This window comes from Hemitrygon akajei, chromosome 7 (genome assembly GCF_048418815.1).
Source record: "Hemitrygon akajei chromosome 7, sHemAka1.3, whole genome shotgun sequence".
Classification (NCBI taxonomy): domain Eukaryota; kingdom Metazoa; phylum Chordata; class Chondrichthyes; order Myliobatiformes; family Dasyatidae; genus Hemitrygon; species Hemitrygon akajei.
The window spans coordinates 13,600,378-13,888,735 of NC_133130.1; the positions used below are offsets into that span (position 1 = coordinate 13,600,378).

General features: G+C 45.1%; 3 protein-coding genes across 6 annotated transcripts in view; all 3 read left to right on the plus strand.

Annotated features, from left to right (window-relative positions):
* The first annotated feature begins 88,354 nt into the window (after window positions 1–88,354).
* LOC140730116 (uncharacterized) lies at window positions 88,355–214,051 on the plus strand. The gene is made up of 8 exons (XM_073050252.1): window positions 88,355–88,625; window positions 88,794–88,902; window positions 99,061–99,138; window positions 104,019–104,250; window positions 153,382–153,521; window positions 172,579–172,680; window positions 207,335–207,575; window positions 213,217–214,051. The coding sequence occupies exons 1-8, from the start codon at window positions 88,355–88,357 to the stop codon at window positions 213,421–213,423; spliced, it is 1,380 nt and encodes a 459-aa protein (XP_072906353.1). The 3' UTR covers window positions 213,424–214,051.
* Window positions 214,052–233,692: 19,641 nt separating this feature from the next.
* On the plus strand, window positions 233,693–254,972 carry LOC140730240 (peptide chain release factor 1-like, mitochondrial). Of its 2 annotated transcripts, XM_073050417.1 has the most exons (8): window positions 233,693–233,814; window positions 236,759–237,232; window positions 247,045–247,124; window positions 248,838–249,021; window positions 250,014–250,177; window positions 251,028–251,145; window positions 253,955–254,091; window positions 254,704–254,972. In XM_073050417.1, the coding sequence occupies exons 2-8, from the start codon at window positions 236,830–236,832 to the stop codon at window positions 254,929–254,931; spliced, it is 1,314 nt and encodes a 437-aa protein (XP_072906518.1). In that variant the 5' UTR covers window positions 233,693–233,814; window positions 236,759–236,829; the 3' UTR covers window positions 254,932–254,972. The 2 variants fall into 2 exon arrangements, with proteins under 2 accessions (XP_072906518.1, XP_072906519.1); XM_073050418.1 differs by lacking the exon at window positions 236,759–237,232 and having other exon boundaries at window positions 233,708–233,814.
* A 22,927-nt stretch (window positions 254,973–277,899) lies between these two features.
* The window catches only part of fbxo5 (F-box protein 5), a 22,736-nt gene continuing 12,277 nt past the window's right edge, over window positions 277,900–288,358 (plus strand). For 2 of the 3 annotated variants that reach the window (XM_073050132.1, XM_073050135.1), the window contains exons 1-2: window positions 277,900–278,094; window positions 288,157–288,358. The exon at window positions 288,157–288,358 is cut by the window's right edge and continues 483 nt beyond it. In XM_073050132.1, coding sequence (XP_072906233.1) covers window positions 288,201–288,358 — 158 coding nt within the window. In that variant the 5' untranslated portion in view covers window positions 277,900–278,094; window positions 288,157–288,200. Of the gene's footprint in view, window positions 278,171–288,156 lie in introns of all 3 variants that reach the window. The other variant, XM_073050134.1, reaches the window with a different exon arrangement.

Here is a 288,358-nt window from a genome sequence, read left to right on the forward strand (position 1 = left end):
CTATTTTATTAGCAATGGAGTGTTGGTGAGAAAGTGGACTCCTCCAGAAATGTCCATTCGGGATGATTGGAGCCGTGCTTGTCAGATTGTTTTTCTGGCCTGACATATTGGGTTTGGCTCATGGTCGTTGCCTTGCTGGTCATTTGGGCACGAGGAAAACCCTTAACAGTGTGCGTAGGCTTTTCGTCTGGCTGGTGTGAGGCCGGATGTAGGTCACGCCAGGAGCGTCAGGTTCTTAGTAAGCCCATTCAAACATCCCTCTTGCTCCTTAACGACAAGCTACTCTAAAAACCATCTCAGACCTCAGAATCTGAAGCCTTGCCCACTGCACCAGCTGCTCAGCCACACATTTATCTGCCAAATCATCCTGTTTCTGCCCTCATTGGTGTGTAGCATGGGCATCAATCTAGAAATTACTAGCCAGGAGGTCCTGCTTCTCAGCTTTCTACCTAGCTCTCTAAATTCTCTTTTCAGGACCTCTTTGCTTTTCCTTCCTATGTCATTGATATCAATATGTACTAAGTCATCTGGCTGCTCTCCCTCCCTTTCCAAAATCTTGTGGATGCGATTCGAGATGTCCCTGGCCCTGGCACCTGAAAGGCAACATACCATTTGGGAGTCTTGTTCATGTCCACAGAATCTCCTGTCTGTTTCCCTCACTATTGAGTCCCCTATCGCTACCCCTCCCTTCTTCCTCCTCTTTCCCTTATGTGCCACATACCCATGCTAGTGCCTGTAACCTGGTCTCCATGGCATTTCCCTGGGAGGTCATCCCCCACAACAGTATCCAAAGCAGTATACTTATTTTTGAGGGGAATGGTCACAGGGGTGCTCTGTGCTAACTGCCCATTCACATTTCCATTTCTTCTCAGAGTCACTCTCCTCCACTCGCCTCCCGCAACTTCGGGGTGACTACTTCTCTGTAACTTTGATCAATTTCTCAAGGGCAGGTCATGCCTTACGAGCCTGATTGAACTTTTTGAGGATGTGACTAAACACATTGATGAAGGAAGAGCAGTAGATGTAGTGTATATGGATTTCAGCAAGGCATTTGACAAGGTACCCCATGCAAGGCTTATTGAGAAAGTAAGGAGGCATGGGATCCAAGGGGACATTGGTTTGTGGATCCAGAACTGGCTTACCCACAGAAAGCAAGGAGTGGTTGTAGACAGGTCATATTCTGCATGGAGGTCGGTGACCAGTGGTGTTTCTCAGGGATCGGTTATGGGACCCTTACTCTTTGTGATTTTTATAAATGACCTGGATGAGGAAGTGAAGGGATGGGTTAGTAAGTTTGCTGATGACACAAAGGTTGGTGGTGTTGTGGATAGAACCATAGAACGGTAGAACACTACAGCACAGTACAGGCCCTTCAGCCCTCTATGTTGTGCTGACCCATATAATCCTTTTAAAAAAAAGTATTAAAGTCACACTACCCCATAACCCTCTATTTTTCTTTCATCCATGTGCCTGTCCAAGAGGCTCTTAGATACCCCTAATGTTTTAGCCTCCACCACCATCCCTGGCAAGTCATTCCAGGCACTCACAACCCTCTGTGTAAAAAACTTACCCCTGATGTCTCCCCTAAACTTCCCTCCATTAATTTTGTACATATGCCCTCTGGTGTTTGCTATCTGTGCCCTGGGAAACAGGTACTGACTGTCCACCCTATCTATGCCTCTCATAATCTTGTAGACCTCTATCAAGTCCCCTCTCATTCTTCGACACTCCAAAGAGAAAAGTCCCAGCTCTGCTAACCTTGCTTCATATGACTTGTTCTCCAAACCAGGCAACATCCTGGTAAATTTCCTCTGCACCCTCACCATAGCTTCCACATCCTTCCTATAATGAGGCGACCAGAATTGAACACAATACTCTAAGTGTGGTCTCACCAGAGATTTGTAGAGTTGCAATATGACCTCTCTACTCTTGAACTCAATCCCCCTGTTAATGAAGCCAAGACCAAGGAGATGGTGGTGGACTTTAGGAGATCTAGGCCTCATATGGAGCCAGTGATCATTAATGGAGAATGTGTGGAGCAGGTTAAGACCTACAAGTATCTGGGAGTACAGTTGGACGAGAAGCTAGACTGGACTGCCAACACAGATGCCTTGTGCAGGAAGGCACAGAGTCGACTGTACTTCCTTAGAAGGTTGGCGTCATTCAATGTCTGCAGTGAGATGCTGAAGATGTTCTATAGGTCAGTTGTTGAGAGCGCCCTCTTCTTTGTGGTGGCGTGTTGGGGAGGAAGCATTAAGAAGAAGGACGCCTCACGTCTTAATAAGCTGATAAGGAAGGCGGGCTCTGTCGTGGGCAAAGTACTGGAGAGTTTAACATCGGTAGCTGAGCGAAGGGCGCTGAGTAGGCTACGGTCAATTATGGAAAACCCTGAACATCCTCTACATAGCACCATCCAGAGACAGAGAAGCAGTTTCAGCGACAGGTTACTGTCGATGCAATGCTCCTCAGACAGGATGAAGAGGTCAATACTCCCCAATGCCATTAGGCTTTACAATTCAACTGCCAGGACTTAAGAACTTTTTTTAAAGCTATTATTAATGCTTTTTGAGTTAGTGATTTAGATGCATATCATATTATTACTGAGTTAAGTATTGTATGTAATGAGTTTTTGCTACAACAAGTGTATGGGACATTGGAAAAAATGTTGAATTTCCCCATGGGGATGAATAAAGTATCTATCTATCTATCTATCTATCTATCTATCTATCTATCCCAAAGGCCTTCTTAATTACCCTATCAACCTGTGCAGTGACCTTGAGGGATGTATGGATTTGAACCCTAAGGTCCCTTTGCTCATTCACACTCTTAAGTAACTGACCATTAATCCTGTACTCAGTCTTCTGGTTTGTCCTTCCAAAATGCATCACCTCACACTTATCCGGATTGAACTCCATCTGCCATTTTTCTGCCCAACTCTGCAGCCTGTCTATATCTTCTTGTAAACTTCAACAACCTGCAGCTCCATCCACAACTCCTCCAATCTTCGTGCCATCCGCAAACTTACTCACCCATCCTTCCACCTCTACATCCAGGTCATTTATAAAAATCACAAATAGCAGGGGTCCCAGGACAGATCCCTGCAGATAGTGTGGTAAGCTGTCAGAGGTTACAACGGGACATTGATAGGATGCAAAACTGGGCTGAGAAGTGGCAGATGGAGTTCAACCCAGATAAGTGTGAAGTGGTTCATTTCAGTAGGTCAAATATGATGGCAGAATATAGTATGACTATATAATAATGGTAAGACTCTTGGCAGTGTGGAGAATCAGAGGGATCTTGGGGTCTGAGTCCATAGGATGCTCAAAGCAGCTGCGCAGGTTGACTCAGTGGTTAAGAAGGTGTATGGTATATTGGCCTTCATCAATTGTGGAATTGAACTTAGGAGCTGAGAGGTAATGTTGCAGCTATATAGGACCCTGGTCAGACCCCACTTGGAGTACTGTGCTCAGTTCTGGTCACCTCACTACAGGAAGGATGTGGAAACCATAGAAAGGGTGCAGAGAAGATTTACACGAATGTTGCCTGAATTGGGGAGCATGCCTTATGAGAATAGGTTGAGTGAACTCGGCCTTTTCTTCTTGGAGCGAAGGAGGATGAGAGGTGACCTGATAGAGGTGTAAAAGATAACAAGAGGCATTGATTGTGTGGATAGTCAGAGGCTTTTTCCCAGGGCTGAAATGGTTGCCACAAGAGGACACAGGCTTAAGGTGAGGGGGAGTGGGTACAGAGGAGATGTCAGGAGTAAGTTTTTTACACAGAGAGTGGTGAGTGCGTGGAATGGGCTGCTGGCAATGGTGGTGGAAGCGGATATGATAGGGTCTTTTAAAAGACTGCTCGATAGGTACATGGAGCTTAGAAAAATTGAGGGCTATGGGTAACCCTAGTAATTTCTATGGTAGGGACATGTTCGGCACAACTTTGTGAGCCGAAGGGCCTGTATTGTGCTGTAGGTTTTCTATGTTTCTATATTTCTAATTATCTCCTCACTCTCCTGTACAGGCTGCACGTCGTTCAGATCCCCAACACAGTCTTCGAGGAGCTGTAACTGGATGTACTTCACTCAGATGTAGCTCCCTGGGAGGAAGAACCACCAGCAGTCATTTACTACTCTAGGTGCAGCAAGAGAAAACAAAAGGGAACCTTTACAGAAATTTACCCAGAGACAACACATCTTCCGAGCACTCACCCTTAGCCTAATCCCAACAATGGCTGCCCAGCTTGTCCCTTCTGTCCCTTTATTTAATTCACTGTGCTGTGCTCCTGCCACAGATTGGGCCTCCGGATATTTGACTGAGAAAGCAGCTGCTTAAGTTGGTCATTGTACCTCTTGCATCCTGATCTCTCTTGCCCTGAGAGAGCTCTCCACAGAGTAGTGCTTTCGGTAACCTGGAGTTGTCCACGCGAGATACGTGGCCGGTCTGACCAGCAAGGTGGCTGCAATGCTTGAAAGCTGAGCCTTCTCCGGACACACAATCCTGCCAACTGATACCCCTGATGGAGCGGAGGCAGTGCTGGATGGAGTGGCACGCGCAACCGGATTTGCGTGTGGCCCAAGACCCAGTGTTGTGACAACGGCAGCCTTGTACACGTGGATTTTTGTGGACAGAAACTGCTGGTGGTTTTTCCACAAATGCCACACGGGGAGCTTATAACATAGAAATTTACAGCACATTACAAGCCTTTCGGCCACTATGTTGTGCTGACCATCTAACCTACTCTAGAAACTGCCTCGAATTTCCCTACTGCACAGCCCTCTATCTTTCTAAGCTCCATGTACCTATCTGAGAGGCTCTTAAAAGCCCATATTGTATCTGTCTCTACCCTTTCACTGGCAGTGCACTACATGCACCCACCACTCTCTGTGTGAAAAACTGACCTCTGACATCCCCCTTGTACCTTCTTCCAGCACCTTAAAACTGTGCTGCCTTGTGTTAACCATTTCAGCCCTGGGAAAAAGCCTCTGGCTATCCACACATTCAATGCCTGTCATCATCTTATACATCTCTATCATGTCACCTCTCATCCACCGTCACTCCAAGGAGAAAAGGCCAAGTTCACTCAATCTATTCTCATAAGGCATGCTCCCCAATCCAGGCAACATTATTGTAAATCTCCTCTTCACACTCTCTATAGCATCCACATTCTTCCTGTAGTGAGGTGACCAAAACTGAACACAGTACTCCAGTTAGGGTCTGACCAAGGTCTTATATAACTGTAACATTACCTCTCAGCTCTTGAACTCAATCCCATGGTTGACGACTGTCAATACACCATATGCCTTCTTAACAACACTGTCAACCTGTGCAGCAGCTTTTGAGTGTTCTATGGACACAGACCCCAAGATCTCTCAGATCCTCCACACTGCCAAGAGTTTTACCATTAATACTATATTCTCTCTGAACTCCATCTGCCACTCCTCAGCCCAGTTCTGCATTCCCTATCGATGTTGCGCTGTAACCGCTGACAACTCTCCAGCTTATCCACAACACCCACAATCTCTGTGTCAACATGGAGGATCACTGTTTTCTTCAGACTGACTGTTAACCTGCAAGCCCTTGCAGTGTTGGCAAACTGAGTGACTGCAGCCTGTAGTTGTCCTGTGTGTGCGTGTGAAGAGCACAGTTATCCTCATATAGTAGCTCGAGAATGGGCTCTTGCAGGGTTTTTGTTAGGCAAGAAGGCAGCCACTCCCAAACAATACAACGTTAATGTATTGATGATGTGTTACGTGATGCTGAAGAGACAAACTGAAAAATAACAGCTTCTCTATCCATGTTTATATGTCAACAGGTTTTACCAATAAATGTCACGTTGTATCATTTGTAAGATTGGTGAAATTCAAGAAACTGTTTTCTGTCGGAAAGAGCTTCCCGAAATAAGCCGACGCCAAGATATATTTCGTCTTGTCTTTGTATCCAGAAACAAAAGGTCTGACTTGGAGGAACTGCGTTAGCATCTGTACTGATGCTGCCTCATTCATGGTCCATCAGAGGTTTCATTTCTCTTGTGAAAAAAGAAAATCCTGACGTTGTCACAACACACTGCCTTCTTCACAGAGAGATGCTGATGTCAAAGACTCTTGGAGATGAAATGAAAAAAGTTCTGGTTGATGCTACAAAAATTGTTACTTTATTAAACAAAGTCCAGTTCACAGTGGATGTTAAAAAAATGTGTGAAAATCTGAACAAAGAGCACACCAATCTCCTACTAGGGGCAAAAAGGTTGAGCAAGGCTGTCTTACACAATCATGTACCAGTTAATATAACACTTTACACAGTCACGTAGCAGTCAGTGTAACACTTCACACAGTGATGTAGCAGTCATTGTGTAACACTTTACACTAATGTAGCAGTCAGCATAACACTTTACACGGTAATGTACGAGTCAGTGTAACACTTTACACAGTAACGTAGCAGTCAGTGTAACACTACACAGTACTGTAGCAGTCAGCATAACACTTTACACAGTCACGTAGCAGTCAGTGTAACACTTTACACAGTCACGTACCAGTCAGTGTAACACTTTACACAGTGATGTAGCAGTCAGTGTAACACTTTACACAGTCACGTAGCAGTCAGTGTAACACTTTACACTAATGTAGCAGTCAGTATAACACTTTACACAGTCACATAGCAGTCAGTGTAACACTTTACACAGTCATGTACACTTTCTGTGTCGATGATTATGATCAGCCTTTAATTTCCACCAGTCTGTAAGGAGTTAGTGTGTTTTCTCCATGACCAAAGGTGTTACCTCCAGGTGCTCTGGTTTCCTCCCATATTCCAAAGCCGTACAAGTTGGGGTTAGTAAATTGTGGGCATGGTATGCTGGTGTCATTAACATGGTAACATATGTGAGTTGCCTTGAGCACAGTGCTCAATTTGTGTTGGTCATTGACGCAAACACTGTATGTTTTGATGTTTTGATGTACATGTGGGAAATAAAGATAACAGTCTGAACCTTTATTAAATCTTCTAACCTTACTTTGTGGCTCCTGAACTCAATCCCTTGACTAATTAAGTCCAACTCACCATAGGCCTCCTTAGCACCCTATCAACCTGCGCAGCAACTTAGAGGAATCTCTGCACGTGCAGCCCAAGATTCCTCCTACTCTCCACCCTGCTTCGAATTCCGAGCTTAACCCAGTACTCTGACTGCGTGTTCGACCTTGCAAAGTGAATCACTGCACACTTCTCCGGGTTAGAAACATAGAAAACCTACAGCACAATACAGGCCCTTTGGCCCACAAAGCTGTGCTGAACATGTCCCTACCTTAGAACTACCTAGGCTTTACCCATAGCCCTCTATTTTTCTAAGCTCCATGTAGCCATCCAGGAATCTCTTAAATGACCCTATCGTTTTCACCTCCACCGTTGCCGCTGGCAGCCCATTCCACACACTCACCACTCTCTGCGTAAAGAACTTACCCCTGACATCTCCTCTGTACCTACTTCCAAGCACCTTAAAACTATGCCCTCTCATGCTAGCCATTTCAGCCCTGGGAAAAGGCCTCTGACTATCCACACAATCAATGCCTCTCATCATCTTATACACCTCTATCAGGTCACCTCTCATGTTCCATCGCTCCGAGGAGAAAAGGCTGAGTTCACTCAACCTATTCTCATAAGGCATGCTCCCCAATCCAGGCAACATCCTTGTAAATCTCCTCTGCACCCTTTCTATGGTTTTCACGTCCTTCCTGTAGTGAGGTGACCAGAATTGAGCACAGTATTCCAAGTGGGGTCTGACCAGGGTCCTATATAGCTGTAACAATAGATAATAGACAATGGACAATAGGTGCAGAAGTAGACCATTCGGCCCTTCGAGCCTGCACTGCCATTCTGAGATCATGGCTGATCATCTACTATCAATACCCGGTTCCTGCCTTGTCCCCATATCCCTTGATTCCCCTATCCATAAGATACCTATCTAGCTCCTTCTTGAAAGCATCCAGAGAATTGGCCTCCACTGCCTTCTGAGGCAGTGCATTCCAGACCCCCACAACTCTCTAGGAGAAGTTTTTCCTTAACTCTGTCCTAAATGACCTACCCCTTATTCTCAACCCATGCCCTCTGGTACTGGACTCTCCCAGCATCTGGAACATATTTCCTGCCTCTATCTTGTCCAATCCCTTAATAATCTTATATGTTGCAATCCGATCCCCTCTCAATCTTCTTAAGTCCAGCGTGTACAAGCCCAGTCTCTCTAACCTCTCTGCATAAGACAGTCCAGACATCCCAGGAATTAACCTCGTGAATCTACGTTGCACTTCCTCTATAGCCAGGGTGTCCTTCCTTAACCCTGGAGACCAAAACTGTACACAATACTCCAGGTGTGGTCTCACCAGGGCCGTGTACAAATGCAAAAGAATTTCCTTGCTCTTGTACTCAATTCCCTTTGTAATAAAGGCCAACATTCCATTAGCCTTCTTCACTGCCTGCTGCACTTGCTCATTCACCTTCAGTGACTGATGAACAAGGACTCCTAGATCTCTTTGTATTTCTCCCTTACCTAACTCTACACCATTCAGATAATAATCTGCCTTCCTGTTCTTACTCCCAAAGTGGATAACCTCACACTTATTCACAATAAACGTCATCTGCCAAGTATGTGCCCACTCAACCAACCTATCCAAGTCACCCTGAATTCTCCTGACATCTTCATCACATGTCACACTGCCACCCAGCTTAGTATCATCAGCAAACATGCTGATGTTATTCTCAATGCCTTCATCTAAATCGTTTATGTAATTTGAAAATGATTCCTCTCGGCTCCTAAGTTCAATCCCACGGTTGATGAAGGCTAATACTGTACACCATACGCCTTCTTAACCAAGGTGTCAAACTGTGCAGCAGCTTTGAGTGTCCTATGGACTAGGACCCGAAGATTATATTTGACCTGCCAAAATGAACCACCTCACACTTATCTGGGGTGGCGCATGGCCAAGTGGTGAAGGCGTCGGACTAGCGATCTGAAGGTCATGAGTTCGAGCCCCAGCTGAGGCAGCGTGTTGTGTCCTTGAGCAAGGCACTTAACCACACATTGCTCCAGTCCACCCAGCTGAAAATGGGTACTGGCAAAATGCTGGGGGTTAACCTCGTGATAGACTCGTGTCCTATCCTGGGGGGTGGGGGGGCGCGGTGAGTGAGTCTCGTACTCTCAGTCGCTTCACGCCACGGAAACTGGCATAAGCACTGGCCTGATGGGCCTATAAGTCTCAGGACAGACTTTAACTTTTAACTCACACTTTTCTGGGTTGAACTCCATCTGCCTCCTCTCAGCCCAGCTTTGCACCCTGTCAATGTCCCATTGTAACTTCTGACAGCCCTCCACACTATCCACAACACCCCCAACCTTTCCGTCAAAAGCAAATTTACTAACTCATCCCTTCACTTCCTCATCCGGGTCATTTATAAAAATCACAAAGAGTAGCGGTCCAAGAACAGATCAACAAATGGCTGATTTCCATCTGCCACTTCTCAGCCCAGCTCTGCATCCTGTCAGTAACCTAACAAGGGCTTTCTACACTGTCTACAACTTCACCAATCTATGTGTCATCTGCAGACTTACTAACCTGCCCTTCCACTTCCTCATCCAAGCCATTTATAAACGTCCCAAAGAGCAGAGATCCCCACAGAACAGAGTCAGAATTTGAATTCCCTATTTGCTGCATGAGGAGGTGTAAGAAGACCATTAGTGAGTTTTCACTAGAGTCCTGGATCCTTAAGGTTTTCATACCCAGAGGTGGAGGAATGGTGGGGCGGGTGGGGGTGGTGACAGTGGGAATAAACACCCACTGCCTGTTAAATGCTCCCAATGACGTGCATCTCAAATAGCCTCTGACAACCAAGCCCAGCTCCAGGCCTTCCTGGTTGGCTTAGCTACAAGGCCGGATGGAACTGTTCCTACTGACAGGAGGAGGGGCAAAGGCGGGTTCCTGGCACCCTAAAACAAGGTGCTCCAGCAGATGGGGCTCATCAGCTATGGTTGCCAGCTCATCAAGAAGAAGGAAGACTTTGATTTGAAACCTTCACTGCCCTGTGGCTCTACTCACTCATTGGGAATTCCTCAGGAGTAAATCCTGAGGAATAACCTAGAGCTGGAGTCCCTAAGACAGTCTTATGTGAGGACTGGCTATTCCTATGGCATTGTTGATGCCAAACTGTATGATTCTCTGCCATTCCTTTGGATTCATCAGCTGCGTGGAGGGGAGCCTGCTGCACATCGTACTGAAATGGCTTCCTTATCATATAGACAGCTGGGATGCAACATCCATGGTCGACCCTGGCCAACGGAGGGCCTCATGTTCTGGTTCAGAATCTGCTGCTAGTCCCCTACAAAAATGCAGATCTTGTTTCCACCCACGCTGTCTTTCCAGATGAAGTCACCACAACAAAAGATTGAAGTGAAATCACTGCAGAACTCTGAGTCCTGCCTTGTCACAGTGATCTGTGTAAGCAGGAACACCTAGTACGGTAAGCTCAGGTTGCTGCAGAGGGGGAATTAAATTTGTGTGTCACTGTTTGTCAGTCAATAACACTGCCAACAGACTTTGCTCTGGGAGTCACGGCAGTCCTTGCTAATAATCTGACACAAAATGAGAACTGGAATAGGTTTACTATTGTTACATGTACCGAGATAAAGTGAAAACCTTGTCTTGCGTGCTGTTCATACAGATCAATAAATAAGAGCGACTGAGTAGGGAAAAACTTTCCCAGTGCCAGCAACCCGGATTCAGTTCCTGCCGTTGTCGGTAAGGAGTTAGTGCGTTCTCCCTGTGACTGTATGGTTTCCTCCAGGTGCTCCAGTTTTCTCCCACAGCCCAAAGACGTACTGGCTGGTAGGTTGACTGCTCGTTGTAAAGGCTAGGATTAAATCGAGGGATTGCTGGGAGGAATGGCTCGGAGGGCCAGAAGGTGCTATTTAGCGCTGTGTTGCTAAATAAAATAAAATAAAAAGTTGAAGGTATAAATTCTTCACTGAGATTCATCCTTCCTTCTTCCTCAGGATTTCTTTGTCAATGAGGGACTTTACATGAGCTTGACAGAACAGGCAGTGGCTTGATGTGTTGACTCTGATACTGGGCCATGAATCAAGTCACAGACCCATAGAGTCAGGCCCTTCAGCCCATCATGCCCAAGCTGACCTTCAAGTACCCATCTTCACTCATGCATTTAGTCCGTAGCCATCTCCACCTTAGTGATCCCAATGCTCATCAGGTCTTGGCCTGCAACATCAACTCCTTAATCCTTTCCATATATGCTGCCTGACCTGAGTTCCTCCAACATTTTCTGTGTGTTCTGAATCTTTTGTGTTTATACACCATAACCCTTCCTGCTCTCATGGTCTGTGGCCTAGCTAATGAAGGCAAGCATCCCCAATATCTTAAGCTGCCATATCTTCTCATGCCCTGTCCTCAGGCATCCTTGCATGTGTACACTGAAGTCACTCTGTTCCTCAGTACTTTACTGAGACCCTAACTTTCATTGTGAAAGCCCCATCTCAATGTCTTTGGTTGTCTGTCATATCTAACGATGACAGAACTGTACGAAGAAACCTGTGCAGGAGAGTTTTCGAAGTGGAAAAGCCGTTGCACTGGGCCACTTCCACTCTCCTGATCTTGGAAGTGCAGGTCCAGTGGTACGAGGAGTCGTCACAGCTGGCGTCTTCCTTGGCTGCAGTGGATGACAATTTGAAGTCCTTCCATTTCTCTACCAACCTTACTAACTGTACCCAAGAACACAGCTTAGCTCATCACCTTCCCTCCATGGAGTCTGCTTACACTTCTCACTGCCTCAATAAAGCAATCAAACACCCCACCAACCCCTGACAGCAATTCATCCCCCCACACTTCCATCGGACAGAGGATAGAAAAACGTTGTACTATCAGACTCAAGGACAACTTCTACCCTGCTGTTATCAGAGTCTTGAATGAACCTGGTACAACAAAATGGACTCTTGCCCTCACAATCTACCTCGTTATGATCTTGCACTTTGTTGTCTACCTGCTCTGTGCTCTCTCTGTAGCTGTTACACTTTACGCTGCATTGTTATACCTTGTTCTACCTCAATGCATTGTGTAATGATTTGATCTGTATAAACAGTATACGAGACAAACTTTTCACTGTTCCTTGGTACATTGATAAAATTAAGCCAATTTCAATACCAATCGTCACTGGGCAGGTTCACTGTCTGTGACTGTTATGCCACTGAAGTTGTTAAGCTTTGGATTTGCCTTAGAAATCTGCCCCAAGTCTTACAATCGTTGTAACCAGGTTAATGCGTCTGCTTTCACCAGGAACTGATAATTAACAGTGATTATTTGGTTGTCCGCCATATCTAACGATGACAGCACTGTACAAAGAAACACCCACTGCCTATTAAATGCTCCCAATGCTGTGCACCTCAAATAGCTTCTGACAACCAAGTCCAGCTCCAGGCCTTCACGTGTGGCTTAGTTACAAGGCCCGATGGAACAGTTCCTCCGACAGGAGAAGGGGCAAAGGCCGGTTGTCGGCACCTTGAAGCCAGACGCTCCAGCAGATGGGGCTCGTCAGCTGTGGTTGGCAGCTCACCTAGAAGAAGGAAAACTCTGATCTGAAACCTTCACTGCCCTGTGGCTCTAATCACTCATGGGAAATGCCTCAGGATATACCTACTTTGGAGATGGTGCAGAGGAGGTTCACCAGCTTGATTCCAGAGATGAGGGGGTTAGACTATGAGGAGAGATTGAGTTGCCTGGGACTGTACTCACTGGAATTCAGAAGAATGAGAGGAGATCTTATAAAACATATAAAATTATGAAAAGGATAGATAAGATAGAGGCAGGAAAATTGCTTCCACTGGTAGGTGAGACTAGATATAAGGGACGTAGCCTTAAGATTCGGGGGAGTAGATTTAGGATGGAGGTGAGGAGGAACTGTTTTTCCCAGAGTGGTGAATCTGTGGAAATCTCTGTCCAAAGAAGCAGTGGAGGCTGCCTCAGTAAATATTAAGACAAAGTTGGATAGATTTTTGCATAGTAGGGGAATGAAGGGTTATGGGGAAAAGGCAGGTAGGTGGAGATGAGTTCATGGTCAGACCAGCCATGATCTTATTGAATGGCGGAGCAGGCTCAACGGGCCAGATGGCTGACTCCTGCTTCGATTTCATGTGTTATGTTCTTATATTGCATTGAGGCAGTTCCACTCTCTTGACCTCAGTAGTCGAGCAATCATCGCAACTGGGGTCTTCCTTGGTTGCAGTAGGTGACCATGATTCCTTCTGTGCTTTGTCTCGCCCTTTGCTCTCCATGAAGTGTTGCTCCATGACGGCTTCCTGTCCTTTGGTTCTCACTGTCGAACTCATCTACCCAGTCCAGCAGAGCGAACTTCACATGCCTCCCTCTCTCACTGGGGTATGGGGTCGACGGCCACCCTCACCTGGTTCAGCCCACTTGGCAGAGAGGTGTACCGGGACGTGACTGGTGTTGCATGCATCTGATTCATAATGAATTAGCTTATTGTCACATGTACTGAGGTACCATGGAAACAGTCAAGTGGAGAGACAAGGCTAAAGCTGCCATTTCAAGTCCTTTAGTGGTTTACCAGTAAAATACGTTCAGTAAACAGCTTAGAGGGGTGATAGGAGCCACCAGTTCAAGTGTTAAGTGCTTTTGATTGAAGGCAACTCATTACTCTTCTTATCAAAGAAAGTATGTACTGGTATTGCAGAGGGTTCAGAGGAGGTTCAAGAGAATGATTCAGGGAATGAAAGGGTTAACATTTGAGCAGCATTTGAGGTCTCTGTGTTTGTACTCACTGGACTTGAGAAGAATGAGGGAGGGGGAATCTTATTGAAACCTACCGAATATTGAAAGGCCTAGAGAGAGTGGGTGTGGTGAGTTTGTTTCCTATAACAGGGGAGACTAGAACTATAGGACATCAAAAACAGAACATACAACAGTACAGTACAGGAACAGGCCATTCGAACCAATTAAATTAGAAACCAGATGGCTAACTAAACTAATCTCTTAATGTCCTTATCTTCCATTTCCCTCGTTTTCTTGTGGCAATCTAAACCTCTCTTAAAATCCCGAATGTATCTGCCTCTCCTGCCAGCCCAGGCAGCACATTCCAGACAGCCAGATGTAAAAAAACTCACATCTCCTATGAAATTACCTCCCATCTCACCTTAAATACATGCTCCCTGCTATGAGACATTTCAACCCTGGGAAACAGATACTGTCTGACTACTCTATCTATGCCTCTTATGATCTTACAGACCTCTGTCAGATCTCCCCTCAAACTCCACCACTTCAGAGAAAACAACCCAAGTTTATCCAGCCTCTCATTACAGCACATGCCCGCTGATTCAGGCAACATCCTGATAAACCTCTTCTGTACCCTCCCCAAAGCCTCAACATCCTTCCTATAATGGAACGACCAGAACCCTACGCAATACTCCAAAAGAGACCTAACCAGAGTTCTATAAATCTGCAACATAACATCCTGACTGTTGAACCCAGTCCCTCAACTAATAAAGGCAAGCATGCCACACGCCTTTTATACTACCCTATTAACCTGTGTGGACACTTTCAGGGAGCAATGAGCTTGGACCAGAGGACATGGTCTCAGAATAGAAGGACATCCCTTTAGAACAGGTGAGGAGGAATATTTTTAGCCAGAGGGTGGTGAATCTGCGGAATTCATTGCCACAGATGACTGTGAAGGCCAAGTCATTGGGTATATTTAAAGTGATGGTTGATACGTTCCTGATAAGTCAGGGTGTCAAAGGTTACGGCAAAAAGGCAAGAGAATGGAACTGGGGGAGATAGTAAATCAGCCATGATGGAATGGCGGAGCAAACTCAATGGGCCAGATCGCCTCATTCTGATCCTCTGTGATTTGGTCTTATGTTCCATGCCTTGATTGCTTTTGTGAATTTCATGGGATTAACTGATTACAAGTGTTGGACCGATTTCCACGGATAGAGTTCTGAAAGTTCGACATTTTCCACATACCCTCTGTAAATCTCAACAATGTAAAGGGTTCCTGGGAAATTCAATGGGTCATACAGCCTCTTTGGAGCACCTCTGCTCTACTTGCCAAAAGCAGATTTTCCTGGTGGCCAACCATTTCAGTTCCTACCCCCATTCCTCTTCCGACACATCAGTCCATGGCCTCCTCTTTTGCCACGATGAGGCCATCCTCAGGCTGGAGGAACAGCACCTCATATCCCGTGTAGGAAACTTGCAACCTGATGGCATGAATATTCACTACATAACTTGTAATTAATCGAAGCTCGCACTTTATTATCTCTGTACAACAACAACATAACTATGTTGACTCCGAGCCAACAGCTTAGAACATGAATTCTACTGTTTCCTTGACACAGGAAAGAAGTCATCTCTCTGACACAGTGGTACCAAGAAAACAACCTCTCCCTCAATGTTGCAAAAACAAAGGAGATGGTTGTGGATTACAGAAGGAATGGAGACAGGCTAACTCCTATTGACATCAATGGATCTGGGGTTGAGAAGGTAAACAGCTTCAAGTTCCTTGGCATCCACATCACTGAGGATCTCACGTGGTCTGTACACACCAGCTGTGTAGTGAAAAAGGCACAACAGCACCTCTTTCACCTCTGATGGTTGAGGAAGTTTGGTATGGGTCCCCAATTCCTAAGAACTTTCTACAGGGGCACAATTGAGAGCATCCTGACTGGCTACATCACTGCCTAGTGTGGGAACTGTACTTCCCTTAATCGCAGGACTCTGCAGAGAGTGATGCGGACAGCCCAGCACATCTGTAGTTATGAACCTCCCATGATTCAGGACATTTACAAGGACAGGTGTGTAAAAACAGCCTGAAGGGTCATTGGGGACCCGAGTCACCCCAAACCCATCTATTCCAGCTGCTACCATCTGGGAAGCAGTACCGCAGCATAAAATTCAGGACCAAATAGGCTCTGGGACAGCTTCTTCCATCAGGCCATCAGACTGATGAACTCACACTGATTTGAGTGTACATTGACTGTTCTATTTATTATAAATTACAATGATTGCACATTGCACATTTGACGGAGACGTAATGTAAAGATTTTTACTCTTCATGTATATGAAGGGCGTAAGAAATAAAGTCAATTCAATTCACTTTAATCCAATACTCACTCAGACCACTTTGCCAATTTATAACACTAAAACAGGATCTCCATTGGCCAGATGACCGATCCTTCCTTCACCAGCCCCTGGCATGGGGTTTCTTCCTTGTGATGGTGGGTCTTTTGAGAGAGCTATCACCGTTGGCATGCTCGAAGTGTCCACTTTTATACTCATTCCTTACCAATTTAAATATTGCATTCCAGTGCCATTGGCTGATTGAACTTTAACACCTACTTATGGGCTCTGCTCCAGGCTGGTATCTATTTATTGCCCTCTTCCCAGCAAGTGACAGAATTAATTTATTGCTCTTCAGTGACCAGCTTGAAACATTCCAGGCAGGCATCAACCCCAACATTCACAAACCTGCACGTTATGTTATATTAAAGAACATCTCACAAATGACTTCTTATTTGGAAATGATCTCCAGTCCAGTCCAGCAGATTATCTGAAACATCATTGTGACTTCTTTAAAACATAGAAAGTGAAGCAACTCCAGCTTGCAAAATGGAGGATGTAAAACACTTCCACAAAATGGTAGCCTCCATCTCCAAACATATAACAGGAACAAAGACAATTGATCTGTCTGCTTCCACTGTCCTTGACCCATTTGAGTTTAAAGTTTTCTTCCATATTTTAAATCTACCTCGGCCAACAATATCATAAGACCCAGGAACAGAATTAGGTCATTTGGCCCATCAAGTCTTCTCCGACATTTCATCATGGCTGAACCATTCCCATGTCAGTCCCATTCTCCTGGTTTCTCCCCATGACCTTTCATGCCCTGACTAATCAAGAACCCGTTCCTCTCCTGTCCCCTTCTTATTCTGGCTTCTTTGCAATTCTGATGATGAGTGTCTGCTCAAAATGTCGACTGTTTATTCCTCCCCGTACATTTGCTGAGTTCTCCCAGCATTTTGTGTGTATTACTTTGGATTTCCAGCATCTGCAGAATCTCTTGTGGAATTGAAATTGGGACCAATTCCAATACCATTCAGACTCCATCATCTCTAGCCCTTTGTCAGCTCTACCTATCACCTCCCGGCTTCTGAAACCATTCCTATCCTCATCTTCCTATCCACCCCTCACCTGGATCCACCTATCATCTCCCAGCTTTTGAACTCATTCCTACCCTCGTTTTACAAACAAGAGAAAATCTGCAGATGCTGGGAATCCGAGCAACACACATGCAAAGAAGCACAGTCGACATTTCGGGCCGAAACCCTTTGGCAGGGTAGAGCAGCAGGGATCACAGTGGTGAGAGTGAGAGAGAGTTTCACTGAACTCCCATCGAAGGGAAGATTTAAACTTCTTCAGTGTAGGCATCCCTGGAAGAGACTTCGCAGAGTAGTAGTCAAATCACAAACAAGAGAAAATCTGCTGATGCTGGAAATTGAAGCAACACACGCAAAATGCTGGAGGAATTCAGCAGGCCAGGCAGCATCTATGGAAAAAACTAGAGTTGGCGTTTTGGGCCGAAACGTCGACTGTACTTTTTTCCATAGATGCTGCCTGGCCTGCTGAGTTCCTCCAGCACTTTATGTGTGCTACTCTCATCTCCCTATCACACCACCACACCTCACTTGGATCCACTTATCACCTTCCAGCTTCTGATATAATTCCTGCCCTCATCTCCCTATCACTCCGCTGCCCCTCACCTGGATCCAACTCTCACTCCACCCTTCCCTCCACCGTTGTATACTGGCTCCCTCTCCTCCTTCTTTCCAGTTCCAATGATCGGGAGAACCGGAGCCTGTTTCTGTACATCTACAAATGCACTGGACGCCAAAGATGTCCTGTTCTGGGACTGGAGGACTGTGTGTGTGCGGGAGTAATTCTGGGTGGGTGGGGGTGGGGGGAGGAACTGTGGCTTTGTTGTTGTTTTGCTTCTTGTGGTGTTCTGTGTTTGTCTGAGCTGAACTGCCCCAGGGAAGGCTGGGGCAAACCTTCTCTAATTTCTGCTGATTGTGATAACGACTCTACTGACGTCGTCATTTTTTCTTTCACCCAGGTGTGTAATCGATAAAATAACCATTACTCATTCATTAAGTTTATCTAAATCCACTTCTCTGTGCTAAGCTGTGCTTGATGTGTTGGGTACTGTGATCAGTATTTTTATTTGCATTGAACTAAAAGCTCCAGGAGCACACGGCATCAGAGGCAGGGGTATAATTTGCTTTCATGCTTTCATTCATGTAGCACAGTCATTGCAGAGAGTAGAGTTTAATCCATCCACGGTTATGGCTTGGCGAGGAGCCGTTGCCATGGTGAAGTACTAATGACTGCACTGATGGAAGATGTGTTCTCCGTCTTCCTTTCCAACCCAGCCCGTGCAGTCAGAAGCATTCTGGGCAAGTACAATGACTGTGGTGACCCAAAATGAGCTTACAGGAAGTTCAAAGCCTGGGCTTTAATTATCGGACCAGGTACACATGGAGTCATAGATTTGCACAGCATGGAAACAGGGTCTTCGGGCCAGCCCGTGCATGTCATCCAAGATGCCCTTCTAGCACATCACTGGAAGCAGTCTCCGCTCCACCCTGTCCAATCATAATGATGTCATGACCAAGAAAGCTTACCAGTGCCTCTACTTTCTCAGGAGGCTAAAGAAATTCAGCGTGCCCTGGTTGCACCTTACCAACTTTTACCAATGCTCCATAGAAAGCACTCTGCCTGGAAGCACAACTGCTTGGCATGGCGTCTGCTCTGCCCGTTTCTGCAAGAAACAGCAGAGAGCTGTGACCACTCTGTCTCTTCCTCTCGATGGTGGGGTGCAGGGGAGTTTGCTGCCAATTCTCGAGTCGGATAATCATGGGAAAAAAAGCAACACAGAGAAAAAAGCAACATCATAACAGCGACTGTTGTTAGTCTCCCCTTTGGCTGTGAAATGGGTGACATCTCTCTCTCCCTTATTGGTGAGAGAGGGAGCCTGTGGCATGTCGAACCATCGGGCAGGCAATAGTTTTTGTGGACTGCGGATCATGGTCTCTCTTTGGGTGCTCTGCCGTTGCTTGCTGGGTGGTGGGTGCTGACACTTTCTGCTGAAGTGAGTCGGGGCAGAGGGGGGAGCTTGATGCTTTGCTGCTGCTGCTTGTGTCGGAGGGCTGGAGGGGGCCTTTGGGCTTCTAACACTTTTCTGTCATTCATTCGTTTGCGGTTCTCTGTTGTTCATGGACATCTGTGAAGAGTAAGAATTTCAGGTTGTATGCTGTATACCTTCTCTGATAATAAGTGGAGCCATTTGAACCAATTGAACCCTCACCAGTATTTTTTTATTAATACACCATAGAAAACATTTCAACCAGATACATCATAAGAACATAAGAAATAGGAGCAGGAGTCGGCCATCTGGCCCATCGAGCCTGCCCCGCCATTTAATAAGATCATGGCTGATATGTCCGTAAAATCGGCTCCATCTACTTGTCTTTTCCCCATGATTCCCTTACTATCACAGCTTGGGATGCCACCGCTCTGCATTTGGCCACAAGAAACTTCAGAGAAACACACGCAAAATGCTGGAGGCCCATAGCATGTCAAAATCATGGGCACAGCTCAATGCAGAAATTAGATTCCCCTTTATGGACCCCTCTACATTTCTCACTGCCTCAGTAAAGTTGCTGGCATAATCAAAGACCTGCCACTTCTTTGCTCATTTTCCTAATCTGTCTAAGATCTTCTGCAACCTCCCTGCTTCCTCGACACTACCTGCCCCTCCACCTAGCTTTGTATTGCCTGCAAATGTGGCCACAAAGCCATCAATTCCATCATCCAAATCATTGACATGCAATGTAAAAAGCAGTAGACCCAACACAGACCCCTGTGGAACACCACAAATCACTGGCATCCAAATAGAAAAGATCCCTTTTACTCCCAACCTTTGCCTCCTGTCAATCAGCCAATGCACTATCCATACTAGAATCTTTCCTGTAATATCAAAGGCTCTTATCTTGCTAAGCAGCGCCTTGTCAAAGGCCTTCTGAAAATGCAAGTACACAACATCCACCATTTCTCCTTTGGCTATCCAGCTTGATATTTCTTGAAAAAATTCCAATAGATTTGTCAGGCAAGATTTTCCCTCAAGGAAACCATGCTGATTTTGGGCTATTTTATCATGTGTCTGCAAGTATCCCTAAACCACATCATTAACAATTGACTCCAACATCTTCCCAAACACTGACATCAGTCTAACAGGTCTACTAATAATAATAGGCAATAATAATAATAGGTTAGTCTCAAGAGACCATGAATTTGCGCCTTGGAAAGTCTCCAAGGCGCAGGCCCGGGCAGGGTTGAATGGGAGACCAGCAGATGTCCATGCTGCAAATCTCCCCTCTCCACGTCACTGATGTTGTCCAAGGGAAGGGCAAGGACCAATACAGCTTGGCACCGGGTGTTGTCGCAGAGCAATGTGTGGTTAAGTGCCTTGCTCAAGGGCACACCACGTGCCTTAGCTGAGGCTCGAACTAGCGACCTTCAGATCATTAGACCAATACCTTAACCACTTGGCCAACACAATCTCCTCAGCTATCCCTTCTGACCTCTGTACACCATCTGGTCCAGGTGACTTATCTACCTTAAGAACCTTCTCCCTAGTAACAGCAGCAACACTCACTTTTGTAATTCCCTTTACTCCACCGTAATACATTTGACCTTAGCTTCTCCCTCTCGCATTGCAGGGTGAGTTCTATCATATTATGATCACTGTCTCCTAAGGGATCCTTTACCTTAAGCTCCCTAATCAAATCTAGTTCATTGCACAACACCCAATCCAGAATAGCTGATTCCCTGGTGGGCTCAACCACGAACTGCTCTAAGAGGTCATCATAGGCATTCTGTAAATTCTCTCTCTTCAGATCCAATGTCAGCGCCAACCTGATTTTCCCAATCTATCTGCATATTGAAGTCCCCCAACTATTGTAACATTATTTTTTGACATGCATTTTTTATCTTCCATTGTAATTTGTAGATCACTTCCTGGCTACTGTTCAGAGGCCTGTATATAACTCCCATTAGGGTCTTTTTTATCTTTGCAGTTCCTTAACTCTACCCACAATAGCTCTACATCTTCCAACCTCTTTGTAAGCATTTGATTTCATTTTTTTACCAGCAGAGTCATGACAGCCTCTCTGCCTTCCTGCCTGTCCTTCTGATACAATGTGTACCCTTGGATATTAAATCTTAATTATAATCTTCTTTTAGCTACCATCAAATTGAATAAAGCTGAAATTAATGTCCTTTGCTGTTTACATTTAATAATGACTCTCATAAATAAACAACGGAAATTAAGAAGATCTTTTTGATGTTGCAAAACTTGCATCATTTTATTGAATCACAATAATTTATAAAGAGTGATTGATAATTCTGATCATAGTCAGAATCAGAATTAGGTATAATACCTCTGGCATATGTCGTGAAGCTTGTTGTTTTGTGGCAGCAGTGCATAGCAAAATATAATAATGAAATTGTTATATTACAATCAGAAGTATATATATAAAGAAAAGTAAATTAAGTAAGTAGTGCAAAAAGAGAGATAAAATAGTGAATCGTGTACATGTGTTCATTGTCCATTCAGAAATCTGATGGCAGAGGAGAGGAATTTGTTTCTAAAATATTAAATATGTGTCTTTAGGCTTCTGTACCCCCTCCCTGATGGCAGCAATGAGAAAAGGGCATATCCTGGGTGATGGGGATCCTTAACAATAGTTGCCACCTTTTTGAGATATCATCTTTTGAGGATGTCTGGACTGCAGGGTAGGATAGTGTCCACGATGGACCTGACTGAGTTTACAACTTTCTGTAGCTTTTCCCAAGCCCGTACAGTGGCCCCTCCATAGCGAATGGATACAACCACTTAGAATCCACCAGCCAAATATTCTGATGTCTTAATGAGATTTACCCCGGGTTATTCAAGGAGGTAAAAGATGAGATTGCTGGGCCCTTGACCAGTATCTTCATGTCCTCTCTAGCCACAGGCAAGTAAATTTGACGATGATACCAAGATTGATGGAGTTGTGGATAACATAGAAGACTGGCAAAGAACACAGCACGATATAGATCAAATGCAGATATGGGCAGAGAAATGGCAGATGGAGTTTAACCCAGATAAATGTGAGGTGTTGCACCTTGGTAGGGCAAATGCAAGGAGACAATACATTGTTAAAGGCAAAACCCCTTAACAGTGTTGCTGAACAGAGTGACCTTGGGGTTCAAGTTCACAACTCCATGAAAGTGGCTACAGAGGTTGCTAGGGTGTTGAAGAAAGCATATAGAATGCTTGCTTTTATTAGTTGAGGTATTGAGTTCAAAAGTCAAGAGACTAAGTTGCAATTTCATAGAACTCTGGTTATGCCACATCTGGAGTATTGCATACAGTTCTGATTGCCCCACTATAGGAGGTATGTTGATGCTTTGGAGAGGGTACAGAAGAGGTTTACCAGGATGCTGCTTGGTTTAGAGGGAACGTGCCACCATGAGAGGCTGGAGAAACTTGGGTTGTTTTTTATGGAGCACCGGAGGCTGAGAGAAGATTTGATGGAGGTTTATAAGATTATGGAGAGGCATAGATAGAGTGGACAGGGGATATTTGTTTGTCAGGGCTGTAATGGCTATTCCTGTGCTGTACTCTTCTCTGTTCTGTTATCTGAAGATCAATTGGTTTCACACACAGCAGTCTCCAAAGATCAATTGAATAAAACTGAAATCAATGTTCTTTGCTGTTTATATTTAATAATGAATCTCACAACTAAACAACAATAATTAAGGAGATCTTTTTGAAATTGTAATAGTTGTATTTTAAATTGAATCACAATATATTTCTGAAGAATGATTGATCGTTTTTATGTATGATGTTAGCAGTGGAAAGGGTGAAGTGTTTCAAATTCCATATTAATGCAATCGTGTAGATGGCATGACAGCGACTATATCTCATTAGGAGTTTGAGGAGATTTAGTATGTCACCAAAGTATGTACCATAGAGAAAGTTCTAATTGGTTGCATCACCATTTTAAAACAGAGTATAATTTTGCTTAAAGAAGGGCTGATAGATGGTGCTGAACACTCACTTGCTTTCCACACTTGCCTCAATGTCTCAGTCTTCCTTGATGCTTTAATTGATGAGATTTGGAAGAAATGAAGTTGATCATGGGCTCGCACTCCATCTCTAAGCTCCTAGGCCTTGAGGGAGCTTGCCTCCTGGAATCTGCTCGGAGACAGCGAAGTGCCAGATCGCTCAATCAACCTTCAAACTGTAGATCGCAGCATCTAACAGTAGCAGAAACACATTGAAAATGAAAAGAAGATGGAAAGAAGTAAAAGAAATGGTTTTGTGAACTATCTGTAAGATGTTGCCTGAGGTAGCATTGTTCGCTGGTGCCATCTTGACTGGAAAAGATTTCCATGGTTCTCTTCATTTCATGGCTGTCTGGAGAAGATGAATCTCAGAGATGAATACTGCATACATACTTTGATAATAAATGTACAATGAATCTTGTACCTAGAAGTTAATGAAAAAGTTTCAGCCATCAACTGACATAATTTAATTTATTTATGTACTGTATTTATATTCTTTATAATTATACTCCTTCTTAGCTCCCTGTATACCCATGACTGTATCGCCACCCATAGCTCCAATCTGCTAATTAAATTTGCTGACAACACTACATTGATTGGCTTTACCTCAAACAATAACGAGGTGGCCTACAGGGAAGAAGTCACAGCTGTGCCTCTTTCACCTCAGACAATTGAGGAAGTTTGGTATAATCATATAACCATATAACAATTACAGCACGGAAACAGGCCATCTCAGCCCTTCTAGTCCGTACCGAACACTTACTCTCACCTAGTCTCACTGATCTGCACTCAGCCCATAGCCCTCCATTCCTTTCCTGTCCATATACCCATTCAATTTTACTTTAAATGACAATTTAAAGTGGGCCCCCAAATCCCAAGAGCTTTCTACAGGGACACAATTGAGAGCAGCCTGACTGGCTACATCACTGCCTGGTATGGGAACTGTACTTCCCTCAATTGCAGGATTCTGCATAGAGTGGTGCAGTCAGCCCAGTGCATCTGTAGTTGTGAACTTCCCATGATTCAGGACATTTACAAGGACAGGTGTGTAAAATGGGCCCGTAGGATCATTGGGGACCCAAGCCATCCCAACCACAATCTATTCCAGCTGCTATCACCCAGGAAGTGGAACTGCAACATAAAAGCCAGGACCGACAGGCTCCGGGACAGCTTCTTCCACCAGGCCATCAGACTGATGAACTCATGCTGATCTGAGTGTACTCTATATTGCATTGGCTGCTCTATTTATTATAAATTACTCTGATTGCACATGGCACATTTAGATGGAGACGTAACATAAAGATTTTTACTCTTCACATATGTGAAAGATGTAAGGAATAAAGTCAACTCAATTCAATACAATCTTTCAACTTTTCAGAAACAATAACAAATACCTTCCTCACAGTACCCAATAAAATGTCTCATTCTCTCTATTCACTTTGAAACTTTCTACCGAACACCACAGACCCTGTGTCCCTACCTTGCTCCTTTCCTCTCCATAGCATACCACTTGACAAACTCATCTAATGCTGTTCAGCCAATTCAAACCCAGACAAATTTGATCATTCTCTGTCAGGTGCCATGACTGTAGCCCACAACTCACCTGATTTACTCTAAGAATGCCAGTAAATCAGACTACCCTTGTCCTGTCAACAACTCTTCACTGTGTGATCGCCAGCATTGAGGACATCTTCAAAGGATGATTCCTCAGAAAGGTGGCATCCATTATTAAGGACCAACATCACTCAGGACGTGTCCTGTTCTCATCAGGGAGGCACAGGAGCCTGAAGACATGCACTTAATGTTTCAGGAACGGCATCTTCCCAGCAACATCAGAGTTCTGACTGGACAATGAACCCATGAACACTACCTCACTATACCCATGCCACGTGACAGTGAGACCAGAACTAGGAAGATTAGACAGTTTAATGCGTGGCTAAGTAGGGGGAGGGTTTAAACTGGAATTGCAGTGGAATGGGAATCAGAGTGTCGGAGCAGTTGTGGAGGCAGATGTTGTTAAGACCTCAGACAAAGTTAGCAATCAAAAGGTTGAGCATGGAGTGACTAGTACCCTAAGCTGTGAAAATTTCAATGCAAGAAGTATTGTAGGAAAGGCAAATAATAGTGCTGAAGACGAGGTAGCTGGTTTACAGATAGAGGAAACGTTTAGTGAGGAGAGGCTGCTGACAGGGGAAAATTGCAGTCAACAGGATGAGTTGCAACATAAAAGGTGGACAAAATTGAAAAAGATGAATACAGGATTGAAGGTTTTATATTTGAATGTGCACAGTATACAGAATAAGGTAGATGAATTTGTAGCACAGTTACAGGTATGATGTTGAAGACGTCACTGAATCAGGGCTAACAGAAGGTTACAGCTGTGAGCTTAGTGTCCAAGCATACACATTGTGTTGAAAAGACAGGCAGGAAGGCAGAGGGGGCGATGTTGCTCTGTTGGTAAAAAATGAAATCTAATCATTAGAAAGAGGTGACATAGAGTTGGAAGATGTTGAATCATTCTGGAGAGAGCTAAAGGACTGCAAGGGTAAAAAGACCCTGATGAAAGTTTTATACAGATCCCCAAACAGTAGTAAAGATGTGGTCTGCAAATTACAACGGGAGATAGAAAATGCATGGCAAAAGGGCAATGTCACAGTGGTCATGGGGGACTTCAATATGCAGGTAGATTGGGAAGATCAGGTTGGTGCTGGATTCCAGGAGGGGGGCTTTCTAGAGTGCCTATGAGATGGCTTTTTAGAGCAGCCCTTGGTTGAGCGGATGAGGGGATCATCTATTCTGGATTGGGTGTTGTGCAATGAATCGGATTTGATTAGAGAGCTTAAGGTAAAAGAACCCTAAAGGGAAAGTGATCATAATATGTTTGAATTCACCCTGAAACTTGAGAAGGAGAAGCTAAAGTCAGATGTGTCAGTATTACAGTGGAGTAAAGGGAACTACAGAGGCATGAGAGAGGAGCTGGACAGAATTGATTGGAAAAGAACGCTGGCAGGAATGACAGTAGAGCAGCAACGACTGGAATTCCTGGGAACAATCTGGAAGGCATGGGATATATACATTCCAAAGAGGAAGAAGTATTCTAAAGGAAAGTTGACACAACCGTGGCTAGCAAGAGATGCCAAAGCCTCATAAAAGCAAAGGAAAGGGCATATAACAGAGCAAAAATTAGTGGGAAGTTAGAGGATTGGGAAGCTTTTAAATACCAACAGAAGGCAATTAAAGAAGTCAATAAGAAAGTAAAGGTGGAATACAAAAGTAGGCTAGCCAGTGGTGTTAAAGAGGATACCAATAGTTTCTCCGGATACATTAAGAGTAAAAGAGAAGCAAGAGTGGATATCAGACCCCTGGAAAGCGATGCTGCAGAGGTAGCAATGGGGGACAAGGAAATGGCAGATGAACTGAATAAGTATTTTGCATTAGTCTTCACTGTGGCAGAGTCTAGCAGCACGGTGGAAGTTGAGAGTGTCAGGGGTCAGAAATGTGTGAAGTTACCATAACTAGAGGGAAGGTTCTTGGGAAACTGAAAGGTCTGAAGGTAGATAAGTCACCTGGTTGAGATGATGTACATGCCAGGCTTCTGAAAGAGGTGGCTGAAGAGATCATGGAGACGTTTGTAATGACCTTTCAGGAATCAGTAGATTCTGGAATGGTTCTGGGGAACTGGAAAATTGCAAATGTCACTCCACTCTTCATGAAGGGAAGGAGGCAGAAGAAAGGAAACTATAGGCTGGTTAGTCTGACTTCAGTGGTTGGGAAGATGTTGGAGTCAGTTTTTAAGGGTGAGGTCTCAGGGTACTTGCAGGCAGATTAGGTTGGAGTCTACGTGGCTTCCTCAGCGGAAAATCTTACCTGACAAATCTGTTGGAATTCTTTGAGGAAATAACGAGCAGGATAGACAAAGGTGAATCAGTTGATGTTGTGCACTTGGATTTTCAGAAGGCCTTTGACAAGGTGTTACAGATGAGGCTGCTTAACAAGCTACAAGCCCACTGTATTACAGGAAAGATAATAACATGGACAAAGCTGTGGCTGACTGGCAGGAGGCAATGTATTGGAATAAAGTGAGCCATTTCTGGCTGACTGCTAGTGACCAGTTGTTTTCCACAGGGATCTGGGTTGGGACCAATTATTTAATGCTATATGTCAATGATTTGGATAATGGAATTGATGGCTTTGTTGTAAAGTTCATAATGACCAATTGACCTACCGACCAGTATGCCTTTGGACTGCGGGAGGGAAAATAGAGCATCTGGAGGAATCCTACATGGTCATGGGTGAACGTACAAACTCCTTAAAGAGAGGTTGCCGGAATTGAACTCTGAACTCTGGCGTCCTGGGCTGTAATAGTATCGCATTGACCCCTACTTCACCTTGGTGCCTCTCAGTGCCTTACTGTGCAATGCATTGAGGTACTGCATCACCTCAGTGCATTAACTAATTAATTAGTTTAATGAGATACAGCGCAGAAAAGGCTATTCTGGCCCTTCGAACCGTGTTGCCCAGCAATCTGAATTACAGTACAATTTGCAATGACCAATTAGCCTGCTAACTGGTACACCTTTGGACTGTGGCAGGAAACCAGCCACCTGGGGGGAACCCACATGGTCACGGGGAGAAATCCTTCCAGGCTGTGGCAGGACTTGAACCCGGATCGCCTGTACTGTAAAGCGTTGTGCTAACCACGACGCCTCCGTGGTGCTCCATCCATATGGATTATCATCTATATGATGAATTAATCTGTATGGATGATCAAGTTTCTCACTGCATCTCAGCACACGTGACAATAATAAACCAATTATCAATTCCCAAGTGTGACACCACCTCACAAGGGTCGACAAGTACAGTAGGTGTTCACCTCTCTCTAATACAGTAATGCAACTTCTGCCTGACCGGGAGATTGAAAACACGCTCTCCAGAGCACCAAGGTCTCCCAGATCCCAGGTACTCCTCTGTCTGTCTCCCCTGGAGAAAATCAGGAAGGTTTCCTTGGTGTCCTTAAGTTCATCCACAGAGCATAGGAGAATGAGGGGAGGTTTGATCGAGGTATACAAAATTATGAGGGGCATCACCACCATCATTATCATATGCCGTATCATGACATAGGTGATCGTGGTCTAATGTGATGGAGGTGGAGTAAAGACGGATCCAGAAGGGGACTTCTCCCAGCTCATCAGCAAAACAATTTAAATTCTTCTTCTTCTAATGTCTCTATTTTCCTTTCCAAGGTGGCTGGTATCCTGTCAGGGACTGTGATGCACAGCTGCACTCAGACTGCAGTTCTGCACAGCAACGTGTGTGTTCCTGTCCTAGGAGCCCGGCCGATTGGCCGCATTTTCGACATCTCCAGGAGCAGCTTGGAAGGCGGGTGCTCCCAGGTTGCTACCCCCGTGAACCCAGTTTCTCGCTAGCATTGCAAACTGAAGCTCCGCATGGAATTGGAACATCGAGGCAGCTGGTATGGCTGTTGGAGGCCTCTGCACTCGGGGGACTGGAATAGTAGAGGCTTTTGTGATAATCTTCCAAAATTCCCCGGACTCTGGGCAGGTCCTGGAGGATTGGAAGATGGCGAATCTCACACCACTGTCCAAAACAGGATGTAGGCAAAAGGTAATTAACAACAGGCCGGTTAGTTTAACATCTGTAGTCGGCAAAATGCTTAAAGCTATCATTAAAGAAGAAATAACGAGTCATCAGGAAAGAAATGGATCCACCAGGCAGACACAGCATGGGTTCAGCAAAGGCAGGTCCTGTTTGACAAACTTACTGGAGTTCTTTGAGGATGGGAATGGGAACACCATCAATGGGATAGAATTCAAGCTCCCCTCTCACCCCTTCTCTTCTCCTCACCTGCCCATCACCTTCCTCTGGTGCCCCCTTCCTTCCCTTTCTTCTATGGTCTCCTATCAGGTTCCTTCTACTTCAGCCCTTTGAGTCTTCCACCTATCACCTCCCAGCATCTCCACCTCCCGCACCCACCCAGCTCTCCCATACCTGGTCTCACCTATCTTCCACCAGTTTGTACACTTCCTCTACCCCACCTTCTGTTTTGACTCCCCCCCTCCCTTCAATCCTGATGACGGGACTCAGCCTGAAATGTCAACTGTTCATTCATTTCCATGGATGCAGCGTTACCTGCTGAGTTCCTTTGGCATTTTGTGTGTGTTGCTAGAGATGGAGAGGTTTGTAATTCTACTTTATGCAGATTTCCAAATATCTGACCCGCTCTTGCAAATGTTCTAGTGAACACCTCTGTGGGGTAGCTATTTGTTCGTTCATTATGTGCCATGTTCTATGGCATGGATGATCATGCTTTTTCCATGACCATGATTGTTCTTGACTAATTTTTCTACAGAAGTGGTTTGCCATTGCCTTCTTCTGGGCCGTGTCGTTACAAGACAGGTGATCCCAGCTATTATCAATACTCTTCAGAGATTATCTGCCTGGCATCTAGTGGTCACGTAACCAGGACTTGTGATATGCTCCAGCTGCTCATATGACCATCCACCACCTGCTCCCCTGGCTTCATGTGACCCTGATCGGAGGGCTAAGCAGGTGCTACACCTTGCCCAAGGGTGACCTGCAGGCTAGTGGAGGGAAGGAGCACCTTGCACCTTTTTTGGTTGAGATATATCTCCACCCCGCCACACAGTTAGTAACTACTGGGAACATAAATCTATGCAACCTGTCCTCATGAATGAACTCCTTCCACCATGGAACCACCGAGGGCCTCGACATCACCACCCATGCAGCCCTGCCGAACTGTTGTGACCTGCACCTGGACCATAGCCTCCACAGCCTGCTCATCCAAGTAGATAGCCAAGCTTTTCTTAAAGGCAGAAATTAAACCCACATTCACCACTTGCACTGGGAGCTTGTTCTACACTCTCACCATCCTCGGAGTGAAGAAGTTCCTCCTCAGGGTTCCTTAACTATTTCACCTTTCACCCTTAGCCTACGAGCTCTAGCTCTGGTCGAACCCAAGCTCAGTGGAAAGAGCCTGCTTGCATTAACCCTGTCTTTACTCCTCATAATTTTGTATACCTCCGTCAAATCTCCCCTCACTCTCCTACGATCCAGGGAATAAAGTCCTAACCTAGTCTCCCTTTACATAACTCAGGTCCTCAAGTCCTAGCAACATCCTCGTACATTTCCAGAATCAGGTTTATTTTCACTGACATGCGGCATGAGACTCATTGCTTTGTGACAGCAGTACAATGCAAGATATAAGACTGACTGTCAATTAAAAAAATAATTAACGCAAAACAGGATTAGCAAGATGAGTTCATGGACCGTTCGGAAATCTGGTGGGGGAGGGGAAGGAGCGGTTGCTGAATCATTGAGTGTGGGACTTCAGGCTTCCGTACCTCCTCCCTGATGGTAACAATAAGAGAACATGTCCTGGATGGTGAGGCTCCTTTATGATGAATGGCATCTTCCTGAGGCAGTACCTCTGGGCGGTGCCCTCGATGGTGGGGAGGCCAGTGCCCGGTCTCAGGACTCTCCAATCCTGTGCAGTGGATCGTCCTTACCAGGCTGTAATGTAACTGGTCAGAATGCTCTCCAGCATGGAAGCCTAACCATTCCGAAGCTTCATCTCCTCCCCTTCTGATAAGAGCCAACCTTCCTTTTCAGTGTTTTATTCCTCCTCCCACCCACTGCCATCCGTTACTCTCAAAGACTTCTCGTGAGCCTCTAAAACTCCTCCCACCACTTTCCCAACTGAAATCCTTCTCCTGGTGATAGATAAGAATCTGCTGGAATGGGTTGCAGATTGTCATAACCGAGAACAGTACAGTACTGACATACCACTAGCTCTCTCTCCCTTTCACAGTGAATGGGGAGACATAACAAAACAACTTGCTGATTTCTGATGGTAAAATCTGCCACATCACGTTTTTTTTTGGTAACAAGCTCTCCTCCACCAATGAGAGCAGTGAAGCCTCAGGACCCAAAGGCATGCTTGTCTGACAGGCCGCATCCTTGGGATATTGAAAAGCAGCCGGTCGTGAGCCCCCAGGAGCAGGTTCCACCACCGCAAAGAACTGAAGCCCGAGTGTAACTCCAGGTCAGGATCTCTAACAGAATCCCATCCACCCTGAAAAGGGAAAAGAGGGACATTAAAGGTCGAAATCAAGCTGTTTCCGCCGATGAGCTTGAAGCAGTCACTGTTAAACACCATCATAGCTCCGTCCCCAGCATAAGACCCCTTGACACTGAGGAACTTCAAATTGCTCATTCTTTCAACTTCTGACCCCTCAAAGAGGACTGGTGTGTGTTCTAATCTTTCTCTCACACATAAGCCTCCATTTTTCTTCCTTGCATTTTGGGGCAGCATGGTAGCATGGCTGTTAGTGTAACCCTATTGCAGTGTCAGTGACCCAGGTTCAACTCTGCCTCTGTCTGTAAGGACATTACACTTTATACTTATTTAGAGATACAGTGGGGAACAGGCCACCCATTGATTTTAACCCGAGCCTAATCACAGGATAATAAAGTAGGTTTTCAAAGCTTGCAGAGAGATTTAGGCCAGTTAGAAGAGTGGGCTGAAAGATGGCAGATGGAGTTTAATGCTGATAAGTGTGAGGTGCTACATTTTGGTAGGACTAATCAAATTAGGACATTCATGGTAAATTGAGGAATGCGGTAGAACAGAGTGATCTAAGAATAATGGTGCATAGTTCCCTGAAGGTGGAATCTCATGTGGATAGGGTGGTGAAGAAAGCTTTTGGTATGCTGGCCTTTATAAATCAGAGTATTGAGTATAAGAGTTGGGATGTAATGTTAAAATTGTACAAGGCATTAGTGAGGCCAAATTTGGAGTATTGTGTACATTTTTGGTCACCGAATTATAGGAAAGGTGTCTACAAAATAGAGAGAGTACAGAGGAGATTTACTAGAATGTTACCTGGGTTTTAGCACCTAAGTTACAGAGAAAGGTTGAACAAGTTAGGTCTTTATTCTTTGGAGAGTAGAAGGTTGAGGGGGGACTTGATAGAAGTATTTAAAATTATGAGGGGGATAGATAGAGTTGACATGGATAGGCTTTTCCATTGAGAGTAGGGGAGATTCAAACAAGTGGACATGAGTTGAGAGTTAAGGGGCAGAAGTTCAGGGGTAACACGAGGGGGAACTTCTTTACTCAGAGAGTGTTAGCTGTGTGGGATGAGCTTCTAGTAGAAGTGGTAGAGGCAGTTTCGATATTGTCATTTAAAAAAAATTGGACAGGAAAGGAATGGAGGGTTATGGGCTGAGTGCAGGTCGGTGGGACTAGGTGAGAGTAAGCGTTCGGCATGGACTAGAAGGGCCGAGATGGCCTGTTTCCGTGCTGTAATTGTTATATGGTTATAGGACAATTTACAATGAGAACTGGTACTTCCCATGGGTTTCTTCCCAAACTCATTGGTCACACGTGCATACTTGGGCAGTGCCGGCCTGCTGGGCCAGGAGAGCCTGTTAACATGCTAAATGAGTAAAATTTAAAAAAAATTAAGTGCCTATCATGTCAGCAACAGCCACTGAGATGGATTGGATTCAGGTTTCAGCGTTCTAACTTCCCGAGCCTGTTTTTGACAATACTGTGACCTGTTAATCCAACCATCTGGTTCCAACCTGTTGCTATCTTTATTCAGAAGGTAAACATGCAACTGATAAAGTTCATGTGGATTCAAAGGGCACCAGTCCAAAAGGAGCAATGTTTGCATTGAGTGGAATAGGTGAGAGAGGCACAGAAAGGGGAGAGGGAGTGAGTATGGGAGAGGGAGAAGGAAGGGGGGGGGGTGAAGGAGACTCTATGTTGCAGGTCTGCACTGGTAGTGTTTCCCAATGTTTTCTCTGCTACACCGACAATTGCATTGGTGACTCTTTGGAGAGGGTGCTGAAGAGCTTCACCAGGGTGCTGGTTGGATTGGAGGGTCTGAGGAGAATTTGGACCATCTTGAGCTATTTTCTCCGGAGTGTCAGAGGATGAGGAGTGACCTGATAGAAGTTGATATGAATCCGATCTAGGTAGTAACACCATCAGTCCATGAAATATCGGAGCAGAATCAGGCCATTTGGCCCATCGAGTCTGCTGTGCTGTTTCATCATGGCTGATCCAATTTTCCTCTCAGCCCCAATCTCCTGCCTTCTCCCCATATCCTTCTATGTCCTGACCAATCAAGAATCTATCAACCTCTGCCTTAAATAAACAAAAAGCCTTGGCCTCCACAGATGCCTGTGGCAAGGAATTCCACAGATTCACCACTCTCTGGCTAGAGAAATTATTCCTTATCTCCATTATAAAAGGACACCCCTCTATTCTGAGGCTGTGTCTTCTGGTCTTAGACTCTCCCACATATCCTCTTCACATCCACCCTATCAGGGCCTTTCAGCATAGGTTTCAATGAAGTCCAGTGAATTCTAGCGAATACCGGCCTAGAGCCGTCAAACGCTCTTCCCACGACAAGCCATTCAATCCTGGAACCATGTTCGTGAACCTCCTTTGAACCCTCTCCAGTTTGAGCACATCCTTTCTAAGATAAGGGGCCCAAAACCGCTCTCAATAGTGAAACTCAATGCTTTACAATGCCAGCAATGGGATGATTGTGGTTCAATTCCCACCGAGGTTGTAAGAAGTTTGTACATTCTCCCTGTGACTGCGTGAGATTTTTCTCACAATTCAAAAGTTAGGTCAGTAAGTTGTGGGCACGCTATGTTGACACTGGAAGTGTGGTGACATTTGCAGGCTGCCCCCAGGACAACCTTGAATTGATGCAAATGACACATTTCACTCTATCTTTCAATGTTTTGATGTACATGTGACAAGTAAAGGTTAAAGATATAGCTAAAGGCTAATCTGTATCAGAACCGGGCACTACCGCCTGCCTTCACCTCTTGGCCAAGTCCTCAGCTAAACCCACACGCACATCTGTCACTGGAAGCTGTATTCCTGAATATGGAACAGCAGTGATGTGACTGTCCCTTTCCACTTGTTTATTGTGAACTTTAATGATCAGTTTGAACCAGCAAAGGGGGATTTGAACAAGGGTCTCCACCAACAGCTTTCTGCATGGTCCATGAACCCCTGAACTCTACCTCTCTATTTTGCTTTCTTTCTTGTATAGTTATATTGTCATTTATAGTTGTATTGTCATTTATAGTAACTTTTATGTATTATTCTGTACTCTTGCTGCAAAACAACAAGCTTCAAAATCTGAATCTGAATCAGGTTTAGTATATATATATATATATATCATTAAAATAAATAGAGCAAGAAAGGAGCAAAAAAAAAGAAAAAGCTAATGAGGTAGTGTACACGGGTTCATTGTTCATTCAGAAATCTGATGGCGAAAGGTGAAAATGTCGAGTGTGTGTCTTCAGGCTCCTGTACCTCCTCCCTGATGGTAGCAATGAGAAGAGGACATGTCCTGGGTGATCAGATTAGATTAGATTCAACTTTATTGTCATTGTGCTGAGTACAGATACAAAGCCAATGAAATACAGTTAGCATCTAACCAGAAATGCAAAGAATAGTGTTATTTCCAAAATAACTGCGAATAAAATTTAAGTGCTACAGCACACAAATATAAAAGTACTGAGACAGTACAATATGGGTGCAATACTGCTTAGCGCTGTGAAGTGAGGTTCAGCAGGGTCACAGCCTCAGGGAAGAAGCTCTTCCTGTGCCTGCTGGTGCGGGAGCGGAGGCTCCTGTAGTGCCTACCAGATCGGAGGAGAGTAAAAAGTCCATGGTTAAGGTGAGATGCATCCTTGGCAATGCTGTTCACCCTGCCCAGCCAGCGTTTATGGTAGATGTTCTCAACGGTGGGCAATTGGGTGCCGATAATCCGCTGGGCAGTTTTCACCACCTACTGGAGTGCTTTGCAGTCCGATACGGGACAATTGCTATACCACACTGAGATGTAGTTGGTTAGTATGCTCTCAATAGTACAGCAGTAAAAGTCCGTCAGTATCCTGGGACAGAGGTGAGCTTTCTTGATGCTCCGCAGGAAATAAAGGCGCTGTTGCACCTTTTTGATCAGGATGGGGGTTCCTTAATGATGGATGCCACCTTTTTGAGGCGTCGTCTTCTGAAGATGTCCTCGATACTGGAGAGGCCAATGCCCATGATGGAGCTGACTGAGTTTACAGCTTACTGTGGCATTTTCTGATCCTGTGCGGTGGTCCCCCTCACACCAGAGGTGATGCAGCCAGTTAGAATGCTCTCTACCGTACATCTGTAGAAACGTGCGAGTGGGTTTGGTGTCATACCAAATCTCCTCAGACTCCTAATGAAATACTTCACAGCATTTGTCATGTTGATATACCTGATCCTGATTCCAATTCTGATTCAATTCCAATTCCGATTCCGATCTGCCGCAGTTTATTTCCACATCCAAAAAGGCATGTTGTAGAGGTGTGTAAACTCTGCCAGCTCCACCATGGGCACTAGCCTCCTTTCCTTCAAGGACATCTTCAAGAGGTAATGCCTCAAAATGGCAGCATCTGTCATTAAGGACCCCCACCTTCTGAAACACGCCCTCTTCTCATTAGTCCCACCAGGAGGGATGTACAGGAGCCTGAAGACACACACTCAACAACTCAGGGACAGTTTCTCCCCCTCTGCCATCAGATTTCTGTATGATCCATGAGCCCATGAACACTATTGCACTTTCTTGCTATATTTATACACTAGTTATTTATTTTTATATACTTCTTGTTGTAGCTTGTAGTATTTTAATGTCTTGCTCTGCAATGCTGCTGCAGAACCACAAATTTCATGACATATTTGTGAGTCAACAAACCCGATTCTGATCCTGGCAGTTGAAGTGACTGTCAATACTGACACTCAAATAACTGGGCCCTGAATAGACGCACTCTGACGACGCAAACATATTTTTATTTCACTTGTGCACAAGGAGACCAGCATGGCCCCCTGTCACCCACACTGTCATCCTAAGTCTGAACAGAAAACTCTATTTTTATACAGAATTGGCTTATTAGTTATGGCTATTGATCACTATAAATTGTATATGTCAAGTTAAGTCAAGTTTATTGTCATTTAACTATATACATGTATAGAACGAGACAATGTTTCTCCAAACCAGTGTGTAACGCACATAACACATAAAATACTCAATAACTTACAAAGATAAGGATAAGCTCTACAGATGAGTCACACATAAATAACAAATTAATATTAAAATTTATATAAATATTAAATATAAATATTAAATATTCTAAGATACAGAACAGGTACGGCACATGGAGCTTAGAAAAATAGAGGGCTATGGGTAACTTAGTAATTTCTAAGGTAGGGACATGTCTGGTACAACGTTGTGGGCCGAAGGGCCTGTATTGTGCTGTAGGTTTTCTATCTTTCTAGGTTTCTAGATTAGCCAGTGACACCAAATATGATGTAGTGGGGAGTTCAGAAGCCTAATGGCCTGGGGGAAGAAACTGTTTCTCATCTGACCATTCTTGTTTTTACGCAACAGAGTCTCTTGCCTGATGGTAGAAAGTCAAAGAGGATGCTGGATGGATGGGTGGAATCCTTGATAGCACTAAGTGCCCTGTGATTGCAGCTCTCCTGATAAATGTCCTGGATGGATGGTGGGGACTTCCGTTCCAATGCTCGACTGCTCCCATACCAGATGGAGATGCAACTTGTCTGGATGCTCCCAACGGTGCTCCTGTAAAATGCAGGTAAGATGGGGCTGGGCACCTTGTTTGCCTCAAACTTCTTAGGAAGTGGAGGCACTGCTGTGCCTTCCTATTCAGAGAGGTGATATCAAAGAAGGTGAGGTCATCCATGATGTGAACTCACAGGAACTTGATGTACTTAATACTCTCCACGGAGGGGCCATGCATTCGCAGAGGGAATGGTTTGTCTGCACCTTCCTGAAGTCCACAATGCTTTCCTTTGTTTTCTCCATGTTCAGGCTTAGGTTGTTCTTCTGACCAGCCATTCCACTCACTCTATACTCCATCTCGACGTTGTTCTTCAAAAGGCCAACCACAAACTTGATGCCACGGTTTGAGCTGGATTCTGTGACACAGTCATGGGTCAGCAGTGTGAACAGTCGTGGGCTGAGCACACAGCCCTGGGGAGCGCCAGTGATCAACGTAATGGGATGAGAGACGTTGGTGCCCACACAGACTGACTGTGCCTCACTGTTAAGAAGTCCAGTATCCAATGGCAGAGGGAGGTGTTGAGACCCAGCGAGGACAGTTTTTCCACCAGTTTCTGGGGTATGAAGGTGTTGAACACCGAATTGAAGTCTATAAACAGCAGTCTGAATTCCTTACTTGCAAGTCAATCGTCATTCACAATGGAATTGTTAAAGTCAATCGAAACTCAACTGGACAGCCGATGATAGCTTGAAGATAGTAAAGACAGTAGAACCCTGGTTATTGGGTTTGTTTCACATCCTTCTGTTATCTCGTACCTTGTCTGTCTCCAGCAGCTCTCCCCCCATTGTTTAAAGGGATGCTGTGCCTCAGGAAGACCTTTCTGGACAAGATTCACTGCAGAGGCCTAACTTGTCAGGCTTGAGTACCCACTGCCAGAGCCAACCCAGCCTATCTCAACTGTAGAAAGCAGAGGTGGTCTCACTTCAACAATCTCACTTGTCTACAACTGCCCCAAGCTATCCTTGCCCTTCGGCAACTTCCACAACTCATTCAGCGATGTGGGTTCTGCAGCTTAAATGCCCCAGTGCTGCTCCACCGGGGGGAGGTGGGTGGAGCGGACCCTGGCCACACCTTTCCCTGGGGCAGACATCAGTATCGTTACGGGTTTGTAACAAGTCAAGTTGGTGGTCATGTACACAAGAACCCCTGCGCATGGGCGCGATGAAATACTTGCAGTAGCATCACTGTCACAACCACAGACCCTGTCACGGAGTCTGTGTGCCCGTGCAGCTGGGCTGGCGACCACGCTCATGAATATGTACATACCAGCCAAACAGTGTTTCATTATGGTGGCATTGAACTCCCTTCCTCTCATTCCAGTCTTGTTGAGCCTTGACCAAAAACACAGCAACATCAGCGCTCCCTGGTTCCAGGAATGAAGACTGTCCTTTAGATGGCTGCTGTGAAGGAGCGATATTTATTTATTGTTAAGTTACTACTTTCGAGCCACGGTGTCAGCCTTAGTTTGAAAGTTCTAGTTAACGGCCCTGTTGGCCTGGCGTTTGTTGTTTTTCTTTTACACCTCCACAGTTCCCGGTAAAGGTCAGTGAACTATTGATTGGCTTTCGTGTCTATCCCTCTGTACTTGGGCCATCACTGCACATTCCCGTCAATCACAGGCACATAGAATATTATAGCACAGTACAGGCCCTTCAGCCCATAATGCTGTGCTGACCTTTTAACCCACTCTAAGACCAATCTAACCCTTCCCTCCTACAGAGCCCTCCATTTTCCTTTCATTCATCTGCCTATCCAAGGGTCTCCTTAATGCGTCCATTTCTACCACCACCCTTGGCAGGGCGATCCACGTATCCACTATTGTCTGCGTAAAAATCCTGCCTTTGACAGCCTCTCTTATTCTTTACTCCAATCACCTTAAAATTACCTCCGCCTTGTAATAGCTACTTTCACCCTGGGAAATTGTGTCTGGCTGGCCATTTGATCTATGTCTCTTTTCATCTTGCAGACCTCTATCAAGTCACCCCTCAAACTCCTTTGTTCCAAAGATAAAAGCCCCAGCTCACTCAACATTTCTTCAAAAGACACTCTCTCTAATCCAGGCAGCATCCTGGCCTCTACAGCATCTCGAAAGCTTCCACATCTTTCCTATAATGAAGTGACATAATCTTCCAAGTGTGGTCTAACTGGGGTTTTACAGAGCTGCACCATTACCTCATGGCTCTTGGACTTGTGGGAAACAAACGAAAGCCAGCACACCGTAGGCCTTTTCAACAACCTGTCAACTTAGGTAGGAAGGTACTAAGCTGAAAAGAGTGCAGAAAAGAACGATGCTGGGACTCGAGGGACTGAGCTATGGAGAGAGCTCTGGAACTTTATTTCCTCAAATGTATGAGAATGAGGGCTAATTTGTAGAGGGGCACTGGTGAGGGTGAATACACTCAGTCTTTTCTCCCAGGGTTCTGGAAGCCAATAACTAGATGGTACGGGCTTAGACTGAGAGGGAAAGATTTACTAGGGATGCGAGGTGCAACTTTTTCAATGGGAGGGTGGTCTGTATTAAAAATGAGCTACCAGAGGAAGTGGCTGAGGCAGGTAGGTTAATAACATATATAAAAAAACAGTTGAACAGGATAGGGAAGGTTAGAGGGATTTGGAATATGGAGGGAGAGAGGGAAAGACACAAAAGGAATGGATTAATCTTGGAGGAAGTTACAAGGTTGTACCTGTTCCAGGCATTCTCAGTTTAACTCAAGATGATGAAGATGAAGATCTTTCCCACCAGACTGGCATTTGCTACGGTCGCTCTGCACAGGATTCAGATGAAGATCTCTTCCACCAGACTGGCATTTACTACAATCACTCTGCACAGGATTCAGATGAAGATCTCTCCCACCAGACTGGCATTTACTACAGTCGCTCTGCACAGGATTCAGATGAAGATCTCTCCCACTGGGCTGGCATTTATTGGAGTCATCTTGCACTGTAATCAGCAGCAAAGGCAAATTAAATTTCATCAAATGAAGGTGACTTGTTTGAAATGTGCAATAAATCTGTTCATTCACAATACAACTCCCATATTTCAATCTCAGAGCCGGACAGCTGGAGGAGAAATGAGATTATGAAGGGTCAGCAGTTTGAGGCTGATCAGGGACAATGACAGGTCAGTCACGAAACACCAGCAGGGAGACAGAGTCCACTGTATCCAACTCGGTATCAGGGGATGGCGTGGTCAGTCTGGGGAGATGAAGATGGAGTTGGAGAGATGGAGAGAGAGAGATGGTGTGAGGGAGAGGAGGAATGATGAGGATAGAGAGGGAGAGTGAGGGGGAGAGAGATGGGGAGAGATGGAGGAAGAGAGGGGTAGCAGAGAGAGAGAGAGGGAGTGAGTGAGAGGAGAGAGAGGGAGAGAAGGGGGAGGGGAAGAGAGAAGAGAAGTGATAATAACTGTTGAGGGGTTATAACTATTCCTGAACCTGGTAGTTTGGGACTCAAGGCTCCTGCACCTTCTTCTTGATGGCATCGGAGAAAGGAGGGAATGGATGATGATGGATGCTGCTTTCCCGGGAGAGTGCTTCATGTAGGTGTGCTCAATGGTGGGGGGGAGCTTTCGAGGACCTGGGGAAACCCATGGGGTCATGGGGAGAATGTGCAAAGGGGCGGCATTGTAGCATATTGGCTAACGACACACTTTACAGCATCGGCCATCAGATCGTGGTTCAGTTTTTACCACTGTCTGAAAAGGAGTTTCAAAACCCTGTGACCGCACGGGTTTCCTCCCACACTCCGAAGGTGAGCGAGTTAGCGTCAGTAAGTTGGTGCCAGAAGCATGGTGACACCTGGAGCTGCCACCAGTACCTCAGACTGTTGACGCAAATGACACATTTAATTGAACGTCCTGATGTATCGCTGTACATGTGGTGTAATGCAAATAATGAATTTGAACTGTCACACAGTTGGCCAACATCTGTATGCAAGTGGTCAATTGCACATAAAAATGGCATTTGCTCGTTCATATTTCAGGAGAGTGTGGGTAAAAAGATCCCTGCTGTTATCGTTGTGCACAAACAAGTAAAGTGCGATTGAGGAACGAGTGCGAGTTTTCAGAGCCCAGTTCATTGGTGACGTTGGATTCAAGAATCTTTCTGAAGCCAGGAGAGAGGCACAAAACTTGTTGCTTTACAATCACTTTATGAAGTGTTGATAGAGCAAAGGAAAATTGAACAGGCAGTGTCAAAATTCTACTATACCAAGGAACTGAAGGAGGAGAAAATTAAGAAGATGGTGCTGTTCTGTGTTTAGATATTTTATGCCCACAGACAAGAAAAATTCCATTCAAATTTATAGATAAGAGTTAACCAATTAGAAAATCTTTATTCAACTAACGTGGTACAAATGAGCCTCCAAAGCTCTCCAGAATTATACTTTGTATAACCCCTGGACCCTAGGGCCTAGAGGCATATTAAACATATATTAAAACATAGTAAGCAGTTACTTGTGTATAAGCAATTATATAAAACACAAGCAGGCAATTAATTGTTAAACCACAAAAAAAATCAAACAGTCTAATCTAAGAATTCAACAGTTGGATTCAACAGCAATGACAGAAATTTCTGCCTTGTTCCATGCCATGAGGATGTGGCCCCTTGGTTTTCCTCTTTCTCCTTGTGTATGTATAGGATGCCCTGTGATTCTATTGAAGCTTACTTGCCAAGGACTGTGTGCAGTTTTGGGTTCCTTATTTAAGAAAGAATGTGCTGACATTGGAGAGGATTCAGAGAAGATAAACTAGAATGATTCCGGGAATGAGAGGGTTAACATATGAGGAACGTTTGACTGCTCTTGGACTGTACTCCTTGGAGTTAAGAAGAATGGGGTGGGGGGGGGGGGGGAACCAGGATTGGGAGAAGGAACTCAATTTGACTTTTATATGGGAGAATTGGACGCGGATTCTGAAGCTGGTTAATTCTTCTTCGATCTGTGCTAGTCATCACTGATTCAATTTAAAATTGTATGTTATTACCATTTGACAAAGGAGAGACTTTCTAAAATATTTCCCAATGTTGACAAGTATTGTGATAGATGTAAAACTGAGATAGCTACACTGACATATATGTTCTGGTCATGTTCTATATTAAAACAGTTTTGGAATTCAGTCTTCTCGACAATTTCTAAAGCACTCAGAATCAATTTACAACCTAATACATTGACTGTGCTTTTTGGAATAATTCCTCAAAATATCCATGGTATTTCTGTGTCTGATCAACATGTTATTGTGCTTGTTACATTGGTAGCTAGGAGAGCCATCTTGTTGAAATGGAAGGATATATCAGCTCCTACTTTGTCCCTACTTGTTCTCTCAAGTGATGCTGTGTCAGCTTGGAGAAAATTAGAAGTTGAACCTTTGAACCTTTATTTGATTTTGAGAAGAAATGGGGCTCATTTGCTCGTTATTATCATTTCAGTTAACTGATAGATTTCCTCCATGATCTAAATGTAAATTTCTTTTGATATATCTTCTTTTTTGTTGGCGGTTTGATGTTTATTTTTAGAAGCTTTCTGTATGATGCTTGGCTCCGGGGTTGTACCCCCAATGGGTTGCTTTTTTCCCCTCACTTTTCTTGCTTAGTAGGATTTTTTTATTCACAAAATTTTCAATCCATAAGATAATTTCTTCTTTTTTGAGGCATTGTAAGTGTTGTTACTTTGATGTACTTGTGCTATTTTTGAATAATAATAATAATAATAATAATAATAATAATAATAATAATAATAATAATAATAATAATAAAAAGATTTGAAAAGAAAAGAAAGAACGTTTGACCGCTCTTGGACTGTACTCCTTGGAGTTTAGAAGACTGAGGGGGGACCTCATAGAAAATTTTCGAATGTTGAAAGGCATGGACAGGGTGGATGTGGCAAAGTTGTTTCCCATGGTGGGGGAGTCTAGTATGAGAGGACATGACTGGAGGATTGCAGGGCACCCATTCAGAACAGAGATGCGAAAAAATTTTTTAGCCAGAGGGTGGTGAATCTATGGAATTTGTTGCCATAGGCGACAGTAGAGGCCAAGTCATTGGGTGTCTTTAAGGCAGAGATTGATAGGTATCTGAGTAGTCAGGGCATCAAAGGTTATGGTGAGAAGGCGGGGGAATGGGATTAAAGGGGAGATTGGATCAGCTCATGATGAAATGGCGGAGCAGACTTGATGGGCCAAATGGCCGACTTCTGCTCCTTTGTCTTATGGTCTTATGGACTTTTCATGGCTGTCCCATGATTCTCTTCACTCCCTTTATTAGTAGCTTTATTATAACTTTCAAGAGCTCTGTTTGACTTCAGCTTCCTAAACTCACATAGAGAAGGACAGACACAGTGAGCGGTAGGGCATTGAGGAGCGTGATAGAACGAGGGATCTAGGAGCACAAATTCAGAATTCCTTGACAGTGGCAGCACAGGCAGATAGGGTTGTAAAGAGAGCTTTTGGCACATTGACTTCTTAAGTAAGAATATTGAGTGCATGAGTTGAGATGTTATGCTGAAGTTGTATAAGATGTTGGTGAGGCCAAATTTGGAGTACTGCGTACAGTTCTGGTCATCTACCCAAGGCTCTCCATAGGCTGGGGCCGACCTTGGATGTTGTGTCCTAGCTGTGTACACAGTCGATATGTAAGACAGAGCAGTACGATATGGACAGTAAGCTGTTGGCCCTGCAGCACGCTCCCCCCCTCCATGCTGCTGATGAATTCAAAGGAACGGCTGAGACCGATACAGTTTGACACCAGCAGCGTCGCAGGAGTTGCCAGTCAGCGTTGAACTCAATGTAGGACTGCCTTAGGGACCCCAGGTCCAGATTATTCCCTCGGGGTTTACTCTCAAAGCCTTCCCCATGAGTGGGTTGAGATCAGAGTTTTCTTTCTCCTAAATGAGCTGCCAACCACAGTTGATAAGCCCCACCTGCCAGGAGCGACGGGTTTTATGGTGCCTGTAACTTGACCTAACCCCTTCTCCTGTCAGTGGAAACAGTTCTGGCAGGTTGAGTAGATAAGCCCCGTGTGAAGGCCAGGAACTGTATTCAGTTGTCAGAAGTTATTTGAGATGCACGCCATTGGGGGCGTTTAATAAGTAGTGGGAGCTTATCCCCATTTGTTTGATAAAGGTATACAGAATTATGAGTGGGATAAATCTATCTGAAGGTGGGTGAGACTACAGCTAGAGGTCATGGGTTATAGTTGAAAGGTGAAATGTTTAATGGGAACCTGAGGGTGAACTTCTTCACTCAGAGGGTGGTGAGAGTGTGGAATGAGCTGCCAGTGGAAGTGGTGGAGTGGGTTCGATTTCAACATATAAGAGAGGTTTGGTTAGGTACTTGGATGGGAGGGGTATGGAAGGCTATGATCCAGGTCCAGGTTCACGGGACTAGGCAAATTAATAGTTCAGGACTCCGCCTCCTGCTTTCAGACATGTAAGACTCAGTTACTTTACTGTCCGCCTTTAATGAATTAAGATATGGCATGTGCAGATAGATGAATTATTGACTAGTTAATAAATTTTACTCCATTGATTGTCTGAAAGTGAATGTTGAAGTTCTGCTTCCCAGAGGTGTTGAACCCTATCATTAGGCAACATGCGAGTATTCATTAACTATTTATAAATGATAGCTATTAATCGTTTTTGAAAAGGTTTAAGCTGAAAAATAGCATAAGCCAAATTTAAAGAGCAGGCCAAGGGGTAATTTGGTAAAAAAACCACGTAAAAAATTCCTAACCTGTAAATATCTGAAAAAATGTGTATTAGAGATATCGTATTTATCCATTAACTGTGAAAAGGGCATTAAACAGTCCTGTAAAAACAAATCTAAAAAAGTTTTTATTCCCTTAATTTTCCATGTTAAAAAAGCCTTATCCAAAGTTGATGGCTTAAAAAAGAAATTAGAATAATTATTACTAGAAAGTAGAAAATCATTTAATTCAAAAAATCTACGAAATTGAAACCAAATTTTTTAAGTATGTTTAACAATAGGGTTAAGAGCTTGTCTACCTATTCTGGAGAGTGAAAACGGAAGAGGAGCTCCTAATAAAGAAGCTAACGAAAACCCCATTACTGAATTTTCCTCCAACTGTAACCATGAAGGGCGATCTTGATCTATATCATAAATATCATATCATCAATGATATCATATCTATATCATAAATCCAAAAAGTAATATAATGAATATTAATTGCCCAATAATAAAATCTAAAGTTTGGTAAGACCAGTCCTCCATCTTTTTTTGGTTTTTGCAATAAAAGTTTATTCACTCTGGAGCTTTTATTATTCCAAACATAAGACAAAATCAGAGAATCTATTTTATCAAAACATGTTTTTGGAACAAAAGAGGGAACTGCTTGAAATATATATAAAAATTTCAGTAGAATAACCATTTTTATAGCATTTATTCGACCTATCAATGACATTGATATAGGTGACCATTTAGAAAACGTCTGTTGAGTATGTTCAACCAAAGGGGAGAAATTATACCTATATAGGTCTTTAAAATTTTTAGTAATTTTGATACCAAGGTAAGTGAAATGGTTTTTGGCAATATGAAAAGGTATTTGATCATAATAATCAGAATAATTATTAATAGGAAATAATTCACTTTCCTGTAAATTAAGTTTAAATCCAGAAAAGATACCAAATTCCATAAAGATAGATAACATAAAAGGAATAGATTTCCTAGGATTTAAAATGTAAACTAATAAATTATCCGCATATAACAAAACTTTATGTAATTGATCCCCTCTCCTAATACCCTGCACAGAATTAGAATCCCTAAGAGCAATAGCAAGTGGTTCTAAAGCCAAATTAAATAATAAAGGACTGAGGGGACAACCCTGATGGGTACCCCTATGTAATCTAAAATAAGGAGACTTTTGGTTGTTAGTTATAACCGCAGCTACCGGGGGTATGATAAATCAATTTAATCCAGGAAATAAATCCCGGGCCAAAATTAAACGTCTTCAGAACATTGTTACATTGTTGGCAAGAAGGGCTATTTTATTAAAATGGAAAGATATCTCTTCCCCTACATTAATTGAATTGTTTTCTCAAGTAATGATATGTCTCAGCTTGGAAAAAATTAGAAGTAGAACTTTTGAACCTTGATTTGATTTTGACAGAAGATGGGGTTCTTTTGCCAATTATTACCATTTAATTTGAATTATTCTATATGGTTTCCTTCCAATTTTATTATCTTTTTAAAAAAAATGTGAATTGGCGGTTGATGACTTTTTAAAAATATATCTAGATGATGGTTAAACGTATTGCTTCTGGGGGTTGATTCCTAATGGGTTTTTTTCACAGTTAATGGGGTTTTGTTTTCTTAGTTAGATGGGGTTCTTTTTTTCCTTCTTTTTTTCTATGTAATTTTTTTTCCATTTTTATATATTATGACTAGTTTTTTTCTTCAGCTTTATTAATTGTATACATCAATTTGTTGAAGTTTTGTATTATTCTATAGTTGTAGAAGATTATGTATCAATAAAAAGATTCTAAAAATGAAATTAATAGTTCAGCACAGACTAGATAGGCCAAAGGGCCTTTTTCTGCGCTCTAGTGTTTTATGTGTCTACAACTATTATTTCTTAGATATGGAGCCCAAAACCACTCACAATAACAGAAGCATCTACAGAAGGAACATTACCACCCTCTTTGTCACAGTGACAAAAAAAAAACAAGATTCGCCTTTGTTATAAGAGTGTAATGCTACCTATTACAGCTCCTGTCACTTCAATCTTTTCGCTGTTTCAGAGTGACTGCCTCAATGTTACAATGATATTTCACACAACTTATTTCCTTTCATTACATAATCCTTTAATTAAATTATAAGCAGAGAATCCTTTGAAGCCAGCCATTATTCCCCATTTCAGAAAGAAGAGTGACTGGTATTTATCGGTTTAATTTACTCAAGAGTCTGATATGACAGCGTTGTCATGGAAACAAGTGTGGTGAAGCTCTCAGGCACACACCTTACCTTTCTAGGCCTGAGTGCGAGCAAAGAGTGGCTCTGGATTTCTGGACATGACACATACGGTTGCTGTGATCAGGTTGTCATAGCCAGGGGGTGGTAATGGGGACAAGCTCCCACTAGCCATTAAATGTTCCCAATGGTGCGCGCCTCAAACGGCCTCTGACAACCAAGTCCAGCTCCTGGCCTCCATGTGTGGCTTAGCTACTAAGCCTGGTGGAACTGTTTCTACTGACAGGAGAAGGGGCAAAGGTGGGTTACTGGTGCCTTAAAACCTGTTGCTTTGGGCAGATGGGACTCTTCAGCCATGGTTGGCGGCTCATCTAGGGGAAGAAAAACTCTGATCTCAAACCTCCACTGCCTTTCAGCTATACCTGCTCATGGGGAAGGCTTCAGAAGTAAACCCAGAGGGAAAAATCCAGAACTGGAGTCCCTAAGGCAGTCCTACATTGAGTTCAATGCTGACTGGCAGCTCCTGTGACGCTGCTGGTACCAAACTGAATCAGTCTCCGACATTCCTTTGTGTTCATCAAATGCGTGGAGAGGGGGAGCGTGCTACATAGGCAACAGCTTGCCCTCCATATTGTACTGCCCGGGCTTGTGTACCTAGACACAATATCAATGGTCAACTCTGACCGATGGATGCCTCAGACTCTGATCAATGTAAATGAACAACTTCACATTCACATTTGAAGAGGCCTTTCGACCTGTCAGGTAGATGCCACTCCTGAAGCAATCCCATCATTCCTGGACCACCAACCCATTTCACTGCCACACAATGTGATGAATTCCACATTAAAGGACTGCCTTTTGGCAGGTACTGTCCAGAGTCGGGTGCCTGGAGAAATAGCTCAGGATCCTGCAGCTCTTACACAATGATAGGAGTGTAACAGCGGCTCTGAAACAAGCACCTTTTAAGGTTGAGACCAGGGTGGAATGGGGAGCATCATTGTCCCAACTCTGTTTGCTGTTTTCATTGCAACCATGCTTCATCTCACGGGCCAAGACCTCCCTCAAGGAGTCCAGATTCTCTATAGGATGGACAGGGGTGCTCTAGAATCCCGGGAAACGTACCGTCAAAAATGCCTCCAAAAGATTCTTGGAGTTAGCTGGAAGAACAGGCAGACTAGCTCCAGCATCCTGGAGGGAGCTAACGTTAGCTCCATAGCCACAATCGTGACTCAACGGCAATTGCAATGGGTTGGCCACATCATCCATATGCCTGACTCCTGCCTCCCTAAACAACTCCTGTTCAGCCAACTCAAGGATGCAAAGAGTGCTCCTGGAGGATTCAAGGACAATATCAAACCCTACCTGAACAAGTGCCACGCCAGCCTGAATGGACGGGAGAAATTAGCACAGGATAGGGAAAGCTGGAGGAGGACTGTCTATGAGTGGATTCCACAGCTCGAAGAATACCTCCACTGTGCCACTGAGACTAAGAGGCTTCAACGTCAGGAGAGACTGGGAAAAGCCCTACCACACACATCCACCACCAGCTCAATGACCTACACCTGCTGACACTGCAATAGGACTTGTGGGTCATGGATCGACCTCTTTAGTCATCTCGGGACCCTTAGTGACCAGATCAACCACCAGGAGAATCATACTCGACTACGAGTGATCGCTGATGACGATGATTGTGGGTAGTTTTGGGCTCCTTATCTAGATAGATAGATAGATAGATAGATACTTTATTCATCCCCATGGGGAAATTCAACTTTTTTTCCAATGTCCCATACACTTGTTGTAGCAAAACTAATTACATACAATACTTAACTCAGTAAAAAATATGAAATGCATCTAAATCACTATCTCAAAAAGCATTAATAATAGCTTTTAAAAAGTTCTTAAGTCCTGGCGGTAGAATTGTAAAGCCTAATGGCATTGGGGAGTATTGACCTCTTCATCCTGTCTGAGGAGCATTGCATCGATAGTAACCTGTCGCTGAAACTGCTTCTCTGTCTCTGGATGGTGCTATGTAGAGGATGTTCAGAGTTATCCATAATTGACCGTAGCCTACTCAGCGCCCTTCACTCAGCTACCGATGTTAAACTCTCCAGTACTTTGCCCACGACAGATGTGCCGACATTGGAGAGGGTGCAGAGGAGGTTCACAATAATGATTCTGTGCGTGAAAGGGTAATTATATGAGGAGTGTTTGATGGCTCTGGTCCTGTATCCACTGGAATTTTAGAGGAATGAGGGGGGATCTCATTGAAATCTATCAAATGTTAAAAGGCATAGATAGAGTGGATGTAGAGAGGATGTTTCCTATAATGTGGGAGTCTAGGACCAAAGGGCACAGCATCAGAATAGAGGGATGTCCTTTTAGAACAGAGATGAGGAAGAATTTCTTTGGCCAGAGAGTGGTGAATCTGCAGAATTTGTAGCCTCAGGTGGCCATGGAGGCCAGATCATTGAGTGTATTTAATGCAGATGTTGATAGTTTCTTGGTTAGGTGGGGCATCAAAGTTTACGGGGAGAAGGCAGGAGCTGGTGCTGAGAGGGAAATTATTCGGCCGTGATGGAACCAGGCAGAAGACTTGATGGGCCAAATTGCCTAATTATGCTCCTGCGTCTTATGGTCGCCAGTTTTTCTGGCTGCCATCCTAGTTGGGAGTGAGAGAGGATGCAACCCACAGGTGCCTGAGTGAGATTTCAAAAGGAGCTCTCGCCGGCTTTCAGCATCTTCCAGCGGCTGAATCAAATTGTGATTCATTCACAAGAATAAACAACAATAAGGCAGGGACAAGTGGAGTGGCCACAGTTGGAGTGGAGAGGCTTTGGTTGATCAGGCTTGGGTGAGGCATGTATCTGGTCATTTTCTTCATTCTTCCTCTGTTAGTGCACAGTTAGAGCAGTGAGAATGGCTCTGGGGCAGTGTTTTGTGCTCTCTGCGGGGTGTGGGAATCCTGGGAGATAAACACATCTGCACCAGCTGCACCCAGCTGCAGCTCCTGTCAAAGAACTGGGGCAGAAGTTTGGAGGTAACACGAGGGGGAACTTCTTTACTCAGAGAGTGGTAGCTGTGTGGAACGAGCTTCCCATAGAAGTGGTAGAGGCAGGTTCAATTTTGTTATTTAAAAAAAATTGGATAGGTATATGGACAGGAAAGGAATGGAGGGCTATGAGCTGAGTGCAGGTCGGTGTGTCTAGGTGAGGGTAAGTGTTCGGCACAGACTAGAAGGGCTGAGATGGCCTGTTTCTGTGCTGTAATTGTTATATGGTTATATGGAGCTGCAGCTCAATGATCTTCAGCTCTTACAGGGTACTAATGAGTTAATAGATAGGAGCTCCAGGGTGGCAGTCACCCCGAAGTTGCAGGAGGCAGGTACCTAGGTGACTTTCAGGAGAAAGAAAAGGAATGGGCAGCCAGTACAGAATACCCCTGTGGCTGTACTCTCAATAATAAATGTACCACTGAGGATACTGTTAGGGAGGCAACCAGGGGTGAGGTTACAGCAACTGGTCTACGGCACCAAGTCTGGTGCTGTGGCTCAGGTGGGAAGGAGGGAAAAGAGGACTGCAGGATTCCATAATTAGAGGAGTAGACACGAGATTCTGCGGGTGTAATAGAGACACCCAGGTGCTGGGGTTAGGGACATCTCAGATCGGCCCCACAGCATTCTAAAGGGGGATGGCGAACAGCCAGAAGTCTTTGTACATATTGCACCAATGACATAGGTAGTAAGAGGAAAGAGGTCCTGAAGAAAGAATTTTGGGAGGTAGATAGAAAGCTGAAAGGAAAGACCTTCAGGGTAGTAATCTCTGGGTCGCTGCCTGTGCCACGTGCCAGTCAGGGTAAGAAAAGGATCATTTGACAGATGAATGCGAGGCTGAGGAATTGGTCCAGGGGCAGGGTTTCAGATTTCTGGATCACTGGGATCTCTTCTGGGGAAGGTATGACCTGTACAAAAGGTATGGGTTGCACCTGAACCCGAGGGGGACCAATACTCTTGCAGGCAGGTTTGCTAGAACTAATTTGGCAGGGGAATGGGAAACAGAGTGATACTGTTGGTATACCAGCAGAGGCCGTGTGTAGTGAGACTGTCAGGAAGGACAGGCACGTGATAGGGCAAAATTGCAGTCAGTTGGATGAGTTGCAGTGTAACATGGGAATAAAATCAAAAAGGGTGATGAATACAGGACTGAAGGTGATATTTTTGAATGCACACAGTATACGGATACAAAGGGTTTGGGCTCCTTATCTGAGAAGGGATGTGCTGACGTTGGAGAGGGTTCAATGGAAGTTCACAAAAATGATTCTGGGATTGAAAGGCTTAGCATATGAGGATCGGTTGATGGCTCTGGGCCTGTACTCAATGGAATTTAGAAAAATGAGGGAGGATGTCATTGAAACCTATTGAATGTTGAAAGGCATAGATAGAGTGGATATGCAGAGCATGTTTCCTATGGCGGGGGAGTCTAGGACCAAAGGAAACAACCTCAGAATAGAGGGACATCCACTTTGAACAGGTCAGGAGGAACCTCTTTAGGCAGAGGGTGCTGATTCTGTGGAATTCATTGCCACAAGGGGCTGAGGAGGCCAGCTCATTGGGCGTATTTAAGGCGAGGGCATCAACGTATGCGATGTACTGGCAGCAGCCAGCAAGTGTTGGTTTTTGATTAGTCAGCGTGCGAAAGGTTACAGGGAGAAGGCGGAAGACTGGGGTTGAGAGGGAAATGGATCAGCCGTGATCGAATGGCGGAGCGGACTTGATGGGCTGATTGGCCTAATTCTACTCCAATAGTGCGTGGAATGCCCTGCCAGGGGTGGTGGTAGAGGCAGATACATTAGGGACATTTAAGAGACTCTTAGATAGGTACATGGACAAGAGAAAAATGGAGGGCTTTGTAGGAGGCGAAGGGTTAGATTTATCTTGGAGTAGGTTAAAAAGTGTGCGCATTGTGGGACGAAGAGTCTGCTGTGCTGTAATGTTCTATGTTCCATGTACAACTCAGCAGGTCAGGCAGCTTCTCTGGAGGGGAATAAACAGTCGACGTTTCGGGCCGAGACCCTTCATCAGGTCCCAAGGGATGGTTAGTGAGTGTCAGAATCAGAATGAGATGCATTATCACCGACATACGACATGGAAATGCTGCTCCTCAGAACAGTGCGAAGAAACAGAAGTCAATAAATTAGAGAAATAAGTAATTGCGAACTAGAAGGAACAACAAAGGGTTCATGGACTCTCCAGAAACGTTTCATTAGCATCAACGTTTGCATTGTACAGGCAAATGTTGCACACTATTGGCACCAGCATAACATGCCCACCAGTCATTGACCCTAACCCAAACATTTTCGGACTGTGGGAGGAAACCAGAGCACTTGGAGGAAACCCACGCAGTCACAGGGAGAACGTGCAAACTCCTTACAGGCAGCAGTGGGATTTGAACTCACGTCACTGCTACTGTAAAGCATTGTGCTGACCACTACACTACTGTTCCACCCCATGCCATTATATTCCTACATGTCACTCCTACGAGAGGTGATCCTTTCAGAGATTCAGTCCCTAAATTAGAACCATGAAATGATTAGAATTTACAAGGCAATAAACCAGAGGGTGTAAAATTTGTTCCGGTGAGATTTCCTCTGTTAATCTAAGACTCCCTGTGGCAGTCCAGGAGTTGATCGCGGGTCCATTATAACACGTCCAGGCAATCCCTGGACACAAACAGCTTGCTTCTTTAAGGCTTATAATAATCAGAACATTTTAAAATTGATTCTCAGTATGTGAGCTTTACATTTATTGCACATCCCAAACAGCTCTTGAGAGTTTGATCAATTATAGAGAGCAGTCACAGCGTGGATTTTCTCGCTTCTCCCCTTTCCCATAGAAGATACAAAAGCCTGAATGTATGTACCACCAGGCTCATGGACAGTTTCTACCACTCTGTTATAAGACTCCATTGAGCCTGCTCCACCATTCAATAAGATCATGGCTGATCTGGCCATGGACTCATCTCCACCTACCTGCCTTTTCCCCATAACCCTTCATTCCTCTACTATGCAATAATCTATCCAACCTTGTCTTAAATACATTTCCTGAGGTAGCCTCCACTGCTTCATTGGGCCGAGAATTCCACAGATTCACCACTGTCCAGGAAAAGCAGCTCTTCCTCATCTCCATCCTAAATCTACTCCCCCAAATCTTGAGGCTATGTCCCCAAGTTCTAGTCTCACCTACCAGTGGAAACAACTTTCCTGCCTCGATCATAGCTATTCTTTTCATAATTTTATATGTTTCTATAAGATCTCTCATTCTTCTGAATTCCAGCAAGTACAGTCCCAGGCGACTCAATCTTTCCTCATAGTCTAATCCCCTCATCTCTGATATTAACCTGGTGAACCCTCTCTGCACCACCACCCAAGCCAATATATCCTTCCTCAGGTAAGGAGACCAGAACTGCAGGTGCCTCACCAGTACCCTATACAACTGCAGCATAAGCTCCCTGCTCTTAAATTCATTACCTCCAGCAATGAAGGCCATCATTATATTTGCCTTCTTGATAGCCTACTGCACCTCCAAACTAACCTTTTGTGATTCATGCACAAGCACTCCCAAGTCCCTCTGCACAGCAGCATGCTGCAATCTTTTACCATTTAAATAATCTGCTCTTTCATTTTTCCTTCCAAAGTGGATGCACTTGCATTTACCGACATTGTACTCCATCTGCCAGACCCTTGCCCACTCACTTAACCTATCTATATCTCTCTGCAGACTCTCCATATCTTCTGCACAATTTGCTTTTCCAGTCAATTTAGTATCATCAGCAAACCTTAGAGACGCTGCACTCGGTCCGCTCTTCTAGATCGTTAATGTATATCGTGAACAGTTGCGAGCCCAGCACCGACCCCTGTGACACACCGCTCACCACTGATTGCCAACCAGAGAAACACCCATGTATCCCAACCCTCTGCTTTCTATTAGTTAACCAATCATCTATCCATGCTAATACATCACCCCCAACTCCATGCATCCTTATCTTTTGGATAAGTCTTTTATTTGGCACCTTATCGAAAGCCTTCTGGAAATCCAAGTAAGTAATGTCCATCTGTTCTCCTTGATACACTGCACTTGTTGTATCCTCAAAGAACTCGAGTAGGTTTTCAAACAGGACTTGCTTTTGCTGAGTCCATGCTGTGTCTGTCTGACGGATCCATTTCTTTCCGGATGCCTCGCTATTTCTTCTTTAATGATAGCTTCAAGCACTTTTCAACTACAGATGGTAACACAAACTATTGTTTGTATTAACAAGCTCACAACTGAAGGATGTGCTGGGAGCAACCCACAAGTGACAGCAGAGATTCTGGTGACAACATAGTATGTCCACAATGTTCAAACAACTACAACAAAACAACAGCAAAGCAAATCCTTTTCCTCTCTCTGACCAACTCACCCATTCACACACAGAGCCAGACTTCCCAGAAGTGATGGAGGATGAGAGGTGACCTGATAGAGGTGTACAAAATGATGAGCGGCATTGATCACGTGGATAGTCAGAGGCTTTTTCCCAGGGCTGAAATGGTTGCCACAAGAGGACACAGGTTTAAACTACTGGGGAGTAAGTACAGAGGAGATGTCAGAGGTAAGTTTTTCACTCAGAGAGTGGTAACTGCATGGAATGGGCTGCCGGCAATGGTGGTGGAGGCGGATACGATAAGGTCTTTTAAGAAATTTTTAGATCGGTACATGGAATTTAGTAAAATAGAGGGCTATAGGTAAGCCTAGTAATTTCCAAGGTAGGGACATGTTTGGCACAGCTTTATGGGCCAAAGGGCCTGTATTGCGCTGTTGGTTTTCTATGTTTCTATGATATCTAAAAACTTTTACAAACTTCTATAGATGTGTATTGGAGAGTATATTGCCTGGCTGCATCACAGCCCGGTATGAAAACACCAATGTCTTTGAACAAAAATTCCTACAGAAAGTAATGGACATGGGCCAGTCCATCACGGGTAAAACCCTTTCCACCACTGAGCACATCTACACAGAGCTTTGCTGCAGGAAAGTAGACACCATCATCACCGACCCTCACCACCAGGTCATGCTCTTTTCTCGCTGCTGCCATCAGCAAGGAGGTTCAAGAGCCTCAAGACTCACACCACAGGTTCAGAAACAGTTATTAGCCTTCACCCATCAGGCTTGTGAACCAAAGGAGATAGCTTCACTCAACTTCACTTGCCCCATCACGGAAGTGTTCCCACAACCTATGGACTCACTTTCAAGGAATCTCATGTTCTTGATGTTTATTGCTTATTTATTATTATTATTATTTTATTTTTTCTCTTGCACAATTTGCACTCTTGACTTCCAGTTAAGATGGCACTACCGAATGGGTGCAATAGCTCTTTGGTTGAACACTCAGTATGGTGTGATCTTCCATTGATTCCATTATGGTTATTATTCTATTTTGGAGTTATTGAGTATGCCTGCAAGAAATAAATGTTGGGGTTGTATATGCTAACATACAGTACAGTAAATGTACTTTGATAATAAACTTACTTTGAACTTACTCGTAGTGGTAATGTGACAAAATGATCTGTATGGATGGCATGCAAAACAAAGTTTCTCTCTAACACAAGGGGTTCTGCAGATGGGTGACAGGTGGAACTTAGTCCAGAACGTGTGAGGTAATTGTAGACATTCTGCAGTTGCTGGAAATCTGGAGTAACACACACAAAATACTGGAGGAATTCAGCAGGACAGACACCATCTGTAGAGAGGAATAAACAGTTGATGTTTTGGGCTGAGATACAGGGATTCACTGTCCATGTGACAATAATAAACTAATTTTCCAATTTACAATGTGGTCAGCTGTCTCCTGCTGCCTGGTGAAATCCCGGGCCCCGACATATTGGTGCAGGAATGGCAGCAGCTGTGTTTCTTTAGGAGTTTGAGGATGTCTGGAATCAGCACAGATGGAGATGTGTCTCTACCAAGGAGATGTAAGTTGCTCGGTAAACCTGAGGGTCACGCTTGGGCAATTTGTAGCACCTGCTTAGCCCCTGATCAGCAATGTTCCCTCTAATTTGTGATGATCAGTGTGCACAAAAATCTCGTCCTGGGCAATTTTTTTTGCCCAGTGACGACAACATGTGTACACTGAATCATTTCTTCAATAAAAGCTGAATCAAATTCATTTCTAAAATCTGCAGACAAATCGTTGCTTTCTCCATGTTGTCAACACCGTCCGCATCAGGAACTGGAAAAGGAAATGTGATTGTGTACGAGCGTGGAATATACTTAAAATGCCAGTGAGGCGGAGGGTGACAACCTTTTGTACATGGTTTAAAATCCTTTGTGTGCTAGTAGCTAAAGATTTGTGCAAGCGCATCTCAGAGGGAACGTTGCCGATTAGGGTCACGTAAAGCCATGGGAGCAGATGGTGCGTATTGCAAGTCCTGGCTACATGACCACTGATACCAGGCAGACAATCTCTGAAGAGTATTGATCATGGCTGGGGTCACCCACCTTGTAAAGACACTGTCCAGAAGAAGGCAATGGCAAACCACTTCTGTAGAAGACTTGCCAAGAACAATCATAGTCGTGAAGACCATGGTCACTCATGTCATACAGCGGGCACATGATGATGATGGAGTGTCCCAAATAAACAAAATGAATCCAGGCAATTTCCTCAATCAGTTTTTGTTCTTTAAGAGTTGTCTCAAATAAGTAGCTGCCCTGGTTAAATGATCCGAAATCCACTGAATTTCAAAAATAAATTGAAAGGAGAGCCACATAGTGAGGCGGTGTTCACGATCCGTTCAGAAATCTGATGGAAGAGGGGAAGAAGTTAAAGTCTGTCCTGAGCCTTATAGGCTCATCAGGCTGGTAATTATGTCGGTTTCCATGGCGTGAGGCGACTGAGAGTATGAGACTCCCCCCCGGATAGAACAGCAGTCTGTCACAAGGTTAAACCCCAGCGTTTTGCCGGTGGACTGGAGCGATGTGTGGTTAAATGCCTTGCTCAAGGACACAACACACTGCCTCGGCTGGGGCTCGAACTCACGACCTTCAGATCGCTAGTCCAACACCTTAACCACTTGGCCACGCACTACAGAGGGCAAGAAACTGTTCCTAAAACTTTGTGTATTGGTCCTTAAGCCCCTGTCCCTCCACCTTGATGGTAGTAATGAGAAGAGGACATGTCCGGGGGTGGGGGGGGGGGGGGTGTCATGGATGCCAGCTTCTTGAGTCACTGCCTCTTGAAGATGTCCCCGATTGTGGGGAAGTCAGCTGCTGAGTACCTAACCCTAACCCTAACCCTAGTCATTGGGTGCATTTAAGGCGGAGTTTGATAGGTTCTTGATTAGGCAGGGTGTGAAAGGTTATGGTGAGAAGGCAGGGGAATGGGGTTGAAAGGGAAATGGATCAGCCATGATGAAATAGCAGAGCAGACTCGATGGGCTGAGTGGCCTAATTCTGCTCCTATGTCTTATAGTCTTATGGGCCAAGTCTACAACCCTCAGCAGCCTCTTGCGACCTGATGCATTGGGGACTCCATAGCAGGCTGTATTTCTATCAGTCACAGTGTTCTCCATGGTACATCTGCAGAAATTTGCCAGAGTCATTGACGGCATGCCAAATCTCATCAGATTCCTAATGAAGCAGAGCTGCTGTGATGCCTTCTTAATGATTGCATCCATCTGTTGGGAACAAGACAGGTTCTCTACGATATAGACATGCAGGAACTTGAAGCTGCTCGTTGCCGGCCCCTTGATGAGGACTGGAGTGTCCTCTCCCGAGTTCCCCTTCCTGAAGTCCACGTTGGAAAGTGGGAAATTCCATCACACTCCTGTAGACAGCAGATAAGGTAAAGATGTGAAAGATTAGCTTTATTTGTCACATTTACATCAAACGTACAGTGAACTGTATCAATGGCATCAATGAGTGCCAATACAGCATGCCTCCAACCACGAATCCTTGATCTGACTTGCAGACATCGACCCTCCAGCCTCCAGTCCCTGAGTTGTAGTCTTAGCAATTCCGTCTGTCTGTTAAGTTGCATCATAACGAACCAATTCTTGAACTCAATGCCTTGATAACAAAGGCAAGCAGGCTGCAAGTCTCCTTCACCAAATTGTCAATCTGTGCAGACACTTCCAGGGAGTTGTAGACTTGGACCCCAAGTTCCCTCTGCTCATCAACACTGCTGTTGACTTTCTTTGTCACAGGGACACCAAAACATACAATGAAATGCGTTCTTTTGCATCAAAGGCCAACATAGTCCAAGGGGGCAGTCTGCAAGTGTTGCTATGCCAACATATCATGCCAGCGACTCATTAACCCTAACCTGTACATCTTTGAAACGTGGGAGGAAACCTATGTGGTCATGGAGAGAACGTACAAACTCCTTACAGACAGTCTCGGGAATTTTACCCCATCATTATAAAGCACTGTGCTAACCACTACACTACTGTTCTACCATTAACTGTGTACTGTTATCTTACATTACACCTCTCAAAGTATGACACCTCAAACTTGCCTGGATTAAACTCTGCCAGCCATTTCTCTGTCCATGTCTGTAATTGGTTTACATTCTGCTGTGTGCGTTGTCAGTCTTTTACATTATCGATCTTGGCCAAAGTTTTCTTCAGAGCCCGGCAATGGGATCCCTCACAGTCAAGTTGCAGAGCAGAAGGTGTCTGCATCTCATATCTCGACTGATATTTGGCCCTGTCACCAGTACAGAGCTCCCTCAGAGTGGCACTCGGAGCATTGGGTCAAGGACTGGTGTTCACAGGACACCAACCCCCAGACCAAACAAGGCTGACATCTAGTGGGTACTCAGGGAGGGAATTAATTGACCCCAGCAAAATTTCAGTCACTGGTGTTTAGAGGAATGTGGGGGGTGGGGGTGTGGAATCTCACTGAAACCTATTAGTGAAAAGCATGGATACAATGGTTATGGAGAGGATGTTTGCTATAGTGGGACAATCTAGGACCAGAGGGCATATCCTCAGAGTGCAAGGATGTTTCCATAGAACAGAGATGAGGAGGAATTTCTTTAGGCAGAAGGTGGTAAATCTGTGGAGTCATCACTATAGACAGCTCTGGAAGCCAAACCACTGGGTATATTTAAAGTGGAGGATGATAGGGCATCAAAGGTTATGAGGAGCAGGCAGGAGAATGGGATTGAGAGGGATAATAGATCAGCCATGATTGAATGATGGAGCAGACTCGATGGGCTGAATGGCCTAATTCTGCTCCTATGTTTTATGGTCTTTTGGTGCATTTTACTTCTATGGAAACGCATGACTCAAGTTCTTCCCCATTACTGTCAGACTCCTGAACCGGTCACATCCCTCTCTCCCACATCCCTTTCTCAATAGGGGTGCCACATTCTCCTGCCCTTAATTCTACCTCTTACATTATTGTCAACATAACGTTTCTTTTTGCACTACTTCAGCTCGCTTTATTTGAACATGTACAGTGAAAATTGAAAACGTACAGTGAAATGTGTCATTTGTGTCAATAACCAACACAGTCCGCGGATGTGCTGCGGGCAGCCCACAATTGTTATTGCCCAGAACTCACTAACCCAGCCTATACGTCTTTGGGTCTTTGGATTGTGGGAGGAAACTGGAGCACCCAGAGGAAGCCCACGTGGTCAAGGGGAGAACGTAAAACCCCTTACAGACAGTGGCAGGAATTGAACCCAGTTCGCTGGCGTTGTAAATCATTACTTTAATCGCTATGCTATCGTGCTAACCAATTGTACCGCTGGGCGTCATTTTGTTGCTTTCCACTCGTCACTGTGTTTAGTGTTATATTGCAGTGTCCATCAGTAAGGACTCCCATAATCCAGGACATGATCTCTTCCCATTGCTGAAGATGAGGAGGAAAAGCTTTGTCCCCTCTGTCATCAGATTTCTGAACAGTCCACAAACACAAGAACACTTTTTCTCTCTTTTGGCACTACTTGTTTAATTTAATTTTTTATTTATATATTCTTATTGTAACTTACATTTTATATTATGCATTGCAGTGTACTGCTGCTGCGAAACAACAAATTTCATGATATATACCAGTGATATTAAACCTGATTCTGATTTATATTACCATCATATCACCACTTATTGTTACAACTTTATAGGCCTCCTCTGTGAGATTCATCTGACCAAGGCATCCATCACTCAGGACTCTCTCCATCTGTTCTATACTACTGAAAACCCACACTCAATGCTTTAGAAACAGTTTCTTTTCACCTTCCTCCACCCCGAATGGTCCATGGACCCTCAGACATTATTTCATTATTCCTCTTTTGCACTGTTTATATTTTTTGTAACCTATAATAATTTTTAGCTGAGGCCTCCATCGGTCCGGGTCGACTATAGACGTTGCGTCCCAGCTTTCTAGTTGCACAAGCCTCAAGTGTGAATACCAACGTGACATTCCCGAAGTGGAGAGCAAGCTGTTGCCCATGTAGCAACTCTCCATGCCTCTGATGAACCCTAAGGAATGGCAGAAACAGGAGCTGCCAGTCAGCATCGAGCTCAATGTAGGACTGCCTTAGGGACCCCAGCTTCGGATTCTTTCCTCGGAGTTTACTCCCAAAGCCTTCCCCAAGAGTCGGTATATCTGCAAGGCAGCTGACGTTTGAGATCAGACGTTTTCCTTCACATAGATGAGCTGTCAACCTCAGGTGATGAACCCCATCTGCCCGAAGCGACTGGTTTTAAGCGCCACTAATCCATCTTTGCCCATTCTCTTGTCAGTAGAAAAGGTCCCGCTGTAGTCACCAGATAAGGGACATATCAGATATTAAACTGATGAGGGCAGATATTAAATTTTAGTTACTATTAAGTAGCGTAGCATGGAGGTTAGCATAATGCTTTAGAGTGCCAGCCGTAAGACTGGGGTTCAGTACGTAAGGAACCGGTACGTTCTGTCATGGTCCTGACTGAACAACGGCAGGTCTCCAAGTTTCAGAGCTCCAGTCTGAATCTGAGCCCACTCCAGACCTTCCTCTGCACCTGGGTTCCCCTCCATCCCTAGCTCTCTTGTTACTGTTCTTCCTATGACCGTTCGGCTTTCATCCATGTGCTCTGCTTTCCTCCCAAATTCCAAAAGTGATGTATGGGATAGGGTTAGTAAGCTGAGCACCGGAGGCACGGCAAATCTTGCGGGCTGCCCCTCCCGGCACATCCTCGGGCTGGGTTGGCCATTGACGCAGCAAAGCTTTTCACTGTATGTTTCGTTGTACATGTGGCAGCGAAAGCTGATCTTCGTCACCATATTGCTGCCACAAAACAACAAATTCCACGAGCTATGTCAGTGATAATAAACCTGATTCTGCTGCACAGGACAATGAACTAATCTGTGAAGAGTAAGAGTTTCAGGTTGTATATTTCTCTGATCTGAAATTGAACCATTTGAATCTGGACCGGATGGTCTGCCGTGATCATCCGGGTTTTACGGTGACAGTTTATGTAGCGGGATTTCACACAAGACTCAGCAATTCATCAAGGTCCGTCAGAAACGATGATCTCTGCATGCAACCACAAACAGTGCTTTTGCGGGAAAGCAGCATTCATCATCGAGGAGCCCCACTATCTCAGCCATTCCTTTTCTCACTGCTGCTATCAGGAAGGTGTACAGCAGCTTCAGGACCCACACTTCCAGGTTCAGGATCAGTTATTACCCCTTAACAATCAGGGTCCTACAACAGCATGGATAACTTCAATCACTCCAACACCGAACTGATTCCACAACCTACAGACTCTGTGACTTGTGTTCTCAATACTTATTACTTATTTAGAGTTATAATTAGAAAGTACAGCACAGAAACTTGCCCTTCGACTCATCTAGTCCATGCTGAACCATTTAAACTGCCTACTCCCCTCAACCTGCACTGGGGCTATAGTCCTCCATACCCCTGTCATCCATGTACCTATCCAAACTTCTCTTAAACATTGATATTGAGCTCACAATGACCACTCATTCCACATTGTCATGACCCTCTGAGTGAAGAAGTTTCCCTCATGGTCCCCTTAAACCTTTCAACTTTCACCCTTAACCCATGACCCTTGGTTATAGTCCCACCAAGCCTCAGTGGAAAGAGCCTGCTTGCATTTACTCTATCTATACCCCTCATAATCTTGTATACCTCTATCAAGTCTCCGCTCAGTCTTCCACATTCTAAGGAAGTTATTTTATATTATTGTTATTTTTCTCTTTTTTGGATTTGCACTCTTTGTTATCTTTTGCGCATTGTTTGTTAGTGTGCAGAGTTTCATCGATTCTGTTGTTTCTTTGTATTTGCTGTGAATGTCCACAAGAAAATGAATCTCTGGGTTATACATCATAATGTACTTCGATAATAAATTTACTTTGAACTTTTGTACAACCATCGATTTTTTTAGAATTCCCTTGAGGTGAACTTGTAAGCTGAGTCAGTGGAAAGGAAGATAGCATTCATTTCACGAGGACTAGGTATAAAAGCAAGGATGTAGTGCTGAGGGTCAGACCCCACTTGAAGTAGTGTGAACGGTTTTGGGCCTCGTATCAGAGTACTGGTCCCAGAAAGGGTCCAGAGGAGGTTTACAATAATGATGCCATAATCAGTACGGATCAGAAATAACATCTCCACCTTGCTGACACTCAACACAGGCACAATTCAAGAATGCGTGCTTTACCCACTGTTCTACTCTCTCTACTCTCATGACTGTATGGCTAGGTACAGCTCAAATATAGAAGATAGAATGCAGAGCAATACTGGAGCTTAGAAAAATAACCCATAAGACCATGAGATATAGGAGCAGAAGCAGGCCATTCAGCCAACGAGTCTGCTCCACCATTCCATCATGGGCTGATCCAATTCTTCCAGTCATCCCCACTCCCCTGCCATTGCCCCATACCCTTTGATGCCCTGGCTAATCAAGAACCTATCTATCTCTGTCTTAAATACACCCAATGATTTGGCCTCCACAGCCACTCGTAGCAACAAATTCCACAGCTTCACCACCCTCTGTCTAAAGTAATTTCTCCGCATCTCTGTTCTAAATGGACATCCTTCAATCCTGAAGTCGTGCCCTCTTGTCCTAGACTCCCCTACCATGAGAAATAACTTTGTCATATCTAATCTGTTCAGGCCTTTTAACATTCGGAATGTTTCTATGAGATCCCCCCCCATTCTCCTGAACTCCAGAGACTACAGCCCGAGCGGCCAGATGTTCCTCATATGGTAGCCCTTTCATTCACTGAATTATCCTTGTGAATCTTCTCTGAACCCTCTCCAATGTCAGTATATCCTTTCTAAAATAAGGAGCCCAAAACTGCACACAATACTCCAAGTGTGGTTTCATGAGTGCCTTAACACCATCCAGCCCAAGATCTTAAGGCACAAACTAACGGAGATGGGAGTAGACTCTCACATGGTGGATTGGATAGTGGACTACTTGACAGATAGACCTCAGTATGTGCGGTTGGGAGACTGTAGGTCTGACACGGTGGTCAGCAGCACAGGGGCGCCGCAGGGAACCGTACTCTCTCCGGTCCTGTTCACCCTGTACACATCAGACTTCCAATATAACTCAGAGTCCTGCCATGTGCAGAAGTTCGCTGATGACACGGCCATAGTGGGGTGTGTCAGGAATGGACAGGAGGAGGAGTATAGGAAACTGATACAGGACTTTGTGATATGGTGCAACTCAAACTACCTGCGTCTCAATATCACCAAGACCAAGGAGATGGTGGTGGACTTTAGGAGATCTAGGCCTCATATGGAGCCAGTGATCATTAATGGAGAATGTGTGGAGCAGGTTAAGACCTACAAGTATCTGGGAGTACAGTTAGACGAGAAGCTAGACTGGACTGCCAACACAGATGCCTTGTGCAGGAAGGCACAGAGTCAAATGTACTTCCTAAGAAGGTTGGCGTCATTCAATGTCTGTAGTGAGATGCTGAAGATGTTCTATAGGTCAGTTGTGGAGAGCGCCCTCTTCTTTGTGGTGGCGTGTTGGGGAGGAAGCATTAAGAAGAGGGACGCCTCACGTCTTAATAAGCTGGTAAGGAAGGCGGGCTCTGTCGTGGGCAAAGTACTGGAGAGTTTAACATCGGTAGCTGAGCGAAGGGCGCTGAGTAGGCTACGGTCAATTATGGAAAACTCTGAGCATCCTCTGCATAGCACCATCCAGAGACAGAGAAGCAGTTTCAGTGACAGGTTACTATCGATGCAATGCTCCTCAGACAGGATGAAGAGGTCAATACTCCCCAATGCCATTAGGCTTTACAATTCTACCGCCAGAACTTAAGAACTTTTTAAAAGCTATTATTAATGCTTTTTGAGATAGTGATTTAGATGCATATCTTTTTTTTTTTACTGAGTTAAGTATTGTATGTAATTAGTTTTGCTACAACAAGTGTATGGGACATTGGAAAAAAAAGTTGAATTTCCCCATGGGGATGAATAAAGTATCTATCTATCTATCTATCTATCTATAGAGCCTCAACATCACATCCCTGCTCTTATATTGTATACCTCTAGAAATGAATGCCAACATTGCATTCACCTTCTTCACAACTGAATCATCCTGGAGGTTAACCTTTATGATATCTTGCACAAGGACTCCCAAGTCCCTTTGCACCTCTGCATTTTGAATTCTCCCCCCATCTAGATAATAGTCTGCCCGTTTATTTCTTCCATCAAGGTGCATGACCATACATTTTCCAACATTGTATTTCATTTGCCACTTCTTTGTCCATTCTCGTAAACTATCTAAGTCTCTCTGCAGGTTCTCTGTTTCCTCAACACTACCCGCTCCTCCACCTATCTTTGTATCATCAGCAAATTTAGACACAAATCCATTAATAGTCCAAATTGTTGACATACATTGTAAAAAGCAGCAGTCTCAACACCGACCCCTGTGGAACTCCACTGGTAACCGGCAGCCGGCCAGAATAGGATCCCTTTATTCCCACTCTCTGTTTTCTGTCAACCAGCCAATGCTCCACTCATGCTAGCAACTCCCCTGTAATTCCATGGGCTCTTATCTTGCTAAGCAGTCTCATGTGCAGCACCTTGTCAAAGGCCTTCTGGAAATCCAAGTCCACCATGTCTACTGCATCTCCTTTGTCTACCCTGCTTCTCATTTGCTCAAAAATTGCAGTAGGTTTGTCAGGCAGGATTTTCCTTTCAGGAAACCATGCTGGCTTTGGCTTATTTTGTCATGTGCCTCCAGGTACTCCGTAATCTCATCCCTAACAATCGATTCGAACAACTTCCTAACCACTGATGCCAGGCTAACAGGTCTATAGTTTCCTTTCTGCTGCCTCCCACCCTTCTTAAATAGCAGAGTAACATTTGCAATTTTCCAGTCATCTGGTACAATGCCAGAATCTATCAATTCTTGAAAGATCATCGTTAATCCCTCTGCAATCTCTCCAGCTGCTTCCTTCAGAACCCAAGGGTGCATTCCATCAGCTCCAGGATATTTATCCATCCTCAGACCATTACACTTCCTAAGCACCTTCTCAGTTGCAATTTTCACTGCACAGACTTCACTTCCCTGACACTCTTGAATGTCCAGTGTACTGCAGACATCTTCCTCTGGGAAGGCTGATGCAAAATACGCATTCAGTTCCTCTGCCATCTCTGCACCTTTCATTACAATATCTCCAGCATCTATGAGACCCTAGGTAATTTCTAAAATAAGTACATGTTCGGCACAGCATTGTGGGTCGAAGGGTCTGTATTGTGCTGTAGGTTTTCTATGGTTCTAGAAACCTTCTACGGTAAGAAGGCTAATGGAATGTTGGCCTTTATTACAAAGGGAATTGAGTACAAGAGCAAGGAAATCCTCTTGCATTTGTACAGAGCCCTGGTGACACCACACCTGGAGTATTGTGTACAGTTTTGGTCTCCAGGGTTAAGGAAGGACATCCTGGCTGTAGAGGAAGTGCAGCGTAGATTCACGAGGTTAATTCCTGGGATGTCTGGACTGTCTTATGCAGAGAGGTTAGTGAGACTGGGCTTGTACACGCTGGAATTAAGGAGATTGGGAGGGGATCTGATTGCAACATATAAGATTATTAAGGGATTGGACAAGATAGAGGCAGGAAATATGTTCCAGATGCTGGGAGAGTCCAGTACCAGAGGGCATGGTTTGAGAATAAGGGGTAGGTCATTTAGGACAGAGTTAAGGAAAAACTTTTTCTCCCAGAGAGTTGTGGGGGTCTGGAATGCACTGCCTCGGAAGGTAGTGGAGGCCAATTCTCTGGATGCTTTCAAGAAGGAGCTAGATAGGTATCTTATGGATAGGAGAATCAAGGGATAAGGGGACAAGGCAGGAACCGGGTATTGATAGTAGATGATCAGCCATGATCTCAAAATGGCGGTGCAGGATTGAAGGGCCGAATGGTCTACTTCTGCACCTATTGTCTATTGTCTATGTTTCTACTATAGAGGCCATTCAGCCCACAATGTTGTGCTGAACTTTTAACCTACTCTAAGACTAACCTAACCCTTCCCTTCCACATTGCCCTCCATTTTTCATTTATCCATGTGTCTATCTAAGTGTCTCTTAAATGCCTCTAATGTATCTGCCTCTACTGCCACTCCTGTATCTGTGTAAAAAACTTACCTCTGACATCTCCCCCCTATGCTTTCCTTCAATCACCTTAAAATTATGCCTCTCACTTTAGCCATTTCAGCCCTGGGAATAAAAGTCTCCGGCTGTCTGCTCAATCTCTGCCTCTTATCATCTTGCACACCTCTATCAAGTCACCTCTGATCCTCCTCCACTCCAAAGAGAAAAGCCCCAGCTCACTCAAATTATTCTCATCAAACATGCTGTAGTCCAGACAGTGTCCTGGTAAATCTCTTCTACACCGTCTCTAAAGCTTCCACATTCTTCCTATAATGAGGTGACCAGAACAAAACACAATATTCCAAATGTGGTCTAAACAGGGTTTTATAGAGCTGCAACATTACCTCGTGACTCTTGAGCTCAATTCCCCAGTTAATAAAGGCCAGTACACCATATGTCTTCTTTATAACCCTATCAGCTTTCACGGCAACTTTGAGAGATCCATGGATGTGGAATCCCAGATCCCTCTGTTTTTCCACACTGCTAAGAATCCGACCATTAGCCCTGTATTCTGCCTTCAACTTTGACCCTCCAAAGTGAATCACTTCACACTTTTCCGGGTTGAACTCCATCTGCCACTTCCCAGCCCAGCTCTGCATCCTGTCAATGTTCCATTTCAGCCTATGACAACTTTCTACAGAATCCACAGCACTAGCAGTCTTCATGTCATTTGCAAACTAACTAAAGCAACCCTTCCACTTCATCACCCAAGTCATGTACAAAATCATCCTCTATAAATCTGCTGACTCACTGCTGTTGTTGGCCGGATTTCAGGTGGTGATGAGGTGTAGGTAGGATGATGTCACAACAGCAACCATGCACACGACCTCAGCAAGACCAAGGAACTGATTGTGGACTTCAGGTAGAAGAAGTCGGAGAACATGCACCAGTCCTCATCAATGGATCAGAAGTAGAAAGTAGAAGTAGAAAGTTCCAGGTGTCATTACTGCGGAAGATCTATCCTGGGCCCAACATACTGATGCAATCACGAAGAAGGCATGCCAGTGGCTGTACTTCATTCGGAGTCTGAGGAGATATGGTGTGGCACCAAAGGTTCTAGTGAATTTCTGCAGTGTGGTGGAGTTGCATCACTTTCTTGCATTTTCCCCATGACCTTTGATGACCTTACTAATCAAACGCCTACCGGCTTTAAATTTATCCACAGCCGTTCGTGTCAATGAATTCCACAGATTCACCACCCTCTGGCTAAAGAAATTTCTCCTCATCTCTGTTCTAAAGGGAAAACCTTTTATTCTGAGGCTGTATCCCCGGTCCTAGAGTCTCCCACAGTTGGAAATATCTTCTCCACTTCCACTATGTCTAGGTCTTTCAATATTCGATAGGTTGCAATGAGATTCCCCCTCATTCTTCTAAACTCCAGTGAGTTCAGCCCCAGGGCCACCAAATGCTCCTCATATGTTAACTCTTTCATTGCAATACAGAGGGAGTGAGTGGATTAGCTCAGTTTCCGTGACTAGCTCAGTGTCTCCTTGTCCCTTCCCAATGTACGCCTAGTGAGCATTTTCAGAAAATTGGCGAGGTAATTCAAAGCACGGAGCACAGATCAGATAAGTGGCTCGAGAACATTATCGACGATTACACTGTTAATCCGAGGGAAGTTACCAGGGAAACAACGTTTCGATGCTCACAGGATTCTGAAACATGGGGGTGTTAACCCTTGCATCGCCAAGGAGATTCTCATCTCTCCGCATCTCTGCATGGACATGTCATAGAGACCCCTCATGCATAGACTCCCGAACCACCGACACGAACAAGTCCAAGTGAACTGGCGCAGGAGGACACCACCACCTGCAGGTTCCCCTCCCAATAGCCCACTGTTCTGACAGGGAAATACAGCACTGGTTCCCTTGTCTCTAACAATTTAAAGATTAGCTTTACTTGTCACAAGCACATAGAAACGTACATTGAAATGCATCATTTGTGTCAACAACCAACACAGCCCGAGGATGTACTGGGACCCGTGAGTTTTGCCAGGCTTCCAGCACTAATAGAGCAAGCCCGCAACTCAGTTACCCTAGCCTGTGGGTCTTCGGACTGTGGGAGGATACCGGTGCGTTCATGAGGAGAATTGTTACACTCCTTACTGACGGCGGTGGGAATCGAACCCCATTTGCTAGCGCTGTGAAGCATGTGTCGGTGGCCTGGAAAAGCAGTTTCCATGCTAAATGACTCCATGACCCCATGGGGTTTGGAATAAGTTCTGTACGCTCGGTACTGTGGGGTATCACGTGAGTGATGATGCTGATGACTAGGCCAAGGAATGGTGCGAGGCTTTGTGTTTTGTAGGCTAAGCCAGGGCAGACTGCAGGAAAACAGACAGACCAGTTGTTGCCACTCACCTGGCGGATATGCGGTCTAGCCAATGTAAGGAGCATTGCAGTACCTCCCAGTAACTGTTTAACTGACAATGACATGTGCCGGTGCGGTTTGAATCTAGTGCAGTCTCCTTTCTTCTCCAGATGCCATGGACCGGGTAGATCACAAGACCAGAAGATAAAAGAACAGAATTTGGCCACGTGGCCCATTGAGTCTGCTCCGCCATTTCATCATGGCTGATCCAACTTTCCTCTCAGCCCCAATCTCCTAAATTCTCCCTGTATCCCTTCATGTCCTGACTAATCCAGAATCTATCAACCTCTGCCTTAAATATACCCAATAACTTGGCCTCCACAGCGGCCTGTGGTAAAGAATTCCACATATTCATCACTCTCTAGCTAAAGAAATTCCTCCTCATCTCCATTCTGAGGCTGAGTTCTCTGGTCTTAGACTCTCCCACCGGAGGAAACATCCTCTCCACATCCACCCTATCAGGGCCTTTCACCGTTCGATAGGTTTCAATGAGGTCACCCCTCATTCTTCTGAAACCCAGTGAATACAGTCCCAGAGCCATCAAACACTCTTCAAATGACAAATCGTTCAATCAAGGAATCATTTTCATAAGGATGTGCTGAAACTGGAGAGGGTTCAAAGGAGCCTTTGAACCCTGCTTTGAACCCTCTCCAGTTTCAGCACATCCCTTCTAAGATAAGGGCTTCAAAACTGCTCCTGATACTCCAAGTGAGGTCTCACCAGTGCTTTATAAAGTCTCAACATTTCACCTTTGCTTTTATATTCTAGTCCTCTTGAAATGAATGCTGACATCATATTTACCTTCCTCATCACAAACTCAATTTACAAATTAACCCTTAGAGAATCCTGCACAAGGACACCCAAGTCCCTTTGCACCTCAGTTTTTTTTGTATTTTCTCCCCATTTAGAAAACAGTCAATACTTTCATTTCTTCTACCGAAGTGCATGAACACACACTTCCTGACATTGTATTTCATCTGCTGTTTCTTTGCTCATTCTTCTAATCTGTCTAAGTCCTTCTGTAGCCTCTCTACTTTGTCAGAACTACCTGCCCTCCTATCTGCAACTTTGCAGCAAAGCCATAATCCCATCATCTAAATAACTAACATATAACGCAAAATGAATAGGTTTCAACACAGACCCCTGTGGAGCACCACTAGTCCCCAACAACCATTCAGAAAAGGTTCCCTTTATTCCCACTCTTTGCCTCCTGCCAATCAGCCACTGTTTTATCCAAGTTAGAATCTTTCCTGTAATACCAAGGGCTCATAACTTGTTAAGTAGCCTCATGTGTGGCATCATGAAAAAGGCCTTCTGAAAATCCAAAACACAACATCAACCAATTCTCCTTTGTCTATCTTGCTTGTTATTTTTTCAAAGAATTCCAACTGATTTGTCAGGTAAGATTTTCCCTTGAGGAAACCATGCTGACTATGGCCTGTTTTATCATGTGCCTCCAAGTATACCGAAACCACATCCTTAGCAATCAACTCCAACATCTTCCCAACCACTGAGGTCAGACTGACTGGCTTATAGTTTCCTTTCTTCTGCCTCTTTCCCTTTTTGAAGAGTGGAGTGACATTTACAATTTTCCAGTCTTTCAGAACTATTCCAGAATCTAGAGATTCTTGAAAGATTTACTACTGTCTCCACAATCTCTTCAGCCACCTCTTTCAGATCCCTGGGTTGTACACCATCTGGTCCAGGTGGCTTATCCACCTTCAGACCATTCAGTTTCCCAAGAGCCTTCTCTCTAGTAATGGTAACTTCAAACACTTCATGAGCTCTGACATCTGGAACTTTCACCATACAGCTACTGTCTTCCACAGTGAAGACTGATGCAAAATACTTATTCCGTTCATCCCCATTTCCTTGTCCCCCATTACTATCTCTCCTGCATTGTTTTCCAATAGTCTGATATCCACTCTCACTGCTCTTTTACACTTTATGTATCTGAAGAATCTTTTGGTATCCTCTTTAATATTATTGGCTAGCTTACTTTTGTATTCCACCTTTACCTTCTTAATGACTTTTTAGTTGCCTTCAGTTGGTTTTTAAAAGTTTCTCAGTCCTCCAACTTTCCACTAATTTTTGCTCTACTATATGCCCTTCCTTTGGCTTTTAAGTTGACTTTGACTTCTCTTGTTAACTAAGGTTGTGTCCTCTTTCCTTTAGAATACTTTTCTCTTTGGGAAGAATTCCTCTTCTGAATTGCTCCCAGAAATTCCAGCCTTTGCTCCTCTGCCGTCATCCCTGCCAGTGTCCTTTCCCAATCAATTCTGGCCAAATCCTCTCTCATGCCTCTGTAATTTCCTTCATTCCATTGCAATACTGATACATCTGATTTGAACTACTCCTTCTCAATTTTCAAGGTGAATTCGATCATATCACGATCACTTTCCCCCAAGGGTTCTTTTACCTTAAGCTCTCGAATCAATTCAGGATCATTGCACAACACCCAATCCAGAATAGCTGATCCTCCAGTGGGCTCAACCATGAGCTGCTCTAAAAAGCCATCTTGTAGACATTCTAGAAATCCCCCTCTTGAGACCAGTACCAACCCGATTTTCCCAATCACCCTGCATATTGAAATCCCCCGACTATTGTAACGTTGCTCTTTTGACATGCATTTTCTGTCTCCCATTGTAATTCGAAAACCACATATTACCACTGTTTCAGGATCTGTATATACCTCCCATCAGGGTCTTTTTACCATTGCAGTTGGTTAGCTCTGTCCACAAACACCTTCTGCCCTTATGTCACCACTTGCTAATGATTTGGTTTCTTTTTTTTAACCAGCAGAGCAATGCCATCTGCTTTCCTGCCTGTCCTTTTGATACAACATGTATCCTTAGACATTAAGCTCCTAGCTGTAATTTTCTCTCAGCCATGACTCAGTGATGCCTACAACATCATGCCTCCCAATTTGTAACTGTGCTGCAAGTTCGCCAACTTTATTTGATATACTGCATGCATTCAAATCTCACACCTTCAGTCCTGCATTTTGATTTTGTCCACGTTTTACATTCCAACTCATCCTGTTGACTGTAATTTCACCCTATCATCAGCCTTTCCTTGCTTAAAGTCTCACTACACATTGCCCCTGTTTGTAAACCAACTACCTCATCCTCAACACTATCAGCCCGGTTGCCATCCCCCTGTCAAATTAATTTAACCGCACCTGAACAACTCTAGCCAACCTACCTGTAAGGATATTGGACCCCGTCGGGTTCAGGTGTAGCCCGTCCCATTTGTACGGGTCACATCTTCCCCAGAAGAGATCCTAAATGATCCATAAATGTGAACCCCTGCCCCTGCACCAGTTCCTTGGCCAAGCATTCGCCTGCTGAATCATTCATTTGGACGTTGCTGGGATTGGAGACAGCAAGTTATAAGGAGAGGCTTGAGACTGAGTAAAATACATGATCAAATGGCGTCTGGATGGCCTTAAGGATTCGCTGGTTCTGTCATTCAATGGCTCAGTGATTTTACACTCCTACCTTTGGCATGTTTCTAGAAAGTGAAAAGAAATGCAGGCACCTCCTCCTGTCAGGTCATTTTAACTCTAAACACCTGAGACCATCAGACGTACGAGCAGAGCTAGGCCATTCAGCCCATTGAGTCTGCTCTGCCATTCCAACCCCATTCTCTTGCCGTCTCCCCGTAACCTTTGATACCCTGACTAATCAAGCACCTATCAATCTCCACTTTAAACATACCCAATGACTTGGCCTCCACAGTCGGCTGTGGCAATGAATTCCACAGATTCACTACTCTCTGGCTAAAGGAATTCTTCCTCCTCATCCCTGTTTAAAAGGGACATCCTTCTGTTCAGAGGCTGTGTACTCTGGTCCTAGACTCCACATCCACTCTCATCTAGGCCTTTCTGTATTTGATAGGTTTCAATGAGATGCCTGCCCCCCCCCCTTCTTCTAAACTTCACTGAGCACAGGCCCAGATCCATCACGCGTTCCTCATATATTAACTCTTTCATTCTTGGGATCATCCACATGAACCTTCCCTGGACTCTCTCCATTTCCAGCACATCCTTTCCCAGATATAGGGCCCAAAACTGCTCACAAAACTCCAATAAAACCTCAGCTTTACATCCTTGCTTTGAGATTGTAGTCCTCTTGAAATGAATGTTATCATTGCATTTTCCTTCCTCAGCACTGACTCAGACCTGCAAAAATCCTGAACAGGATTGCCGAGTTCCTCTGCACCTCTGATTTCTGAATTTGCTCTCTGTTTAGAAAATACTCCTTTATCACTTCTACCAAAGTGCACGACCATACACTTGCTGACATTGTATTCCATCAGCTACTTCTTTGCCTACTCTCTTCATCTGTCGAAGTCCGACTGCAGACTACCTGCTTCTCAACGCTACCTGCCCCTCCAGCAACCATCGTATCGTTCACAATCTTGGCCGCAAAGCCACTAACTCCATCCTCCATATCACTGACATATAATGTAAAGAGAGGTGGTCCAAATTCTAACCGCTACAGAACACCACTAGTAACAGCTGCCAACCAGGTAAGGCCCCATTATTCTGACTCTTCACTGGTGACGTCACAGAGTGGGGAGAGCACTCCACTGGGGGAAAAGGAGGGAACTCCTCTCTGAACCTTTACAGAATCATATGTTGGGATTCCCAATTCCCCTTGCTCCTTTGATTTTGGAATTTGCTCTGGAATTTATTCCTTCTATCTGAATGCATGACCATGGAGGTGAGAGGGGAATGGTTTAAAAGGGGAGCTGAGGGGTAGGTTTATTGATTGACTGAGATACAGTGCAGAATAGGCCATTCTGCTCCTTTGAGCCATGTCACTCAGCAACCCCAATTTATCCCTAGTCTAATCACAGGAGAATTCCCATTGACCAGTTTACAAACTGGCACATCTTTGGGAAGAAAAATGGAGCACCCGGAGAAGAGCCATGGATTCTATGGTGAGGACGTACAAACTCCTTACAGACAGTGTCAGAATTGAACTCTTATCTCCGATGACCGGAGCTGTGATAGTGTCGTGCTAACCGTTACGCTAGTAATTGTTTACCCGCGGCAGAGACCATCAGGGATGCACACGGAGATCACTCAGCTGACTGGTTGGCTGAGACCCAGACTAGACTAGCAGCCAATGTGACAGCCAACCGATCAGAATGAGTCAGACCAACATAAACACTGGCAGTCAGCAGAAATAACACCCAATTGTGTCCTCATGATGTCACATTGACTGATGATGAACAAACTGCCAGGCTCAGTGAAAACCCCTACAAACAAGAGACTTTCCCATTTCAGCAGCACTTGGACGAGCAAGTGAATTATCAAGGTATAGCAGAATGGATTAGTAGAGCTGAGTGCTTAATCACTGACACAGAGAACGTGGGCAGTGGTTCCATTACTCGATTTCATGACTGTGAACATTACAAAAAGAATAAGCATTGATGTTTACAGCACAAAGGACAAGCCTGGGTTCCTATTTGTCTGGTCTGCTGGACAAGCTGGAGAAATGGGCCGAAAAGTGGCAGGTGAAATTTAAAACACAAGATATCAAGCAGTAGTAAATCAAGGTAACTCGACTTGCTGTGCTGCCTAGAAGCTGCATCGTAAGAACATAAGAAATAGGAGCAGGAGTCGGCCATCCGGCCCATCGAGCCTGTACTGCCATTCAATAAGATCATGGCTGATCTGGCCATGGACTCATCTCCACTTACCTGATTTTTCCTCATAACCTTAATTCCCCTACTATGCAAAAATCTATCCAGTCTTGTCTTAAATGTATTTACTGAGGTAGCCTCCACTGCTTCATTGGGCAGAGAATTCCACAGACTCACCACTCTCTGGGGAAAGCAATTCCTCCTCATCTCCATCCTAAAACTACTCCCCCGAATCTTGAGGCTATGTCCCTTGGCTCTAGTCTCACCTACCAGTGGAGACAACTTTCATAATTTTATAACTAGGTGAGAGTAAGCGTTCGGCAAAGACTAGAAGGGCCAAAATGGCCTGTTTCCGTGCTGTAATTGTTATATGGTTATATGTTTCTATAAGATCTCCTCTTATTTTTCTGATTCCAACGAGTATAGTCCCAGGTGACTCAATCTCTCCTCATAGTCTAACCCCATCATATCTGGAATCAACCTGGTGAACCTCCTCTGCACCACCTCCAAAGTCAGTATATCCTTCTTCAAGGAGACCAGAACTGCATACAGTACTCCAGATGTGGCCTCACCAGTACCATGTACAGTTGCAGCATAACCTCCCTGCTCTTATATTCAATCCCTCTAGTCTCACCGCTCATACAAGTAGCTTCTTCAGTTCTGATTTGTGGTGGGTAGTTTTCAAGCTTGTAATCTCTGTGAGTTGTTTAAAGGTACAGCAATCACATGAGGGTCGTTAAGAGTCATAGAGGTAATGAGAGTGTCATTAGTCTTAACTTTGCATGAATGGATGTGTGAACTGTTGTGGAGATGCAGGGGTAAAGATGTTAGGCCTACGGCTACATCGACCCTAGACCGGATAAATCCGTAACCAAAGCTTCTTCTCTTCATTTTGACCCTCTGTCCACACTGAAACGGCATTCTCCTCTCCCAAAAATGAAACTTTTCTAAAACGTTCTCCAGAGTGTTTAAATCTGAAAATGCTGATTAGCCAGTGTTGTGTGTACGTGCTAACCGAAGCTTTTTAAAAACACTGTGATGACGTGCCGGAACAGATGGCATTGGCAACGCGGCATTTCATAGTTTTCTTGAACGCAACCTCCAACACCACAACAACAATGGTGGATGGCTTCAGGAGACTGTCCCTGAGCAGAATGTTATTGCAGCTTTGCGGTATGACAGAGAATTTCAACCCCCACACAACCTAACAATTTCAGAACAGACAGCAACGAGACTGAACTCAGAAGAGTTAGCAATGTACTCACCAAATACTTTGACCCATAACTTACTGAATAAATAACTATACTCACTTTGCCCTGTTTTCTGTCCTTGCTCGTATGAAGGTGGTTTACCTATTTATGCAAGTACTTCTCTGACAATAGATGTGTTACAGCCTAATGTAACATTGTATGGAAATACAAGGTAACACTGATGCAGACATGGTTTATACATTTAACAAGGGGCTTTATTAATGTATTGCTTGTGCAAACATTCAATAGATGCAATTGTCACTGCTTCCAAAATGTCATTTTTAAGTAGTAGCTTATGTTTGGCATAGATATGAAAATGTTAAGGCCAAAAAAGGAAAATCATAAGTTTCACTTTTACTCAGGTAAAAATAAAACCTCTTTTGCCTAGTAACCCGTTTTATTGCACATGCTAAATACAGCAAAATAATACAGAAAGACATGGCAAAAGAAAAGGCAAACAAATGAGGTAACAGCAAATTTCACCTCTTTCCAGTAACAAGCCTTATTGCATTTAGTTCAGCTGTCGTCCCTTTCATCGGTGAAGAGACTATGGCTGTAGGAAATGTTTCCAATACTGTCCGTGAACTCCCTGTCGGTTGCCTCCATATGCTCCAGTATTTGTTTTTTTAGTTTTAAGTCCTCCTGTGTGAGAGTCAACAGCTATCTGTCGTTTGGCAACTTCCTTTGAAGTTTTTCTAGTCTGTAACTGGACAAATACTCACCAAGTCTTTCACAGTGAGATTCAACAGCAAACATGTCGCTTGTTTTCTGTAGATGTGTCCTGCGCATGTCCAGTAGGAGGAGATTTGCCCAAATACCCGTTTAAATGTGGATGGAGGTATTTTCAAAAATGCTTGGTGTGGACGCCTATCATTTTTACATGAAACCAGTGTTTTCAGATTTATCCGGTCTAGTGTGGACGTAATCTACATTGGAAGTAGCTGACAGGTGGTGTCGTATCCCAAACCCTCTGTTCAGGGATGGGTTTTCCAGTTTGACAACGATGTCTTCTTTATCCCCTCTTTCAAACCACCTGCCCAAAATGTGCACATTGCTACCATCAAAGGAGCATCCCTTGTCCTTTAGATGTGGATATACAGCTGAGTCTCGACCTGAGCTGTTTGTGATGGAAGTTTTTTGTCTCACCGATACAGTATACAGACTTGGGCAATTCTCATTGCTTCATTAAGACAGCAAGAAAAACCAGCAGGGACATCAGACAGAGGTAAGGAGCAGAACAGACACAGTCATCCCATATTTAGCTGTAGTTTCAAAGCAACTCAGAAGGATTTTCAATATACACCAAATCCCTGTCTTTTTCAAAAAAACAAACACACTCAGACAGAAGCTGGTCCAGCCCAAGGATCCTACACCCAAACGTCGATAGAGCAATATTGTGTATGCTGTCCAATGCAATGAGATCTGTGTATCAGCGAGACAAAACACCCACTTCAGAAACAAATACCCCAACATATGATCCTCTCATTACCTCTATGACTCTTAACGGCCCCCACGTGATTGCCAGACCTTTAAGCAACCCACAGACTTTATCAGCTGGAAAACTGCTGGTTGAGGTGGTGTTAACTTTTCCTCAACCTGGTGGTGTTCAGAAGCTGAACACAGCTGACACAGCCTCAGAATAGACGGGCATCCGTTTAAAACAGAGATGAGGAGGAATTTCTTTAGTCAGAGGGCGGTGAATCTGTGGAATTCTTTGCCACAGGCAGCTGTGGAGACCAAGTCTATATGTATATTTAAGGCAGAAGTTGATAGCTTCTTGATTGGTCAGGGCATGAAAGGATATGGGGTGAAGGCAGGAGACTGAGGCTGAGAGGAAAATTGGATCAGTCATGATGAAATGGTGGAGCAGACTAGATGGGCCAAATGGTTGAATCTCCCCCCCCATTAAAGACTTTACCACTCTTTTGGTGAGTAACAGACTTGGGACTTGAGACCGAGAGAATTTCTGTTGGAACCCAGAGTAAGGGAATGTTAGGACTGAGATCAGTACCACACAATGAACTGTAATGTACAAAAAGCTGAAGAACTCAGCTACTTGGGTAGCATCAGTGGATCTCTGGCAAGGACTCCCTACCCTGCACCCATGACCCTCTTCAGCCTTTCTCCTGTTCTTGAACACCCCTCTCTGCTCTTCAGCCTGCTCTGGATTGTTCCATCTCTCAGAAGGGAGCAGAACTTTAAGGTGATTGGAGGGAAGTGTGGGGGGCGGGCAGATGTCAGAGGTAGGTCCCTTACACAGAGAGTGGTGGGTGCGTGGAACACACTGCCAGGGGTGGTAGCAGAGGTTGACACAGTAGGGGCATTTAAGAAACTCTTAGATAGGCGTACAGATGACAGAAGAATGGAGGGCTGTGTAGGAGGGAAAATTAGATTAATAAAAACAGAAGAACATAAGAAATAGGAGCAGGAGTAGGCCATCCAGCCCATCGAGCCTGCCCCGCCATTCAATAAGATCATGGCTGATCTGTCCGTAAACTCAGCTCCATCTACCTGACTTTTCCCCATAACCCTTAATTCCCCTACTATGTAAAAACCTATCTAACTGTATCTTAAATATATTTAGTGAAGAAGCCTCAACTGCTTCCTTGGGCAGAGAATTCCACAGATTCACCACTCTCTGGGAAAAACAGTTTCTCCTCATTTCCGTCCTAAATCTTCTCCCCTGAATCTTGAGGCAATGTCCCCTAGTTCTAGTCTCACCTACCAATGGAAACAACTTCCCTACTTCTATCTTATCTATTCCGTTCAAAATTTTGTATGTTTCTACAAGATCCCCTCTCATTCTTCTGAATTCCAGAGAGTATAATCCCAGGCGACTCAATCTCTCCTCATAGGTTAACCCCTTCATCCCTGGAATCAAGCTGGTGAACCTATTCTTAGAGTAGGTTAAAAGGTCGGCACGACATCATGGGCCGAAGGGCCTGTACTGTGCTGTATTGTTCTATGTTCTAACTGCTGATGAGACTTCAATCATCTCAACTTCAGCAGTCCTCTCTCCAATTCGAACTTAATGCCTCTATTTAAAAACTCCATAGTTGCTGTCTGACCTGCTGAGTTCCTCCAGTATTTTGCGTTTTGCTCTGAATTTCCAGCATCCACAGAATCTCCTTGTGTTTGTGATTATGAAAGGACGGCCACAGTAATGTGAAGGGAGCTGGAAAGTGATCTGAGAAATTTTCGGAGAAGTGCTAGGGGAGTGAGCGAGGAGACGTGATGAATTAAAGAGACCTTACAAAGAGCCTCCACCAGCAGGATGGACCGAATGGCCCCCTCATTTGTGTTGTGTATTCTTTGCCAGCTTTATTAACAGCGCACTGGCAGACTCCCGGCCTAGGCCAAACATTAAAGGATGTTGCTCTCCTGACGATGGTTGCCATGGAAACAGATTCAGTAGGCACGCTGTCTTGTCCGGCTTGTATAAAATTTGTTATTCCCATCAACACTTTTCCTGCATGTGCATTTCAGAATCCATCCCACAGGGGCTTGGCAGGCAATCAGACTCAGGGATATCTATATCAATATCTATTGCATATCTATACATTTTGTACATACAGTATATAATAAATAAAAGGGATAATGGGGTGGAGATATGTCTCTACCAAAGGAGGTGTAAGGAGCTCTTTGCCTCTCACAAGTACTGGTTATCTGACCAATGATGCAGGCAGACAATCTCTGAAGAGTATTGATGATGGCTGAGGTCACCATCTTGTAAAGACACTGCCCAAAAGAAGGCAATGGCAAACCATTTCTGTAGAAATTTTTGCCAAGAACAATCATGGTCATGGATAAGACCACGATTACCCACGTCATATGACACAGCACATCATGATAATGATAAAAAAATAAATAACTAGTGAAAAAAGGGAGCAAAAATAGTGAAGCTGTATTTATGGATAAATTGTCCATTCAGATATCTGATGGCAGTGGGGAAGATGTTGTTCCTAAAATGTTGAGTGTGTGTCTTTAGGCTCCTGCACCTCCTCCCTGATGGCAGTAACGAGAAGAGGGCATGTATGAAACTTGAAACTGTTCACCCTTTCCACTGCAGACTGCTTGATGAGGACTGGCGTGTGTTCTTACATTCTGATAGTCTAAACTGATATTTAACTAAGGTCCTCACCCACTATGGGGTGGTAATGTTAAAATGACCAGGAGGTGATCAAATGAAGCCAAGGTCAGGTTTATTGTCTTTATAAGGTGCAATGACAAAATTATTTGCAGCTACTTGCAGGGCACGGTGCTATTACAGCTCAGGGCCACAGAATTCAGAGTTCAATTCTGGCATCCTCTGTAAGAAAGTTCGTATGTTCCTTGATGTGAGCATGTGGGTTTCCTCCTAATTCTCCCATTTCCTCCCACAGTCCAAAGACGTACCAGTAGGTAGATTAATTAGTTATTTTATATTGTCTTGTGATTAGGGTTAATAGTTGAATAATGTTTTCTCTTGCATGTCGTACCCTGATCAACACACCACAGCAAATTCCTAATGTATGCACAGTAAATGTTTATAGTGAATAATATTAGTCCTTGTTCCTTGATAACTTTATGAAATTACCTGGTAGGTAAACTCAATCAATAACTCAGAACTTTCAAAGGTAAATTAAAATGGCGATTCCATCCAGACAAAAAAAATAACAAATTTATCAAGTTTTTCAATTTGTTTTGCGTTTTTAAACCAGGATGCTGGAGGATAACCAGGACATGTTGTTCCCTATGATACAATGAAGCGTGGTTTGGAACATAATAATAATAAACTGATCTGGAAAACTTACAAAGAAAAATCAGAACTGAAATTTCAGAAATCATTATGTACACTCAAACAAGCTTTGATTAGCACTACCTGGGACAGAAGGATGAAGAAGAATAACAGACATTAAAAGCCTACGCAACTGTTAGATAAAACTTCTAAGGATATAATTTCATCAGAAGACCATAAAACCAGAGGATTTAGGAGCAGAGTTAGGGCATTTGGCCCATCAAGTCTGCTCCGCCATTTCATTGTGGCTGTTCCAGTCTTCCTCAGCCCCAGTCTCCCACCTTCCCATCATATCCTTTCATGCCCTGACCAATCAAGAATCTTTCAACCTCTGCCTTAAATATACATACAGACTTGGCCTCCACAGATGCCTGTGGCAATGAATTCCACAGATTCACCACGCTTGGCTGAAGAAATTCCACCTCATCTCCATTCTAAAAGGATGCCCGTCTATTCTAAAGGCTGATTTATAGTTCCGCGTAGGCTTTACACTGTAGTGAGCATGCCAGAATCTTTCCTGTAATACCATGGGCTTGTAGTTTGCTAAGCAGCCTCATGTGTGGCACCTTGTCAAAGGCCTTCTGAAAATCCAAAAACACAACTTCAACCAATTCTCCTTTGTCTATCCTGCTTGTTATTTCTTCAAAGAATTCCAACAGATTGGTCAGGCAAGATTTTCCCTTGAGGAAACAATGCTGACTACAGCCTATTTTATCATGTGCTTCCAAGTACCCTGAGACCTCATCCTTAACAATTACCTCCAACATTTTCCCAACCATTGAGGTCAGACTAACTGGCCTATAGTTTCCTTTCTTCTGCCTCTCTCCCTTGTTGAAGAGTGGAGTGATATTTCCAATTTTCCAGTCTTCCGGAACCATTCCAAAATCTAGTGATTCTTGAAAAATCATTACTCATGCCTTCACAATCTCCTCAGCCACCTCTTTTAGAGCCCTGGAGTGTGCACCATCTGGACCAGGTGACTTATCTACCCAGACCTTTCAGTTTCCCAAGAACCTTCTCACTAGTAATGGTAATTCTACACACTTCATGACCTCTGACCATGAACTTCATGAACTTCCACCTTACTGCTACTGTCTTCCACAGTGAAGAATGATGCAAAGTACTTACTCAGTCCGTCTGTCATTTCCTTGGCTCCCATTAATAACTCTCCAGCATCGTTTTCTAGCAGTCCGATATCCACTCCCACCTCTCTTTTACACTTTACGTATCTGAAGAAATGTTTGGTATCCTCTTTAATATTATTGGCTAGCTTACTTACGTATTCCATCTTTACCTTCTTAATGACTTTTTAGTTGCCTTCTGCTTTTTAAAAGCTTGGCAATCCTCATAACTTCCCACTGATGTTTGCTCTATTGTCTGCCCTCTCTTTGGCTTCTATGGTGGCTTTGAATTCTCTTGTTAGCCACGGTTGTGTCATCCTGCCTTTCGAGTACATCTTCCCCTTTGGGATGTATATATCCTGCGCCTTCTGAATTGTTCCCAGGAATTCCAGCCATTGCTGCTCTGCCATCATCCCTGCCAGTGTTCTTTTCCAATCAATTCTGACCAAACAACACTCGATTAAGCACTCCATGCAAGCATATGCAATTCTGATAAGTAAACCACTAAACTTAAATGAAAGCGCAGGACAGAAGAGTGAAGACATTATCACTATTGAAGAGAAAGTTAACCAATGGAAGAGCATGACCCTCCATGGAAGACAGCTGAGCAATCAGAGCAGGCTAGGTGTTGACAAAGAAGTGTCGAACACCTGGTTCAGAGCTGGAAACCTCTTCTCAGAAACAGAAGGGTTCCTTGTGGCTATACAGGACCAGGAGTGTCACAGACACGGATTTGGCAGCGCAGCAGATACCGCAACTGTGCTCGTGAATATGCACATATCAGCTAATTATTATTTAATTGTGATAGTATTTAACTCCATTCATTCTGCTGTAGTTGTTGTTGACCCTTGGACACAGCAATGTTTCGCTGCCTGTTTGCATTCCGCCTTGCCTGAAAAATTGGACTGTCAAGTCAACTGACTCTGAAGACCAGTGATATTTGTTTTATAGTTAGTTGTTCTTTCAGCTGCAGTGTAGGCTTCATTTTCCATTTGAGAGTTTTAGTTAATGACCTGTTTGGCTTAACGTTTATTGTTTTCTTTTCCCTTTAACACTGTTTGTATTAAAGTCTGTGAACTATCGATCTGCTTCAGTGTCTCTCACTCCACACTTGGGCCATATCCGAACCTGGTGACACAGGAGGTTAACACACACAAAATAAATCAAAAGACCAACAAGTTCAGAATGATAAATGCAGAAAATGCCCAGAGAAACCAAAAACAACCCAGTATATTACAGGATCCTGCAGTAGTTTAACTCATTTTAATTCTTACACAAGCACGATCAAGTGGCAAACACCATTCACCAAAATCTTGCTTTAACAACCTGCAAAGGAGCAATTTTGGCTGATAACAACCTGCAAAGGAGCAATTTTGGCTGATAACAACCTGCAAAGGAGCAATTTTGGCTGATAACAATCTGCAAAGGTACATAAATACTATTGATAACCCATGGATTAAATTGACTTTTAAAATATGGAGAACTACTGTAAAAGATTATAATCTAGAGGGAGATGTTGCAATTCTTAAGTGGTGTGCATATGACTCGGATTTTACACTGAATAAAGTGGATGCTAGATTTAAGGACTGGACAGCTGAAGGAATAACAGTTCTCTTCAACATAATGAAAGAAGGAACACTGTTCAGTTTTGAAATGCTTAAAGAGAAACACTTAATAGAAAAACAAGATTTTTATCGGTACTTACAGATGCGACAATATGTTAATAGGACGCTTAAAAATGTAACCAAGGCAAGTACATGCTTGACAGTGCTATTTAGAAAAGCATATCATTCAGATAACGGTAGTAGAATCATTTCAAGCATGTATAAGGGTTTGTCAAATCTTAAAACACATTTGACTTCATACATTAAAACAAAATGGGAGAAGGAAGGAGGGATAATTATATCTGAGGAAGAATGGACAACAATATGGAGATATCAATGGAAGTGTACCAATTCACAGAAATGGAGGGAGTTTGGATGGAAAAACTTGATAAGATATTTTATTACACCCTCTCAGAAATCCCATTATGATAGTAACCTCCCTGTTTGCTGGAGAAATTGTGGAAATCAAAATGCAACTCATTATCATATTTTTTGGGACTGCCCTGTTATCAAAAACTATTGGAGGGGGATACACAATGCCCTACAAGACATCTTTAAATGTGAAATACCCTTAGAGAGTAAGACCATATATTTTGGGTATATACCTCAAGAATGGTTGAAAAGAGATACATATTTAATGAATATACTGTTGGTGGCTGGTAAAAAGACTCTTACTAGGAAATGTTTATCACAGGAGAGCCCAACTTTAAACGCATGGATGGAAATTACAATGGACATTTACAAAATGGAGAAGATAACAGCATCTGTTAATCATAAGGTGGAACAATTTGATTCATACTGGGAAAATTGGTTTAACTACATAATGCCTCATAGGCCTGATTTTATTCTCACAAATCAATGAATCTGTTATAAAAAAAAAGATCACTCCCTACTTGTACATGGTTTTCTCCTTTTGCTTGTTCTTTCTTTCTTCTCTTTTCTATAAGTGTATACCTCAGATAAATATTATGCGGAGATTTGTAACATATATGATTATATGATATATATGTACAATGTCTGAAATACATCTTATGGAAATGTTTGTTTGATGATGAACTTCAATAAAAAAAATTACAAAAAAAATACAAACTCATAGAAGACATCATACTTTGCTATAAATACAAGACTAAGTTTAGTCAGAATCCCACAAATTATATTACAACTGATCCATTATTATAGATAGAACATCCATAATAACTGTCCTGATATAATACAACAATAATAATAATAAAGTACAATAACAATAATAGTAATGCCTTATTTATAGAGCACTTGTTATACAGGCAATGTAGTTCAAAGTGTTTACCATAAGATAGGATAAGGTAAAGAGCAGGTATTGGCCCATCAAAATGGCTCCACCATTTCATCATGCCTGATCCATTTTTCCTTTCAGCCCCAGTCTCCTGCCTTCTCCCCATATCGCTTCATGCCCTAAGTAATCAAGAATCTATCAACCTCTGCCTTTAATATACATAAAGACTTGGCTCCGTAGCTGTCTGTGGCAAAGGATTCCACAGATTCACCACTCTCTGGCTAAAGAAATTCCTCCTCATCTCTCTTTTAAAAGGACGCCCCTCTATCCTGAGGCTGTGTCCATGGGAAACATCCTGTTTACATCCACTCTGTCAAGGCCTTTCACCGTTCAATAGGTTTCAATGAGGTCTCCTCTCAGTCTTCTGAATTTTAGAGAATACAGTCCCAGATCCATCAAAAGCTCTTCATATGACAAGCCATATAATGTTGGAATCATTTTTGTGAACCTCCTTTGAACCTTCTCCAGTTTCAGCACATCCTCTCTAAGATAAAGGCCCAAAACTGCTCACAATACTCCAAGTGAGGCCCCACCAGTGTTTTATAAAATCTCATTACATCTTTGCTTTTATACTCTAGTCCTCCTGAAATTAATGCTAATATTTGCATTTGCCTTCCTCACCACAGGCTCAGCCTGCAAGTGAACCTTTAGGGAATCCTGCACCAGGATTCCCAAGTCCCTTTGCGCCTCAGATTTTTGTATTTTCTCTCCATTTAGAAAATAGTCAACAGTTTCATTTCTACTGCCTAAGTGCATGACATACACTTCCTGACACTGTATTCCATCTGCCACTTCCTTGCCCCATTCCCTTAATCTGTCTCAGTCTATCTGGATCCTCTGCACTTCCTCAAATGCGATAAAGTGTCTGACCCTCAGGTTCTGTCGGTTGTGTAAGTCTAGGGAAGTCCATCTCTGGCCCCGCCAAACGTGTGAGATTGAGGAGCAAAGCCTCCTCTTTGTGTGGATGCTGCGTGATGTGTTATCCTGTTATAGATCAGTGCCGTGAAATAACAGACAGTACACCGTATGCAATTAAACGATTTAGCTTTATAATTCTTCATTTGACCAAAGTGTTAGTAAAGTAAAACAAAAAGAAAAGGGCCCATTTTAATGACACAGTCTAAGTTAGAGCTTACGGTTTCCTTTCCACTGGTCCTCCATCGATTTCCCCGGGTTTCATCATCTCCCAGCCTCACTCAAAGTCCACTCCTTCCTGATGTCTACGACCTCTCCATTCTGGCATCTTCTCTCTCCATCTTCTACCAAACAAAAGACCCAGATCACCTCAGCGTCAGGCACACAGCCAGAAAAAACACTCCCCTCACTAGACAGCTCACATTCCAAAGCCCCCGTTATCTCTCACACCCAAACACTGCTGCTGCAGAAAGACCATTACCTTAGCAGTGAAACCCTTCCCAGGGTGGTACAAGTGCAACTGTGAAAATAAAACAACAAATAAAAATAAAATTGTGTGTCGTGGTAGTGTAGCGGTTAGCACGACACTTTATAGGTCAGGGCTGCAGAGTTCGGAGATCATTTCCCACATCCTCTGTGAAGACTACGCTCACCCTCCCCGTGGATTTCCTTGGTTGATTGGTTGCATCATGCTCTGCTATGGGAAGGGCCGTTTTCTCAGACAGTGCTTACTTCCAATTCTCAATTATCTGAAACAGAAATGCCATAGAAGTTATTAACTTCAAACTTCCTGTATGATCACTCAAAGAGTTGAACTGCATGTGCATGTAACGAGAGCTGTATCACTCATCTCCTTCTATCTTAGGCCACAAATTTATCAATCACCCCATGCTGTGGACCACTTCTGGAGTTCCAAGATGCCGACTTCTACAAAGGAGGGATCCGTATGCTCCACGACCGCTGGACTAAGTGTGTAAATGCAGGAGGGGACTGTGTTGAAAAATAAATGTGCTAGGTTTTCTAAAATTGACTCCTTCTACCTTAGGCCACAAACCTATGAATCACCCCTCGTACACCAGCCAATGCACATTTAAAGGCAAAACTTGCAGAAAATGCAACGAAGTAGGACACATGCAAAGAGCATGTCAGGCAGACAAAGATAGATGGACCGCACAGGGAAGAGAAAAAGATAAAAAGTTAATTTGTAGCTTCTAAAAGAGCTCTTATCTGCATGCTGTGGATGAGCAAGCTGATCAGGATGAATGTCACAGGTCTGTGTAGCCTTGAGATTTAAAGTGTGATAACTAACAGTAGACAAGCAAAATGGTTTTTACCAGAAATGAACAGCACATTAATTAAAATGGAATTGGACAGTGGCTCAGCTGTTTCAATCATTCCACAAAAATTAGTTTTAGTGGCATTTCAAATATACTGAACTGAAGCCTGCAGAGATACAGTTAAGAACTTATACTGGAGAAAATATATTTCCTGTGGGAATGATATTCTTAACAGTGAAATACAACCAACAAGCCACAATGGGCTTTAAAAAAAAGTTTTTAAAAAGCAGGGACAGCATTAGAGTCACAGAGTCATAGAGAAGTACAGAAACAGGCCCTTTGGCCCATCTAGTCCATGCCAAAACCATCTTAACTGCCTACTCCTATCGACCTGCATCAAGTCCACAGCCCTCCATACCCCTACCACCCATGTACCTATCCAAACTTCACTAAAATGGTGAAATAGAGCTCGCGTGCACCACTTGTGCTGGCAGCTCGTTCCACTCTCCAACAATCCACTGAATGAAGAAGTTACCCCCTCACGATCCCCTTAAACCTTTCACTTTTCATTATTAATCCATGACCTTTGGTCATAGTCCCACCTAACCTGAGTGGAAAAAGCTGCTTGCATTTACCCTATTTATAACCCTCATAACGTTGAATACTTCAGTCAAATCTCCTCTCAATTTTCTACGTTCTAAGGATATAGTTAACCTACTCAAACCTATAACTCAGGTCCTCCAGACCTGGCAACCTCCTTGTAAATTTTCTCTGTACTCTTCTGACCTTATTTTCAACTTTCCTGTAGGCAGGTGACCAAAACTGCCCACAACACTCCAAATTAGGCCTCACCAATGTCTCATACAACTTCAACATAACATCCCATCTCCTGTAATCAATACATTCATTTATGAGGGCCAATGTGCCCTATCTACCTGTGATGCCACTTCCATTGAATTATGGACCTGTATTCCCAGATCCCTTTGTGCTCCCACACTCCTCAGTGCCCTATCGTTCACTGTGTAAGACCCACCCTGGTTGGTCCTCCCAAAGTGCCAAACCTCTGACTTGTCTGCATTAAAAGCCATCTGCCATTTTTCAGTCCATTTTTCCAGCTGGTTCCAATTCCTCTGCAAGCCGTGATAGCCTTCCTCACTGTCCACAACACCCCCAATCTTGGTGTCAGCCCCAAACTTGCTGATCCAGTTAACCACATTATGATCCAGATCATTGATACAGATGACAATCAACAATGGATCCAGCACCGATCCCTGCGGCTCTCAACTAGTAACATTGTGGGGTCATGATCGGCTGAGACAACCACAACTTGACTGGAGATCCATTAACTATTTGAATGTCACACCCCCTGCAGCAGAGTCCACTGAAAATGAATTAAGAAAGGTACTGGATGATGCCGCAGCAGTGTTCAAGGATGGCACTGGAGAACTCAAACACATCAAGGGTAAGATAGTGTTAAATGAAAATTCCACAACCCAAGTTTTACAAAGCCTGTCAAATTCCTTATGCCATCCATGATAAGGTGTCCAATGAGCATGGTCGAACAGAAACTGAAGGTAGTCAAGGTTGAATGGCGCCCATGGGCAATGCCAGTGGTCCCTGTGGCCAAGAAGAACGGGGCTGCCAGGTTCACTATCAACTGGAAGTAGATCAATACCTGCTGCCCAGAATAGAGGATATCTTTGCAAACCTTTCTGGAGGGAGACACTTCAACAAAGTGGACAGAGCTGAAACATACCCACAGGTGGAGATGGAAGAAGAGCCCAAAGTGTTTCTCACCATGAACACCCACAGATGGATGGTCCCAGCAAGAATCTGTCGGCTGTGGATTGGGACAGACTGGTTCCTTGGTAAGTGGGAGTCCTTCAAAAGGCTTGTATATGCCTGTCAGTTAAAAAAAAGGTGAAGGTAGCAGGTTTAGGAAACCTTGCTTTTCCAGAGATACTGAGGCCGTGGTTATAAGGCAACAATTATACCAGTGCCTTAGAAGAGTAATGTGAGCTGCTATCGCCCGGTAGCTCTCACAACTACAGCGATGAAATACTTTGAGAGGCTGGTCATGAGTAGACTGGACTCCTGCCTCAGCAAGGACTCAGAGCCACTGCCATTTGCCTTTCTCCACAATAGGTCTATAGCAGATGCAATCTCAATGACTCTCCACGGGGTCTTAGACCACCTGGACAACACAAACACCTATGTCAGGATGCTGTTCATTGACTATAGCTCAGCATTTGATACCATCATTCCCACAATCCTGATTGAGAAGTTGCAGAATCTGGGCCTCTGTACCTTCCTCTGCAGTTGGATACTCAACTTCCTAACCAGAAGACCACAATCTATGCAGACTGGTGATAACATCTCCTCCTCGCTGACAATCAACACTGGTGCACCTCAGGGGTATGTGCTTAGCCCACTGCTCTATTCTCTCTATACCCATGACTATATGGCTCAAAACCATATATAAATTTGCTGATGATACAGCCATTGGTGATAGATTCTCAGATGGAGTTGAGGGGGCATACAGAAGCGAGATAAATCAGCTAGTTGAGTGGTGTGGCAGCAATAAACTGGCACTCAGTGTCAGTGACACCAAAGTGCTGACTGTGGATAAGGAGGGGTAAGACAAGGGACACAAACCAATAGAGGGATCAGAAGTGGAGCGAGTGGGTGTCAAGATCTCTAAGGATCTAACCTGGTCCCAACATACCGATGCTGCTGTAAAGAAGGCAAGACAGTGGCTATATTTCATTAGGAACTTGAAACAATTTGGTTTGTCAACTAAAACACTTGAAAACTTCTATAGATGTACCGTGGAGAGTATTCTGACAGGTTACATCATTTTCTGGTATGTGGGGTGGGCGGGGGAGGAGCTACTGCACAGGACTGAAAGAAGCTACAGAAAGTTATAAAATTAGTCAGCTCCATCTTGGGTACTAGTCTCCGTAGTACCCAAGACATCTTCGAGGAGTAGTGCCTCAGAAAGGCAACATCCATTATTAAGAACCTCCATCACCCAGGATATGCCCTCTTCTCATTGTTACAGTCTGGAAGGAGGTACAGAAGCCTGAAGTCACACACCCAGCGATTCAGGAACAGCTTCTTCCCCTCTGCCATCTGATTCCTAAATGGACATTGGACCCATGAACACTACCTCACTTTTAAAATATATATTATTTCTGTTTTTGCATTGTTTTTAATCTATTCAATGTACATATATACTTTTTGTAATTGATTTACTTATTCATTCTTTTTCTCTTTCTATATTATCATGTATTGCATAGAACTGCTGCTGCTAAGTTAACAAATTGCATGATACATGCTGATAATGCTGGAGATAATAAACCTGATTCTGATTCTGAAAAAAAGGAGGTGCATAGCCAGCATAGGCAGGTAGGAACAAGTGAGGTACTTATGGAATATAGGAAATATAAGGGGACACTTAAGAAAGAAATTAGGAGGGCTTAAAGAAGGCATGAGGTTGACCTAGCAGACAAGGTAAAGGAGAATCCTCAGGGATTCTACAGAGATGTTAAGAGCTAAAGGATTGCGAGGGACAAAACTGGTCCTCTGGAAGAGAGAATGCTAATTCTTGTGCAGAGCAAAAAGAGATCGGGGAGACTTTTTGCATCTGTATTAACTCAGGAGATGGACGCAGAGTTTATAGAAGTGAAACCAAGTGGCATCAACTTCATGGACCCTGAACAGATTACAGAGGAGGAGGTGTTTGCTACCCTGAGGCAAATTAAGGTGGATAAATCCCCAGGGTCTGACAAGGTGTTCCCTTGAATCCTATGGGAGACAAGTGCAGAAATTTCTGTGGCTCAGCAGAGATATTTAAATTATACTTTGTGACGGGTGAGGTAGAGGAAGATAAGAGGAGAGCTGATATTGTTCCATTGTTTAGAAAAGGCTCTAAAAATAAACCAGGAAATTATAAGCCGGTGATGCTGATACCAGTAGTGGGAAAGTTATTTGGAAAGTATTTTAAGGGACCAGATATATGAGTATTTGGATAGATATGGACTCATAGTCAGCATGGCTTCATGCATGGTAGGTCAGTCTAAACTATCTCAGACAGTTTTTGAGGAAGTTACCAGGAAAGTTGCTGAAGACAGGACAGTGTATGTTGTCTACATGGACTTTACCAGAGAATTTGACAAGAACCCGTATAGGAAGTTGGTCAAACATGAGGAAATCTGCAGATGCTGGAAATTCCAGCATAGATGCTGCCTGGCCTGCTGTTTTCCATCAGCATTTTGTGTAGGAAGTTGGTCAAGAAGGTTCAGTCACTCAGCATTCAGGATGAGGTAGTAAATTGGATTAGACATTGGCTTTGTGGGAGAAGCCAGAGAGTGGTGCCTCTCTGACTGGAGGGAGTACCGGAGAGATTGGTGCCGGATCTGTTGTTGTTTGTCATCTATATCAATGATCTGGTTGATAATCTGGTTCACTGGATCAGCAAATTTTCAGGTGATACCAAGATTGGGGGCATAGTGGGCAGTGACGAAGATTATCAAAGCTTGCGGTGGGATCTGAACCAGCTGGAGAAATTGTCTGAAAGATGGCAGATGGAATTTAATGCAGACAAATGCAAAGTGCTGTGCTTCAATAGGATCAACCAGGGTAGGTCTTACAATGTGAACGGTAGAGCACTGAGGAGTGCAGTAGAACAAGGGGATCTGGTCCATAGTTCATTGAAAGTGGCATCACAGGTGAATAGGGTCATAACGAAAGCTTTTGGTACATTGACCTTCATAAATTAATGCATTGAGTACAGGAGATGGGATGTTATGCTGGAGTTGTATAAGATGTTGGAGGGGCAAAATTTGGAGTACTGTGTGCAGTTTTTGTCACCCTCTTATGGTACAGATGTAAATAAGGTAGAAAGAGTACGGATGAAATTTACAAGGATGTTGCTGGCACTGGAGGACCTGAGTTATAAGGAAAGATTGAATAGGTTACGAGTTTATTCCTTGGAACTTAGAAGACTGAGGGTAGATTCGGACACACTGAACTAATTGAATCAGGAGCTCGCCGGTTTCCTCCTTGGATATCACAATGAGCACACTCGACAACCAGCTATGCTGTTCCTGGGTCGTCCCTTACTTCAATCTCCTCAAACCCACTCTCAGAAGGAGTAGGCAGGACAAGCAGGTGAGACAAACTGAGGACTCCTCAAACATAGAGGTTCCATGCTCCAGTCCAGGATAAGCAGCCTTGATGGGTGACTGCAGAGGTGATCAAAAGAGAGTACCTGGGAGGATTAAGGGCAGAGTTGGACCACTCTCCTACCCTGTGTAGATTGCACCTGATGTTATCTTACACGGCACATCACTCGATTGAAGAGAGCCGATTCAATTGTTAGAGAAGAAAGGTGTTCAGAGCTGTCTGAAAATCTTTTTGCAGCTTCAGAGTCAACTCCTGCAATCACCACAGGGGAGGCCGCAGAACCTGGGATTGGTTTACAGCCACAAGTCCCGCCTGTCAAGCAGGGTGACCCCCCCGCACCTCCCCCCCCCCCGTCAGGAAAGACATTATCCCCACAAGAGTAAGAAATCCTACACAGCCATTAAATCATTAGTCTTGAATGGGACAATTCCAAATTTACTGTTCTGAGGATGTGATAATAAATCACAAACATGAGAGATTCTGCTGGAAATCCAGAGCAACACACACAAAATGCTGGAGGAACTCAGCAGGTCAGGCAGCATCGATGGAAAAGAGTAAGCAGCCAACATTTTGGGATGAGACCTTCATCAGGACCAAGAAAGACAGGGGAAATACCACAATAAAAAGGTGGGGGGAGGGGATGGAAGATGCTAGGGGAAGCCAGGTGGGTGGGAAAGGTAAAGGGCTGGAGATGAAGGAATCTGATACTGTAGGAAAGGAGAGCAGACCATAGGAGAAAGGGAAAGAGGAAGGGACCCAGGGGAAGTGATAAGAAAATGAAAAGAGGTAAAACGTCAAGCTGAGATATAGACAAAGGGGGAGGAGGGGGATTGTCTTTTACCAGAAGGAGAAATCGATATTCATGCCATCAGGTTGGAGGTTACCCAGAGGGAATATACTGTTAGGTGTTTCTCCTCCACCCTGAGAGTGGCCTCATCTTGGATCGACACATTGGAAGAGGAATGGGAATGGAAATTAAAACATTTGGCCACTGGGAAGTTCAACTTGTGGCAGATGGTGAGGAGGTGCTTGACAAAGTGGTCCCCCAATCTACAATGGGCCTCACCAACGCAGAGGAGGCCACAGTGGGAGCAGCGGACATAATAGACGACCCCAGCAGATTCACAGGTGAAGTGCTGCCTCACCTGGAAGGACTGTTTGTGGCCCTGAGTGGCGGTGATGAAGGAGGGGATTGGGCAGGTGTGGCACTTGGGATGCTTGTAGGGATAAGTGCCGGGAGGGAGTTCAGTGGGGAGGGATGAATGGACAAGGGAATCACGGAGGGGTCGATCCCTGTGGAAAGTCGGGGGGGGGGGTGGTGCGGTATGGGAGATAAAGATATTTTTACTGGTTGGACAATTTACAATGACTAATTAACCCACTAACTGGTATCTCTTTGGGTTGAGGGAGGAAACCAGAGCACCTGGAGGAAACCCACGCATTCATGGGGAGGACGTACAAACTCCTCACAGACGGTGCCAGAATTAAACTCCAATCTTTGACACCCTGAGCTGTAACAGCATCATGCTAACCACTTGCTCTACCATGGCATGTCTTACGCAGAAAAAAAGTTGCTGGAGGAACTCAGCAGGTCAGGCAGCATCTGTGGAAGGGAATAAACGGTTGACATTTCAGGCTGAGACCCTTCTTCAGGACTGGAAAGGAAGGGGGACGAGGCCAGAATAGGAAAGGTGGAGGAGGGGAATGAAGACTAGCTGGAAGGTGACAGGTGAAACCAGGTTGATGGGAAAGGTTAAGGGCTGGAGAAGAAGGAAGCTGATAGGAAAGGAAAGTGGACAGTAGGAGAAAGGGAAGAAGGAGGGGCTGCAGCAGGTGAGAAGAGGTAAGAGCCAGAGTGGGGAATAGAGGAAGAGGGGAGGGGGAAGAATTTTTTTTACCAGAAGGAGAAACTGATATTTATGCCATCAGGGTGGAGGCTACCCAGACAGAATGTATTGTAAGGTGTTGCTCATCCACCCTGAGGGTGGCCTCATCTTGGCTCAAGAGGAGGCCATGCATAGACATGTCTGAACAGGAAAGGGAATAGTAATTAAAATTTTTGGCCACTGGGAAAACCGTTTTGGCAGATGAAGTGTCAACCAAGGTAGTAGGTGGTGATTTGGCGTCCCCATGTGTCCAAATGGAGTACTGCAGGCAACAAACATCGGAATTAGAGAAAGGAGAAAATCTGCAGATGCTGGGAATCCAGACAGCACAAACAAAATGCTGGAGGAACTCAGCAGGTCAGGCAGCATCTATGGAAATGAATAAACAGTTAACATTTTGGACTGAGATCCTTCAACAGGACAGCACAGTAGCGTAGCAGTCAGCATAACGCTGTTCAATTCCCATCACTGGCCATAAGGAGGTTCTGTGTTCTCCCTGTGACTGGGCGGGTTTCCTCCGGGTGCTCTGGTTTCCTCCCACATTCCAAAGATGTACAGGTTAGTGGGTTAATTGGTCATATGGGTGTAACTGGGCGTTGTAGGCCTGTTGGGCTGGAACAGGCCGTTACCATGCTGTATCTCAAAATAAAAACAAACGGGACTGCAAAGAAAGGGGGAAGGTGAAAAGTGTTAGAGAGAGAGAGAGCCCACGGCAAGGCACTCACCATGAACTGGGTTAACACAAGGTGAGGGCAGTGAGACTGGGGATCTCCAGACACCAGCGTCCATGTGGGCAGAGGAAACTGTGAGCGGTTTCAGACTCCTGGGACTGTACATCACACACAATCCCTCATAGTCCCAGGACACATTCCATACAAACAGAAATGCTCACCAACATCTCTGCTTTCTGGGGAGACTGGAGAGAGCTGGACTTGGCACATCTATGCTCATGCCCAGTAGAGAGCATCCTAATAAGCTGCATCACTGCGCGGTGTGGAAACTGCACTGTGGTGGGCAGGAAGGCTCTACAATGGGGAGTCAAAACTGCCCAACACATATCGTAATAGAACAACACAATAAACATACAGTAAATACATAAAATAGTCGTGTGTGTGTGAGTGAGTTTGTGTGTGAGTGAGTGTGCGTGAGTGTGTGAGTTTGTGTCAGTGTGTGTGTGTGTGTGTGTGTTTGTGTGTGTGAGTGTGTGTGTGTGTGAGTGTGTGTGCGTGTTAGTGTGTGTGTGTGTGTGTGTGAGTGTGTGTGCGTGTTAGTGTGTGTGTGTGCGTGTGTGTGTGTGTGTGCGTGTTAGTGTGTGTGTGAGTGTGTGTGCGTGTTAGTGTGTGTGTGAGTGTGTGTTGTATCCATAGAGTGACACTAGGCACATTAGTATCTGCACATGCAGTGGCTGACAGGAAATGATGAAGTAGAGGTGGTTGGGGGTGTGGAGGTGTTGATCAGCCTCACTGCTTGGGGAAAGTAACTGTTTTTGAGTTTGGTGGTCCTGGTTTGAATGTTATGCAGCCTCCTCCCTGATGGGAGTGGGGCAAACAGTCCATGAGTTGGGTGGGTTGGATCCTTCACAAGGTTACTGGCCCTTTTCCAGCATATTTCTGCCGATATGGCCTTGGTGGTGGCTAGAATCTTACTGTGCTGCATTCCTTCCGGAGTAACAATGATTTTGTCTCCTTGACTTACGTGTCTTGGAAGTGACATTGAACAACCTTGCAGCAAATCTTGAATCAAACAGCAGGTGAACATTGATCCTCGATGAGGAGGTCATGCTGCCTGCGCTGAAACAAGTCACTAACTCCAGGCTGGATGGTGCACCGGGAGGAAAAGGAACCTGCTGAATTTCTGATTAAATCAATACCCTCTGGGTATCCAGCAATGCCAAGGGACTGTCAAATGTGAAACTTTCATAACGTCACAGAGTAATAGAGCACTACAGCGCAGAAACAGGTCCTGTGGCCCATGTAAGCTGTGCCAAAGTATTATTCTGCCCAGTCCCTTTGACTCACACCCTTCATACCCCTCCCATCCACGTACCTATCCAAACAGCTCTTGTGTTGAAACCAAACCCACATCTACCACCTCCACTGGCGGCTCGTCCCGCACTCTCACCACCCTCTGAGTGAAGAGGCTATCCCTCATGTTCCCCGTAAACATTTCACCTTTCACCTTTTTTTTCCCTCTAGGTGCATGAAATCAAATTATTTTCACTCACTTAGCAGACAATCAGTTACATTTTTCTTGAGATCTGGGTATTGTAGGCGTGGCCAGAATTTGTGAACCACCTGCGATTGCCCTCTAGAGGGTGCAGGTAAGACGCAGGAGCAGAAGTAGGCCATTCGGACCACCAAATCTGCTCTGCCATTTGATCATGGCTGATTTAATTTCCCTCTTAACCCCATTCTCCTGCCTTCTCCCTGTAACATTTGAGGTCTTCATTGATCAAGAACCTATCAACCTCCACTTTGAATATGCCCAATGACCTGACCTCCACTGCCAAGTATTGTGAGCAGTTTCCGACTCCTTATCTGAGAAAGGACATGCTGCAAGTGGAGAAGGTTCACCACAATCATCCTGTGAATGAAAGGGTTAACATATGAGGAATGTTTGATGGCTCTGGGTCTGTGCTCGCTGGAGTTTAGAAGAATGAAGTAAGGATCTCATGGAAACCTGTCGAATGTTGAAAGGCCAAGGTAGAGTGGATGTGGAGAGGATGTTTCCTATGGTGGGAGAGTCAAGGACCAGAGGGCACAGCCTCTGAATAGAGGGATGTCCATTTAGAGCGGAGATGAGGAGGAATTTCTTTAGCCAGAGGGTGGTGAATCTGTGGAATTCATTGCCACAGATGGTTGTGGAGGCCACGTCATTCGGTATATTTTAAACAAACATAGATTGATTTTTTGATTAGTAAGGGCATGAAAGGTTATGGTGAGAGGGCAGGAGAATGGAGTTGAGCGGGATAATAGATCAGCCATGTTTGAATGGTGGAGCAGACTCAATGGGCTGAATGGCCTAATTCTTCTCCTATGGGAGGTTAGACAGTACACAGTATTCTTTTAATGATTAAGTTAATTTGTCATATGAACATCCATATACATGGTGAAATATGTCATTTGCAGTGAGGACTATGCTGGGGGCAGTCCCCAAGTATCTGGCACCGAAATAGGATGCCCGAAACCTAATCACCCTAACCCGTCCAGTATGTCCTTGAATGTGGAGGAAACCAGCTCTCCTCGAAGAAACATGTGCGATCACGGGGAGAACGTACAAGCTCCTCACAGACAGCAACGAGAATCAAACTTACATCTTTACCATCATCATTATGTGCCGTGTCATATGATGTGAGCGATGATAGCCTTGACCATGATTGCTCTTGGAAAATTTTTCTACGGAAGTGGTTTGCCATTGCCGCCTTCCGGGCCGTGTCTTTACAAGATGGGTGACCCCAGCCATTATCAATACTCTTCAGAGTTTGTCTGTAGTCTCATAAGCAGAACTTCTGATATACAGCAGCTGCTCATATGACCATCCACTGCCTGCTCCCATGGTTTCATGTGACCCTGTCTGGTGGGAGGGGGCTAAGCAGGTGCTGCATCTTGCCCAAGGGTGACCTGCAGGCTAGTGGAGGGAAGGAACACCTCACACCTCCTTTGGTAGAGACGTATCTCCACCCCACCACCCTGGTGAGAACAGATGGGGCACATTCACAGAATCACTCAGCACAAAAACAGGCCACTCAGCCCAACAGTTTGATGCTGACCAAGATGCCACATCCAAGACAGTTCCTCTTAACCTGCACTGGGCCCATGTCCCTCGGAATCTTGCCTATCCAAGTATCTTTTACACATTGTTAATGTAGATTCAAGATTCATATTTATCACATTCATGGAATAATACGGTGAAAGGTGTCATTTTTGTGAACAGCCACCCAAACCTAAGGATGTGCTGGTGACAGCCCACAAGTGCCGATACACATTCCAGTATTGACATCACATGTCCACAATGCTGGGCTGAACAACACAGAACACAACAAGCAAAAAAACGCAGTCCCAGTTACTCCTTCCCCCACCTCACCCACACACATACACTGCCCTCTAATCCCAGGCCAGGCTATCTTCAGCCTCGAGCCTCCAGCAGACTCACAGTTACACACAGATATTGAGCCTTGGACTTGGGTTCTGCACATCGGCCTCAACTTCAGGACTTCCAATTGACCTTGGGGCTTCGATCTGGAATTCCAGTTGTTAATGAGTGCACACTGCAGGCCCGCGATCTACAGAAAGCACTGCCTCAAGAAGGCAACGTTCATAATCAAAGATCCTCACCATCTGGGCCACAACACTTCCTCACAACTTATTGTCAGGAAGTATAGAAGCCTGAAGTCACACTTCACCAACAACAGCTACTTCCCTTCAACCACTTGGTTCCTGAACCATCCTACGTGACCAGCTGTCAGCATCTCTGAAGATCTATCCTGGGCCCAACATCAATGCAATTACAAATAAGGCATGACAGCGGCTATATTTCATTACAAAATGCGGAGACTTGGTACGTCACCAAAGACTCTTCCTAATTTCTACAGACGTACTGTGGAGAGCATTCCAACTGGTTGCTTCACACTCTGGTATGGAAGCGCCATTGCACGAATTTAGAAAAAGCTGTAGAGTGTTGTAAACTCAGACAGCTCCATCATGGGCACTGTCGTCCCCAGCATCGGGGACACCTTCGAGGGCATCTATCATTAAGGACCCCCATCGCCCAGGGTGTCCCTCTTCTCATTAACGAGGAGGTTCAGGAGCGTGAAGATACACACTCAACATTTCCGGAACCGCTGCTTGTCCTCCATCATCAGATTTCTGAAATGACAATGAACCCGTGAACACGACCTTAATACTTGTTTCTTTTTTTGCTCTTTTTTTGCACTATTTATTTAATATTTCATATATATTTCTTTTTGTAGCTTATAGATTTATTACCTACTGCAATGTACCGCTGCTGCAAAGCAACGCATTTTATAGCACACACTGGTGATAATAAACCTGATCTTGACCTCACTACGACCACCCTGCACTACAAAGTACTTTGTTTTACTCGTGCCTTTTCTTGTAAAGATTATGTATTGTTTATGCTTAATTTCTGATTTTTTTCTCGTGAACGCTGCTTATCTGATGCTCTGAGCCTGTGATGTTGCTGCTGCAAGTTTTTCTTTGCAACCGTGCAGGCACGTAATCGACAATGACCCCGACTTTGAATTGAACATCAAAATTGCAGAATTGAGTGAGGGACCACCAAGGCATTGGTAGGGAAAGAGGAAGGAGTACACGAGGGTTGGTGGGCACGTGACAGATTGTGCATGATGCCACAGATGGGGAAAAGGGAAAGGATTAGTTGCTGTTAATGTGGGTCCTTTAGTAATGATCCAGAGAAAGTGGCTGCTTTCTTAGGTCTTGTGATGCTGTGTTCAAGGTTTGACATGTTGCGGATTCAGAGATGCTCTCCTGCACACCACTGCTGTAACACGTGGTTATTTGAGTCACTGTCACCTTCCTGTCAACTCGAATAATTCTGGCCATTCTCCTCTGACCTCTCTCATTATCAAGGCATTTTTGCCTAGAGAAGTGTCCTTCACTGGATATTTTTTGTTTTTCACACTATTCTCTGTAAACTCTAGAGACGGTTGTGCATCAAAATCCCAGGAGATCAGCAGTTTCTGAGATACTCAAACCACCCCATCTGGCACCAACAATCATTCCATGGTCAGAATGGGGAAGAAATGTGATCTAAGTGACCACATTTCTACCCCATTCTGATCTTTGATCTGAACCTCTCGACTGCGTTTGAATGTTTTTGTGCATTGAGTTGTTGGCACGTGATTGGCTGATTAGATACTTGCATTAATGAGCAGGTGCTCAAATGCTGTTCATAGACTTCAGTTCAGCATTCAACACAATCCTCCCTCAGAAACCGATTGGAAAGCTGAGCCTACTGGGCCTGAACACTTCCCTCTGCAACTGGATACAAGACTTCCTGACTGGGAGACCTCAGTCAGTCCGGATCAGGAGCAGCATCTCCAGGGCTGTGTGCTCAGTCCACTGCTGTTCACTCTGCTGACCCATGACTGTGCTGCAACACACAGCTCGAACCACATCATCAAGTTCTCCGATGACACGACCGTGGTGGGTCTCATTTGCAAGAACAACAAGTCAGCTTACAGAGAGGAGGTGCAGCAGCTAATGGACTGGTGCAGAGCCAACAACCTGTCTCTGAATGTGAGCAAAACAAAAAAGATGGTTGTTGACTTCAGGAGGGCACGGAGCGACCACTCCCCGCTGAACATCAATGGCTCCTTGGTAGAGATTGTTAAGAGCACCAAATTTCTTGGTGTTCACCTGGCGGAGAATCTCACCTGGTCCCTCAACACCAGCTCCATAGCAAAGAAAGCCCAGCAGCATCTCTACTTTCCACGAAGGCTGAGGAAAGTCCATCTCCCACCCCCCCATCCTCATCACATTCTACAGGGGTTGTACTGAGAGCATTCTGAGCAGCTGCGTCACTGCCTGGTTCAGAAATTGCACCATCTCGGATCACAAGACCCTGCAGCGGATAGTGAGGTCAGCTGAGAAGATCATCAGGGTCTCTCTTCCCGCCATTACAGACATTTACACCACACGCTGCATCCACAAAGCAAACAGCATTATGAAGGACCCCACGCACCCCTCATGCAAACTCTTCTCCCTCCTGCCGACTGGGAAAAGGCACCGAAGCATTCGGGCTGTCACGACCAGACTGTGTAACAGTTTCTTCCCCCAAGCTATCAGACTCCTCAATACCCAGAGCCTGGACTGACGCAAACTTACTGCTCTCTACTGTGCCTATTGTCTTGTTTATTATTTATTGTAATGCCTGCACTGTTTTGTGCACTTTATGCAATCCTGGGTAGGTCTGTAGTCTAGTGTTGTTTTTTTCTGTGTTGTTTTTACATCATTCAGTGTAGTTTTTGTATTGTTTTATGTAGCACCGTGGTCCTGAAAAATGTTGTCTCGTTTTTACTGTGTACTGTATCAGCAATTATGGTCAAAATGACAACAAAAAGTGACTTGACTTGACTTGTACAGGTGTACCTAATAAAGTGGCCATTGAATGTATATCATGTTTTCATGAGATCAACCACTAGGTGACAGTGTGGGCTACAAAGACGATGTTGGGAGACTTGAATGGGTTGAATGAAGAAGGAATGGTCTTTGACTTAAAATGTTGACCCTGTTTTTCTTTCTCTCTCTCTCTCTCTATGGATGCTGACTGCCCTGCTGAGTGTTTCAGGCAGTTTTTACTTCCGAGGACCATGGACAGCTAAGGTGAACAATGCATCACTGACCCCACCCACCTTCAAGGACAACTATACAGCGAGGTGTTGGAAAAGGGCCAGTAACATGATAAAGGATCCCACCCACCCTGCATGCAAACTGTTTGTCCCACTTCCCTCAGGGAGGAGGCTACGTAGCATCCACCCCAGGACCAGCAAACTCAAAACAGTTCCTTTCCCCAAGCAGTGAGGCTGATCAACACCCACTAACCCACTCCTCCACACCCCCAACCACCACAAGTTTATCATTTCCTGTCGGTCACCTTATGTACAGACACTCCTGTGCCTATCATCACTCTATGGACATACATACATATGGACATATATACATCTATGTATATAATCTATCTTATGTATTTATGTTAAACAAGTTTCTTGCATATGCTGGAAATCCAGGCAACACACACAAAATATTGGAGAAACTCAGCAGGTCAGACAGCATCTACGGAAAAGAGTAAACAGTCGACATTTCGGGCCGAGACCTTTTGTGCTAATGTGTTTTTTAATGGTGTTCTTTATCTTATTGTGTTTTTTTTGTGCTGCATTGGATCTGGAGGAACAATTACTTTCTTCTTTACTCTTGTGTACTGGGAATGACACAGAACAATCTTGAGTCTTAAAAGAACAGAGTACATTTTAAACAATGAGCGACAGAAAGATATTGGTGTTCAAAGCGACCATGGTGAGACTCCTGCTAATCACACCCACACTCTGAAATAGGCGGTGTCGTAGCCAGCGAGGAAAGTTCTCAAAAATTTACAGGGGTATCTAGATCAGAGGGGTAAGTGGGCCGGGGATAGGCAATGAGGGTAGGACTGTCACAGTAAAAAGCAGGGCTCAGAGAATGCTTTGATCTGCAATCAGACTGAAAGAATAGAAGGATGTTGCTAGAGCTTTAACTCTAACTTTAGAGCTTTAACTTATACTGAGTTAAGTATTGTATGTAATTAGTTTTGCTACAATAAGTGTATGGGACATTGGAAAAAATGTTGAATTTCCCCATGGGGATGAATAAAGTATCTATCTATCTTTAGGACCTGGTTTACAGGGAAGCATTGAACAAGTTAGAACTCAATTCCCTGGAATGCCGGGGAGATTTGATAGAGTTGTACCAAATTATGAGGGGTAAATGCAAGCAGGTTTTTTTCCACTTAACTTGGGTGAGACTAGAACTAGAGGTCATGGGTTAAAGGTGAAAGGTGAAATATTTAAGGAGAACATGAGGGGAACTTCTTCACTCGGAGGATGGTGAGAGTGTAGAAGGAGTTGCAACCACAAGTGATGGATACAGATTTGATTGCAACATTTAAGAGAGATTTGGATAGGGACATGGATGGGAGGGCTATGGTCCAGCTGCTCAGCAGAAGAAACTGTTTGGCATGGACTAGATGGGCTGAAGGGTCTTTTTCAGTGCTCAATGACTCCAACAGAGGGGCCACAGGTCTCAAGTAAGTGATTTTCTGAAAGCAGCGTTGCGGGTAGCCAGGGTGGTGAAGAAAGCTTTTGGCACACCAGCCTTTATCAGTGAGGGAATTGAGTATTTAAGTCAGGGTGTTACGTTGCAGTTGTAGTGGACATTGGCATGGCTGTGGTTTGAGCGTTGTGTCCAGTTTTGGTTACCATTGTAAAAAAGACAGGGCTTACCAGCACTCGAGGACCTGAGTTATAGAGAAAGGTTGGGTGAGCTAGGACTTTATTCTTGAGACTGTATGAGAACGACAGGTGACCATATAGAAATGGTTAAAATTTATGAGAGGCATGATAAGGTGAATGCACTCAGAGTTGGAGAATCAAAAACTTGAGGAACCGGTTTAAGGATGGGGAGGGGGGAGCCTGAGGGACAACTTTTTCACCCAGAGGGTGGCCCATTTCTGGCAGATCCATTAACGGAGCACCGTGGCAGTGTTGTGGGGTCCATTAACGGAGCACTGCAGTAGTGTTGTGGTTAGTGTGACACTACTGTAGTTAGTTCACAGTTCAATTCCGGCACCGTCTGCACAGTGTTTGTATGTCCTCCCTGTGGAATGTTTCCTCCCACAGTCTAGAGGTGTACTGGTTAGTAGGTTAATTGATCATTGTAAATTGCCCTGTGATTAGGCTAGGGCTAAATAGGAGGGCTTCAGGGCAGTACAGCTTGCTGTGCCAGAAGGACCTGTTCCGTGCTGTATCTCTAAATAAATAAACAAATAACAATTAAGAGGCACTTGAAAAGGTCCATGGGTAGGAAAGGTTTAGAGGGATTGGGGCCTAATGCAGACAGATGGGACTGGCTTACATGGGCATCTTGGTTGGTATATGGAATCATTGGGCCAATGGACTGTGTGACTCCATGACCTTCTAAATGCCTCCCTTTTCAGTCATCAACCCATCCTCCCCTCTTCCCTCCGTCTCCTCACCCTGCCCCTTTTACCTTCCTTCCTCTGTTGGCAATCAATAATTCCATTCCCCTTTGCCATGTTTCGCCTCTATGTCTTTCCTTTCCTCCACCCACTTCTGAACTCTAATCCTTGTCCTGTACCCATCCTACCTCTCCCACTCCTCTCCACCATTCTTCTCCCTTCCCCTCACCACTCCTCTTTCTATTCACTCCAGCCCTTTCAAACACATTCCTCTTTCCTCTATTACACCTCAGTTACCTTTCTCCTTCCATTTCCCCCTCATTCACTCCATCCCTCCTTTACACATTCTCCTACATCTCTCCATCACTTATTTTCCACTTCCTCCCTTCCCCTTGCCTCCACTTCTCCCTCCATTTCCATTCCGCTTTCTTATTTACCCCTCCTCTCCTCCCTCCCTTCGCTCCTTCCACTCCTCAGCCCTCACTCGCACTCTCCCGTCCGTCCCGTCAACCTGCCCCGTCTTTCCCCTCCCTTGCCCCGCGCGCCCCCCACCCCGCCCGTCGGCCACACGCCCGGGCAGCGCGCGCCCCCCGCCTCGGCGCCGCGCCGCGCCGGAGCGGCCGCCCGAAGCGGTGCCGATGTGGGCGAGGGAGCGGGCGCCGGAGCCGCGGCGGCCGAGCAGCAGCGGCGGCGGGCGGAGGGAGCTCAGGTGGGTGCGGGTCCTCCCCTCCCTCCTCACCCTCTGCCCCTCCCTCCCCACCTCCTGCCCCTCTCCTCCCCCTCCCCCCTCTACCCGCAGCTGACAGCTTGCGGGATCCCAGCTCGCTGCTTTTTGCTGGGTGGGGGGGGGGGTGTCTCTCATTCTCCGCAGTTTCGGGGCGTCGGTGATGGTGGGGGAAACGGTATCCGGGCTGCCCCCACACCTCCTCACTGCACCGGGACCAGATCGGTGCCTGACGCCCACCTTCAAGGAACAAGGACGGGGGGTGGGGGGTACCTGTCTGGAGGAAAGAGGGGTGCGAAGTTACCACCAAGGCAGGGGCTGGGTAGGAGATGTCACCCCCGCTGCTAGCCCTGGCAATTTAGAATCCGAGTATGATCACATAGTCCAACGGGGGAGAGGCGTGCCGGGGCTCCCTGGTGCCTGTCGGTGTGTTTATGACTGCCTTACTCCGCCGGGGGTGAGAGAAAGGTTCCTTTTGTCATTTGAGGCAGTGGCACCCCCACCTCCCGGGAGGCGGCAGAGTTATTTGTGAAGCCCAGTGATGGAAAAGTGGGGTGGGGTGGGAACGCTTAATTAACAATTAAAAAAAACAATAAGCCCTCCCTGGTTGATTGGGTGTGTGTGAGAGATGGAGTGCAACCAGTGGATGTTATTGCTTGAAGCAGGACGGATCTCAGATTAGGGAATAATATTTGTAATACCTTGCCTCTTAAGGGGAACTGGAACAATTATCTGCGTTTTTGTTGCTTTGAACACAGTGGCGGTGTCTCATGGGGTCTTTTCAAGAGGAAGAAATCAGCTAGCAGGATCAGGTGTATTATCACTGAAATACATTTAGTGGCCACTTAGTTAGATAGCTCCATACCTAATAAAGTGACCACTGAATGTACGTCCGTGGTCTCCTGCTGCCGTAGCCCATCCGCTTCTACGTTCGCCGTGTTCTGCAGTCCTAGATGCTCTTCTGCACACCACCGTTGTAACGCGAGCTTATTTGAGTTACCGTCACCTTCCTGTCAGCCTGAACCAGTCTGACCGTTCTCCTCTGACCTCTCTCATTAACAAGGTTTTTGCGCACCATTATCTGTAAAGTCCAGACTCCCAACCAGGGGTCCGTTGACCCACCCAGTGTTGGGAAGCCCTGCTCTGGAGACTGTTGTGTGTGAAAACCCCAGGAGATCAGTGATACTCAAACCACCCTGTCTGGCACCAACAATCATTCCACAGTCAAAGTCACTTCGATCACATTTCTTCCCCCATTCTGATGTTTTTCCGAACAACGACTGAACCTCTTGACCGTGTCTGCGTGCTTTTATGCATTGAGCTGCTGCCACATGATTGGCTGATTTGATATTTGCATTAACACGCAGGTGGACAGGTGTACCTAATAAAGTGGCCGCTGAGGATACCAGCACGAAACTTGTTGTTTTGCAGCAGCGGTTTAAGGCGAGGCATAAAAACAGTGTACAGACAAATAGTGAGGTAATGCTCAGGTGTTTGTGGATCATTCAGAAATTGGATGGCAGAGGGGAAGATGCTGTTCCTGAATCATTGAGGCTCCTGTACCTCCTTCCTGATGGCAGTAACGAGATAAGGGCATGCCCATCAGACGTCGGAGCAGAATTCGGCCATCTTGCACATTGTATCTGCTCCGCCATTTCATGGACGGTGATGGGTGCCGCCTTCTTGAGGCTCCAGCTGCTGAAGGAGTCCTCGGTGGTGGGGAATGTTGTGCCTGTGATGGAGCTGGCTGAAACTGCAATCCTCTGCAGCCTCTTAGGGTAATACAGTATGGAAACAGGCCATTCAGCCCAAATCACTCATGCTGGCCATGGTGCCACCGTCAGTCCTGTTTGCCTGACTATGGCCCAGATCCCACTAAATCTATCCTATTTATGCATGTATGAATTTATTTTAATTGTATTTAATTTTCATTCAGAGATACAGCAGAGAACAGGCTCTTCCCGCCCAGCAGCCCACCAATTTATCCCTAGCCTAATTACTAGACAATTTACAACGACCGGAATTCTGAAACGGCCTGAGCTGCGGTAGTGTTGTGCTAACCTCTGCGCTACCTTGGCGGCCCACCATAATGTTTACGTGCTGAAGCCCCGAATATCCTTGCTCCTGTATCTTATGTTCAGTGGCATATAGAATTATAGAGCAAGACAGCAGGGGGGTGTAAACCCTTTGGCCCATCCAGTCTGTTCTAGCCACAGTGCTCACCCAGCTAGTCCCAATTCCATCAGTTTAGCCCGTATCCCTTTCAGCTTCTCACCTCCACGTACTTATCCAATAGCTTCTTAAATGGCACCTTTGTACCTGCCTCGATCAATCCCAACATCTACTGTCGTAGGAAAGCAGCATCCTTCATCAGAAATCCTCGCCACCCAGGCCACGCTCTCTTCTTGCTGCTGCCATCACGTAGCAGGTACAAGAGCCTCAGGACTTATGCCACCAGGTTCAAGAACAGTTACCCCCCCCCCCCCAACCATCAGGCTGTTCAACAAAAGAACATCTGTATTTTGCATAGTAGGGGAATTAAAGGTTAGGGGGAAAAGGCAGGTAGGTGGAGATGAGTCCATGGCCAGATCAGCCATGATCTTACTGAATGGTGGAGCAGGTTCGACGGGCCAGATAGCCTATTCCTGCTCCTATTTCTTATGTTCTTAAGTAAAAAGGCCAACTACACTCACTTGCCCATCTATTGAGATGTTGCACAGTCAATGATCTCACTTTATGGACTGTTTATCTCATTATCTCATGTTAGTTATTGCTATTTATTTCTATTTGCATTTGCAGTCTGTTGTCTTCTGCACTGTAGTTGGTCCTTCATTGATCCTGTTATAGTTACTATTCTATAGATTTCCGGAGTATTCCCACAGGAAAATGAATCTCATGGTTTTATATGGTGACATGTATGTACTTTGATAATAAAATTTATTTTGAACTTTGAACCTCTTCTGGTACCCCGTTCCATGTGCTCACCACCCTCCACGTGTGGGAAAATTGCTGCTCAGGCCCCTTTTAAACCTTTCCGCTCTCAGCATAGAACTACGCCACACCCATACCTGGGTAAAAGACTGTTACGGTCCACCTTATCTATGCCTTGCTTAATTTTAAACCTTTCCATAAGGTCACCCCTCTTTCTCCTTCGTTCCAAGGAATGACAACCTAGCCTGGCCAAACTCTCCTTACATCTCAGTCCTGGCAACATCCGTGGGAACTTTGGATAGACCGAATGGCATTTTTTACTTCCTTGGGATGAAGAGGGTCCAGAGAAGATTCACCAGAATGATACTGGGAACGAAAGGGTTAACAAGTGGGCCTGTACTTGCTGGAGGTTAGAAGAATGAAGAGGACTGTCATTGAAACCTATTGAATATTGGAAGTCCTAGATTAGGGTTCCTAGCCTGTGGTCCACAGATCCCTCAGTTAATGGTAGGGGTCCATGTCATAAAAAAGGGGTTGGGAACCCGTGGCTGAAGTAACATGGAAGTGGAGAGGATATTTTCTATGGTGGGGGAGCCTAGGACCAGCGGGCACAGCCTCAGAATACAACAATATCCCTTTGGAATGGAGATGAGGAGGAATTTCTTTAGCCAGAGGTGGTGAAGCTATAAAATTAATTGCCGGAGTTGGCTGTGGAAGCCAAGTCATTGGGTATACTTAAAGTAGAGGTCGATAGGTTTTTGATTAGTCAGGACGTGAAAGTTAGCAGAGGGAATGGGGTGGAGGGGGAAGGTAACATGATAACAGTGGGGTAGAAGTTGCCCTCCTGGGCAATAAATACCTGTTGCCATAAGCCGCATAAGAGGAGGCAGTTCCCTCCCACACTCACAGTGGGGTGTACAGTGCGAAACCCAGGAACCAAATCATTCCAATGGGTCTAACAAGCACTCCACTCTATGTAACATTTCATTAGCCATCTAATGAAGTGTGAACAGATTCATTTTCAATGCCTTTGTTTAAAATAAGGAGAAATGATTTTCACAGGAAGTTGCTAACTAATGGCGCATTTATCATTAATTGTGGTAAAATTTATTCAGCAATACTGTGTGGAATAGGCCCTCCCAGCTCTTCATGCTACATCACTCCATGAACCTCGACAACCCCTGTTTAACCCTGATCTGATCATGGGACAATTTACAATGACCAGTTAGCGTATGTCCTAGGACTGTGGGAGGAAACCTGAGCACCCGGAGGAAACCCATGCATTCCACAGGGAGGATGCAAAGAGACGCCTTACAGAGGACACCAGAATTGAATGCTGAACTGAAACCCCAAGCTGTAATAGTGCTGCAATAACTACAATCGTGGCAAGCCTTTTTAATATAAAAGGACGTTTTTAATATAAAAATGATGAATTTTGGAAGTGCAGTGTTTCTGACAGTGGGGCAGTGACAAAGAGGAGTTGTGGTAACAATCTGAAGAACATGAGTTCAAATCCCATCAAAGAAATTGCGCAGTGACCTCAGTTACTACAAATGTGTTCAGTTCTGGTCACCTCATGGTAGGAAGGATGTGGAAACTTTAGAGAGGGTGCAGAGGAGATTTACGAGGATGCTGCCTGGGTGAGACAGAGTGTCTTATGAAGACAGGTCGAGCGAGCTTGGGCTTTTCTCTTTGGAGTGGACTTGATAGGATGGGGTGACTTGATGGAGGTGTTGTTACGGAAACAGCATAGAAAGATCCTTCTACCTCTGAGTGCAACAGTATTCCTGACTCTCCACCTGGGATTTGCATTGCTGACAGTAGTGAAAACTGAGAGGAAGCTACTGATGCGATGAAGGAAGCACTGTACACTGCCAGAGATGGAGGATCTTTGTTGCTGCCCTAAATGTAATGGGCAGTAAGTAAGTAAGATCAAGGGGTATCAAGGGATCATTGTAAACTGTTCCATTATTAGATTAAGATTAAATTGGGACGCCGGGGTTGCTGGGTGCCGCGGCTCAAAGGGCTGGAAGGGCCTATTTCCCACTGTATCTCTAAATAAATAAATGAAACCTAGCTTTAGTGAAGCCTCATTGGGATATCATTTTCAGTTTTGACCAGCCCGGAAACAAGCCCTTTGGCCCAATTGTTGTGTGCAGACGAAGACTCCTTTCTAAACTAGACCCATTTGCTGGCATTTTACCCCTATCCCTCTAAACCTTTCCGATCCGTTTACCTGTCCAAGCAACACAAACAAAATGCTGGAGGAACTCAGCAGTTCAGGCAGCATCTGTGGAAATGAATAAACAGTTGATGTTTTGGCCATTTGGACAAGAGGACCCTTCTTCAGGACCGGAAGGTAAGGGGGAAGGTGCAAGAGTAAAGAGGTGGTTGGAGAGGAAGGAGGATTAGCCAGAAGGGGGTAGGTGAAGCCAGGTGGGTGGGAAGGGTAAAGGGCTGAAGAAGAGGAATCTGATAGGAGAGGACAATGGTCCATGGGAGAAAGGGAAGGAGGAGGGCTACCAGGGAGAGGTGATAGGCAGCTGAGGAGTTGAGGTAAGAGGACAGAGTGGACAATAGAAGAAGAGGGAAAGGGAAGGGAAGGGAAAAAAATTACCGAAAGGCGAAATCAATATTCACGCTCTCAAGTTGGGGCCTACCTAGTCGGAATTTGAGGTGTTGCTCCTCCACCCCAAGAGCGGTCTCAGTGTGGAGAAATGTTTGGCCATCAGAAAGTTCTGCTTTTGATAATAATAATAATAATTTTTATATAGCACCTTTCATACATTAAGATGCAGGCTCAAAGTGCTTTGCAGAGATTGTAAAGACAAATCAATATAGTCATAAAAATATGAGACGAAATTAAACATCGTAAGTAAAGACAAACATTATATAGAATAAAATGTAATCAGATATACCAAATTATTCAAAATATAATCAATATCAACAAGCATGAAGTAATCCTACAAGTTGGCCAAATTTAAAAAAACAGGTTTTTAAAAGTGTTTTGAAACGCTCCACAGTAGCCTGGCAAATCTCAGTCGGTAGAATATTCCATATCAGAAACATAGAAACATAGAAAACCTACAGCACAATACAGACCCTTCGGCCCACAAAGCTGTGCCAAACATGTACTTATCTTAGACCTACCTAGGCTTACCCATAGCCCTCTATTTTTCTAAGCTCCATGTAGCCATCCAGGAGTCTCTTAAAGGACCCTATTGTTTCCGCCTCCACCACCATTGCCAGCAGCCCATTCCACGCACTCACCACACTCTGCATAAAAAACTTATCTCTGACATCCCCCCGTACTTACTTCCAAGTACCTTAAAACTATGCCCTCTCATGCTAGCCCTTTTAGCCCTGGGAAAAAGCCTCTGACTATACACACGATCAGTGCCTCTCATTATCTTGTACAGCTCTATCAGGTCACCTCTCATCCTCCGTCGCTCCAAGGAGAAAAGGCTGAGTTCACTTAACCTATTCTCATAAGGCATGCTCCCCAATCCAGGCAACATCCTTGTAAATCTCCTCTGCACCCTTTCTATGGTTTCAATGTCCTTCCTGAAGTGAGGCGACCAGAATTGAGCACAGTACTCCAAGTGGGGTCTGACCAGGGTCCTCTATAGCTAACATTACCTCTTGGCTTTTAAACTCAATCCCACAGTTAATGAAGGCCAATGCACCGTATGCCTTCTTAACCATAGAGTCAACCTGCGCAGCAGCTTTGAGTGTCCTATGGACTTGGACTCCAAGATTCCTCTGATCCTCCACATTACCAAGAGTCTTAACATTAATACTATCATCTGCCATCATATTTGACCTACCAAAATGAACCACTTCACACTTATCTGTGTTGAACTCCATCTGCCACTTCTCAGCCCAGTTTTGCATCCTATCAGTGTCCCGCTGTAACCTCTGACAGCCCTCCACACTATCCACAACACCCCTAACCTTTGTGTCATCAGCAAATTTACTAACCCATCCCTCCACTTCCTCATCCAGGTCATTTATAAAAATCACAAAGAGTAGGGGTTCCAGAACAGATCCCTAAGGCACACCACTTGTCACCAGCCTCCGTGCAGAATATGACCCGTCTACAACCACTCTTTGCCTTCTGTGGACAAGCCAGTTCTGGATCCACAAAGCAAGGTCCCCTTGGATCCCATGCCTCCTTACTTTCTCAATAAGCCTTGCATGGGGTACCTTATCAAATGCCTTGCTGAAATCCATATACACTACATCTATGGCTCTACCTTCATCAATGTGCTTAGTCACATCCTCAAAAAATTCAATCAGGCTTGTAAGGCACGACCTGCCTTTGACAATGCCATGCTGACTATTTCTAATCATATTATGCCTCTCCAAATGTTCATAAATCCTGCCTGTCAGGTTCTTCTCCATCAACTTACCACTGACTCAAGTAAGACTCACTGGTCTATAATTTCCTGGGCTTTCCCTATTCCCTTTATTGAATAAGGGAACAACATCCGCAACCCTCCAGTCCTCTGGAACCTCTCCCATCCTCATTGATGATGCAAAGATCATTGCCAGAGGCTCAGCAATCTCCTCCCTCGCTTCCCACAGTAGCCAAGGGTACATCCTGTTCGGTCCCAGTGACTTATCCAACTTGATACCATCTCCTCCGGTTCCATACACACTTTTCCACTGGTGCATAAGAGCAAAAGGTGACATTGCCAGTTCTTGTAAGCTTGGCTCTAGGAACACTACGCAAACCAATATTCATGGGTCCAGGATCTGGCAGAGTTTGGCAGAAGGAATGAAGGTGCTTGACAAAGTGTTCCCCGACTGATATCGGATCTTACCAATGTAGAGGAAGCCACAATCGGAGCTCAGGATACAATAGATGACTACGACAGATTCATAGGTGAAGTGTTGCCTCACCTCAGCTCTATCTTAAGTTAGACCCATTTGCTGGTATTTTGCTCACATCCCTCTAAACCTTCCTATCCAGAGTGCTTTAATGTTCTAATGTACCTGCCTCAGCAACTCGCTCCATTTTCTGACCACTCCCTGGTTTTATACACTTACAGAGCACAGAAAAGTTTTACAAGTATGTTGACAGTACTTGGAAGTTTGGGTTGCAAGGAGAGGTTGGAGTGGCTAAGACTTTATTCCTTGGGTAATGGGAGAACAAGCGGTGATTGTATCGAGGTGTACGAAATCATGAGGGGCGTAGAGAAGACGAATGCGCACAGGACTTTCAGGGTCACGGAATCAAGAACTGGAGGATGTAGATTAAATGTGAGAAGGAAGAGATTAATAAGAAACTGAGAGGCAAATTTGTCACCAAGATGGTAGTCGGTAAATGTCACCAAAGGAGGTGTAAGGTGCTCCTTCCTTTCGCTAGTCTGCAGGTCACCCATGGGCAGGTGTAACACCTGCTTAGCCCCCACCCCCACCCCCGATCAGGGTCACGTGAAGCCATGGGAGCAGGTGGTAGATGGTCGTAAGAGCAGCCTGTGCATATCACGTCCTGGTTATGTGACCACTGATGCCAGGCAGACAATCTATGAAGAGGATTGGTAATGACTGGGGTTACCTGTCTTGTAAAGACTGCCCAGAAGAAGGCAATGGCAAACTACTTCTGTAGAAAAATTTGCCAAGGACAATCATGGTCATGGAAAGACCATGATCGTCCACATCATGCAACACGGCACGTTAAAGTTTAACATCGGTAGCTGAGCGAAGGGCGCTGAGTAGGCTACGGTCAATTATGGATAACTCTGAACATCCTCTACATAGCACCATCCAGAGACAGAGAAGCAGTTTCAGCGACAGATTACTATCGATGCAATGCTCCTCAGACAGGATGAAGAGGTCAATACTCCCCAATGCCATTAGGCTTTACAATTCAGACTTAAGAACTTTTTAAAAGCTATTATTAATGCTTTTTGAGATAGTGATTTAGATGCATATCATATTTTTTACTGAGTTAAGTATTGTATGTAATTAGTTTTGCTACAACAAGTGTATGGGACATTGGAAAAAAAGTTGAATTTCCCCATGGGGATGAATAAAGTATCTATCTATCTATCTATCTATCTAAAGCCACTATCGTATCTGCCTCCACCACCTCCCCTGGCAGTGCACTCTCTGTGTGGAAACATGTCTTGTCCATCCCCTTTAAACCCTCCCCTGACTCTTCATCAGGAAAGGAAGGGGGGAAGAAGCTAGAATAAGAAGGTGGGGAGAGGGTGGAGGAGTACAAGCAGGTGGGTGATAGGTGAGAACAGGTGGGTAGGTGGGGGAATGAAGTAAGAAGATGGGAGGTGATAGATTGAAGAGGGGCTGCATGGTAGCATAGTGATAAGCGACCCAGATTCAATTCTGCTGCTGTCTGTAAGGAGTTTGTATGTATGGGCTTCTGCCAGGTGCTCCAATTTCCTCCCACATTCCAAGGACGTATGGGTTAGTAGGAATTGGTCACATGAGTGTAATTGGGCAGCATGGGCTCATTGGGCCAGAAGAGCCTGTTAACATGCTGTATCTCTAAGGCTGAAGGAATCTGCTCAGAGGGGACCATGGGAAAAAGAGAAGGAGAAGGGACAGGTGAGGAAAAGAGAAGGAGAGAGGGGAGCCAGAATGGGAATGGAAAAAGAGAGGAGGAGGAAGAGGGGAGAAATTACCAGAAGTTGGAGAAATGGATTTTCATGCCATCGGATTGGAGGCTATCCAGTTGGGATATAAAGTGTTGCTCCCCCTGAGAGGGGCCTCATTGTGGAGTGGAGACCATGGGCCGACATGTTGGAATGGGAATTGGAAGTGAAGTGTAATTGAAATGTGTTTATACCGCTGTATCATGTTGGAGAATTCCAAAAATTCACAACCATTTCTGGGAAGGAACTCTTCCTCTTCCCAGTCTGAAATATGGAACTCCCTGTTCTGAAATAGATGCCAATAGGTACTGTACCTCCTGGCAAGGTTTTATAGGAAGAGAAAAAGATGAATTTAGTATGAAAAGATGCACTCTTAATTTCACCATCTACCTCGTTATGGCCTCATAGCTTACTGTCTGCCTGCACTGCACTGCCCTTGATCTTTAATACTTTATTCTGCAGTCTGTTACTATTTTACTTTGTTCTAACTCAATGCACTGATATGATGAAGCGATCCATGTGAATGATGTTTTTCTCCGAGTCTTGGTACGTGTGTCAATAGTAACCAATTTACCAGTTTAAAGTTACGAGTAGTTTGGATAAGGTAACAATCTTTTCCTCTAGGGCAAGTGAGTACAAAACTAGGGGGCAGAGATTTAGGGAGCGGGGGGGGGGGGGGGAGATATAAATGGAATGTGAGGTGCAGCTTTTCCGCAGAGTATGTGGAATGAACTACCAGGAGAAGTGGTTGAGGCAGGTACAAGAGTATCATTAGATATCAAAATCTGAACCAAAGTTTAAAGCAGGTTTTATTATCAAAGTGCATATATGTATCCATATACAACCCTGAGATTTATTAACAGAATCAATGCAAGACCGCCCAACTAAGGTATTCAGCTGGGATGCAGAAGTCAAGACTCTGCAAGTGCAAAAGAATAATAATAATAATGGTAATAAATAAGTATTGAGAACATGAGATCAAAAGTCATTGAAATTAAGTCCATTGGATGTGTGAAAATTTCAATGATGGAACAACTGAAGTTGAATGATTCAAGAGCCTGATGGTTGAGGGGTAGTGATTGCTGCTGAGTCCTGAGGGTCCTGTACCTCCTTCCTGATGGCAACAGTGAGAGGAACCTGAATCCAAACCAGGTTTAATATCATTGGCATGTCGTGAAATATGTTGGTTTGCGCACCAGTACTTTGCAATAATGAACTATAAATTACAATATGAAATATAAATATATATATATATAGACACACACAGTCATTAAAGTAAATTAGTAGTACAAAAAGAGAGCAAAAAAAGAAAATAATAGTAATGTAGGAAAGATTGAATTATACAGAGGGAGAGAGAGTTTAGAAGAAGCAAGCGGAGGCAGTTCGCAAAGTTTAGTGCCTGTGCAGATGTTGGATAGGCAAGGGCCAATAAAGAAGTTAGATTTAAGCAGAGTGGCCAGTTTTGGAGTGTGCCGGTGTTAGAGTGGGGTGGTGGGGGGGGGGGGGGGTTTGAGGCTTTGGTTTAAGCCATTGGTAGATTTTTCATCATTATTTATTCTTTCTTTATTTGTCATTGTACATTTAGAGCAGTGGGGATGTCAGGCAGGATAGAGGAATGTTCCTCTTGTGGGAGGTGGGAAGGCAGGGACACCTCCAATATCCCTGACGTCTTCACCTGCAAGGTGCATCTAGCTGCAGCTTCTAACAGACCACGTAAAGGAGTTGGAGCTGGAACTGGATGAACTCTGGATCATTCTGGAGGATGGGGGAGGGGTGGGGGAGGCGATAGATAGAACATACAGGGAGGTAGTTACACCCAAGGTGAAGGAAACAGGTAATTGGGTGACCGTCAGTAGGGGGAAAGAGGACAGGCAGCCAGTGCAGAGTACCCTGTGGCCATCCCCCTCAACCACAGGTATATTATTTTGGTTACGGTCAGCCGGGGGGAGGGGGGGGGGTGAGGGGGGGTCGGAATGGCATATCAGGGTAAAGTCACAGCAGTCAGGTCTCTGGCACTGGGTCTGGCCCTGTGGCTCAGAAGAGAAGAGGGGGAGAAGAGGCGAGCTGTCGTTATTCAAGGAATCAGTAGTTAGGGGGAAAGAAAGGAGATTCTGTGGACGAGAGTGAAGTTCCCAGATGATATGTTGCCTCCCAGATGCCAGGGTCAGGGATATCTTGGATCGAGTCCTCAGGATGAGCAGCCAGGGGTTATGGTCCATGTTGGTACCAATGACATGAGCAGGAGGGGTGACAAGTTCCTGCAAGGTGAGTTCAGGGAATTAGGTGCTAAGTTAAAGGACAGGACCTCCAGGGTTATGATCTCAGCATTGCTACCTGTGCTATGTTCTAGTGAAGCCAGAAATAGGAAGATTGTACAGTTTATCACGTGGTTACGGAGATGATACAGGAGGGAGGGCTTCATATTTTTGGATCATTGGGCTCTCTTTCACTGAAGGTGGGACCTGTACAGAAGGGATGGTGTGCCCTGAATTGGACAGGAACTAATATCCTAGCAGGAAAGTTTGCTAGTGCTGCACGATGGGGGGTGGGGGGTTAAACTAGAGTTGCAGGGGGGTGGGAATCAAAGACAGATAGTAGAGAGGTTATGGAGAAAGATGTTGTTAAGCCTATACACAAAGTCAGGAATTTAAAGGTCGAGCGTGGTAGGACGAATGTTCTGAGGTGAGTACATTTCAATGCAAGCAGTATTGTTGGAAAGGTGGATGAGCTTAGGAATTATGAGCTTAGATGTGGATCAGCATGTGGAATTATGAAATTGTTGCTATTAGTGAGACTTGGTTGCAGGAGAGGCAGGAATGGCAGCTCAATATTCCGGACTTCCATTATTTTTGACGTGATATAGCTGGAGGGATTAAACGAGGAGGTCTAGTATTACTAGTCAGGGAAAATGTCATGGCAATGCTCAGTCAGGAATCATAAGGTTGTTAGAGTAGGTAATTTTAACTTTTCACATTTTGACTGGGCCTACCAAACTGTAAAATGGCTGGATGGGGAAGAGTTTGTCAAAAGTGTTAAGGAAATCTTCTTCTACCTTAGGCCATGAACTTATCAATCACCCCGATGAGTTATTAACTTCAAACTTTCTGCATAATCACTCAAAGAGTTGAACTGCATGTGACAAGAGGGCATAGCGTCAGGATAGAGGGGCGCCTTTTCAAAACAGAGATGCAGAGAAGTTTCTTTAGCCAAAGGGTGGTGAATTTGTGGAATTTGTTGCCACATGCAGCTGTGGAGGCCAGGTCATTGAACGTATTTAAGGCAGAGATTGATAGGTTCTTGATTGGACATGGCATCAAAGGTTATGGGGAGAAGGCCGGGAACTGGGTTTGAAGAGGAGATAGCAAAACAGGATCAGCCATGATTAAATAGCAGAGCAGACTCGATGGGCCAGATGGCCTAATTCTGCTCCTATGTCTTATAGTCTTACAATATAGGGAGAAGGTAGGAGATTAGAGCTGAGCGGGGAAATAGATCAGCCATGATGAAAAGGCAGAGCAGATTCAATGGGCCAAATGGCCTAATTCTGCTCCTATACCTTATGGTCTTATGGGAGCAGGCGATGGATGGGTATGAGCTGCTGATGCATGTCACAAGTCCTGGTTATGCAACCAGTGACGCCAGGCAGACAATCTCTGAAGATTGTTAATGGCTGTGGTCACCCATCTTGTAAACACACTGCCCAGAAGAAGACAATGGCAAATCACTTCTGTAAAAAAAAAATTGTCAAGAGGAATTGTGGTCCTGGAAAGACCATGATCACCTTTGTCATACGATACGGCACATAACGACCAGATGAATTGATAATTTGTGTCTTTGCACTGTATTATGGCCACCAAACAATAATTTTCAAATCATATAAAACCTCATTCTGATTTTGACTGAGGTATTTCTATGGAAAAACAAAAAAAAGATTGCAGAATTCAGTGTTACATTTAGAAAGTGTAGAGCAGGCAGGCAGTCAGGTGCATGGTTATAATTGTAAGCTCAGGAGGCTATCTTATTGTATTGTGGAACTGATCAATAGTCAAATAGGACCATAAAACATAGGAGCAGAATTAAGCCATTCAGCCCATCGAGTTTGCTTTGCCATTCCATCGTGGTTGACTTGTACCTTATTGGATATATTCAATTACTTTATCTTCTCGGTTAGAAAGTTTCAATGATGCACCGTCCTCAAAGGGTGGCAAAGGGCTTGTTTTGCCGTTGTTTTGATTTATCGTGTTGTTGTTGTGTCCCTCTGCTGATCACTGTGAGACATGTTACGTCGGTGCTGGAAGGTGTGACGATGCCTGCAAGCTGCACCCAGCACATCGTTAGGTTGTGCTGGTTCGAGCATTTCACTGCACGTTTCCACGTAAATGTGATAAATCAATAAATCTGAATCTCAAATTCCCCTTGGACTCTATCTAAATTAATAACACCCATCCCTGAAGGTTTCTAGTTCTAGATAACCCTAATCAGGGAAAACATCTTCTCAACATCACCTTAGCAATGCCCCACAGATACTCAGATCTTTCCATCAGTTTTCTTGCCATTCTCTGTGGGTGATGCTAAACCTGCTTGTTCCCTCAGGAAAGCAGCCAGCATTATCAAAGCCCGCAGCCACCTCGGACATTGGCTCTTCTCCCATCTCCAGTCCTGGAGAAGATACAAAAGCCCAAAACCAGCTACCAGCAGGATGGAGGACAGCTTCTATCTCACTGTTACTGAGCAGTGCCCCAGCACATTTAGATGGGCTGTCGATCTCACAGTCATGTCTGCACTTTCTTGTAACTTTAGTCTGCATTCTCTTATTGTGTTCCCTCCTACTACCTCTATGCATTGATGGGAAGAAATTATCTGCATGGATGGTGTGTGAAACGAAGTTTTTCACCTTCTCTCAGCATATGTGACATTAAATGTTACGAATGGTTCCACTTATGATCAGAGAACGTATACAGTATACAGCCTGAAATACTTGTCTTCGCTGACATCCACAAAAAAAACCAGAAGAACCCCAAAAGAATGCGCAAAATCAGCAGCAAGAATCAACATCCCCAGTCTCCCCCGCCCGTTTCAGCAAAAAGCTTCAGCACCCACCACTCGCAGAGAGACCACGGTCTGCAGTCAACAAAACTATTGTTTACCCGACAGTTCGACACGCCACAGGCTCGCCCTCTCGTCAACAAGGGACAGGGAGATGTCACCCATTTTCACAGCGAAGTGGGAGACTGGCAGTCGCTGTTACAATATCATGGCCTGTGCATTGCATTTACTCCGAGCTTCCCGACCTGAGAATCGGCAGCAAGCTCTCCCCCATCGAAAGAGAGCGATTGTCCGCCCGTTCATCTACAAGAGTCCTCTGTCCACCCATCCACCACAGTGAAATCCTGAAGGTCCATCTCCTACGACGCCTCAGCCGCTTCACTGGCACGGAATCGGTCGTCCACAGGGCCACACTACGGAGGTGCCGTCTCTTCCGACCTGGAGAATGTCGGAAAACGGGCGGCCAGCAAGGTCTAGGTACGGGAACTCATCCGCCATACATTAAAAAAACGCAGTTTGTGTGCCACTTGCAGATCAGAACCTCGATTGAACCCCAACCAACTCAAAAAGGGGAAAAAAAGAGACATTGAAGGGAGGAATTTAAGCTGTTTTTGCAGATGTGCTCGAAGAGGCAGCCTCTTGGCGCTATCTAAACTCTGCCCACCACCCTTAACTTCATAATAATAAACCAATCTGCCAATGTGTTCATCCTTTCTTCATATGTTAACCCTTACATTCTTGGAATTGACCCAGTAAACGTTGTTGACACTGTCTCCAACACACCCCTCCTTCAGTATAGAGACCAGAAGATCAGGTGGGGCCTCGCCAATGTTCTGTAAAACTGCATCAAAATGTCCCATACCTTTGAAAGATAATTGAACCAGAAAAGTGTGAAGTGTTTCATTTTGGAAGATTGAATTTGAAGGCAGGATACAGGGTTAATGTTAGGATACTTGTCAGTATGGAGGAACAGAGGGATCTTGGGTGGATTTATGTCCATTGACCCCCCATATTACTGCACAACTTGATAGTGTTGTTAAGGAGGTGGATGGTGTGTTGGCTTTCATTATTTGGGAGATGAGTTTAAGAGTCGTGGGGTAATGTTGCGGTTCTATAAGATCCTTGTTAGAACACACTTGGAATATTGTGTTCAGTTCTTTACAGGAAGGATGTGGAAGCTTTAAAGTGGATGCGGAGGAGATTTACCAGTATGAGACTTTTCCCCCAGGGCAGAAATGGCTAATACGAGGGGGTGACTGGAGGAAAGTACAGGGGTGTCAGAGGTAAGTTCTTTACACAGAGAGTGGTGGGTGTGTGGAACACCCTGCCGTGGGTGGTGGTGAAGGCAGATACATTACGGGCATTTAAGAGCCTCTTAGATAGGCACATGGATGATGGAAAAACGGAGGGCTTTGCAGGAAGGAAGCATCAGACCGATCATAGAGTAGGTTAAAAGGTCGGCACAACATGGTGAGCCGAAGGGCCTGTTTTGTTCTACGTTGCATATTTAAAAGACATTTTGTACAGGTAGATGGATAGGAAAGATTTGGAAGGATGTTTGCCAAGCCCAGGCAAATGGGACTAGATTTGGGATGGATGAGCTGTGCCAAGGGGCCTGTTTCTGAGCTATATAACTCTGTTGCTCTATTCAAAACTCCTTGCAATATAAATCAGCATTCCATTAGCCTTTCTTGCTGTTCCTGTTGCTCCTCGAATACCATAACAGGAAAAAACCATAAGATAGATATAGGAGCACAATTAGGCCATTTAGCCCATCGACCTGCTGCACCATTTCATCATGGTTGATTTATTTTCCCTCTCAACTCCATTCTGCTACCTTTGACACTCTAAAAAATCAAAAACCTATCAACCTCTGCTTTAAATATACCGAATCACTTGGTCTCCATGACCATCTGTGACAACAGATTCACCACACTCTGGCTAAAGAAATTCCTCCTCATCTCTGTTCTAAATGGACATCCCTCTATTCAGAGGCTATGCCCTCTGGTCCTCGACACCCCCCCCCCCCTACAGAAAACATCCTCCTTACATCCATTCTGTCTAGACCTTTCAGTGTTCGATAGGTTTCAATGAGATCACTCCCTCATTCTTTTAGATCCAGCAAGTACATACCCAAAGCTGTCCTCATACCTTAACCCTTTCATTCGTGGAATCATTCTCGTGAACCTTTCCTGGATGCTGTCCTATGCCAGCATATCAATAGAAAAGTCCGCAGAAAGCAGTGGATACTGTCCAGTCCATTACAGGAAAGCACCCTTCACCATTAAGCACTGTCACAGGAAAGCAGAATCCAGTATCAAAGACCACCCCCCCCCCCACCATCCAGACCATGCTCTCTTCTCAATACTACTATCGGGCAGGAGGTATAGGAGCCTTAGGACCCACACCACCAGGGTTCAGGAACAGTTATTACCTCTCAACCATGAGATTCCTGAACCGGCCTGGATAAATTCATTCACCACCACTCTGAACTGATTCCACCCCCCATGGACTCATTTTCAAGGACTTTACAGCTCATGTTCTCAACATTGGTGATATTTTATTTTGCACAATAGTTGTTTGACAGTTCTTGTTTATGTATAGATTTTTCATAAATTCTATTGTATTTCTTTATTTTCTTGTGAATATTATCGATTGAATGTTGAAAGGCCTGGTGGGAGAGTTGAGGGCCAGAGACTGCAGCCTCATTATAGAGATATGTCCATTTAAAACAGAGATGAGGAGAAATTTCTTTTGCCAGAGGGTGGTGAATCGGAAATACATTGCCACAGGCAGCTGTGGCCAAGTCATTGAGTATGTTTAAAGCCATTAATTAGTAAGGGCATCAAAGGTTACGAGGAGAAGGCAGGAGAATGAGTTTGAGAGGGAAAATGATGAAATACAGAGCAGACTCAAAGGGCCAAAGGGCCTAATTAGCCCATAAGACCATAAGATATTGGAGCAGAAAAATTGAGTGTGCACTGCCATTTCATCATGGCTGATCCATTTTTCCTCTCAGCCCCAATCACCTGCCTTCTTCCTGTATCCCTTCATGCCCTGACCAATCAAGAATCTATCAACCTCTGCCTTAAATATACATAAAGACTTGGACTCCACAGCTGTCTGTGGCAAAGAATTTAACAGGTTCACCACTCTCTGGCTCAAGAAATTCCTCCTCATCTCTGTTCTAAAAGGACATCCCTCTATTCTGAAGCTGTGTCCTCTGGGCTTAGACTTCCCCACCATGGGAACCATCCTCTCCACATGCACTCTAATTCTGCTCATTTGTTTATTGTCTCCTGGAATGCCCACAAGATAGTGAATCTCAGGATTGTATATGGTGACATATATGTACTTTGAACTTAGGCTTTGTAGTCTCATTTTGTTTAAATAAGCTTTTCCTATTTCATTCGCCCTTTGAGCTGGCGGGGAGGTGTATTAAAGAGTTGAAGGAGGTGTGAGAGTGAAGTTTCCTCATGCCCATTGTACGTTCCATCTGTACTAAACTTCAGTTGCAGTCAATCCATTACAGAAATGATGTGGAGGCTTTGGAGAGGATGCAGAATAGGTTTGGTGCTGCCTGGAATAGAAGTTCTTAGATGTAAGGTTGGATGAACTTGCATTGTTTCTCTTCAGGAGAGAACTGATAGATGTTTATGAAGTATGACAGGCATAGATAGGTTCCAGAGGAGGTTCATGAGAATTTCCCAGGAATGAAAGGGTTAACCTATGAGCTGTGTTTGATGGCTCTGGGCCCGTACTTGCTGGAGACTGGAAGAATGAGGAGGGACCTTATTGAAACTTATCGAATACTGAAAGGCCCAGATAGAGATATAAAAAATGTTTCCTATGGTGGATGAGTTTAGGACCAGAGGGCACAACCTCAAAATAGAGGGATGTCCATTTAGAATGAAGATGAGGAGGAATTGCTTTAGCCAGAGAGTGGTGAATCTGTGGAATTCGTCGCCTCAGATAGCTGTGGAGACTAAGTCACATTTAAAGTGGAAGGTGATAGGTTCTCATTCCTCTAAACTACAGCGAATACAGACCCAGAGACTGTACGTGCTCTGCACATCAATCATCTGGGATGTGGGAAGAGCGATTGTTTAGAATTCCTTCCGTCATACATAAATGTGATATTCCTCAGCTAAATATTTTCTTCTGAACTAATCTGCATTCCTTTGTTCGATAACATCTGTGGGGCTCAAATCCTTTGCAAAGAGAAGGGAAAATCACTTCAACCGGTTAGGTGGGGGGCATGCAGAGACAGGGAGATGGTGCGGGATAGGGAGATATGGAGACTGGGTGATGGGGAGAAAGGGAATGGGGAGATGGTGAGAGGGTATCGGGGAGATAGGCAGATGGGTTGATGGAGAGATGACAGGGAGACAGTGAATGGGGCTGTGGGGAGAGAGGGAACGGGGAGATGGGGAGAAAAGTAGATGGGGATATGGTGAGACAGGGTGACGGAGAAGGGGAGATGGGTTATGGGAAGATTGGGACATGGGGAGATAGGTCAATGGAGAGACGGGGAGCTGGGGAGGTGGGGAGATGTGGAGATGGAGTGATGTAAAGTCAGGGAGATGCAGAGATGAAAAGATGTGAAGATAGGAAGACTGAGAGATGTGGAGATAGGGAGATGAGGAGATACAATAAGAAGGGACAGATCATCCACTGAGAAGACAAGTCAGTCCCAACTGGTGCTCTTCAACCCATTGCAGAATCATTTCATAAAACAGCACCAATTAAGGCCCTTCTGCCCATCTGTTCCATGCCACCCAAGATATCTATCCCAACAGGTCCCATTGCCCACACAGCCCATATTCCTCTAAACCTTTCCTATCAATGTACTTGAAACTGCTCAAATGTTTTAAATTTGTCTTTATACCCACCTCCACCACTTTCTCTGGTAACTCATTCCACATACCCACCCTCCTCGGAGAAAAAAATCTCCCCTCGGATCCCCTTTAAATCTTTCCCCTCTCACCCTAAACCCATGCCTTCTAATTTTAGAATCCCTTACTCTGGTGACAAAGACAGTGACCATCCACCTTATCCGCACTTTACAAGGTCCCCCCTCAACCTCCTACACTCCCAGCCTTTCCAGTCCCTCCATATAACTCAAACCCTCCAGTCCTGGTAACATCCTTGTGAATTTTTTTCCTGCACCTTTTCCATATTAATGAAACTCTTCGAATCGCTGGGCGAGCCAAACTGTACACAGTACTGCAGGTCCGGTCTCAGTAACGACCAGTACTTCGTGTCGTCTAATGAAGGCAGGTGCGCCTTCTTCACAACCTTAACATAGAACAGGAGAGAGCAGCCCACCATGTTGTGCCAACCCTTAAACCTGCTCCAAGATCAATTGAACCCTTCTACATAACCCTTTGTTTACTTTTCTCATCCAGGGGCCTATCTAAGAGTCTCTTAAATGTCAGATGGCATGTCAGACTCAGTCTCAGGTTCATATTTATCACACGTACATCAAAACAGTCAGTGAAATGTGTCACTTGCATTAACAAGCAACACAACCTAAGGATGTGTGGCTGGCAGTCCGCAAGACCTGTTTTAAGCTTAGAGATACAGCACGGAATAGGCCCTTCCTGTGGGAGGAAACTGGAGCACCCAGAGAAAACCCACACATTCCTTGGGAAGACATACAGACTCCTTACAGAGGACACCGGGATTGAACACGAAAATCCAATGCCCCGAGCGGGAATAGTCTTGTTCCAACCACACACTACTGTAGTACCGAATGGACTAATGCTATTCCTATGTGTTATGGTCTTATGGTCTTTTTCCCATCCAGGACCTTTGACTTTACACCCCTAAAATTACCAGTCCTAAACTGGCTCCCTGGAGCCCGGTGGGTGTGGTGGAACCATCTGAACAGGGGAATATTCCCATCAGGCGTGAGGGACCTGGCTAGGAGCAGTCTGCATTAGTCCTGTTGTTGAGCAAGACAGGTCTCTCAGGATCCACACCCCCACTACTCCTACAGTGTGTCCCGGAAAACCGGAAACCGACAATAGACCAAAAGACCATAAGATGTAAGACCAGAATTAGGCCATTTGGACCATCAGGTCTGCTCTGCCATTTCATTATGGCTGATTTATTATCCCTCTCAACCCCATCTCCTGCCTTCTTCTCATAATCTTTGACATCCTGTCTAATCCAGAACCTGTCAACCTCCGCTTTAAGTACACTCTATGACTTGGCCTCCACAGTCGTCTGTGGCAAAGAATTCCACAGATTGACCACCCTCTGGCTAAGGAAATTCCTCCTCATCTCTGTGCTAAAGGGATATCCCAGTATTGTGAGGCTGTGCCTTCTGGTCCTAAACCCTCCTTCTATGGGAAACATCCTCTCCATGTCTACTCTATCGAGGCCTTTCAATATTTGATAGGTTTCAATGAGCTCCCCAGAGACATCAAACACTCCTCACATATGTTAACCCTTTCATTTTCAGAAACATTCTTGTGAACCTCCTCTGGACTCTCTCTAATGTCAGCACATCCTTCCTTAGATAAGGGGCCCAAACTGTTCACTTTATTAACACCATGGTCCTGAAAAACATTGTCTCATGTTTACTGTGTACTGTACCAGCAGTTATGATCGAAATGACAATAAAAGTGAATTGAATTGACTTGACTTATTCCAAGAGCAGTCTGACTAAAGACTTATAAAGCCTCAGCACGACATCCTTACTTTTATAATCTAGTCATCTCAAAATGTATGCTAATATTGCATTTGCCTTCCTTACCGCTAACTCTTCCCATCAGCTTTGACCATTGTTCATCCACAGCCCTTTGGCACAGGAAATTAATTCTTTAGATGATTTCTATTTTTGCTTAAGGTGTCAAAGAAAGCAGTTCAGTTAAATAGTTATGGAGTCAAATAAGATGGAAACAGACCAACTGGTCCGTTCCAGGCAAGATTCCCATCAATGTTGTCCCGTTTGCCCACATTTGACCCATATCCCGTCTAAATTTTTCCAATCCATGTACCTGTCCAAGTGCCTTTTAAATCTTCTTAATATACCTGCCTCAACCACTTCCTCTGGCAACTCATTGCATATATGGAATATCCTCTGGGTTATAAAGTTTCCCCTCAGGGTCCTATTAAATCTCTCCCCACTCACCTTAAACCTGTGCCTTCTCGTTCTTGGTTCACCAACCATGAGAAAGAGGACTGAGTGCATTCACCCTCTCTACTCCCCTCGTGATTGTATGCACCTCTATAAGATCTGCAGTCCCACCCTCCAGTGAGTAAAGTCCCAACCTGCTCAACCTCTCTCCATATCTCAGTCCCTGGGGCTCTGGCAACATTCGTGCCACTCTCCTCTCACTTTTTCCAGACAAACAGCAGCTGTCCTTGGAAAAGTGACTATAACTGAACCAAATGTGGCCTCACCAATGTCTAGTACAACTGCAGTAGTCGGAGTGCAATCACTCGAGTTGGGTCTGGTGTTCCCCAAAAAGGTTGTCTATCAGTGGGTCCTCCGGGGGCTGCAGAGGCTGATCTGGGATCCACATGTTCTGGTGCAGTGGCTGTGGTTAGTGGTTGTTCAGTCTCTCATTTCACAATGGAGGTCGTTCTCATGTAGCGCAGCTCCCTGCAGAGCAGATTTCCTCCATGTGTATTGAATGAGTGCAATGCCTTTGAGATGTTTCCTTTGCCCACCAGGAGCTCGTTGACCTTCCTTCAACTGGCAGCAAAAAATTGGGGACATGTTTGTGTCGCGTCAGGATGATATGACCCATCCATCAGAATTGCTCTTGCTTGATCGTGATGGGATTGCTGTACAACATCACGACTTCTGTACTTGTTGGCCTGGCTGATGAAGGCCAGCATGCCAAATGCCTTCTCCACCAGCCCGTTTATCCAGGAGACCATCTTCAGAGAGCCAAGTACTTGTACTCCTAGGGCACTTTGTTCTACAGCTCTCTACTCGTCACTGTTAACCATTCTTTTGCACATTGGTTGTTTGTCTGTCCTTGTCTGTAGCTTTTCTTTGATGCTATTGTATTTCCCTCTTTTGCTTTAAATGCCTGAAAGAAAATTAATCTCAGGATAGTATGTGGTGACATAAACTCCGTGGCCACTTTATTAGGTACATTGGCACACCTGCTCGTTAATACAAATATCTAATTAGCCAATCATGTGGCAGCAACTAACTACATAAAAGCATGCAGACATGGTTAAGAGGTTCAGACCAAACACCAGAATGAGGAAAAAAAATGTCATCTAAGTGAGTTTGCCGTGGAATGATTGTTGGTATCAGATGGTTTGAGTATCTCAGAAACTGTTGATCTTGGATTTTCACACACAACAGTCTCTAAAGTTTACAGTGAAGGGTGTGAAAAACAAAAAGCATATAGTGAACAGCAGTTCTGTGGGTGAAAACACCTTGTTAATGAGAGAGTTCAGAGGAGAATGGCCAGGCTGGTTCAAGCTTTCAGGAAGGTGACAGTAAGACATCTTAGCATAGTGGGACACTAATACAGCTCAGGACATTCTGGGATTTGGAGTTCAGTTTGGGTGCTGTCTGTAAGGGGTGTGTATGTTCTCACCATGACCATGTGGGTTTCCTCTGGGTGCTCTAGTTTCATTCCAGTCCAAGGATGTACCAGTTAGTAGTGTCATTGGTCATTGTTAATTGTCCTGTGATTAGGCTAGTGTTAAGTAGTGTTAAGATTGGTGGGTGGTGCAGCTCGTTGGGCTGGAAGGACCTATTTTGCGCTGTATCTCAAATAACTACATGCAGAAGAGTACCTCTGAAAGCACAACAGGTCAAACCTTGATATGGATGGGCTACAGCAGGGGAAGACCACAAACGTACACAGAGTGGCCACTTTATTAGGTACAGAGTTATATAATAAAGTGGCCTCTGAATGTACTTTGGTAATAAATTTACTTTGACCTGTGTACAACAGGGTCTTCATTTAAATCAAGTTGAATCTGTGGTCATGTACACAAATACAATGAGGTACAGGGAACAATGAAGAACAAGTTCACAGGCACATAGAATCAGGATCAGGTTTATTATCACTAACATACATGGTGGAATTTGTTCTTTTCCAACAGCAGTACAGTGCAATGCACAAAAATATTACCATAAGTTACAAGACGAAATGTAGGCCTCAATGGGTCCCACCCCCCTTCGAATCTCCAATGAATACGGGCCCAAGGCCATCAAACGCACAGTTGTCTTCTGAATGCAGTGTGACTTGTCCGATATCTGTTCAACATCCCCACAGACTGATAATCTGCGATCTACTTCCAAGAAAATAGATTGTTTAATTTGCCTCTGTGAGGGATGAGAAACTGAAAGATAGAGAGAGCAGCCAGCATGTTATATTCTGTCTAGATAGCCTCCAACCTGGCGGCATGAATATCGATTTCTCCAACTTCTGGTTTATTCTTCACCCCTCGCCCCTCTTCTTCATTTCTGCACTCTGGTTCCCCTCTTGCCTCTTCTCCTCACCTCCCCATGGTGCCTCACCTCCTTCCATTTCTCCCGTGGTTTACTACCCTCTCCTCTCAGATTCCTTCTTCATCAGCCCTTTACCATTTCCACCTATCACCTCCCAGCTTCTCATTTCAATCATCCTATCCCACCCATCTGGCTTCACCTATCTCCGTCTGGCTTGTTCTCCTAGCCTTTCTCCCATCACCTTATTTTGGCTTCTTCCTCTTTCCTTTCCAGTGCTGAAGAAGGGTCTCGGCCTGAAACATCAACTGTCTATTCATTGCCGTAGATGCTGCCTGGCCTGCTGAGTTCCTCCAGCATTTTGTGTGTGTTGAGTTGCTCCAGAACATGTCACTTTAGTTTATTGCACTCTAGCCACACTGCACTGTGTGTACAAACACTCTGCGGCTTCCCCCATTTGAAGGGTGAGTCATTTACATTATCTACAAAGTGAACTGACTGATTCACGGACTCTCGGAATTCATAGAACATCGAACAGTATGGCACAGAACAGGCTCTTTGGCTTAGAACATTGTGTCAACTTTTAATCTCTTCTAACTAACCGTAACCTCCCACATAGCCAGCCATTTCTTTCATCTATGTGCCTGGCTAAGACTTTACTAAATTTATTTTTTACTTGTATTTATTTAGAGACACGGTGCAGAATGTGCCCGTTTGCTCCACTCAGCAACCCACCTGTTTAACCCTAGCCTAATCACAGGACAATTTACAATGAGCAGTTCACCCACTAACCGGTACGTCATCGGTCTGTGGGAGGAAGCTGGAGCAAATCTATGTGGTTCATGGGGAGGATGTACAAACTCCTTGCAAAGGACACTTGATCTCCAAACTCTGACGCCCCGAGTAGTAACAGCATCACCCTAACCGCTACCGCGGTGCCTCTACGTGCCCCCAATGTATCTGCCTCTACCACCACCCCTGGCAGTGCATTCCACACACCCACCACTCTCTGTGTAAAAAACCTACCACTAACATCCCCCCCCCCCGACTTCCATCCAATCCCCGTATATCTACACCCCTTTGTAATAGTTCCTTGAGCTTCTCAAAGGAACTTGTGGCATTGGCATTGTAACAACTTCTTGACACGAGCAAGGAGTTAGTTACTCCTTGATTTCACAGCAGAAACCTGTCTTGTTCCTTCCCCTGGATAAAACGCATGACCCTTCTGGATTCCTTTGTTTATGACTTATGATTATTATTTTATTGTTATACCGTGGGGGCATCCTGGTAGTCCAGTGGTTCGTGTGGCACAATTACAGCTTGGGACGTTGGAACTGAACTGGAAGAAAGTTTGTACGTTCTTCCTGTGACCGCGTGGGTTTCCTCTAGGTGCTCTGATTTCCTCCCTTGGCCCAACGACATACCGGTTGATAAGTTAATTGGTCATTATAAATTGTCCCATGATTATGCTAAGATTAGATAGGTAGGTTGTCCTGTTCTCATTGCTACTATCAGGAAGGAAGTACAGAAGCTTGAAGGCACACACTCAGTGACTCAGGAACAGCTTCTTCCCCTCTGCCATCCGATGGACATTGAACCCTTGAACCATGAACACCACTTCACTACTTTTTCTCTCTTTTTACACTGCTTATTTAATATATATATATATATCTAACGGTAATTGACAGTTTTTATTACATATTGCAATGTACTAGCTGCCGCATAACAATAGATTTCACGATATATGTCAGTGATATTAAACCTGATTCTGATTCTGAATGGTAGGTGCTGTGGCTTGGGTCAGACGGGCCTGTTCGGTGCTGTATCTTTAAATAAAATAAATAAATCATGTCAAGTGCTGAGGTACTGTGAAAAACTTTATTTGACGTGCCATCCAGACAGATCATTTCAATATAAATATGCGTTGAGAGGGAAGTTATAACAGAGTGCACAGTAACTTGTTACAAATCTCTCCCTCATTTTCTTACACCCTGACTTATTCAACCTTCCCCTCTGTAACTGTACCCCTTGAGTGATAAGTCACCAGGAGTAAAACTGTGAGTGTCTTTCTGTCGTTCAGCAAATTGTTTGCTAAGTAGCGAAGTCCACTTTTCCTTCAAAGTTTATTTGATGATTGGTGCTGTTCCTTTGGGTCTGGGACCAACATATCGATGCAATTACAAAGAAGGCATGGCATTGGCTGTCTTTCATTAGGAAATTTGGAAATGTCACCGAAGACACTTGCAAATTGCGACAGATGTACCGTGGACAGCATTCTAACTGGCTCATCACCCTTTGGTATGGTGTGGGGGGGGGGGGGGGGGGGGAGAGGTTAACTGCACCGGATTGAAATAAGCTGCAGGAAGTTGTGATCTCACTCAGCTCCATAATGGGCACTCGCCTCATCAGCAGGGACATCTTCAAGGAGCGATGCCTCAACATGTTGGCATCCATCACCCAGGATGTGCCCTGTTCTCATTGCACCCATCAGGGAGGAGGTACAGAAACCTGAAGCCCCACACTCAATGATTCAGGACAGCTTCTTCTCCCCATCACTGGATTTCTGAATGGACACTGAACCCATGAACACCACCTCACTACTTTTTTCCCTTTCTTTTTGCACTATTTATTTAACTATTTTAATAACAACAAATCTCATGACATATGCCGGTGATATTAAACCTGGTTCTGATTCTGTTGGGGACTGAAGAGCCCTAGAAGGCCTGATGAGAACCAATTAGTAGTTGGCTTATTACTGTGGCGTGCCCTGAGAGATAGTGAAAAGCTTTTGTTTGTGTGCCACCCAGACAGATTATGCCATTCCTGGGATATTGTGTTCAATTCTGGTCGCCTCATTATAGGAAGGATATGGAAGCTTTAGAATTAGCCTATTTTTTTTTCTTGTAAACATTAGGGCCAAGAAACCTCCTAGCCTCAGGGCCATTCCAGATCCCCACCTCCAACAACTTTCCCCTTTTTACGCCTACATCTTCTGGCCTTAGACATCACTGCTACAGCAAAATGGTTCCTCCAATCAAGCCATCAATGTTCTCATAATTTTGTCCATCTGGTTCAAAGTTCAGAGTAACTTTTATTATCAGAGTACATACATGTCACCATATACACCCCTGAGATTCATTTTCTTGTGGGCATTCTCAACAAATCTATAGAATAGTAACTATAACAGGATCAATGAAAGATCAGTGCAGAAGACAACCAACTGTGCAAATGCAAATAGAAATAAATAATAAGAACATGAGATACTGAAATAAAGATCCTTAAAGTGAGACCATTGGTTGTAGGAACATCTCAATGATGGGGCAAGTGAGAGCCTGATGGTTTGCGGGGTAGTAGCTGTTTGTGAACCTGGTGGGGGTCCCTGATGATGGATGCTGCTTTCCTACAACAGTGTTTCATGAAGATGTGCTCAATGGTTGGGAGGGCTTTACTGGGCCGAATCCACTACCTTTTGTAGAGTTTTCCATTCAAAGACATCTGGTTGGACTAATCTTGGAGTACTGTGACCAGTTCTGGTTGCCTCATTATAGGAGGGATGTGGAAGCATTAGAGAGGGTGCAGAGGAGATTCACCAGGATTCTGCCTAGATTGGAGAGCATGTCTTACGAAAGATAGTTTGAATAAGCTATGGCTTCTTTCTTTGGAGTGAAGGAAGATGAGAGGTTTACAGGATGATAAGAAATATCGATCATGTGAACAGCCAGGGATGTTCTCCCAGGTCAGGAATGGCTAATACAAGACAGCCATAACTTTAAGGTGATTAGAGGAAAGTATAGAGGGGATGTCAGAGGTAGTTTTTTTGACACAGAGTGCTGGGTGCGTGGAACACACTGATGGGGCTGGTAGTGCAGATACATTAGGGGCATTTAAGAAACTTTTAGATGGGGTTGGGGTGGAGTAGTGAGGAGTGGTGAGTAGGCGGGTCCTGAGACCGAGTGAGGGAAATATAATGTTTTATTATATAGCCACGGGCCAACACGCCCACCCTCACTCCCCACAGGTCTATGAGCTGAGGTTCAGTTCATTGAAAGGTTAAAGCGACCACCCCCCTCCCCCTACCCATAACTGATGGAAGGAACGGGGGAGGCACAAGGAGCCGAGTGTCCGTTCCCTTTGTTTTAGGGCACACTCCGAATTCTGGAGGAACTCAGCAAGTCAGGCAGCATCTGTGGAAATGAATAAACAGTCAATGTTTCAGGATGAGACCCTGCTTCAGGACCGGAAGGGAAGGGAGGAGAAGCCAGAACAAGAAGGAGAGGGAAGGGAAGGAGTACAAGCTGGCAGGTGATAGGTGAGACCAGGTGGAGGGGAAGTGCCATTGGCTGTTCCTTAACCCCACAGGCTGTCCCTGAACTGCGGGTAGGTAAAAAGGATCAGGTACTCTGTTTGTAGTATCCCAATTGGCTGAGGTCAGGAGAGGAAAATACATTGCTTTTATATATATATATATATATATATGTACATATATTCACCCAGGGGCTCTTTCATTATAAACGTGAACTGATGTGGAGCGGACTGGGATTGTGAGAAGCTCTGGGAAAATTTGACACTGGTGTGAGCTGAAACACTAATACTGGTTGGCGATTCTTTAACGATCTTAATAGGTTCTAATTAAGGTTCCCGTTCTCCTCAGAGCTATTAAGCATAGTTTATTTAAAGCAGTTTCTTGTTCCACTGAACGCTGCAGTATGGTGTAAAAACAACTCCCAGAATGGACGATCTTCTCCAGAGTACGTTACATCAGACTCTGAGAAAACTAATTGGGAAGTTGGCTATTAATGCAAAAGGGAGTGGGGTATAAGAGGCAGTAAGACCATGAGAGTAATGGAATGGCAGAGCAGAATTAGGCCACTCGGCCCATCGTGTCTGCTCTGCCATTCCATCATGGCTGATTTATGATCTCTCTGTAACTCATTCTCCTGTGTCCTTCCCGTAAACTTTGAAATCCTTCCTAATCAAGAATCTATCAACCTCCACTTTAAATATACTCTGAATGATGTGTCCTCCACATCCATCTGTGGCAATGAGTTCCACAGATTCACCACTCCTTGATTAAAGAAATTCCATCTCATTTCTGTTCTAAAGGGATATCCCTCAATTCTCTCCGCATCCACTCTATCCAGGCCTTTCAATATTTGAAAAGTTTCGATTAAATGCCCCCTCACCCTTCTAAACTCCAGCGAGTACAGGCAGAAACATAGAACATAGAAACTTATAGCACTGTACAGGCTCTTCAGCCCACCATGTTGTGCTAACCCTTTAACTTACTCTGAGATCAAATCTAGCCCTTCCCTCCTCCACAACTCTCCATTTTTCTATCATCCGTGTGCCCGTCTAAGAGTTTCTTAAATGCCCCTAATGTAACTGCCTCCGCCACTACCCCTGCAGTGCGCACTATATACTCACCACTTTGTTACCTCTGACATTTCCCCCTATACTTTCCTCCAAATCACCTGAAAATTATGTTCTCTTGTAAAGAAGTAGGAACCTCCTGGTGTAATTGTGCTGGAATTGGAATTGTCACACGTACACAAAACAACAACTTTCAGGTCATGTGGTATCTCAGTCACACTCTACGTGGTACTGATTCTGAGATGCCATTAAAAGTTTGTCTTGTATGCTGTTAATACAGATCAAATCTCTACACAGTACAAGGTACATCTATGTCACCATATACAACCCTGGGATACATTTTCTTGTGGGCATTCACAGTAAATATAACAAAATACAATAGAATCAGTGAAGAACTGTAGACAAAGACGGACAAACAGCCAATGTGGTAAAGACAATAATATGCCCAAATACAAAAAAGAAAAATAATAATCATAAATAAATGAATAATAAATACTGAGAACATGAGTTGTAGAGTCGTTGAAAGTGAGTCCATAGGTTGTGGAATCAGTTCAATGTTGGGGTGAGTGAAGATAACAAAGCTGGTTCAGCTTCCTGATGGTTGAAGGGTAATAACTGTTCCTGACCTTGGTGATGTGGGACCTAAGGCTCCTGTACCTCCTTCCTGATGGCAGCAGTGCAAAGAGAATATGGCCTGGAAGGTGTGGGTCAGCCATAGAGCACTACAGCAGAGAAACAGGCTCTCAGGCCCACCCAGTCCATGCTGAACAGTCCTGCACCTGGACCGTATCCCTCCATAGCCCCTCCTATGCATGTACCTACCTAAATTTCTCTTCAATGTTGAATCGACCCCACATCCAGCACTTCTGCTGGCAGCTCGTTCCACCCGCCTACCTAACCTGAGTGAGGACGTTCCCCCTCGGGTTCCTCTTAAGCAGTTCACCTTTCACCCTTAAACCATGACCTCTTGCTCTAGTCTCACCCAACCTCAGTGGAAAAAGCCTGCTTGGACTTTCCCTATCAAAAAAGGTGAAACAATAGACTTGCTGATGATGTCTGTAAGGAGTTTATATATTTGCCCCATAAGTGCACGGGTTTCCTCCAGGTGCTCCAGTTTCCTCCCGCATTCTGTGTCGTACTGGTTAGTAGGTTAATTTGTCACATGTTTATAATTTGGCAGCGTGGGCTCATTAGGTTAGAAGGGCCTGTTACCATGCTGTCTCTAAAATATGAAAAAAATAACAGATGCAGAATAAAGTGTAACAGCTATAGTGCGGGTAACTGATAAGGTGAAGGTCATAATGAGGTAGATTGTGAGGTCAAGAGCCTATCTTATTCCACTAGTCTTATAATAGCTCAATAGAAGCTGTCCTTGAACCTGGTGGTACATGCTTTCAGTATATGGGTGAGGCCACACTTGGAGTGTGTGTACAAACTTGGTGTCCTTATCTAAGGAGCATATACAGTGGATGCTGGTTAATTGGGCAGCGCTTACTTGGGACAATTCTTAACAAGAGCTAATCGAGAAAAGAGCCAGGATCCCCTTCATTTATTTGGGACACTGTGCCTCTTAATTGGGACAGAAGACTGTTCCTGGACAGTTTCTAACCAATGTCAGTGGTGTGTATTTATGTGACTGTTAGACACGACACTATGCTTAGAGTGAACGGTTTTTAAACAGCATCATTTGTGTGTGTTTGTGTTCAAAAAAGCAGTGATTTTTGCCACTGATAGTTGGGAAGAAATAAGCAGTAAGACAATTCAGAACTGGTTTGGAGATGACAGAAACAGCCGGGAGTGAGAATGAAGTGATTTCACTACTTCAACAAGTTAGGCACCTCTGAAGAAATTGAGGGTATTGATAATCATTTTGAATGTTACAGTGAAAATGAAGATTTGGAGGAGGCAATTGTCGATAGCATTGGTTGAAGGAAGTTCATTGTCTGCACCAGGCACCTGTGCTAATTTTGTTCATTTACAATCAGTCAAAAGAGTGCAACAGGGTACACTGGATAATTTCCTCCATCGATAACCATCAGGAACTAAAACATGGTATTATATTGCTGGTTCCTTAAGGTTGTTATATCTGGGGGTGTAGTGGGCACAAGCTCCCACTACCTATTAAATGCTCCTAATGGCATGCGCCTCAAATTGCCTCTGACTGGTGGAACTGGTTCTACTGACAGGAGAAGGGGCAAAGATAGGTTACTGGCACCTTAAGACCAGTCACGTCAGGAAGATGGGGCTTGTCAGCTGTGGTTGGCAGCTCATCGAGGAGAAGGACAACTCTGACCTCAAACCTCCGCTGCCTTGCGGCTACAGCCACTCATGGGGAAGGGTTTTGGAGTAAACCCCCAGGGAAAAATCCAGAACTGGAGTCCCTAAAGCAGTCCTACATTGTGTACGAGTTGACTAACAGCCCCTGCAACGCCACTGGTGCCAAACAGTATCGGTTTCTGTTGTTCCTTTGGGATCATCGGCTGCGTGGAGGGGGGAGCCTGCTTCACGGGCACCAGCTTACCCTCCGTATCGTACTGACCTGGCTTGCGTACCTAGACAACTAGGACACATGGTCAATCCCAACCAACGGAGGCCTCACCTCACCTCACACAGTACTGCAGTAGAATTGTTAATGTTCTAATTTGTTCTGTATTTCAATTAAATACTTAATTTGTTACTCAGTCAAATGGTAATTTGTCTTTTTTTAATACCTTTTTAATTATATCCATGAAACTTTGGCTAATTGGGGCAGCCATTTAATTGTACTGGTCCTGATGTGTCCCAATTAAGTGAAATCTACTGTGTTTCCCTTGGAGGTAATTCAGAGAGCCTTCACGGCCATGTCCTGGGATTTCCGTAATGGAGGCTGTGCTGATTGAGCCAATGCACTTTTATCCATCTCTCACTGGTGTGAGCTCGATCACACTGGCTGGTGATTATTTAGTCATCTTAATAAGTTCTAATTAATGTTTCCAGTCTCCTCGGAGACATTAAGCATAGTTTATTTTAAGCAGTTTCTTGTTCCACTGAACGGCGCAGAATGGTGGAAAAACAAGTCTCCCAACTCCCAAAATGGACCATCTTCTCCAGGGTACGGCACGTGAGACACAGAGAGTTACAAGTAACCGGGATGACAGTTGGGAAATTGGCCTTTATTGCCAAGAGGAGCAAAGTATAAAAGTCGGAATCTCCTGGTATAACGTGGAATTGGTTTACGTACCGAGATTTTGTACAGTGAAAAGCTTGTCTTGTCTTGTACACGGTTCACACAGATCAGGTGCATTGAGGTTGTACAAGGTAAAACAATAACAGAGTACAGAATAAAGAGTAACGGCCTCAGAGAGAGTGCAGTGCAGGTAGAGAATCAGCTGCAAGGTCATAACGAGGGAGATTGTTTTGCCAAGAGTCCGTTTTATCAGTCAAGAGTCTGATAACAATGGGATTGAATCTTTCCTTGAGCCTGTGCTTCCAGGGAGGGGGGAGAAAAGAGAATGTCCTGGGTGGGCAGGATCTTTGATAAGGCTGGCTGTTTTACCGAGGCAGCGAGGGGTAGATCACGTCCGTGGAGGGGAGGCTGGTTTCCATGAAGTCCTGAGCTGTGTCCTTTAACATCATGAGCGTTTACTTTCCGCAGGAGAAGTCTGAAAATCATGCTGCACGTGTATAAAGTTGTGGTTGGGCTGCACATGGAGCACTGTGTGCCGTCCTGGGCCCCCGTTACAGGAAGGAAATGGAGGCTCTGGAGAGTGTGCAGAAGAGGTTCACCAGGGTGTGGTTAGCACAATGCCAATACATCACTGGGCGTCAGAGTTTGCAGTTCAATTCTGACATCATCTGTAAGGATCCTGTACCCTGTGGAATACGTGGGTTTTCTCCAATGTTCTTGGGTTTCCTCCCACATTCCAAATATCTACCAGTTGGGAGGCTAATTGATCGTTGTAAATCGTCCCCTGCTTAGGCTAGGGCTAAATCGGAGGTTGCTGGGCAGTGCAGCTCGAAGGGCCAGAAGGGCTTATTCCGTGCAGTATCTCAGTAAATCAGTAAATAAATAAATGATTCCAAACTGTAAGGAGAGGTTGGACACTCATGAGTTATTTTCTCTGGAGCATCGGAGGCTGAAGGGAGACGTAGAAGTTGTTATGAAGTTGAGTGGCAGAGTGACATAGCACAATGCTTTACAACACCAGCAATCCGAAGTCTGGTGTTCATTTCCTGTTGGAGTTTGCGCGTTCTCCCTGTGACCGTGTGTGTTTCCTCCGGATGCTCCAGTTTCCTCTATTCTCCACAAAGACGTACGGGTTAGTGTTAGTAAGTTATGGGCATGCCATGTTGGCACTGGAAGCATGGCAACACTTGCGGGCTGCCCCCAGCACATCACACACAGTGACGCAAAGGTCACATTTCACAGTAGAGTTCGACGTGTCTGCGTAGATCTGGTGAATAAAGATCATTTTAAAATCTTAATCTTAATCTGTTCATAAAATTACAAGAGTCATGGATGGGGTAGACAGTCAGAATTTTTACTCCAAGGTAAAGTCAAGTTCGAGAGGACATGCATTTAAAGTTAGCAGCTAAAAGTTATAGGAAAGTTAAAAGAGTGTATTTTGCATAGAGTGTAGTTTGAGATTAGGCTGAGTGAGCTGGGGCTTTTCTCTTTGGAGTGAAGGAGGATGAGAGGTGACTCAATCGAGATGATAAGAGCTATAGATCGAGGGGATAGCCAGGGACTTTTTGCCAGGGCAGAAATAGCTAATACAAGGGGCGCATAATTTCAAGGTGATTGGAGGAAAGTTTAGGGTCAGGTCTGAGGTAGTTTTCTAACTCAGACAGTGGAGTATGTGTGTAACTGCTGGGGTGGTGTAAGCGGTAAAGACATTAGAGACACTTAAGAAACTCTTGTATAAGCATGTGGATGATAGAAAAATGAAGAATTATGTTGGAGGGAAAGGTTAGATTGATATCATAGGTTAAAAAGTTGGCACAACATTGGGGGCCAATGGGCCTTTACTGTACTGTTCTATGTTCCAAGATCTTAATCTGAAACTGTTTATAAATTTATGGGAGGCATAGATAGGGTAGAAAGTCAGAATCTCTGTCCCAGGGTAGAAGTGTCCGGTACCAGAATACGTGCATTTAATGTCAGAAGGTAAAAGTTTAAAGCAGACGTGCAGGGCAAGTATTTTGCAAAGAGCGGTGGGTGTCTGGAATGCTCTGCCAGGGACACCCATCGTCAAGGCCTCCCATTGCCCAGGCAATGCTCTCTTCTCATGGCTATGATCAGGCAGGCAGTATAGGGGTCTGAAGTCTCACACCACCAGTTCAGCAATAGTTATTACCCTACAAACCATCAGGCTCCTGAACCAGCGTGGGCAACTTCACTCACTTCAACACTGAACTGATTCCACAACCTGCAGACTCACTTTCAAGGGCTGTATGACTCATGTTTTCAGTATTTTTTTTTCTTTCCACATTTTGTCTTCTTCTACACATTGCAAGTCTTATTTATGTATAGCTTTTGGTAAATTCTGTTGTATACCTTCATTTTCCTGAGATTGTCCACAAGGAAATGAATCTCAGGGTTGTACTTTGATAATAAATTTACTTTGACTTTGGATTATGGTGGAAGGAGGTATGACAGAAGTGTTGAAGAAGCTGTTATCCACATGGAGATGTAGAGAATTGAGGGATATGGATCCCCTACTGGGAGATGGGATGAGTTTAATTTGCCAGTGTTCAGCACAGACAATGTGGGCCGAAGGGCCTGTTTTGTGCTGTACTGTTTGATGTTCTATGTTCTGTTAACCTTGGGTGCCATCTGTAAATCAATGTTCCACTGGTTCCACTGCCTCCGCTTTATCCACAACATACTTTCCTTCCTCAGTAGACTGGTTAAACATCATTGTCCTTTCAAATAATCACAATTTTGCAAATTACATCAAAAGTTTCAATGTATCTTGCTGTAATATCTTTAGTAACAGCTTCTAACATTTTGCTGAGCTAACTGGTCTGGATGTTCCTGCTCTCCGCCTCTCTTGTTAGGTACGGTTCAGTTGAACGTAACTCTCCCCGAATCCAATGAATTTGAGAAAATTAAAATTAAAGCTGCAAGTCACCACCACCCCCCCCACCATCAGTTCTCACTCTCAAATCCCTGGCCGCACACTCACCCACCTCACTCTCACAGACACTTCCACATCCTGTCTCCAATACACAAATACACAGATACGTACACTGCGCGCGTACACACACACACGCGCAGCACACACATACACACATGCACGCACACATACACAGACATACACACATGCACACAGAGACAAACATGCACACACACAGACACATACACACGCACACACACACACACACACACACATGCAGCACACACATACATGCATGCACACACAGACATACACACATGCACACACACAGACACACACATACACACACAACACACACACACAGACACACACGCATGCACACACACACGCCCACACACAGACATACATGCACACACACAGACATACACACAGACACACACACACGCACATATACACACACAGACAAACACACATACATACATATATATATATATATATATATATATATATATTGATTGATCGTATGTCCATAAAGTGATGCTAGGCTCAGGAGTATCTACATAAGGTGACTCTGACAAGAAATGATAAAGTGGTGGTGATTGGGGGTGTGGAGGGGTAGGTTAGGTGTGACTTGTGAGAGGGCTGGGTTAATGAGACACAGCTCTCTCCCTAAATCCTCCTTAAGAAAGGGCAGCAAGTCTACAGATGGACTCAACACCTTCTATGCCTGCTTTGAAAGGGAGAATACAACTACAGCTGTGAAGATTCCCTGCTGCACCTGAGAACCCTGTGATCTCTGTCTCAGAGGCCGATGTTAGGCTGTCTTTAAAGAGAGAGAACCCTCACAAGGCGAAAGGTACTGATGGAATACCTGGTAAGGCTCTGAAAACCTGTGCCAATCAACTGGCAGGAGTAATCAACCAGGACATTAATCAACCAATAATCAGGACATTTTCAACCTCTCACTGCCATGGGTGGAAGTTCCCACTTGCTTCAAAAAGGCAACAATTATACCAGTGCCTAAGAAGAATAATGTGAGCTGCCTTAATGACTATCGCCCAGTAGCACTCACATCTACACTGATGAAATGCTTTGAGAGGTTGGTCATGACTAGACTGAACTCCTGCCTCAGCAAGGACCTGGACCCACTGCAATTTGCCTATCGCCACAATAGGGCAACGGCAAATGCAATCTCAGAGTGGCTCTCCACACGGTTTTAGACCACCTGGACAACACAAACACCTATATCAGGATGTTGTTCATCGACTATAATTCAGCATTTAATACCATCATTCCCACAATCATGATTCAGAAGTTGCAGAACTTGGACCCCTGTACCTCCCTCTTCAATTGGATCCTCGACTTCCTAACCAGAAGACCACAGTCTGTGTGGATTGGTGATAACATCTCCTCCTCACTGATGATCAACACTGGTGCACCTCAGGGGTGTGTGCTTAGCCCACTGCTCTACTCTCTATCTACACGTGACTGTGTGACTAGGCATAACTCAAATACCATCTATAAATTTGCTGGTGATACAGCCGTTGTTGGTAGAATCTTAGGTGGTGACGAGAGGGCGTACAAGAGTGAGATATGCCAACTAGTGGAGTGGTGTCGCAGCACCAACCTGGCACTCAACGTCAGTAAGATGAAAGAGCTGATTGTGGACTTCAGGAAGGGTAAGACGAAGGAACACATATCAATCCTCAGAGGGATCAGAAGTGGAGAGAGTGAGCAGCTTCAAGTTCCTGGGTGTCAAGATCTCTGAGGATCTAACCTGGTCCCAGCATATCGATGTAGTTATAAAGAAGGTAACACAGCGGTTATACTTTATTGGGAGTTTGAAGAGATTTGGCATGTCAACAACTCAAAAACTTCTATATTTGTATCATGATAGAGAGCATTCTGACTGGCTGCATCACTGTCTGGTATGGAGGGGCTACTGCACAGGACCGAAAGAAGCTGCAGAAGGTTGTAAATCTAGTCAGCTCTATCTTGGGTACTAGCCTACAAAGTACCCAGGACATCCTTTAGGGAGCGGTGTCTCAGAAAGGCAGCATCCATTATTAGGACCTCCAGCACGCAGGGCATGCCCTTTTCTCACTGTTACCATCAGGTAGGAGGTACAGAAGCCTGAAGGCACACAATCAGCAATTCAGGGACAGCTTCTTCCCCTCTGTCATCCGATTCCTAAATGAACATTGAAGCCTTGGACACTACCTTGCTATTTTTTAATATAGAGTATTTCTGTTTTTGCATGTTTTTAAAAATCTATTCAGCATATATAATTGATTTACTTGTTTATTGATTATTATTATATTTTATTACTTAATTTATTATTTTTCTCTGCTAGCTTATGTATTACATCGAGCTGCTGCTGTTAAGTTAACAAACTTCACGTCACATACCAGTGATAATAAACCTGTTCCTGATTCTGACCACCACCAGTAGCATTGCTGGCGTAACTGGGAATTAGTTGGGATCTTCATGGCTCAGCAGTGTCAATTGGAGTACCATTGGAAGTGTATGGTTGTGGTCTTTGGTAGACGGAATAAAATCGTAGACTATTTTCTAAAGGAGGGAGAAAATTCAAAAATCAGATGTGCGAAGGGACTTGGGAGTCCTTGTTCAGATTCCCTAAAGGTTAACTTGCAGGTTGAGTCGATGGTGAGGAAGTTAAATGCAATGTTAGCATTCATTTCAAGAGATCTGGAATATAAGGGCAGGGATGTGATGCGGAGGCTTTATAAGGCACTGGTCAGGCTGCACTTGGAGTATTGTGAGTAGTTTTAGGTCCCTTGTCAAGGAAAAAAATGTACTGGCATTGGAGACTGTTCAGAGGAGGCTCACAGAGGAAGAAAGATTCCGGGAATTAAGAGGTTATCATACGAGGAATGTTTGGTAGCTCTGGGTCAGTACTCACAGGAATTTAGAAAGATGAGGTGGGATCTCATTGAAAACTTTTGAATGTTAAAAGGACCAGACATGGTAGGTGTGGAAAGGATGTTTCCCATGGCGGGGAGTTTGGGACAAGAGGGCACAGCCTCGGGATAGAGGGGCATCCATTCAAAACAGAGATGCGGAGAAATTTCTTTAGCCATCCCATAGGGAGGTGAATTTGTAGAACGGGTGACATTGGAGAGAAGCCAGAGGAGGTTCACAAGAATAATTACAGGAATGGAAGTATTAATGAATGAGGAGTGTATGATGGCTCTGGGTCTGTACTCACTGGAATTTAGAAGAATATCAGGGGATCTCATCGAAACCTATAGAATGTTGAAAAGCCTGAATGGAATGGATGTGGAGAGGATGTTTCATATAGTGGGGGAGTGTATGACTGGAGGCCACAGCCTCCAAATTGAGGGACATCCATTTAGAACAGAAATGAGGAGCAATTCCTTTTGCCGGACGGTGCTGAATCTGTGGAATTCTTTGCCACAGACGGTCATGGAGGCCAAGTGGTTGTGTGTGTCGAGGGCAGAGTTTCTTGATTAGTTAGGGTGTCTAAGGTTATGGGGAGAAGGCAGAAGAAAGGGTTTAAGAGGATAATAAATCAGCCATGATGGAATGGTAGAGCAGACTTGATGGGCCTGTATCTTTGGCCTTATTTGTGATGCTGCGACTGTATTGAAATTTACTTAATAAAGCAAAATCCATCGGATGTTTGAAATGAAGAATTATCCTGTTAAGTTATAGTGTTGCCTGTTATGATGGTAGTCACTTTATGAGAGAACTTCCGTTCTGCTGCACCACTGGGATAGAGAAAAGCGTCCAAACCTGGGTCAGCTGGAGGCTGAAGAGCACAAACTGCCTTCGGGTTAGAGAACTCCACACATACGGGTGGGGTTAGAGAACTCCACACGTACGGGTGGGTTTAGAGAACTCCACATGTACGGGTGGGGTTAGAGAACTCCATATGTATGGGTGGGGTTAGAGAACTCTATATGTATGGGTGGGGTTAGAGAACTCTACACGTACGGGTGGGGTTAGAGAACTCCACACGTACGGGTGGGGAACTTAAGAGAACTAAGACTAATAGGCACTGGAGAAGTTTTTTCCCTACTGCGGTCACTTTGCTGAACAGTTAACTGCCGGTTAACTGTCGGCTAACTATTACTTGGATTGCACTACCTGTATGTATAATCTATATTTTCATTTATATTTATCATTATTATTGTTATGAGCAGAGAGACAACATCTGCCGGAAGTCAATTCCTTGTATGTGCATAGGTACTTGGCGATTAAAGTCTGATTCTGATTCTGATTCTCTATATGTATGGGTGGGGTTAGAGAACTCTACACGTACGGGTGGGGTTAGAGAACTCTACACGTACTGGTGGAGTTAGAGAACTCTACACGTACGGGTGGGGTTAGAGAACTCTACACGTATGGGTGGGGTTAGAGAACTCTACACGTACGGGTGGGGTTAGAGAACTCCACACGTACGGGTGGGGTTAGAGAACTCCACATGTATGGGTGGGGTTAGAGAACTCTACACGTACGGGTGGGGTTAGAGAACTCTACATGTATGGGTGGGGTTAGAGAACTCTACACGTACGGGTGGGGTTAGAGAACTCCACACGTACGGGTGGGGTTAGAGAACTCTACATGTATGGGTGGGGTTAGAGAACTCTACACGTACGGGTGGGGTTAGAGAACTCCACACGTACGGGTGGGGTTAGAGAACTCCACACGTACGGGTGGGGTTAGAGAACTCTACACGTACGGGTGGGGTTAGAGAACTCTACACGTACGGGTGGGGTTAGAGAACTCTACACGTACGGGTGGGGTTAGAGAACTCCACACGTACGGGTGGGGTTAGAGAACTCTACACGTACGGGTGGGGTTAGAGAACTCCACACGTACGGGTGGGGTTAGAGAACTCCACACGTACGGGTGGGGTTAGAGAACTCTACACGTACGGGTGGGGTTAGAGAACTCCACACGTACGGGTGGGGTTAGAGAACTCCACACGTACGGGTGGGGTTAGAGAACTCTATACCTATGGGTGGGAGGGAGGAACGAGGCTTGTTTTGCTGCTGTTGTTGTTCTGTGTTGTTCTGCTGAGCATTGTGGGTGTGCTGTGTTGGTGCCCGTGTGTTTGGTGACACCTGCAGCCTTTGGTCTTCTCAGTTGTTGAGGCAAACAGCACTCTTCACTGTATGTTTCAGTGTCCATGTGATAAATAGCCTTGAATCTTGATCTTGAGAAAAGTGTCTGCAGTCTTTCCCGTGTCCCTCAGTTCACCGGTGTCACTAAACAACATCCGAAGGCTAATGAGGTGAACAGTCCACTGGGCAGCTTGATGTAATTGCACAGGCTGGGATTCCTGAGATCGCTTTAATGACTGTGTGCAGAGAATCTGCCCTAAAGCTGCAACGGTCCTGCAGGGGTTAAGCTGTCAGTTGGTAGCCCTCCCCATCTCTGTAACTCCGTGTAGACACAGGGAGTGGTGGACTGAGAGTTGTGAGAGCCATGGCTGTGGGAACGGAGTGAGGTTATTCTGCCTCTGCACCCGTGTCAGTGTTGAATGACCTGGGTGCACCCCATACTCTCCTGTATACCGTCGTGGGCACTGGAAGCCAAGGTAACTCGTTGGATTTATCTGGATGTGGAGGTTTCAGCACCAGGGTCTCTCAGGGAGACAGCTTAAGATATTGTGGGGGATTTGGAGAATTCTTGCAGTTTATTGCTATGAATATGGGAATGCAGGTCCATAATTCTTTGAAGGTGGCATCACAGGTAGATTGAATCATAAAGAGAGCTTTTGGCACATTGGCCTTCATAAATCAGACACTGAGTGCAGAATAACACACACAACATTCTGGAGGACACTGTCATCAGGTCTCAGCCACAAATGCCCACTGTTCATTCAGACACAGCCTGACATGCTGAGCTCCTCCACCATGTTGTGTGTGTTGCTCTGGATATCCAGCACCTGCAGAAGTTTACTATTGTGTGTGTGTTACTCAGATTACCAGCATCTGCACAAGTTTATTATTGTGTGTGTGTGTGTGTGTGTGTGTGTGTGTGTGTGTGTGTGTGTGTGTGTGTGTGTGTGTGTGTGTGAGAGAGAGACAGAGTGTGTGTGTGAGTGTGTGTGTGTGTGTGAGAGAGAGAGAGAGTGTGTGTGTGTGTGTGAGTGTGTGTGTGTGAGAGAGAGTGTGTGTGTGTGTGTGCATGTGTGAGTGTGTGTGTGTGAGAGAGAGTGTGTGTGTGTGTGTGAGAGAGAGAGTGTGTGTGTGCGTGTGTGAGTGTGTGTGTGAGAGAGAGTGTGTGTGTGTGTGTGTGTGAGTGTGTGTGAGTGTGTGTGTGTGTGAGAGAGTGTGTGTGTGTGCATGTGTGAGTGTGTGTGTGTGAGAGAGTGTGTGTGTGCGTGTGTGAGTGTGTGTGTGTGTGAGAGAGTGTGTGTGTGAGTGTGTGTGTGCGTGTGTGAGAGTGTGAGTGTATGTGTGTGTGTGTGTGAGTGTGTGTGTGTGCATGTGAGTGTGACTGTGTGCGTGCGTGTGTGTGAGTATGTGTGTGTGAGTGTGAGTGTGTGTGTGAGTGTATGTGTGTGTGTGAGTGTGTGTGTGTGTGTGTGTGCATGTGAGTGTGACTGTGGGCATGCGTGCGTGTGTGTGTGAGTGTGAGTGTGACTCTGTGTGTGTGTGTGTGTGTGTTACTTAGATTTCCAGCGTCTGTAGAAGTTTATTGCTGAGTACCTGAGTTGGGGTGACCATAAACAGCGCCCAACTGGAGAACGGAAATCTGAGAAGACGTAGTTCACACCCGTTCACCGATTGAGTAGAAAAGACAGCAACCCACGGCAGTTTGAAGCTTTGAGCAGTGCCCAGTCAGCATTCAGGATTGATTGGCAAGAACAAATTAGACTAAGGTCATTGCTGGAGCGCCCTTCGTTGGAGTGGGCAGAGTTAGAGTGAGGATTTTGCAGCTTTAGCTCTTCGAGGCTTCAACAAGGAGAGGCTTCAGTGAGAGAACGTGAAAGAACTGTAGGTAGAGTATCCACACCCCCCCCCCCCGACTTACTGCAATTTATTGTTCTCCCTTCTTTCTATTTGCTCAGAACAGTAGAGATGTCAGGCAGGATAGTGAAATGCTCCTCTTGTGGGATATGCAAAGGCAGGGAGATCTCCAGTGTCCCTGATGACTAGAACTTTAAGAAGTGCATCCAGCTGCAGCTTCTAACTATCCACGTTCAGGGGTTGGAGCTGGAACTGGATGAACTCCGGATCATTCAGGAGGCTGAAGGGGTGAAGACAGGTGATAGAGAGGTAGTTCCACCCAAGGTGCAGGACACTGGAAACTGGGTGAGAGTCAGGAGTCACAGTGGTAAGGTCTCTTGCGCTGACTGGCTCTGGACTCAGAATGGAAGGGGTTGTGAAGAGGAGTGCTGTGCTGATAGGGGGTTCATTAGTTAGGGGAACAGGAAGGAGTCTCTGTAGATGAGAACGAGACTCTTGGATGGTGTTCTGTCTCCCGGGTGACGGAGACTTGGACATCACAGATTGAATCCTCAGCATTTTAAGGTGGGAGAGTGAATAGCCAGAGGTTGTTGGTTATGTAGGTACCAAGTACATGAGTGGGACTGGTGACAAGATTCTGCAAAGTGAGTTTAGAGAGTTAGGTGCTACGTTAAAGGGCAGGAGCTCCAGGGTTGTGATCTCAGCATTGCTACCCATGCCACATACTAGTGAGGCCACAACCAGGAAGATTATACAGTTTAACTCATAGCTAAGGCATTGGTGTAGCAGGGAGGGCACTTTTGAAACATTGGGCTTTCTTCCCGGAAAGATGGGACCTGTATAGAAGAGAGGGTTTGCACCTGAACTGGAGGGGGACTAATGTCCTAGCGGGAAGGTTTGTTAATGCTGCATGGTGTTGTTCAGACCTTGGACAAAGTCAGCAGTCAAAAGGTTGAGCATGGTGTGACTAATAACTCGAGTTGCACATATTTCAATGCAAGAATTATTGTTAGAAAGGCGGTGACCTCAGGATGTGGATCAACACCTGGAATTAAGATATTGTAGCCAAATTAGTGAGATGGTTACAAAGGGCAAGACTGGTGGCTCTGTGTACTAGGGTTCCATTGTTTTAGATGCGACAGAGCGGGAGGAAGGGTGATGTTACTAGACACATGGCAGTGCTCTGACAGAACTGACCGGAACTTGTCCAGTGAGGTGTGATGGGTGGAACTGAGGAATTAAAAAGTTATGACTATGTTAATGGGGCTATATTACAGACCACCCAACAGTCCAAAGGATTTAGAGAAACAAATTCGCAGAGAGATCATAGACTGTTGCAAGAAACACAAGGTTATTTTAGCAAGTGATTTTAACTTTCCACATATTGACTGTGACTCCCATACTGTCAAAGGACTGGATTGGATAGAGTTTGTCAAATGTGTTCAGGAAAGTTTCCTTCATCAGTACGTAGAATTCCCAATGAGAGAGTGTGTGATACTTGATCTGATATTAGGGAATGAGATAGGACAGGTGACAGAAGTTTGTGTGGGAAAACACTTTGCATCTAGTGATTACAATGCCATTCATTTCAAAGTAAATGTGCAAGTAGATAGGTCTCATCTGCAGGTTGACATTCCAAATTGGAGAAAGGCTAATTCTGATGATATTCAGAAAGGATCTGGCAAGTGTAGATTGGGACAAGCAGTTCTCTAGCAAAGGTGTACTAGGTAAGTGGCAGACCTTCAAAACGCAATCTTGAGAACAAGCTTACAAGTCTGTCAGAATAAAAGGTAAAGGTAACAGTTTAGGAAACATTGGTTTTCAAGGGATATCCAGGCCCTGGTTAAGAAAAACAAGGAGCTGCATAGCAGGTATAGTCAGGTAGCAACAAATGTGGCACTTATGGAGTATAAGAAAGGCAAGAGAACACTTAAAAAGGAAATCAGGAGGGCCAGAAGAAGGCTTGAGGTTGACTTAGCAGACAAGGTGAAGGAGAATCCTAAGGGATTCTACAGATATGTTAAGGACAAAAGGGACAAAATTGGTCCTCTCGAAAATCAGAATGGTAACCCATGTGTGGAGCCAAAAGAGATCAGGGAGATCTTAAATAATTTCTTTTGCATCTGTATTTCCTCCGGAAATGGACAGAGTCTATAGAAGTGAGGAAAAGCGGCATCAATTTCACAGATCCTGTGCAGATCACAGAGGGGGAGGTGTTTGTTGTCCTGAGGCAAATCAGGGTGCATAAATCCCCTGGGTGTGACAAGGTGTTCTCTTGGACCTTACAAGAGAGAAGTGCAGAAATTACTGGGGCCCTAGAAGAGATATTTAAAACATCCTTAGCGACAGGTGAGGTACCGGAGTATTGGAAGATAGCCAATGTTGATCCGCTGTTCAAGAAAAGCTCTGAACAGAAATCAGGAGATTATAGGGCAGTGAGTGACATCATGTGTGAGAAAGTTATTGGAAGGTATTCTAAGGGACCAGATAGATAAGTACTTGGATAGACATGGACTGATTAAGAATAGTCAGCATAGTTTAGTACAAACGTTGTACATGGTGTTATGTCTAACCCGTCTTATAGAGTTTTTCAAGGAGGTTACCAGGAAAGTGGATGAAAGCAAGGCAGTGGATGTTGTCTACATGGACTTTACCAGGGCACTTGACAAGGTCCCACATAGGAAGTTGGTCAAGAGGGTTCATTCGCTTGGGATTCATGATGCGGTAGTAAATTAGATTAGACACTGGCTTTGTGGAAGAAGCCAAAGAGTGGTTGTAAATGGTTGCCTCTTTGACTGGTGGCCTGTGACTAGTGCCACCTGGATTGGTGCTGGGTCCGTTGTTGTTTGTCAGTTACAGACAAAGGCAAAGTAGCTTTTCTTGAAAGGAGTGAACACTGGAGGGCAGTACTGGTGAGTGAGCCAGCCCCCAACTCTGTATCGATTCCAGAGCACCCACCGCACCTCTGCTCTCCTTCCTCACCGCCTCCTACCCTGGGTGGCTGTAACAGGCAATGACATGCCAGCTCCCTGTGCCTGCACGGATTTGATGGGTCGAATGGCTTACTAGTGAATGGGGGGGGGGGGTAATGATGCAGCTGATTTAGATTTCAAGGTATTTTACAAAGTTGCTTACGTGGAAAGATGAAAGCCCATGGAGCAAGTGGCCAGTAATCAAGAGTTGCATGCAGAGATGAGGAAAGGAGGTGGTGATTAATTCGGCATGCTTTGGGTGCAGTGGGGGGTGGATTGGAATTATTTATAAGTGCTCCGGAGATAATTCCTTTGCTTTGTTCTAGTTTGTGCAAATTGATAGCATATTACTGGTTAACAAGTGCAAGTTGGTTGAGCACATACACACACACACACACAAAATTCTGGAGGAACTCAGAAGGTCAGGCAGCATCTATGGAGGGAAATAAGCAGGCAATGTTTCTGGCCGAGACCCTTCATCAGGACCTCTTTTCCCCTCTAGATTCTGTCTGACTTGCTGAGTTTCTCTGTGTGTATGTGTGTGTTACTCTGGATTTCCAGCATCTACAGAATATCTTGTGTCTCTGTTTAGCTTCCCTGGTGCTAATTATTTTACTCGAGGATTTGTGAAAGATAGGAGTGCAGAGATGGGGTGTCCACCCTTGCATCAGGCAGAAGATACAAAAGCCTGAAAGCATGCACCAGCAGGCACAAGGACAGCTTCTAAAACCTGACTAATGAATGATCCCCTACTATGATGAGATGGACTTTTGCCCGCACAATCTACCTCATTATGACTTTTGCACCTTATCCTCTGCCTGGACTGCACTTTCCCTGTAACTGTAACACTTTATTCTGCAATCTGTTATTGTTTTACCTGGTATTAGCTTAGTGATTCTCAAACATTTTTGTGTTACTGCCCCCTTGGCTTCCAGATCACATCCCAGGCGCCACCCTCTCCCTTTCTGGCCATTACATAAAAACTATAAAGAGTGTTCATTTACAATGCACAGAGAAGAAGAAAATAGGAACTACAAATTCAAAGCAGTGACAAATAATTGCAAAAATTATTCAAATCTGTTTAAAGCTACAAATAAAAGTAAAGCAAACACGAGAAAATCTGCAGATGCTGGAAATTCAAACAACACACACAAAATGCTGGTGGAACACAGCAGGCCAGGCAGCATCTATAGGCCCTGACGAAGGGTCTCGGCCCGAAACGTCGACAGTGCTTCTTCCAATAGATGCTGCCTGGCCTGCTGTGTTCCACCAGCATTTTGAGTGTGTTGCTTAAATAAAAGTAAAAACTATTTTCATCAACAATTTTTGAGTGTACATTAGCATTCCAACTATTTACTATTTCGTTGCTTTTTCACCTCTCAGTGAGTTGGAAGAGCTTGGTGCAGTGATATCAGTGGCTCAGCATCAGGCTGAATGTCACTCAGAGGGAGTCTCAGATCCCCCTGCTCAGTAATTTTGTTTTGTTGCAGCCTGTTTTAGCAATGAGCAATGAAATGTTATATGAAGCATGCAAACCATCAGTGTTTTGCCCAAAGTGCAGGCAAACATGTTTTTCAGTGTTTCCCATTTCTGAACGTTTTCATGAAGTGACTGAAAGCAGGCCAAGTTCTTTGCTTTATGAGAGAGTATTCTCTTCAAATATTCAAGGAGCCCGAACAGTTTCATTGTCTCATCTGAAAAAAAAAACTTTTTCACACTACAGACTCAATGGCTGCCATCTACACTTTGTTTCCACTAGACCTGCTTCTGCCATTGTGGTTAGGGGTTTACAAACCATGGTCAATCACTGAATGTTTAAGTCCAACGTCAAGCACTGTGATCAATGTAGGGGAGAGTTATGATATCATAATAGCTCAGGCAAAACCTGACACTCAGCCTGACGGCACATAAAGTGGAGCAGCGAAATCTCGGTTGGGTCGTGAGTTGGAGAAACGAGGCCAGGAGCAATCTGAACTACTCCATTGCATGCTGTACCCTAATTCACAGGTACTGTGTCACTGCGTGATTGGAGTATGAGTACCTACGCTGTACTACAGTTCTAAGTAGCAGTAATGCACTGGCCAGGCCTGGAAAAGCACGGTTTCTTCAGTCCATGATATGGTAAATACAGAGGTGTCACATTGCTTTTCAACTATAATGCGCTTCAAGCAAAGCCTAGGAGAACAGCAGGTTAGCAAGAGATGAGGTGATTACCTGCTCATTACCTGATTATAAAGCACTGAGGATCAATTGCTTGCAATAAATAATATATTTCTTAAATTAACCCTGTGATCCCTAGGCTGCCCCCTTGCTATCAAGCACCCCATCCCCCACACTGCCTCCTTTATCTTCACAAACAAGAGAAAATCTGCAGATGCTGGAAATCTGAGCAACACACACAAAGTGCTGGAGGAATTCAGCAGGCCAGGCAGCATCTATGGAAAAAAGTACAGTCAACATTTCGGACCGAGGCCCTTCGAAAGGACCAGAGAAAAAAAGCTGAGGAGTAGATTTGAAAGGTGGGGGGAGGGGAGAGAGAAACACCAGGTGATAGGTGAAACGTGGAGGGGGAGGGATGAAGCAAAGAGCTGGGAAGTTGATTGGTGAAAGAGTCAGAAGACCATGGAAGAAAGAAAAAAGGGGTGGGGGAGGAGCACCACAGGGAGGTGATGGGCAGGCAAGGAGATAACATGAGAGAGGGACAAGGGGATGGGAAATGGTGAAGGGGGAGGGAGAGGCATTACTGGAAGTCTGAGAAATCACTGCTTCCGGTGTGGCCTCTTGTAAGTTGGTGAGACCTGATGTAGATTGGGAGACCACTTCACCGAGCATCTATGCTCATCTTCCAGAAAAAGCGGGATGTCCCAGTGGCCACCCAATTTAATTCCACTTCCCATTCCCATATGTCCATCCATGGCCTCCAACACTGTCGGGGTAAGGCCACACTTAGGTTGGAGGAACAACACCTTATATCCTGTTTGGGTAGCCTCCAACATGATGGCATGAACATCGCTTTCTCAAGCTTCTGGTAATGCCTCCCCCACCCCTTCACGATTGTCCCTCCTTGTCCCTCTCTCATGTTATCTCCTTGCCCGCCCATCACCTCCCTCTGGTGCTCCCCCCTCCCACCTTTTTCTTTCTTCCATGGCCTTCTGTCTCTTTCACCAATCAACTTTGCTTCATCCCTCCCCCTCCAAGTTCCACCTGTCACCTGGTGTTCCTCTCATCTCCCCCCACCTTTCAAACCTGTTCCTCAGCTTTCTTTCTCCAGTCCTGCCGAAGGGTTTTGGCCTGAAATATTGACTAGGATGGAGGATGTTCCATAGATGCTGCCTGGCCTGCTGAGTTCTTCCAGCATCTTGTGTGTATTGCCTCCTTTATCTTTATCACCCCCAGTGGGGTGAAATCGCTGACTTTAGGAAGCACTATTCTAACTCAGTTGAATTGATGTGCCTGAACAGTATGCAAGGCAAGATTTTCACTATACCCCACTTACATGAGGTGAAAGGTTAGGGGATTACGCCAGTGAGCCCAAATCACCAGGTGAAAGGGGAAGTGTCAGCATGCCTGTCCATGTTGTATCAGCCTTGTGGTCGACAATACCTCGAGCACAGAGGTCACCCAGGTGAAGGATCAGCTGTTTCACTCACCTCTCCCCCTCCCCATCCTCTCTCCCTGTAGTGCGTCGGCTCGGAGCCAGCAGTGATGGGGAAGAGGCCGGAGCCGAGGAGCGGGGGAGGCTGCCCCGAGCCGCCGCCGTCGCCCAGTCACAGACCCAATGCCTGCTGCTTCTGCTGGTGCTGTTGCTGCAGCTGTTCCTGGTAGGTCGCTCTGCACCCCCCGGTCACCCCACACCCTCTGCGCGTGCACGGGCTAGCGCTGACTCGAGTGGTGGGAGGGCGGGTTGGAGGAAGCGGAGGAGGACCCGAGTGTTAACGCGGCACTGAAAACAGGTTTGGATTCACTGGGATAGAAGCAGCAATTATTACCCTCGCCTTGCATCTGTTGGGTGGGTGAAGATCATCCTGGCCATGCTGTCTTCTCACTGCTGCCATCAGGAAGGAGGTACCCAGAGCCTGAGATCCCCCACAACCAGGTTCAGGAATAGTTATCACCCTTCAACCACAGAGCTTTGATCAGCGGCCAATCCAGACATTGGAAGTTTGGACAGGAGGTCCACTGACCGAGAATAAAAGGCAGGAGTGGGTCATGGCAGTGTAATAGAGGTTTGACCAGCGACTATTCATCGCTTGGGATTGATTAATAAGAGCAAATTAAAGGAAGGTGGGGCAAAGTCAGTGGCCAGAGTCAGAGTGGACATAGACAGAGTGGTGACTCAAGGCTTCAGCTCTTTAACGGTTCATTAAAGAGACGCTTCAGTCAGAGAAAGCAGAAGAAAGAAAAGCTCGTGTTACCTGCTCAGCTGGGACAGTAGGGATGACGGGCAGGATAGTGAAATGCTCCTCTGGCAGGGAGACCTCCAGAGTCTCTGACGACTACAGCTGCAAGAGGTGCATCCAGCTGCAGCTTCTAAAAAAAAACCGCATTAATGAGTTGGAGCTGGAACTAGGTGAACTTCAGATCATTCGGGAGGCTGAGGGGTTGATAGACACGATGTGTACAGAGGTAGTTACACCATGATGCAGAACACAGGAAAGTGGGTGACAGTCAGGAAGGGGAAAGGGGTAAGGAGCCAGTGCAGAGTATCCCTGTGTCCATCCCCCTCAACAATAGGTATATCACTTTGGATACTGTCGGGGGGATGACCTAACAGAGGAAAGTCACAGTGCTTGGGTCTCTGGCACTGGGTCTGGCTCTGTGAGTCAGAAGGGAAGGGGAGAGAAGAGGCTTGCTGTGGTGACAGGGGATTTGTTAGTCAGGGGAACATACAGGAGGTTCTATGGGCGAAAACGAGATTCCCGGATGGAATGTTGCCTCTCGGGTGTCAGGGCCTGGGTTATCTCGGATTGAGACTTCAGCATTTTTAAGTAGGAGGGTGAAGAGCCAGAAGTCGTGGTAGGATGAGTGACGAGGATTTGCATGGAGAGTTCAGGGAGTTAGGTGCTATGTTAAAAGGTAGTGATCTCAGGATTGCTACCTGTGCCATGTGCTAGTGAGGCCAGAATTAGGAAGATTATACAATTTAATATGGGGCTAAGGAGTTGGTGTAGGAAGGAATGCACAAGATCATTGGGCTCTCTTCCAGGGAAGGTGGGACCTGTACAGAAGGGACGGTTTACACCTGAACTGAATGGGAAATAATTTCCTAGAGGGAAGGTTTGTTAATGCCACACGGTGGGATTTAAGCTAGAGCTGCAGGGGGATGGGAACCAGAGTGCCAGAAGAGTTAGTGCAGAGGTTAGTGAGGCAGATGTGGGTCAGACTTCACACGGAGTTATGAATCAAAAGTTTGAGCATGGTGCGACTAGTGTCCTAAACTGCCTGTGTTTAAATGCAAGAAGTATCGTAGTAAAGGTGGATAAGAGTGCTGAAGATGAGGGAGCTGGTTTACAAACAGAGGCAATGTGTAGTGAGGAGATGCTGTTGATAGGGATAAATTGTAAATAGGATGAGTTGTAATGTAAAATGCAAACAAAATAGAAAAGGGTGAATACAGGACTGATGGTGTTACATCTGAATGAGCGGAGTATGCGGAATAAGGTAGAGAAGCAAGAATGATGTTGTAGGCATCGTTGAATCATGGCTGAAAATTATAGCTGGGAGCTTAATGTCCAAGGATAGGCAGGAAGGCAGAGGGGATAGCTCTGTTGACTAAAAAATGAAATCAATTCATTAGAAAGAGGTGACATAGGGTCAGAAGGTGTTGAATCATTGTGGATAGAGCTAAGGGACTGCAAGGGTAAAAAGACCCTGATGGGAGTTGTATACAGACCCCAAAAGAACAGTAAGGATGTGGTCTACAGATTACAATGGGAGAAGGAAAGTGCATGCCACAAGGGCAATGTTACAGTAATCATGGGGGACTTCAATATGCAGGTAGATTGGGGAAATCACATTGGTGCTGGATTACAGGAGGTGGAGTTTCTAGACTGCCTACGAAAAGGACTTTTTAGAGCAGCTCATGGTTGAGCCCACCAGGGGATCAGCTATTCTGATTGGATGTTGTGCAATGAACCAAAATTGATTAGAGTGCTCAAGGTAAAAGAACCCTTATGGGAAAGTGATCATAATGTGATCAGATTCAACCTGAAATTTGAGAAGGAGAAGCTAAAGTCAGATGACTATGGAGTAAAGGGAATTAGGGAGGCATGCGAGAGGAGTTGGCTAAATTGATTGGAAAAGAACTCTGGTAGAGATGATGGCAGAGCAGCAATTGCTGGAATTTCTGGAAGCAATTCAGAATGCACAGGATATATACATCCCAAAGAGGAAAAAGTATTCCAAAGAAAAAATGACATGACTATAGCTAACAAGAGAAGTCAAGCCAGTGTAAAATCCAAAGAGAGGGCATATAATAGAGCAAAAATTAGTGGGAAGTGAGAGGATTGAGAAGCTTTCAAATACCAACAGAAGACAACTAAAAAAGTCATTAAGAAGGTAAAGATGGATTATGTAAATAAGCCAGCCAATATTATTAAAGAGGATACCAGAAGTTTCTTCAGATATATAAAGTGTAAGAGAGGCAAGAGTGGATATTGGATGCTGGAAGACGATGCTGAAGAAGTAGTAATGGGGTAGAAGGAAATTGCAGATGAACTGAATAAGTATTTTGCATTGATCTTCACTGCGGAGTACACTAGTAGAATGATGGAAGTTCCAGGTGACAGGGGTCATGAGGTGTGTCAAGTTACCGTTGCTTGGGAGGAGGTTCTTGGGAAACTGAAAGGTCTGAAGGGAGATAAGTCACCTGGACCAAACGGTGTACACCCTAGGGTTCTGAAAGAGGTGGCTGAAGAGACCATGGAGATATTAGTAATGATCTTTCAAGAATCACTAGATTCTGGAATGGTTCTAGAAGAGCGGAAAATGGCAAATGTCACTCCACTTTCCAAGAAGGGAGAAAGACAGAAGAAAGGAAACTATAGGCCAGTTAGTCTGACCGCAGTTGTTGGAGTGGGTTATTAAGGATGAGGTCTCAGAGTGCATGGAGGCACATGATAAAATAGGCTGTAGTCAGCATGTAGTTCTTGGTCTTTGCTTGACCCAGCACCTGACCCACTGAAACAAGAAAAAAACCTCTTTTTACAGAGACCATATTCACGGCTGTTTTTACAGCTCCTGCCCAAGTGATCGATCTGCCATTGCAGTTGCTCCTGGTTTGAGCCTCATATCTTCCATATTTTTTCAATACTGTGGAAGGATTAGGCTCCCTCTAGTCTCTATATTAATAAAATATTTGCTGATCAGTTCTCTCTCCAGGAGAGATTCAGCTAAAAATATAACAAACAGCAAGTCTAACAGTAGGCATTAAAGTAGGAGGGTGTTTGCAATGTTGCAGTCCGGAATAACACACAAAATGCTGAAGGAAAGCACGTTCTTTCTGAGATATGGGCCCAAAACTGTTGACAATACACCAAGTGCAGCCTAATGTCTTCTAAAGGCTCAGCATTATCTCCTTGCTTTTATATTCTATTCCTCTGGAAATAAATGGTAACATTGCATATGCCTTTTTTACCACAGACTCAACCTGTGAATTAACCTTATGGGAGTCTTGCACGAGGACTCCTAAGTCCCACTGTACCTCTAATGTTTGAAGCTACTCCCTATTTAGATAATAGTCCGCACTATTGATCCTTTTACCAAAATGAATTATCTTACATTTCCCAACAGTGTATTCCATCTGCCACTTTTTTGCCCATTCTTCCAGTTTGTCTAAGTCCTGTCACGATTGCATTGCTTCCTCAGCACTAGCTACCCCTCCACCTATTTTGTATCATAAGACCATAAGACATAGGAGCAGAATTAAGCCATTTGGCCCATCAAGTCAGCCCAGCCATTCAATCATGGCTGATCTTTTTTTCCCCTTCTTAACCCCAGTTCCTGGCCTTCTCCTGGTAACCTTTGATGCCATGTCCAATCAAGAACCTATCAATCTCTGCCATAAATACACCCAATGACCTGGCCTCCACAGCTGCATGTGGCAAAAAATTCCACAAATTCACCACCCTTTGGCTAAAGAAATTTCTCTGCATCTCTGTTTTGAAAGGGCGCCACTCTATCCTGAGGCTGTGCCCTCTTGTCCCAGACTCTCCCACCATGGGGAACATCCTTTCCACATCTACTTTGTCCAGGCCTTTCAACATTTGAAAGGTTTCAATGAGATCCTCCCCTCATCCTTCTGAATTCCAGTGAGTACAGACCCAGAGCCATCAAACATTCCTTGTATAACACTTTAATTCCTGGAATCATCCTTGTAAACCTCCTCTGGACCCTCTCCAATGCCAGCACATCTTTTCTAAGATGAGGGGCCCAAAGTTGTTCATAATACTCAAGGTGAGGCCTCACCAGTGTCTTATAAAGCCTCAGCATCACATCCTTGTTCTTGTATTCTAGACCTCTTGAAATGAGTGTTAACATGACATTTGCCTTCCTCACCATGGGCTCAACCTGCAAGTTAACTTTCAGGGTGCTCTGCACAAGGACTCCCAAGTCACTTTGCATCTCAGATTTTTGGATTTTCTCCCCATTTAGAAAATAGTTCACACATTTATTTCACTACCAATGTGCATGACCATGCATTTTCTAACATTGTATTTAATTTGCCACCTTCTTGCCTATTCTCCTAATCTGTCTAAGTCTTTCAGCATCCTGTTTCTTCAACACTTCCAGCCCCTCCACCAACCTTCGTATCATCAGCAAACTTGGCAACAAAGCCATCTATTCCATCATCTAAATCATTTATATACAGCATAAAAAGAAGTGGTCCTAACACTGACCGCTGTGGAACACCACTAGTCACTGGTAGCCAAGCAGAAAAGGATCCTTTTATTCCCATTTGCTGCCTCCTACCAATAAGCCAATGCTCTAACTATGTTAGTAACTTTCCTGTAATACAATGGGCTGTTAACTTGGTAAGCAGCCTCATGTGTGGCACCTTGTCAAAGGCCTTCTTTATTCAAAGTCCTAATATACAACATCCACTGTATCCCCTTTATCAATCCTACTTGTAATCACAAATCCCACAAGGCCATCAATACCATTATCTAAATCATTGACAAACAATGTAAAAAGTAATGGTCCCACTACACTCCCCTGAGGAACATCACTAGTCACTGGCAGCCAAACAGAAAAGTTTCGCTGCCTCCTGCCTGTAGCCATTCCTCTACACATGCCAGTATCTTTCCTGTGACGCCATAGGATTTTATCTTGTTAAGCAGCCTCATGTGTGGCACCTTATCAAATTCCTTGTAAATCGAAGTAAATGACATCCACTTTGTCCACCATGCTTGAAGTCTAACAGATTTGTCAGGCAAGATTTCCCTTTACAGAAACCATGCTGACTTTGACTTATTTTATCATTAGTCACCAAGTACCCCGAAACCTCATCCAGTGAGAGCCTGCAAGAGTTGTCATGCTTCCTGAGCCAGCATATCATGCCCACAGCTCTCTAACCCTAACCTTTGGAATATGGTAGGAATCTGGAGGAAACCCACACAATCACAAGGAGAATGTACGAACTCCTTACAGACGCTGGTGGGAATTGAACCCCAATCTTACAGCTGCCACTGTAAAGTATTACACTAATGGCTATGCTAAGAGGCAGATCTCCCAGTTATTTTTAAGAGGCATCCTGACGAAAGGTTTCAGCCCAAAACATCAATGCTGCTTCACCTGTGGAGTTTGTCCGTGTGTGTGTGTGTACACTCACTGCTGGAATTTCTTTCAATTGAGAATCTTAACTTTTCGTTTAGTGAGGATTCAAAAGATTCAAAGAACATTTATTATCAAAGTATGTAAGTATGTATGCACTAAATAACCCTGAAATTCGTGGATGCGTTATTAGGACATTACAACATTTTAAAAGACATTTGGAGAGATACATGCACAGGAAATATTTGAAGTAGGAGTTCCCACCCTGGGCCCAAGGACCCCTCGGTTAATGGTAGGGGTCCATGGTATAAAAAAGTTTGGGAATCCCTGGTTTTAGAGGGATAGGGGCCAAATGCAGAGAAGCTGACTTGAACAACATGGATGTGATAACTGAAGGGCCTGTTTCTGTGCTGGATAACCATAAGAGCATTAGATATAGGAGCGGAATTAGGCTATTCGGCCCATTGAGTCAGCTCCACCATTTCATCATGGCTGATCCATCTTTTCTCTCAGCCCCAATCTCCTGCCTTCTCCCTGTATCCCTTCATGTCCTGACCAATCAAGAACCTCTCAGCTTTTGCCTTAAAAATACATAAAGACTTGGCCTCCGCATCTGCTTGTGGCAATGAATTCCTGGCTAAAGAAATTCCACAAGGCTGTAAGATATAGGAGCAGAATTAGGCATTTGCCCCATCGAGCCATCAAACATTCTTTATATGACAAGGAATTCAACCCTGGAATCATTTTCGTGAACTTCCTTTGAATCCTCTCCAGTTTCAGCACATCTTTTCAAAGATAAGGGGCCCAAAACTGCTCACAATACTCCAAGTGAGGCCTCTCCAGTGCTGTATAAAGTTTCAAAATTATATAATTGCTTTTATATTCTCGCCCTCTTGAAACGAATGGTAACATCGCATTTGCCTTCCTCACCACAGACTCAACCTGCAAATTAACCTTTAGAGAATCCTGCACAGGGATTCGTAAGTACCTTTTGCCCCTCAGTTTTTGCACTTTCTCTCCATTTAGAAAATTGTCTTTCATTTCTTCTACCAGTGCATGACCATACACTTCCCAACACTGTATTCCATCTGCCATTTTACGGCCCATTCTCCTAATCTGTTAAGTCCTTTGTAGTCTCTCTACTTTCTCAAAACTAGCTCCATCTACCTCTTCGCAAACTTTGCAACAAAGCCTTCAATTCCATCATCCAAATGATTGACATGTAATGTAAAAAAGAATTGAGTCCTGACACTGACCCCTGTGGAACACACTAGTCACTGGCAGCCAACCAGAAAAGGCTCCCTTTAATCCCATACTTTGCCTCCTGCCAATCAGCCACTGCTTTGTCCATGACCCCAAATTCTGGGATTAGGACTGAAGATGATTACAATTCTGAGCAGGCCTGATTGCTGATGGTTGCTATTTTACCCACAATCCCCTACACTCTGTGGTCCTCTCTATCCACTAACTGTTGAAATTCAGCATGCAATAGTTATTGTGATTCGGGCCAATAAGATGGGTAGAGCCACAGAGTCATGTATCACAGAATATTCTGACTCTGTAGCCTATCTATGCCTGTTATAATTATAAACACAATGTTCTGCAGATGCTGGAAATCAGAGTAACACACGCAAAATGCTGGAGGAACCCAGCAAGCCAGGCAGCAGGCAGAGACCCTTCTTCAGGACTGGAATGGAAGGGGGAGGATGCCAGAATAAGAAAGTGGGGGGTGGGAAGGGAGAAAGGAGGATAGCTGGAAGGTGATAGGTGAATCCAGGTGGGAGGGAAAGGTCAAGGGCTGGAGAAGAAGGAACCTGATAGGAGAGGAGAATGGACCATAGGAGAAGGGAAAGGAGGAGGGACACCAGGGGGAGGTAATAGGCAGGTGAGGAATAGAAGTAAGAGGCCATAATGGGAAATAGAAGAAGAGGGATGAGTGAGGGGAAAAGAAAAAAAAAGGAAAAAAACTGGAAGGAGAAATCGATATTAATGCTGACAGGTTGGGGGTTACCCAGATGGAATACCTTATAGTTACGTATACTTTTATCAGGTCACACCTCAGCCTCCTTCACCCCAGGAAAAACAAGCCAATCTCATAAAAACTCACCCCATAACTGAAGTCCTCCAATCCAGGCAGCACCCTGAGGGATCTCCTCTGCACTCTCTATAGCATAGCCAGGAAAATCGGGACAGTAGGATTAGGGTCCATGTTGTACCCTGTCCATTTGTAACTTGGTAAGTTGATTTATTGTTATATGTACCAAGACAGAGTGAAAAACTTGCCTTACATGCTGTTCCTACAGATCAAGGGAGTCTCACTAATGGCTACAGCATCATAATTCTAAATGATCTGAGCTCATCCGCCTTTCCTATGATACCTCTTGCTCTGAAATATAAGCAGCTTAGCACATTGGTCACACCCTGCTCAGCCTTTTGATTCCTGACTTTGTCTGAGGTCTGACCAACATTTGCCTCCACAACCTCTCCACTGACTGTTCTGGCACTCTGGTTACTTCCCCCTGAAGCTCTAGTTTGAACCCCACTCTGCAGCATTAACAAACCTTTCCACTGGGGTATTAGTCCCCATCCTGTCCAAATTTCTTGTAAGTGTTGAAATTGAACCCACATCCACCACTTGTGCTGGCAGCTCGTTCCACACTCTCACCACCCTCTGAGAGATGATGTTGATAACATCATGAGAGACAGAGAGAAAGCAGTCAGAACATTTTCCCTGAGTATAAATGTCAAATACCTGTGGACATGCATTAAGGTGAGAGGGTAAAGTTTAAAGGACAGGTGTAAGGCTAGTCTGTTACATAGATGAAGGGTCTTGGCTTGAAACATCGGCTGTTTATTCCCTTCCATAGATGCTGCCTGACCTGCTGAGTTCCTCCAGCATTTTTTATGTGTTGCTCTGGATTTCCAGCATCTGCAGAATCACTGGTGGATGCAAGTGAGATCACAGTGTTTAAGAGGCCATTAGACAGGCAACATGAGTATGCCGGGACAAAGGGAGATTGTGTGGTGCAGCCAGAAGGAATTAGGTTTACTTTAGCACTGTGTTCAGTTCTGGCAAGGGGGGGGGGGGGGGGTGCTGAAGAGACTGTTCCTGAGCTGTTGGGTTTTGAGTTCTACGCCTACGTTTATCCCACTGATTTTGAGGAGTTGATTGAAAATCGACGGCATGTGCTGGCTCATTAAGTCATGCACATTGTCAGGGGAACATGGGAGGGATCCAACACCTCCACTGGGTTCAATACAGTCAGGGAAGCTGTTAATTATGGATGAGAGCGTTGGCAGCTACAGTGAGCGAGAGAGAGAGGGAGGGAGGGAGAGGGAGAAAGGGACTGAGAGAGTGAGGGAGGGAGCGAGGGAGAAAGAGTGGGAGAGGAGGTGGAAGAGAGGTTAGAAAGAGGGAGAGAGAGGGAGGGGGAAGATGTGATGGGATGGGAAAGGGAGAGTGAGAGAGAGAGAGAGAGAGGAAGAGAGGGAAGGAGAGAGAAAGGGAGAGACCGTGGGGGGCAGGAGAGGGAGAAGGACTGACAGAGGGAGAGAGAATGATGGAGGGAGAGAGGGAGAGGAAGCAGGAGGGAGTGGAGAGGAGAGGGTGAGAGAGAGAGAGAGGGAGGAGAGGGAGAGAAATGGAGAAAGTGAGTGAGAGAGGGGAGGGAGAGAGGGAGAAGAGGTGGGAGAGGGGGACAGTAAGTGAGATGGGGAGGGGGAGGGATAATAGGAGGGGGGAGTGAGAGAGGGTGGAGAGGGATGGTGATAGGGAAGGAGAGAGGGAGAAGAGCGAGGGAGAGAGAGAGACATACACACGGAGAGGGAGAGGGACTGAAAACAGGAGAAAGAGGGAGGGAGGGAGAGAGGGAAAAGAAAAGAGAGGGTGAAACTGCGGGAGAGAGGGATAGAGAAACAGATGTAGGGCTAGAGGGAAAAGGGGAGGATCAGGGTTGAAGGGGGAGAGTGAGAGGGGGAGAGAGAGGAAGAAAGAGAGGAAGGGATAGGGGAGAGATAGAGGAGGAGGGGGAGAGAGTGAGGGAGGGAGAGAGGGAGAAAGAGGGGAGAGTGGGAGGAGGAAGGGTGAGGGGAGGAGAGGGTGAGAGTGAAAGGGAGGAGAGAGAGAGAGGGGAGAGAGTGAGTGACAGGAGATGAAGAGGGAAAGGAAGCGGGAAAGAGAGAGAGGGAAAAGGAGGAAGAGGGAGAGTGGGAGGTTGGGTGAAGGGAGCAGAGTGTGAGAGGGAGAGGGAGAGAGAGGGGAAAGGAGAGGGTGAGGGATGAGAGAGAGGGAAAGGGGGAGGGGTGATAGGAGGGGAGCGTGAGAAGAGAGGGAGAAAGGGAGAGAGAGTGTGACAGAGAGAGAAAGAGAGGGAGAGGGAGAGAAATAGAGAGAAAGAGAGGGAGAGAGAGTCAGTGAGAGAGAGGAACTGAAAGGGGAGAGTGAGGGAGGGAAAAGGAGAAGGAGAGGGAGAGGGAGAGCAGGTGGGGAAGGGTGAGGGGAGGAGAATGGGAGTGAGATAGTGAGAGATACTGGGAGGAGGAACCTCAGTGTCCTGCCACGCAGGCAAGGATTCAGGGTAATGGGTCAACCACTTGGGATGTCACTGAGTGTGTCGGGATACCCTGGAATTTTCACCATCAGAGTGAGCGCTATGTGGATTTGCAGGATATGCCATAGAGCAACAGATGGATCCTAGGGTCCATAGATCCCTCAAAGTAGCTGCACAAATTGGTAGGATGGTTACTGAGGTGAATGGTGTGTTCATTAGTTAGGGGACTGAGTTCACAAGCCGCAAGGTAATGTTGCAGTTTTATGAAACTTTGGTTAGACCATACTTGGAATATTGTGTTCATTTCTGGTCATCTCATTTTAGAAAGGACTTGCAAGCTTTAGAGAGGGTGCAGAGGAGATTTACCCAGGACACTTCCTGGACTAGAGGGCATGTCTTATGAGGAAAGGAAATTTGGATGGGTACATGGGTGGGACGGGGACTAATACCTCGGCAGAAAGGTTTGTTAATGCTGCACGGCGGGGTTCAAACTAGAATTGCAGGAGGATGGGAACCCAGAGTGCTAGAACAGTTAGCGGAGAGGTTGTGGAGGCAGGTGTTGGTCAGACCTCAGACAAAGTTAGAATCAAAAGGTTGAGCAGGGTGTGACCAGTGTGCTGAGGTGCCTATATTTCAGTGCAAGAGGTATCATTGGAAAGGCGGATGAGCTCAGGACATTTGGAATTATGATGCTGTAGCCATTAGTGAGATTGTTTGTAGGAGGGGTAGGACTGGCAGCTCAATAGTCCGATGTTCTGTTGTTTTAGACATGGCAGAGTGAGAGGGATTAAAGGGGGAGGGGTGGCATTAATAATCAGGGTAAATGTCACAGCAGTGTTCCGTCAGGCCAGACAGAAGGACTCAACTAGTGATGGGTGGAACTGAGAAATAAGAAATGTATGACCACATTAATGGGGCTATATACTGGGATCCCTCCTTTTGTAATTTTTATAAATGACCTGGATGAGGAAGTGGAGGGATGGGCTAGTAAGTTTACTGATGAAACAAAGGTTGGGGCTGTTGTGGATAGTCTGGAGGGCTGTCAGAGGTTACAGAGGGATATTGATAGGATGCAGAACTGGGTTGAGAAGTTGCTGATGGAGTTCAACCCAGATAAGTGTGAAGTGGTTCATTTTGGTAGGTCAAATATGATGGTAGAATATAGTATTAATGGTAAGACTCTTGGCAGTGTGGGGGATCATCATGATCTTGGGATCCACGTCCATAGGACACTCAAAGCTGCTGCACAGGTTGACAGTGTTGTTAAAAAGGCATACCGTGTATTGGCCTTCATCAACCGTGGGATTGAGTTCAAGAGCTGTGAGTGAATGTTAAAGTTGTATAAGACATTAGTTAGTCCCCACTTGGAGTACTGTGTTCAGTTCTGGTCACGTCACTAGAGGAAGGATGTGGATACTATAGACAGAGTGCAGAGGAGATTTACAAGGATGTTGCCTGGATTGGGGAGCATGCCTTATGAGAATAGGTTGAGTGAACTTGGCCTTTTCTCCTTGGAGCGACGGAAGATGAGAGGTGACCTGATAGAGGTGTATAAGATGATGAGAGGCATTGATCCTGTGGATAGTCAGAGACTTTTTCCCAGGGCTGAAATGGCTAGCATGAGAGGGCATAGTTTTAAGGTATTTAGAAGTAAGTTCGGGGGGATGTCAGAGCTAGATTTTACTGAGAGTGGTGGGTGTATGGAATGTTCTGCCAGTGACAGTGGTAGAGGTGGATATGACAGGGTCTTTTAAGAGACTCCTGGATAAGTACATGGAGCTTAGAAAAATAGAGGGCTATGGCTAACCCTTCAAGTCAAGTCAAGTCAAGTCACTTTTATTGTCATTTCGACCATAACTGCTGGTACAGTACATCGTAAAAATAAGACAACGTTTTTCAGAACCATGGTGTTACATGACACAGTACAAAAACTAGACTGAACTACATAAAAAACAACACAGAAAAAAAACTACACTAGACTACAGACCTACCCAGGACTGCATAAAGTGCACAAAACAGTGCAGGCATTACAATAAATAATAAACAGGACAATAGGGCAAGGTGTCAGTCCAGGCTCTGGGTATTGAGGAGTCTGATAGCTTGGGGGAAGAAACTGTTACAGTCTGGTTGTGAGAGCCCGAATGCTTCGGTGCCTTTTCCCAGACGGCAGGAGGGAGAAGAGATTGTATGAGGGGTGCATGGGGTCCTTCATAATGCTGATTGCTTTGCGGATGCAGTGTGTAGTGTAAATGTCCGTAATGACGGGAAGAGAGACCCCGATGATCTTCTCAGCTGACCTCACTATCCGCTGCAGGGTACCCTTGATCATTTCTAAGGTAAGGACATGTTCGGCACAGCTTTGTGGGCCGAAGGGCCTGTATTGTGCTGTAGGTTTTCTATGTTTCTATGTTTCCAGGTATGTTAAGAGTAAAAGGATTGCGAGGGGCAAAATTGGTCCTCTGGAGCCAAAGCAGATGCGAGAGATCTTAAATGAATTCTTTGCATCTGTATTTACTCGAGAGATGGGTACAGAATCTATAGAAGTGAGGCAAAGTGGCATCAACTTCACGGATCCTGTACAGATTACAGAGGAGGAGGTCTTTGCTAACCTGAGGCAGATCAGGGTCGATAAATCTCCAGGGCCTGACAAAGTGTTCCCATGGACCCTACTGGTTGCAAGTACAGAAATTGACGGGGCCCTAGCAGAGATGTTTAAATCATCCTTAGTGACAGGAGAGGTACCATTGGAAGATAGCCAATGTTGTTCCACTGTTTCAAAAAGGCTCTAAACATAAACCAGGAAATTATAGTCCTGTGAGTCTGACATCAGTTGTGGGGAGGTTATTGGAAGGTATTCTAAGGGACATGGACTGATTATGGATAGTCAGCATGGCTTTGTGTGTGAGAGGTCATGTCTAACCAATCTTATAAGAGCTTTTTGAGGTAGTTACCAGTAAAGTGGACGAGGGTAAGGCAGTGGATGTTGACTGCAGGGACTTTAATAAGGCATTTGACAAGGTCCTGCATGGGAGGATGGTCAAGAAGGTTCAGTTGCTTGGCATTGCAGATGACGTAGTAAATTGGCTTTGAGGGAGAAGCCAGAGAGTGATAGTAGATGAATTACCTCTCTGATTGGAGGCCTATGACTAGCAGTGTGCCACAGGAATCCAGGCTGGGTCCTTTGTTGTTTGTCATCTATATCAGTGATCTGGATGATAGTGTGGTTAACTGGATCATTAAATTTGTAAATGACACCAAGATTGGGGGTGTGGTGGATAATGAGGAAGGTTATCGTGTCTTAAACTGGGATCTGGATCAGTTTGAAAAATGGCAGATGGAATTTAATGCAGACAAGTGTGAGGTTTTGCTCTTCCATAGGACCAACCAGGGTAGGTCTTACACAGTGAATGGTAGGACACTGAGGAGTGTGGTAGAGCAGAGAGATTGTGGTGAACTACATATACCTGTCCGGACTGCTCCTGTGGCTCCTCCCACAGACCCCTGTATAAAGGCGATTGAGGCCTGAGCCTGGCCTCATTCTCCAGGATGTAGTGTTGTTTATTCTTCCAGTCAATAAAAGCCGATATCTCGTTTCTTACATCTCAGAGTGAGTTATTGATGGTGCATCAATTTTATTGACTGGAAGTTAAAACATGGAAACCGTTTTACGTCCGGAAAGATTGGATTTGGACCCCCAAGACCCTGAAGCAGCTCTTGCCTTTGAATTCTGGCTTGCATGCTTCCAATCATACTTGGAGGAGGTTCGTGCAACTGACCCCGCTGTTAGGCACAGAATTCTCCTCTCGAGAGTCGCCCCAAAAGTTTATTCATTCATCAGGGACCTCTTGACCTACGAAGGGGCGCTTGATGCCCTCAAAAGACAGTACCTGTGGCTGGTGAACGCCGTCTACGCCAGACATCGCTTGGCCACGCGCAGACAGCGCCCTGTGGAGTCGTCCACCAAATTTCTCCGAGCTCTACAGGCACTCGTGCGGACTTGTGACTGCAAAACGCTCACGGCGGAACAGCATGCGGAACTCTTGGTACGAGACGCCTTTGTGACCGGAATTAGGTCAGTGTATGTGCGCCAGCGGCCGCTGGAAAATGCTGATCTTACCTTACGCTCGGCGATCGAGACGGCCGACATGCTGGAGGCTGCTCTGCACAACGCTGACGCTGTCCAGCCACGCGATTCCCCGCCGGTTCCGTGGACACCTCCGACCCCGCCGCCACCGGTTCCCGCGAGCGAATTCGCCAACGCCGCTGCCAGTCGCGGTTCCACACACTCCCCGAACTTGACCAAGCGAAAGCTGCGTTATTTCTGTGGGCTTGAGAAACATCCTCGAAACCGTTGCCCAGCTCGAGAAGCGACCTGCTCCAGCTGCGGAAAACCGGGCCATTTCGCCAGAGCCTGTAAGTCTAAACCGCGCGTGGGGTCGAGCAACGCTGCGTTTGAGACATGGGGGCCGCCATCTTCCATGCCCGGATGTGGGCGGCCATCTTTGCTGGCGTCACCATGCCCCACCCCTACCTACCCGTTTGAGACATGGGGGCCGCCATCTCCCATGCCCGGATGTGGGCGGCCATCTTTGCCGGTGTCACCATGCCCCGCCCCTACCCACCCGTGTGAGACGTGGGGGCCGCCATCTTGCATGCCCGGATGTGGGCGGCCATCTTTGCCGGCGTCACCATGCCCCGCCCCCGACTCGCTGGTGTTTACTGGGCACCAAGACGGCATTTCAACTCTGGCTACCGTAACCCTCGACCAAAGCGCTCCGCACCAGCTCGCAAGGTCAATGATGGACATCCTGGTGGAGGGACACAGGACTAGCTGCGTGTTTGACACGGGCAGCACAATTCACTGAAAATGGTATCACGGTTAGATCAGGTTGTAAAGAAAGCTTTCGGCCTTCATAAATCAAAGTATTGAGTACAGAAAGTTACATTAAAGTTGTATAAAACGCTGGTGAGGCCTAATTTGGAGTATTATGTGCAGCTTTGGTCACCTTCCTACAGAAAAGTTGTAAACAAGTTTGAAAGTACGCAGAGAAAATTTACAAGGATGTTGCCGGGTTTGGAGGACCTGAGTTATGAGGAAGGATTGAATAGGTTAGAACTGTGTACTTTAGAACGTAGAAATTTGTTCTAAGGGACATGGACTGATTAAAGATGGTCAGCATGGCTTTGAGTATGGGAGGTCATTTTGATAGAAGAGAGGAAATTTGATAGAGGCATACAAAATTATGGGAGTATAGATTGGGTAAATGCAAGTAGATTTTTTTCTGCTGAGGTTAGGTGTGACTACAACCAGAGGTCATGGCTTAAGGGTGAAAAGTTTAAGGGGAACATGAGGGGAAATTTCTTCACTCAGTGGATTGTGACAGTGTGGTAAGAGCTGCCAGCACAAGTGGCTGGATTTCAAAGTTTGAGAGAAGTTTGGATAGGTACATGGAGTGTAAGGATATGGAGAGCTCTGGTCCAGGTGCAGGTCAAATTGTGCAGAGCATACGACGAGTCTGCAGAGAGATAGAGATAGGTTAAGTGAGTGGGAAAGGGTCTGGCAGATGGAGTACAATGTTGGTAAATGCGAGGTCATCCACTTTGGAAGGGAAAATGAAAGTGCAGATTATTATTTAAATGGTAAAAAAATTGCAGCATGCTGCTGTGCAGAGGGACTTGGGAGTGCTTGTGCATGAATCACAAAAAGTTGGTTTGTCGATGCAGCAGGCTATCAAGAAGGAAGATTGAATGTTGTCCTTCATTGCTAGAGGGATTGAATTTAAGAGCAGGGAAGTTATATAGGGTACCGGTGAGGCCACACCTGAGTACTGTGTGTAGTTCTGGTCTCCTGACTTGAGGAAGGATGTATTACTGACTTCAGAGATGGTGCAGAGATTCACCAGGTTGATTCCAGAGATGAGAGTGTTAGACTATGAGGAGAGATTGAGTTGCCTGGGACTGTACTCACTGGAATTCAGAAGAATGAGAGAAGATCTTATAGAAACTTGTAAAATTATGAAAGGGATAGATAAGGTAGAGGCAAGAAAATTGTTTCCACTGGTAGGTGAGACTAGAACTAGGGAACATGGCCTCAAGATTCGGGGGAGTAGATTTAGGGCAGAGATGAGGATGAACTGCTTTTCCCGGAGAGTGGTGAATCTGTGGAATTCTTTGCCCGATGAAGCAGTGAAGGCTACCTCAGTAAATATAGTTAAGACAAGGTGGGATAGATTTTTGCATAGTAGGGGAATTAAGGGTTACGGGGAAAAGGCAGGTAGGCAGAGATGAGTTCATGGCCAGAGCAGCCATGATCTTATTGAATGGCAGAGCAGACTCGATGGGCCAGATGGCCGACTCCTGCTCTTATTTTTCATGTTCTTTCTTATTAGGAGTAGGCAGTTTAAGTGGTTTTGGCATGGACTAATGTGCCGAAGCTCCTGTTTCTGTGCCGTACTTCTCTATGATTCTATAACCAGAAGTGGTAAGTTTGGATCAGGTAATTACTGGTGTTGGTTTACTGGAGTGTCATGGTGCAGATACGTCTCAACCAAAGGGAGTGTAAGGCTCTCCTTCCTTCTGCTAGCTTGTAGCTCACCCTTGGGCAAGATGTAGCATCTGCTTAGCCCCCGATCAGGGTCATGTGAAGCCATGGAAGCAGGTGGTGGATGGTGGTATGAGCAGCTGGTGCATATCACATATAAGTTCTGGCTCTACGACTACTGATGCCTGGCAGGCAATCTGACGAGTTTTATAATGGCCGGGGTTACCAGTCTTGTGAAGGAAGTGCCCAGAAGGAGGCAGTGGCACTTCTGCAGAAAAAATTGCCAAGATCAGTCATGGTCGTGGAAAGACCATGATCGTCTACGTCAATGACACAGCTCATAATGAACGAATGAGCAAATGGTTTAATATCGTCACAGGTACTGAGGTAGAATGAAAAGCTTGTCTTCAATACTGTTTGTACGGACGGCAGTGCACTGAGGTAGAACAAGGGAAAACAATAACAAAATGCAGAATAAAGCATAACAGCTACAGATAGAGTGCAGTGCCAGATGGCAATAAGGAATAGGGTCATACTGTTGCATTAGAGGACATTCCAATGGCCTATTATAAGTAGGATAGAAGCTGTCCATGAGCCTCAGGCTTTTTGTATCTTTCGCCCGATGGAAGGGGGAGGAGAATGGAGTATGTCCGGGTGGGTGGGAAGTGAAAAGGTCAGGCAATCCCAGGTATCAGTAAGCAACACACACAAAATGCTGGAGGAGCTCAGCAGGCCAGGCAGCATCTGTGGAAAAGAGTAAACAGTTGACGTTTTGTGCCAAGACCCTTCATCAGGACCAGCATCTGCAGATTTTCGCGGCCAAGTGTGAATCATTGCCCAGTTCTCAGTACTCTTTTCATGCTCCCTGCCCTCTTGTCCCCGTGCCCATGTTTAGTCTGTCCTCATTTAAATCGCCGGTGGTGTTGCTCTCTCCCGAGATGCTCAGTGTTAGCACTGTTACTATGGTAACCACCTTCTCATTGAAAGGTCTAGCGTGTGTGTGGATGTGAAGAGGATGTTTCCTGTAGTGGGGGAGTCTAGGACCAGAGAGCACAGGCTCAGAAAAGGGAGATGTCCCTTTCGAGGCGAGATGAGGAGAGATTTCTTTAGACAGAGAGTTTATTGGAATTCATTGCCGCAGAAGTATGTGGAAACCAAATCATCAGGTATATTAAAAGCAGAGGTTGATAAGTTGTTGATTAGTCAGGGCATCAGAGGTTGCAGGGAGAAGTTGGGAGAAAGGGGTTGAGAGGCAGTAAATCAGCCAAGATCATATGCGGGTTAGACTCGATGGGCTGAATGGCCTGATTCTGTTTCTATGCCTCGTGCTCCTGGGCTTTCTCCTGGGTTTTCCTTTACCTTCCTGTTGCCCTGTACAGTTAAAGGCAGGAATGGAGGTAGGATTGGTGAAGTAGAGTGCTTCTGATTACACAGACTGAGTGTGCCCCCTCTTCTCCACGCCTTGCTTGATGAATTGGTGTGTTTAAACATAAGATATAGGAGCAGAATTTGGCCCTTCCAGGTCTACTCCACCATGCTGACTTATTTATTTGGAGATACACCACGGATTAAGCCCTTCCAGCCCTTTGAGCTACGTCGCCTCAGCAACCCCAATTTAACCCTAACCTAATGATAAGGACGTTTACAATCACCAATTAATCTACCTAGGTACGTATTTAGACTGAGGGAGGAAACCGAAGGACCCAAAGAAAACCCACGGACTCCTTAGAGGTCAGAATTGGACTCTGAACTCCGACACCCCAAGCTGTAATAGGGTCATGCATTCTTCTGTCTTCTTCCCATAATGCTCGATGCCCTAAATTTTAGTGAGTACAGGCCTAGGATCATCAAACGCACCTCATATGTTCAATCTCTCATTCCTGGAATCATTCTCATAAACCTCTCTGGACCATCTCCAATGTCAATACATCCTTTCTTAGATAAGGGGCCAAAAACTGCTCACAATACTCCAAAAGTGGTCTGACCAATGCTTTAGATCTTAATTTTCCCTTACAGCCTCTCTGCGCGGAAAGGTGAGAGGGAGGAGATGATGGGGCGACCCACAGAGGAGACCAGAATGGAGACTACGGTGGAGACCATCGAATCTGCAGAGGAAAGGTCAGTGGTGCCTTCCATTTTAGAACAATGACCCGCAAACCCAGGGCCAGGCTTGGCAATGCACCGCCATGGAGATCACAGAATGGTACAGCACAGGAACAGGGCCTTCGACCAACCATGCTTATGCCAAGTTAAAGTAAACCTCTTTAGCCTGCATATGATCCATATCCCTGCATTCCCTGCCTGTTATTTATTTGTCTACTTATTTATTGAGATACAGTGCAGAACAGGCCCTCAGAGGCCTTCAAGCCACGCTGCCTAGCAACCCACTGATTTAACCCTAGCCTAGTCACGGGAAAATTTTACAATGCCTAGTTAACGTACTAACCGGTACATCTTTGGACAGTGGGAGCAAACTGAAGCCCCTGTCATTCACAGGAAGGGCAAACAGCCTCGTAACAGGAGGACATTGGAATTGACCTCCGAGCTCTGACACCGTGAGGTATAATAGTGTTGCACCAGCCGCTAAGATACTGTGGCGCCCGACCGTCTATCCACTACCTCATTAAACACCACTGCCATATCTAATTCCACCCGCCATCCCCGGCAGCTGGAGTATCTGAAGCAAGGATCGAGAGACAGTTTCAGACTGGATCAAGAACTGAGCACAAAACAAACGCCAAACGAAATCACTAGTAAGGCTTACGATTGAGCTCTGTACCACAGTTCAGGTGTTGTTTACGTACCCAATTGCTGAAGCATGATTATCAATTAGCGGGACTGGCCTGAACCCTTAAACGGACCGCGTCAGCTATCCATACTCCGGGGAGATTGAACGTCTAAATCCCGGAAGCTGGTGTGGTTGTGGGCATCTCATAACAGGATCGACCTCCACAGCCACATGAAGACCCACCAGTAGACAACCTCTTAAGAGGACATCATACTCCAACCCAGTGAGCACATCACTGCTACCAAGGGTACTGTGACACGAGGTGCTTGGCAGTGTGAGTTTGTAGAGAGAAGGCTGAAGAAACTCAGGGGCTTGAAAATAGATTTGTTGATTGGGTGAAGGCAACACAGAAGCTCAGCGGTTAGTGTAACGCTTTACAGCGCCAGTGATCACTGAACAGGGTTCAATTCCTGCCTCAGTCTGGAAGGAGTTTGTACACTCTCCCCTTGTCCGCATAGGTTTCCTCCATGTGATCCAGTTTCCTCCCACATTCCAAACGCATACGGGTTAGGGTTAGTTTATCCGGACTGTAAAGGTGATAGATTTTTGCAAAAGCACCATCTTTAATCTTTTCTTTATATTTTTGCTCCTTGGTATTCTGTCAACTCCTCGCTTAGTTTCACATGCTCTGTATTTGTTCCTTTGTATCAACTATAAATAAACGATCATGAAGAAGCAAGCTTTTCACTCATTCATGAACTCCGTGGATCGAAAATTACTGAGATTCGACAGCAAGCTATGTTGGTGCTGGAACCATGGCCTCACTTGTGGGCTGCCCCCAGCTCATCCTCAGACTGTGTTGGTCGTTGACGCAAACGGCACAATTCGCTGTATGTTTTGATGTGCCAGTAACAAAGAAAGCTACTGTTTAATCTTTAATCTTCAGATGGATTATATCGTGGAAAGATATGAAGTCAGCCCCTTTGCCGACACAAAGAAAAAGTGGGGTATTTCTTCGTATTGTTTGACAGGGGATATGAAAATAACTTTTTCCTCAAGGAGCTGAGAATTTTTGCAGTCCTCTCCCCAAGTGATCTGTGGAGGTGTTTTCAAAACAGCTATTGATTGGTGTTGATATTTGAAGTAAGCGTCAGGATGTGGGAGCAGTAGAAGGAAGTATTGTGTTAAAAGGTCAACCATGATGATAGTCAAGTCGAGTTTATTGTCCTGTGCACAAGTACGGTGCGGTACAGGTACAATGAAAATCTTGCTTCCAGCCGCATCACAGGCAAATAGGTACAGACAATGCAGAGAACACAAATTGTACAGAAGCTGTACAACACAGTGATGAAGAAAGAGTGTAAAACAAGACACTAGTGCAAAAAAACCCATAATCAGAGATATAAATCTCTGGCGCTGTGCCTCATGGGGTGCCATAGTATCATAGCAGTCAGTGCGGCACGATTACAGCTTGGGATGTTCCGGAGTTCAGTGTTTAATTCTGGTGCTGTTCTGTAAGAAGACTCTGTACGTCCAATGAATGGGCTTTCCCCACAGGTGCTCCGATTTCCTCCCACAGTCCGAATTCGTACCAGTTAGGTGAATTGGTCATTGTAAATTGTCTCGTGGTTAGGTTAGGGTTAATTGGGGTTGTGGGGTTGCCGGGGCGACGTGGGTCGAAGGGCTAGAAGGGCCTACTCTGTGTTCCATTGCTAAATAAATAAATAATCAATAAGGAGATTCTGCAGGTGCCGGGAATCCAGAGCAACACACACTGAATGCTGGAGGAAGTCACATTCTGGCTTCTAACCCCCTTCCTTCCCAGCCCTGATGAAGTGTCGCAGCCTGAACTGTGAACTGATTTTTATCAAGGTGGCACTATTCTGCGGTCTCTGTCAAGATCTTGGCTCTGGCTTAACTGTTTTTTTAAATTATTCCGGATGGTTTTCGGGGCAGAGAAAAGAGTTAGAGGACAGGGTAAGGTTTTGGGACAGTGATGGTGGGGGGGATAAGAATAGGGATTTGGAGGAGTTAGAGGCTAGACCTCTGCTTTGTGTTTGGTATCCAACGATGTGGAGGGGTGACAAAGGATTTCTGCAGTCTGGCTGCTGCTCTGCACCCGAAGGCCAGCGATGTGGATGTGAAACATAGGACATCTGGAGCCTATGCCTCTGCTTTGCGCTTGAAGGCCAAGCAACATGGCTGCTGTATCGGAGGCAGATGAGGCAGATCGCGAGTGTTTATCGCATTGAAACTTGATTAACAGCAAATACGCCCAATGAAGTTATCTGACTGGAAGCTTTTACGATTTTCAGAATGCATCAGGCCGCGAACTCTGGTGAGGAAGACAGTGGCGACATATGCTTTTTAGTCAATTCTCGTTGGTGTACAGACATTGGGGTTCTGTCAACTTCATGTTCCCCCGACTTATAACACCTAACGATTAAATGTAGACCATTTTATTTGAGAACTCGGGAGTTCTCATCTGTGATTCTGACTGCAGTCTGTATACTGCTGATTATAAGCAAGCACTCACGAACCTGCACAATGTCAACTACAGGCAAGTATCAGCCCATCCAGACACATTTCAAATTATAGTCGGTGACTTTACAGGCCTGTTTGAAGAAAGCTCTGCCCAATTATCACTAGCACGAACCTTGTTGCACCAGAGGTCACAGCGCACTAGACCACTGCAACACTACAATAAGGAATGCCTATCGTTCCTTCCTGAGACTGCATTTAGGCAATTTGGATCACTTGGCTGTACTCCTACTACCTACATACAGATAGAGCCTAAAGAGAAAGGTTCCAGAGATCAAGACCATAAGACCGTAGGAGCAGAATCAGGCCATTTGTCCCATCGAGTCTGCTCCACCATTCAATCATGGCTGATCCTTTTTTTTTCTCCTCCTCAAACCCATTTCCGAGCCTTCTCCCCATAACCTTTGACGCCATGTCAAATCAAGAACCTATCAATCTCTGCCTTAAATACACCCAATGACCTGGCCTCCACAGCTGCACGTGGCAACAACTTCCACAAATTCACCACCCTCTGGCTTAAGAAATTTCTCTGCATCTCTGTTTTAAAAAGGCGCCCCTCTATCCTGAGGCTGTGCCCTCTTGTCCTAGACTCTCCCACCATGGGAATCATCCTTTCCATATCTACTCTGTCTAGGCCTTTCAACATTCTAAAGGTTTCAATGAGATCCCCCTCATCCTTCTGAATTCCTGCGAGTACAGACCCAGAGCCATCAAACATTCCTTGTATGATAACCCTTTCATTCCTAGAATCATCTTTGTGAACCTCCTCTGAACCCTCTCCAATGCCAGCACATCTTTTCTTAGATAAGGAGCCCAAAACTGTTCATAGTACTCAAGGTGAGGCCTCACCAGTGCCTCATAAAGCCTCAGCATCACATCCCTGCTCTTGTATTCTAAACCTCCTGAATGAATGATAACATGGCATTTGCCTTCCTCACCACTGACTCGACCTTTAGGGTGTTCTGCACAAGGACTCCCAAATCCCTTTGCATCTCAGTTTTTTGGATTTTCTCCCCATTTAGAAAATAGTCCGCACATTTATTTCTACGACCAAAATGCATGACCGTGCATTTTTCAGCATTGTATTTCATTTGCCACTTTGTCGCCCATTTTCCTAATCTGTTTTAAGTCCCTCTGCATCCTACCTGTTTCCTCAGCACTACATGCCACTCCACCAATCTTCATATCATCTGCAAACCTGGCAACAAAGCTATCTATTCCATCATCTAATACAGCGTAAAAATAAGTGGTACCAACACAAACCCCTGCAGAACACCACTAGTCACTGGTAGCCAACCAGAAAAGGATCCTTTTATTCCCACTCGCTGCCTCCTACCAATCAGCCAATGCTCTAACCATGTTAGTAACTTTCCTGTAATACCATGGGCTGTTAACTTGGTAAGCATCTTCATGTGTGACACCTTGTCAAAGGCCTTCTGAAAGTCCAAATATACAACATCCACTGCATTCCCTTTATCTATCTTACTTGTAATCTCCTCAAAGAATTCCAACAGGTTCATCAGGTTGGATTTTCCCTGGAGGAAACCATGCTGACTTTGTATTATCTTGTCCTGTGTCACCAAGTAGTGTACTCCCATCATCTCATCCTTAATCATTGACTCTTAACATCTTCCCAACCACTGAGGTCAGGCTAACTGGTCTATAATTTCCTTTCTGCTGCCTTCTTCCTTTCTTAAAGAGAGGAGTAACATTTGCAATTTTCCGGTCCTCTGGCACCATGCCAGGGTCCAGTGATTTTTGAAAGATCATTTCTAATGCCACTACAATCTCTAATGCTGCCTCTTTCAGAACCATAAGGTGCAGTTCCTCTGGTCTGCGTGACTTATGTACCCTTGGGTCTTTCAGCTTTTTGAGCACCTTCTCCCTTGTAATAGTAACTGCACTCACTTCTCTTCCTTCACACACTATAACTAAGACAACTGAGAGGTGGTCGCCGGGGCAGAGGAATGGTTAAAGCATTGCCTTGAGTCAGTGGTCTGGGCTTGTTCAGGCTCTTGTCTGAGAATCTGAGTGATGACACCAGGGTTGTGACGGACTTTATTAAAACAGCTTTAGATGAGTGTATGCCCTTGAAATTGTTTGGGGTTTACCCCAATCAGAAGCCCTGGATGAGCCATAAAATCTGGAATTTGCTGAGAGCCAGATCAGAAGCATTCAAGTCTGGAGATCTGGAATGCCACAAGAGGTGCAGCTATGAACTCCAGATAGCCACCTCAATGGTGAAGTGGAGGTTCTGGACTGGACTGGAATCAGCGAGGGATGCTCGACAGCTGAGGCAGGGATTGAATGCCATAATCTCCTACAAAGTTAAATCTTGCAACACAGGGGACCATACAGCTTCTCTTCCAGATGATCCCAATATCTTCTATGGTTGTTCTGACCACCAGAACAGGAAGGAACCATTGTGCAGCCCCATGTTTCCCAATGATCCTTTGGTATCTGAAGATGATGTCTTCAAGACAGTGAGTCCAAGGAAAGCATCCAGTCTGGATGGAGTACCTGGTTGAGTACTGAAGACCTGTGCTGACCAGCTGGCTGGTATGTTCACCAATATTTCAACCTCTTGCTCCAGCAGTGTGCGGTACGCACCTGCTTCAAGTAGGCTTCAATCATACTGGTACCAAAAATGGAGCGTGGTGACCTGTCTCAATGACTGTCGCCCAGTGGCACTTACGTCCATGGTGATGAAGTGTTTTGAGAGGCTGGTGGTGAAGCACGTCAGCTCCTGTCTGGCTTGCAACTTGGATCGGCTCCAATTTGGCTACTGAATTAACAGGTTTGCAACTGATGCCGTCCCATTGGCTTTTCACACAACCCTGGGACATCTGGACAACAAAGGTGCATACATCAGGATGCTCCTTATTAATTACAGCTCAGCATTTAACGTCATCATCCTCTCAAAGCTAATCAGTAAACTCTAAGACCTGGGCTCCTGTAGCCCCTTGTGCAGTTGGATCCTGGATTTCCTCACTATCAGTTCAGATTGGGAAAAACATCTCTTCTACAATCTCCATCAGCTCAGCAGCCCCCTGCTCTACTTACTTTACACCTATGACTATGTGGCTAGGTACAGCTCCAAAACTATAAACAGGTTTGCTGACGCCACCACTGTTGTAGGCTGTATCAAAGGTGGTGATTAATCAGCATACAGGAGGGGAGATTGAAAATTTGGCTGAGTGGTGTCATAACAACAACCTCTCACCCAATGGCAGTAAGACCAAGGAATTGATAGAAGACTTCAGGAAAGGGAACCCAGAGGTCCACGAGCGAGGAATCATCAGAGGATCGGAGGTGGAGAGGGTCAGTAACTTCAAATTCCTGGGTGTCAGTGTCTCAGACAGCCTGTCCTGGATCCATCATATAAATATAATTGGAAAGAAAGCACGACTACACCTCTACTTCCTCGGGAATCTGCAGAAATTCAGCATATCATCAGAAACCATGGCAAACATCTATGGATGTGTGGTGGAAAGTGTGCTGACTGGCTGGATTATTGCCTGGTATGGGAACACCAATGCCTTTGAGTGAAAAATCCTGTAAAAGGTAGTGGATTTGGCCCAGCACATCAAGGGTAAAGCCCTCCCAACCATTGAGCACATCTGCATGAAACTTTGCCGTAGAAAAGCAGCATCTGTCATCAAATATCCTCATTGCCCAGGCCATGCTCTTTCTCACTGCTGACATCAGGTAGAAAGTAAAAGTGCCTCAGGATTCACACCCCAGGTTCACGAACAATTACTGCCCTTCAACTGTCAGGCTCTTGAGAAAAGAGGATAACTACACTCATTCTATTTCTGGTGTTCCCAAAACCGATAGTTTCACGATAAGGACACTTGATCCTGTTATTTCATACTAGTTATTCATTGTTATTTATTTATATTTGCATTCGCATTTGCACAGTTTGTTGTTCATTGATCCTGTTTACAGTTACTGTTCTATAGATTTGCTAAGTAAACCAGCAGAAAAAAGAATCTCAGGGTTGGATTTGGTGACATGTATATACTCTGATAATAAATCTTACTTGGACTTTGAGATGAACGGATGACAAAGGATATCGTGGAGGTCAGTGATTCCTGGGATCGGATGTCTGTGCAAGGGGGCTGGTGTGGTGACAAGTCTGGAGTTCGAGCTTGGTTGTGTCCCCTGGTCCTCGACTCCCCCACTATAGAAGACATCCTCTCCACATCCACTCTATCGAGGCCTTTCAATATTCAAAGTAAATTTATTATCAAAGTACATAATATGTCACCATATGCAACCCTGAGATTCATTTTCTTGTGAGCATTCGCAGTGAATACAAAGAAACACAATAGAATCAATGATAGACCACACCCAACAAGAAGACAAACAACCAGTGTGCACACTGCACAAGTAGAAAGACAACAAATTTATAACAATGAATAAATAAGCAATTTGTATCAAGGACGTAAGATAAAGAGTCCTTGATTGGGGAATATTTGGTTGGATGCAGAGAATGTGAGTGAGGGTACTTAATGAGTACTTTGCTTCAGTATTTACCAAGGAAGAGGACATGGAGGACCAGGAGATCGGTGCTGAGAATATAAATACGTTAGGGCATTTAGAGGTCATGGAGGAAATGTTGGACCTCTTAATGAATTTTAAGGTAGATAAGTTCCCAGGGGCTGATGAGATTTACCCCAGGTTATTGAAGGAGGTAGGAGACGAGATTGCTGGGGTCTTGACCAGTATCTTTGTGTCTTCTCTCATTGCAGGCAAGGTCCGGGAGGCCTGGCGAGTGGCTAATAGACAGTAGAAGACACTAGGATACCACAGCACAGTACGGGCCCTTCGGCCCTCGATGTTGTGCTGACCCATAATGTTATACCTCTATTTGAGAAGGGAACAAGGTTGTAGGGAAATTGCTGGAGAAAATTCTTAGTAGGATATATGAGCATTTGGAAACCTATGGCCTAATTAGGGAGAGCCAGCATGGCTTTGTGAGGGGCAGGTTGTGTCGTACCCACTTGATTGAGTTTTTGGCAAGGTGATGAGAGAGATTGATGAGGGTAGGACAGTGGATGTTGCCTATATGGATTTTAGTAAGGTGTTTGACAAAGTCCCTTGTGGGAGGCTAATCCAAAAGATTAAGGAGTCCATGTTGAACAGGTCATTTTGATTCAGAACTGGCTTGTGTATAGAAGACAGAGGGTAGCGGTTGAAGGAGCTGGAGGTCTATCATTAGTGGTGTTCACAGCGATGTGTGCAGACACCTCTGCTGTTTGTGATGTACGTAAATGATCAGGATGAAGATGCAGGTGGGTGGGTTAGAAAGTTTGTGAATGATACCAAGATTAGTGGAGTTGTGGATAGTGTAGAAGACTGGAAAAGAAAACAGCACAATATAGATCAGTTACAGATATGGACTGAGAAATGGCAGATGGAGTTTAACCCAGATAAATGTGAGTTGTTGCACCTTGGTAGGGCAAATGCAAGGAGATATTACACAGTTATGGCAAGGTCATTAACAGTGTCACTGAGCGGAGCGATCTTGAGATCCAAGTTCATACATCCTTGAAAGTATCTACACAAGTTGATAAAACTGTTAGGAAGGCTTATGGAATGCTTGTTTTTATTAATCGAGGCACTGATTTCAAAAGTTAACAGATTATGTTGCAACTTTATAAAACACTGGTGAGGCCACATCTGGAGTATGCATGCAGTTCTGATCGCCCCACTATAGGAAGGATGTTGAAGCTTTGGATAGGTAGAGAAGAGGTTTACCAGGATGCTGCCTGGTTTAGTGGGCAGGTGCTGTCATGAGAGGCTGGATAAACTTGGGTTTCTTTCTTTGGAGTGGCAGAGGCTGAGAGGGGATCTGCTAGAGGTTTATAAGCTTATGAGAGCAATAGATAGAGTACACTGGGAATATCTGTTTTCCCAGGGTAGGAATGGCTCATTCCAGAGGGCATGCTTTGAAGGTGCGGTGGGGGGGCACATAGGTCCAAGGGGGATGTGAGGGGGTCAGTTTTTTTACTTTGAGAGTGGTGGATTCTTGGGATCCGCTGCCTGGTGTGGTGGTAGAGGCAACTGCATTAGAGGCTTTTGAGAGACATTTGGATAGGCATATGGATGTAAAGAAGATGGAGGGACATGGACATTTTGTAGGTAGAAGAGATTAGAGTTTTTGGTGTATATTTTAGCTGGATCAATTGGCCTGTTTGTGCACTGTACTGCTCTATGTCCTGTGTTCTAAAATGTGTCCAGAGGTTGGTGGGAACAGTTCAGTGTTGGGGCGAGTGAAGTTGGTTCAAGAGCCTGATGGCTGAGGGGTAATAACTGTTCCTAAGTCTGGTGGTGTGGGACCTGAGGCTCCTGTCTTGTCATACCAGGGAACCATTCAACAGTGGAATAGAAGTGGTCCTTGAGCCTGGTGATATGCCCTCTCAGGCTTTTGTATCTTCTACCAAAAAGGGAGATTGAAGAGAAAATGTCCAGGGAGGAAGGTCCTTGATTCTGCCAGCTACGTTACAAAGGCAGTGGGAAGTATAGAGGATGTCAGCAGAGGAGGGACTACAGGAGGCCGTGTGGCAGAGTGAAATGCAAGGAGGAGAGAGATGGGAATGGATACAGGGAGTGAGTGTCAAGTTCCATGTCAGAGCGAGCAGCATGCTAGTGGGGCTGCACAGCTACCGGAGACAGGTGTGAACTCACCTGGGTGAGGGGAACAAGCGTCCCATGGGTTGAGGCTGACGTGTTGTTGTTTCAGGGTTTCAAAGGTGACAAAACCTGTGCTCAGTTCACTCATTAACGCCGCCGCTTCCAGCTGGTAACGATTTCCCACGCTGCAGGGCAACAACATGGGAAGGCCAGGTCTCCGAAGATCAACAACGATCATTTCTGGAGGCTTTTTCCAGCGAGTGTTTATATTTGTCACTCTCTCCATTTTCTCATTCTCCTCAGCCACACTTCTCCCCCTTGTCATCATCCTCACCCCTCACCCTCAGCCTCACACTTCCCCTCACCGTCATCTTATTTCCTCACCCTGAACCTCACACCTATCCTCACCATCATCCTCATCCCTCACCCATACCCTCACCCTGAACCCCACACCTAACCTCACTTCCACTCTCACTTTCACCTCTCACCCTCATCCCTTCCCCTCACCTTCCTGCATCACTCTCATCCCTCATCCTCAAACCTACCCTCACCATTAATTTCACCTCTCACCCTTCATCCCTCATCTCACATCCTCATTCCTCCCCTCACCCCTTTTCACTCACCCTCATCCCTCATCCCTCAACCCCAAATTTCATCCTCACCCTCACCACCTCAAACCCTCTTTGCACATTCACACCTCACCCCTTACATCAATTTCTTCCCTTCACTACTTCCCCTCACCCCACCCCTCATTACCCTTCCACTTATCCTCACCCAACACCCTACCCCATCACTACCCCAACTGCTTCCCTCCATCTGTCCTCTTCCTTCCTTCCCATTGACTCCATTCCCTCCCCATCCCAAGCACCAATTCCATTTGTCTTCTGCCTTTGCTCTCCCATCAGACACACCCTTACTCCCAACACTGATCTCCTGTTCCCCCACCCCACCCATTCCATTCCTTTCAAGGAATTGAGAGACATGGGCATTAAGTGGGAGACTGAGAATCTCCTGACAGGGATGTTCTCTGCTGGTGTTTGACTGGAGTCACATACTGAGCACGCTGATCGACTGTGGTCATCAAGACCAATGCACAAGATGCTGGAGGAGCTCAGCGAGCCAGGCAGTATCTGTGTCAGAAAATGGACGGGTGACGTTTCAGATGCAGATGACGGGTCTTGTCCTTAAACAGCAACAGTTCATTTCCCTCCACGGATGCTGCCTGACTTGCTGAGTTCTTCCAGACTCCGGCGTCTGCAGTCATTCACGTGTCTTAACAGATGAGATAAAGGTTAGTTTAATTTGCCATGTGTAGACAGAAGCATACAGTGCACTATGTTGACCAAATCAATCTGAGAATGTGCTGGGGTAGCCTGCAAGTGTTGCCATGCCTTTGGCACCAACACAACTTATTAATCTGTTTGACTTTGTAATGTGGGAAAGAGCTGGAGCATCCAGAGGAAACCTTTATGCCACTGCACCTTCTTTGCCTCAGGGACGTGAACTTTCCTGGCGTGGTCATACAGTAATCTGATCAGCTAATCGTTAGCGACACTGCCCGTGCTTACAAACCAGCTTTCTCTTTTCAAAGCCAGCACATTCTGGTATTGGTGTTATCTCATGCACCGTGATACAGTGAAAAGCTTGACGTGTATACTGTTCATACAGATCAAATCATTATGAATGAATGATCATTACACAGTGCACTGAGGTAGAACAAGGTAAAACAGTAACAGAATGCAGAATAAAGTGTTACAGTTACAAGGAAAGTGCAGCCCAGGTAGACAATAAGGTGCAAGGCCATAACAAGGCTAGAAATTCATCTTATTGTATAATTGTACTGATTCCAATTCTTGGGAGGGGGTATCAGGGTCTGAGGCGAGGATTAGAACAGAGGGCAACTGGAAGAACCTCCAACATCAGCCCAAGGAAAGGAGCAGGAGCTGGAATTGGAATTGGTTTATTATTGTCACATTATAAGCATACTGTTTAACAGATCAGATTATTCAAATATAAAGATTAGTCTTATTTATCACATGTTCTTCAGAACATACAGTGGAATGCGTCATTTGTGTCAAATGAAACCAGTGAGGATTATGCTGGGGCAGCCCACAAGTGTCGCCACACTTCCAGCGCCAACATAGCGTGCCGACAGGTTACTGACACAACCTTGTATGTCTTTAGAATATGGGTGGAAACTGGAAGGCGTGCAGGAGACCCACGTGGCTGCAGGGAGAACATATGAACTCCCAACAGACAGCTGCGGGAATTTGTTGAGGTAGAACAAGTTAAAACAATACCAGGCTGCAGAATAAAGTGTTACAGTTACAGAGAAAGTGCAGTGCAGGTTCAGCACTCTGAGGGTTACCTGCTCCTGCCGTCTCCATGAAAGAGATTGACATTTCATCAAAGACATCATGGGCTCTATCTACACTTCTCACTACATCAGTAAAACGACCAGTATAACCGAAGAGCTACCCATCCTGGACATTCTCTCTTCTCCCTCTCCCATTCAGCAGAAGATACAAAAACCTGAAAGCATCTACCACCTAGCTTCTAGCTCAAAGACAGTTTCAACCCACTGTTACTACAGGGGTACAGTCACCACCCCTCAACCATCAGGCTCTTGAACCAAAGGGGATAACTTCACTCAACTTCACTTTCCCCATCTTGGAAATGTTCCCACAACCAATGGACTCACTTTCGAGGACCTTTCATCTCAGGCTCTCAATAGTTACTGTTTGTTTGTTTATTATGATTGTTCTTTTTGTATTTGCAGTTCGTTGTCTTCAGCACTCTGGTTGAAAGCCCTAGTTGGTGTGGCCTTTTATTGCTTCTGTTATAGTTACTAATCTGTAGATTTGTTGAGTATGTCCGCAGGGAAATGAATCTCAGGGTTGCATGCGTGTACGTATTTTGATAATAAAATTTACTTTGAATTGTGAATTTTGAACTTTTGTTATTGGACCATTGAATGTTCCCTAGTACAATACAATGGACTCTTTTGATGTAATGGCCATGAACCTCGTTACCTAACTACACTGCACTTTCTGTACAACCGTACATTGTAGATAGATAGATACTTTATTCATCCCCATGGGGAAATTCAACTTTTTTCCAATGTCCGGTTTGTTGTAGCAAAACTAATTACATACAATACTTAACTCAGTAAAAAATATGATATGCATCTAAATCACTATCTCAAAAAGCATTAATAATAGCTTTTAAAAAGTTCTGAAGTTCTGCAATCGGTGATTGTTTTCTCTTATGCTACCTCAAAGCAGTGAAATCACCAAATCACGGTCATACAGCACAGAAACAGGTCCTTGCCAACCAAGATTCCCAACTAAGCTGGTCCCATTTGCCTGCATTTGGCTCTTAACCCACTAAACCTTTCTTATCCCTGCACCCCGTCCAAGTACCTTTTAACTGTTGTTAGTATACCTGCCTCAACCCTTCCTCTGGCAGTTCATTGCATTGAAAAGGTCAGGTGTGGGGGCCAGAGGCGAGGGATGTGCCAGTGCTCAGCTCGCTGCTCCGTGTGGTGTACCTGTCTCTGCGCTGAACTGAGCCTGTGGCCTGCAAATAGCGGGCTCCTGGACGGACCGGCTGCAGTGCTGCCTGGCTTCTTGTCTGCGGCTCACCTTTGTGAATTTCAGTCCTGAATGTCATTTGCTAACTTTTACTATTTGCACAATTTGTTTTCGTTTCTCTCTGCACGTTGGGTGTTCGATGGCCTTTTTAAAAAATGGGTTCCAATGGGTTTCTTTGTTTCGAGGCTGCCTGTAAGGAGACAAATCTCATGGTTGTATGTATACTTCGATAATAAATACACTTTGAACTTTGAACATATATTAAAATCACAAACAAGAGAAAATGTGCAGATGTTGGAAATCAAAGCAATACACACAAATTGCTGGGGGATCTTGGCAAGCCAGGCAGCTTCTATGGAAAAGAGTAAACAGTGGATGATTTGGGTTGAGTCCTGATGAAGGGTCTTGGCCTGAAATGTTGACTGTTTAATTTTTTCTGCAGATGCTGCCTGGCCTGCTGGATTCCGTCAGCATTTTGTGTGCGTGCTACTGTGAACACTTATTGATCACTTTGTGGGTGAAAATATTGCCCCTCAGGCACCCTAAATCCATGCTGTCTGTTTTTTGACATCCCAATGCAGGGAAAAAGACAATGTGCATTGACCTTAGCTGTGCCCACCAAGATCTGTGTGAACAGTATGCACACCAAGCTTTTCCCTCTACCTCAGCGTATCCAACAATAACACAACAATACCAATTGAAGATCTTCCAGCTGTGTTTACTTTCCGAGCTGGAACAGTTTTTACAAAATTATTGCCCCTAAACATTTGGATTTCCTTGTGCAAATATATTTATTTCTCTCACCAGCTGGGCTCTACGTATTGGTAATGTTGGTTAATTCCTAATTGGCAGGGAGATTCCTGAGTCACGGAATCATTGAGGGAGAGGGAGGAAGAGATAATTATAGAACATAGAACAGTACAGCCTCCTCGGCCCATAGTATTGTGCCGGCCCTTTAATCTGCTCTAAAATCAATATAATCCTTCCCGTCTACATACCCCTCGATTTTTTTTTATCACCCATATACCTTTCTCAGAGTTTCATAAATGGCCCTAACGTATCTGACTCTCACCACCCCTGGCAGGTTATTCTACGCACCTACTATTCTCTATATAAAGATTTTACCTCTGTTAACTCTTTACTCTTTCTTCCATTCACTTTAAAATTATGCCTCTTGTATTAGACTTTTTCACCTTGGGAAAAGTCCCTGGCTGTCCGCTTGATCTTGTATCATCTTGTACACCTCTGTCAAGACCCCTCTCACCTGTTAAGCTTTGTAACTCCAAAACATAAAACTAATTGAAAGAAAAACATGGAGCCAGGAATAACATGTCTACTTCATCCTTTACTTCAGCGAAGCGCACACATATGATGTGGTAACATGATGACCTATGCCATTCGCATACTTTTACGTACTTCTGGTAGAAGGAATAAAGGTGTAGAAAACTTTCTAAATGGAGGGAAAATACGGAATCTGAAGTGCAAAGGGACTTGGGAGTCCTTGTGCAGGATTCCCCAAAGGTTAATTTGCAGATTGAGCTGGTGGTAAGGAAGGCAGATGGGATTCATTTCAAGAGGACTGGAACATAAAAGCAAAGGTGTAATGCTGAAGCTTTAAAAAGCAGTGGTGAGGCCTCACTTGGAGAATGGTGAGCAATTTGGACCCCTTTTCTAAGAAAGGATGTACTGACATTGGAGAAGGTTCAAAGGAGGTCCATGAAAATGATTCCAGGAGTGAACAGCTTGTCATACGAAGACAGTTCTGTCCTGACGAAGGGTCTCGAGCCGAAACGTTGACTGCTTCTTTCAACAGGATGCTGCCCGACCTGCTGAGTTCATCCAGCTTTTTTGTACATCTTGTCATATGAAGAGTTTGATGGCTCTGAGACTGTATTCAAAAGAATGAAGCCAGAGAGTGGCGAATCTGTGTTATTCATTGCCACAGGCGGCTGTGGAGGCAACGTCATTGGGCATATTTAAGGCAGAGGTTGATAGCTTCTTGATTTGTCAGGGCATGAAGGGATACGGGGAGAAAGGGTCAGAGAGAGAAGATGGATCAGCTTGATGAAATGGTGGAGCAGAGTGAATGGGCCAAATGGCCTAATCCTGCTCCTGTATCTTATGGTCTTATGGTAATGAATTACTTAAACAAGCAAAGAATGCTTAATCAAACAATATATATATTTATGATATTCAGAAATCAGATTTAATATCACTGGTAAATGTCATGAAAATTGTTAGCTTAGTGGCAGCAGTACAATGCAATACATAATAATATAGAAAGAAAAATTAAATAGGTAAATCAATAACAGTGAGTATATATATGCATATTAAATAGTTAAATCAAAAATAAGGCAAAAACAGAAATATTATAAAAAAGTGAGGCAGTATTCATGGGTTCAATGTTCATTTAGGAACCATATAGCAGAGGGGAAGAAGCTGTTTCTGAATCGCTGAGTGTGTGCCTTCAGGCTTCTGTACCTCCTACCTGATGGTAGCAATGAGAAGAGGGCATGTCCTGGGTGATGGGGATTCTTAATAATGGACACCGCCTTTCTGAGACATCGCTCACTGAAGATGTCTTGGAGACTAGTACCCAAGATGGAGCTGACTAAGTTTACAACCCTCTGAAGCTTCTTTCAGACCTGTGCAGTAGCCCCTCTATACCAGACAGTGAATCCGCCTGTCTGAAAGCTCTCCACGGTACATTTTGAGTGTTTTAGGTGACAAACCAAATCTCCTCAAACTCCTAATGAAATACAGCCACTGTCTTGCCTTCTTTATAGCTGCATCGATATGTTGGCTCCAAAGGTGGTCATAGCCGAAGGGTGGTACTGAGGATGAGCTCCCACTGCTAGACAAATGCTCTTCATGGCGTGTGTCTCAAACAGCCTCTGACAACCAAGTCCAACTCCTGGCCTTTACGTGTGACATCGTTCTTATGCCCGGCGGAGCTGTTCTCACTGACAGGAGAAGGGGCAAAGGCGGACCACTGGTGTCTTAAAACCAGTTGCTCCAGGCAGATGGGGCTCGTTAACCACGGATGGTAGATCATTTAGGAGAGGGAAAACTCCGATTTCACACTTCCGCTGCCTTGCGGCTATACTCGCTCACGGGAAAGGCTTTGGGAGTAAACCCCGAGGAAAAATCCGGAGTTGGAGTCCCGAAGGCGGCTGACTGCTGAACCCAGCACAGGCACGGCAACTCCTGCGATGCTGCTGGCACCAAACTGTATCGACTTTCATCGTTCCTTCATCAGCATGGGGGGGGGGGGGGGGGTCCCACTGCATGGGCAAGAGACGGATCTCCATATCAACTCTACTCTGACTTGCACTCTGGAGAGGCCACTCCCAGTGACTACCAGAGGCGCAGTACCCATGGTCGACCATGACCGACAGAGGCCACACACAATATGTTGGGACCAGGCTAGGTCTTCAGAGATCTTGACACCCAGGAACTTGAAATTGCTCACTCTCTCCACTTCTGATCCCTTGATAGGGACTGGTATGCGTTCCTTTGTCTTATTCTTCCTGAAGTCCACAATCAGCTATTTGGTCTTACTGACATTGAGTGCAATGTTGTTGCTGGTATATCTTGCTCCTGTATGCCCTCTCATCTCCATCTGAGATTCTATTATTATGGTTGTATCATCAACAAATTTATAGATGGCATTCGAGCTATACCCAGCCACACAGTCATGGGCGTAGAGAGTAGAGCACACATCCCTGAGGTATGCCAGTGTTGATCGTCAGTGAGGAAGAGGTATCATTAACAATCTGCAAAGATTGTGGTCTTCCAGTTAGGAAGTCAAGGATCCAATAGCAGAGAAAGGTACAGATGTCCAGGTCCATGGGAATGATGGGTGTTAAATGCTGAGCTATAGTCAATGATCAATGTTACTCAAATATTACAGAAGTTTTAAATATACAACATTATCCTGCTTCTCTCCAAAGAGAAACACTCTTGTTTGCTCAACCTATCCTCATAAGACCTCTAGGTCCTCTAGGCCATGCAGCATCCTGGTAAATCTCCTCTGCACCCTCTCTAAAGCTTGCAAATCTTTCCTATAATGAGAAGACCAGAACTCTGTTCATTATCTGAAGGAATGGAAAGGTAATGACCCATGAGGGTATTTTATTATTCTGGCTGCTTTCTTGAGGTGGCAGGAAGCTTAGAGAGTCCATGGAGGGGAGTCTTATTTCCATGATAGACAAGGCTGTGTCCACAACTCTCTGCAGTTTCTTCAGGTCACGGGCAGGGCAGTTTCTGTAGAAAGCCCTGATGCATTCAGATAGGATGCTTTCTATAGTACATCTGTAAACATTGGTGAGAGCCATGGACATAGGAGCAGAATTAGGCCATTGCTGCACCAGGTTTGCCCACCATTCCATCACGGCTGATTTATCATCCCCTTCAATCCTGTTCTCCTGCCTTATCCTCGTACCTCTGATGTCCTGACTAATTAAGAACCTGTCAACCTCCGCTCTAAATATACCCAATGAATTGGCCTGTATTACCATCTGTGGCAATGAATTCCACAGCTTCACCATCCTCTGGCTAAAGAAATTCCTCCACATCTCTATTCTAAAGGCACATCCCTCTATTCTGAGTCTCTGCCCTCTGGTCCTAAACTCCCCAATATAGGAAACATCCTCTCCATGTCCACTCCATCCGGGCCTTTTAATATTTGATTGGTTTCAATGATATCCCCCATTCATTCTAATAAACTCCAGTGAATACAAGGCTAGAACCATCAAACGCTCCTTATAACTTAACTCTTTCATTCCCAGGATCATTCTCGTGAACTTTCTCTGGACACTTTCCAATGCCAGCACATCACATAAGGGGCCCAAAGCGGCTCACTGCATTCTAACTGGGACGTGCCAGTGGTGTGGAGGGCAGGGTGGGGATGGTGGTAGTGTGAAGCTGGAAGATGTTAAGACAGCTTCACTGGCTGAGCCCTTCCTGCACTGTGTCAGCTGGTGCCTGACTACACTGGGGAATGGCTCTCCAAGCAGCAGGCTGTGCAGTTCACTCCGCAGCTGTTTACACCCCAGAGCAAACAACCCAAGTTTGATCCAACCTCTCCTTACAGCTCATACCCTCTACTGCAGACGGCATCAGTTCCACCTTGGAACACCTCCTACCATTGATTACCGCCCCTCTAATCTCATCGTCACGCCCCCATCAGAAAAAAACAAGTGTGATGCCCAACAACAGATGAGCCATCCCTACCAATTGCAGTTCTCCACAGCCAAGCCCTGTAGATAGATAAAAGGGTGGGGTGGGTTTCCACCAGAGCTGAGAGTGCCAGGGAGGAGAAGAGACAGGGGGAAGATCTCAGGAGTTAATCACTGTCCAGAACTTGGAGAGAGATGTCTGAGAACAACAATAACAAGGATGCTGTTAAAGTGGAGAGGTAAATGTCACCCATAAACTTTCTGATGGCAAGCGGATCTTTATAGGACTGCCAATTATGTTTTCCTTCTCACTGCTAGACCATCGCCTCTCTGAGCTACGCACGTGAATTAACTAATGGTTCACATTGTCCATGTTAGAACTTTACTCTTAGTATTGTGTTCAATTCTGGTCAGCTCATTATAGGAAGGATGTGGAAGCTTTAGAGAGGGTGCAGAGGAGATTTATCAGGATACTGCCTGGATTAGAGAGTATGTGTTATGAGGAAAGGATGGTTCTGGGACTGAAAATGTTAATATATGACGAGCGTTTCGCAGCTTTGAGTCCATAGTCACTAGAATTTGGAAGAATGCAGGGGGGACTTATTGAAACCTACGGAATGTTGAAAGGACTAGATAGGGTGGATGTGGAGAGGACGTTTCTTATGGTGGGGTTATCCAGAACTAAAGGGCACGGCCTCAAAATTCAGGGGAACCTTTTAGAATGGAGGTAAGGATTTTTTTTAGCCAGGGAAGGGTGAATCTTTGGAGAAGGTGAGGAGGAGGTTGAGGATGTGGCGAGGGTGAGGAAGAGGTTGATGAGGATGTGGAGAGGGTGAGGATGAGGTTGGTGAAGATGTGAAGAGTGTGCAGAGGAGATTTATAAGGATGTTTCCTGGATTAGAGGGTATTGAAATAGCGATTGGAATTGGTTTATTATTGTCACAGGTACCGAGATACCGTGAAAAGCTTCTCTTACTGTTCACACAGATCAGATCATCACACAGAGCATTGAGGCAGAACAAGGTAAAACAATAACAGAATGTTGAATTAAGTGTGACAGCTACAGATCTGTGTGTTCTGGAGACACGGGTTGTTTACTCTGGAGAGCTGGAGGCGGAGGAGAGGTCCAGTAGAGGTGTGTAAGATTATGAGAGGCATGGATAGAGTAGATAGACCGTATCTGTTTCCCGGGATTGAAGTGTCTAATACCAGACATCGTGCATTGAAGGTGACAGGGAGTAATTTCAAAGGAGATGTGAGTTCAAGTTTTATTTGTACGTAGAGTGGTGGGTGCCTGGAATACACTGCCTGGGGTGGTGGTAGAGACAGAAACATGAGGGATTTTTCAGGGGCATTTAGATAGGTACGTGATTACGAGGAAAATGGAAGGATATGGACATTGTGTAGGCAAAAGGGATTAGTTTTGTTGGCCATTTGATTACTAACTTAATTGGTTCAGCAGAACAGTGTGGGCTGAAGGGCCTGTTCCTGTGCTGTACTCTTCTATATTAAACACGTGGGGCAAGTTTTTTTTCACATCGAATGTGGCGTGTGTCTGAAACTGTCTGGCAGGGATAGTAGTGAGAGCAGATGTGATAAAGGAATTTAAAAGGCTGTTAGATGCACGAATACATCGGGAGTGGAAGGATACAGGTAATGGATCGTGTGCAGGCAGATGGGATTTGTTTAATTTAACATAGTATTCAGCATGATAGGCCGAGTGGCCTGTCCCTTTCCTGTGCCATTCCATTTTCTACATTCTATCCCACAGAGCAGACAAGCATAGTCTGATCTCAGTTATAGGGACAGTACAGGGAAATGGTGCTGGTGCTCCTGATTCTGATGGATAATGGAACAGATTTGAGAGGTCAAATGGCCTAATACTCAATCTTGAAGGCAATTGGGTCCAGTAGGGCAGAAAAGCGGAGGAAATGTGTGTGGGGGCAAATAATGGGGTTGCTGCAAGGGACAGGATGGGTTTGATGGGCTGAACAGCCTCCTCCTTTCCCATCGGGGAGTGAGGTGAACGTGGAGTGAATGCGGACTGCAGACATTGATCCATGAAGCCATCAACCGGGTGAGTGTGGGGATCTCACCAAGGCTAACGTAACATTTTACAGCACCAGCAATCACGATTGGGGTTCAACTCTTGTCACTGTCCGTAAGATGGTAAAATTAGGATTTAAAGATTAGCTTTATCTGTTACATAAACATTGAAACATACGACCAGCACAAATCGAGGATGTGCTGGAGGCAGCTCGTAAGTGTCACCATGCTTCCAGCACCAACATACATGCCCACAGCATGATAACCCTATCCCGTACGTCTTTGGAATGTGATGGAAACCGAACCATCCAGAGGAATCCACTTCGGTCACGGGGAATATGCACAAACTGCTTACAGACGGTGGCGGGAATTGAACCCCAATCGCCGTTTGCCGTAAGCATTACACCAGCCACTGTGCTACTGTGCTGGCCTGGTGAAGCATGCATATTCAAACAGGCAGCAGCAGTGCTCTGATCAGGGACCGTGCATGCTGTCCCCCTCGCGGCTGACAGGCATTCAGATGAAAAGTATCTTTGATTTAGTTGCAAATGCGAGGGAGACAAACCTGTGATCATGACTGTATATCAGACCGAGTTCTCTTGGAAACAATTGAAACAGTGGTGTGCATAAGGGAGTGATAGACGGGCTTATTTAAATGGCCAGTTAACATGGGCAGACGTAGTCAACATGTTCTTATGTAGGTAGAGTATAGAATGCAGACCAGCACAGCACTGAATCAGAATTAGGTTTATTATAACTATGTTATGTGTGTGACTACACATTCAGTGGCCACTTTACTAAGTACAAGAAGTATTTAGAAAAATGGCCACCAATTGTATGTTTGTGGTCTTCTGCAGCCGCCTGTCCACTTCAAGGTGTGATGTGTTGTGCATTCAGAGATGCTCTTCTGCTCACCACTGTAGTAATGAGTGTTATCTGAGTTACTGCCGCCTTCCTGTCTGCTTGGACATCTGGCCATCCTCCTCTGACATCTCTCGTTAACAAGATGTTTTCACTCACAGAACTAGCACTCACTGGATATTTTATGTTTCTGCATTATTCTCTGTAAACTCTAGACTGCTGTGTGTGAAAATCCCAGGAGATCAGCAGTTTCTGAGATTCTCAAACCACCCAGTCTGGCACCAACAATTATTCCAGTGTCAAATTTAGGGCACATTTCTTCCCCATTCCAATATTTGGTCTGAACAACTGAACCTCTTGAGCATATCCGCGTGCTTTTATGCGCGGAGTTGCTGCCTATGATTGGCTGTTAAGATATTTGCATTAACGAGCAAGTGAAGAGGAGTACTTAATAAAGTGGCCACTGAGTATATGTACTGTGTTTTGCACCTTGGCCCCAGAGGAAAGATGGTTTCGTTTAGCTGTGTACATATGTATGAATGACAATAAACTTGAACTTGAACTAGACTGAACTTATCACTGACATGTCATGATATTTGATGTTTTGCAGCAGCAGTACAGTGCAATACATAAAATAAACTATAAATTATATAAATATATATCAAAATGCTAAATAAGTTGTGCAAAAAGAGAGCAAAATATTGAAATAGTGTTAATGAGTCCATTCAGAGATCTGATCGCGGAGTGGAAGAAGCTGTTCCTGAAACATCTCATGTGTCCTGAGGGTCCTTTACTTGTAGTAATGAGAAGGGGGCATATCCTTGATGGCGAATGTCCATCGCTTTCTTGAGACATTGCCTTTTGGAGGTGTCCTTGATGCTGGGGAGGTTAGTGCCCATGGTGGAGCTGGCTGAGTTTACAACCTTCTGCAGCTTTTCCCAATCCTGTGGATTGATGCCCCCAAATAAGACAGTGGTGCAAATAGTTCGAATGCTGTCCATGAGGTATCTGTAGAACAGGCCAGTCTAAGTAATCCCATCTGCCTGCACGTGATCCCCATCCCTCAATCCTTGCCCCTTCCTATGTCCCTCTAAGTGAATCTGCAACAATGTTATCATGTCTGATTCCATTGGCAGCCACCACTCTGCGTGAAAAAAACAACTTGCTTTGGAAACTTTCTTTAAACTTTCCCGCTCTCACCTTAAATGCATTCTCTCTAGTACCTGATGTTTCTATCTTGCCAACAGGATTCTGTCCATCTCCTTTTCATAATTTTGTAAAAACCTCTTACAGGTCTTCCCTCAGAAGCTCCAAGTATGTCTAACACACATACAAACTCCCCCACTGGCACTTCCCTATCTTGGCAGCATGATAGTGGTTAGCACAACGTTATACAGTACCAGCGACCCGTGTTCAATTTCCTCTGCTGACTACAAGAAGTTTGTATATTCTCTCCGTGACTGTGCGGGTTTCCTCCGGGTGCTCTGGTTTCCTCCCAGTCCAAAGGTGTACCAGTTGGTAGGTTAATTAGTCATTGTAAATTGTCCACTTATTAGGCTGGGGTAAAATCGGGGGTTGCTGCGTGGCTCGAAGTCCGGATAAATAAATAAATAAATCTCACCTGAATTCACTCCTCATTCGGCCTTCTGCCCGTTTCCTATCTAGTCCTGATGGAAGGTCTCAGTCTCAAGTGAGTATTCCTCTCCATAGATGCTGCATGACCTGCTGAATTCCTCCAACTTTTTGTACGTGTTGCTCTGGGTTTCCAGTATCTGCAGAATCCCTTGCGTCTCACATTTGTCCAACCACTCACTATAGCTCAGACACTCTAATCCAGGCAGCTTCCTGGTGATTCTTCTGTGTACCCTCTCCAAGGCCTCCACATCCTTCCTGTAATCAAGTGACCAGAACTGTGCATGTGATCTAACCAAGGAGCGAAGGAGGGTGGGAAGCGACGGGATAGGTGTGTATAAAATGATAAGAGGCACAGATTGAGTGGACAGCCAGAGACTTTTTCCCAGGTGGAAATAGTTAATATGAGAGGGCATAATCTTAAGATGATTGAAGGAAAGTAGAGGAAGTGTTATGTCTTGTAACTTCAAAACATTAAACTAATTCAAATGAAGACACGGGAGTCCAGGAATGCGGGTCTAACTTCGGGTTTACTTTAAATGAGGCACACACATATCATGTGACCATGTGATGATGTATGCAATTAAATAATATATACATATAACTTATAATTAATTATTTACAAGAACAAGAATGCTGAATCAAACTATATATATATATATATATACAAGATAATCCAAATATTACTGAAATATTAACTACACACAACTGGGGGGATGTCAAAGGTAGATTTTTTTACAGAGATTGGTGGGTGCTTGGAATATGCCAGTGGTGCTGGTAAGAGACAGATACATTAGGGACATTTAAGAGACTCCTAGATAGGCGCGTGGATGACGGACAAATGGAGGACCAAGTGGGATGGAAGTGTTAGATTGATCTTGGAGGAAGTTAATAGGTTGAAGGGCCTGTACTGTACTTTAATATTCTATCTTCAGAGTTTATACACTTGCAGCCTGTGCCTTGACTGATAAAGGCATTGAGGTATCAGTTGGATGAACTGTGACTATATCCCTGCACAAAGCCTGAGTGCTACACCTGCCCACACACCCTCCCTCACCTCCACTCAGGGCCCCAAACAGTCCTGCCAGGTGAGGCAGTGCTTCACCTGCGACTCAGCTGGGTTCATCTATTGTGACTGGTGCTCCCGACGTGTCCTCCTCTACATTAGTAAGACCCGTCGTAAATTGGGGGGCCACTTCGTCGGGCATTCTCTGCACCATCCGCCCCAAGCAAGACTTCCCGGTAGCCGCACGTTTTAACTCCGATCCCCATTCCCGTTCCGACGTGTCAATCCGTGACTTCCTCTTGTGCCATGATGAGGCCACCCTCAGGGTGGAGGAGCCACACCTTATATTCCCTCTGGGTACCCTCCAACCTGATACCATGAATATCAATTTCTCCTTCCAGAGAAAAAGAATTCCCTCCCTCCCCCTCACCATCATTCTCTACTCTGACCTTTCACTTCCTCTCACTTGTCTACCACCGCCCGCTGGGTCTTCTCCTCCTTTTTCTCCTATGGTCCACTCTCCTGTCCTATCAGATTCCTTCCTCTCCAACCCTCGACTTTTCCCACACACCTGGCTTCACCTATCACCTTCCAGCTAGCCTCACCCCCCACCTTTTTACCCTGGCATCTTCCCCCTTCCTTTTCAGTCCTGAAGAAGGGTCTCAGCCAAAAACGCCAACTGTTTATTCATTTCCATAGATGCTGCCTTGCATGCTGGCTTCCCCCAGCCTTCTGTGTGAATTATTTTGGATTTCCAGTGACTGTAGATGTTCTCGTGCTTGTGGTAGTGGGGAAAGCAGGCTCAAGGGGCAGAGCAGCCTCCCTTGCTCCTAACTTGTACGTTTGCACATCCGTACCCGCGGGTGTGGATGTGAGATTGCGTGGGAGAAGCTAGCTGGTGAAATGCGGCCACCTTCTACACAACTGTTTTCAACGGTGTGGCCAGGCAGGCAGGGGCGAGAGGCTGAGCTAGCTCTCTCAGCTTTTCAGGAAGTCTCCGATCAGGTTTGCTGGACGGTCAAAGAGAAAAGGAAGCAACATTGGCAGAAAGTCAGACAGCGTCTATGGAGGGCAATAAACAGTCAATGTTTCGGGGCTGATGAAGGGTCTCGTCCCAAAACATCAACTGTCTTTCTGCTCCATAGATGCCACCTGACCTGCTGATGTCCTCCAGCATTTTGTGTGTGTTACTCTGGATCTCCAGCAACTGCAGAACTTCTCGTGTTTTTGAGAAAAGGGAACAACAAAGAGATTAGATAACAAATTAGCTTTATTTCTCACCTGTGCATGAAAACATCAAAATGTACAGTGAAATGCATGTTTTTCATCACATCAAATCAGCGAGGATTGTCCTAGGCAGCCCACAAGTGCTAGAACATAAGACTATAAGGTATAGAAGCAGAATTAGGCCATTTGGCCCATTGAGTCTGCTCCGTCATTTCATCATGGCTGATCCATTTTCCCTCTCTGCCCCAGTCTGCAACCTGCCCCTGTATCCCTTCATGTGTGGACTTATCATCTATCTAATCTATCAAACTCTGCCCATATCCTGTGACTTGGCCTCCCCAGCCGTCTGCGGCAATGATTCACCGCTCTTTCAGTAAAGGAATCCCTTCTCATCTCCATTCTTAAAGGACACCCCCCTATTCTGAGGCTCCGTCCTCTGGTTTTAGATTCCCCCGCCATGGGAAACATCCTCTCCACATCCTGTCTATCGAGGCCTTTCAACATTCAATACGTTTCAATGAGATCCCCTCATTCTGAAGAATTCCAGTGAGTGGAGACACAGAGCCATCAGGTGCTCTTCATATGACAAGCCTTTCTGTCCTGGAATCATGCATCCTGTCGCCACACTTCCAGTGCCAACATAGCGTATCTACAACTCACTAGGTGTAACCTGTAGATCTTTGGAATGTCAGTGGAAATCGGAGCGCCCGGTGGCAACTCATGTTGTTATGGGGAGAATGCACGAGCCCCTTACAGACAGTGGCGGGAATCGAACCCCAAGCTGCAGCTGTAAAGTGATTTTGCTGACCACCATGCAGAGAGCAGCATCATCACGGGTGCCTGGGTGGGTAGGCGCTGTAGTTGACGATCGGGTAGACACATCATCAGAGCATCGGCCAAAGGGACCAGAGGCCACCCATAGGTGCGCTCCAGTCTCTGCGGCCGGTGTCCTCGGGTGCTGGGAATGTAGTCTCTTGCTTGTTGACAACACGAGGCTGGGCAAAGGACAAGCAAGGTCACAAAACACCTGGGCGTGATGTAAACTGTGATGGAGCAGAGGGATAGAAGGCACAGTTGAGTGCACGGTAAACAACTGGAGGTTTGCACTTGGTAGGAAAGATAAACATCTGGTAGGAGAGCACGAACAGCAAGTCCCAGAAGATTGTGGTGCATATGCAGATAATACAGAAAACACTGCGGTGTTTAAGATGGGCAGACGAACCTGCAGGGTTTGGGAGGATGGGGATCATGTACAGACAAGAGAGTTGAGATTACTTTGGCATTATGCCCAACACAGGAGGGTTGTGTCAAAGGGCCTAAGACCATATAAGACCATAGGACTATAAGACATTGGAGTAGAATGAGGCCATTTAGCCTATTGACCTGGCGTCCCTGAGGCCTGACAGGAGAAGGGGTAAAGGCGGGTTACTGGCGCTTTATAACCAGTCCCTCCAGGCAGATGGTTGGCAGCTCATCTAGGAGAAGGAAAACTCTGATCTCAAACTTCCACTGCCTTGTGGCTCTACACACTCATGGGGAAGGCTTCGGGAGTAAACCCTGAGGGAGCTGGAGTCCCTAAGGCAGTCCTTGTTGAATTCAATGCTGACTGGCAACTCCTGCATTGCTGCTGGTGCCCAGTTGTGTTGGTCTCTGCCGTTTCTTTGGCTTCATCAACTGCGTAGAGATGGGGAGCCTGGTGCATGGGCAACAGCTTGCTCTCCATATCGTGCTGCCCTGTATCAGGTAGACAGCGAGGATGTAACATCCATGGTCGATTTCGACCTACAGAGGGCCTAATTGTGGCAGCAGTAAGGGGCTCTTATTCTTGAGCCCACCTCCCCTATTAGGGCATAGTTCACCGACAGCAGCTCACCATAGTCCACTGTCCTGGGCCAATGGTTGATTGTCCCAGTGGCTTCCGTTTTCACCACATGATTTTCTAGGTGAAGGTCCTTCCTGTCCCAGGGATGAGGTCTCCAGAGCTTCTGTAACTCTGGGTTTTTATTGCATGGGGTTGCTATCCCCAAGGCCAATCCTCCTCCTTTTGCAACTGGGCTTGGAGCCATCCAAGGTGGAGCTCAGAAGTACAGTGCAAGGCATTAAAAATTACTGTAAATTACAAAAAATAGAGTAAGAGGAAACTGAAAAGGATTAGCGAGGTAACGTTCATGGACTGTTCTTTTCTTTCTCCTTTGTTCAAAGAGTTGGTGAGGGTAAACTGTGGTGGAAGGAAGTATTTTGTGCTGAGGTTATGTTGGCAAAAGGCACATTGACAATGAGGTGAGTTTGAGGTGGAGATTCTCCCTATTAGAATTAGAATCAGGTTTAATATCATTGGCATATGTCATGAAACTTATTTTTTTGTGGCAGCAGGACATTACAATACATCTTAAAAAGCTATAAATCACAATAAGCAATATATATTTTAAAAACTAAATAAGTAGTGGAGAGAGAGAGAGAGAGCAAAAATAAAAAGTGTTGAGGTAGTGTACATGGGCTCAATGCCCATTCAGAAATCTGATGGCTGAGGGGAAGAAGTGGGCCGGTTCAGCTTGCGGCTCTGCGACGTTTACCGGGCTCTGCACTAGACTAGGGTCTCTCTTTGTAGTCTTCAGTTCAGAACACGTCTTGTTTGCGTTTATTGTTTGCAAGATTTGTTCTTTTTTTCTCTGCACCTTGGGTGTTTGTTTAATGGGTTCTTTTGTGTTTCTTTGCTTTGTGACTGCCTGTTAGGAGACAAATATCGAGGTTGTACAATTTACACAGACGGATAAATAATGCACTTTGAACTTTGTGTCTTTGAGCTCCTTCCTGTACCTCCTCCTTGATAGTGGTAATGCGAAGAGGGCATGTCCTGGGTGACAGGCGTCCTTAATGATGGCATTGCCTTTTGAAGGTGTCCTCGGTGCCGGGCAGGCTCGTGCCCATGATGGAGCTGGCTGAGTTTACAACTTTTTGCAGGTTTTTCCGATCCTGTGCAGTGGTCTTCCATACCAGACGGTGATGCAACCAGTTAGAATGCCCTCTGTAGAAATTTGCAAGTGCCTTTGATGACACACGAGGTTTCCTCAAGCTCCTAATGAAATATAGCCACTGTCATTCCTTTTTTGTAATTGCACTACGATGTTGGGCCAGAACAGATCTTCAGAGATGTTCACACCCCAGGAAATTGAAACTGCTCATCCTTTCCACTTCTGATCCTTCAATCTTCCCTCGATTTCCCCTTCCTGAAGAGTGTTCCCTTGGCTTCTCCATCCTGAAGTCCACAATCAAAGTAACAGTGTGTCACCAAAAACTACCAAAGATACTAAAAAGTTTTTATAGATGTACTGTGGAGATCATTCTTATGGGCTGAATCACCATCTGGTATGGGGGTAGGGTGAAAATTAGTCAGCTCTATCATGGGCAAGAGCCTCTGTAGTATCCAGGTCATCTTCAAGGAATGATGCCACAAAAGGGGGGCGTCCATCATTAAGGACGCCTAACACCCAGGTTATGCCTTGTTCTCATTGTTACCATCAGGGAGGAGGTGCAGAAGCCAGAAGACACACACTCAACGATTCAGGAACATCTTCTTCCTCTGCCATCTGATTTCTGAATGGACATTGAACCCATGAATACTACCTCACCCTTTTAGTTTCCATGTTTGCACTACTTATTTAATTTAACTACTTTATATATACTTACTGTAATTCACATTTTTAATTCTCTCCATGATTATGTATTGCAATGTACTGCTGCCACAAAGTCAACAAATTTCATGACATATGCTGGTGATATTAAACCTGATTCTGATTCTTGGATTAGCTTAGCAGAGTTAAGTCGAGTTTATTGTCATATGCACCAGTATGCTGAGGTACAAGTACAGTGATAAACTTTCTTGCAGCAGCATCCAGGCACATAGGTACAGACAACACCCTGAACCAGAATCAAAATCAGTATCATGGTTATTATCACCAACATATGTTGTGAAACTTATTGTTTTGTATCAGGAGTACAGTGCAAGAAATAAAAGTATTTATAATTTACAATGAGAAATATATAAAAATAAATAATGGCAAATAGACATCAAGATAGTGAGGTAATGTTCATGGACTGTTCAGAAATCTGGTGGTGGAGGAGAAGAAGCTGTTCCTGAAACATTGAATATGCATCTCCAAGCTCCTGTACCTCCTCCCATGGTGTTAGTAACGAGAAGAGGGCATTTCCTGTTGATGGGGGTCCTTAATGACGGATGCCTCCTTTTTGAGCCAATGTTGAATCCAATTCGCTACTTCATCCTGAATGTCAAGCCTTCTGGACCCGCCTCCCATGCGGGATCTTGTCAAAGGCCTTGCTAAAGTCCATGTAGACAACATCCACTGCATTTCCTTCACTGATTTTCCTGGCTACTTCCTCAAAAACCTCCCGTAAGATTGGTTAGACACGACCTACCACCTACAGAGCCATGTTGACTATGCCTAATTAGAACCTGTCTGTCCAAATTCTTATATATCTGGTCCCTCAGCATGCCTTCCAATAACTTACACACTACTGACATCAGAGTCTCCGGACTATAACTTCCCAGATTATTTTTAGAGCCTTTCTTGAACAACGGAACAACACTGACTACCCCCCAATCCTCTGGCACTTCATCCTTTGCTAAAGATGTTTCAAATGTCTCTGCTGGGCCCCTGAAATTTTTTCACTAGCATCCTTCCAGGTCCGAGGGAACACCCTGTCAGGCTCTGGGGGTTTGTCCCTCTTAATTTGCCTCAGAACAGCCAGCTTTTCTTCCCTAATACAGAAATAGTCTATGACGTCATTACATTTTGCCTCAGTTCTCTGTGTCAGACTTCTGAGTAAGTACAGATGCAAGAATTCATTTAGGATCTCCCCATCACATGTGATAAGTCATCCCCCCTCCCCCCTGCAGTATCTAAAATGGTAGACTTGTTATTGTTGGAAACGGTCACAAGGGTACTCTGCACTATCCAAAGAAGGGTCTTGGTCCTAAACGTTGACTGATTATTCCCCTCCATAGATGCTGCCTGCCCTGCTGAGTCCCTGCAGCATTTTGTGTGCATAACTGTGCATTATCAGTCTATTCCCTTCCCTATTCAGACAACCACCCTGCTACCTGCCTCCTACAATTTCAGTGTGACTGTCTCCCTGTAGCTCCAGTCTATTAACCCTTCAGTCTTCCAAGTGATCTGTAGGTCATCCAGATCTAGCTCCAGTTCCCTAACATGGTGTTGTGGCAGATCAGGTCCCCAGGTTCAGTGAGTGAGGACAGAAGTGTGCAGGCCCTCACTTCCAGCAAGTAGGTAAACTATTTATTTACAAGTTAAAATGGACACTAAACATCCAGTAAACTCTTCAAGCTAAACTCAGTCACAAATACTAATCTAAACTGAGTGCCCAAGGTGGCAGGGCATTAGACAGTAAACATTCACACAGTGGCAAATACTTGTCTAAAGTGTGCTCCCAGGCACACTTTAATAGTGGATTAATAGTCCACTCAGAAATCTGATGGCAGAGGGGTAGCTGTTATGCCTAAAACATTCAGGCTCCTGTACCTCCTCCCTGATGGTAGCCATGAGAAGAGGGAATGTCGTGGGTAACAGGGGTCCTTAGTGATGGATGCTGGGTCATAATATTAAAGTGGTTAGAAGGAAGTATGGGGGAATGTCAGAGACAAGTCTTTTTACACAGAGTGGTGGGTGTGTAGAGCGCAGTGCCAGGTGTGGTGGTAGAGGCAGATACATTAGGGACATTTAAGAACCTCTTAGATAGGTACATCAGTTGTTTGTCCATCTTTGTGCAGTTCTTCATTGGATCTGTGGTATCTTGTTAAAGGCCTTCTGAAAATCCAAGGCCACAGCATCAAGTAATTCTCATTTGTCTATCTTGCTTGTTACTTCCTCAAAGAATTCCAACAGATTTGTCAGGCAAGGTTTTCCCTTGAGGAAACCATGCTGACTACGGACTATTTTATCATGTACCTCCAAATACCTTAGCTCTATCCAGAATGATTCAACACCTTCTGACCCTATGTCACCACTTTCATTTTTAACCAACAGAGCAACGTTGCCCCCTCTACCTTCCTGCCTGTTCTTTCGAAACATTAAGTATCCTTGGACATTAAGGTCCCAGCTACAATCTTCTTTCAGCATGACTCAGTGATGCCTCCAACACCATACCTGACAATCCACAACCGTGGTGTAGGTTCATCTACCTTATTCCATATATTGCGCGCATTAAAATACAACGCCTTCAGTCCTGTATTCACCCTTTTTGATTTTGTTGTACCATACCATGCTCAACCTTTTGATTCCTAAGGCAACACGAGTGAATCTGCAGATGTTGGAAATAAATAAAAAACACAAAATGCTGGCAGAACTCAGCAGGCCAGACAGCATCTATAGAGGAGGTAGTGACGACATTTCGGGCCAAAACCCTTCATCAGGAATCTTTTGATTCCTAACTTTGTCTGAGGTCTTACCAACATCAGCCTCCACCACCTCTCCATGAGCTGTACTGGCACTCTGGTTCCTGTCTCCCTGCTACACTTGTTTAAACCCCACCGCGCAGCATTAACAAACCTTGCCACTAGGGTATTAGTCCCCCTCCAGTTCATAGGCAAACCCTCCCCTCTGTACAGGCCCCACCTTCCCTGGAAGAGAGCCCAATGATCCAAAAATCTTATGTCCTCCATCAACACTAACTCCTTAGCCACATATTAAACTGTATAACCTTCCTAGTTCTAGCCTCACTAGCACACGGCACAGGTTGCAATCCTGGGATCACAACCCTGGAGGCCCTGCCCTTTAATTTAGCACCTAACTCCCTGAACTCCCTTTGCAGAAGCTCATCACTTGTCCTACCCACGTCATTGGTACCCACATGGACCACGACCTCTGGCTGTTCACCCTCCCTCTTGAGAATGCTGTGGACTCAATCTGAGATGTCCTGGACCCTGGCACCTGGGAGGCAACATACCATCTAGGAATCTCGTTCTCACCCACTGAGCCTCCTGTCTGTTCCCCTAACGAATCTCCTACCACCACAACGTGCCTCTTCCCCCCACCTCCCTTCTGAATTACAGAGGCAGACTCAATGTCGGAGACCTGTCCACTGCAACTTTCCTCTGTTAGGTCAAGTCCATCACCCCTGACAGTATCCAAAGTGATATACCTATTTTAACCTCTTTCCCCTTCCTGACTGTCACCCAGTCTCCTGTGTCCTGTACCTTGGGTGTAACTACCTCTCTATATATCCTACGTATCACCCCCTCAGCCTCACAAAAGGTCTGAAGTTCAGCCAGTTCCAGCTCCAACTTCTTAACGTGGTTGGAAGCTGCAGCTGGATTCACTTCTCACAGTTGTCGAGGTCTCCCTGCCTTCCCACATCCTGCAAGAGGAGCATTGCACTATCCTGCCTGCCATCTCTACTGTTCCAGCTGAGAAGATATAAAGAAGAGAATGAAAAAAAATGAGATTTTATTTCCTTTACGTTCTCTGAGTGAAGCCTCTCCTTGCAGAAGCCTCAAAGACCTGGGGTGTTAAGATCACCACTCGGACGATGTCCGCTCAGACGAAGGCACTACGCTTGCCCCTGCCTTCCTTTCATTTACTCTTACTGATCAATCTCAAACGGTGTTTGGTCGCTGGTCAAAGCTCTATTGCACTGCTGCAAACCGGTCCTGTCTTTCATCCTCGGCCGAAGTCCCCTCCTCTCCTAACTTCCGATATCCGGACTGGTCAAAGCTCTCAACATGGAACACAGTACAGGCCTTTTGGCCCACAATTATAGGCTAAACTTTTAACCTACTTGAAGATCAATTACCCCTTCTCTCCTACAAAGCCCTCCATTTTTCTATCATCCGTGTGCCTATCTAAGAGACTCTTAATTGCCCCTAATGTATCTGACTGGGCATTCCACACACCCATCACTCCCTGTGTAAAAACCCTACCTCTGACGTTTCCACCAAGCTTTCCTCCAATCATCTTAAAATGATGCCACCTCATATTAGCCATTTCCACCCTCAGATAAAGGTGCTGGCTGTCCACTCTATCAATGCCTCTTATCATCTTGTACACCTCTATCAAGTCGCCTCTCATCTTCCTTCACTCATAAAGAGAAAAGCCCTAGCTTGCTCAACCTTTCATCATAAGACAGGCTCTCTAGTCCGGGCAGCATCCTGGTGAATCTCCTCTGCACCCTCTCTGTACAGCTTCCACATCCTTCCTGGCTCATCGCTAGAAAGGCAAAGGAGTGTGGCTCGACTCATCCGCTCCCCCATTGTCCCAAAGCACCAGAGGTTCATCCTCCCCCATTGTCCCTCCTGATGGCAGCAGTGAGAAGGTGGTATGAGAGGGTTGTGAGCTATATCCTCCATGGACAAGAGGATGGCACAGTGGCACAGTGGTTGGCACAATGACTTTACAGCACCAGCAACTATCAACTTTGACAAACTTCTGTAGATGTGTGGTGGAGAGTCTATTGACTGATCGCATCGGAGCCTGGTATGGAAACACCTACTTCCTTGAATGGAAAATCCAACATAGAGGATACATTGCAGTCCTCCCCTCCGCTGAGCACATCTACACAGTGTGCTGTTGCAGGAAAGCAGCATCCATCATCAAGGACCACCCCATCACCCAAGACATGCTCTCTGTCTTCAGGAAGGAGGTACAGGAGCCTCAAGACTCACACTACCAGGTTCAGGAACAATGATTACCCCTCAGCCATCAGGCCAGTGTGGATCGCTCGACTCAGCTTCACTGGCTCCATCACTGACCTGTTCCCACAACCCATGGACTCACTTTCAAGGATTCTTCGAATCATATTCTTCATATTTATTGCTTATTTATTTATTGTTATTATTTCTTTTTCTATTTGCAGTTTGTTGTGTTTTACACACTGATTGAATGCCCAAGTTGGTGCAGTCTTTCATTGATTCTCTTATGGTGATTGGATTTATTGATTATGCCTGCAAGAAAATGAATCTCAGGGTTGTACATGATGATATGTATTTTGATAATAAATTTTACTTTGAACTTTCAACTTCAATCCCCGACACTGCTTGTAAGGAGTTTGTAATTCACCCTGTGACCATGTCAGTTTCCTCTGGGTGCTCTGATTTCCTCCCACAGTCCAAAGAAGTATGGATTAGTATGTTAACTGGTCACTTGGGTGTGATTAGACAGTGCAGGTTCATAGGGCCGGAAGTGCCTATTACTGTGCTCTATCTCTAAATAAATACCTAAGGACATTAAGGAATTCGATGTTTGTATTCTGGTGTGTTAACAACTTGAAGCAACCTTCTATCTCACAGCAGTGGAGCCCTGCCTTCGCTGGAGGAGATCACGTCATGGACACAGGGCTTCGACAAGGTGATGGGGTCGGAGGCAGGGCGCGAAATCTTCCGCCAGTTTCTGCGGACGGAGTACAGCGAGGAGAACATGCTCTTCTGGCTGGCCTGTGAAGAGTTCAAAAAGGAAAAAAACTCCAAAGTGGTTGAGGAGAAGGCGCGGATCATATACGAGAACTTCATCTCCATTCTCTCCCCGAAAGAGGTGAGTGCACTCGAGGAACAGTATAGATGGACAAAGGGGGTGGGCCTAAGGCCCTGCTTCTACAGCTCTTTTCAGAGTCATACAACACTACGGCACAGAAACAAGCCCTTCAGCCCATGTAGTCCAAGCTGCAATGTTGTTCTGCCTAGTCCCATTGACCCCACCCGTCCATGTATTTATTCAAACTTCTCTTAAATATTGAAATCAATCCCACATCCATCACTTCAACTAGCAGCTTGTTCCACACTGTTAGCACCCTCTGAGTGAAGAAGTTCCCCCTCATTATTTTTTTAAATATTTCACCTTTCATCTATAACCTATGACTTCTAGTTCTAATCTCACCCACCCTCAGTGGGGAAGCCATGTCTTGATGTTTCAAAGTGCACATCAAAATATTGAAACATGCAGTGAGATGTATCATTTGCATTAACAACCAATACAGTCCGACCATTGTGTTGGAGGCACTCCACAAGAGTCGCCATGTTAAGACCATAAGGCAGAGGAGCAGAATTAGGCCATTCAGCCCATCGAGTCTTCTCCGCCATTCTATCATGGCTGATCCAAATCCCATTCAACCCCATGTACCTGCCCTCTCACCATTTTCCTTGATCCCCCGACCAATCAGGAATCTATCAACTTCTGTCTTAAATATACCCATGAACTTGGCGTCAACTGCATTCTGTGGCAGAGCATTCTACAGATTCATCACTCTTTTGCTAAAAGTAATCCTCCTTACTGCTGTTCTTAAAGGGCGCCCCTCAATTTTGAGACTGTGTGTTCTAATTCTGGATACCCCCACCACAGGGAACATCCTCTCCACATCCACCTTATCCAGTCCTTTCAACATTCGGTAGGTTTCAATGAGATCTGCCCCTGCATTCTTCTAAATTCCAGTGAGTACAGGCCCAAAGCTGTCAAATGCTCTTCATATGTTAACCCCTTCATTCCCAGAATCATCCTCGTGAACCTCCTCTGAACTCTCTCCAGTAACAACACATCCTTTCTGAGATATGGGGCCCAAAACTGTTGACAGTACTCCAAGTGTGGCCTGACTAGTGTCTTATAAAGCCTCAGCTTATCTTCTTGAGTTCATATTCTATTCCCCTTGAAATAAATGCAACAGTGCATTTTCCTTCTTTACCACAGACTCAATGTGTAAATTAACCTTCTGGGAGCCTTGCACCTCTGATGCTTGAACTTTCTCCCCATTTAGATAATAGTTCGCACTGTTATTCCTTTTACCAAAATACATTATCTTATCGTATTCCATCTGCCACTTCCTTGCCCATTCTTCCAATTTGTCTAAGTCCTGCTGCAATTGCATTGCTTCCTCAGCACTACCTACCCCTCCACCTATCTTTGTATCATCTGCAAACTTTGCCACAAAACCATCAATTCCACGATCTAAATCACTGACAAACTATATGAAAAGGAGCAGTCCCAATACTGATCCCTGAGGAACACCACTAGTCACTGGCAGCCAACCAGAGAAGACGCCCTTTATTCCCACTCGCTGCCTCCTGCCTGTCAGCCATTCCTCTATCCATGCCAGTATTTTCCTGTAATACCATAGAAATTTATCTTGTTAAACAGCCTCATGTGTGGCACCTTATCAATCTAAGTAAATGACATCCACTGCCTCTCCTTTGTCCACCTTGCTTGTTACTTCCTTGAAGAATTCTAACAGATTTGTCAGGCAAGAATTGCCTTAACAGAAACCATGCTGACTTTGACTTAATTTATCATTAATCTTCAAATACCCCGAAACCTTGTCCTTAATAATAGACTCTGACACTTTCCCAACAACTAAGGTTAGACTGACTGGCCTATAATTTCCTTTCTTTTGCCTTCCTCCCTTAAAGAGTGGAGTGACATTTGGAATTTTCCAGTCCTCCGGGACCACGCCAGAATCAAGTGATTCATGAAAGATCACAACCAATGCATCTGTTATCTCTTCAGCAACCTCTTTCAGGACTCTGGGACGTAGTCCATCTGGTCCAGGTGACTTATCCACCTTAAGACCTTTCAGTTTGCCTAGCACTTATTTTCCTCCGTAATAGCAATGGAATTCACTCCTGCTCCCTGACGCGCACAGACCTCTGGCACAGTGGGGCAGGTGAGAACAAGAGGAACCCTGTCCCTGGTGGGCTGGCGAGAGAATGTGGTAAGGGCAGACTTGTATGAGACGGAAGAGATGCAGGTGAGGGCAGTGTTGACGTTGGAGGAAGGGAAGCCTCTTTTACTGAAGAAGGAAGACAACTCCTTTGTTCTGGAATAAAAAAGCCTCATACTGAGAGCAGATGTGGCGGAGACAGAGGAACTGAGAGGAGGATGGGATTTCCACAGGTAACAGGGTATGAAGAGGTATAGTCCAGTTAGCTGTTGGAATCAATGGGTTTATAAATGATATCATAGATAAACTGTCTCCAGAGATAGAGACAGAGAGATCAAGAAAGGGGAGGGAAGTGTTGGAAATGGACCAGGTAAATTTGAGGGCAGATTGGAAGTTGGAGGCAAAGTTGATTAAGTCAACAAGCTCAGCATGGCTGCAGGAAGATTTGGGGAGTGATACCAGTGTAGGCTTAGACCATAGACTTCCACGTAGCCAATAAAAAGGCAGGTATGGCTGGGACCCATATGAATGCCCATGGCTACACCTTTAATTTGAAGGAAGTGGGAGGGGCCAAAGGAGAAACTATTTAGAGTGAGGACCAGTAGCACTAGTCGGAGGAGAACTGGTTGGGTCTGTTGTCCAGAAAGAAGCACAGAGCTTCAAGGTCTTCCTGGTGTGGGATGGATGTATATAGGGACTGGATATCCACAGTGAAAATAAGATGATCAGGGCCAGGCAACTTGAAGTCATTGAAAAGATCAAGAGCGTGTGAAGTGCCATGGATGTAGGTAGGAAGGGACTGAACCAGGGGGAATAAAACAGAGTCGAGGTATGCAGACGTAAGTTCAGTGGGGAAGGAACAAGCAGAAACAATGGGTCTACCTCGATGGGCAGGTTTGTGGATCTTGCGTAGGAGGTAGAAATCGGAGGTGTGGGATGCGGGAACTATGAGGTTGGTGGCAGAGGATGGGAGATCCCCAGAGTTAATAAGGTAGATGATGGTGCGGGAGACATAGCTTGTTCACACAAACTATGGACTCACAGTCAAAGATTCACCATCTTATGTTCTCGATATTTATTGCTCCTTTATTTTTTATTATTATTATTTTACCTTTTTTTGTTTCTTTCTTTGTACTTACTGTGAATGCCCAAAAGAAGATAAATCTCAGGTTTGTGTATGGTGTACTTTGATAATAAATTACTGTGAATGTTGATCCCAATGCACAGGAAGCACCCGGGGTTGGAATTGAACCCAGGTCTTTGTTGCTCCATTGCGTCACTCTGCTGTTTCTTGTTGGCTGGTTAGTGATCTTAATTACTATTAGTAATTGTTAAACTAATGAGTATGTTCAGCGCTCAGAGGTGTAAAAAGTTGGGCTGTGTCCAATTTTCACAGTGACTAGAGTCAATAGTTAACTGTGCTGATGGTCAGTGGCATTAATTAGTGACTCAGAGGAATTCAAGTTGTCCCCTATCTGTCTTGTCAGAACCGGTAATAAGGATCACTGACACAGGAGATACTGCTGATGTTGGAAATCCCCAACATCACACACCCAATATGCTGCAGGTCAGGCAGCAGTGATGGAAGTAAATGAACTGTCGATGTTTCAGGCCAAGACCCTTCATCAGGACTGGAAAAGGAAGGGGGAAGATGCCAGAATAAGAAGGTGGGAAGAGGGGAGGGAGGACAAATTAGAGGGTGATAGGTGACACCAGGTGAGTAGGGGAGGGAGCAATGAATTGAGAAGATGGAAGGAGGAGGGGCACTAAAGGAAGGTGATAGGCAAGTGAGGAGAGGAGAAGGGGTAAAATGGGAGCCAGTGTTGGGAATAGAAGAGGAGGGAAAAGGGAGGGGAATAATTACCAGAAATTGGAGAAATTCATGTTTATACCATCAGGAGGAGGCAACTCAGAGAGAATATGAGGTGTTTGTCTTTCAGCCTGAAAGTAGCCTCATTACGTCAATTATTCCAATCCGTTAAAGTGGGTACGTTGGCCTTATCCGAGTGAAAGATAAAAGCATTCACTCCACAAGACCAGTGGTGTCTCATTGAAAGAGTCGATATTAGAAAATACTCAACATTTCAGGAACAGCTTTCTGAACGGACAATGAACCCATGCACGCTACCTCACTAGTTTTTTTTGCTCTCTTTTTGCACTACTGATTTAATTTAATTAAATATCTATATATAGTATGAGGTCCTCCATTTGTCAAGGTTGACCGTGGATGTTGCGGTCTAGCTGTCTACATTTTATGCAGCCAGGGCAGTACTATATTTGAGATATATTTGAGACACACGCCATTCGGGGAACATTTAATAGTAGGGTGAGCTTAACCCCACCACCTCTCCCAGTGATAACCACCTTAAGGAAATGTATAATATTTATTTATTTTTTCTAAACAGGGAGCAAATTTAGAAATCGGAGTTGCAAAGAGACCTGGGAGTCCTCGTGCGGGATTCCCTGCAGGTTGAGTTGGTGGTAAGGAAGGCAGATGCAGTGTTAGCACTCAGTTTGGGAGGACTAAAACCAATTCATTGTATGGACAGCTGTACAGGTTGTCACTGGGTATATTTAAAGTGGAAGTCAATAGGTCCTTGATTAGTAACGGTGTCAATGGTTACGTGAAGAATGGGGTAGAGAGGGAACATAAATCAGCCATTATGGAATGGTGGAGCAGACTTGATGGGCCGGATTCTGCTCCTATGTATTATGGTTTTTGAAACCACCTTGAGCAGAGAGGCAACTGATTGAACTCCATTCCCTGGGTAAGGATTATCCGATTCCCGCTTGTGGTTTTCCTATATAAGTGTCCGCATTTTGTAAGCAGGGAGCAATGTCTCAGGTTGCAACCAAACCAGTGACAGAGTGGGTGATCCAGACACACTGCGGCATCTGCTGCCACCCAGTGGTGGGACACAGAACTGCAGAGTGGTTTGGCTCGGAGAGGTTAACCCTATCAACGCCACAAACCCTTTGCCAACCTGCCCGCCCCCCCCACCCACACAGATACGCGGGCCTCCAACCCCAGAACAGGCCGCCTCCAGACCGTTGACCTCCCAGTCGTGGTTCTGGACTCACACACATCAGGCCTCTGACCTCAGGGCTTCAACCTCTGGATTTGCCAAAGGCAGTGAATCTGTGGAATTTGTTAACGCAGAGAGTTATGGAGGCCAGGTCATTGGGTGTATTTAAGGCAAACATTGCTGGGTTCTTGATCGATAAGGGGGTTCAAAGATTACAGAGAGAATGGGTTTGAAATTGTCATCCATGATTGAACAGCAGAGCAGAATCAATAGGCCAAATGGCATACTTCTACTCAAATGTTTTTCCTTTGTGGTGTTTCTATCAGTCACCCTATGTACTGACACTCCTGTGCCTAGTGTCGTTTTCTGGACATACAATCAATCTATGTATATGAACTATTGTGCGTATTTATTTTTATTGTGAGTTTTTTTTCTCGTTGTGGTTTTTTGTGCTGTTTTGAAGTCGGAGTACCGATTATTTTGTTCTGCTTTCATCTTGCAGGTAAGCCTTGACTCTCGGGTGCGGGAGATTGTCAACAGGAACCTGATGAATCCGAGCCCTGTCATGTTCGAGGATGCTCAGGTCCAGATCTACAGCCTGATGCACAGGGACTCCTTCCCCAGGTTCCTCAACTCCGATCTGTACAAATCCCTCATGGCCAAGCCGAAGCCCTCGCCTGACGATGCCACTCCTACCGACCAGAGCTAATGGCAATGCCTCCCCTCCCCGAGAGCAAGAAATGATGGGGCTCAGATGTAGGTTTACTCATGGAAACTACCCTCCACACCTCATAAACCTACATCACTGCCCAGATGTATTTCACACACACATCACTACCTACAGCATTGTCACACACCTACACCGTCACACACATCTCCACACACCCCTACAACCACCACCCATCCAGTTGGCATTACACACATCACCAGCCACCCCTGCCCAATCCTTTATGTCTGCACAGTTACAAGCATACTAATATGTACAAATCATCACGTACATAAAAGTGAGCACACACACACACACGTTACAATACAGCATCATCGCTGTCATATAACAAGTATATTCACCAGTGTTTTCACAAGCTTTCATTTAAATGTGCCCTCAAGCTCTCTCTTCCACCACACACTCAGTCTTGTTAGTCTTATACACACACGTAAAGTTTGAAAGTCTCACATACATGCACACACACTCTGTCTTGTGTCTTACAACACAAACATGCATATTCTTGTACACACACACACACACACACACACACACACACACACACACACACACACACACACACACACACACACACACACACACACACACACACACACACACACACACACACACACACACACACACTTCCTAGAGACCCCCAGTTTAGCTTTACTCAGGGTGTAGAGATACATTGAATATGGAGCTACTTTTAAAAACAAAATATATATATATATATTTATTGGTTGTAATAATTCTTTTGCTCACTGCCTCAACCAGAAATACAAAAAAAAGGTCAAGAATGTTTTTTTAAATAAATCTGTTTTATTCAAATAAACATTACTAATCCCCATAGAAACAGATTAGTGTTCTGGTCACTGCTGGCTGGGGATCACTGATATCACAGGGCACTTCAGGGGGTCGCACTTACCCCAGTGACCTGGCCAAGCTCCGTTAGCAGCCCATTTCCAAGGGGAGGGAAGCCATCACACAGAGTGTGTGTTGCTGGTGTGATCTCCCCCTTAGCAAAGTTCTTACCTGGTTTTGTGTTACCAGGGGCGGGTTTGCCCTCTGCATTCCTGCCCCTGCTCTCACGAGCCCCTCAAAATGGATTTCTTTGCAGAGGTGCATCTCGAAATGTCCTGATTTCATGTAAATACAGGTTTCTTTCTCCTGTCAGTCATCTGCAGGATTTTAATGGTCTTCTACTAAGCACAAAAATAGGTTTAAAATGTAGATTTTCCTTTCTTTCTCCAGGGGGAACCAAGTTGTCATGTCAATAAGTTAGATATAGGGCCATTCTATCTCTTCAGAAAAGCTGTGCAAAAAATATATATAGTAATTAAAAACCTAGAAATCTCCATTGCTTTTCTTTTGATGAGCTGATTTCCCACTTCTCAAAGGGGAGCAGATAGCTTTTTTTAATAACAGTGAATATTGATACAGATGTACAAGTTATTGATGGGCACCAGGCCAGTGCAGAGTGCTGAACTATAGCAGAGTCTCCCAACAAAAGCAGGGTTAATTCCAAAAACAGTGAGTGGAGGATGGTGCCAATGCATCAACAGCTTGTGGTTAAATTATTTAGCGACTGGGGTGGGGAATAACCCAAACGTGATTGACAGGGGAATTACCTTTCATCTCGAATCTTGAAGACTATAAGACAGGATCATTCAGTCTGCTCTGCCACTGAAGGGTCATCACAACTTAACCCTTTGTTTTAAGTGGGTTAATGTGTCCACTTGCAGGCAGTTCCGAGTGTGTCAAAGAGTGTATTAAATCACACTAATCAACAGCGGAGATTTCTAGGCTAAATATTTTGCTTGTTTGTTGTTTAAAATATGTATGTAATTTTCACTTTTTTATTAAAAGCATATGAGTAAATTTATACAACTCTCTACATGTATTTCAACAAAGTGGGGTCTGGGCAGGTGGTGCCCTGATTGGAGCAGTGGGGATCGGATGGCTGGGGAGGGAACTGCACGGTAGGTGAGTAATCTCAGAGTGGGAACCTCCCCCTGTTCCGTCCTGTGCACACGGACTGGGCGAGTGGGGGAATGGGAATGGAAGCCATGGGAACCAGAATCAGGTTTGTCATCACTGACATATGGCGGGAAATTTGTTGTTTTGCGGTAGCAGTGCATTGCAATACATAATAAAAAACTGTAAACCACAATAAGAACTATATATGTAATTAAATCAGTAGTGCAAAAAGAGAGCAAAAAACAGTGAAGTAGTTTACATGGTTTAATAGTCCACTCAGAAATCTGATGGCAGAGGGGTAGCTGTTATGCCTAAAACATTCAGGCTCCTGTACCTCCTCCCTGATGGTAGCCATGAGAAGAGGGAATGTCGTGGGTAACAGGGGTCCTTAGTGATGGATGCTGGGTCATAATATTAAAGTGGTTAGAAGGAAGTATGGGGGAATGTCAGAGACAAGTTTTTTTACACAGAGTGGTGGGTGTGTAGAGCGCAGTGCCAGGTGTGGTGGTAGAGGCAGATACATTAGGGACATTTAAGAACCTCTTAGATAGGTTCATCGGTTGTTTGTCCATCTTTGTGCAGTTCTTCATTGGATCTGTGGTATTTCTTTGTATCCACTGTCAATGCCTGCAAGAAGGTGAATCTCAGGGAAGTGTATGGTGACATATACGTACTTTGATATTAAATTTATTTTGAACTTGTGGATGAAAGAAAAATGGAGGGTTTATGTGGAAGGGAAATGTTAGTGTGATCTTAGAATAGGTTCAAAGGTCACCACAACATTGTTGGCTGAAGGGCTGCGACTGTGTGTTCAATGTTCTAAGAAACTCATCAGGCTGGTGAAGCCAGGTTTGCCGACTTTGCATTTGCCCCCCCCCCCCCCAAACTTGCAAGCCCACCAGGGTCCTTTACCCCCACCTCTTTGTATGTTCAAGATTTCAAACTTATCGATTTCAATACTTTCGAGATTGTTTAATGTAATTTCCTTTAGAAAAGTGTAAAGGAGAATGAAATAATTGTTACTCCAGATCTGATGCAGCACAAAAATACATGAAAGGCGAACACAATAATAATAAAAAACAACACATATAAATACATAAGATAGCTTATAAACATAGATTGATTGTAATTCCACAAAGTGACTTTAGGTGTGGGAGTGTCTGTGTACCAGGTGACTGATAGGAAATGATAAAGCAGTGGTGGTGGGGGGGGGTTATGGAAGGGTGGGTTAGCGGGTGGAGCTGTTGGTCAGTCTTACCACTTGAGGAAAGTAACTGTTTTTGAGTCTGGTGGTCCTGGAGTGGATGCTACGTAGCCTCCTCCCTGATGGGAGTGGGACAAAGTCCATGAGCAGGGTGGGTTTCTGTCCCTTCTCCAGCTGCTTTCTGTGTGGCAGGTAGGCTGGTGCCAGTGATGCATTGGGCGGTCTTGACAAACCATCTTAGAACCTTCCTCTCCGCCACAGTGCAGTTTCTGTACCGTGCAGTGGTGCAGCTTGTCAGGATGGTCTCTGCTGCACTTCTGTAGAATGACGCGAGTATGAATGTGCCAAGTCCAGCTCCCTTCGGCTTCCTCGGAAAGCAGAGGCGTGTACATTGAAAATCCTAATAAAATGCATGGTTGCTAGTAACAGCCATGTGCTGGAGGCAGCCCACAAGTCCCGCCTCACGTTCCAGAGTCAACATAGCATGCCCATCTTGCCCAGCGGAACAACACAGAACCACAGTGAAACAAAACACATCTAGCGACAAAACAGCAACAGCAAAACGAGCCCACTCCTCCTAACTGAGTTTGCCTGCAGTGGTGGGGATGCCCTCATTCCCCATAAGTCCGGTCTTGTGGACATCACGCCTCCCTATGCTGAAGATGCACTTACAGTCATCTCGTCAAAGTCAGAGTCGAGTTTATTGTCACATGCACAAGTGCATGTGCGCACAGGTGTCATGAGAAACTTACCTACTTACGATCCTGTGCAGTGCCCACCCCCACACCAGACAGTGGTGCAGCCATTTAGAACGCTCTCCATGGTACATCTGTAGAAACTTGCTAGAGTCCTTGGTGACGTATCAGATCTTCTCAAACTCCTCATGACATATAGCCGTTGTCCTGCCTTCTTTGTAATTGCATCTTGGGACCAGGATGGATCTTCAGAGATGCTGACACCCAAGAACTTGAAACTGCTCGCCCCTTCCACTGCTGAGCACTTGTTGTCCCCTGGGCGGCTGGATTTGTCACACTGAGGAGAGATCAGGCAGACTGAGCTTGAGGTGTCTTAAGCCTAGAACAGGGGTCCACAGACCCCTCAGTTACCATAGGGGTCCACGCCATGGCGTATAAAAGATTGGGAACCCCTCCTCCGCGGCCTCTTGCAATCCTGCGGATTGGAGCCTATATAACGGGGTGATGCAACTGGTCGGAATGGTCTGCACCGTACATCTGATGAGTGCAGTGCCTTGCCTACCAGCCCGACCCCGTGAACTGGGATAGCTGGGTGGGAAACCTAGGATCTAGGCGGAAAACAAATACAAAAAGCAGTTCAGCTCCCAGCATTTTAATGTGGCCAGCAACAGTGGCTTCCAACCACCATTGAGCACATCTACATGGAGCACTGTCGCAGGAAAGCAGCATCCATCATCAGGGAGCCCCTCTGCACAGGACAAGCTCACTTCTCGCTGCTGCCATCAGGAAGAAGGTACAGGAGTGTCAAGACACACACCCCCAGTTTCATTACCCTTCAACCGTCGGGCTCTTGAACCAAAGGGTGCAGCTTCACTCAGCTTCAGTTGCTCAAATATTGAAATGTTCCCACAACCTGTGGACTCTTCATCTCATGTTCTTGATATCTATTTGTTGTTATTTCCTTTTTTCTGTTTGTATTTGTACCGTTCGTTGTCTTTTGCACACTGGTTGTTTGTCTGTCCTTTTGGCTATGCTCTTTCACTGATTCTATTGTGTTTCTTGTATTTACTGTGAATGCCCACAAGAAAATGAATCTCAGGGTAGTACATGGTGACATATACGTACTTCAACAATAAATTTACTTAGAACGTTGAACCCATCCCAGAGCAGTGATTGGTTGTCTGAGGAGAGACCTGATTGGCTGGGTTTCTGAGTCCAATCTCTCTGCACAATGGGGCACCCTTGGAGGATCTCAGCCAGTCAGGCAGCATCTGTGAACAGACCTGATTGACCAGGAGTTCTGAGCCTTTTTTATGCCAAGGACCTTTTGTCAGCCCAGTGAAGCCTTTCTCAGAAAATTATGTTTAAATATATAAAGTAAAATACACAGGATTACAAAATCAACCAATAATATTGAAATACGGTTAACAAAATATTAATAAAAAAAGTTTATGATACAGTAATAAATGTACTACTTTTTAAACACATTTTGTTTTTACTGATCATTATGCCACAGGCATTTAGGGCAGCAATGAAGGTCCTTCTCTGTCTGTCCATACCATTGTACACAGATACAGAAGGATTCTTCATTGCTGTTTCAATAACAATTTTTTTTTGACCACTCAGGGTTGTTAGCTGAACCCCCCCCCCGAACCTGGAGGACCGGTGGACCACTCTTGGTCTGGCCTCTACCCTTTGCCCCGTTTGGCATGGATAACTCTACCAAAAGCCAAAGCATGAAGCCCTGACTCCAGCCAATATCGCTGTCCAGATCACTGAGGCACACAAAGCTCCTAACTCTACGACAAGGAGGTTCGCTTGGAGGAATATATTAAATATCTACCTCAATTTTGAAGTGGTGATTAGCATTGCTGTAAACAATACTTTGAGATATTTGTAACAACTGTAATGTGATATGAAAATATCTGTGATTTCCATTGGTGACAAAGTCACAGGTACTGCCAATATTCATAATTGAGGAAAATGATAAATTTAGTTCGAGGTTAGTGAAAATAAAGATTTTTTTTTTTTTCTTTCCAAGTTCACAGGCACACTGGAATCTATCCAGGGAGCCACAGTTAAGAACCCCTGTGAGAGACATTTGAAAGGCACTGGCAGGGTAGAAAACATAGAACTTAGAACAGTACAGCACAGTATATAGTGCTGACCTACGTAAACCTGCTCCAAGATCAATCTACACAGCTCATAACCTCCATTTTTCTTTCATCCATATGCTTAAGAATCTTTATCTGTTTAAAATAACACAGATCATAAACTTTCTAGTGCAGAACAGGCCCTTTGGCCCACAATGTGGTGGTGACCTTTTAAACTACTCCAAGAACAATCTAACCCTTTCCATGCACCCACTGGTCTCTGTGTAAATAGCTTACCTCCGATGCCTCCCCTAAACTTCCCTCCACTCTCCTTAAACAACATCCTCTGGTGTTGGCCATTGCCACCCTGGGAAAAAGGTGCTGTCTGACCTCTCAATCTACACCTTTCATAATCTTAGAAACCTTTAACAAGTTGTCCCTCATCATGTCGATATGTTTTTATCAGGGTAGAAATGTCAGAGGCCTGAGGCCTACTTTGGTCAGGGTTGACCATGGATATTGTATCCTAGCTGTCTATAAAAGCCAGGGCAGTATGATATGGAGAGCAGGCTGTTGCCAATGTAGAACGCCACCCCTCTCCACACATCTCCACCCAAAGGAACAGCAGAGACCGATACAGTTTGGCACCAACTGCATTGCAAGAGTTGCCATTGAACTTGATGGCAGACTGCCTTAGGGACTCCAGCTGTGGATTTTTCCCTTGGGGTTTACTCCCAAACCCTTCCCCATCCCTCCACAAATCCACGGAGGTTTGAGATCAGAGTTTTCCTTCTCCTTAGATGAGCTGCCGACTGTGGCTGATGAGCCCCATCTGCGGGAAGCAATGGGGTTTAAGGCACCAGTAACCTGCTTTTGCCCCTTCCTGCCAATAGAAGTAATTTGCCCGGCATTGTAGCTAAGTCATAAGTGAAGACCACGAGCTGGTCTTGGTTGTCAGTGGCCATTTGAGGCACACGCCATTCGAAACCAAATACTAAAGTTGAGAGGGGGAAAGTTTAAGGGATACAATATGTAGAGGGATTTTTTATTAACTCAGAGATTGGTGGATGCCTGGAACACGCTGCCAGGTGTGATGGTAGTGGAAGCAAATATCCCTCTCAAACATTCTCCTGACTTCTGCCCATAACCTTTGACGCTCTAACTAATCAAGAACCTATCAAGCACTGCTTTATATATACCCAGTAACTTGGCCTCCGCAGACACCTGGGGCAATGAATTCCACAGATTCACCACCTTCTGGCTAAAGAAATTCCTCCTCATCTCTGTTCTAAATAGAAATCCCTCGATTCTGAGATGGAGCTCTCTGATCCTAGACTCCCCCACTATAGGAAACATCCTCTCCACATCCATTCTGCTGAGGTATTTCAACATTTGATAGGTTTCAACAAGATCTCCCCTCGTTCTTCTAAATTCTGGTGATACAAGCCCAGTGCCAATCAAATGCTACTCATACGTAAATCCTTTAATTCCCAGGATCCTTTTCGTGAACCTCTTCTGGACCCTCTCCAAAGCCATTGTACATTTTCATAGATAAGGAGCCCAAAACTACTCACAATACTCCAATTAGATCAGCCAGGACTTATCCATGCATCAGACTCAATGGGCCGAATTGCCTAACTCTGCTCCATTGTCTTATGTTCAGAGGGCCAAAATTGATTAATAAATATGTTATTGGAATTGGTTTATTATTGTCACATGTGCCAAAATACAGTGAAAAACTTGTCTTGCACACTGCTCATACAGATCAGATCATTACACAGTGCTTTGAGGTTGTACAAGGTAAAACAATATAGAATAAATTGTTACAACTGGAGTGCAGGTAGGCAATAAGGTGCGAGGCCATAATGAGGTAGATTGTGAAGCCAAGAGTCCATCTTATCGTACAAGACATCCATTAGTCTATCTTAACGTACAATAGACTTGTAACAAAAGAGCAGAGTTTCTCTTTGAGCCTGGTGTATGTGCTTTGGTATCTCTTGCATGATGGGGGAGGAGGAGAAAGAAGAGATTGTCCATTGAGGGTGGGGTCTATGACTTTGCTGGATGCTTTACCGTGGTAGCAAGGAGTGCAGACAGAGTCCGGGGATGGGGTGGCTGGTTTTGATCATGTGATGAAGTGCCCACGACTCTCTGCAGTTTGTTGCGGTCAAGGGAAGTGGGCAAGTTCCCTCTCAAATTCTTTTGGCTTCTTTTCTGTGTAGGTGAGATTGGGTTCAGTTCCTTGAACAGCTCAGTCCACCCCCGCTCTGAGATTTAATCCGATGCTCCAGCTGTCCCCAATTTGTTTAGAAATTCAATCTGAATGATAATCACACACTCGAATGGGAACCCACTACAATACCGTTTGTATTTAATTGAACTTGTGAATGTAAGACTGTCAGTGAAAGCATTTATAATCAGCTTTGTATGTTACTGAATTTAACAATATCCGCTCAGTGGCCACTTTATTAGATACAGGAGTGGAAACCAGTGTGATCTTCTGCTGCTGTGGCCCGTCCACTTCAAGGTTTGATGTGTGTTCAGAGATGCTCTTCTGAACACCATTGTTGTAGCATTGTGGTTATTGGCGTCACTGTCGCCTTCCTGTCAGCTTGAACCAGTCTGATCATTCTCCTCTGGACTGTCTCATGAACAAGGTGTTTTCACCCACAGAACTGCCGCTCACTGGATTTTTTTTTGCTAGTTTGTTTCTCGATCAGTCTCTGTAAGCTCTGGAAATCAGCAGGAGATCAGCAGCTTCTGAGATACTCAAACCATCCCGTCTGGCACCAACAATCACTCCACGGTCAAAGTCACTTGGATCACATTTCTTCCCCATTCTGATGTTTGGTCTGAACTAAACTGAACCTCTTGACCATGTCTGCATGCTTTTATGCATTGAGTTGCTGCCACATGGTTTGCTGATTAGTATTTGCATTAATGAGCAGGTACCTAATAAAGTGGCCACTGAGTGTACTTGAACTTGTGAATGTATGGCTGCAAGAGAATCAGCTTTATGTGTCATGGAACTTACCTTAACAATTTAATGTGTTACCTTTCCTGTATTTTCTGAAACCTATGGAACTCAGAAACACAAACTTTAAAAGGGCTATTTCTCGTTTCCCTATGGGATGATCTACTGTTTGAGTCAAGTTAATGAAGCTGTTAAATATTATTTACTATTAAAGTAACTTACGAAGTTTACACATGGAGGATTTACATATCAGTCTTCTCTGTTAATATTCAGAATCAGAATCAGGTTTAATATCTCCAGTATATGTCAGGAAATGTGTCGTTTTTGTGGCAGCAGTACATTGCAATACATAATTTTAAAAAGAAACCATAAATGAGAGCAAGAAATATTGTTAAAAACAAACAAATTAACTAAGTAATGTAAAGAGAGAGCAACAAACAATAGTGCGTACACAACGCTGGAAGAACTCAGCAGGTCAGGCAGCATCTGTGAGAAAAGAGTAGCCAACGTTTCGGGCCGAGACCCTTGATCAACAACAGTGCGGTAGTGTACACGGGTTCATCGTCCAGTCAAAAATCTGATGGCAGAGGGGAAGAAGCTGTAAATATTGCACTCCCTCTAGTGAACTTCATTGATAATCACTTTCATGCACTGGATATTTACACAGGCATCTGGTGAGAGTGTTTCACTCAATGGTTCTGCAATATAAATATTAGTTTTTTAGAGGGGTCATAGCAGAATCAGATTTAATATCACTGGCACGTGTTGTGAAACTTGTTGTTTTACTGAAGTAGTGCATTGCACTATGCAAAAAAAACCTATAAATTACAATAAGAAATATATCTTTAAAAATTAAATTATGTATTTAGTGCAAAAAGCAAGCAAAAAATATATTGATGTTGTGTACAAAGGTTCATAGTCCGTTCAGAAGGGTGATGGTGGAGGGAAAGAAGCTGTTCCTGAATCGTTAAGTGTGTGTCTTCAGGCTTCTGTACCTTCACCCTGATGCTAGGAATGTGAAGGGGGCATGTCATAGATGATGGGTGTCTTCAATGATGGATATCGCCTTTCTGAGGTGAAGCCTTTCGAAGGTGTGCTTGATGCTGGGGAGGCCGGTGCCCGTGGTGAAGCTGACTGAGTTCACAACTCCCGGCAGCTTTTTCCAATCCTGTGCAGTGGCCCCTCCAATCCAGATGGTGGTGTGACCATTTAGAACGCTTTCCAAGTACACTGACTTGAAGAAGAAAAGGGCATTAAATCCATGATCATGCCTGTTGAGTTGGGGTGGCAGTGTGGCGTGGTGGTTATCGTAACACATTACAGCGCCAGTGATCAAGGTTCAATTCCTACCGCTGTCTACAAGGAGTTTCTACGTTCTCCCGATGACCATGTGGGTTTCCTCTGAGTGCTCCAGCTCCCTCGCGCATTCTATAAGATGTACAGGTTAGGATTAGTGGGTTGTGGGCATGCTACCAGAAGCATGACCACACCTGCAGGCTGCCCCAGCACATTCTCAGACTATGTTGGTTGTTTGAAGGCAAGCAATGCATTTCACTGTAGAGATGTCTGAGCCAAATGCAGGCAATTGAGACTATCTTGAATAGTCGGTATAGACCAGATGGGCCGAAAGGCCTGTTTCTCTGCCATATAGATCTATATGACTGCTTTAGTTAAATAATTTAAAGATTACCTTTACTTGTCATCAGAACATATAGCGAAATGCACCCTTTGCATCAACAGCCAGCACAGTCCAAGGATGTGATGGGGGCAGCCCGCAAATGCTTCACCAACATAGCATGCCCACAACTTACTAACCCTAACCGGTCTTTGGATTGGCAGCTTTTAGCTCTGGTGACATCCTTCCCCCCGTGTCATCTCATTGGAGAGGTGAGGAAATTCCGGAGACTGTGACGGTCTTGTTGACACATCCACACTCAGAACAAACTGTCCTGCCATTGCCCAGGAAGATTAGGGATTGTCTTTATTTGCACATCGAAACATACAGTGACATGTATTGTTTGTAATAAGGACCAACGCAGTCTCAGGATGAGCTGGGCTGGGTGCAGCCCGTACATGTTGCCATGCTTCCGGTGTCAATATAGCATCCCCGCAAATTACTGACCCTAACCCATACATCTTTAGTTAGTGTTGAAAGGTGTAAATTTCCAATGTGATCTAATTTTTGTATGTGTAGGCATGGGATGTTGGTAATACTCACTGTGAAAATGGTTTTGTTAGCCCACAGCTTACTAACCTGTAAGCCTTTGGTTTGTGGAAGGAAACGCACACAGTCGTCGGGAGAACGTACGAACTCTGTACTGACAGCAATGGGAATTTAACCATGATTGCTAGTGCTGTAATAGTGTTGCATTAATTGTGCCACCCACAGCCATCCTTGAGCTGGTGGTACACGCTTTCAGGCTTTTGTATCTTCTGCCTGAAGGGAGTGGGGGAGAAGAGAGAAGGTTCAGGCTGGGTGGTCTCTGTTATGCTGGCTGCTTTACTGAGACGGTGAGAAGTGCAGAGAGAGTCCATGGGGGGAGGTTGGTTCCTGTGATGGAACCCTGCACCCCTTCCCGCACCGGGTAGGCAGGAGACATCTGGTTTGCAAGTGCTGGCATATAATTCGGCTGCGATTACCTGTAACAGAAGTCCAAAGGGTAGAGATGCCGGGGCAATTTCTAGGTGAGCGGGGCAGGGGCATGGTCTGAGCAAACATCGCCTTTGCACGTCAAGAATGGGAATTGGTCTGGAGAAAGGAAATTTTCCAACGTGGTCCGTTAACGTGGAACTGGAGATGGGTCACTGACCGTGATCGGGGGATGATTTTTGCTCCCCATTTCAAAGACAGCTCGGACATCTGGAAAAAATATCCAGTGGGAGTGAATTATCTCTCGCAAAGAGACCGCACTGGTCTCGCGGGCTGAGTGGCCTCATCATTCCGCAGTCTGCCTCACTTGGGTACAGGTTAGATGACATATAGTGAGAGGAATCTCTTACCAGTGTCGTTTGGAATCTGCCAAGAACAAATCCCTGATGGGGAAGCAGAGACTGTAAGGCACAGGAGCACAATTAGGTCATTCAGCCCATCAAGTCTGCTTCCACCATTCAATCATGGTTGATAATTACTATCCCTCTCAACCCCATTTTCCTTCTCCCTGTAACCTTTGACACCCTGACTAATCAAGAACCTATCAACCTCCGCCCTAAATATACCCAATGACAGGGTCTCCACAGTTGTCTGTGGCAATGTACCAGAATCAGGTTTAATATTACTGGCATATGTTGTAAAATTTGTTGTTATGCAGCAGCAATATATTGCAATACATAATAATAAACACTGTAAATTACAGTAAGTAAATATATCTATAGTGAAGTTAAATACAAAGTGCAAAAAAAAAGTGAGGTACTGTTCATTGGTTCAACGTCCATTCAGAATTCCACAGATTCACCATCCTCTGGCTAAAGAAATTCCTCCTCATCTCTGTTGTAAAGGGACATTCCTCTATTCTGAGACCTGGGGCCTAGACTCCCCACTAGAGGAAACATCCTCTCCACGTTCACTCTTTCGAGGCCTTTCAATATTCGATAGGTTTCAATGAGAGATCCCCCCCCCCCCCCATTCTTCTACACTCCAACGAGTACAGGTTTAATATAATTGACATAGGTCATGAAATATGTTGTTTTGTGGCAAAAATACATTGCAATACATAATTTTAAAAACTGCAAATTACCTAATAGAATATATTCTGAGGTTGTGCCCTCTGGTCCTCGTTTGTAAATAAGACAATTCCCATTTTTTTTATATAAGTGCCAAGCTTGAAATTTACATTCATGAGAAACTGAAAATATATTTAGAACTGTTTGAATAACATCTTTGTTGTCTGTCAGATTTATTTTATTGCAAGGAAAAATGGAAATGCTGATTTATAAAACTGGAAAGTAACACTGGGGATTTTTTCTTGTTTCCCGGTGTTTCAGGTAGAAGCTGCCTACGATTGTATCTTGCCTGTCTTTAGTGTCATGTTAAATAAACATTGTGCAAATAAAATTGCTCATCGGAAAACCTCTAGCCCTTGTATTTTCTTTCCCACATTGTCTTACGACCTAGGAGGCCATTTGGTCCATCAAATCAATACCGTCTCTCAGGCAATTAAAGTCGAATTTGAGTTTATTGTTATCTGCACAAATACGTTAATGCACAGGTAAAATGAAAAACCTACTTGCTGCAGCACCACTGGCACAGAGCGTCACTGGCACAGAGCGTCACTGGCACAGAGCATCACTGGCACAGAGCGTCACTGGCACAGAGCGTCACTGGCACAGAGCATCACTGGCACAGAGCATCACTGGCACAGAGCGTCAGACAGGAATCTAAGAGGCCCTCCACTGGTTGGGGTCAACCATGGATACTGCAAACTCCTTCTGATATGCAAGCCGGGGCAGTATCATGTGGAGGACAAGCTATTAGATAGATAGATAGATAGATAGATAGATAGATAGATACTTTATTCATCCCCATGGGGAAATTCAACTTTTTTTCCAATGTCCCATACACTTGTAGCAAAACCAATTACATACAATACTTAACTCAGTGAAAAATATGATATGCATCTAAATCACTATCTCAAAAAGCATTAATAATAGCTTTTAAAAGGTTCTTAAGTCCTGGCGGTTGGATTGTAAAGCCTAATGGCATTGGGGAGTATTGACCTCTTCATCCTGTCTGAGGAGCATTGCATCGATAGTAACCTGTCGCTGAAACTGCTTCTCTGTCTCTGGATGGTGCTATGTAGAGGATGTTCAGAGTTTTCCATAATTGACCGTAGCCTACTCAGCGCCCTTCGCTCAGCTACCGATGTTAAACTCTCCAGTACTTTGCCCACGACAGAGCCCGCCTTCCTTACCAGCTTATTAAGACGTGAGGCGTCCCTCTTCTTAATGCTTCCTCCCCAACACGCCACCACAAAGAAGAGGGCGCTCTCCACAACTGAACTATAGAACATCTTCAGCATCTCACTACAGATATTGAATGACGCCAACCTTCTAAGGAAGTACAGTCGACTCTGTGCCTTCCTGCACAAGGCATCTGTGTTGGCAGTCCAGTCTAGCTTCTCGTCTAACTGTACTCCCAGATATTTGTAGGTCTTAACCTGCTCCACACATTCTCCATTAATGATCACTGGCTCCATATGAGGCCTAGATCTCCTAAAGTCCACCACCATCTCCTTGGTCTTGGTGATATTGAGACGCAGGTAGTTTGAGTTGCACCATATCACAAAGTCCCGGATCAGTTTCCTATACTCCTCCTCCTATTGCCAGAGGAATGGCAGAGACTGACACAATTTGGCACCACAGGCATTGCAGAAGTGTTGAACTCAATGTAGGACTGCCTTAGGGGCTCCAGCTCCAGATTTTTCCTTGGGGTGTAGTCCCAAACACTTCCCCATGAGTGGGTATAACCACAAGAGAACTGAGATTTGAGATCAGAGTCTTCCTTCTCCAAGATGAGCTGCCAAACTCAACTGATGAGCCCCATCTGCCCAAAGAGACTGTTTTAAGGTGCCAGTAACCCGTCTTTACCCTTTGTCCTGCCGGTAGAAACAGATCTGCTGAACTTACTAGTTAAGTTGCACTTGAAGGTGTGGAGCTGGACTTGGCTGTCGGAGGCCATTTGAGATGCACGGCATTGGGAACATTTAACAGGTAGTGGGAGCTTATCCCCTCCCCCCCACCACTATGACAATCTTAAGAAACCTATTTAGGACAGAGATGTCCTAAACTCCTTGCCACAGAGGCAGAGTGCAGGCTCTGTCATTATTTGCCATTAGGGGGATCAAGGTGACAGGATTAATGCCATTTATTGCACAGAGGTGGAATTGGAATGGGAATCTTGGTTTTTTATTGTCACGTACTGAGACACAGGAAAAAGCTTGTCTTGCGAACTGTTCATACAGATCAGATCATTGCACAGTGCACAGACTGGCACAAGGTAAAACAATAATAGGATGCAGAATAAAATGTAACAGCCCACCATCACCCTGGACATTGCTACCATCAAGGCAGAGCTACAGGAGCCTGAAGACCTACACTCAACGCTTTAGGAACAGCTTCTTCCCCTCCACCATCAGATTTCTGAATGGGCAATAAATCTATGAACATCACCTCAATATATTTTAATTTAATTTATTTTTAATATATTTCTTATTGTAATTTATAATTATCTTATTACTATGTATTGCAATGTACAGTTGCCCTAAAACAACAAATTTCACAACATAATGTAGTGATATTAAACCTGATTCTGACAGAGAAAGTACAGTGCAGAAACATAGAAACATAGAAAATAGGTGCAGGAGTAGGCCATTTGGCCCTTTGAGCCTGCACCACCATTCAGTATGATCATGGCTGATCATCCAACTCAGAACTCTGTACCTGCTTTCTCTCCATACCCCCGATCCCTTTAGCCACAAGGGCCATATCTAACTTCCTCTTAAATATAGCCAATGAACCGGACTCAACTGTTTCCTGTGGCAGAGAATTCCACAGATTCACCACTCTCTGTGTGAAGAAGTTTTTCCTCATCTCGGTCCTAAAAGGCTTCCCCTTTATCCTTAAACTATGTCCCCTCGTTCTGGACTTACCCAACATCGGAAACAATCTTCCTGCATCTAGCCTGTCCAATCCCTTTAGAATTTTATACGTTTCAATAAGATCCCCCCTCAATCTTCTAAATTCCAGTGAGTATAAGCCTAGTCGATCCAGTCTTTCTTCATATGAAAGTCCTGCCATCCCAGGAATCAATCTGGTGAACCTTATTTGTACTCCCTCTATGGTAAGAATGTCTTTCCTCAGATTAGGGGACCAAAACTGCACACAATATTCTAGGTGCGGTCTCACCAAGGCCTTGTACAACTGCAGTAGAACCCCCTTGCTCCTGTACTCAAATCCTTTTGCTATGAATGCCAACATACCATTTGCCTTTTTCACCGCCTGCTGTACCTGCATGCCCATCTTCAATGACTGGTGTACAATGACACCCAGGTCTCGTTGCATCTCCCCTTTTCCTAATCGGCCACCGTTCAGATAATAATCTGTTTTCCTGTTCTTGCAACCAAAGTGGATAACCTCACATTTATCCACATTAAATTGCATCTGCCATGGATTTGCCCACTCACCTAACCTATCCAAGTCACCCTGCATCCTCTTAGCATCCTGCTCACAGCTAACACCGCCGCCCAGCTTCGTGTCATCCGCAAACTTGGAGATGCTGCATTTAATTCCCTCGTCTAAATCATTAAGATATATATTGTAAACAACTGGGGTCCCAGCACTGAGCCTTGTGGTACCCCACTAGTCACTGCCTGCCATTCTGAAAAGGTCCCGTTTACTCCCACTCTTTGCTTCCTGTCTGCCAACCAATTCTCTATCCACATCAATACCATACCCCCAAAACCGTGTGCTTTAAGTTTGCACACTAATCTCCCGTGTGGGACCTTGTCAAAAGCCTTTTGAAAATCTAAGTATACCACATCCACTGGCTCTCCCCTATCCACTCTACTAGTTAAATCTTCAAAAAATTCTATAAGATTCGTCAGACATGATTTTCCTTTCACAAATCCATGATGACTTTGTCCGATGATTTCACCTCTTTCCAAATGTGCTGTTATCACATCTTTGATAACCGACTCTAGCATTTTCCCCACCACCGATGTCAGACTAACCGGTCTATAATTCCCCATTCCTGGTTTCTCTCTCCCTCCTTTTTTAAAAAGTGGAGTTACATTAGCCACCCTCCAATCCTCAGGAACTAATCCAGAATCTAAGGAGTTTTGAAAAATTATCACTAATGCATCCACTATTTCTTGGGCTACTTCCTTAAGCACTCTGGGATGCAGACCATCTGGCCCTGGGGATTTATCTGCCTTTAATCCCTTCAATTTACCTAACACCACTTCCCTACTAACATGTATTTCCCTCAGTTCCTCCATCTCACTAGACCCTCGGTCCCTTACTATTTCCGGAAGATTATTTATGTCCTCCTTAGTGAAGACAGAACCAAAGTAGTTATTCAATTGGTCTGCCATGTCTTTGTTCCCTATGATCAATTCACCTGTTTCTGACTGTAAAGGACCTACATTTGTCTTGACCAATCTTTTTCTTGTCACATATCTATAAAAGCTTTTACATTCAGTTTTTTTGTTCCCTGCCAGCTTTCTCTCATAATCTTTTTTCCCTTTCCTAATTAAGCCCTTTGTCCTCCTCTGCTGGTCTCTGAATTTCTCCCAGTCCTCAGGTGTGCCGCTTTTTTTTGCTAATTTATATGTTTCTTCTTTGGACTTGATACTATCTCTAATTTCCCTTGTTAGCCACGGGTGGTTTATTCTTTTGCCAAACTGGGATGAACAATTGTTGTAGTTCGTCCATGCGATCTTTAAATGCTTGCCATTGCATATCCACCGTCAACCCTTTAAGTATCATTTGCCAGTCTATCTTAGCTAATTCACGTCTCATACCTTCAAAGTTACCCTTCTTTAAGTTCAGAACCTTTGTTTCTGTGACCATGTCACTCTCCATCTTAATGAAGAATTCCACCATATTATGGTCACTCTTACCCAAGGGGCCTCGCACGACAAGATTGCTAACTAACCCTTCCTCATTGCTCAATACCCAATCTAGAATGGCCTGCTCTCTAGTTGGTTCCTCGACATGTTAGTTCAGAAAACCATCCTGCATACATTCCAAGAAATCCTCTTTCTCAGCACCCTTACCAATTTGGTTCACCCAATCTATATGTATATTGAAGTCACCCATTATAACTACTGTTCCTTTACTGCACGCATTTCTAATTTCCTGTTTAATGCCATCCCGAACCTCACTACTACTGTTAGGTGGCCTGTACACAACTCCCACCAGCGTTTTCTGCCCCTTAGTGTTATGCAGCTCTACCCATATCGATTCCACATCCTCCAGGCTAATGTCCTTCCTTTCTATTGCATTAATCTCCTCTCTAACCAGCAATGCTATCCCACCTCCTTTTCTTTCCTGTCTATCCCTCCTGAATATTGAATATCCCTGGATGTTGAGCTCCCATCCTTGGTCACCCTGGAGCCATGTCTTTGTGATCCCAACTCTATCATATTCATTAATTACAATCTGCACATTCAATTCATCCACCTTGTTACGAATGTTCCTCGCATTGACACACAAAGCCTTCAGGCTTGTTTTTACAACACTCTTAGCCCTTATACAATTACGTTGAAAAGTGGCTCTTTTTGCTTTTTGCCCTGGATTTGCCTGCCTGCCACTTTTACTTTTCACCTTACTACTTTTTGCTTCTACCCTTATTTTACACCCCTCTGTCTCTCTGCACTTGTTCCCATCCCCCTGCCACATTAGTTTAAAGCCTCCTGAACAGCAGTAGCAAACTTTCCCCCTAGGACATTGGTTCCAGTCCAGCCCAGGTGCAGACCATCCTGTTTATACCAGTCCCACCTCCCCCAGAACTGGTTCCAATGCCCCAGAAATTTGAATCCCTCCCCCTTGCACCATTTTTCAAGCCACATATTCATCTGAAATATCCTCCTATTTCTACTCTGACTAGCACGTGGCACTGGTAGTAATCCAGAGATTATTACCTTTGTGGTCCTACTTTTTAGTTTATCTCCTAACTCCCTAAATTCACCTTGTAGGACCTCATCCCATTTTTTACCTATATCGTTGGTACCTATGTGCACCACGACCACTGGCTGTTCACCCTCCCATTCCAGAATGTCCTGCAGCCGCTCAGAGACATCCTTGACCCTTGCACCAGGGAGGCAACATACCATCCTGGAGTCTCATTTGCGGCCGCAGAAACGCCTATCTATTCCCCTTACAATCGAATCCCCTATCACTATAGCTCTCCCACTCCTTTTCCTTCCCTCCTGTGCCGCAGAGCCACCCATGGTGCCATGAACTTGGCTGCTGCTGCCTTCCCCTGGTGAGACATCTCCCCCAACAGTATCCAAAACAGTATATCTGTTTAGGAGGGAGATGACCTCAGGGGACTCCTGCCCTACCTGCCTACTGCTACGCTGTCTAGTGGCCACCCCTTCCCTTTCTGCCTGTGTAGCCTTTACCTGCGGTGTGGCCAACTCACTGAACGTGCTATTCACGACTTTCTCAGCATCGCGGATGCTCCAGTATGAATCGAATCACAGCTCCAGACGCTCAATGCGGTCTGCCAGAAGCTGCAGTTGGACACACTTCCTGCACCCATAGTCGTCAGGGACACTGGAAGTCTCCCTGATTTCCCACATGCTGCAGGATGAACAAACCACAGGGCCGATCTCAGCTGCCATGACCTACCCAATACTTGCCTCAACTTTTGTTACTTTCTCCTTTGAAAGGAGCTTACCCTGCCTTACCTCACTTGGAGTGAAGCTCGTCCTCAGCCTCTTCTCATTGAAGCCTCGATTGCCCAATCAACTGCTTTCTGCTGAGTCTGAGCTATTCAAATCTTGATTGTCTAATCAACAGCTTTCTGCTGAGCTATTCAAATCTTGATTGACTTGATTGCACAGTCCAACTGCCAGAATCTCTCAAGTCAAAGCCTCAAATCTCCACTCCTTCACTGGCCCACTCACTCACTGGCCGCTTTCCAATAAGGTGCAGGATCATAACAAGGTAGATTGTGAGGTTAAGAGTCCATCTTATCATACTAGAGAACCACTCAATAGTCTTATATCAGTGGGATGGAAGCTCTCCTTGAGCCTAGTGGTGCATGCTTTCTGGCGTTTTGTCTTCTGTCCACTAGGAGAGAGGAACAGAGAAAATGTCCATAATGGGTGGGGACCTTGATTTTGCTGGCTGCTTTCCTGAGGCAACAAGAAGTGTAGATGAAGAGGAAGGTGGTTATCGTGATGCGCAGAGCCGCATTTCTAAAGTTTTTATTTTTGCGGACATGGCAACACAATTGCCACAGATATACTTTTTTTTAAAAAAATTCGCCATGACAGTGGGTGTTAGAACATAGAATAGTATAGCACAGTACACAATGCTTCGGCCCACAATGTTGTGCTGACCCTTAAACCCTGCCTCCTCCATATACCTGTCTAGTAGAGCAGACACGAAAGGACAAATGGGCTACTTTACCTATTTTCCACCATCTCCATTTTTCCTGACGCGATAAAACAGGAAAATAGGAATGAAGCATACTAGGATCATGACTTGAAGTACCCCCTGAACGATTTGAGCACTATATTTGGATGTGATGATGGCGGCAGAAAGAGACCATCAGGCATTGCGCCTGGGAAAGTGCCCCATCGGTGGAAAGGACAGACAGCGGGGAGGGGGCGGGGCTTAGCGCGGCCTGCGGATCCTCGGGCTCTACTCGCCGGTCTGACCGTCTTCTGCCGCGGATCGAGGCCGCACTCCCTGATCACGAACAGCGACTGCGCATCCTCATCGGTGAGCACGGAGCGCCGCGCCGTGGGGGAGGCTGGAGGGAGCGCCGCGCCGTGGGGGAGAGGGAGGCTGGAGGGAGCGCCGCACCGTGGGGGAGAGGGAGGCTGAGGGAGCGCCGCGCCGTGGGGGAGGCTGGAGGGAGCGCCGCGCCGTGGGGGAGGCTGGAGGGAGCGCCGCGCCGTGGGGGAGGCTGGAGGGAGCGCCGCACCGTGGGGGAGAGGGAGGCTGGAGGGAGCGCCGCGCCGTGGGGGAGGCTGGAGGGAGCGCCGCACCGTGGGGGAGAGGGAGGCTGGAGGGAGCGCCGCACCGTGGGGGAGAGGGAGGCTGGAGGGAGCGCCGCACCGTGGGGGAGAGGGAGGCTGGAGGGAGCGCCGCGCCGTGGGGGAGAGGGAGGCTGGAGGGAGCGCCGCGCCGTGGGGGAGGCTGGAGGGAGCGCCGCACCGTGGGGGAGAGGGAGGCTGGAGGGAGCGCCGCACCGTGGGGGAGAGGGAGGCTGGAGGGAGCGCCGCGCCGTGGGGGAGGCTGGAGGGAGCGCCGCACCGTGGGGGAGAGGGAGGCTGGAGGGAGCGCCGCGCCGTGGGGGAGGCTGGAGGGAGCGCCGCACCGTGGGGGAGAGGGAGGAAAGGAGGACTAGGGAAGAGGGAGCGTCACTTGTAGGAAAGACGGGAAGAGGGATCGTCACGCCAGGAGGGACAGGAATGGAGCACTGAGGGAATAGCAGTGAAACCAGCATCACAGGCCGGAGAGGAGGCGTTGTAAAGAGAGGGCAGAGGAAATGTAGGGATGGGGAGGGTGGGGGGAGTCACATCGGAGAGGAGGAAGGAAGGAGATTCACATGGTCGAGAGGGCAGAGGAAATGTAGTGCTGAAGGAAGTGCGATGAGGAGGGAGGATGCTGAAGGCAGAGGGATAACTATGGATCAGTGTACTGCAGACAGCCCATGTTACAAGTTCTGGGAGAGCTTACAGAACAGAAAGTCATTGAATTCACTGTTTATTTTACTTAGAGATACAGCACAGTATATGCCCTTCAAAATGATTTACCCAGCAACCCCCCCCCATCCATCCAACAACCCTGAATAACACTAACCTAATCACGGGACAATTTATAATGATCAGTTAACCTACCCAGTACGTCTTTGGACTGTGGGAGGAAACTGGAACTCCCGGGGAAAACCCGTGCATTCGCGGGGAGGATGCCGGGATTGAACTCTGAACTCCAACACCCCTTGCTTTAATAGCATCGCACTAACTGCTACGTTGCCATGGCACCCAGTGTTCAAAGTAGATTTATTGTCAACGTACATATATGTTGGCTGGATGTACAATTATAGGGACACCACCAGGTTCAGGAACAATAATTACCCCTCACCCATTTGGCTCTTAAACCAGGTATGATAACTTCACTCAAATTCACTTGTCCCGTCATTGAATTGTTCCCACAATCTATCATGAGTCTTTTCAAGGACTTTTCATCTCTCATTCTCGATATTTATCGCTTATTTATTTTTTTTTATTTCTGTTTTATCATTGCACAGTTTGTACCTTTGTTGTCCACTCTGTTGGGAGTAGTCCTTAGTTGATTCTATTATAGTTCTGGGAGTATGCCCACTAAAAAACTAATCTCACAGTGGTTTCTGGTGACATATATGTACTTTGAGAATAAATTTACTTTGAACAACATACAAACCTCTGATTCGTTTTCTTATGGACATTCACAGTAAGTACGAGCAACACAATAGAATAAATGAACGACCACACCCAACAGGGTGGACAAACAACCAATGTGCAAAAGGCAACAATCTGTGCAAATATAACAAGAAAAAATTAATAATAATAAATAAGTAAGCAATAAATATCAAGAAAATGGTTTGAAGAGTCCTTGAAAGTAGCCCATAGGTTGCGGGAATAGTTCAGTGTTGTGGTGAGTGAAGTTGAATTGAACAAACTTTATTACTTATACAGTATCCTTCATATACATGAGGAGTAAAAATCTTTATATTACTTCTCCATCTAAATGTGCAATTTATAGTAATTTATGATAAATAGTATGTACAATAGGACAGTCAATATAAGATAGAAATACAATTGTATCAGTGTGAATTTATCAGTCTGACAGCCTGGTGGAGGAAGCTGTCTTGGAGACTTTAGGTCCTGGCTTTTATGCTGCGGTACCGTTTCCTGGATGGTAGCAGCTGGAACAGTTTGTGGTTGGGGTGACTTGGGTCCCCAATGATTCAGAAGCCTGATGGTTGAGGGGTAATAACTGTTCCTGAACCTGGTGGTGTAGGTCCTGAGGCTCCTGTACCTCCTTCCTGATGGCAGCAGTGAGGAGATGGTGGGGGTCCCTGATGATGGATGCTGCTATCCCACATCAGAGCTCCATGTAGATGTGTTCAACGGTGGAGACGGCTTTACCCGTGACAGACTGGGCAGTATCCACTACTGTTGTGGCTGACAGGTTGTGTGCCTTGGGGATGGCATGATAATGTAGTGGTTAGTGCAAAGCTGATGATAGTGCCTGCTGCCCAGGTTTAATTCCCACCGCTGTCTGCAGACAGTTTGAGGGAGGAAGGAGTTGGTTTTCCTTTTGTTGTTTTGTTGCTTGTCTGTGTTGTTCTGCCGGGCATTGTGGGCATGCCATGTTGGCACCAGAATGTGTGGCGACACTTGTGAGGTGCCCTCGGCACACCGTCGGGTGTGTTGGTGGTTAACACAAATGACACATTTTACTGTGCGTTTTGGTGTACGTGTGATAAATAAATTTGAATCTTGGCTACATGCATTTCCTCCGGGTGCTCCAGTTTCCTCCCACGTTCCAAAGAGGTGCGGGTTAGTAAGTTCGGGGCATGCTATGTTGGCGATGCTTCCTCGGTCTGTGTTGTTGATGCTTTCCACGGGACTGTTCGATGTACACGTGGAAAATAAAAAGCTCATTTAATCCACAGGTCAGGGATCTCTGGAAGCTCTGCTCTTGGTGGAATCCCATTGCCAAACTGCAGGACCACGTAAGAAAAACATGTTCAGTGCCGGGCGGACGTTACTGGACTTTGCCTGTGGCCACCTTCGCGCAGGCCGGTGCCTCGCCAAGCTTCAGCCCTGGTGTGTGAGGAAGGCTTTTCACCTGAAGATGGGGCTCGGCACTTCCAGGCCTCTCGACCCTGCAGGCCCGTCCCGTGCTCGCACCGTGGAGGAGCTGTTTAGCCACAGCTCGCTGCAGGGCTACCTGAGGGAGCTGGAGCGGGAGTACGCGGAGTCGCTGGAGAGTCTCGCTGGCTGCCGGGCGCCCCCCGGGCTGGAGAGTGACGACACGACCAGGGAGCTGCAGAGGCGAGTGGGCGAGCTAGCACCGGTGGTGAACGAACTGCTGCAGCTGAGGGCCAAGGAGCAGGAGCTGCGAGACATTGAGAGCCTGCTGGAAGGTGAGCAACGCGCACGGTAGCACAGCAGCAAGCGTAGCACTTTACACCATCGACAATCGCGATCGGGCTTCAATCCCCTCTGTGTCTGTAAGACGTTTGTACGTTCTCTCCGTGACTGCACGAGACGAGGGGGTCTAACTGCCCGTACCCATGCTGAGTAGTTCTGTGGCACTATGTGAGGACAACCCCTCATCTTTCAGTTCCACTCAACATCCCCCTTCCAACACATCTATCCGTGGCCTTCTCAACCGCCCTGTCACGATGAGGCCACAGGTCGCATCTGGAAATTCCAGTTGGCGGACGATTTCCCTCCACGCCGCTGTGACATATTAGGAAATCATGTACTGGGCAAGTTACAGCAGTGGTTTGCCTTTGCCTGCTGCCATCACCACCTCTTGCAATGGATGCCCTGGACGTCTACGTGCCTTGTCTCCACCAACGCCTGCTGGCCTGCCTTCTTGACCGTTGGACCACTAATCGGTCTCCTCCGCTCCGTCTGCCAGGCCAGACTTCACACGCTGGGATAGGCAAATGGAGGGGTAGCACCTCTGATGGGGGCATCTGCCGTGCCCTGTTTCAGGGCAACTCGGCCACCTTTGGTCCCCACCTGGTGCTCAGCTCTTTTACCTTGGCTTCAAGTAGCTGTAGCACGCGCAGTGGCCACACCCCTGTAAACCATCTCGGCCGACGGGCCAAACCAGGTGAGGGTAGCTGACGGGTTTTCAACCCTTGGTGAGGTAGGGGATATGAAGGAGCAACACCTCATATTCTGCCTGGGTAGCCTCCAACTTAATGGCTTGAATGTTGATTTCTCAAATTTCCGGTAACTTGTCCACCCTCTCCCCTTTCTCAATTTTTCCATTCCCCTTTCTGCCCACCCTCCTCCTTTCCTTTCTTCCATTCTCCTCTCCTATCAGATTCCTTCTTCAACTTCCAGCTATTCACTTCATCCCCTCCTCCCTCCCCCACCCACCTCACCTGGTCTCACCTATCACATGCCAGCTTGTATTGCTTCCCTCCACCCAGCTTCTTATTCTGGCTTCTGCCCCCTTCCTTTCCAGTCCGCAACCTGAAACATCGACTGCTTATTCATTTCCATAGTTGCTGAGATCCTCCAGCAGTTTAATCATTGAAACATACAGTGATCCTATAAGATAAGATGGACCATAAGATATAGGAGCAGAAGTAGGCCATTTGGCCCATCGAGTCTGCTCCACCATTCAATCATGGGCTGATCTAATTTTTCCAGTCATCCCCACTCCCCTGCCTTCTCCCCATACCTTTTGATGCCCTGGCTAATCAAGAACCTTTCTATCTCTGCCTTAAATATACCCAATGACTTGGCCTCCACAGCCACTCATGGCAACAAATTCCACAGATTTACCACCCTCCGACTAAAGTTATTTCTCTGCATCTCTGTTCTAAACGGATGTCCTTCAATCCTGAAGTTGTACTGTCATGTTCTAGAATCCCCTACCATGGGAAATAACTTTGCCATATCTAATCCGTTCAGGCCTCTTAACATTCAGAATGTTTTTATGAGATCTCCCCCCCTCATTTTCCTGAACTCCAGAGAATACAGCCCAAGAGTTGCCAGACGTTCCTCATACGGTAACCCTTTCATTCCTGGAATCATTCTCTTGAATCTTCTCTGAACCCTCTCCAATGTCAGTATATCCTTTCTAAAATAAGGAGCCGAAAACTGCCCACACTACTCCAAGTATGGTCTCACGAATGCCTTATAGAGCCTCAACATCACATCCCTGTTCTTATATTCTATACCTCTAGAAATGAATGCCAACATTGCATTTGCCTTCTTCACTACCGACTCAACTGAAGGTTAACCTTTAGAGTATCCTGCACAAGGACTTCCAAGTCCCTTTGCACCTCTGCATTTTGAATTCTTTCCCCATCTACATAATAGTTTGCCCGTTTATTTCTTCCACCAAAGTGCATGACCATACACTTTCCAACATAGTATTTCATTTGCCACTACTTTGCCCAATCCCCTAAACTATCTAAGTCTCACTGCAGGCTCTGTTTCCTCAACACTGCCTGCTCCTCCACCTATCTTTGTATCATCGGCAAACTTAGCCACAAATCTATTAATCCCATAGTCCAAATCATTGACGTACATCATAAAGAACGGCGGTCCCAGCATCGACCCCTGTGGAACTACACTGGTAACCGGCAGTCTGCCAGAATAGGATCCCTTTATTCCCACTCTCTGTTTTCTGCCAATCAGCCAATGCTCCACCCATGCTAGTAACTTCCCTGTAATTCCATGGGCTCTTATCTTGCTAAGCAGCCTCACCTGCGGCACCTTGTCAAAGGCAAAGATTCTGATTCTAACTGGAATCATAAAGTACAGCACAGAACCAGGCCCTTCAGCCCATCTAGTCAGTGCCAAACAGTTAAATCCCATCGACCTGCACTGGGACCATAGCCCTCCATACCCCTACCATCCATGTACCTGCCCAAGCTTCTCTTAAACATTATAAATGTAGAATTTAATAAAGCTGTAATATATCTTGTTAACATTTCACTCACCAGACTTTCTGTTACCACGACGCAATGCATAGAATATTTGCTTATTTATTCAGGGTCTGGGCATCACATCATGCAGTGGTGTTTATTGCCCCTCAGAAATTTCCCTGAAGAGTCAGCCACATTGATGGAATCTGGAGTGCGATCACTTGAGTTGAGTGTGATGTTCTCCTAAGGGGTTGTTTATTGGTCGGTGCTCATGTGGTTGTATGGACCAATCCGAGATCCACTTGTTCTGGTGCAGTGTGGGCAAGAGTAAGTGGGGCTGTGGTTAGTGGTTGGGCCGATAATGCAGAAGGTGCAGAATCGGATCATTCCAAAGAGGAAGAAATATCCTAAGGGGAGTAAGGGGCGGCCGTGGCTGACGAGGGAAGTAAAGAACAGTATAAAAATAAAAGAGAAGAAGTATAACATAGCAAAGATGAGCGGGAAGCCGGAGGACTGGGAAGCTTTTAAAGAGCAAAGAAGATAACAAAAAAGGCAATACGCGGAGAAAAAAATGAGATACAAAGGTAAACTAGCCAAGAATATAAAGGACGATAGTAAGAGCTTCTTTAAGTATGTGAAAAGCAAAAAAATAGTTAAGACCAAAATTGGGCCATTGAAATCAGAAACAGGTGAATTTATTATGGGGAACAAGGAAATGGCAGATGAGTTGAACAGGTACTTTGGATCTGTCTTCACTAGCGAAGCCACAAAAAATCTCCCAGATGTAATAGTGGCCAAAGAAACTAGGGTAATGGATGAATTGAAGGAAATTTATATTAGGCAAGAAACGGTGTTGGATAGACTGTTGGGTCTGAAGGCTGATAAGTCCCCGGGACCTGATGGTCTGCATCCCAGGGTACTTAAGGAGGTGGCTCTAGAAGTCGTGGATGCATTGGTAATCATTTTCCAATGTTCTATAGATTCAGGATCAGTTCCTGCGGATTGGAGGGTGGCTGATGTCCCACTTTTCAAGAAAGGAGGGAGAGAGAAAACAGGGAATTATAGACCGGTTAGCCTGATGTCAGTAGTGGGAAAGATGCTGGAGTCAATTATAAAAGAGGAAATTACGACACATTTGGATAGCAGTAGAAGGATCAGTCCGAGTCAGCATGGATTTATGAAGGGAAAATCATGCTTGATTAATCTTCTGGAGTTTTTTGAGGATGTAACTATGAAAGTGGACAAGGGAGAGCCAGTGGATGTAGTGTACCTGGACTTCCAGAAAGCTTTTGATAAAGTCCCACATAGGAGATTAGTGGGCAAAATTAGGGCACATGGTATTGGGGGCAGAGTACTGACATGGATTGAAAATTGGCTGGCTGACAGGAAACAAAGAGTAGCGATTAACGGGTCCCTTTCGGAATGGCAGGCTGTGACCAGTGGGGTACCGCAAGGTTCGGTGCTGGGACCGCTGCTGTTTACAATATACATTAATGATTTAGATGAAGGGATTAAAAGTACATTAGCAAATTTGCCAATGACACAAAGTTGTGTGGCAGTGTGAAATGTCAGGAGGATGTTATGAGAATGCAGGGTGACTTGGACAGGTTGGGTGAGTGGGCAAATGTATGGCAGATGCAGTTTAATGTGGATAAATGTGAGGTTATCCACTTTGGTGGCAAGAACAGGAAGGCAGATTACTATCTAAATGGAGTCAAGTTAGGAAAAGGGGAAGTACAACGAGATCTAGGTGTTCTTGTACATCAGTCAATGAAAGCAAGCATACAGGTACAGCAGGCAGTGAAGAAAGCTATTGGCATGCTGGCCCTTATAACAAGAGGAATTGAGTATAGGAGTAAAGAGGTCCTTCTGCAGCTGTACAGGGCCCTGGTGAGACCCCACCTGGAGTATTGTGTGCAGTTTTGGTCTCCAAATTTGAGGAAGGACATTCTTGCTATTGAGGGAGTGCAGCGTAGGTTCACAAGGTTAATTCCCGGAATGGCGGGACTGTCATATGTTGAAAGATTGGAGCGACTGGGCTTGTATACACTGGAATTTAGAAGGATGAGAGGGGATCTGATTGAAACATAAAAGATTATTAAGGGATTGGACATGCTGGAGGCAGGAAGCATGTTCCCGCTGATGGGTGAGCCCAGAACTAGAGGCCACAGTTTAAGAATAAGGGGTAGGCTATTTAGAACAGAGATGCGGAAAAACTTTTTCACCCAGAGAGTGGTGGATATGTGGAATGCTCTGCCCCAGAAGGCAGTGGAGGCCAAGTCTCTGGATGCTTTCAAGAGAGTATTAGATAGAGCTCTTATAGATAGCAGGGTCAAGGGATATGGGGAGAGGGTAGGAACGGGGTACTGATTGTGTATGATCAGCCATGATCGCAGTGAATGGCGGTGCTGGCTAGAAGGGCTGAATGGCCTACTCCTGCACCTACTGTCTGTTGTCTTTTGGTTGTTCCGTCTCATGGCTGCCACTTGTCCTCTGCGGCACAGTGCAGGTTGTTCTCCTGTAGCGCGTGTACCCTCATGAGCCAACTTCCTCCAGGTGTATCTTTTGAGTGTAATGTCTTCCCAGTTTTTGGATGTCATGTTGGATTTCTTCAGGCTGATTCTCGGTTGAGATTCAAATGAATCTCTAAGAGTTGTATATTGACCTTCCCTCAACTGGGAGTAAAGGATCGGTTTGAGGAGACGTGAGTTAGACGTCCGGATAATATGGCCTGTCAACCAGAGTAGGAGTAACGTTATTTACTTTACTTAGAGATACAGTGTGGAACAGAGCCTTTCAGCCCACTGAGCTGCTTAATCCTATGCTAATATCAGGACAATTTACAATAACCAATTAACGTACTACCCAGAACATCTTTGGAACGTGGGAGGAAACCGGAGCACCTGGAGGAAATCCACACGGTCACGGGGAGAATATTTAAACTCCTGACAGACAGCGGCGAGAACCGAACTCGAGTTGCTGGTGCTGTAAAGCATTACGCTAACCGCTGCACTACCGTGCTTTATCATGGTGGAGAGGTTGTTCACGTTGGCCTCCTCCGGTATGCTGGTATTAGTGCGTCTGTCCCTTCAGCTGAACGTCAAAGTCCTTCGTCGGGATTTTTGATGGTGTTGTTCCAGTGGCCCATGACTTAGATCCAGACAGTAACATAGGAAAGAAGGACGACTGCTCTATAATCCAGAAGTTTTGTTTGGACTTGTAGGTCGTGTTCTTCAAGGCTGCCATGGTAGTAGAGCAGTGAACATGATGTTATTACAGCTCAGGGCAACGGAGTTCAATTCCAACGTTGTCTGTAAAAAGATTGTACGTCCGTCATCCTTCTCGTGGGCCTATGGGTTTCCTCGGTGTGCTCCAGTTTCCTCTCGCAGTCCACAGAGGTACCTGTTAATAAGTTAATTGATCATTGTAAATTGTCCTGTGACTAGGCTACGGTTAAGTCAGTGGTTGCTGGGGGGTGTGGCTCATTGGGCCAGAACGGCCTGTTCCATGCTTTATTTCTAAATATCAATATTAATTATTTTATAGACAATAGATGCAGCGGTAGACCATTCGGCCCTTCGAGCCTGCACCGCCATTCTGAGATCATGGCTGATCATCTACTATCAATACCCGGTTCCTGCCTTGTCCCCATATCCCTTGATTCCCCTATCCATAAGATACCTATCTAGCTCCTTCTTGAAAGCGTCCAGAGAATTGGCCTCCACTGCCTTCTGAGGCAATGCATTCCACACCCCCCACAACTCTCTGGGAGAAGAAGTTTTTCCTTAACTCTGTCCTAAATGACCTACCCCTTATTCTCAAACCATGCCCTCTGGTACTGGACTCTCCCAGCATCTGGAACATATTTCCTGCCTCTATCTTGTCCAATCCCTTAATAATCTTATATGTTGCAATCAGATCCCCTCTCAATCTCCTTAAATCCAGCGTGTACAAGCCCAGTCTCTCTAACCTCTCTGCGTAAGACAGTCCGGACATCCCAGGAATTAACCTTGTGAATCTACGCTGCACTTCCTCTACAGCCAGGATGTCCTTCCTTAACCCTGGAGACCAAAACTGTACACAATACTCCAGGTGTGGTCTCACCAAGGCCCTGTACAAATGCAAAAGGATCTCCTTGCTTTTGTACTCAATTCCCTTTGTAATAAAGGCCAACATTCCATTAGCCTTCTTCACTGCCTGCTGCACTTGCTCATTCACCTTCAGTGACTGATGAACAAGGACTCCTAGATCTCTTTGTATTTCTCCCTTACCTAACTCTACACTGTTCAGATAATAATCTGCCTTCCTGTTCTTACTCCCAAAGTGGATAACCTCACACTTATTCACATTAAACGTCATCTGCCAAGTATCTGCCCACTCACCCAGCCTATCCAAGTCACCCTGAATTCTCCTAACATCCTCATCACGTGTCACACCGCCACCCAGCTTAGTATCATCAGCAAACTTGCTGATGTTATTCTCAGTGCCTTCATCTAAATCGTTGATGTAAGTCGTAAACAGCTGTGGTCCTAATACCGAGCCCTGTGTGACCCCACTAATCACCACCTGTCATTCCGAGAAACACCCATTCACCGCTACCCTTTGCTTGTGCATGTCCATGTCCATGTGCAGAAGTTCGCTGATGACACGGCCATAGTGGGGTGTGTCAGGAATGGACAGGAGGAGGAGTATAGGAAACTGATACAGGACTTTGTGATATGGTGCAACTCAAACTACCTGCGTCTCAATATCACCAAGACCAAGGAGATGGTGGTGGACTTTAGGAGATCTAGGCCTCCTATGGAGCCAGTGATCATTAATGGAGAATGTGTGGAGCAGGTTAAGACCTACAAGTATCTGGGAGTACAGTTAGACGAGAAGCTAGACTGGACTGCCAACACAGATGCCTTGTGCAGGAAGGCACAGAGTCGACTGTACTTCCTAAGAAGGTTGGCGTCATTCAATGTCTGTAGTGAGATGCTGAAGATGTTCTATAGGTCAGTTGTGGAGAGCGCCCTCTTCTTTGTGGTGGCGTGTTGGGGAGGAAGCATTAAGAAGAGGGACGCCTCACGTCTTAATAAGCTGGTAAGGAAGGCGGGCTCTGGCGTGGGCAAAGTACTGGAGAGTTTAACATCGGTAGCTGAGCGAAGGGCGCTGAGTAGGCTACGGTCAATTATGGATAACTCTGAACATCCTCTACATAGCACCATCCAGAGACAGAGAAGCAGTTTCAGCGACAGGTTACTATCGATGCAATGCTCCTCAGACAGGATGAAGAGGTCAATACTCCCCAATGCCATTAGGCTTTACAATTCTACCGCCAGGACTTAAGAACTTTTTAAAAGCTATTATTAATGCTTTTTGAGATAGTGATTTAGATGCATATCATATTTTTTTTACTGAGTTAAGTATTGTATGTAATTAGTTTTGCTACAACAAGTGTATGGGACATTGGAAAAAAGTTGAATTTTCCCATGGGGATGAATAAAGTATCTATCTATCTATCTATCTATCTATCTTTCTATCTGCCAACCAGTTTTCTATCCATGTCAATATCTTCCCCCCAATGCCATGAGCTCTGATTTTACCCACCAGTCTCCTATGTGGGACCTTATCAAATGCCTTCTGAAAACCGAGGTACACTACATCCACTGGATCTCCCTTGTCTAACTTCCTGGTTACATCCTCGAAAAACTCCAATAGATTAGTCAAGCATGATTTGCCCTTGGTAAATCCATGCTGGCTCGGCCCAATCCTATCACTGCTATCTAGATATGCCACTATTTCATCTTTAATAATGGACTCTAGCATCTTCCCCACTACTGATGTTAGGCTGACAGGACGATAGTTCTCTGTTTTCTCCCTCCCTCCTTTCTTAAAAAGTGGGATAACATTAGCCATTCTCCAATCCTCAGGAACTGATCCTGAATCTAAGGAACATTGGAAAATGATTACCAATGCATCCGCAATTTCCAGAGCCACCTCCTTTAGTGCCCTAGGATGCAGACCATCTGGACCTGGGGATTTGTCAGCCTTCAGTCCCATCAGTCTACTCATCACCGTTTCCTTCCTAATGTCAATCTGTTTCATTTCCTCTGTTACTCTATGTCTTTGGCCCATCCATACATCTGGGAGATTGCTTGTGTCTTCCCTAGTGAAGACAGATCTAAAATACTTTTTAAATTCTTCTGCCATTTCTGTGTTTCCCATAACAATTTCACCCAATTCATTCTTCAAGGGCCCAACATTGTTCTGAACTATCTTCTTTCTCTTCACATACCTAAAAATGTGCTATCCTCCTTTATATTCCTGGCTAGCTTGCATTCGTACTTCATTTTTTCTCCCTGTATTGCCTTTTTAGTTAAGTCCTGTTGTTCCTTAAAAATTTCCCAATCATCTCTCTTCCCACTCACCTTAGCTCTGTCATATTTCTTTTTTTTCAATGCTATGCAATCTCTGACTTCCTTTGTCAACCACTGTGGCCCCTTTCCCCCCTTTGAATCCTTCCTTCTCGGGGGGGATGAACTGATTTTGCACCTTGTGCATTATTCCCAAGAATACCTGCCATTGCTGTTCCACTGTCTTTTCTGCTAGGATATCCGTCCATCTAACTTTGGCCAGCTCCTCCCTCATGGCTCCATAGTCTCCTTTGTTCAACTGCAACACTGACACCTCCGATCTGCCCTTATCCTTCTCAAATTGCAGATAAAAACTTATCATATTATGGTCACTACCTCCCAATGGTCACTACCTCCTTACTTCAAGATCGTTTATCAAATCCTGTTCATTACACAACACTAAATCCAGAATAGCCTTGTCCCTGGTCGGCTCTCGTACAAGCTGTTCCAAGAATACATCCCGTAGGCACTCTACAAACTCCCTATCCTGGGGTCCAGCACCAACCTGATTCTCCCAGTTCACCTGCATGTTGAAATCCCCCATAACTACTGCGACATTACCTTTGCCACATGCCAATGTTAACTCCCTATTCAACTTGCACCCAATATCCATGCTACTGTTTGAGGGCCTGTAGACAACACCCATTAGGGTCTTTTTGCCCTTACTGTTCCTCAGTTCTATCCACACAGGCTCCACTTCTCCTGATCCTATGTCCCCCCTTGCAAAGGACTGAATCTCATTCCTCACCAACAGGGCCACCCCACCTTAAATTTTCCTTAAACATCAGTTATAGCCCAGCCTGGTAGATCCCCTCCACTGAGCAAAGATAGTGAGGTTCTTTGCCAGACTCTGAGCCGGCTGTGGGGGGGGGCTACATGTTCTCTAGATGGCAGGTGAAGTCAGGGTGCGGGAGATGACACACCGTTTCTGCGTTGCAGATGACGACGCAGATCTGAAGAGGCTGGCAGAGAGTGAAGAGAGTGGTTGCCAGGCAACGATCCAGGGCCTGAAAACCAAGGTAAGACTAGCTCCCGTCTCCTGCTCGTATTCAGAACCTGAATCGCAATCAGGTTTATTATCACTAGCATATGACGTGAAATTTGTTGCTTTGCGGTACGTTGTAATACGTAAAAATCTATAAATTACAGTAAGAAGCATATATAAAAATTAAATAAGCAGAGCAAAAAGAGTGCAAAAAAACACCCCACACAAAAATAGTGAGATGGTATTCATGGGTTTATTGTCCATTTAGAAATGTAATGGTGAAGGGGGAAGAAACTGTTGCTGAATCATTGAATGTGTGTCTTCACGTTCCTGTCCCACCTCCTTGATGTCAACAGTGAAAAGAGGGCATATCCTGGGTGATAGGGCTCCTTAATGGCAGATGTCTCCTTTTGAAGGTATCCTGGATGCTGGGGACAACTTTCTGCAGTTTTTTCTGATCCTGTGCAGTGGCCCCTCCGTACCAGACATTCTGTCGAAGTGCTAGAAAACTGAGGGAACTGGGAACAAGGAGAAACATTTGGCTGGGCTGTCATTTCTAATATCTTTTAATATATTTGTGGGATGTCTCATTAAAGATGTGGAAGCTGTAGGGTGTTTTGTTGCTGATGTTGTGGACATGCAATGTTGGTGTGGCGACACTTGAGGGCTCCCTCCAGCAAACCTTTACCTTGTGTTGTTTGTTAGCGGAAACAATGCATTTCGTTGTATGTTGTGATGCATGTGATAAATAAATGAATCTGACTATAGATTAATATAACTAATCAAGTTCAAGTTTATTGTCATTCGACCATACACTTGTTTACAGCTAAGTGAAGCCAGTGTTCCTCGGGGACCAACGTGGAAAACACAATGCATATATCAGATAATGATGCTGAAGCCTCTGTTGATCAGGGTTGACCATGAACGTTGCGTTCTAGCTGTCTAGATACGCAGGCCTGGGCAGTCCGATATGGACAGCAAGCTGTTGCCCATGTAGCAAGCTCCCCCTCTCTACGCATCTGATGAATCCAAAGGAACGGCCGAGACCGATACAGTTTGTCACCAGCAGCGTCGCAGGAGTTGCCAGCCAGCGTTAAACTCAACTTAAAGCTCCAGTTCTTGATTTGCTTCCCCTCAGGGTTTACTCCCAAAGCCTTCCATGTGAGTCAGTATAGCCGCAAGGCAAAGGAGTTTTCCTTCTCCTAGCTGATCTGCCCACCACGACTGACGAGTCCCATCTGTCAGAAGTGACTGGTCTTCAGATGCCAGTAACCTACCTTTGCCCCTTCTCCTGTCAGTAGAAACAGTTCTGCCAGGTTTGGTAGCTAAGCTACATGTGAAGGCCAGGAGCTGGACTTGGTTATCAGAGGCCTTTTGAAACACACACCATTAGGAGCATTTAATAGGTAGTGGGACCTTAAACCCACTACCACCCCCAGACATAACAACCTTAAGGAACATACAGCACATAAAATAATATTAGCACAATAATATGAACAGATAATAAATTATTCTGTAGATGTCCAAGTTGACATGAAGCGCATATATGCCATATAGTTAAACAGTATAATACCACCAGCATTGAAATGCCGCCTGGCTGCACGTTGTTTTCTGCTTCTTCCCCCTGTCTCAGCTGCTGCTGGAGGAGGAGAAAGAAGCAACATTTGATGTATCAGAGCTGGGTGGCCTCATGCCCAAGTCCCGGTGCTGAGGGCTGTGCTTAGAACCCTCTTCTCCTCATTTGCAGATCCTTTCACTCCTGATTCCCTCGGAAGAGGCGAGTAGCAACGACCTGATTCTGGAGGTGACAGCAGGTGTCGGCGGACAGGAGTCCATGCTGTTTGCTGCAGAAATGTTCGAAATGTACCAGGGCTACGCAGCCTACAAGCACTGGGACTTTGACGTGCTGGACTACCGTCGCAGTGAGCTAGGTAGGGACCGTGTTTGTCACTGAGAGATTAACTTTAAACCCAACCTATCTTACTGTCTTCTTCTCTCCTTAACGCCCTCCAGCCCCACTGCCCTCTGACATGCTGGCTTGTCCTGTCTTGGACTCTTGTCACTTCTTCTGGCCCTCATCCATTGAAACCCCAGGATCCCTCTCATCCCTCTCTTCCTCCTCCCACTTGTGCCTCTTTCCCCCTCCCCCCCTCCATTGGGGATGGTCCAGAGGAGGTTCACAAGGGTTAACACATGAGGAACGTTTGGTGGCTCTGGGCCTGTAGCCGCTGTTGAGAAGAACGAGGGGAGATATCGTTGAAACCTCTTATTCTGCCTCGTCCCATTGACCCGTACCTGGACCATAGCCCTCCACCCACGTACGCATCCAAACTTCAGTCGAACCTCAGCCACCACTTCTGCTGGCAGCTCATTCCACACTGTCACCACCCTCTGAGTGAAGAAGGTCCCCCTCTGATTCCCCTTAAACATTTCACCTTTCACCCTAAACCTATGACCTCCAGTTGCAGTCCCACCCAACATCAGTGGAAAAAGCCAGTTTGCATTTACCTTCATCGTTCTGAAAACCTGTATCAAATCTCCCCTCGTTCTCTGAAGTCCTCACCTACTCAACCTTTCCCTATAAACTCAGATCCTCAAGTCCCGGCAACATCCTTGTGATCTTATTTATTTCTTTAGAGATACAGCACCGTAACAGGCCCTTCCAGCCCCCGATACCATGCCCCACAATTACTCCCACATCACTAATTGACCCATAATCTCTGGAATGTGTTCAGAAACCAGAGCACCCAGGGAGAACATACAAACTCCGTCCAGGCAGTGGTGAGAATTGAACCCGGGCCATTGGTGCTGTAGTAGCATTACGCTACTGTTCTGTACTCTTCCGATCTTGTAGATATTTTGTATATAATGTTTACGTTGTGTCTGAACTGGCGGTAAAGGTACTTTCCTTCTCTCCCTGCAGGGGGTTTGCGGCACGCTGTTGCCAGCGTGAGTGGTGAGGGGAGCTATGGACGCCTGATGTGCGAGGGGGGAGTTCACCGAGTTCAGAGGATCCCCAGAACCGAGAGGCAAGGCAGGATTCACACCAGCACCATGACTGTGGTGGTGTTACCCCAGCCCACCGAGGTATCCGCTCTGCTTTATACGCTGCCACCCTCTCCACCCTCTCTCTGCTGAGCTGACAGAAAACTCCCAACAGTCAGGATTGGCTGAGTTGTATTAGCATCAAGCTCCTTCGCGAAAGCAGCCACTGAGTTCCCCACATACTGTCCCGTCACACATTCCCAGCGGCTCCGGTTAAATACAGAGTCCAACTGCCCCATCGCACATTTCAACTTCACCTTCAAGTTTATTGACATCTGTACATATATACATCCCATTGAAATAGCATTTCTCCAGACCACATGCACCCACGTAACATAAAACAATTCTACCACAACTATCTCAGTAAGATATAATTCAAAATGCATGTAGCATGCAGCAGAGGTAGACAGTAAACAGCTCGCTGTCCTAGTGACAAGACCTCGGTGGTGACAGCGTATTCGTTAGTCTCGCAACCTGAGGAAAGAAGCTCAGTCTGTCAATCCCAGTGCTGATGCTCCTGTATCTCCTTCCTGATTGTGGGATGGGTGGTAGGGATCCTCAACAATGTTTTGGGCCCTTCATCTGCAATACTCTGTAAAAGTCATAAATGGTGATCCCTGGTGATCCTCTCGGCAGATTTGACCGTCCTCACAATGCCTCGCAGCTTCCGTACCACGCGATGATGCAGTCAGACGGAACACTCACACAACAGAATCACAAGGTAGCAGTGAGGAGAGAGCATGGCCGGGATGGTGAGGGTCCTTGATGATGGATGCTGCTTTCTTGTGGCAGTGCTCCTTGTAGATGTGCTGAATAACGGGGAGGGATTTTCCTGTGATGGACTGGGCCATTCCCACGACTTTCTGTAGACTTTTGGAATTGCTCTCCTCAGATTGAACTGACGATCAGCCCAAAGGACCTGCGGATCGAAACGAAGCGAGCGAGTGGGGCCGGGGGTCAACATGTGAACACAACGGACAGCGCAGTCCGAATCCTCCACATCCCGACTGGTAAGGGGCGTTCCCTGGAGTTCAGGCAGCTCTGATCCCCGTGGACAGGGTCACCGGGACCAGGGAACCACAATCTCTCCGGTGGGAAGACTCACTCCTTAAATAATATGACAACAGCTTTGACTTTTCTCTGAGGGTCAGGTGGTAAAGAAAGCATCTGGAACACTTGCTTTTAATGGACAGGGTGATGAGTGCAGGGATGTCATTTTACAACTGTGCAAGACATGGGTGAGACTACATTTGGGGTATTTAAAAATTAGAAATATAACCACGAGATTCTGCAGGTGCTGGAAATTGAGAGCAACACACAACATGCTGGGGGTGCTCAGCAGGTCAGGCAGCATCTATAGAAATGAACAAACAGCCAACGTTTCAGGTCGAGACTCCTCATCAGGACTGGATAGGGAAGGAGAAGAAGTCAGAATGGAAAGGTTGTGGGAGGGGAAGAAGGCCAGCTGGGTGGGAAGGGTAAAGGGCTGGAGAAGAAGGAATCTGATAAGAGAGGAGAGTGGACAATGGGAGAAAGGGAAGGAGGAGGGGACCTAGGGAGTGGTGATAGGCAGGTGTGGAGAAGAAGTAAGAGGTCAGAGTGGGTAGTAGAAGGGCGGGGAGAAATTGATGTTCATGCCATCAGGTTGGGGGCTACCTTAACGGAATATGAGGTATTGCTCCTCTGACCTGAGAGTGGCCTCATTGTGGCAGAAGAGGAGGCCATGGACTGACATGTCGGTAGCTTCATTTGTCACATGTACGTAAACGACCAACACAGTCCGAGGATGGCCAGACCCACAATTGTCAGCATATCCACAGCTCACTAACCAGTACATCTTTGGAGTGTTGCTAAGGACAGACCTTACCATAAGACCATTAGATATAGGAGCAGAATTAGGCCATTTGGCCGATCGAGCCTGCTCCGACATTTCATGGCTGATCCAATTTGCCTCTCACCCCAATCTCCTTTCTTCTCCCCAGTTCCCTTCATGCCCTGACCAATCAAGAATCTATTAACTTCTGCCTTAGGTGTATATAAAATCTTGACCTCCGCAGCTGCCTGTGGCAAAGCATTCCAAAGATTCACCACTCTCCGGCTTGAGAAATTCATCCCCATCTTTGTTCTAAAAGGACACCCCTCTATTCTAAGGCTGTGTCTTCTGGTCATAGACTCTCCCACCAAAGGAAACATCCTCTCCACATCCACTCTTATCAAGGCCTTTCACCATTTGAAAGGTTTCAATGAGGTCACCTCTCATTCTGAATTCCAGTGAATACGACCCAGAGCCATCAATTTCTCTTCATATGACAAATCATTCAAACCTGGAGTCATTGAACCTTCTCCAATTTCAAAATGTTCTTTCTAAGGGGCCCAAAACTGCTCACAAACCTCCATGTGAGGCCCCACCAGTGCTTTATAAAGTCTCAACATTACCTCCTTGCTTTTTATATTCTAGTCCTTTTGAAATGAATGCTAACATCACATTTACTTTCCTCGCTATAGACTCAACCTGCACGCACTAAAGGTTAATTTGCAGGTTGAGTCTCTAGTGAGGGAAGTACAACCACACCATTAATCTCCCATCTCAGGGTGCTGAATGATGAAGTCCAATGTGCCAAAGGCCTTCTTCATCACCATATCTCCCAGTGGCTGCATTTTCAGGGAACCATGTCTGTGTAGTCCAAGACCCCTCTTCTACAACACTCAGAGTCTGACTGTTCATTGTGAAAGTCTGCCCTTGTCTTTCCAAAGTACAATACCTCATACTTATCTGAATCAAACTCCATTTACCATTCCAGACCAGAAGACATCAAAGTAGAGTTAATTAATTCAACCCATCAAGCCTGCTCAGATAATTCCACCATGACTGATTTATTATCCCTCTCAACCCCATTCTCCTGCCTCCCTCTGTAACCTTTGACACCCTGACTAATCAAGAACCTATCAACCTCCACTTTAACTATATCCAATGACGTGGCCTCCACAGCCATCTGTGGCATTGAATTCCACAGATTCATCACTCTCTGGCTAAAGAAATTCCTTCTCATCTTTGTTCTAAATGGATGCCCCTCTACTCTGAGGCCATGTGCTCTGGTTCTAGACTTCCCAAATATAGGAAATTTCCTTTCCACATCTGTTCTATCCTGGCCTTTCAATATCCGATAGGTTTCAATGAGATCCACCCTCATTCTTCTAAGCTGCAGTAAGTACAGGCCTAGAGCCACGTACCTAACTGATCAAACTCCCTCAGTAAATCCTGAGAATATTTTTTGCTGTCAATGACACCACTAACATTATTGTCATCTGTATATGTACCAATGATCACCTATACATTCGGTTTGGTGGCTCTGGGCTTGTTCTCGCTGGAGTTCAGAACATAGCAGTGATCTCATTCAAACCTATTGAATATTTGAAGGCCTTGATACAGTGGACATAGAGAGGATGTTTCCTATAGTGGGGGAGTCTAAGACCAGGGGGCACAGTCTCAGAATAGGCGGATGCCCTTTTAGAATGGAGAGGAGGAGCAATTTCTTTAGCCAGAGAGTGGTGAATCGGTGGAATTCATTGCCACAGGGGTTTGTGGAGGCCAAGCAACTGGGTATGTTTAAAGTGGAGGTTAATAGGTTTTTGATTAGTGAGGGTGCAAAGGTTACTAGGAGAAGGCAAGAGGAAGGGGTGACAGGGATAGTAAATCAGCCGTGTTGAAATGGCAGAGCAGATTCAATGGGCCAAATGGTCTAATTCAGCTCCTGTGTCGTATGGTGAACATGAGAAATGGCGATGGGCCCCTTAGCTTGTGTGTCTGTCACTGGGCAGGTGTGGTGTCTGAGTGCCAGCAGGAGCGGTCACAGCTGCGGAATCGCGAACGGGCCATGCAGATGCTGCGAGCCAAGCTCTACGGCAGGAAGCTGGAGGAGGAGACGAGCAGACGGCAACAAGCTCGCAGTATTCAGGTAGGCTCTGGGTACCTCCCTCCAGTCTGTGACCCCTTCTCCTGACCTCTCCATCTGCTATTCCCTCCCCCCGACCTCTTCGTTTGCCAGTCCTTTCCCGACCCACCCCTCCTGTTGGTGACCCCTCACCCCCAACCTCCTTTCTCTGACCCATCCCACCAGCTCCCCCTCCTATCCATGTCCCTCTCCCCTGACCCGCACCTTGTGTCCATGTCCTCTCCCCAACCTAACTCTCCAGCTCCCCCTTCCATCTGTGTCCGCTCCCCCGACCCATGTTTCTCTCTCCAAACCACCCCTCCGGAATCATCTCCCTGTCCGCGTCTCCTGCCTCCAACCAACCTCTCAGGTACCCTCAGTCTTGTCCTGGTACCTTACCCTCTGACCTTGACCCACCTGCCAGTTCGTCCCGGTACCTACCTTCTGATCTTGACCCACCACCTAGTTATCCCTCTCGTTCCTGTTCCTAACCCACCATGCCATTTCCTCATCCCCATCTTTGTCTGTGCCTGTGACCCCTCCTGACCCACCCATAGACTCGATGGGCTGAAGGACCATTTCCATGCTGAAGTGCCCTTTGACTCTATGACTCTCTGCACCGTTTCCTTTCACCAGATTGGGACCAGGGGGAGATCGGAAAAAATCCGAACCTACAACTTTCCACAGGACAGGGTTACAGATCATCGGATTGGCAAATCGCTCTACAACCTAAAGGACTTCATGCTGGGGGAAGAGCTCCTGGACGAGATGATTGAGGAGCTGAGAGGCCTCACTGACACTGAACATCTCCTCGAGTTCCTGGAGAACATGCAGAGACAGCAGAATAGATCAGGGGATCGGTGACGATCTTTCAAAACTCCAATAAAATTGGACTTGATATGCTCTGACTGATTTTACAGTAATTGCTTCATAGAACACTACAGCACAGAAACAGGTCCACCGGCCCATCAGGTCTGTGCTGAACTGTTATTCTGCCTAGTCCCAGCAACCTGCACGTGGACCGTAGCCTTCCCATCCACTTATCCAAACTGTTCTGAGTGTTGCAGTCAACCCCACATCCACCACTTCTGCTGGCAGCTCATTCCACACTCACACCAGCCTTTGACTGAAGAAGTTTCCACTCAGGTTCCCCTTAAATATTTCACTTTTTGCCCTTAACCCATGACCTCTAGTTCTAGTCTCACCCAGCCTCAGTGGAAAAAGCCTGCTTGCATTTACCCTTTCTATACCCCTCATAATTTTATGTAGCTCCATCAAATCTCCCCTTGTTCTTCTACACTCCAGGGAATAAAGTCCTAACCCATTCGTTCTTTCCCTATAACTCAGGTGCTTAAGTCCCAGCAACATCTTTGTAAATTCTTTCCTGGAGGTAGGTGACCAGAACTGCACACAATACTCCATATTAGGCCTCACCAAAATCTTATGCAACTTCAACGTAACATCTCGGCTCCTGCACTCAATAATTTAATTTATGAAGGCCAATGTGTCAAGAGGTCGCTTTATGACCTTATCTACCTGTGATGCCACTTTGAATGAATTGTGGACCTGTATTCCCAGATCCCTTTCTTCCACCACACTGTGTACCCTGGCCTGGTTGGTCCTCCCAAAGTGCAACACTTCACACTTGTCTGCATTAAATTCTATCTGCCATATTTCACATCATTTTTCGAGCTGCTCCAGATCCCGCTGCAAGCTCTGATAGTCTTCCTCACTACACTCCCAGTCTTGGTGTCCATAAATTTGCTTAATCACTGTCCATTTTGATTCTCCGCTGCCTGTCTTGCTCCTCGGTGGCTGTAGACCTTGCCCCAGTCTTGTCACCTTAGTTATTCCAATAGACCTTGTCATGTCTAAGCCCAAATTACCCTCAATGAACCTCGAGTTTGGCCAAAAGTGCACTGTTGTAGTCTTCACGTACGATCCCACTCCTACTTGTAAGTTCCGTTCATCTCCTCTTCCCACTCTTGGCCCTTGTGTTGTGGTTCCCACCAGAACCATGCCCACGCTTCTGGTGTGACCCATCAACCACTGAGATCTCTGCACTCCTCCGGTTCAGCCCGTTGATTGTCCCCAGATTTAATGGCATCACCCTTGGTGACAGAATCATTGTTTGCCTGGGGCCTGAGCCCTAGAATTTCCTCTTTGATCTCTGCTCCCTCTCTCTTCTCCTGTTTGGCTATTCACTATGGGGTCGTCATCTCTGAGATTTCCTTGCATGGCTCAGAGTTAGTCTTCAGAAAATGTCCCCGTGGAGCATGTTGGTGCTGTTATTATTGAACATCAGATTCAGATTCATTTACTTCAGAAACAACATACCCAAAGGGTGTGTTGGGGGCAGCCCACCAGTGTCTCCACACATTCCGGTGCCAATGGAGCATACCCACAATGCTCAGCAGAACAACACCAAACACAAGTGACAAAGCAACAACAACAGTAAATCAAGCCCTGTTCCTCCTCACACAGGGACAGTCATCCAACTCCGGTCCCCAGGCTTTGGCTGTCGGGCCTTGATCTCCATTAACCTTTGGGCTTTGATCTTCTGTATCAAGCCTAGGACTAGCCAATGACAAGACCCCGAACTCTAGACTTGAACTGCGGGCTTGACAACTCACCAGCCCTCGTGTCTCCTGCTTGCACAGACTTCCAATTCCACAAACCACCAACCTGGGACAGCCCAACATCCACGGCTGTCCTTCATCATGGATCCACATCACAGGACTTCGAGTGTGGAGTGGAGGCCGAGACTCCGGACGTCCATAAGACACAGGAGCAGAATTGGGCCATTCAGCCCATTGAGTCTGCTCTGCCACTCCATCATGGCTGATCTATTATCCCTCTCAACCCCATTCTCCTGCCTTCTCTCCATAACTTTTGATGCTCTTACTAATCAAGAACCTATCAACCTTCACTTTAAATACTCAGTTACATGGCCTCCAAGGCGTGTGTGGCAATGAATTCTACAGATTCACTACCCTCTGGCTAAAGCAGTTCCTCCTCATCTCTGTTCTAAATGGTCATCCCTCTATTTTGAGGCTGTGCCCCCGGTCCTAGACTTCCCCCATTATAGGAAACATCCTCTCCACATCCATTCTATAGAGGCCTTTCCATATTCGATAGGTTTCAATGAGATCCACCCTCATTCGTCTAAACTCCGGTGAGTACAAGCCCAGATCCATCAAAGGCTCCTCATACTTTAACCCTTTCATTCTTGTGAACCTCCTCCTGACCCTTTGCCCCATGTCTACATCACTGCACTTTGAACATGGAGCACAGAGCGCTGGCGGAGACCAAGATGCGTAACACACACACACACACACAACACAAAGTGATATTACCACAAATAAATTAACAAATAATAATTTGCATTTACGAGACAAGTTAAAGAAAAGTAAACATTATAACGATACTGGTGCTTCATAAGTAAAGAGACCCGAGTGGTGTCAGGGAGTTCAGTTGTCTCACGGCCTGGGAGATGTTGTTTCACGTCCTGCCAGTCTTTATCCTAATGCTACAGTACCTCCTGCCAAATAGTAGGGGGTCAAGGAGATTGTTGGATAGATGAGACAGGTCATTGACGATGCTAAGTGCCCTGCGTACGCTGAGCCCCTGATAAATATACCTGACAGGTGGAAGAGAAACACCGATGGTAGTTTTATTCATATCACACGTACTGGAGTAGAGTGGAAAAACTTTGTTTGGCATGTGATCCATACTTGATAAAACAGTGTACAATATGATAAGAGACATTGATAGAGAAGACAGGCAGCGTCTTTTTCCTAGTGTGGCAGTGGCTAATGCTGGTGGTTGGAGCAAAGTTTAGGATGTATGTCAGAGTGTTGTTTTTTTAAATAGAGCGGTGGGTGGCTGGAACGCCCTACCAGGAGTGGAGGTAGAGGCAGAAACATTAGGGACATTTGAAAGACTCTTAGATAGACACATGGATGACAGAAAAATGGAAGGTTCCGTGGGAGAGCACAGTTAGATTGATCTTGGAGTAGGTTAAAAGGTCAGCACAACATTGTGGGCCGAAGGGCCTGTTCTGTGTGCACTGTTCGATGTTCATAGATATGATTTCCTCACATCAGTGTATTGAGCTGATATATGAGAAAACAATACCAGAATGCAGAATATATTGTTACAGTGATAAGCTCTTCGGGCCTGTGCAGGGCTCCGAGCTTTTCAGAGCACCTGAACTGGTTTGTTGTTGGGTAATGAGAGTCATTAATCATTTAGAGTTTCTTGTGTTTTCTTCAAGCGACTCTCTCTCTCTGTAATGCAGTCTCCTGGTGCTTCCTGATTAAATTCCGTTTGATCGGCTCGGGGATTCTGTGTATTACTTATGGCAGACCTGCTCTGTCAAATGTTATTTGTATTATTTAAGCGGACGTCCGTTTAGCACTAATCAAAAGGTCCTAGTTTTGAGAATGTTGCTTCTCACAGTGTCGCTTGGTCAAGCCACTGACGTCCTTTTAGAATTATTATGAATAAACTCTTGTTCGCTGTCTCTACATGGGAGTTTGTCTTTCCCATGCACTTGGGTTCCAATATTGCCAATGCACATCCTGACGATGTGCCTACTTTGCCTACTTGCGTTGGAATTGGAATAGATTTATTATTGTCACACGTGCCGAGAAACAGTGTGTCCGTATGCTTGTCTGTCTAGATCAGGTCATTGCACAGTGCACTGAGGTAGGACAAGGGAAAACAGTAACAGAATGCAGAATAAAGTGTTACGGTTACAGAGAAAGTACAGTGTAGGTAGATAATAAGGTCCAAAGCCACAGGATAGATTGTTCAAATTTATTATCAAAGTATCCATGCAGATGACCAGGAAACAAAGAAAAACCATGGAGATTGTTCAAAGAAAAACATCGAAACCCCCTCCCGCACAAAAAAATTCTAACAAATCACGCCAATCGGATACTTACCAGGATGTTGCCTGGATTGGAAAACAAGTCTCATGAGACAAGGTTAGTAGAGCTGGGACTTTTCTCTTTGGAGCGTAGAAGGATGAGAGGGTACTTGATAGAGGTCTACAAGATTATGAGAGGCATAGATAGGGTGGGTAGCCAGTACCTGTTTCCCAGGGCACCAATAGCAAACACCAGAGGGCATATGAACAAAGTTAAGGGAGGGAAGTTTAGGGGAGACATCAGGGGTAAGTTTTTTACACAGAGGGTTGTGGGTGCCTGGGATGAGTTGCCAGAGATGGTGGTGGAGGCTAAAACATTAGGGGTATTTAAGAGCCTCTTGGACAGGCACATGGGTGAAAGAAAAATAGAGGGTTACAGGGTAGTGTGGGTTTAGTACTTTTTTAAAGGAATATATGGGTCAGCACACCATCGAGGGCTGAAGGGCCTGTACTGTGCTGTAGTGTTCTAGTGTTGGGGTCTTTGATTATGGTAGTGTTTTACTGAGGCGCAGAGAAATGTGCATCTTGCAGGGGGACCTGTAGATGGCGATGGTCCCATACACCTGCTGCACTCAACCTCGGTGGCAGAGGTTTGGGAGGTGCTGTCAAAGTGCAATGCAGTATAGAACTACTCAATACACACTGCATTGAGCTAGAATACGGTAAGCTATAATAAAAAGGCTGAATAAAGTGTAAAGGAAACGGCATTCGGATGGCAAGCCCTAGAGATTCTGCAGATGCTGGAAATCCAGAGCTACACACACAAAATGCTGGAGGAACTCAGAAGGCCAGGCAACATCTGGGGAGCGGGGGAAGGGAAAAGAACAGTGAACCCTGCAGGTTGAATTCCGGCTTCAGGACATTCCGGAGTCACTGCCTCACCCTCCTAAGCTGTCCCCAAAATGCTGGAGGGAATATGGGTCTCTATTGTGGACTGAGAGTGGGAGGGGTCAGGGAGAGGGAATCTTGGTTGGGAAGAGGGGAGGGAGAGGGAAGCACCAGAAAGACATTCTGTAGTGATCAATAAACCAATTGTTTGAAATCAGATGACCTTGCTTGGTGTCTCAGGGCCTGTGTGTGTCTGCACCTGCACTGCTGACCCCCCCCCCCACCCACCCCATCACTCCTTCTCTGCCAGATATCCCACACCCTTCCCACTCTCAGCATTCCCTGCTCCTGCCAGATTGACAAACTTACTCTCTGCTCCACGTCGACAAATCCAGTACTGTGGAAAAATCTTAGGCACCCCAGCTATAGATATGTGCCTAAGACATCTGCACAGCACTATATGTCATGAAATTTTTTCTCTTGCTGCAGCAGAACAGTGCCTAATAACATAAAACTATAAATTACAATAAATATATATTTTAAATTAAATAAGTAGTGCAAATAGAGAGCAAAAAGTAACTAAGGTCGTGTACATGGGTTCATTGTCCATTCAGGAAGCTGATAGCGGTGGGCCGTTCCCATGTACACTGCCTTGAGTTTTTTCTTTTTGCACTATATACATTTTATATGCATAGATTTGTTATTGCAACTTACAGTTTTTATTATTATTATTATTATACATTGCAATGTACTGCTACCCCAAAGCAACAAATTTCATGTGTATGCCAGTGATATTAAATCAGATGCTGATAGAACATTGAGCATGTGTCTTCGGGAACTGTACCTCCTCCCTGATGCCAGCAAAAGTGAAGAGAGCACGTCCTGGGTGCCAGGGGTCTTTAACGATGAAAGATGCCTTTTGAAGATGTCCTGAATTCTGGATCATTGACACACAGTATGTTGTGAAATTTGTTGTTCGTTGGCAGCAGGACGGCACAATACATAAAATATACTATAAATTACGAAGGGAAATATATATTTAATGAATAAATAATGCAGAAGGAGAGCAGAAATTACTGAGGTGGTGTTCATGGGTTGACAATCCTCCACTTTATTGTGGGCTTCCCCTTATCCCTGCATCTCCACCTTCCTCTGCGCAGAGCCTGAATTTGCTTAGACCTTAAGACAATAAGCCATAGGAGCAGAATTAGGCCATTTGGCCCATCAAGTCTGCTCCACCATTCCATCATGGCTGATTTATCATCCCTCTGAACCCCTTTCCCCTGCCTTCTCCCGCTATCCCTTGAGTCCTTTACGAATCAAGAACCTCTCAGCCTCTGCTTTAATATACCAGTGACTTGACCTCCACAGCTGTGTGTTTGAGAAAAATGAGACTGCAGATGCTAAATCTGCAGCATTAAACTGCTGGAGGAACTCAGCATCTGTGGGAGGGAAGGAAGTACTCGATGCAAGGTTTGGACCCGAAATGTTAACAGTTCCTCTTTCCCCCCAACAGATGCTGCTCAACTTGCTGGCTTCCCCGAGCAGTTCGGTTTTTTAAAAATTCCATTCACCACAGATCACAGATGCTTTGTGAACGTCAGTGCCAACTTAGAAATTTCACAATTGTCAATCCTTTCCATTTGTGTAAGAAATGACATTGGACCATCTGGACTTCCAAAATAGTGCCCCCCAGGGGTGTGTCCTCTCTCCACTGCTGTTCTCCCTCTACACCAATGACTGCACCTCCTCCAACCCCTATGTGAAGCTTTTGAAGTTTGCAGACGACACTACCGTCGTCGGACTCATCCAGAATAGTGATGAGTCTGCATATCGACAGCAGGTGGACCAACTGGCACTCTGGTGCAGTCGGAACAATCTGGAGCTGAACACGCTCAAGACAAAGGAGACGATAGTGGATTTCAGGAGACATCCCTCCGCTATGTCTCCCCTCACAGTCCTCAGCAGCCCTGTGTCCACCGTGGAGAACTTCAGGTTCCTGGGAACCACCATCTCTCAGGATCTGAAGTGGGAGCAGAACATCAGCTCCATCCTGAAGAAGGCCCAGCAGCGGATGTATTTCCTGCGGCTCTTGAGGAAATATGGTCTGCCTCAGGAATTGCTGCTGCAGTTCTACACTGCAGTCATTGTGTCTGTCCTGTGCACCTCCATCATTGTGTGGTTTGGAGCCGCCACCAAGCAGGATAGAACCAGACTACAGCGCACAGTGAGGACTGCCGAGCGCATCATTGGAGCCTCCCTGCCCTCTATTGTGGACCTGTACTCTTCCAGGTTGAAGAAGAGGGCGGGGAACATCATAAAGGACTCCTCCCATCCTGCACACGGACTGTTTGATCTGCTTCCGTCTGGTAGGCGCTTCAGATCCCTCCAGGTCACCATTGAAGTAGAAAAAAGGCAGAGTTTCAAGGCAGTTTTCGGAGTTGGGACCGCTACCAATCAGTGGACAGAATGAATAAAATTAAAGCAGGCACAAGAGGAGTGGCCATTGTTTGAATGGCCCAGTGTTGGAGTGGCTTCGGCTCATCGGGCTTGAGTGGGGTAAGTATCGAGTAAGTTTCTTCTTCCTCTTTATTTTTTCATTCCTTTTCTGATAGGGCTTGGTTAGTGCAGTAAGCATGGCTCCAGGGGCAGTGTTTTGTTCTGTGTGTGAGCTGTGGGAATTCTGGGAGACCTCCAGCCTCCTGAATAACCACATCTGCACCAGGTGCATCGAGCTGCAGCTCCTCAGAGAATGTGTTAAGGATCTGGACCTGCAGCTCAATGGCCTTCAGCTCATACGGGAGACTGAGGAAGTGATAGATGGGAGATACAAAGAAGAGTTACCCCTAGATTGCAGGATACAGGTAACTGGGTGACTGTCAGGAGAAGGAAGGGAGATGGGCAGACAGTACAGAGTAGCCCTGCGGTCGTTCCCCTTGATTATAAGTAAAGATACTTTTGAGGGGGAGAACTTCTTGGGGGAGTGCAGTGACTGGGTCTCTGGCACTGAGTCTGATGCTGTGGTTCAGAAGAGGTGAAGAGGACCGCAGTGGTGATAAGAGATTCCATATGAGGAATAGAGTCAAAATTCTGTGGGCACAACAGACAGCTGGATGGTATGTTTCTGGTTGCCTGCTGGTGACTAGTTGTTTTCCACAGTTGTCTGTGTTGGTACTGGTTATTTTTATGCCGTATATCAATGATTTGGATGACGGAATTGACTTAGTGACCAAGCTTGCAGATGATACAAAGATAGGTGGAGGAGCAGGTAGTTTTGAGGAAACAGAGAGGCTACAGAGGGACTTAGACAGGTTTGGAGAATGGGTAAAGAAGTGGCAGATGGAATATAGTGTCAGAAAGTGTATGGTTATGCACTTTGGTAGAAGAAATAAAAGGGTAGGCGATTTTCTAAATGGAGAGAAAATTCAAAAATCAGAGGTGAAGAGGGACTTTGGAGTTCTTGTGCAGAATTCCTTAAAGATTAATTTGCAGATTGAGTCCATGGTGAGGAAGGCAAATGTGATGTTAACATAGGCTGTTTCCTATGGTGGAGGAGTCTAAGATCAGAGGACATTGCCTCAGAATAGAAGAACGCCTTTTTAGAACAGAGATAAGGAAGAATTTCTTTAGCCAGAGATTGGTGAATCTGCAGAATTCTTTCCCACAGGCAGCTGTGGAGGCCGAGTCTTTATGTATATTTAAGGCAGAGGTTGAGAGATTCTTGATTGGTCAGGACATGAAGGAATCAGCCATGATGAAATGGTGGACCATAGTCCCCCATATCCCCACTATTCATGTACTTATGCAACTTTCTCTTAATTGCTGCAATCATACCCACATGCACCACCTCCTCGGTCAGCTCGCTCCACAATCACACCAGCTTCCGAACAAAGAGTTTCCCCTACAGGTTCCTCTTAAATATTTCACCTTCCACCCTTAACCTACCGTCTCTTGTTCTAGTCTCACTATAATACCCCTGACTGGTGCTGTAATCACACCTACACTATCTGTTGCACTACTGTGATGCCCCATTTAATGTCCTTCTCTCATTTAAAAAATAAACTTTATTCACACTACGTAGATACTCTTAGTATTATTACAAACAATAAAGAAATAAACACAGTGCAAAACATTTTACATTCTTGGTCAATATATTCAGTAATTTTTGTTCATTCATGTGCCATGTTGCCAGACATAGGTGATCATGATGTTTCCATGACCATGACTGCCCATCCACCACCTGTTCCCGTTGCTTCATGTGACCCTGATTGGGGAGCTAAGCAGGTGCTGCACCTTGCTCAAGGGTGACCTGCAGGCTAGCGGAGGAGAGGAGCACCTTATACCTCCTTTGGTAGAGACAACTCTCCACACCACCTCCCAAATAGAATATTAACATTTTCATTTTAAAACTTCAGCACATTGCCACTTGCGTATGTGCCCCCATAGGGTGACACGCACACACGCGCACACACACACACACACACACACACACACACACACACATACACACACACACGTGTGCGTGTGCACACTCAAATTGCTGGAAAAACTCAGCAGGTCAGGCAGTATCTATGGAGTGAATAAACAGTTAACATTTCAGGCCTTAAAGTCTCATCCTGACCTGCTGCGTTTCTCCAGCATTTTCTGTGTGTTGCTCTGGATTTCCCGCATCGGCAGGATCTCTTGTGTCTGCGTGGAGCCGGTTGGTGTTGCAGGGATTCATCCTTTAGGATTCTACCAGCTCGCTCTATTCGCCTCTGAGATGGTGCCACTGAGCTACCGCCTCGATCCACCACTCCTCTTTGAGTGAGCTCCAGGATTCAGACAAATTTGCTGACAACTCATCTATCGTTGCCAGAATTTCAGATAGATCAGCTTGTTGAGTGGTATCACAACCACAACCTTGCACCCAATGCAAGACCAAGGATTTCTTTATGGATTTCAGGAAGTGAAATTGAGGGAACACACAACAGTCCTCAATGGCCCATCAGCAGTGGAAAGAGTGAGCAAGTTCCTGGGTGTCAACATATCTGAAGATCTCTCCTGGGCCCAGCATTGTGATGCAATTACAAAGAAGGCACAATGGTGGCCATGTTGCATTAGGAGTTTTAAGGAGACTTGGTATGTCACCAAAGCCTCTGGCAAATTTCTACAGATGTAGAGATTCAGGAGATTTGGTTTGTCACCTAAAATACATGAAAACCTCTACAGATGTAGAGAACATTCAGACAGGCTGCATCACTGTCTGCTGGGGCGCGGGGCTACTGCACAGGATTGAAAGAAGCTTCAGAGAATTGTAAAATTGGTCATTTCCTTCATGGGTACTGGCTTCCGTAATATCTAAGACACCTTCAAAGAACGGCTCCTCAAAAAGGCAACGTCCATTATTAAGGACGCTTATCACCCAGGACATGCCCTCTTCTCACTGTAACTGTCGGGAAGGAGGTGTAGAAGACTGAAGGCACACACTCAGTGGTTCAGGAACAGCTTCTTCCCCTCTGCCATCTGATTTCTGAATGGACATTGAACCATTGAGTTTTAATTTCTACTGTGAGAATCGTTTTGCCGGCAGTTCTGAAAATCACTGCCACTTAAAGTCCGGCTGGAGAGTGAAGAGTTTACTGAAGTACAGAAAACCCGAAGGATCCGAAAAAGTTGGTGTTCACGGCGATAAATAGGTTTGACCTTAATTAATCTTCATTTGGAAGGAATTAGTAACCTGCGGTCCAAGATAGTCCCTGTAAAAGAGCAGAAAGGGTTGGAGCAAGGTTTCACCAAGGAAAGGTCAGTGCCTTTAAGCCATTTTATTTCCTTCACCGTGAATCAAATATAACCATATAACAATTACAGCACGGAAACAGGCCATCTCGACCCTTCTAGTCCGTGCCAAACGCTTACTCTCACCTAGTCCCACTGACCCGCACTCAGTCCATAACCCTCCATTCCTTTCCTGTCCATACACCTATCCAATTTTACTTTAAATGACAATACCGAACCGCCTCTACCACTGCTACTGAAAATTTGTTCCACACAGCTTCCACTCTCTGAGTAAAGAAATTCCCCCTCGTGTTACCCTTAAACTTTTGCCCCTTAACTCTCAACTCATGTCCTCTTGTTTGAATCTCCCCTATTCTCAATGGAAAAAGCATATCCATGTCAACTCTATCTATCCCCCTCATAATTTTAAATATCTCTATCAAGTCCCCCCTCAACCTTCTACGCTCCAACGAATAAAGACCTAACTTGTTCAACCTTTCCCTGTAACTTAGGTGCTGAAACCCAGGTAACATTCTAGTAAATCTTCTCGGTACTCTCTCTATTTTGTTGATATCTTTCCTATAATTCGGTGACCAGAACTGTACACAATACTCCAAATTTGGCCTTACCAATGCCTTGTACAATTTTAACATTACATCCCAACTCCTATACTCAATGCTCTGATTTATAAAGGCCAGCATACCAAAAGCTTTCTTCACCACCCTATCCACATGCGATTCCACCTTCAGGGAACTATGCACCATTATTCCTAGATCACTCTGTTCTACTGCATTCTTCAATGCCCTACCATTTACCATGTATGTCCTATTTGGATCATTCCTACCAAAGTGTAGCACCTCACACTTATCAGCATTAAACTCCACTTGCCATCGTTCAGCCCACTCTTCTAACTGGCCTAAATCTCTCTGCAAGCTTTGAAAACCTACTTCATTATCCACAATGCCACCTACCTTAGTATCATCTGCATACTTAATAATCCAATTTACCACCCCATCATCCAGATCATTAATGTATATGACAAACAACATTGGACCCAGTACAGATCCCTGAGGCACACCACTAATCACCGGCCTCCAACCTGACAAACAGTTATCCACCACTACTCTCTGGCATCTCCCATCCAGTCACTGTTGAATCCATTTTACTACTTCAATATTAATACCTAACGATTGAACCTTCCGTGCGGAACCCTGTCAAAGGCCTTCGGGCAAGGCATATTTCAACTGGGATCAGCAGGGACGTCGTGACATCGGTGAGGAATTTGTTACTTCTAGGAAAAGCTCTTCTAAGTGACTGTGTAAATCATTTGGACTTTTGCATTACTACTTCTAAGAACTGTTTTTGCATTATCGCTTTAAGAACTGTTCGAGCTGCCATATAGCAGTTGACTTCCAGTTAAGTTAGTCATTGGTTTACTTTTGGGTTTTTTTTGAGCAGTGTTTAATAAGTGTTTTATTTTTTATAGAGAAACCTGTCTCAATTCTATATTCATTGTTGCCGTGACATAACAATTGGGGGGTCATCCGGGATGTACCATTTTTGAGTTTAAATGTTTGTTTAATTATCATTCAGTGTTTTGGAAAAGGGGAATACCCAATTCTTTTGTTTGATTTGCTTCTGAGTGGTATTCGGCAGTAATGAATATTGATGACTTCCTGGCATTGCCAGACCCGGAGTTATTACCGAAGGTGAAAAGAGTGATGTATCTGAGATTGCTAGTAGGTTGGAACTTAAAGGTATTTCGAGGTCTACAACAAAGCCTGTAATACAGAGAAAAATCACGTCACACTATGTAGATTCAGGTGATTTTTATAAATCGATTTTAGATTTGTTTCCAATAAGTACTCTAGAGATGCAGTTACAAATCGAATAAATGAAGTTAGAGCAAAGTAAAGCGGACTTGGAGCACTGTAGATTAGAAGCTGAAAATAAAAAGAGGGAATTTGAATTTGCGATGGCGGAATTAAAGTCCGAGAATCAGTCTCCTGGTTCAAGAAAAACATTTGTTGTTAGTCAGAAAATTAAATTGGTCCCTCCTTTTTATGAAACAGAAGTAGAGAAGTATTTTCAATATTTTGAAACTGTTGCTGTAATTTCAGAGTGGCCGAAAGAGAAATGGCCAGTGTTGTTACAGAGTGTAATTAAAGGCAAGGCACAACACGTTTATACAGCTTTAACTGCTGAGCAAGCACTTGATTATGATACTGTGAAACTGCACATATTATAGGCGTATGAGTTAGTTACAGAAGCATATAGAGAAAGATTCAGAAATTTGAAGAAATCTGTGGAGAAAACATATGGAATTTGCCTACGATAAAGCTGTGTGTTTTGAGAGATGGGTTTCCTCTAAAAATATAAATGGGGACTATAATAAATTGGAAGAGCTGATTTTAATGGAGGAATTTAAAAGGAGCATCCCTGTTGAAGTAAGGACATACTTAAATGAGAGGGACACTGCTACATTGCAGGACTCTGCTAAATTAGCTGATGAGTATGCTTTAATCCACAAGAATAAATTTCCTCAGGGCAGATCTTTTAAAAGGAAAAATAACACAGAGAATCAAGGTAAATCAGAAATTAAATCAGAAGTTAGTGAGAAAGGTAAGAAGGAAGGAAAGCCTGTGAAGGAAAGACAGTTTGGTCCCATTTGTAATTATTGTAAGAAACCTGGTCACGGAATAGCTAACTGTTTCCGATTGAAAAAGAAAGAGAAGGAAGCAGTCCCAGATGCTTGTGTGCAACATACTGAAACACCTGTAAATTCACAGGGTTTGATAAACACAAATGAAGCTTTGTCAGAGTCTGACCATGTTAAGGAGGGATATGATCATTTTATAATTGAAGGATTTGTATCCTTGGAAGAAGAATCTACTTCGGTGCCAATAAAAATCCTTAGGGATACTGGAGCTTCTCAATCACTGATGTTAGACAGTGCGTTAAAGTTTAATGATGAGTCTGACACTGGTGAGGTAAATTATATATGAGGTGTTGGGAGTGAACTTATGCCTGTACATCTGCATAGAGTAAATTTAAAGTCAGGGTTAGTTACAGGACTTGTTAAAGTAGGACTACAACCTAGCTTACCTGTGAATGATATTTCTTTATTGTTAGGCAATGACTTGGCAAGTGGACAAGTTTTTCCTGAGAGGCATTTGACAATAAAGTCAGAGGAACCACGGATAGATTCTAACACAGATTCTTCCTGTGTTGTAACTCGAGCTATGGCCAAAAAGTTTGGTGTGCAGAATGAGCTTGTTACCCATGACTGTTAAACTCAGGATTTGAGTTTTGAGGATGTGCCAGAAACTTTCTTACCTTCATTGTTTGAACAAGATTCTTGGAGTAAGTCTGACCATGAAGATTTGTCTCTGTCTCGGAAGGAGATGATAGCAGAGCAGAGTAGAGACCCTGAGATTATCAAATTAAAAGAACAAGCTCTTCCAGATAGTGAAATTGATAAGGTGCCAGTAGGATATTATTTTGAGAAAGGAGTTTTGATGAGGAAGTGGAGATCACCTACAATTCCTTCAAGTGATGAATGGAAGGTTGTTCACCAGGTAGTAGTTCCTAAAGTTTATCGGAATGAGATTTTAACTTTAGCTCATAGTGTGCCATTGGGTGGACGTCAAGGGGTAAGGAAAACTGTGGACAAGATTTTAAACCAATTTTACTGGCCTAGTTTGAGGAAAGATGTGGCAACGTTTTGCAGAACGTGTCATACTTGCCAAATTGTGGGTAAACCTAATCAAGTTACTCCAGTGGCTCCGCTGCAACCTATTCCAGCATTTGGTGAACCGTTTTCCAAAATTATTACAGTTTGTGTTGGACCCTTACCAAAAACAAAAACTGGTTATCAGTACTTGCTGATTATCATGTGCATTGCGTCTAGGTTTCCAGAGGCAGTACCACTTAGGAATATAACAACTAAAGCGGTAACAAAGGCTCTTATAAAATTCTTTACTTATTTTGGGTTGCCTAAGGGAATACAATCTGATCAAGGCAGTAATTTTATGTCTAGATTGTTTCAACAGATAGTTTATAAATTGGGAGCGAAGCAGATTACATCCTCTGCATATCATCCAGAATCGCAAGGTGCCTTGGAGAGGTTTCATTCTACCCTCAAGACTATGATTAGAACATATTGTGTGGGCAATGGAAATGATTGGGATGAGGGTATAAACTTACTTCTATTTGCAGTAAGGGAGTCGGTACAGGAATCATTAGGTTTCAGCCCATTTGTACTTGTATTTGGGCATAGAGTTAGAGGACCTTTGGCTTTATTAAAAGAACAATGGATAAATAAAGAGGTACATACTAATTTGTTGGACTATGTTTTAAAATTTAAAGACAGATTACATAAAGCTTGTAGCTTAGCCAGGGAAAATTTAAAATTGATCCAGGAGAAAATGAAAATCTGGTATGATAAAGAAGCTAGGATGAGGACATTTAAGCCTGGAGATAAGGTGCTGGTTCTTTTCCCATTGCAAATGAATCCTTTACAAGCTAAATTTTGTGGTCCTTATGAAATTGTGTCTAAAATTAATGATGTGGATTATGTGATAAAAACTCCAGATCATAGAAGGCCAAGTCAACTTTGCCATGTAAATATGATAAAACCATATTATGAGAGACAATCTGCTACTATGACTGTTATGGTCAATAATGAGTCTGATCTCACTATGAACATAATGGATGATTCATCTGAAACTCATACTAAACCCAACATTGTTTCTGTCAGGTTACCAAATTCAACCATTCTGGAAAATATTGATGAGAACTTAGCTCATTTACAGCAGCAGAGCAGAAGCAGCAAATGAAGCAGTTAATTTTTAAATATAAGGATTTATTTCCAGACATTCCTAGAAGAACCACAGTAGCTTCACATGATGTAGATGTTGGAAATGCCACTGTGAGTTAGCTTAGTTATGTTGTAGGTCCAGGCTTGGTTAAGGAAATATATTAAACTCCAATTTAGCAACAAAGGTTTAATGTTACAAGAGTACAATATTTTGATGACTCATGTTAAAGGCGAAGGTAATGTGGTTGCTGATTGTCTATCTTGATGTTGAATGTACAATGTAATTTTTTTTATGGAGTGATATTTTAACATTTGTAACACTCCTACTGTATAATAAGTTGTCAGATGCTGTATGATAATACTATGTATACTGTGTATATTGTAAATTTTATACATTTGTATTTTTTCTTTAGTAAATAATTAATTGTTAAAATTTTGTTCATGACAGACCAAATTTTTTTATTTTGGAGGGAGGTGTTACGTACCCATGGGTACCTTGTGCCTGTTACATGACCGTGATGTAATTGAGGCTCTGCTGGGCATGATGTAATGGTCTTGTGATGGTGGAATGACATAATTTTCCAGTCAGTGAGAGGTCATGTGATAGTTTTTTTCAGCAGGGTATAAAAGGAGAACCCCTCCCTGTGACGCAGGTCAGTTCATGGTTGATTTCATCAGTGACTCCGTTCTGCTGCGTATTTGATGTTATGATGCAGTTTCGTTTTAAAAGTGGAGTTTTAATTTCTACTGTGAGAATCGTTGTGCTGGCAGTTCTGAAAATCACTGCCAGTTAAAGTCCAGTTGGAGAGTGAAGAGTTTATTGAAGTACGGAAATCCCAAAGGATCGGAAAAAGTTGGTGTTGATGGCGATTAATAGGTTTGACCTTAATTAATCTTCATTCAGAAAGAATTAGTAACCTGTGGTCCAAGACAGCCCCTGCAAAAGAGCAGAATGGGTTGGAGCAAGGTTTCACCAAGGAAAGGTCAGTGCCTTTAAGCCGTTTTATTTCCTTCGCCGTGAATCCTTCGGGCAAGGCATATTTCTACTAGGATCAGCAGTGACGTCATGATGTCGGTGAGGAAATTCTATATTCATTGTTGCCATGCCATAACAATATATATATACACACATATACATATATGATTCTGATTCAGCAAGGGGGAAGGATCAAGATCCCTGTGATTTGTAGAATCTGGAGACAGTTGATGGGAAAATGGAGAAAATTTAAAAGAAGATTAATCAGATTACTTCTTCAGCCTTTTACTTTTTCCACCCCATCAGTTTGTACTCCTTCTCCTCCCCATCTTCTTATTCGGGCTTCTTCTCCCTTCCTTTCTTGTCCTCGAGGAAGGTCTCAGCCTGAAACATCGACCATTTATTCCTCTCCATAGATGCGGCCTGACCTGCTGAGTTCCTGCAACATTTTGTGTGTGTTGCTCTGGATTTCCAGCATCTGTAGAATCTCTTGTGTTTATGATTTGTTGTTCACTGAGGGAGATACCCCTTTTCTGGTCTGAGGGTTTTCCTCCTCTGATCCGATGAACGGTGAAATGTTTAAGGGGAACCTGAAGGGGTCATCTTCACTCAAAGGCTGGTGCGAGTGTGGGACAAGCTGCTAAGAGAAGCAGTGGATTTGGGTTTGATTGGAACATTTAAGAGAGGTTTGGATAGGTACATGGACAGCAGGGGTATGAAAGGCTATGGTCCCAGGTGAGGTACGATGGGAATGACCAGAATAAAAATTAGAATGAACTAAATGGGTCGAAGGCCAGTTTCGGTGCTGTAGCATCCTCTATGTACTTCAAAGTTCAATGTAAATTTATTATCAAAGTATAGGTATGTCACCATATACATCCTGAGACTCATTTTGTCATTTGATATTGTCATTTAAAGTGAAATTGGATAGGTATGTGGACAGGAAAGGAATAGAGGGGTATGGGCTGAGTGCAGGTCGGTGGGACAAGGTGAGAGTAAGCGTTCGGCACGGACTAGAAGGGCTGTGACGGCCTGTTTCCGTGCTGTAATTGTTACATGGTTATATTTTCTTGTGGGTAACCACAGTAAATATAAGAAACCAAAAAATTAAACAAAATAGTAAAAATACATGAGCAATAAATATCGACAATATGAGATGAAGAGATCTTGGTTTCATGTGATCCTTATCGGGGGCTAAGCAAGTGCTACAGCTGGCCCAAGGGTGACCTGCAGGCTCATGGAGGGAAGGAGTGCTTTACACCTCCTTTGGTATAGATGCCTCTCCATCCATTCACCTATTGTACTACCTGAATGAAATGATCTGTACAGATGACATGCACAAATCTGCCATCAGGAGCAGTTACAGGCGCCTCAGGACTCACACCAGCAGGTTGAGAAAGTTACTACCCCTCAACCATCAGGCTCTTGAACCAGAGGGGATAAATTCACTCAACCCATCTCCGAACAGTTTGCACAACTTACAGACTCACTTTCAAGGACTCTTCACCTCATGTTTTCAATATTTATTGCTTTTTTATTTTTTTACTATTATTCGCTCTTTTGTATTTGCACACTTTGATGTCTTTTGCACACTGTTGAGTGTGGTTTTTCAATGATTCTATTACGGTAATTGGGTTTATTGAGTATGCCTGCAAGAAAACGAAACTTAGGGTCGTATATGGTGACATATACAGTATGTGCTTCGATGATAAATTTACTTTGAGGTTTGATCTAAATCTCTTAGATTTATAGATTTATAGATGTTCTATAGGTCAGTTGTTGAGAGCGCCCTCTTTTTTGTGGTGGCGTGTTGGGGAGGAAGCATTAAGAAGAGGGACGCCTCATGTCTTAATAAGCTGGTAAGGAAGGCGGGCTCTGTCGTGGGCAAAGTACTGGAGAGTTTAACATCGGTAGCTGAGCGAAGGGTGCTGAGTAGGCTACGGTCAATTATGGATAACTCTGAACATCTTCTACATAGCACCATCCAGAGACAGAGAAGCAGTTTCAGCGACAGGTTACTATCGATGCAATGCTCCTCAGACAGGATGAAGAGGTCAATACTCCCCAATGCCATTAGGCTTTACAATTCAACTGCCAGGACTTAAGAACTTTTTAAAAGCTATTATTAATGCTTTTGAGATAGTGATTTAGATGCATATCATATTTTTTTTTACTGAGTTAAGTATTGTATGTAATTAGTTTTGTTACAACAAGTGTATGGGACATTGGAAAAAAGTTGGAATTTCCCCATGGGGATGAATAAAGTATCTATCTATCTATCTATCTCTATCTATCTTAGGCAGCCAGCAAAACACTTACAGAGCCAGTAACCTGGTTTAATCATGCTGTAAGGAGTTTTTACATTCTCCCAGTGACTATGTGGGTTTTCTCTGGGCATTCCAGTTTCCCGAAACATTCCAAAGATGTACAGAGATGCTGAAATCCAGGGCAACACACACAAAATGCTGGAGGAACTCAGCAGGTCAGGCAGCATCTATGGAAATGAATACCCTTCATCATCTAGAAAACCCTGTGAACATGCAGAACCTAGTCAGAAATAAATCCAGAGCAACACACACAAAATGCTGGAGGAACTCAGCAGGTCAGGCCGCACCTATGGAAGTGAATAAACAGTCAACGTTTTGGGCCGTGACTCCTCCTCAGGACTGGGAATGAAGGGGGAAGAAGCCAGAATAAGAAGGTAGGGGGAGGGAAGGAGCAAAAGCTGGCAGCTGATAGGTGAAGGCGGGTGAGGGGTGATTAATTGAAAAGCTGAGTGAGGGTGGTGGAGTGAAGTGAGAAGCTGAGAGGTGATGGGTGAGGCTTGGTGAGGGGGAGGAGAAGGGAGATGAATTGAAAAGCTGAGAGGTAAAACCAGATGAGGGGGAAGATGGGTAGTTGGGGGGAGGGAGTTGAAGTGAGAAGCTCGGAGGTGGGAAGTGGAAGAGTTTACCTATTATTGTGCCTTATCTCTAAATCTAAATCTCTTGATTCTGAACACAAACAAGAGAAAATGGAGATGCTGGAAATCCAAGCAACACACACAAAAAGTTGGAGGAACTCACCAGGCCAGGCAGCATGACTGCCCGCTCCTTGTATTCCTTCGTCCTGACCAATCAAGAATCTATCAACCTCTGCCTTAAATATACATAAAGACTTGGCCTCCACAGCCGTCTGTAAAAATTTCTGCAGATTCACCAATCTCTAGCTAAAGAAATTTCTCCTTATTTCTGTTCTAAAAAAGGCATCCTTCTATTCTGAGGCTATGTCCTCTGATTTTAGACTCCTCCGCCATAGGAAACAGCCTATGCTAACATCACATTTGCCTTCCTCACTATGGATTCAACTTGCAAATTAATCTTTAAGGAATCCTGTCCAAGGACTCCAAAGTCCCTCTGCACCTCAGATTTTTGAACCCTTCTTCAGAGTTCCCCCAGCATTTTGTGTGTGCTCTTGATTCTGACCATTTTTGAAAGGAAAAACGAAAGAGCAGATTATCATTTAAATGATGAAAATGCTGCTGTGCAGAGGAACTCAGGATTGCTTGTGCATGTATCTCAAGAGGTTGGTTTACAGGTGCAGCAGGCCATCAAGAATGCAAATGGAACGTTGGCCTTCATTGGCAGAGGGATTGAATTTAAGATCAGGGAGGTCATGCTGCAACTGTATAGGGTACTGGTGAGGCCACACCTGGAGTACCGTTCTCCACAGTTCTGGTCTCCTTACTTGAGGAATGATATACTGGCTTTGGAGGCAGTGCAGAGGAAGTTCACCAGGTTGATTCCAGAGATGAGGGGGTTAGACTATGAGGACAGATTGAGTTGCCTGGGACTGTACTTGCTGGAATTCAGAAGAGTGAGAGGAGATCTTATTGAAACATATAAAAGTGTCAAGGGGATAGATAAGATAGAGGCAGGAAAGTTGTTTCTGCTGGTGGCTGAGATTAGAACTAGGGGACAAAGCTTCAAGATTATAGGAAGTAAGTTTAGGACTGAGATGAGGGGAACTGCTTTTCCCAGAGAGTACTGAATCTGTGGAATTCTCTTCCCAATGAAGCAGTGGAGGCTACCTCAGTAAATATATTTAAGACAAGGTTGGATAGATTTTTGCAAAGTAGGGGATTTAAGGGTTATGGGGAAAAGGCAGGTAGGTGGAAATGAGTCCATGGCCAAATCAGACACGATCTTATTGAATGGTGTTGTAGGCTCCAGCATTTTGTGTGTGTGTGTGTTGCTGTAAATCTCTTCTGCCTCACTATCCATATCCCTCCAAATCTTGCCTGCATATTCATGAGTCTAACAGCCTCATTAGCACCACCACCATTACCCTGGCAGTGCATTCCACACTCTGTGAAAAAGAACTTTAACCAATTAACTTTAAACATCCTTACTCAAGGAATGATTTTAATTGCATTGCCTGAATACAGAATATTTTCTTCTGTGAATGAAGTAGGCTAAATTGTTTGATCCAAAGCACCACCCACAGAATACTAGAGGAACTCAGCAGGTCAGGCAGAATCTATTCAAATGAATAAACAGTTGATATTTTGGGCCAAGACCCTTCTTCACGACTGGAAAGGAAGGGGGGAGGGGGAGATGACTCCAAGCCTAGAGTCAGCTTTTAAGGTTTCAAAGGTGCATTTAATGTCAGAGGAATTTATACAATATACAAACGTATATCCTAAAATGCTTTTTCTTTGCAATCTTGATTTTAATCAAGCTTTCTAATGGCATCACATTCCTGATGAACCATTATGGTTAGCACGATGCTGTTGTTGGGCCGTTGGGGTTCAGAGTTCAGTTCTGGCATCCTCTGTGAGTACATTTGTGTGTTCCACCCCGTGTTTACGTGGGTCCCCCCAGTCCATAGACATACAGATTAATGTTAAATTGACCTGTGATTAGTCTACAGTTAAATCGGGGGTTGTTGGGCAGTGTGACTTGGTGGGAATGTTCTGTTGCAAATCTGTACAAATAAAAAAGGAAACATTTAATCTTAGGGAAGTGACTGCAGATTCGGAGATCAGGAAGGCAGAAAGCAAGCTGCTGCAGGCACTCAGCAGGTCGAGCAGCATCTTCGGGGGGGAGGGGGTGATGAAGCACCACCCCCTAATTTGATCCATCAAATTAAAGTAAAATCTATCTCTAATAGACAGGAGGCAGCCTCTACTGGGTTTGGAGATGGCCTGTCCTGGATTTGGAAGTGTGTGTGTGAGTGAGTGATAGTATGGGTGGGAAATATATTTAATGATGCAGTTTGCAGTAAGCCCTTCCAGCCCTATAGCCACACTGCCCCATCAACACCACAACCCTTTCCCAATCACGGAACAATGACCAATTAGCCTAACTGGTACGCCTTTGGATTGTGGGCGGTAATAACCGGAGAACCCGGAAAAAACCCTCACATTCTCCGTGTGTGAAGACGTACAGAACGGCACTGGAACTGCAGACTCGGCAACACCCCGAGCTGTAATAGTACTGAGCAAACGGCCACGTTACTGTGGTACCCAGGGGCTTGTTTTGTTTCTCGTTGCTCAGCTGAACATAGCATATATGCTATGTATGGTAACACTTGAGGTCAGCTCCCAGCACATCCTTGCATTTTACCACGTTAGGTCTCAGAGGAACACTGTAATCCCGTATTGTTAAACTTGTTAAAGTCTGTCCCGAGCCATATAGGCTCACCAGGCCGCTGCTTATGCCGGTTTCCGTGGTGTGAAGCTCACCCACCCACCCATAGGACGCGAGTCTATCGCGAGGTTAATTAAAATGGAACTTGACTGAAAATGTTCACTATTGTATTCCTCTCCATAGATATAAAAATGTGGAAAAGTGCTGGGAAAGGGACAGTTAACATCAGGGAGGATCCCACACACCCTGCTCACGGACTGTTTGTCCCATTTCCATCTGAGAGGTATCAGAATCAGGTTTAATATCACCGGCATATGTCGTGAGATTTGCTAACTTTGCGGCAGTTGTACAATGCAATACATGATAATAGAGAGAGAGAAAAAACGCCAGGACCACCAGTCTGAGAAAAAAATTATTTCCCCCGAGCAGTAAGGGAACATCTCCAACGACTAACTCCACTACTACTTTATTATTTCCCGTCAGTATGGCCTAGTGTCACTTTGAGGGCAGTCAGTACAATTCTTCTCTTTAATATTCATTGTGTGGCATCATTCCCCTTCAGGAAATGAATTAAACAATATGAAATTTTGAAATAAATCTGAAAGGAACAGATTTGCGATATCTCGCACTTTCCGTTTGGAGTTTTAATCAGGAAGCCGCCCCTTTAAGCAGCCGGACAAAGGGCTGATTGGACCATCTGATTGGCGGGCAAAGAAAGCGTCTGATTGGACCATCTGATTGGCGGGCAAAGAAGGCGTCTGATTGGACCAACCAGCAACCAATCCTAAGTTTGGTGACCAAATTCAAACAGGACAGCGCGGCCAAGTTTCAGCGCCTTTCACAGTCGGGCGGGAGGGCTGGGCAAGTTTCTAGACCCAGGGATTGGGGGGTGCTGAACGCGGGGAGACCCCAGGGGGCAGGAGCACCGAGTAATCCAAGGGTCGATAAACCCGGACAGCACGGAGACAGAGAGGTCCCGGGAAGTGATAAGCCTTGATCCGAACCCGGGAAGGGACCAGGGACCCGAGACCCAGACTGCTGGAGAGGAGAGGCCGACAACCAATATCTAGAGCCCCGGCACAAGGCAAGTGGGTGATTGCGGCTGCTGACGCCGCTTAACCCTTGGAGTCGGAGTCGGGATCGGGACCCGGGTACGGGAGGTGGGTAGCAGCCGGTGTCTGGAGGGGAGGGATGGGGATGTGAGAGGGGGTAAACTGCCTCCGGACCTGTTCCCGGTCTGGGTTTAGGATGGCTCGGACTAGGGTGGGTTTAGGACCGGGGCCGGGTGCAGGCGGGAAGCGCGAAAGCGTTGGCGCTTTTCTGGGCCTGGACTCTTCCTGTGCAATTCCCAGCTCCCCACAGCACCAGTCCTTATCTGTGCAATTCGCACCTCCCCCCACAACCCCGCACAAGATGCCAAACTCTTTCTGAACAATCCCCTCTCCCCAGTCGCCGGGCTGTACAATGTCTGCTCTCCACAGCACCGGTCCTTTTCTGTGTAGGCTCCCCTCCCCACAGTGCAGGCCCTTTTTTACACAATCCCCCCTGTACCAGAGCCGAGTTTCTGTGCAATCCCCTCTCCCCGCATTTTTGGGCTCTTTCTGTGCAATCCCCTCTCCCCCCCATTACTGGGCTATTTCTGTGCAATCCCCTCTCCCCTCATTACTGGTCTCTTTCTGTGCACCCCTCCCCACAAGCACTGGGTTATTCCTGTGTAATCCGTCCTTCCTCAGCAAACTGGCTCTTCCTAAAGAATTACACCCCCACCCTCCATAGGGCTCTTTCTGTGCCACTGTGATCAAAATCTCCCCCCCAGTTCCATGCTACAACTTGTTTGACCTGCTGGACATCCAAACACATTATGTTTTTAAGGAATCTTCTGTTTTATAGTTTTTGTGTTTTTTAAATTACTCTATTCTTTTTAAAATTGTTTTGTTCCGTGCTGCATTGGTTCCAGAGTAACAATTATTTTGTTCCCCTTCACACAAGTGTACAGGACAATCTTGAAAGTACCAAGTCAGAATCAAGTTTATTATCACTCACATACGTTGTGAAATTTGTTGTTTTGTGGCTGCAGCCCAGAAGTTATTGTATGTTACAAAAATAAATAGTGTCAAAGAAGAATAATGTGATAGTGTGCATAGAAATCTGAAGGTGGAAGGGAAGAAGCTGTCCCTAAGATGCTGAGTGTGTGTCTTCAGGTTCCTGTATCTCCCTGCTGCTGGTAGCAATGAAAAGAGGGCATGACCTGGGTATTTGGGGTCTCTAATGACAGATACCATCTTCTAGAGGCAGTATCATTTGAAGATGTCCTCTGTGCTGACATTGACTTGGGATCTGCTCCAATTTGCCCAGAGGTCAACAGCAGATGCCATTTCATGGCACCTTCACTCAGCCCTGGAACCTCCGGACAGCAAAGATGCTCTTTACCATACGCAGCTCAGCATTCAATACCATCTTCCCCTCCAATCTAATCAATAAGCTTGGCTTCGGTATCTCCTTCTGCAAATGGGATGCTCGATATTCTCACTTGCAGACCTCTGTCAGCTCCGATTGGCAACAGTATCTCTACCACAATCTCAATCAGCACAGGTGCACCACAAGGCTGTGTGCTTTGCCCCCGGCTCTACTCGCTTTACACTCATCTCAGCACAGATCCAATGCCACGTTCAAATTTGCTGTTGTCACCACTGGCACAGGTGGTGATGAATCGGCGTGCAGGAGGGAGATTGGAAATGGATTGAGTGGTGCTTCTTACTCGGTGTTGGTAAGACCAAGGGTTGACTTCAGGAGGAGCAGATCTGAGATTGATGAGCCAGCCCTATCAGGGGCTCAGTGGGAGAGGGGCTCAGCAACAGTTCCTGGTGTTAACATTTCAGAGGACTTGTTCTGGACTCGGCACATAAGTGCAGTCAGGAAGAATGCGTGACAGCACCTCTATTTCCTTAGGAGTTTGTGAACATTTAGCACAACATTTATAATTTTGACCAGCTTCCATAGATGTGTGGTGGAGAGAACGTGAACGGGCTGCATCGCAGCCTGGTATGGAAACGCCAGTCACTTTGAGTGAAAAATCCTATAAAAGGTAATTGGTACGGCCCAGTTCATCTCTGCTAAAACCGTCCTTCGCGTTGAGCACATCTACACCGAGCATTGTCCCAGGAGAGCAGCGTTCATTGTCGAGGATCCCCACCGCCCAGGTCATGCTCTCTTCTCACCGCTGCCATAAAGAAGGTGATTCCAGAGCCCAGGGACTCACACCACCAGGTTCAGGAACACTCACTGACATTTTGCTTAGGGACTTGGGCTATGTATGTGTTTTTGTTTTTGGTGTGATTGCTTTTTCATGCTTGCTGTTTGAATGGGCTCTGTACGTTTAGGAATGCTGTTTTGTTTGGCTGTATTTATATATCGTTGTTTGAATGATAATTAATCTTGGATTTGATTTGATATATTTCACTTTGGGGGATAGGAACTGAAGTGAAGAGGCAGTGGATGGGGCGGTTGGTGCATAGGTAGAGGCAACTTGTAGCAAGTTTGTGAGGAAGGATAAGCAGATGATAGAGCCAGATGGTGTGAGATGTGTCTATTTTGATGCAAGGAGTATCATAAACAAGGCGGATAAACTTGGAGCGTGGATCAATATGTGGAGCTACAGTATGATGTTCTGGCCATTACAGAGACTTGGATGTCTCGGTCAGGATTGGCTGCTGAGTGTGCCGGGCTTTCAATGTTTCAAAAAGGACAGGGAGGGAGGCAAACAGCGGGGGAGTGACATTGCTAATCAGGGATAGTATCATGGCTGCAGAAAAGGAGGAAGTTATGGAGGGATTGTCTGCTGAGTCATTGTAGTTGGAAGTCAGAAACGGGAAGGGGGCAATAACACAACTCATGTTTTTTATAGACACCCTATAGTAATAGGGACGTAAAGGAGCAGATAGCAAGGCAAATTCTGAAACAGTGCAATAATAATAGGGTTATTGTGATGGGTGATTTTAACTTTCCTAATATTGACTGGTATCTCCTTAGGGGTTAAGATGGGGTGGAGTTTGTTTGGTGTATTCAGGAAGGTTTCCTGACTCAATATGTAGATAAGCCAACTAGAGGTGAGTCTGTGCTTGATCTGGTTTTGGGAAATGAACCTGGTCAGGTGTCAGATCTCTCGGTGGGAGAGCAATTTGGAAATAGTGATCACAACTCTGTCTCCTTTACTATAGTGCTGGAGAGGAATAGGAGCAGACAATTTGGGAAAACATTTAATTGGGGTAGGGGGAAATATGCTATTAGGCATGAACTTGGGGAACATAAATTGGGAGCGATGTCCTCAGGGAAATGCAGAGCAGAAGTGTGGCAAATGTTCAGGGAACATTTGCATGGTGTTCTGCATAGGTATGTTCCATCGAGGCATGGAAAGGATGGTAGAGAAAAAGAATCATGGTGTACAAAGTACGTAGAATATCTAGTTAAGAAAAGTTTACAAAAGGTTCAGGAAACCTGGTACTGTTAGAGCTCTAGAAAATTACAAGGGTGCCAGGAAGGAGCTCGAGTGAAATTAGGAGAGGTAGAAGAGGCCATGAGAAGGCCTTGGCGAGCAGGATTGAGGAAAAGCCCAAGGCATTCTACAAGTATGTGAAGAGCAAAAGGATGAGCCGTGTGAGAATAGGACCGATCAGGAGTGACAGTGCAAACATGTGCATGGAGCTAGAGGAGGTAGCAGAGGTACTTAATGAACACTTTGTGTCAGTATTCACCAGGGAAGAAGACCTTGGCAATCGTGGGGATGAATCATAGCGGGCTGAAAAGCTTGAGTATATAGACATTAAGAAAGAGGATGTTCTGGAGCTTTTGAAAAACATTAAGTTACATAAGTCACCGGGACCAGATGAGATATACCTCAGACTTCTGTGGGAAGTGAGGGAGGAGATTTTTGAGCCTCTTGCAATGATCTTTGTGTCATCAATAGGGACTGGAGAAGTACCGGATGATTGTTCAAGAAAGGGAGTAGAGATAACCCAGGAAAATATAGACCAGTGAGTCTTACTTCAGTGGTGGGCAAGTTGTTGGAGAGGATCCTGAGAGGCAGAATCTATGAGCGTTTGGAGAGAGATAACCTGATTAGGGATAGTCAGCGTAGCTTTGTCAAGTGCAGGCAAAGCTTTGCGAATCTGATTGGATTCTTTTGAGGATGTAACAAAACACATTGATGCAGGTAGATCAGTTGATGTGTATATGGATTTCAGTAAGGCATTTGAATAGGCTCCTCAGGCAAGACTCATTCAGAAAGTAAGGAGGCATGGGATCCAAGGAGAGACTTTGCTTTGTGGATCCAGAATTGGCTTGCCAACAGAAGGCAAAGGATAGTTGTAGATGGTTTGTATTCAGCATGGAGGTTGATGACCAGTGCGTTCTGCAGGGATCTGTTCTGGGACCCTTCTTTGTAATTTTTAAAAATATCTTGGATGAGGAAGCAGAAGGGTGGGTTAGTAAGTTTGCAGGTGACACAAAAATTGGGGTGTTGTGGATAGTCTGGAGGGTTGTCATTGGTGTTGTTAAGAAGATGTATGATGTGTTGGCCTTCATCAACCAGGGGACTGAGTTCAAGAGCCGAAGGGTAATGGTACAGTTATATAAGATCTTAGTTAGACCCCACTTGGAGTACTGTGTTCAGTTCTGGTCACCTCCCTACAGGATGGATGTGAAAACTATAGAGAGTGTGCAGAGGAGACTTACAAGGATGTTGCCTGGATTGGGGAGCATGCCTTGTGAAAATAGGTTGAATGAACTTGGCCTTTTCTCCTTAGAGTGACAGTGGATGAGAGGTGACCTGATAGAGGTGTGTAAGATGACAAGAGGCATTGATCGTGTGGATAGCTCGAGGCTTTTTCTCAGGGCTGAAATGGCTAACGCGAGGGGGCACAGTTTTAAGGTGCTGGAAGTAGGTACAAGGAGGATATCAGAGGTAAACACAAAGAACACTGCAGATGCTGTGGTCAAATCAACACGTACAAACAAGCTGGAGGAACTCAGCATGTCCGGCAGCATCCGTGGAAATGAGCAGTCAAAGTTTCGGGCCGAGACTCTTCGTCAGGACCGAAGAGGGAGGGGGCAGGGGCCCTATAAAGAAGGTGGGGATGCCCCGTCCTCCTCCAGTCCTGACGAAGGGCCTCGGCCCGAAACGTTGACTGCTCATTTCCACGGATGCTGCCCGACCTGTTGAGTTCCAGCTTGTTTGTACATATCAGAGGTAAGTTTTTCCACACAGAGAGTGGTGGGTGTGTGGAATGCACTGCCAGTGATGGTGGTAGAGGCGGATACAATAGGATTTTTTAAGAGACTCTTAGATAAGTACATGGAGCTTAGAAAAATAGAGGGCTATGTGGTGGGGAAATTCTAGGCAGTTTCTAGAGTAGGTTACACGGTCGGCACAACATTGTGGGCTGAAGGGCCTGTAATGTGCTGTCGATTTCTACGTTCCTTGAATACAACTAAGTAAGTAGTGCCAAGGGAGAGTAGAGGAAAAGTGGCGAGGTAATGTTCATGGATTCATTATCCATTCAGCACTCCGGCCGATGGGAAGCTGTTCCTGAAACACCCTTTACCGCCTCCTTTTGGTGGTAGCAGTGGGCGATAATGCCACCTTTCTGAGGCATCACATATTACTTTTCACCTAGTGATACTGTGCGGGTAGGCCCGTCGAGCCAGGCTGCACCAGCAACCCCTGACAAACCCAATTAACCCTAACCTAATCACAGTGCAATCTGCAATGACTAATTAACCCACCAGGCACTTTGGACTGTGGGAGGAAATCGGGGAAAACCCACACATTCCATGCACAGAATAGCAATGAAATTGAACTCCGAGCACTTCCTTTATACAGAGGGTGGTTGATATGAAATGACCTGCCAGAGGAACTCGTGTGGCAGGTACATCTTTTCAAGCAACTTGGACAGTTATGTGGATAAAAAAGATTTTGCAATACAATGCAAAAGTAGGGAGCCTAGATTTTTTTAAATATATGATTTCAGGTGGTATTGTCTCCACAAAGCCCTGATCTCAACATCACTGAGGCTCTTTGGGATCACCTGGAGAGACAGAAGCAAGTGAGACAGCCAAAGTCTGCAGAAGAACTGCAGCACTCCAGCACTCCAAGAACTCCAAGATGCTTGGAACAACCTACCAGCTGATTTTCTTAGAAAACTGCACAACAGTGTACCTAAGAGAACTGATGCAGTTTTAAAGGCAAGGGCTGGTCACACCAATATTGATTTGTTTTAGCTTTTTTTTTTTTACTGTTTACTGCTTTATCTAGTAAATTTTTTGGTAATTAGGAACTTTTCACTACTTTAGAAAGTATCTTTGTTCCTTGGAAGTTTGTAATGTATGCAAAGTACTTTATGTATATGAGACAAACCCAGGCAGATAGGATTATCTTGGATGGGAATCTACAAATGTCCTACCCTCATTTTCCCAACATCCAACACCTCACACTAATCTGAATTAAACTCCATTTGCCATTCCTGGGCCCACTTTCCCAGCTGATCAAGGTGCCTTTTAATTTTTTAAAAAATTTTAGAGATGCAGTGTGGAATACAGCCTTCTGCACCTTTGAACTGTGCTGCCCAGTGACCCTTGATGACCCTGATTTAACCATCACCCAATCACGGGACAATTTACAGTGATCCATTAACTACCTGGTATGACTTAGGACAGTGGGAGGAAACTGGACAGCCCAGAGAAACCATCACATTCCGTACAGCGGGTGCTGGATCTGAATTCTGAACTCCAATGCCCTGAGCTATAATAGCATTGCGCTAACCACTACGCTACTGTGGTGCCCAAATTCTGATGTTTACTGTCAATGACGCCACCTATTTTAGTGACATCTGCAAAATTACTAACCAGCGTTGGTTTGGGGTCAGCCCTGGAGAGTCTAGGGAGGCTGCACTCTGACCTTGCATTCTGCACCTTTTGTACCCTTGCCTGTGAGTCACACAGAACAGAAATGGCCCTTCTGCCCATTTTTTCCATGCCTTCCCAGATGCCCACCTAGGCTAGTCCATTTGTCTGAATTTGGTCCATTGACATCAAAAAGGTTGGGAACCCTGCTCAACATCTTTCCGTGGATCTATATAAAAGAATTTAAAACATTGTGCTTGTACCTGCATCACTCCTCTTCACACTTCGGTGCTTCATTTTCCTTCTATTGCCAATTATAATCAAAGCAGCATAGAAAGCATCCTGCCTGGATGAATAACATCTTGGTACGGCAACTACTCCGTCCGTGACCTCGAAACAGAAGAGTTGTGGACGCAGCTTAGGACATCACAGAAACCAACCATGGACTCTGCCTACACTTCTCACTGCCTCAGTAAAGCAGCCAGCATCATCAAAGACCCCACCCACCCCAGACGTTTCTCTCCCTATCAGGCAGAAGAGACAAAAGCCTGAAAGCATGCACCATCAGGCTCGAGGACAGCTTCTACCCCAATGTTCTCAGACTCTTGAACAGGTCCTTTCTACAATAAAATAATCTCTTGGTCTCCTAATAAAACCAGAGCACATAGGAACAGAATTGGGCTATTCAGCCCGTTGAATCTATTCTGCCATTCCATCGTGGCTGTTCCCAGATCCCACTCAACCCCATACACCTGCCTATCCGCCATAACCTTTGATTACCTGACCAATCAGGAAACGTACAACACTTGTCTTAAATATACCCACGGACTTGACCTCCAATGCAATCTGTGGCAGAGCATTCCACAGATTTACTACTCTCTGGCTAAAAAAAATCCTCCTTACCTCTGTTCTAAAGGGTTGCCCTCAGTTTTGAGGCTGTGCCCTCTAGTTCTGGATACCCCACCAGAGGAGACATCCTCTCCACATCCAACCTATTTAGTCCATAGAACACTACAGCACAGTACAGGCCCTTCAGCCCTCCATGTTGTGCCGACCCATATAATCCTTAAAAAAAAAGTACTAAACCCACACTATCCTATAACCCTCTATTTTTCTTTCATCCATGTGCCTGTCCAAGAGGCTCTTAAATACCCCTAATGTTTTAGCCTCCACCACCATCCCTGGCAAGTCATTCCAGGCACTCACAACTCTCTGTGTGTTTAAAAAAAAAAGCAAAAAAAAACTTATCCCTGATGTCTCCCCTAAACTTCCCTCCCTTAATTTTGTACATATGCCCTCTGGTGTTTGCTATTGGTGCCCTGGGAAACAGGTGCTGACTAAGCACCCTATCTATGCCTCTCATAATCTTGTAGACCTCTATCAAGTCCCCTCTCATTCTTTCAACAGTCCTTTCAACATTCGGTAGGTCTCAGTAAGATCTCCCCCTGCATTCTTCTAAATTCTAGTGAGTACAGGTCCAAAGCATTATCATACATTTCATTTCCTAACACTGTATTCCATCTGCCACATTTTTGCCCATTCTTCCAAGTCTTAAGACCTGCTGCAATCGTATTACTTCCTCAGCACTACCTACCCCTCCACCCATCTTCATATCATCCGCAAACTTCAGCACAAAACCATCAATTCCATTATCTAAATCACTGACAATGTGAAAAGCAGCGGTTCCAAACTGATCCTTGAGGAACACCACTAGTCACTGGCAACCAAGCAGAAAAGGCCCCCTTTATTCCCACTCGCTGCCTCCTGCCTGTCAGCCATTCCTCTATCCATGCCGGTATCTTTCCTGTAATGCCATAGGATTTTATCTCGTTAAGCAGCCTCAAGTGTGGCACCTTATCAAATGCCTTCTGTAAATCCAAGTAAATGACATCCACTGCCTCTCCTTTGTCCACCCTGCTTGTTACTTCCTTGAAGAACTCGTATCAGATTTGTCAGACAAGATTTCGCTTGACGTAGTGAAGTGGTGCCTCTTCCCCAGGGCACCACTGCTCAATACAAGAGGACATGGCTTTAAGGTAAGGGGAGGAAATTTCAAGGGGGATATCAGAGGAAGGTTTTTTTACTCAGAGAGTGGTTGGTGCGTGAAATGTACTGCCTGAGTCATTGGTGGAGGCAGATACACTAGTGAAATTTAAGAGACTACTAAACAGGTATATGGAGGAATTTAAGGTGGAAAGTTATATGGGAGGCAGAGTTTGAGGGTCGGTGCAACATTGTGGTCGAGAGGCCTGTACTGTGCTGTTTTGTTCTTTGTAAACCATGCCGACTTTGATTTATTTTATCATTTGTCTCCAAGTACCTCAAAACCTCGTCCTTAAATAATAGACTTCAACACTTTCCCAATTACTGAGGTTAGGCTAACTGGCCTAAAACTGTGGGGTGACATTTGCCATTTTCCAGTTCTCTGGGACCATGACAGAATCAAATGATTGGTGAAAGATCATGACCAATGCATCCATTATCTCTTGAGCAACCTCTCTCAGGACTCGGGGATGGAGTCCATCTGGTGGAGGTGTCCTATCCACCTGAAGACCCTTGAGCTTGCCTAGCACGTTTTCCCCTTGTAATAGCAATGGCAGTAAGGGATCTATCCCGTTTATCCTTTGTAATCTAATTTGTTATGATCTTGCACCTTATTGTCTACCATGATTGCACTTCATTCTACATTGTTATTGTTTTTATTACGTCCTACCTCGATGCACTTTATAATGATTTGATCTGTTGGAATATTATGCAAGATAGGCGTTTCACTGTAACACACAAAATGCTGGAGGATCTCAGCAGGTTAGGCAGCATCTATGGAAATGAATAAACAGTCGACGTTTCAAGCTGAGGTCCTCTTCAGGGCTAGGAACGAAGGGCGAGATGCCAGAATAAAAAGTTTGGGCGAGGTGATAGGTGGGTGGGAAAGGTAAAGGGCTCTTCTGCACATCACCAAAGGATCTGATGAGCGAGGAAGGCGATAGGCACCTGAGAAGAGATAAGCTTTCACTGTATCTCGGTACGTGTGACAGTAATATTCCAATTCCAATCTGAATAACACAAACAAAATGTTGGAGGAACTTAGCAAGTCAAATAGTATACTTGGAGAGGAATAAATAGTCGGGTTGAGTCCTTTCGTCCGGGGCTGATGAGTTCCTCCAGCGTTGTGTATCTGTTACTCTGGGTTTCCAGCATCTGCAGAATCTCTTGGGTTTCCAGTCTGAATGATGTTTCCTTTTATTTTCAGTGCTGGAGTAGACGGTATCCGCCCTGGTGGCTGGACCCTCAGGCATGAAGTGCAAGTGGCTCGTCGTCCACCAGGTCTGCCCCAGCAGCGGAGGAGACAGCCGTCTCCAGAACAGAAGTGATGCCTCGGTAGCTGTGTGCCAGAAGGATGTCAGAACCCTGTGCTGCTCCGCCTGTCTGCAGCGTGGCTGTGGGACATGCTC

Coding starts and splice junctions, on each gene's coding strand:
- LOC140730116 (XM_073050252.1), top strand. CDS start 88,355: ATGGGCAATGCCAGTGGTCCCTGTGGCCAAGAAGAACGGGGCTGCCAG. Junction 88,903..99,060: donor TTTGCCTTTCTCCACAATAG/GTCTATAGCAGA, acceptor GCAACCGTGCAG/GCACGTAATCGACAATGACC. Junction 172,681..207,334: donor ATCGAATCTGCAGAGGAAAG/GTCAGTGGTGCC, acceptor TCTATCTCACAG/CAGTGGAGCCCTGCCTTCGC.
- LOC140730240 (XM_073050417.1), top strand. CDS start 236,830: ATGTTCAGTGCCGGGCGGACGTTACTGGACTTTGCCTGTGGCCACCTT. Junction 247,125..248,837: donor TCCAGGGCCTGAAAACCAAG/GTAAGACTAGCT, acceptor CCTCATTTGCAG/ATCCTTTCACTCCTGATTCC. Junction 249,022..250,013: donor CTACCGTCGCAGTGAGCTAG/GTAGGGACCGTG, acceptor CTCTCCCTGCAG/GGGGTTTGCGGCACGCTGTT.